Below are 233,825 nucleotides of genomic sequence, written 5' to 3' on the forward strand. Positions count from 1 at the left end.
GAGGTCAAACCAGTGTTTTATAAAAGTTCCTCATAACTTTTTGGCTTTTGCATTCAATAGCTCTATTTATAAAGCGCAGGATTCCATATGCTTTATTGACCACACTCTCAACTTGTCCTGCCATCTTCAATGATTTGTGTAGATATAAGGTCTCTGTTCTGATGCACCCTCTTTAGAATTATATCCTTTATTTTATATTGCCTCTCCTCATTCTTCCTACCATCATCTATCAATCAGAGCATGGTAGGGTCTAACTGTTGGAACATAGGAACATGTCCTGATTGATAGTTCAGATGAAAGATTGTCAACCTGAAATATTAAAACACCAATGCTGCCTGACCTGCTGAGTATTTCCAGTATTTTCTGTTTTTATTTCAGATTGACAAGTGACTTCACATTTAGTTCCACCCCCAGCCCACTGATTGATAGGTGGATTCAGTAGGCCTCTCCCAAGGCTTCTGATTGATTAGAGGTTCTGTTCGCCACTCTCACCCGGCTTTGATTGATAGGGGGTTCAGTTAGATCCATCTCAGTCCTCTGGTTGTAAAGAAGGCTCAGTTAGCTCCACTCCAAATCCTTTGATTGTTAAAGGTATTCAGTTAGCCCCTCCTCCATTCCTCTGATTGATAGAGGCTTCATGGGCCATTTAACCCTACAAGGCTGTTCCACCATTCAATGATGTCACCAGACATGCCACCCACAACATCTCATAAAGCAAGAGATTTGGTATAATAATCATGAATTTCTATTTCTTTCAAACACAGAACAATATAGATAAACAGTTGGTTTATAAATCTCATTAGTGGCTTCTTTAATCCCCAGACATCCCATCTTGCACAGTTTTATCAGGATTGATGTGATTTTGAAGTGAAATTGATCTTGTGGGAAGGCTCTGTAACCTCCTGAATTTTGACAGGGATTATAAATGCAGGTCATACCAGTCCATCGTATGCCTAGACTCTGAGCACTGACTCCAGAGGAAATGGGCCCTGCCAAAGCAATTTACATTGCCAAGCCTGCAGCCTGAATTGTGGAGCAGACTTGCTCCCAGACCTGAGATATGCCTGACCTCAAGCCATTCCGAATCTGCTCATCAGGCCCTGGTTGGGGTTGGGGGGCATTCAGGTGGCACTGTGTCAGTATGAGATCCCCCCACAATCGGGCTCATGCTGTATGTCAGTGCTTTTCATTCCAGTTGAAACTCGGCTACCTCCGCCACCTCCCCAGCCCTGCAATCTGATGGCTGCCAGCGAACAGGATAGCGCCACTAGATGCTGCTTCTGATGGCTGAGATGTTATCTCATAGCCAGTGGGAGTGGGCAAGGATTTGAAATAAGTCAGAGAAACAAGCAAATACATTCAAAATCAAGACAAGGATACACACAAATTCAAAATAACAGAGATACAGACAAATACATTGATAACTAATGAAGCTGTACACATTCACATTTACAACTGACAGAGAGACGGACAAATACATTGATAACTAATGAAGCTGTACACACTCACATTTACAACTGACAGAGAGATACATAAATATTTTCATCAATAACATGCAGATAAATAAATTTTATAAAATACACACTCAGTTGAAATCAAATATTATAAACTAATAAATAGATAGACACATGGGCCTGAACTTCCATGGAATGGTAACTAGAGTAGGATTGCCACTCATCTCCTACTTCCTCACCTTGAAATTTTTTTCTAAACCTGTCTGGTCTGACCTTGTGACTCAGGCCGGGCAAGAACAGTGCAGTGTGCTCCTGAAGCCTTCAGTCAAGCGCTGCTGAATCGGATGGAAGGAGGGCACGCCCCCTTTGTCATTGCACCGGCTACTATAAATCAGGTAGGTTCAAAGGTCCAATCACTTTCAAACCAAAAGAGAAGATAAGTTTATCAGCAAGTGGCTAGAATTTAGGGTGCGGGTATTTGGCCAGTGAGAGGAGGGGTTCGGCCAGTTGGGGAAGGGGTTTTTGGCCAGTCTGGGGAATGGGGGTGTTGGCCAGTTGGTCGGGGGTGGGGGAGGTGGCGAGAGTTTGGGCAGTCGGGTAGGGGAGGACTGGGCCTGGGGGAGGGGTCAGGGGAAGTCCCATAAGAGCATGGAAGAGCCCCACAGGGAAAGTAATCGAGGGTGGGGGGAGTCGCCTGGGGAATTGGTGCGGGTTTGTACAAACGTTACCAGAAGCTAGAAGTGGTTTTACTTCTAACTTTTTCTGAGTAGCAATTCATGTAAGACAGTCGGAACCATCCAAAGTTTGCGATTTAAATCATACTTTTGGATTGTTTCCAGTGCAGCACAATTGCCCATTGGAAGTTTGCACTTCCCGGCGTATTGCCTTGCAATCCTTACCTAGGAACCTCTGGGATGGTGGTCGTGGTTCCCAAGCACATCTTTGGGATACCCCCATATACGACGCCCTGGAGCTCAGAAGTTAAGACCCATTGTCGATGGTTTCCCTTCACTATCTAAGATGGCCGTTTCTTGTGTGTGTAAGAGTTACCTGTTGTGCCTTCTAATGTGACTGTAAAGCCCCATTGTAGATCTGCGTGGCTTTCCACAGTGGGGGCTAGGATGAATTGTCTGATTTTGTTCAGACTGCCCGGTCTTTCTCACTTGTCTTTTATACTTTTGTACTTAGTTGCACAGGCAATTCTTTACTGTTGATTCTTCTCCCAGTCCATGGTGGACATACCAAATTTCCTGAGGTTTGCCTTCAAGGGAAGCTGTTGAACTTTAATCATGATGTTCCGAGTGCACCTCATGTGGAACCTGTCCAACTGCTTAATATGTCTGGAGCAGGTAGTCAATGTCTCAGGCATATAAGAGGGTAGATATTACCACAGCTTTGTGCAAGTTCTATTGTAAGTTTCTGCTGTCAATTCCTCCACAATCTCTTGCGTAAATGGCCAAATGCTGAGCTTGCTCTGGCAATTCTATTTGCCACCTTGCAGTCAATGCAGACATTTATGCAGATTGTTCCTCTGAGATAGGTAAAATTATCTACAACCTTCAAGGTTGTGCCATTGAAAGTTATAGTAGGTGGGGTATGGTCAGATTTTAGTGGTGGTTGGTGGGGTATCTCTGTCTTCCTTAAACTGATGGTTAGCCCATGTCGTCAGCTGCTTTTGAAAAGCACTTATAGACTGATAAACACAAAAGCATGTATAAATAACAGTTACATAGATACACACAGTACACTGATAATTAACAAATTATTGCTCATCAGGGTGACCATCCATCCAGTATTTTACGGAAGTGTCCCATATTTGAGGTGTTTGTCCCAGGTCCCATGTCATTTGTTGCCGGGTGCTATTTGTCCCGTATTTTTGATCCACATTTTTTACCTGTACATACTACGCCCTTCTCCTGGTGGTCTGCTTTCACAGATTCGCCAGCACTCCCAGTCTAAGGTCCACTGTGCTAAAGTGCTCCTTAATTTTTTTACCCAAGAGCTGGTCACCCTGGTGCTCACAAAGACATTAAAAATTAATTATTACAACCCAATTCACCTAAGTGTAAAAGAGATAACATACTGATAGATATAGCCATGTCACGCCCCGTACACACGTAAAGATATTACAAATGTTAAAGCTAAGTTTAAAGAAAACATGATCACAAAAGCTGTTAAGATTGCTGCAGCATACTATGTGACTTTTGGCATTTGAACTTTAGACAGTAGAGTCTGCGGCCAATACCCAATCAAATATGTACCTGAGTGAAGGAATCTCACAGCCACTTGTGAGATTCATCCATCTAATTGTTTAAGGATGGAACAAAACCTGCAGACAGTGGGGTTTGCAGACAGCTCATCTCCATGTTTCACCAGGGACAAAAGAGACATTGAAACTCCATGGGTGTTAGACGAATGTGAAATGCATTGATCAACCTTTCATTGTCTTGCGATGGCCCCTCATTGAAACACAAAGAGCTTGGCTGTCTCAAACTCGCAAAATGTGAAATTCCACAATGCAGGATATTTACCAGCCTGTATTTGGAAAAGGACTTTGGACTTGTAAAAGGTCACATGAGTTTGTTGCCTCATTTTAAAACAGCAATAATCAGCTCTGCAGAGACAGACACCAGAAGAGTAAGCCATCAAACCAGCTGCAGTCAACTAAGCAGCCAAGATAATAAACAGCCATACCTTCAAAGTGGGAGAAGGACTCTCTCCAACCTGTTCCAACTTCAAATTCACCTGAAAAACCAATCCTTACAAGATGCCTCACAGCTTATTGAGAATCCTCTGCTTTTCACTCCAACCAAAGCATCTAAGAAATGACAGGCCTGATACAAAAGAAATTGAAATAATCCCAAGTTCTAATTATATATTTTTCTTCATCTGTATCTAATCTGTGTGTAAGTGGTAGCGTGTGTGAGATGTCACGTTTTTAAACCTTCAAAGCAAGTTTGGGAAAATAAATAACCTTTTTTATTTTAAACTCACAAAGAGCTTGCTGCTGAAGTTAATTAAATTGGGACAAGCCACTCTGAGGGTAAGAAAATACACACAGCCCACATAAAAAACACTTTGATCACAGGTAATAAGAAAGCGTACAAATTCTGTCTGTGACACATGCATTAATAACAAGGTGAACCTTATTCTTGCCCTCCCCACTAACCAACAGTGTGAAGCCTGAGTCCTGCACCTGGTGCTTTTTGCTGCAAGTCCACAGGTCTCTGTGAAGAAAATGAGGCATTGGATCCCTCGTCATCTGTTGGGGCCATGATCATTTCCCAGCTAAGAAGTAGGATTTTTAAAAAGTAAAGCATTTTCCGATGTAATAATATAATTATTTTGTAAACAGCTCTGGCATGCTAGAGTTTAAATAAACCGCTAATGAGGTTTACAAACAAACAGTCAATCAATATTGATTTATGTTTGAAAAAGTAGCAGCTCATTTTTTTTACGTAACCTCTTGATTTTTAAGAATTTGTCTCATGATTTATGAGACAGTAGGATTGTTATTACTGAATCTCTAACAGGTCAGAGTTCTTTGTTACTGCATCTGAAAATGTTTTACAAAAAACAGATGAAAAATCGGTTTCCCGCCGGCGTAAAGTGACAGCAGGAATGTGCACTCCTGCCCGCCATGGCCAGTTACCATTCCTGCCAGAGGCCGACATGAAACTGTTTTGCATCCTGTTAATTGTTAATGGGATGCAGATGAAGGCCAGTACAGATTTGTTTCCCCCCACCCACCCCAGTCAATGTGTAAATATTCACACTGCTTGGCAATCACTTTGTTAAAGACAATTGCTAGTTAAACAGGTGATGGGCACTGATTATCCCATCGAAGTTGAATAAAAATATACAGCTGGAACACTTTGTGTGGAAATTACTAGGAAGTCAGTAGCACTGAGGAGCTGTCTTGAAAATAAACCATCTTGAACCAAAAGACCAGCCTGGATTAATTCTTCCACCGCAACCCCTTATTGTGAGTAACATAGTAGCAGAGGATGAACCTGGCAGGGGAGAGACCATGATCATGGTTCTGCCAGGGCAAGGTCGTGAAGCAAATGCTATAAGCAATCGAACCCCATCCCATGGGGTACCTAACACCGTCCGAATCACGGTGAAGGACAGCGAAGGAGGAGCACCTATGGATCTGGCCTTCTTCACCAAGAGGATCCTGTTAAAGGTGTGTGGACTCGAAGCTGCGGAGACCTACTGCCTGCAAGACTTCCCCAGTGCTGGATTTTTCGATGTGACGTTCAAGCGAGTGGCAGCCTGCGTCAAGTTCCTGAAGGTGTTCGAGGAGAAGAGAGACCTGCCGGAGGTGAAGATCCTGACGGTGGAGCCGCTCTTTGCTCTGCCGTTGCAACGGGACCAGGTGGTTACGGTGCATCTTTACAACACTTACGTCCCTGTCGCCGACGTGTTCACCTTCCTCGCCAGGTACTTTGACAAGGTTGGGAGCTGCCGAGGTTAGAGATGATTTGGGGATCTGGACATGCAAACGCCAGATTAAGGTCACGCTCAAGACCGACGGTAAGGGAGCCATCTTCCACCCTCCTTCCAGATTTGCTATCAGGGGAAGCTGTGGCTACCTTGTCTACGCTGGGCAACCCAAACTTTGTCGCTCAAGCGGCAAGGCTGGTCATGTGGCGGCCAACTGCAGCGCCGTCCTCTGCAAGAACTGCAAACAGGAAGGGCACCAGACAAAAGACTGCAAACAGGCTAAGTACTGCAACCTGTGTGGCGAGGCAGGTCACCTCTACAAGACCTGCCCCAAACGCTGCCATACTTATACACAGACAACCAAAGCCAACGAAGGGGAAGCAGAAGAAATGCTTTGTGTCACTCCAACCACTAAGGCCCCCAGGGAGAACAACGGGACAAAGGAGGACATAGAGAGAGACAAGGTGGAGGAAAAGATTGAGGCAACAGACAGCCTATCAACAGCACTGCCCCCTGAACCTCCCTCTCTTCAGGAGAGTGAATCAACAGAGGAGGAGGAGGCAGCAGTGGAAAAGCAGCAGGGGGAGTGGCAGACGGTGAAGAGGGCCAAAAGGAAGAAGGGGCTAAGAAGGAACCAAGCCATATCCCAGACATGTGGCAAGAGGCGTCTCCCATCCAACATGGATGACAAAGGCTGCAGCTCTTCAGACGAAGAAGTGCCAGGGCAGCACCGACAGAAGAAGCGGCAAAGCTCTAGGGAGTTGGAGGACGAGACACCCAAACTCCAGAACATTGGAGACAATGAGGAGACCAGCGCACCCCAACTTTGCCCACAACCCGAAGAGGCCAGTGCACCCCAGCCCCAGGAATATGGGAGCAGTGAGGCGCTTAGCGCACCCCAGCTCCGGGAAGCCGGGAGCAGCAACACCCCAGAGGGGGAGAGGATTGGAGAAGCTTCTCCAACAAAGGTCATTTCAAACCCCGCTCTCTGCACGGACCCCCAGATGCCACCCGAACAGAACACAGCCAATGGGGATTTCCTCAGCTCATCCAAAGTGAGGCAATTTGAGCACACTACGAGTATGAAGGAGCAGACTAAAGGTCTGGGACTCTCAGAGACAACAGGTTTGGTAAGAGAATAAATGCTTTAAGATGGGTTTAAAGATTGTATCCATAAATGTGCGTAGCATTAAATCTATTATGCGATGCGTTGCGACCTTGAACTACCTTGCCAAGGTCAAAGCTGACCTGTTGTTTCTGCAGGAGTGTGCGATACTGCACCTCAGCTCCTACAGGCAATGGTCACGATGGTGGTCCCATGGGCCATCAATCTGGTCGGGCAGAAATGACTCTCGTTCCTCCGGCCTGGGTATTCTGCTGCGGGGAGGCAGCTTCACCGTCTCCAACGTTAAGGAGGTGGTGGGCGGGTGCCTCCTTGTAGCAGACGTAATGTACAACAACGCTCCACTCCGGGTAATTAACGTGTATGCTCTGTCACAAGGGGCTGAGCAGCTGGAGGTTTTTCAGCAGCTCCCACTGCTGCTGGCGACCTCCAGGCCGGTCATTCTGGGCGGTGACTTCAACTGCATCATTGATGTGGCTGGACGATTCGACACGGCCGACAGCAGATTGGACGCTACGTCCAGATCCCTGATGGAAACAGTTAAGGAAGCCAAGCTACACAACATCTTCAGCAACCCTGCAGATGGAGCGCAGCGTAGATACACCTGGTCGCGGCCAGACGGGTCCATCCGTTCCAGGATAGACTTCCTGTTTGTGTCCTGGGCATTCGCAGTCAGATCCACCGACGTCAAGCCGGTGTTTTTCTCTGACCACTGCCTCCTACTGGCTGACTGCCACTTAGAGAAGGACCAGAGGGTGGGCAAGGGGGCATGGAAGCTAAACGTGCAATTGCTGACCCCAGAGAACATTGAGGAGCTCAAGAGGGATTACAAAGGTTGGAGAACCGTGAAACCCCTCTTTGAGTCCCTGACAAACTGGTGGGAAGCGATCAAGGGAAACATCAAGAGGTTTTTCATTCTCAAAGGCACCCAGAAAGCTAGAAAGGAACAGAGGGAAATGTCCCGACTCCAGAAAAACATGCAGAATCTGCTCTGGCTACAGTCGATGGAGGTCGATGTCAAGGAGGAACTCCAAGAGGTGAAGAGCCAGCAAGCCTCGCTCTTTGCCTCAGAGGCCTCCAAGATCATCTTCTGTTCCAGAGTCTGCTCCGTGGAGCAGGATGAGACGTGCTCACGTTTCTTCTTCCAAAAGGTACACAGAGAGAGCTCTGTGATCAGCAGCCTGAAGGAAGAAGGCAGCTCTGTAAAGTCATCACAGTCCGACATTTTGAGGATCAGCAAATCCTTTTATGCCGGATTGTATGACGTGAAGCCCACAGACAGCACGGCCTCCCAGTCCTTCCTGTCCTCTATCACGGAGGTCTTAGACGACAGTACACAGGAGAGCCTGGACAAACCGCTAACTCCTGACGAACTGACTAAGGCCCTTGAGTCCTTCGAGAAGAGTAAAACTCCCGGAAGCGACGGCTTGCCGGCGGAGTTGTATTCGGCTCTGTGGGACTGGATCGGCCCAGATCTGCTAGAAGTGTACGAGAGTATGCTCCTGGCCAGCAGCATGTCGGAATCCATGAGGAAAGGCATTATCACCCTCATCAACAAGCACAAGGGGGGAAGAGAGGAAATTAGAAATTGGTGACCCATTTCACTGTTGAATGTGGACTATAAGATTCTGTCCAAGGTCATCGCCAATCGGGTCAAATCCGCTCTGGAATTGGTGATCCACCCTGACCAGACCTGCACTGTGCCGGGCAGGAAGATTTCTGACAGCCTCAAGCTGCTCAGGGATACGATTGCCTATGTACAGGACAGGGGTGTGGATACCTGCCTCATCAGCCTGGGTCAGGAGAAGGCCTTTGACAGGCCTTCGCACACCTACATGGTGGATGTGCTCTCCAAAATGGGGTTTGGGGAGGGAATTCGCAATTGGATCCAACTGCTCTACACTAACATCAGTAGTGTAGTCTCAATCAATGGGTGGGAATCAGATAGCTTTCCGATTAAATCTGGAGTCAGGCAGGGCTGTCCTCTCTCGCCTGTTCTTTTCGTGTGTTGCATAGAACCCTTTGCTGAGTCCATCAGGAAGGATCCGGGCATAAGACGAGTGACGATCCCAGGTAGTGGAGGCACTCAGATCAAAGCCTCCGAGTACATGGATGATGTTGCCGTCTTCTACTTGAATCCGCTGTCGATGCACAGACTGATCCACATTTGCGACCTGTTCGAACTGCTACTCTAGCAACATTCTCCAATGAAATAGTCTTCTGGAACAATTTCGTATTTTGTGATTTTTTTTTTAATAAAGTGATTACAGACAGTAAAATTGGAATCTCAAATGGCTTACGTGTTTTTATTTTCTACTGCTGAAGGCTTTATGCTGATGTGTTTGGTATTTTAAATATAGCAGGGAGGAGAAATGTAGGATATTGGCCTCGGGAGCCAAGGTAAATTGTGGGAAGAGTGAGGCCATGTTCTTTGGGAACTGGACTGACTGATCCTTTGTCCCCTTCACTCTCAGGGCTGAAGGTGCTGGGGATATGGTTCAGAGGGACCAGGGCATGCGTTGGAAACTGGAAGGAGCGAGTGTCTATGGTGAAAAGGAAACTGGGCATATGGGAGCGACGCTCGCTCTCCACTGTGGGCAAGAACCTGGTCATCAGGTGTGAGGCACTCTCGCTGTTGCTGTACGTGGCGCAGGTCTGGCCCATTCCACAGTCCTGTGTGGTGGCAATCACCTGAGCTATCTTCCGCTTTAGCAGGAGGTCGAAAATGGATCATGTCAGCAGGGATGCTACGTTCAGGCCTCTAGATAAAGGGGGAAAAAATGTGCCCAACATCACCCTCATACTGATGGCCACCTTTGTGTATGGCTGCATCAAGCTGTGCGTAGACCCTCAGTATGCAAACACCAAGTGTCACTACGTGCTGAGGTTCTACCTGTCCCTGGTGTTGCGAAGGATGGGTCTGGCCACGCTGCCGCGGAACGCTCCAAGTAGTTGGACCATGCCATACCACCTGTCCCTTGTGGAAAAATTTATGCAGAGAAACACCTTTGACCACAAGTCCATCAGGCAGTGATCAGCACGTAATGTCTTAGAGGCCCTGAGGGAAAAGGAGAGGGTGGATCCTGTGGGATGGTTCCCCGAGCAGACTGTCAAAGTCATTTGGCAGAATGCCTCATCGCCAGAACTTTCCAACAAGCACCAAGACGTAGCTTGGCTGGTGGTGAGAAAGGCCCTCCCGGTCAGATCCTTCCTACACGCCAGGAGTCTCACCCCCTCGGCACGTTGCCCTCGAGGTGGCTGTGATGGGGAAGAGACCATTGTTCACCTCCTGGTAGATTGTGCCTTTACAAAGAAGGTCTGGAGAGAGATGCAGTGGTTTCTGTCAAGGTTCATCCCGAGCAGTTCTGTGACACAGGACTCTGTGCTCTACGGGCTGTTCCCAGGGACACACACCGAGACAAACATCAACTACAGCTGGAGGATCATCAAATCGGTGAAAGATGCTCTTTGGTCTGCCCGAAACTTGTTGGTCTTCCAGCGCAAAGAGTTGTCCCCGACCGAGTGTTGCAGACGGGCATATTCCAAAGTCCAGGACTATGTGCTGAGGGACGCATAAAAGCTTGGGGCAGCTGCCGCAAAGGCGCAATGGGGAAGGGTCGCTGTCTAAGACCTTTCTGCCACAGTGTACCAAGGGACTGGGAACTGTTTAGAGCCCCTCGGGCTGTACAGCTCAAAATGAATGTCTGCAAATGATTGTAATATTCATTTATTGTATTGATGCACCTCGTGATACATGTTGTAAATGTTGAACCTTTGTGATGGTGATTTTGAAATGTTTTGGTATGTTCTTCCAGATATTTTATGAATAAAGTATATTTTTCCAAAAAAAGTAGCAGAGGATGAACTTTAAGCTTTGCTGATGATTGCTGCATATGAAGATTTTTGTCTCAATCCTCCGAGGGAAAAGAAGTGTGCTGTTACTGACAATTTAAGTTATGGAATGTGGGAAGGACAGTGCAAAATCGCAAACTTTGATTATCCACCAATATTTCCTGACTCTGAACCTTATCAGCAATGGAAGGCTGAAGTTGAAATGTGGACCCGGGTTACTTCTATGACCCAGAAGAAGCAAGGTGTGGCTTTGGTGTTATCATTACCAGCCAAATGTAAGATAAGGAGTAAGGTATTTTCAGAGTGGAAAGTGAATGATTTGGAACATGAAGAGGGATTGAACTTTCTGTTACAATTTTTGGATAAGTTTTACAAAAAAGATGAGTTATTGGAATCATATGAAGCTTGGACGATCTTTGATAGGTTTAGGAAATCAGATGATCAGCCCATGGAAGAATATATCATGGATTTTGATAAATGGTACAGGAGGTTTGAACTTGAAATTCCGGAATCAGTATTGACATTTAAATTATTGGACTGTGCTTGCATTTCCCGTGTTGATAGTTTTCTAGTATTAACAGGGGTTCAGTTCCAGAATAAAGAATCTCCTAGATCAAATGGCTGCCGCCCTAAAACAATTTCTAGGGAAACAGTCATTCCCTGCCACTTTCTTAGCAAATGCGAACAACTATGCTGAAACTTTGCCAAAACAAAGGATAGAGGATTCAATGGTGGCTGAATTCCGAGGTAGACCAAATATTAGACAAAGATTCCAATACAAAGATGGGGTTAATGACAAGAGGTCTGAAAGTGGCCATAACCCTAGTTAATTCGAGAGTCGGGACAGAAAGCGTGCCTGGGACGGTGACCGTAGGCGTTTAAACCCAAAAAATGCATGGGGAATGGTTAATCAGTGTTTTCGGTGTCATTCCCAGTATCATTATGTGATGATCTGCCCACAGCAAAGGAATTGCGTTTTTGAAGTGATCCACGAGACGAATTCATTTGAAACTGAAAGTGATGATGGTGACTGCCATGATGGAATTATATTGATCACTGAGAATTTGAATCGGGTGATGAGTATCTTGATGGTAGATTCCTTCAATTGTGCAGTTCTGGATAGTAGTTGCACTTCTACGATGTGTGGCATGGACTAGCTTGACTGTTATCTGGAGTCTCTCGATGAGGCAGACCAGCAGAAGGTCAAAGAGTATGAAAGCTCTATCTGCTTCAGGTTCGGAGATGACAATACATTAACATCCTCCAAATGGGTGGTCCTCCCTTGTAAGAAAGCAGGGATCAATCTGTTTATCAGTACTGATATGGTTTCTAGCGAGATACCGCTATTGTTAAGTTGATCTGTGATGAAGGAGGCTCAGATGATGTTAGATATGAAGAACGATAGAGCAGCCGTGTTTGGGAAAAATGTGGATCTACATTTAATTTGGTCAGGCTATCACTGCTTGCCACTGAGGAAGCCAGAGATTTCTCATCAAAAAGTTCATGAAGTTTTGTTAACTGCTGAGAACGAGAATTTGGTGGACAAAAAGATCATTTGAAAACTACATAGACAGTTTGCACATCCGGCACCACAGAAACTGAAGACTCTGCTTCGAGATGCAGGAGTGGTCCATAAAGGATGTGATGACCTTATTGAACAAATCACTGCTCAGTGTAAAATTTGTCTTAAATATTGCAAGACACCACTGCGTCCTGTTGTGAGCTGCCATTAGCCAGGGAGTTTAACGATGCAGTGGCAATGGACTTGAAAGTTTGGGGCAAGGATAGGGATTTCTTTTACTACACTTCATAGATATGGCAACCATACCTATGTGATACATAGTAAAGACAAAAGGACCATTGTCAATAAGGTCATGGAGAAATGGGTAGGAACAGGATTAGGAACACCATCGAAGTTCCTCATAGATAATGGTGGGGAATTCACCAATGAGGATTTTCGAGACGTGCGAAAATTTAAACATCATAGTTATGCACACTGTAGCTGAGAGCCCATTTAGTAATGGTCTTAGTGAAAGAAACCATACATAAAATATTAGCTGATCAACCAGGCTGTGAATTGCAAATGGTGCTAGCATGGACGGTGCACGCAAAGAACTCTCTGCAAATGGTTGGGGGGTACAGTCCCTACCAGTTGGTGTATGAAAAAAATCCAACGTTACCTTTGGTGTAGTCCCTGCTCTACAAGGGACTAGCATTAGCTCCACCTTTTCTGCTCATCTGAATGCTTTGCATGCAGACAGAAAAGCTTTCATTAAAGTTGAGGTTTCAGAGAAAATTCAGCGGGCTCTACAGCACCGCATAGGACCATCAAGAATACAGTTTAGGAGACATGGTATATTATAAAAGGGAAGGCCATAAAGAGTGGAAAAGACCTGGCAAGGCAATAGGGAGTGATGGGAAAGTGGTAATTGTACAACACAACAATCAAACTGACAATCAAACGACCACATTATTCGTGGTTAATTGGTACTGACTATACCTTTACAGCATCTGAACAGGACATAGAACGCGAGGAGGCCCCATGCACTTCACATATACACGCACTGGGGAGTTATGAGGAGCAGACGATGGCATGTACAGGGCTAACTTACATTGAACAAAGTAACAATGAGTTACAGGATAAAGCTATTCATCCAAAAGGGCAGCTACCTAAAGGAGGAACAAAGGTGACATACATGCCAGAGGGGAACAGTGTGTGGAGGGATGCAACCATCATAGGGAGAGCAGGAAATGCCACTGGTAAATACAAACATTGGCTAAACATGAAGGGTGAAGGACAGGAGACAAGGCCTATCAATTGGCAAACTGAGGTAAAGATGTGGAAACCCAGAAAGCTCAGTATGAGTTCTGACAGTGGACCAGAAAGCGGTCGTGACCCTAGAAAAAAATCACAGGCTTGCAAATGGAGTTCTGCTTGGGTGGGGGAACGATCATATAGTAGCAGTCCAGAAAGGGAGAGGAATGTGAGTTGAGGCCATAGCTTAACAAGAATGAGGACTACAGAGCAAGCTAGGAATCTCAATAGGAATAGAAGTCCTTATGACTGAGAGGTTCTAGTAGCTGCTAATAAATTGGAAAATAAGCTGATAAAGGAAGCAAAACAGAAAGAGTTAGAAAGTTGGAAGGAATTTGGGGTATATTTTGAAATATCTGACAGAGGACAGCCAGCTTTATCTGACAGATGGATCTATACAGAAAAGGTACTCGCAGATGGCACATATAAGGCCAAAGCGAGATTAGTAGCCTAAGGCTTTGAAGAGAGACTAGGAGATCAGGATGTCAGAGTGCCACCACCACCCCCCCCCCCCCAACCCCAGTACAGGGAAAGTGAGTTTGCAAATATTTTTAGCTATTTTGGCATCCTATTCCTGGAAACGCAAATTGATTGACATAAAGGCTGCGTTTTTACAGGGGCAGATGTTTCAGAGGGAAGTTTTTTTGAAACTGCCCAAAAAAGCTGGGGACGTAGAAGGAAAGCTATGGAAATTGAACAAATATGTTTATGGATTGAATGATGCATCAAGAGTATGGTATTTTTCCATGAGGCCTGTCCTGTTGAAAACAGGTTGCATTCAGTTAAAGGCAGATGTTCTGCTGGTACCATAAGGAAAACCTACTGGAATCTTTATCATGCATGTTGATGATCTCTTGCGGGGAGGCTCTGTAGAATTTGAACAAAGGGTAATCGAGAAGATAAGGAATTCAAGATCGGAAATCAGGCTTCAGAGGCCTTTAAGTACATAGGGTTAGACATTAAGCAGAGGAAGTTAGAAGTGACATTGAATCAACAATCTTATCCAGAAATGTCAATTCCTGATCTCCCAATAACTCTGGCTAGATCCTCACAAAAAGAAGATCCTGCTACCAAGGGAGAAACAGCACAGTTGAGAAGTTTGATTTAGCAGTTGAACTGGTTGTGCACTCAGACTAGGCCTGATGCTAGTAATGATGTGTTGGAGCTGAGTACCATGATGAAGCATGTTACAGTTGAGCAAGTTCTGAGAGCAAATAAAACACTTAAAAAACATATTCTGAGAGATGTGTGATTGAGTTTCCAACCTTGGGTGATCCAGAAGATATGAGGTTGGTTATTTTTAGCGATGCTTCACATGCCAATCTTCCGGATGGGTATTCTAGCACAGCAGGGCTTATCATATTTTTGGGGGAAAGAATGATAAATGTTGCCCACTGGCTTCGGAGGGCAAGAAAATAAAAAGGGTAGTGAAAAGCACCTTAGCTGCTGAAACGCTGGCCTTTGTAGATGCATTAGATATGGGGGTTTACTTATCCAATATACTGACAGAAATATTGTATAAGGGGCAATGTGAGAAATGTTTGCCTATAGAATGTTATATTGATAAACGGTCTCTTTGGGACAACATTTATTCCTAAAAAAGTGTCACTGATAAAAGGCTAAGAATAGACCTAGCTAGCATAAAAGAAATGTTACAGAGAAGAGAGATCTCTAAGATACAATGGGTTGACACAAATCACCAACTATCAAAGTGTTTTACAAAAAGAAGTGCCGGCTCTAAGGAGTTATTAAGTGTATTGGAAGAGGGGCGTCTTATGTTATAATGATGCAATGAAAAAAATCTTTTTTGTTTTATAATTGATTTTATATATATATATATATATATGTATTTGGTAAAGGAAATACATGAACTATAGATATGGAAAGACGTGACATTAAGTTTTTTCAAAGTATTAATTTAAAAAGAAAAGAGGGGAATCTGTCAATGTATAAGTAATCACACTGCATGGCAGTCACCTTGTTAAAGACAATTGCTAGTTAAAGAGGTGATGGGCATTAATTATCCCATCGAAGTTGAATAAAAATATACAGTTGGAACCCTTTATGTGGAAGTTATTTGGAAGTCAGCAGCACTGAGGAGCTGTCTTGAAAATAAACCAGCTTGAACCAAAAGACCAGCTTGGATTAATTCTTCCTCTGTAACCTCTTATTGTGAGTAGCCCAATCATCCAGCGGTTTTTTCATGCCAGTCCAAAACAAATCTAGACCAATATGGCATGCAAATGTCAGCACTTACCTGAAGAAGGCCTGGGGCAGTCTATGGAGATCATGATGGAGGCCTCCAGCAACCATAGCCCCTAGTGCAGCAGTTGGTGGGTGGAACTTCAACCACATAGATCTTCTCAATGCAGCAGCTTCCAGCAGCTGGATCTTCAAGCAGCAGCTTTTTCTAAGGTTTGGACATTCAGGCAACAGCTTCTTCCAGGATTTGGATCATAAAGCAACAGCTTCTTCTAGGGTTCGGATCTTAAAGCAAAAGCTTCTTCCAGGAGTTGGAATTTCAAGCAGCAGCTTCTTCCAGGGCTTGGATCTCCAAGCAAAATCTTCTTCCAGGAGTTGGAGCTTCAAGCAGCAGAGGCATGCCAGTAGTGGTGGCTGCTGGTGCCCTCAGCGCCTAAGCCCCTCTCACTTCCCTCCCAGATAGCATCTGAGCTCTCTGTGTGGAAGAGTCAGAGACCCACAGTGGCCTGTCCACCTGCAGACTAGATGGACTGCAGTGGAGCAATATAGCATACCTTACCACATTGAGTAGCTCTTTTATGTATGGGCCGCATGGATGGTACCCTTTCCACTGAGACCAATGTCCCCTGAACCATTCAATGAGATGGGTATGAGCAGTTGAATGTTCACTTATCCTTGCAGAACGGATGAGGTCATTCATCCATTTGTGGCATTTCAGAGAGGCCTCTGGCGGAGGCCCTTGGTGCTGACATCCATGGAGACTTCCTCCCATGCCAAGTTCGTCTGATGGCTCGGCCTCCTCTTTCAATCTACTGGGTAGAGAATGGCCCTCCTGGCCTCCATTGCATTGAAAAAGACTTCCAAGGAAGCATAGCTGAATCTGGGGGGGCTGAAGGTCCCTGTGATCGGCAGGTCTTTTCCTACCTCGATGGTGGGTAAGTTAATGTCCAGTCGCCTTTTAAATATAGGCCTGGTTATGATGGTGCATCACACACCATCCAGTCTGCACCACCACAAAAAATGTTGGAAAACGCCTGACTGCATAGTTAATAAGGCCAGCACTGCATGATCCAGCATAAATTCCCACTGGCCTCCCAAACAGACAAACATCTGAAATAGGTGCAGAAGTAGGCCTTTCCGCCCCTTCCATCCTGAAAATATTCAATGACCCCACTTCCATCGCCTTTGGAGGCAGAGAGTTCCAAAGTCGCACAACCCTCTGAGAGGAAAAATTTCTCCTCATCTGTGTCCTAAAAGGGTAACTCCTAATTTTAAAACAGTGCCCCCTAGCTCTGGACTCACCCACAAGAGGAAACATCCTTTGCACCTCCATCTTGTCAATGCTGTTCAGGATCTTATATACTTCAATCAAGTCACCCCTCACTCTTCTAAACTCCAATCGAAACAAGCTCAGTCTGTCAAACCTTTCCTCATTAGACAACTCACTCTTTCCATGTATCAATCTAGTAAACCTGTTCTGAACCACCTCCAATGCATTTACATTCTTCCATAAATAAGGAGACAAAAACTGCACACAATATTCAAGATGTGGTATTACCACTGCTCTGTATAACTGAAGCATAACATTTATGTTCAATTATTCTCGTAATTAAGTATAGAATTCCATTAGCCTTAATTACTTGCTGTACCTGCTGATTATCTTTTTCTAACTCATGCACTAGAACACCTAATCCCTCTGCACCTTGGAATTCTGCAGCCATTCTCCATTTAAGAAATACTTTGCATTTTTATTCTTCCTGCCAAAGTGAACAACTTTCACATTTTCTTACATTATACTCCATCTGCCAGATCTTTGTCCACTCACTCAACCTATCTATATCCATCTGCAACATCCTTATGTCCTCTTCACAGCATACTTTCCTACCTATCTTTGTATCATCTGCAAATTTAACTACCATGCATTCACTTTCCCTATTTAAGTCATTGATACAAATTGTAAAAAGTTGAGGCCCCAGCACAGGCCCCTGTGAGACTCCACTCATTACATCCTGCCAAAAGGACCAGTTTAGGCATACTCTGTGTTTTCTGCCAGCCAGCCAAACTTCTATCCATGCTAATATGTCACCCTCTACACCATGAGCTTTTATTTTCCAAAATAACCTTTGACATGGCACCTTATCAAATGCCTCCTGGAAATCCAAGTACAGAACGTCTACAGGCTCCCCTTTACCACAGCAAATGCCAATAAATTGGTTAAACATGATTTCCCTTTCACAAAGCCATCCTGACTCTTCCCAGTTACCTTGAATTTCTCTAAACGCTCAGCTATAACCTCCTTAAAGATTGATTCTAACTGCTTCCCCATGACAGCTGTTAACTCACTGGCCTATAGTTTCCTGAATGGGATAGTGTTCCCGGAATGGAAAATTCCGCCCACTGAATGATGCCGCTCCTTATTCAGCTGAACAATTAATGGCACAAGCACTTAATACAAGATACACACCTCAACACTCCACTTTCTGATATTCCTCTATAAATTGTTCCCTCAGCAATCACTCAGCAGATACAGACTGTTCCTCATTTCAGTATTGCAGTCTCTGTAGATTCTGCCAACTTTGACACTGACCTCAAGAAGCAGCCCATGACAGTTGCAAATAATTTTCTCTTTACTGAAAAAAGACATTTGGCCTTATCGCCAACCTGGTGAATAGAGCCCAAGCCATTTGCTCATTATGCAAACTTAATGTTGAAATAGGGCGCATCAAAGACATCTTGTGGGATAATGGCTACTCAGATCAGATTATTTTGTGTTGTATACCGCGTAAGCTCATGATCGGGCCTAAGCCGTCACTTTCTGTCCTGAAAAATGCTCAGTCTACCTCAGATTACTCTGGAAGGGCAAGGTAGCTCAAAAACTTGAGCAACAGGTGAAGCTAGCTGTTTCACACTGCTACTATACAGTCGCAACACGAGTGGTATTCGCCACTAACAGGATGCTGCCGTCAAGCCAAAAAGACATTTTGCCTATCACACAAATGTTTATTGTGTATACGAATTTCAGTGTGATGCTAGGTTTGTAGGCCGTACATCCCAAAGACTGACAGACCATATCAAACAGCATGTCCCTTCCGCTGTTCGCAATGGACAGGGTACAGACTGTACCCAACCAGCCCGTGCTTGCAAAAGTCAAAACACAGTGTCCAACATTAGATGTGATTCCACAATTTGCTAAATAACCCTCAGTGTGCTAAGAATTACGCTGACATCCAATTTAAGATTGTCAGTCGGGTTCGCAGTCTGGCACGTGTCTGTGTACTGGCAGCTACATATATTAATACACAGAGCCCTGTTCTTTGCAGACAGAAGGAACATGTACACACATTGCACCCGCTTCAGCTAAACAAAATAGGTGATAGCCATTTGCTGGTTCATTTCTCAAGGCAATGCCTTGACCAATCAGGGTCAAGTTGCCTGGTTTAAACTTCAAACAATGCTTGGCAGTTAACTGTCAGTCACCATTAACTGGTGCATTCAACATGGCATTCTCCAATCAGCAACCTCTTCTCATACAGTATTAAGTTGTTGCTTCCCCTGACATTGGTATTCTTGTGATTGTCCTGATGAGTGCAAGACAAAAAGTTTTGACAAAATGTCTTTTTTCAGCAATACTCACGTTCTGTAATACCAAATGACTATTTGTATACCTGAGACAGATGTACAACGAAGATGAAATTCAGGATATCAATCAAATGGTTCAACTTACAGGTAAGTTAAGAACAGGTAAATCATCTATCGAATGTAGGGCAGAGTATAAATTGGGAAATAATGGAGGTGTGTAAGGAGGGTGCTACAATTGCCATGGGTGATCCTAATCTGCATATTGACTGGACAAGTCAGATTGGCAGGGGTAACATGGAAGACAAATTTGTAGAGAGCATTAGGGATAGTTTCTTAGAGCAATACATTGCAGGACCTACCCAGGAACAGGCTATTTTAGGTCTAGTAATGTGTAATGATGTGAGATTAATAAGAGATAATGTGGTTAAGGATCCTCTGGGGGGTAACGATCATAACACGGTAGAATTTCAAATTCAGTTTGAGGACAAGCAATTCGGGCCTCAAACCAGTGTCCTCAACTTAAATAACAGAGGTATGAAGAAAGAATTGTCTAAAGTAGGCTGGAAAAATAGACGAAGGGGAAGGTCAGTAGATGAGTAGTGGCAGACATTTAAGCAGATATTTCATAACACTCGGAAAAAATTTATCTCACTTAAATAGAAGGACTCAATGAGAAGGATGAACCACCCGTGGTTAACAAAGGTGGTCAAGGAGAGTGTCCAATCAAAAACTAAGGCACACAAAGCAGCGAAAACCAATGGTAGGCCAGAGGATTGGGAATATTTTAGGAACCAGCAGCAGATGACTGAAAAGCTAATAAAGAGGGAAAAAATTGATTATGAAAGTAAATTGGCAAGAAATATAAAAACAAACACCAAGAGCTTCTATGGGTATATAAAAAGAAAGAAAATGGCTAAAGTGAGTATAGGATCCTTGGAGAATTGCAGTGAGTCTTGAATCCAAAACCTATTGACTCAGAGGGAAGGGTGCTACCAACTTAACTAAACCAGTAACTTCCTGCAGGAAGAAATGGGTTGTTATTAAAAATTGTTTTGGTGCTTACCTTGACCATCCAATGGCTCACAAGTCACCAGGTAGCCCATGATGTCTCCATTTGGTTTGCGGGGTTTCTCCCAGCTTAGTTTGAGCAACTTAGAGTTAATGGCAGTAAATATCAGGGGCCGTGGAGCACTGGGTGTGCTCAGTGTGAAAGGACAGCCTGCAGGACAAAAAATAGGGGGATTCAGAATCTATTCAAATCCTCCAACAGTGCAGGACTGCACTCACCATTCCGTCATGCAATAAATTATTAACAACCACCGCATCAAGATCTAAACTCTTTGCAGGAGATTGCCAATAGCGCACTTGATGCATACAAAACAGAGCAGATAGGTGCCAGGTTCTAACCCCTGGACCATGCTGAGTGATTTTACCTCAGCTAGGTGGACTTTGGCCATTAAAATTGTCCTGGACACTTCTGGGTTAGAATTTAGGCCATAGTTCTCTTTCCTGATCCTCACTGCCTGGAGCATGGGGATGGACAATGACTGATGTTAGGATCAGACTTGGTTGTGCTTGAATCTATGACCTTCTAACTCAAAGATGAGTGTATTACCAAACTGAGCTAAGCTGGACTTCTCACCCTTCCTCCTACTTGTTTTTAAAACCAAAACGTGACATTATCTAATCACTACTTTCTGATGTACTTAATCTTTTCTCTTAATCCTTTTCAATTTTACTGGTGTCCTGCACTATGGTTCTTGGCCCTTCATGTGGACTTCTTGTGGACCTGTCAATCGACAATGCTTACCAAACTCTAAGGAGTTAACACTAGGGAGCCAAGCTCGTGGCTAATGGTTTTGGTGCTTACTTAGTGATCCAGATTCTGAATAATTAAATCCCATCATGGCAAGTTGTCAAACTGAATTGATTAACATATTCTACTAATGACTATTGTACAAACCTACCTGGTTCACTAGAGTTTTCTACATGGTTGATACTTAATGTCATTTGAACAGTTTGGCAAGTCACTCCAGTTGCAAAGACAACAATGCCGATACTTAAGGTCTACCATCACCTCAGAACGAAGAATAGCAATACATGCTGCCTTCCCCACATCACAAGAACAAACAAATACAAAAAACACAGAAATTGGGGAAACAGTCCATTATTCCCGAGTGGCTGAGAAACTGGGGACTGTTAAATCAATTGATAAAAATCAAGGAATAGGCTCATTCAGCAATTTGCAGGAATAGTCCTACTACCATGCAATGTACGTGACACAAGGTGGGTCTCTCCTCTCTTCAACTTGATCAAAAAGCAGAATGAATGAACACTATCCAAGAGATCACAGTTATTAGGGTGGTCCTCAGTAAGAGTTTGGGCCATCGGGTTATGAAACGATGGGCATAAAAGAAAAGAAACAAAGCACTTGTATACTTGCATTTATCCACTCCCACACCGTTATCTCTGGTGTCCAACAATGACCTATCCTTGGCTGCACCTCTACCATTTCCCATCTACATGCAGCCCATTGGCAACATCATCCGAATGTCAGGCTCCATGTATTTGCTGATGACTCACTCTACCTCACTATGCCCTCTCTTGACCTTCAACTAAATATTGGGAAGACTGAAGACTTTGGTCTTTGCCACAAATTCTGTTCCCCAACTAGCAACTTCAGCCATCTTTCCGGCAAATATCTGAACCTAAACCAGACTGTTCACATCTTGGTGTCATATTTGACCCCAAGATGAGCTATTGACCAGATATTCGCTGCAATATCAAGATTGCCTGCCTTCACATCCGTAACAGTGTCAGCTCATCTGCTGATGAAACCCTCAAGGCTTAACCATTGCAGTGTTCTCCTGGCCAGCCTACCATTTTCCACCTGACAAACTAAAGCCCCGCAAACCAAATGGAGACAAAACTCTGCAGCCCATATCTTTCACACCAATTTCCATTCACCCATCACTACTGTGCTTGCTCCCTGCCCTGCAATGCCTCAACTCAAAAATTCTCATCCATTTTCCAATCCCGCCACAGCCTCACCTAACCCTTGCTCTGTAACTTTCCCCATCCTTATTAAACTTTTGAGATCTCTATAATTCTTCAATTCTGACATCTTCTACATTCTTGATTTTAATTGCTCCACCGTTGGTGACCAGGTGTTCAGCTGCCTAGTTCCCAAGCTCTGGAATTCCCTCCCTAAACCTCTCCGCCTCTCTATGTCTCTTTCCTTCTTTAAGATGCTGTTTCAAACCTCCCTCCTTGACCAAGCTTTTGGTTATCTGACCTCTATCTCCCTACGTGACTTGGTGTGAAATTTGGATGAAGCAGATTGGGACATTCTGCCATGTTAGAGATGCCATATAAATGCAAGTTTTTGTTGTAGTACTGTAGGAAATGCAGCAATCAGTGCACAATAAGGTCCCACAAACAGCAGTATAATAATGACATTAGTTGAGGGATAAATAAAGATAACCATCCATTAGGAAAGTCAAACAAATTTTACAATTGCTTTTCTCCAATCCTTGCTTACCTTAGTTTCTTGAATTGGCCCAATTTCTTGTCACATGGCACAGAACACACAAAGTTATTTTAGGAGTTCACACTCCAGCCAGGTATTCAAAATGATAATTTGGCTTTTCTTATGGAATTACATTTAACTCCAAGAGCAAATCTAAGTGTTCGCGTGAATTACAAAGAATCTTCCAGGATTCCAGATTGAACTTCTAACCCACTGTGACATTGCAATGCTTCATTCCAGACTAACAGCAACATACAGAAATATATCCAGGATAGGTACCTCAAGGTGGTCAGTCCAACAATTACCTGGAACTGGACTCAGAGGGCTCAGTGGATCCACTTTCTATTCAATGGTGATGACTCCTTCTCATTCTGGACCCCACCCCTTATCACTCAGTGCCTTGACCTTGAAGATGTAGGAGTAGTCGGGTAGAAGGTCATTGATGATCAGGGAGTTTTCATTGGCGTTCACCTCACCTGAAACATTACAAGACAAAGAGTAAAGTTCAATTTAATCACATCATGAATAGTTCAGAATCATAGGGTTTTAAACTAAATAGTGGGGGCAAGGGATTAAATGTGGAAAGATGTGGTATGTCAAAGAGTAGAGACAAGGTAAGAGAGGAACCTAGTAACATGGGATATGAGGGTCGAAGAATCAAGATTAAATGTCACAAAGATAACAAAAAGACTAAACTAAAGGCTATTTATCTTTCATAACAAAGGAAATGAATTGATAGCACACATTGAAGTAAATAAATATGATCTGATAGCCTTTACAGAGACCTGGCTGCAAATGACAAGGATGGGGTCCTGAATATCGAGGGGTGTATGACCTTCAAGAAGAATAGGAAGCTAGGTAAAGGCGGCGGGGTAGCACTGTTTGTTAACCAAGGATGGCATTTGTGCAATAGTTAGAGATGACCTTGGCTCAGGAGATCAGGATATAGAATCGGATTGGGCGGAGATAAGGAATATTAGGGGAAAGAAGCCATTAGTGGGAGTGGTCTACGGGCCCCCTAACAGTAACTACAATGTAGGACAAAGTATACCAGGAAGAAATATTGGGTGCTTGTGATAAAAGGATGGCAATAATCATGGGCGGCTTTAATCTACAAATAAACAGGAAAAATCAGATTGGCAATAATAGCCCGGATGAGGAGTTCATAGAATGCTTTCCAGATAATTTCTTAGAGTAGCATGTTCTGGAACCAACCAGAGAGCAGGTTACATTAGATTTGGTATGGTGTAATGTGACAGCATTAATTAATGACCCCAGAATAAAGACAACCTTAGGTAGCAGCGACCATAATGTGATTGAATTTTACATCCAGTTTGAAAGGGAGACGAGTGGGTCTAAGACTAGTATTTTAAACTTAAATAAGGGCAACTATGTGGGCATGAAAGTTGAGCTAGCTGAAGTGAACTGGAATACTAGGCAAGGGGATAGATCAATAGAGAAGCAGTGGCAGGCATTTAAGGACATATTTCAGAGTATTCAGAGTAAGTACATTCCTACTATAAAGAAAAATTCTAAGGGGAGGACTCACCATCCATGGTTAACTATAGAAGTTAAGGAAAGCATCAAACTTAAAGAAAAAACATGTAACTGCGCAAGGATGAGTGACAGGTCAGATGATTGGTCAGAATATAAAGAACAGCAAGGAATGACTAAAAGGTTAATCAGAAGAATGAAATTAGAGGATGAGAGGAAGCTAGCTGGAAATGCAAAAATGGTTAGCAAGAGTTTCTACAGGTATTTAAACAGGAAAAGACTAGGTAAAGTGAGTGTTGGTCCTCTAGAGAGTGAGAACGGGGAGTTTAAGAGTAGATAATAAGGAAATGGCAGATGAAGTGAACAAATATTTTACTTCTGTCTTCGCTGTGGAGGATACAAAATAAATTCCAGTAATAGCTGTAAATCGGGAGGTGGAGGGGAGAAAGAAACTTGGTGAAATTACAATCACTGGGGTAGCAGTACTGAGCAAACTGACGGGGCTGGCGGGCTGACAAGTCTCGGGTCCAGATGGACTTCATCCTAAGGTCTTAAAGAGGCTAATGAGGTGGTAGATGCATTGTGTTAATTTTCCAAAATTCCCTAGATGTACGGAATAGGTATCGGGGGCAATATATAAGCATGGATAGGAGATTGACTGGCTGGTAGAAAATGGAGAGTATGCATAACTGGGTTTTTGTCTGATTGGCAGGCTGTGATGAGAGGAGTCCCCTGTGCTGGGGCCTCAATTTTTTACAATTTACATCAATGACTTAGATGAGGGGAGTGAAGGTATTGGAGGGTAAATTTGCAGACAGCACAAAGATATGTAGGAAAGTATGTTGTGACGAAACATAAGAGGCAGAATTTTACGACAGTGGGATTTTATGTTCCCGCTGAAGTCAATGGGGTTTATAATGGCTCGCCGCATTTTACAGCCCCATCCCCCCGAAACAGGGCCGTAAAATTCTGCCCAAGGAGTTTGTAGACAGATATAGAAAACCAAGTGGGCAAAAATCTGGCAGATGAAGTATAGTGTGGGAAAATGTAAAATTGTTCACTTGGGCAGGAAGAATAAAAAAGCAGAGTATTACTTAAACAGAGAACGACTGCAGAATTCCAAAGTGTAGAGGGATTTAGGTGTTCTTGTGCATGAGTCACAAAAAGCTAATACGTAGGTACAGCAAGTAATCAAGAAGGCTAATGGAATGCTATTGTTTATTATGAGAGGAATTGAAGATAAAAGTGGGGATGTTATGCTTCAGTTATACAGGGCATTGGTGAGACCGCATCTCGAATACTGTGTGCAGTTCTTGTCTGTTTATTTAAGGAAAGATGTAAATGCGTTGGAGGTGGTTCAGTGGAGGTTTACTAGATTGATACCTGGAATGTGCGGGTTGTCTTATTCGGATAGGTTGGACGGGCTTGGCTTGTTTCCACTGGAGTTTAGAAGAGTGAGGGGTGACTTGACTGAAGTATATAAGATCCTGAATGGTCTTTGACAAGGTGGACGTGGAAAGGGTGTTTCCTCTCGTGGATGAATCCAGATCTAGGGGGCACTGTTTTAAAATTAGGGGTTGCCCTTATAGGACAGAGATGAGAATTTTTTTCTTCGAAAGGGTTATGCAACTTTGGGACTCTGCCTCAGAAGGCGGTGGAGGCGGGCTCACTGAATATTTTTAAGGCAGAGGTAGATAGATTCTTGTGAAGCAAGGGAATAAAAGGTTATCGGGATAGATGGCAATGTGGAACTCAAAGCACAAAGAGATCAGCCATGATCTTATTGAATGGTGGAGCAAGCTCAAGGGGCTGATGGCCTACATTTGCTCCTATTTCGTATGTTCGTAACAGGGAATAGAGAAATGTCAGATAATTTGAACCAATGTTTTGCATTGGTCTTCATGGTGGAGGACACTATAAATACCTCAAAGATATCATAAAAGCATGGAGCTAATAGGAGGAAAGATCTTGTAACAGTCTCTATCATGAGGAACAAATATTTGACATACTAATGGGACTAAAGGCAGACAAGTCACCAGGACCTGATGACCTGTATCCAAGGGTTTTAAAGGAAGTGGCTGCAGAGATAGTGGAGGCATTGGTCAAAACATTCCAGAACTAACTGGATTCAGGGAGGGTCCCAGAGGATTGGAAAACTGTTAATGTGATGCTCCCGTTCAAGAAGGGAGGGATACAAAATGCAGGAAACTATAGGCCAGTCAGCCTAACATCTGTCTTTGGGAAAATGCTGAAGTCCATTATTAGGGAAGAAATAGTAGGGTATTTAGAAAAGCTTAATGCAATCAAACTGAGTCAATTTGGCTTTGTGAAAGGGAAATCATGTTTCACAGATTTGTTAGAGTTCTTTGAAGATATAACAAGCAGAGTTGATAAAGGGAAACTGGTAGATGTAGTGTATTTGGATTTCCAGAAGGCATTCATTAAGGTGCCACATAAAAGGTTATTGCACAAGATAGGAGTTCATGGTATTGGGGGTAATGTATTAGCATGGATTGAGGATTGGTTAACACACAGAAGACAAGAGTTGGGGTTAATGGGTCTTTTTCAGGTTGGAAAGACTTAACTAGTGGAGTGCCACAAGGATCAGCCCTTGGGCCTCAATTATATATCATTTATATTAATGACTTGGAGGAGGGGGCAAGTTTAATGTATCCAAATTTGCTGATGATATAAAAATAGGTGGGAGAGCATGTTGTGATAAGGACGTAAGGAATCTGCAAGAGGATACAGATAGATTGAGAGAGTGGGCAGATGGAGTTTAATGTAGGAAAGTGTGAGGTCATGCACTTTGGTAGGAAGAATCAAAGGCAGGCTATTATTTAAATGGAGAGAGACTCCAAAAAAGTGCAGCACAGAGGGATCTGGGTGTTCTTGTGCATGAAACACAAATAGGTTAGCATGCAGGTGCAGCAAGTTATTAAGAAGGCAAATTAATTTTCGCTTGTATTGCTAGGGGGTTGGAGTTTAAAAATAGGGAAGTCTTGTTACACTGTGCAGGGTGTTGGTGAGACTGCACCTGGAGTCCTGTGTGCTGTTTGGGTCCCCCTATTTAAGAAAGGATATACTGGCATTGGAGGCAGTTCAAAAGAGATTTACTTGGCTGATTCCTGGGATAAATAATGGCTAAACAGATTAGGCATTCATTCATTAGAGTTTAGAAGAATGAGAGGTGATCTTATTGAAACATAAAAGATTCTGAGGGGGCTTGACAGGGTAGATGTTGAGATGTTTCCATTAGTGGGGGAATCTTGAACTAGGGGACATAGTTACAGAATAAGAGGTCACTCATTTAAAACTATGATGCGAAGGAATTTCTTTTCTCAGAGGGTAGCGAATGTCTGGAATTCTCTACTTCAGAAAGTTGTGGGGGCTAGATCACTGCAAGTATTTTTAAACAGGTGGTAGATAGATTTTTGAAATACTGGGGAGTTGAGGGCTATGAGGAGCTGGCATGAAAGAGGAGTTGAGGCCTGGTGCAGACCAACTATGATTTTATTGAATGGTGGGGCAGGGTTGAGCGGCCAAATGGTCTACTCCTCTACTCCTGCTCCTATTTCTTGTGTCCTTATGTTCAATCTCACAATTGATGGTGTGTTTTTGCAAGATGAGATTGAACAGTGTGGTAACAGGGTTACTAATTTATGCTGTACCCGCTTTATTGCCTCAATAGATGACGTCCACACCATAAACTCACTTAAGCGGATGAGGTATGACAATGCAATTAATGACACCACTAAACACGTAACAAATCTTTCTGACCATGTACTCTCAGAAAGCGAGGAGTCTGTTCTTGTGCATGGTTTCAATTTTAGCGTGCCTTCATCCCAAATCAAAAGGCAAGAGGTATTAACGGAGTTCAAACTCCTCTAATTCCAGCTATCCCGCCACAAACCAGCGTCTGCTGAAGATGCTGAATCCTTGTAAATGTGCCTAGCTGATATTGCAGGATTCCAAATGACCTGTCTGATTTTCACATGAAATGTGAATGTCTTACAGAGTTGCGAAACCTTAAGACCAACCTAGACATACATATCAGTAAACCTGAAAAAGGGAGGGGAATAGTCATACATAACAAGCGCGACTATATCAACAAAGTGCACTGCATTCTTAATGACATGTCCAAATTCCTATCCATTGGACCTACCGCTCAATACGGCCGGACTGCCTTGCTTGAAAGTAAGCTTAAAAATCGCTTGCTGGACTTGTGTAAGAGTGATGAGCTACTGTGTGATATATACGAACAGGGTTTTTCTTCACAGCTCGTTGCGTCCACGTATGTATGGGTTGCCCAAGATACACAAAAGTGATGTCCCTTTACGCCTTATCTTATCTATGACTGGTTCTACACAGCATGAATTGGCCAAATGAATTGTTACAACCAATCTTGAGCAAGTTTTCCACATACACAGCGAAGGATTCCTTCACATTTGCGAAAACCATACAGGACTTGCATATCGATAGCAATGCTGTGTCCATGTGCTCATTTGACATTGCTAGCCTATTCACTGATGTTCTACTTAAGGAAGCCATAGATATTTGTGCTGCAGCACCATATGGTGGTGATCTAGACCCGTTACCATTGCATAGAACTTATGTACTTGGCAACTCACGCAGTTGAGTTCAGTTTTAATGACACCATGTATGCCCAAATAGATGCTGTTGCCTTGGGATCCCCTCCAGGCCTAGCTCCCGCAAACACCTTTGTTGGGTTCCATGAGAAACGTGTCTTCGACGGAATGACACTTAACCTCCTACCCCTTGCAAATTTCCGATATGTGGATGATACATTTTTTATATTTAAATCTGAAGCTGCATGTAATAATTTCCTTGCATGTCTTAACGGGCACCATCCTGTGTTCAAATTCACCTTTTGAAATGGAGCAGTCAAATGAACTCCCCCTTCCTTGATGTACTATTTGAGAATTCTGCCAGGGGATTCTCCACCACAGTCTACCACAAGCCTACCTTCACTGGTCAATATACATGTTGGCATTCTTACAGTTCCATGCCCTATAAGATCAGCCTCAATGGCAACCTCATAAATAGGGCCCAAGCCATTTTCTCATAATGCAAGCTTGATGCTGAAATAGGGCGTTACAAAGACATCCTGCAGGATAATGGCTACACTGATCAGATCATTTTGCGCTGTATATCATGCAAACTCATGAATGGGCCTAAGGCTGCCACTTTTGGCATTGATAAATGCCCAATCTACCTCAGATTATCCTGGAAGGGCAAGGTATCTCAAAGATTTGAGCAACAGGTGAAGCTAGCTGTTTCACATTGCTGCTATACATTAGCAACATGAGTGGTATTTGCCACTAACAGGATGCTGCCGTCAAGCCAAGTGTGATTCTGCCTATCACACAAATGAGTAATGTGATGTATGAATTTCAGTGCCAGTGTGATGCTAGGTGTGTAGGCCATACGTCCCAAAGACTGGCGGATCATATCAAACAGCATGTCCCTTCGGCTGTTCGCAATGGGCAAAGTACAAACCAACATTAGATGTGATTCTGCAATTGGACAACATTTGCTAAATAACCCTCAGTGTGTTAAGAATTACGCTGACAACCAATTTAAGATTTTCAGTCAGGCTCGCAGATTGGCGCATGTATGTATACTGGCAGCTACATATATTAATACACAGGGCCCTGTTCTTTACAGACAGACAGAACATGTCCAGTTTCATCTAAACAAAATAAGTGATAGCCATTTGCTGGTTCATTCCTCAGGGCAATGTCTTAACCAATCAAAGTCAAGCTGCCTGGTTTAAATATCAAACAATGCTCAGCAGTTAACTGTCAGTCACCAATAACTGGTGCATTCTGGCACCAATAACTGGCAACATCTCTACCAATCAGAGACCACTTGCCAACCAATCAGCAGTATCTCTTCATACAGTATAAAATTGTTGCTTCCCCTGGCATTAGTATCTTTGCAATTGTCCTGATGAGTTGAAGACGAAAAGCTTTGAGAAAATGTCTGTTTTCAGCAATACTCAAGTTCTGTACTTCCAAACAGCTAATTTTCTTTTTCCTTTAAATGCATCCTCTTTTCCATTCAGGTGGTTCTTCAGCTTTTCAGTTTCTTTGTTGGATCTCTTGGCTTTCTCCTGGAATAATGAACATTGTTGAGTCTTCTCTGCCAACTGGTCCTTTAGTACATTCAGAGTAACATTAAATTCATTTTTCTTCTCTTTGTAACTTTTGAGAGGAACAAACTTTGACCTGAGGGACCCTAGGAGTGTGTGAAGGGCCATCAACAGGTTTCCTTTTCTTTGCAACGTTCAGTTGCTTTGTCTTGAGTTTTCTTGTAATTCGACAGAGTCTCCTTGAATTTTTTTCTGCTGTTCTTCCATTCTGATGTTCAAGTCAATCTTCATTTCTTCACGCATATGACCTTGAAGGACAATCAGCTGATCTTTCAACTGTTTATTTTCTCGTTGACTTCTTGCCAACTCATGCTTGCCAACTCAGTGCATTGCTTTGTTGCTCTGATTGTTCCAATGCAGCTTTTGCTGAATTCAACATCCTTTTTAGCTCCACATGTTTTTTCCAGAGCTACGTATTGATTCTTCCAAGTGTCTTTCAGGGCAGTGAAAGACAGTGTTTGAGTACCTTTTCTACCTGTTGTGCCTGACAGTACTTCTGGTTGAGTTCTTCCAACCCAGCTCTTCTACGCGCTATTTCCTGTGGAACAGTTTCATTTCCTTTTTGCAGGTTTTGTTCATTTTGGGTTACCTCAGATAGCTTTCCAGCCAGCTGCTCATTCACACTGTCACCTGCTGTTTGCGTAATGTGTCAGCGTTTTTAAAAAGCTCCATTATTAAGCCTTTCATCTATTTCTCAGCCTCTTCTTTGTTCTGCACTAAACTCTTTGGCTCATGCTCTTCATTGTGCTGACATGGTCTGTGACAATCTTGTGTTTTGCTTAGGTATTGTCTCCCATGGCCTGGGGACTCCTGTCTCCCTCACCCTGGGGTCTCCTTGCCCCTTTGGTGCTTTATCAGGGGTGTTCTAGACTATCTTTTTAAGGTCTGTGCTCGCCACAACTTGGAGTTAAAAATATTTGTAAAAGGCTTTTAATAGCTCACCAAACGTGGTTGAGGATTCATCTATACCCTCTTTTAGGATTATTTCGTCTGCAAATATGCCAAAAAAGTATAAAAGCATATTAACATGGACTTCTGATATCTTGCTTAATCCTAATATACTCCCGTAACCTAAAAATTATTTTCTCCAAGATGTCCAATTTTGTACCCAGTTTGCTCGTGCCTTAGCCTAAATTGGTCTGGTAATTTTAATTTACTATCCATAGCTGTTTTTCATAACAGTGAGTACCTCTTTAATTTTTATTCTTCAAGCTCCGCAGCTGCTGTTCATCCCATGCCTTTCGGGCCTTGGTGGGCTCCCATTGCACTGACAGGGCTGCTGTTTTTAAACTTAATAACTCTGCAGGAAACCTTTGAAACAAGAAGCATGGGCTACCTCGTGGCTTTTTAAATCAGAGAAAATATATTGGAAGACAATTTTTCAGCTCTGCCTTCAGTTTTAAAACTTTCCTTATCATTCAGCCAAACTTGGCTGTTATAGTGCCAGCTGTGGACCTGTTGCTGCAGCTTTCTTCCAGCTGTGCTCGGGTTTTAAGGGCATTTAGGGACCGGCCTAGCTTTGCAAATATATTGGTCCTCCATCAGGCCTGATTCAGATGTGTGCTTTCATAGCGATTATAACTTCATAACTGTCTTCAAAAATGTTGCTATAGCTATTCAATAGCTGACCAAGCTCTTTGGTCATCACAACTGAAAAGCATGCTTCTAGTCTAACTTTAACTTATGAAGCCAGTCTTTTCCTATTAACATTGGGTTGTTGACATACCTTGCTACAACAATAGGTAACTTGAAGGATTTGCCCTTATGTTGGACATTACGCTCCATTTGTCCGCAAATTTTCTAATGCCTCACCGGAGTAGGTTTTCAACTGACTGTTTTCTCAGTTAGAGGTTTGTTAATAAATTTAGTCTCCGACATGTTTCTACTCATAACAGAGCAACCTGCAGCCACATCGATGCACACCTTAATGTACTGTTGATTTACCAACACCTTTGCACAAAAGTCTTTTTCATTTGAGTGATTGTGATGAAGTCTAAATATTGTACAGCCCTAGCTCCTCTTCTCTTAAGCCAGGCTTGTGTAACACATGTGAAGCTACCCATTGTGGCCTATTAGTCATGAGCCTATCAGCAGCAAATGTGGGAGAAAAGCAGTATGTGATGGGAGGATCAGCAACACTGGCGGGAGCGAGAGTGCTGCAGAAAAAGAGGTATTGGCGGGAGGAGATTCTCTGGGCTGGGTGGTGCAGGTGAAGAGATTCCAGAGAGAAAGAGAGAGAATTGTTGGATACATGATACATGAGTATTGTTGGAGCTGCACTCATCCAGGCAAGTGGAGAGTATTCATCACACTCCTGACTTGTGTCTTGTAGATGGTGGACAGGCTTTGAGGAGTCAGGAGATGAGTTACTCTCCACAGGATTCCTACCTCTGACCTGCTCTTGTAGCTACAGTATTGATCTGGCTAGTCCAGTTCAGTTCCTGGTCAAAGGTAACCCCCAGGATGTTGAAATTGGGTGTGGGAGAGAGAGAGAGCGTAACTGAGTATGGGAGAGAGAGAGTGAGTGAGAGTGGGGAGAGAGAGAGAGTGTGAGTGGTCTTGGGGGGAGAGAGTGAGTGAGTGTGGGGGGAGAGAGGGTGGGAGTGTGGGGGGTAGAAAGCGTGGGAGTGTGTGTGTCTGCTTGGCTCACTTGTAGTCTCAGGATTCCCATTCACCCTACACACAATCAAACCTAGTCACACAGTAGATGAGCTTGAGGAAGTGAGCATCAAGAAATTGGGACTGAGCCAGACAAACAGACTCTACCCCTCTCACACTCTAATGGTGATATTTATTAATTACTCTTTTTAATTATCATTTTATTGTTTTGACATTGCTTTATTTTTGCTCTGCAGGTTGTTTCTTTTCTTCCTACCTCAATGGTATTTTGAAATTCAGTTTAATATTGTGCCAAATCTTACCTTTCCAAAATTTGCTCATTGGTGCCCTGAGTGAGGAAGAAAATGGAAATGTGCCCACTGCCCAAGTGAAAAGTTGGACAAGCCTGTCTTAAGCATTCTAGATTCACTTCAGGATTGTGAATTGCATCTTTATGATGTCGTTGTTTTCCACTGGAATGAGTTCTCTTCCCTGTTTTAGACTTCGCTCACCAAGTAGTTGCAAAATGGCCTGAGTCTGAAAATTAAAGTATTTAGCATTTCTGTTCAGACATGCTTGTGCAGTGTGGCTGTCATTACAGCAATAACACATCATGTAGCGTCTCTCAACAACATTCTTCTGAGGACTCCTCTCACTTTAGACATGGCAGAAACCTGCTGACAGTGAACAAAAGCTGTTTGCAAAGGATGAAGTTCTCGAACATTTTTTGATCTTTGTTACCATCTCCATGGTAAAAGCAATCTTACACAATAACTCAAATGTAAGATTCAGAGTGTTTAGTAACTTCAACTGTTGTTGTTGAACTGTTGTTCAATATGTCTAGTCAAGTTCAGTTTCTGGTCAATGGTAAGTAACCCCCAGGATGTTGATAGGGGTGATTTAATGACATTGAATGTCAAGGGGCGATGGTTGGATTCTTTCTTGTTGGAGATGGTCATTGCCTGGCACTTGTGTGGCGTGAATGTTACTTGCCACTTATCAGTCCAAGCCTGGATATTGTCCAGGTCTTGCTGCATTTGAACATGGACTGCTTCAGTATCTGAGGAGCCGTGAATAGTGCTGAATATTGTGCAATCATCAGCGAATATCCCCACTTCTGATCTTATGATGGAGGGAAGGTCATTGATGAAGCTGCCAAAAATGGTTGGGTGTAGGACACTACCCTGAGGAACTCCTGCGGTGATGTCCCGGGACTGAGATGACTGACCTCCAACAACCACAACCTCTTCCTTTGTGCTAGAATGACTCCAACCAGCGGAGAGTTTTCCCCCCGACTCCCATCGACATCAGTGTTGCTAGGGCTCCATGATGCCACACTACGTCAAATGCTATCTTGATGGCAAGGGCAGTCACTCTCACCTCACCTCTTGAGTGCAGCTCTTTTTCCATGTTTGGACCAAGCCTGTAATGAAGTCAGGAACTGAGTGGCCTTGGAGGAACCCAAACTGAGTGTCAGTGAGCAGGTTATTGCTGAGTAAGTGCTGTTTGATAGCACTGTGGTTGACACTTTCCATCACTTTGCTGATGATCAAGTGTATCACAGAATTGTTACGGTGCAGAAGGAGGCCATTTGGCCCATCATGTCTGTGACAGTTCTCTGAGCATTTTAATCAAGTGCTAATCTCCTCACTTTTCCCTGTAACCCTGCACATTGTTTCTATTTAAATAGTCATCCAATGCCCTTTTGAATGCCTCAATTGAACCTACCTCCACCACACTTCCAGGCGGTGCAGTCCGGACCCCAACTACTGACTGAAAAAGGTTCTTCTCACCTGATAGGGCGGTAATTGTGAGTTTCACAAGGGAGTGGGACGACAGAGCTTCTCTTGCAGAGAGCCATAAATGCTTTGACGGGCTGAATGGCCTCGTTTTATGCCGTACCATTCTAAGGTTCTATTCTACGACAATAAATGCTTCCCCTGCCTGTGACACCCGCATTCCAGAAATAAATAATGAAGTCACGCGGCTATCACGCGTCAGAATCGACCTGTCAATCAGGGCCAGGGGGCGGGCACCCGATTAGATTGGTGGGCGGGGACAGAATTTGCCGTCATTCAGCTGCGTTGCCCAGCAGCAGCCAATAGAAAGCGCACGGTAGTAGACGCGGCGGCGCTGGCCGGGGCCGAACGGTTTCCTTGACAGTTAGGCCGGCAGTGATGGCGGAAGCAGGAGCTGGGGTTTTGGTGGAGGAGACGCTGCAGGTTTTCAGGGATAATTACCCGGGCTGCGAGCCAACTGTTGGTGTTGCAGCTCCGGGAAGAGTGAATCTCATCGGAGAGCATACGGACTATAACGAGGGATTCGTACTGCCTGTGGTGAGGGAGGTGGAGGTTGGAGGAGGCTATGAGAGGAGGGGAGAATGGGGGTAGAGAGGGGGGAGAAGGGGTGGGGGGGAGAGGGGGAGAAGGGGTGGGGGGGGAGAAGAGGTGGGGGGGAGGGGTGGGGGGGGAGAGGTGGGGGGAGAAGGGGTGGGGGGAGAGGGGTGGGGGGGAGAAGGGATGGGGGGGGAGAGGTGGGGGGGGGAGAAGGGGTGGGGGGGGAGGGAGAGGTGGGGGGGGGGAGAAGGGGTGGGGGGGGGAGAGGTGGGGGGGGAGAGGTGGGGGGGGAGAGGTGGGGGGGGAGAAGGGGTGGGGGGGGGGAGAGGTGGGGGGGGGAGAGGTGGGGGGGGAGAAGGGGTGGGGGGGGAGAGGTGGGGGGGGGGGGAGAGGTGGGGGAGAAGGGGTGGGGGGGAGAGGTGGGGGGGGAGGGGTGGGGAGAGACGAGGGGGGAGAGAGAGGAGGAGGAGGGGGGAGAGAGGAGGGGGGAGAGAGAGGAGGAGGAGGAGGGGGGGGTGGGGGGAGAAGGGGGAGAGAGTGGGGGGGGCAGGGGGGATGAGATAGAGGGGGGCGGGGGAGAGGGGGCGGGGGGAGAGGGAGACGGGGTGGCGGGGGCAGAGAGAGAAAGGGGGGGCGGGGGCGGAGAGAAAGGGGGGGTGGGGGCGGAGAGAGAGGGGGGCGGGGGCGGAGAGAGAGGGGGGGCGGGGGCGGAGAGAGAGAGAGAGAGAGAGGGTGGGGGGGGGCGGGGGCAGAGAGAGACGGGAGAAGGGTGCGGGGTGAGAGAGAGAGGGAAGCAGGGGCCGGGAGGGAGAAAGTGAGGCATGTAGAGTGTGGTGGGGAGTTGAGGGGGAGAGGGGATGGAGGTAGGAGATTAGACTGAGTTGTGGAGTTGCGAAGGAGGGAGGGAGCATGGGAGGGAGGGGGAGAGTTACGAGGGGGCAGAGAGTGGTAAGGGTGAGAGGGTGGTGAGGCGGAGGGAAGGGATGAATGGGGGGGGGTGGCAGAGGCAGGGATTGGGGTGGGTGTGTGTGGGAGAGAGAGGAGGCCGAGGGGCGAGAGAGATGGGGAGTGGGGACTGGGAGAGAGTAGAAGGGGGAATGGAAGGGAGGAGAAGGGGGGAGGGCTGTAAAGTGGGAAGGGGAGTGGGGGGGGAAGGAGAATGGGGGGAAAGGGAGTGATGGGGAAGCCGTGCAGGGGGATGCAAGGTGAGGGAGTGGGGTGAGGTGAATGGATTGGGGAAGGGAACGGGGGAGAGTGGGGTGTTGGAGATTGGGGGGAGGGGAGCGGATTGGGGAAGGGAATGGGGAGAGTGGGGTGTTGGAGATTGGGGGGAGGGGAGCGGATTGGGGAAGGGAACGGGGGAGAGTGGGGTGTTGGGGATTGTTGGGGGTTAGTGGATTGGGGAAGGGAACGGGGGAGAGTGGGGTGTTGGAGATTGGGGGGAGGGGAGCGGATTGGGGAAGGGAACTGGGGAGAGTGGGGTGTTGGAGATTGGGGGGAGGGGAGCGGATTGGGGAAGGGAACTGGGGAGAGTAGGGTGTTGGAGATGGGGGGAGGGGAGCGGATTGGGGAAGGGAACGGGGGAGAGTGGGGTGTTGGAGATTGGGGGGAGGGGAGCGGATTGGGGAAGGGAACGGGGGAGAGTGGGGTGTTGGAGATTGGGGGAGGGGAACAGGTGGAGGCTGGGGGGCGGGGGAGGGGAGCAGGGGAAGAGGTGAGTTGGAGGGCAATGGGAGCAGGTGAGAGTGGGGAGAAGGGGTGCAAGGGGGAGAGTGAGGGAAAGCCGAGCGCTGGGTGGGGAGGGTAGGGGGAAGGGGAGCAGGGGTGGAGAAGGGGAGAGTGGGGGGAAACCTAGCAGTGGGACGGAAGGGGAGGGGGTGGAGTGCATTTAAGGAGTATTGTCAATCCCTCAATCATCTTCACTAAATTAGAGAACTTGGGGTCTTGTATATATTTGCTGATTGTGGGGCCCTTTCTGTGCTTAGATTGGCTTCAAGACTTCCTACTGCACTTCATAATTATTGTGTAGATTGTAAACCGCCTTGATGCGTCCCGAGACCATGAATGGCATTTTGGAAATCCAAGATATTGCTGGGAAAAATGCTAGCAGATGCTGAATGAGGGTGATTTTGCAGAGGATTGGTTTCTAAGTGAAGGGCTGAGCATGAGGAAGAGAAGTTCAACTGAGGGATAAGAGATTCCTCGGGCATCGTCTTCAGTTGTCCAATTTTGATAACTATCTGTTAATCCCTCAGGCTCTTCCGATGGTCACAGTGGTGGTTGGGTGTCAGAGTTCAAATGGGATCATCTCATTACTTACCACAGCAAAGGAGGCGGACGAACCAAGGCGACTGGAATTTCCTGTGCTGACTGAATCAAACCCTCTGAGTCCTGGGTTACCTTGCTGGGCTAACTATGTGAAGGGAGTTATCCAACATTACAGGGGTAAGACCACACATAACACGCACAACACCAATGGATAACTAATAGGCTGAGCTGCGTTTTGTTTAGATTTGAGGAGTCCAAAACTCAGAGCCATCGATATAAGATAGTCATTAATAATAGGAAATTTAGGAGAAACTTCTTTACCCAGAGAGTGGTTAGAATGTTGAACTCAACTTGTTACAAGGAGTAGATGAGGCGAATATCACAGGTGCCTTCAAGAGGAAGTTAGATAGAGACATGAGGGGGAAAGGTTATGTTGACAGGGTGGGATGAAGAAGTTTGTGTTGAGCCTATCAATGGGCTGACGGTAAAGCATGGAAATGAATTCTATAATCTGACACTCATCTCTGAAAAATTACAGTACAATTAGTGCTAAAATGTCCTTTCTCTTATATTTTGACCTTCACCCTTGGCACAGCTGGTATGCATATGCAGATATACAGGTGTTATTACTCCTTGCCGGAGCTGTAGTTTGAGAAGGCATGAACGTGGACTTATGCAGCACCATGTCAAGTGTTAGCGGGCTTCATGCACGATGAGTCACTCTGTGGAACAACTCGATGGTCACGTAGTAAGATCCTATCAAAAGCATCAGGATGATTGATCGGTTAATCTGATCTTCATGATAATGTTGGGGTTAAAAGTGCACAAAGGGCCTGAGCAAATAGTTACTGACGAAGTTCACTGGTTAGTTTAAATGTATCACAGCTTGGAAGTTGCTGGGCTCTATATCATACAAACCGGGTTTAACTCAGGTTTAACACAGGGAGTTGAACTTATTATAAAAGCAAAATACTGTGGATGCTGGAAATCCGAAACAAAAATAGCTAGAAAAACTCAGGTGGAAGAAGAGTTCAGCATCGTGCCGAGCCCGAAATTCATTGAGGAGTGGGCGTAAGGGTATGAAACTGAGTCCTCTGAGTTCCTTTGCACCTGAAAGAAAGAGACAAAATTTCTTGTTAAGGCCTCAGATGAGAAGAAGAATAAAATGACACTGGGGGTAAGGACAGCTTAGAGATAGGGTGAGTCAGTGCTACTGGAGGGAGAGGTCGAGTGTGTTCATATGGCGGCACATGGCACTGAGTGTGGATCTCAGGATGTGACGAGAACAGCAGTCTGAGGAGTAAAACAGGAAAGGTGGCCAAACCATGGCTTACAGGGGAAATTAGAGATAGTATTAGATGCAAGGAAGAGGCATACAAATTGGCCAGAAAAAACAACTGACCTGAGGATTGGGAGCAGTTTAGAATTCAGCAAAGGAGGACCAAGGGATTGATCAAGAAGGCGAAAATAGAGTACGAAAGTAAGCTTGCAGGGAACATAAAAACTTACTGTAAAGGTTTCTATAGGTATGTGAAGAGAAAAAGATTGGTGAAGACAAATGTAGGTCCCTTACAGTCAGAAACAGGGGAATTTGTAATGGGAAACAAAGAAATGGCTGACCAACTAAATACATATTTCTGTCTTCACAAAGGAGGACACTAATAACATACCAGAAATGTTGGGGAACACAGGGTTTAGTAAGAGGGGGAAATTAAAGAAATCAGTATTAGTAGGGAAATGGTGTTGGCGAAGTTGATGGGATTGAAGACCGATAAATCCCCGGGGCCTGATAATTTACATCCCAGAGTACTTAAGGAAGTGGCCCTAGAAATAGTGGATGCATTGGTGGTCATCTTCCGATATTCTATGGACTCTGGAACAGTTCCTACAGTTTGGAGGGGCAGCTAATGTAACCCCACCATTTAAAAAGGGAGATAGAGAGAAAACAGGGAATTATAGACCAGTCAGCCTGACGTCGGTAGTGGGGAAAATTCTAGAGTCCATTATAAAAGATTTAATAGCTAAGCATGTGGAAAACAGTGGCAGAATCGGACAGAGTCAGCATGGATTTATGAAAGGGAAATCATACTTGACAAATCTACTGGAATTTTTTGAGGATGTAACTAGTAGAGTTGATGAGGGGGAACCAGTGGATGTGGTTTATCTGGACTTTCAGAAGGCTTTCGACAAAGTCCCACATAAGAGATTAGCGTGTAAAATTAAAGTGCATGGGATTGGAGGTAGTGTATTGAGATGGATAGAAAACTGGTTGGCAGACAGGAAACAGTAGGAATAAACAGGTCTTTTTCTGAATGGCAGGCAGTGACTAGTGGGTTACCACAAGGATCAGTACTGGAACCCCAGTTATTCACTATATATTAATGATTTAGATGGGGGAATTAAATATAATATCTCCAAATTTGCAGAGACACAAAGCTGGGTGGGAGGGTGAGCTGTGAGGAGGATGTAAAAATGCTTCAATGGGATTTGGAAAAGCTGAGTGAGTGGGAAAATGCAGCATAATGTAGATAAATGTGAGGTTATCCATTTTGGTAGCAAAAGCAGGAAGTCAGATTATTATCTGAATGGCTATAAATTGAGAGAGGGGAATGTGCAATGAGACCTGGCTGTCCTTGTACACCAGTTGCTGAAGGTAAGCATGCAGGTACAGTGGGGGTAAAGATGGCAAATGGCATGTTGGCCTTCATAGCCAAAGGATTCGAGTACAGGAACTTGGATGTCTTGCTGCAATTGTACAGGGCCTTGGTGAGACCACATCTGGAATATCGTGTGCAGTTTTGGTCTCCTTATCTGAGGAGGGATGTACTTGCTATAGAGGGAGTGCAGCGAAGGTTTACCCAACTGATTCCTGGGATGGCGGGACTGACATATGAGGAGAGATTGAGTCGGTTAGGATTATATTTGCTGGAGTTCAGAAGAATGAGGAAGGATCTCATAGAAACCTATAAAATTCTAACAGGACTGGACAGGGTAGATGCAGGAAGGACATTCCTGATGGTGGGGGAGCCCAGAACCAGGAGTCACAGTCTGAGGAAAAGGGGTAGACCATTTAGCACTGAGTTGAAAAAAATTTCTTCACCCAGAGAGTGGTGAGCCTGTGGAATTCGTTACCACAGAAAGTAGTTGAGATCAAAACATTGTATGCTTTCAAGAAGGAGTTAGGTATAGCTCTTGGGGTGAAAGGGATCAAAGGGTATGGGGAGAAAGCGGGCTATTGAGTTGGATGATCAACCATGATCATAATGAATGGCGGAGCAGGCTCAAAGGACCGAATGGCCTACTCCTGCTCCTAGTTTCTATATATGTCCCGGAGATACCTGTAATCCTGGGTGGGTTCGAAACATGAGGGATAGAACTTCAGTTGGAATCCGTGTGGAGTAAGTCGGAGACGGAGACAGTCACTGAGGAAGGAAATAAGGCTGTGAAAGCAAATTTTAATAACACCTTGTCAAACAACAGGAGAGAAATGGAAAGCAATGAAGGTAAACAAGGCAAAAGAGACAAGCAGAAATCCTGTCAGAGAGAAGAGCAGTACTTCTTTAAGGTACGCATTCCTGGAAGAGAAGTGGCAGTCAATTAAACACTAAGATAAAAGCAAAATACTGCAGATGCTGGAAATCTGAAACAAAAATAAAAATAGCTGGAAAAAGTCAGCAGGTCTGATAGCATCTGCAGAGAGGAACACGGTTAACATTTCGGGTCCATGTGACTCTTCATCAGAACTAAAAATAAGAAATGAGGGTGAACTTATATTTGTTTTCAAATCTTCCATAGCTTTTCTGTAACTATCCGTCATCCTCTGGCCCTACAGCAAGCTTTGATCTTTGCTCTCCTCTAATTATGCCTTTTGCACATTTCCAATTTTCTTTGCTCCATGATTGTCAGCTGTGCCTTCAACTGCCTAGGCCCTAAAATCTGGAATTCCCTCTCTAAGCCTCTTTGTCTCACTACTTTTTTCCCTTATTTAAGACTTTCCTTAAAACTGGATTAATATTACGACCAGGCTCTGGGTGCCTTTGACAGACTATTGCTACGTGGTGACCATTTATTGACTATTTACAGAGACAGACTATATCAGGATTCCATTGGTGGTTCCAGTTACATGTGGTCTGACATCACTGACGATGCTGCCTAGCTGTTAGCTTAATGGTTATTAACCCTTTATACTACGTTTCTCCCAAGTCTTTCCTTCTACTCATTAACATTAAGTATTTTTACCTCATATATTCCACCAGCACGCTTCCCCCACACCCCAGACTCTTGCACCGGTGGCATCAATTTCCAAAATGTCCTCTCGGCTCTCTTTGAGAAAGTGTAGGATGTATGATCTCCATATTGTTCTCCTTGGAAGGCACCGAATCTCCCCCTCCTCACCCCTCCTCTCCTCCTCCTCCTTCCCACCCCCCCCCCCCACCCGGGTCTGCAGTATGAATGCGATGGACAGAGATTGTCATTTTTTTCCTTTCACTTCTTGTTAGTCTGTGGAAAAGCTGGACTACTGGCTGCTCTTGCTTGAGAAAATGAATCTCGTTCAGCTCCTGTGAAGATTTGTACAGGTGTAGAAGGTCTAAAAACTTCTACTGCTGCAACGAACGAGGTGTTACGTAATACCTCATCCATGAACGAATCACATGGATGACGAATATTCCGGGGAAAAAGAATAATTGTCCTGCTAATACTGTAAGAAATTCTTTTTCTGTAGGCAGTGATACAGCTGGCATTTAGAGTGAGTTTGCTGCTCAGTGGGCCTGAGCATCTATGGAACTTCAGGACATATGCCTTCACCATCATCAACAGTGAAAGAAACATGTAGAGGCAAAGAAATGACACCTCCTTGTACACTTATGGCATTAGTGAGATCTGTAGTTCATGCACCTCTGAGTTTTGATCACCAGATTTAATTTCAGATTCAATGATAGCAGGGATTTGTTCTACAACAGTTATATTGGCAATTGTAATAACTTCTGGTCTCAGTTTTTTCATTGCATCAGTTTGTATGTCATGGTGTTTTCAGCAGAGTGAACAGATGGGTTTGCATCTTTATCACCACCTTCAATAATATGCTGATCCCCCTCGCAGAGATATATCCGCTATTGTCGTAATCATCTCCACTGTTCTCAAAAGTAAAACAAATTTCAGGATCTCCTCCTGTGGCAAATCATCAATTGTAAGTGGCATCTTGGTTATCATCCTCTTCCATTCTTTCCCAAAAGAGAAAATTAAGGACTGAGATGTCATCTTGTGGCTAGTTACCTTCATCCTTCTCTCCTGTTTCATCTAGCCTTTCCTCGAAAGGAAATGAAAAATCTATGATGTCATCCTGTGGTGGTAGGGATGGAATTTTGTCTATGAAGACTAATACACAGTGTTCTGAGTCAACTTGATTTTCTTCTGCAACAGGTGAATAAAGAAGATGCAAAGCTATACAAGCTTCTCTGCTCAACAAAGGACAGTGTTGATTAGGAATGTCATGTAGAGTATCAGTGAGCTCTATACCATTAAAATGAAATCTAGCAGTCATCTCTCCTCACCCCTTGAGTGGAATACCTCTTGCGTTGTGAAGCTGAATGGTAGATAGCTGGAGAAATTCAGACTTCAGCGAGGCAGTGGTAACAAAGAATGGACACTCCTGTGTCCAGTTTAGAATTAGTTTTCTGACCATTAACCATGATATCTGCATACCAGAAAGACACTTGCGGCTCTGCCGTTTTGCTTAAGAAGAATACATCCTGCTCTTCGGTATCATCTATTTCTTGGACAGTTGCAGATTGGAATGGTCTGTCTTTAAATTTTTGACCTGAAGATGCAAGTTTCCTGCTGCTGTGGAATGCTATTTTAAAATGCCAGGTGCAGCACTCTGCATCAATGGCTGGGCAGGCTTTGCGCTAATGAGATTTTGTTCCACCACAATTTGGACATGGAGCAATGGTGCCAACCACAACTTCTTCACACTGGCTCTGTTTTCAGGCAAGTGTGCTGATAGCCCCATGGTTCAAGAATTGGACTGAGTTGGTGGCCTTCCTCCAGAAAGGCTCCTTATCACCTTGGATGAATAGCCTGTTTTACTTGCAAAATTCAGCCTCTGGCTAACTGCATTGCTTTGGACAAAGGGAGAAATTCTCCGGGTTGTAAGGAGCCTGACAATGCTCCATCTATTATTCCCACTACGATGCAGTCTCTGAAGAACTCTTCTCTCCATGTCCCATATTCAGTTATCTGCTATGCAATTACAGGTCATTTATAAAAGAATCAACATTCTCTCCAGGTTCCTGGCCTTGCTGGTTGAATTTTGCCTGGTCCATTATAATATTACGCCATAGGGAAAAGTAGGCATCAAAGGCTTTGATGACTTCTTCACTTAGCAGTTTCTTCCTCATTCTACCCCCACCCCTCCGTCGTCTTAAAATGTTGTTGGCCCAGCTGCCGATTGCATAAAGGAGAGCACTGACTTGATCCTTACCTGGCTTCTGAGTGAGTCTGACAACACTAGTGTGCAACTTAGTTAAGGCTCTTCACAGGGTCCAGAAGTTTGGGCAGAGGTAAAACTTTCTCCATTGCTCTGTGCACTTCCAGGCAGCTGTCATGAGACTCCAGTGGCAATTAGTTGCTCTGATTGCTGCTGTGGGCGTTCCTCGAGTGTGCTCTGCCGGCCAACGGCTTTCACTTTTCCTGCCTTTTGTTGGCGTTGACTGGGATCCTTAGTAAACGGCTTGCAGACCGCTGCCACCATGTATTAATATCCCACGACCAGACTCTGGATGCCTTTGATAGTAGTGAGCTAGAATGACTCGATTGCAAACTAGTGACCATTTATTGACTATTTACAGAGCAGACTTTAACAGGACTCCATTGGAACCTTTCTAACATTACTGATGCACTTTAGCTATTAGCATAGTAGCTATTAACCCTTTGTACTTCAAAACCTACCTGTTTGATCAAGATTTTCATCACCAGTCCCAAAATATCCTTATGTATCTCCAATGACATCAAGGAGCCCTAGCAAAACTGGAGTCAATGGTGTTCAGGGGTGGAAAGCTCTCTGCTGGTTGGAGTCATACCCAGCACAAAGAAAGATGGTTGTAATTGATGGAGGTCAATCATCTCAGTTCCAGGGCATTACTGCAGGCGTTCCTCGGGGTAGTGTCCTCAGCCCAACCATCTTCAGTTGCTGCATCAGTGACCTTCCTTCCATCATAAGGTCAGGAGTGGGATGTTTGCTGATGATTGCACAATGTTCAGCACCATTTGAATTCCTCAGATACTAAAGCAATCCATGTCCAAATGCAGCAAGACCTGGACAATATCCAGGCTTGGGCTGACAAGTGGCAAGTAACACTCACGCTACACAAGTGCCAGGCAATGACTATCTCTAACAAGAGAGAATCTAACCATCACCCCATGACATTCAATGGCATTACCATCGCTGAATCCCCCACTATCAACATCCTGGGGGGGTTTACCGTTGACCAGAAACTGAACTGGACTAGCCATATAAATACTGTTTACAGGAGCAGGTCAGAGGCTAGGAATCCTGCGGCGAGTAACTCCCCTCCTGACTCCCCAAAGCCTATCCACCATCTATGAGGCACAAGTCAGGAGTGTGATGAAATACTCCCTACTTGCCCGTATGAGTGCAGCTCCAACAACACTTGAAGGTTGACATCGTCCAAGACCAAGCCCCCTGCTTGATTGGCACTCCATCTGCAATGCCCATATCAGATAAATGAATCAAAACAAAAATGTCAAATTTTGTTTAATAATGCCCCTTGGAATGTTCTAATACATTAAAAGCTCTATGTAAATGCAGGTTGCGGTTGGTGACAAAAGTCCACGTGTTTTTTGCACATTTTGGATGTGGAGGCGAAAGAGGATAAAGCTTTTCCCTTTTGGGCCTGTTGGAGAGCCAAACGGGAAGGTTTTGCTTTGTTATCATTGACCATTCTGTGTGATATTAGTGGAGGTGAAAACAATTCCACTGATCGTGTGCTGTTAACAGTCAGAATGCTCAGACCTGCAGCTTGCAGCATGTTACCACTAAGAAAATACCAGCAGATAAAGGCTATACCGGTACATTAAAAGATTGCTTCAAATTCAGTGTAGATCTGTCCTCCACTGATCTGAAATGTTACAAAGGCATGATACTCATCTACTTGTCAATCTGTCTACCACTTGTTTTCTGTTTCATTGTTTATAATTGTTAGTTAGTAGATATTTTCTGTAGAATTTTTCATCATGGAGTGTTGCCAAGTAGAATATAATTAGCATTTTGAGATAACACTGCTTGTTGTCCAATAGATTTTATGCTATAGTTCCTAGCCCCCTCACCCATAAGGATTTTTGCTCTCTGTTGTATCCCTATAGCGGGCCCACTCCCTGGGTTTAAGGCGGTGATTGCAAGTAACGTCCCATTAGGAGGAGGACTGTCCAGTTCGGCATCTTTGGAAGTGGCCATGTACACCTTCCTACAGCAGATTTGCCCAGGTGAGTGAGGTGAGCTGCTTTATAAATGAAAAATGATTGTGTATCTGCAGTACCTCATTATCTCCTCCACTCCTACAAAGGTTTAATGATGAAAGACTCTCTGGACCACTTGGTGCTCTCCAGTCCAGCTGCTGAATTTTCACAATGGAGGTATTCAAATGGCCATGTGATGTAATTGAACTTTCCTTGCTCTTTGACTGGATGACCAGATGTGACTAATTTACCCTGTTCCATAGCAATCACAGAGCAGGAATGACGATTGCTCCAATGTCTTGGTCTAATTCATCCAACAACCCTGGTAGTATAGTGGGTGAGGCAGTGGCGTAGTGGTAATGTCACTGAACTAATAATCCCAGGCTAATGCTCTGGAGAAAAGGATTCAAATCCCACCACAGCAGCTGGTGGAATTTAAATTCAATTAATAAATCTGGAATTAAGAGTGAAATGGTGATCACAAACCCATTGTTGATTGTTGTAAAAACCCACCTGGTTCACTAATGCACTTTATCTTAACATCCTTATCTGGTCTGGCCTCTATACAATGTGGTTGACTCTGAACTACCCTCTGAAATGGGGGCAAGCCACTCAATTGTATAAAACTGCTACAAGAAAAAAAGAATGAAAAGGAAGGAAAACTGATGGATCACCCGACATCAGTCTAGGCACCGCAAATGACAATGGCACACCCAGCCCTGTCAACTCCCAAAGTTCTTACTAACATCAGGGGCTTTATGCCAAAATTGGGAGACTGTCCCACAGACTAGTTGAGCAACAGCCTGACATTGTAAGTTTTGATTCCGTGAGTGTGACTATACCCCAGATACTGACATCACCGTCACCAGAGGTGGCAGCACAGTGGTATACAGTCAGGACAGAGTTGCCCTGGGAGTCCTCAACATCAACTCCAGACCCCATATAGTATCATGGCATCAGGTCAAACATGGGTAAGGAAACCTCCTGCTGATTACCACCTATGGTCCCCTGTCAGTTGATGAATCAGTACTCCTCCATGTTGAACACCAATTGGAGGAAACACTGAGGGTGGCAAGGGCACAAAGTAATCTGGGTGGAGGAAGCCTCAATGTCCATCACGAATAGTGGCTGGTAGCACTATTACTGACCGAGATGGCTGAGTCCTAAAGGACATAGCTGATAGACTGGTTCTTCGGCAGGTGGTGAGGGAACCAACAAGAGGGAAAACCTACCTGACCTCGTCCTCACCAACCTACTTGTCGCAGATGCATCTGTCCATGACAATTTTGGTAGGAGTGATATCCACACAATCCTTGTGGAGATGAAGTCCCGTCTTCACATTGAGGATACCTCCTATCATGTTGTGTGGCACTACCACAGTTCTAGATTTTCAAATGGATCTAACAGCTAAAAACTGGGCATTCATGAGGCATTGTGGGCCATCAGCAGCAGCAAAATAGTATACAACCTCAATCTGTAACCTTATGGCCCGGTATATCGTTCAGTCTATCATTGCCATCAAGCTGGGGGATCAACCTTGGTGCAATGAAGAGTGCAGGAGGGCGTGCCAGGAGCAGCACCAGGCATACCTAAAAATGAGGTGTCAAGCTGTTGAAGCCACAACACGGGACTACTCACATGTCAAACTGTGGAAACAGCATGCAATAGACAGAGCTAAGCGATCGCACAATCAATGGATCAAATCTAAACTCTGCAGTCCTGCTATGTCCAATCATTAATGGTGATGGACAACTAAGCAATTCTCTGGAAGAGGTTCCACAAATATCTCCAACCTCCATTTAATATAAAAGCAAAATACTGTGGATGCTGGAAATCTGAAATAAAAACAAAATGCTGGAAAAACTTAGCAGGTCTGACAGCATCTGGGCAGAGAGAAACAGAGTTAACGTTTTGAGTCCATATGACCCTTCTTCAGAGCTAAAGAGAAGTAGAAATGTGATTAAATTTATACTGTTTATGGAGGGGGTGGAGCAGGTAAAGCTGGATAGAAGGTCAGCAATAGGTGGAGGCTAAGGAGAGATTGATAAAGATGTCATGGACACAAGACAAAGGGAGTGTTAATGGCAGTGATATGGGCTAAATTGTGGCATAAAGGTAAGAAAGCAGAATGTGAGAATAGCAGAACAAGGGTCAGCACTCCGAAAGAACAACATAGAACAAGTGATGGATGGTCCTTTTGGGGTGGGGTAGAGGGCGGTGATTGGGGAAAAAGGATAGAAAAGGGATAAAAAGGGGATAAAACCATGAATAAATGAATAAAAATAGGTAAATAAAAAATAAACATAAATTTTAAAAAGGGCTGAAGAGTTCATGGTCTGAAGTTGTTGAACCCAACTTTAATGATGGGGAGCCCAGCATATCAAATGCAAAAGACAAGGCTGAAGCATTTGCACCCATCTTCATCCGGAAGTGCTGAGTGGATGATCCACCTCTGTCCTCCTGAGGTCCCCAGCATCACAGGTACCAGTCTTCAGCCAATTCGATTCACTCCGTGATATCAAGAAACAGCTGAAGGCACTTGATCCTGCAAAAGCTGTGGACCCTGACAACATTCCGGCATTAATACTGAAGACTTGTGCTCCAGAACTAGCCTTGCCCCTAGCCAAGTTGTTTCAGTACAGCTGCAACACTGACATGTACCTGGCAATGTGGAAAATTATCCAGATATGTTTTGTCCATAAAAAGTAAGACAAATCCAATTCAGCCAATTACAGCCCTATCAGGCTACTCTCGATTATCGGCAAAGTGATAGAAGGTGTTGTTGACAGTGCTATCAAGTGGCACTTACTCGGCAATAACCTGCTTACTGATGCTCAGTTTGGGTTCCGCCAGGGTCACTCAGTTCCTGACCTCATTATATCCTCAGTCCAAACATGGACTAAAGAGCTAAACTCCAGAAGAGAAGGTGAGTGGCTTCCCTTGACATCAAGGCAGTATTTGACTGAGTGTGACATCAAGGAGCCCTACCAAAGTCAATGGGAATCGGCAGGGGGGGAAACTCTCCATTAGTTGGATTCCGAGCTAGCACAAAGGTTATGGTTATTGGAGATTGAACGTCTCAGTCCCAGGACATCACTGCAGGAGTTCTCCAGGGTAGTGTCCTAGGCCTAACCATTTAAGTGGTTTCATTAATGACCTTCCTTCCTTCCATCCATCATAAGGTCAGCAGTGATTGCACAATGTTCAGCACTATTCATGAAGACTCATACTGAAGCAGTCCATGTCCAAATGCAGCAAGACCTGGACAACATTCAGGTTTGGCCTGATCAGTGGCAAGTCAACATTCTGGGTTGTTACCATTGACCAGAAACTAAACTGGACCAGCCATGTAAATACTATGGCTACATGAGCAGGTCAGAGGCTGGGAATTTTGTGGAGAATAACTCACCTCTTGACTCCCCAAAGCTTGTCTAGCATCTACAAGGCACAAGTCAGGAGTGTGTTGGAATACTCTCCAATTGCCAGGATGAGTGCAGCTCCAACAACACTTGAAAAGCTTGATGCCATTCAGGACGAAGCAGCTTGATTGTGACCCCATCCATCACCTTCAACATTCATTCTCTCCACCATTGACGCACAGTGGCAGCAGTGTGTACCATCTACAAGATGTATTGCAGGAACTTATTAAGGCGCCTTCAACAGCACCTTCCAAACCCGCGACCTCCGCCACCTGCAAGTTCCCCTCAAGTCATCATTGTGGTCCATATTGGACTTTTTAAAAAATAAAGGCAATTTATCTGAAAAGGAACGCACGCACTGCACGTGCCCGCACTGCACACTTCAAATTACCAGGGGGCACAGATTTAAGATGATTGGTGGAAGGATTAGAGGGGACATGAGTTCTAGGTGCTCACCATCCTGACTTGGAAATATATCACCGTTCCTTCACTGTCACTAGGTCAAAGTCCTGGAACTCTCCTCTTAACAGCACTCTGGGTGTCCCTACAATACGTGGACTGCAGCAGTTTAAGAAGGCAGCATCCTACCACCTTCTTGAAGGCAATTAGGGATGGGTAATTAATGCTGGTCTAGCCAGCGACACCCACATGCCGTGAACAAATAGAAAAAATAAAGGAACTGGACTGTCAGGTCAGAGGCCATGAGTTCATATTCCACTACCACAAATTGTTAAATCTTTAGGTACGTTATCCAAAATCCGGCTGTCCGAAAACTGAAAGATTTTCTCCCGGGAGGTCTGTGTGTTCCCAGAACAGAGAGAGCACAGGAGTGAAGAGGCCATTCTTGGGCTGATCCCAGAGGATAGAATCAGTGAGAGTTGTGCACACACAGGACCTTAGTACTTCAGTTGGTAAAGGCAATCAACAAATAAGCTTAGGTTCAGTTCCTGGTCTATGCTAAATCAGCTGATCTTGGAAGTCTTTGTTATTGGAATGATACGATTAGCCTCAGGATCCCTGCATTTCCAGGGAGATTCTTCTGAGGAATGAATTTAATGTTTCTGTGGTGAGAAGTAAATATCTGATGCTGTGCTTTCATGTCATGGGAAAACAAAGAGCTAGTGCAAAACAAATATAAATGCAGGTTCTTTCCTCTTACATCAGAGACTGTCCAGTGAATTTACCTGACAGCGCATTTCTCCAAATCTCCAGTATTAGACTGTCACAACAGGTTTTTACTAGAATGATGGTTACATCCTTTTAATGTTTAATGGTAACGTCCCTGTAAGCAATGCTAAAATGAGAAGGGAGAGGAAAATTAATCATACACACAAGCTGCCTGTTCCACTGACGGGAAAATCTGAAATACGACACGCTGTCAGTCCTGAGGGTGCTGGATTTTGGATATCTGACTTGTAATTCAATAAATCTGGCTGGCACCAGAAAAAATAACCATAAACAATGCAGCTGGATTGTCTTAAAAATTCAAGTGGTTCAATAATGTCCTTCAGGGAATAGACCTGCCTTCCGTACCTCTACAATGACTCTAGTCCAATGTTATAGTTGAGTTTTAATGCTCTCTGACATGGCCATAGTTGTTCAGGGAGCTGGGGCTGGGCAAGTTACTTTGCCAGTGTCACCCATATGCAAGTTTGCTGTGGGGTAGGAATCTGTTTCTTGTTGACAGTTCAAGGAGCAATGCTTTAAAGTCTAGCATTGGCTTTGGTGGACAGGCCTGGCACTGACATGGTTTTGGAATGGGCAAGCAGGGATGTTTAGGATTTGCAGCGACATACGTTCTGTGAATGGGAAGCATGTCTGCATGTTACAGAGGAACATAGCAGGAGTAAGCCATTCGGTCTGTCAAGCCTGCTCTGCCATTCAAACAGATCTTGGCTGATCATCTAACTCTACGCCATTTTCCCCCACTATCCCCATATCCCTTGTTGTCATTAGTATCCAGGAAGAGCACACCTTGGTGTAGGGAGGCACAGTGCATATTCTGCACCGCTAATGATCATGTTTCAAATTTCTGATCATCAGACAATGGGGATTTAGTGGAAAAGGCCCTGGCCTGTCAGAAAGCTGAGCATACATTTGCCTCCATGCCCTGTGGAATCATGGACCAGTTCATCTCGGTAATGGGGAAAAAGGATCACGCCTTGCTTATCGATTGCAGGTGAGCCAAGGAAGGAATGCGCCCCTGCTGAGGGTGTTCAATGGTCTGAGTCTAATCTGTGTGGCTTTGATGTTAGCTGTGGCTCAGCATTACTACGCTCCTCTCTGAGCCAGAAGGCTGTGAGTTCAAGTCCCACTTTTTTCAAATTTTTTTCTGAGGGTTGTGCGACTTTGGAACTCTCTGCCTCAGAAAGCAGTGGAGGCGGGGTCACTGAATATTTTTAAGGCAGAGATAGATTCTTGTTAGGCAAGGGATTCAAAGGTTATCGGGGTTAGATGGGAATGTGGATATCAACACGAAGATCAGCCATGATCTTTATTGAATGGCAGAGCAGGCTTGAGGGGCCAAATGGTCTACTTCTGTTTCTATTTCTTATGTTCAAACCAGGAATTCTAGCACAAAATCTAGCCTGACACTCCAGTGTAGTACCGAAGGAGCCCTGCACTGTCTGATTTCAGATAAGACATTATGGGATGGGAGAGCTGGGAAATTCTCCCTGATAGCTCAAGGTGGCTCCGGGGTGGTCAGTTTCTTAGGAAATTCCTTACTGTATTTTTGTCTTTGACTGTCCACTGCCATCCTTTTGCCATTTCTCCCCCAAGCTCCTCTTCCACTATTAAAGTTTCCCTGGCTGCAATAGTGGGTGCGTTTTTGCCCTAATTTAACTAATAGTTTAAACTGCAACCATTCCTACCCAGCTCGTGCTGCAATCATTCCTACCCTTGGCTTTCGTCAGTGGGTGATGGATCTTTTCTCAAATTTGGTTTCCAAATTCCTGGACGTTTCTAGACATGATGACATTTCTGCATTGGACTATCCAGGGCTATGCTGTCAAACTCAGCTGCTGTCTCTCTGATCTGTGGTTGTGTTGCATAAATTTTAAACTAACTTTGATCAATTTATAGTCCTTTTCTCCCCCTATGGGACCTCTGACTTTAATTCTGGATTCCCCTCCTAGAACCATAGAACCACTCCTCTCTATTCCCTGTTAACTGTCAGGAGTATGTATCCCTAAAATTGCTACATAACCACGCGCACGTAACTAAGCTTTTACTGTGTTCATTCGCCTGCACCTTCTGGCTGCCACGCCACACCTGATCCTACATTTTTCAGAATTATTTTTGCTAGATATCTCTCCTTTTGTCGTGCCACTTTCATTTCTCCTCTCTTGGGTACTCTGCCCTGGTAATTCCCTATCTAACGCTGTAGAATTCCTACTCATTTGCAGTTGTCCCACACTTCACTCCCTCCTAGAGAAGCTTACAGCTTCCCTGTCTGTCTCAGAAGGGCCCATCAAGGTTCTGTCCACTGCCTCCTTACAAGCAGTAACTCCACCTTCCCCATCCTTGTCTCTCAGCAACCTTCCCGCCTAGCCTGCCACAGGGGCTAATCATCCAAAACTCCTTCCCACATATTGTATCCCTCTCGGTGCTGACCCAGTGAACCATGCCATCAGATCACTGCCATTCCCTGTCCCTCCTGAATCTCCATTCATGAACAAGACCCTTGCCATCCATCAATTAAATGTGGACAATTGCACCAACATCATGGTCTTGATGGAGACGTGGCTGAGGGTGGTAATACCACCTGTTTAAGTGAAGCCGCTCCACCTGGCTGTACCTTTTACCATTTGCCCCACCTGGACCATTGCTATGGTGGGATGGCTCTGGTCACCAAATCACACCTTGGTTTCTATCCCTACTCCATGTCATTTCCAGGCCTCTCACATCTCATTCAAAATCCTCATTAAGTGGTATAAAAATATTATCATCAAGATACTTCACTGCTCTTCTTCAGCCTCAGATCCAAGGTGCTTCACAGGAGCAATATCAAATGAAATTTGGTACTGAGCCAAAAAGCTTGGTCAACGAGGTAGGTTTTAAGGAGTGTCTTAAAGCAGGCAGTAGATCGTTTTAGGGAGGGAATTTCGGAGCTGAAGACATGATTGCCGATGCTGGAGCACTTAAAATTGGAGGAGCCCAGATATCTCTAAGGGTTTTAGGTCTGGAGGCGATTACTGAGATGGGGAGGAGAGAAACCATAGGGGGATTGGATGAAGGTTTCAGCAAAAGGTGAGCTCTGGCAAAGTTGGCAATGCTATGAAGGTGGGCTGACAGAAGGATGGGAAGTGTTAGAAGCAGCTGAGGAGATTGAGACCAAGAAATACAACTGATCTCAGAACAGGGTGGAGAGGAAAAATTTCATTCACTGGAGAGTCAAGCAATTACGATCAAAGTAATTTTCAAGTTTTGTAGCTAGTTAAAGTAGGAAATAAGAGATTTTCCAAGAGAGCTGTAGGAATTTTAATAAGGTATTCAGAAAGTTCCACATGTGAGGCTTTTAAGAAGGTTAATGTTCTTGACTTGGTTAATTGAGTGTTGGAGCATTGAGGTACAATGATGTTCTGTGCAGGGGAAGTGATTTCTCTGTTTATTTATTGCACTCACTCATTTCCTCTTTGTGTTTGATCCTTAATTTCTGAAAGCTTCATCTCTATCTCATAGCAGTGCACACTTTCTTCTTGCAGCCTAGTTGACCCCTGGTGGCAACCGGAAATTATTACAGAACAGGGATCTGAGTGTTCTTGTACAAGCATCATGAAATTAACATGCAGATATGGTAAGCAATCAGGAAAGAAAATTGTATGTTAGCCTTTATTACAAAGGATTGTAATTGTAGTATGAGAGTAAAAAGTCTTACTGCAATTATACAAGGCCTAGGTTGCCTTTCCTAAGGAAGGATATAGTTGTCTTAGAGGGAGCACAATGAAGGTTCACCAGAGCGATTGCTGAGATGAGGGGATTGGCCTATGAGGAGAGATTGTGTAGACTAGGCTATAGTCCCTTGAATTTAGCAGAACGAGAGACAGGTCTCATCAAAGATACAAAATTCTTAAAGTGCCTGACAGATTAAATGCTGGGAGGATGCTTCTCTTGGCCAATGTGCCTAGAACTAGTGGTCACAGTCTCAGAATAAGGGCTTGGCAATTTAGGACCACGATGAGGGGAAATTCCTTCATTCAAATGGTTGGGAATTTTTGGAAATTTCTGTCCCAGAGAACTGTATTCAAGACTGGGATCGATTAGATTTTTGGATACTAAGGGAATCAAGAGATGGAGATAGGGATAGGACAGATAGTGTAGCTGAGGTAGTAGATCAGCCGTGATCTTAGGGAAAGGACATCCAGACCCATTCCATCTTCATGGATTAAATTAGCAACCTCTCCCCACTTTCTCATCGTATCTCTATTTCAATCTCTCTAATCTCATTCTCCCTCTGTAGTTCAGTATGACAAGCATTGGTTTTATGTGTCCCCTCAAGAGGAGAGTGTCATTAATAAAGCATCAATGATCCAGTTAAACAAAATGATAACTCGTACCTAAATTATTGTTATATTCTTGTTTGCTCTGTATCTAACCCATATTGTATCTACCCTTGGAAGGTTTGTTGAAGACACTGTAGAGGGGCTTTAATAAGTACCTCACCCATGTTTTACCTGTCCTGGGAGGGTTTGAGGACAATGCATACCTAAATTCCCCAAAAACTAACATTGTTCAGCTTAAAGAGCTACAAAAGTCACAAAGAGAGGCCAGAAATAAGCTGGTGAGTTTTCCTTTCGACCCTGATGGGCGTGTCCTTATTAGCAAGGAAGGCGTGAGGTCAATTCTCTGTGCATCTTGTGACTGTTCTTTGGGACCTGTGCTTGCTGTTGCCCTCAGAGTGGAACTGTTGAATTCATGGGGTTGCAGGTGTTTGACCTCATACTCTTCTAACTTCAGGTCTTTGGAAGTGACCCCTGTGCCCCTCACTGATCCCAGCCTGGTAGTCCTGATCACAAACTCCAATGTACGACACACTCTGACAGGCAGCGAGTACTCGACTCGCCGCAAGCAGTGCAAGGAGGCTGCAGATGCACTCAAGAAAGAGACTCTCCGAGATGTTTCTATAGCTGATTTGACAGGTGTGTACGAGCTTGGCTTTTGCATCTATTTTTTTGAAGGGGGGTGGGTGGGTGCAGGGCACATAAATACTGTGGCTACAAGAACAGGTCAGAGGCAGGGAATTCTGTGGAGAGTAACACACCTCCTGAATCCCAAAGCCTATCCAGCATCTACAAGGCACAAGTCAGGAGTGTGATGGAATACTTCTGACTTGCCTGGATGAGTGCAGCTGCAACAACACTCATTCAGTTGGACACCATCCAGGACAAAACAGTCCACTTGATCAGCATCCCATCTGCCACCTTTAACATTCTCTCCTTCCACCACTGATGCACAGTGGCAGCAGTGTGTATCATCTACAAGATGCAATACAGCAAATCATCAAGGTTCCTTCGACATCATCTTCCAAACTTATGACTTCTTACCACCTAGAAGGACAAGGACAGAATATGCATGGGAACACCACCACTGGCAAGTTCCCCTCAAGCCATACAGCTGACTTGGGAATGTATCACCGTTCCTTCTCTGTCGCTGGGTCAAAACCCTGGAACTCCCTTCCTAAAGACACTGGGTGTTCTTACAACACATGGATTGCACCGGGTCAAGAAGGCAGCTCACCACCACCTTCTGAAGGGCAGTTAAGAAATGCTGGTCTAGCCAGCAATGACTGCCTCATATGAAGGAACAAATATAAAAAAAGATGCAGAAGACATATAAGTGATTAGAGAAAAAGGAGTTCTGGGAAGGATTGGTTTAAAAAGGGTGAGAGTGTGATGAGTTCTATCACTGGGAAGATCATGATGCAGTGTGTATGGGTGAGGTAGTGGCATACCCCGATGTGTGTGGAGAGGCAGGGACTCATACGGTACACCATGGATCTATACTTCACCTTAGCAAGTGATTTATTTTCCTCGGATACCTAATTGGCTGTAATGTTCTTTGGGACATCCTGACATTGTGAAAGGCGGAAGTCTTTCTGTTTGGATCTGCACTCGGACTCATCGGACTAGCTATGACTTTAGCTGTCAATGTAGCCACCCAATTTACATCTCTCCCCATTTTCATGCTTCTTTAGCCATACTTCCCAAACCCACAGCCTCCACCTAAAAGGACAAGGGCAACACTGTCACTTCCAAGACACACACCATCCTGACTTGAAATATATCAGCCAATCTTTCATTGTTGGTGGGGCAAAATTTTAAAGCTCCCACCCTAATAGCACTTTGCTACATGAACTGCAGCGATTCAAGATGGTGGCACACCACCACTAAAGGGCAATTAGTCATGGGCAAGAAATGACGGCATTGCCAGCGATCCCAAATCTAATCAATGAATTTTTTAAAAGCTCACAATTGATCAAAATTATCTGTTATTGCTATCTCTGTTACTGAAAGTCCCTTCAGTTGTCCCACTCAGTCGCATGCAGTACCAATTTCCAACATATAGTCTATTCAAATTACACAAATGACAGTGGCCTAAGCTACCATTTGCTTCACTGGGGCTAGGCCTGTGCTGATACCAGCTCCATAACAGAAACCATTTCTTCCTTTCCCCATTTGCTATAATGCTGTGTTTTCCCTCAAATGTTTATTTAATTAATTCTTAAAACTACTGACTGACACAGCTTCAGTAGCCACCTGTGGCAAAGCATTCTGTATTCTTGTATCCCAGGTTAAAGGACAGCTGGAATTGGAAGAAAGGTAGATCTTGCCTATTGTGCCTTGCACTTTGGGCATCTTGATGTGAATCACAACCAACGAATCACTTTTGAAATGCACTCAGTATTGTTTTGTGGGCATATGAGGCAGTCAGAGTGCTGGCAGTAAAATCCCACAGTCAGCAGATAAGTGAGCAGTTAATGTCTTTTGGTGTTAAAAACAAAAAAAACTGCAGATGCTGGAAATCCAAAACAAAAACAGAATTACCTGGAAAAACTCAGCAGGTCTGGCAGCATCGGCAGAGAAGAAAAGAGTTGACGTTTCGAGTCCTCATGACCCTTCAACAGAACTGGGTTGAATCCAAGGAGAGGGGTGAAATATAAGCTGGTTTAAGGTAGTTTGGGGGGCCGGGGGGTGGGGGGGGGTGGTAGGTGCGGCGGTGTGAGAGAGAAGTGGAGGGGGTGGTGTGGTTGTAGGGACAAGCAAGCAGTGATAGGAGCAGATAATCAAAAGATGTCACAGACAAAAGAACACAGAGGTGTTCCATCAAGCCATTGTTTCCAGGACTGTCACTGACCTCATCTCCTCTGAAGATCTTCCTCCCACAGCTTCCAACCTGATAGTTGCCCAACCTCGGACGGTCCGCTTCTACCTCTTACCCAAAATCCACAAACAGAACTGCCCCGGTAGACTGATCGTGTCAGCTTGCTCCTGCCCCACAGAACTCATTTCTCGTTATCTTGACTCCCTTCTCTCTCCCCTTGTCCAGTCCCTTCCCACCTACATCCGTGATTCCTCTGACACCTTACGTCACATTAACAATTTCCAGTTCCCTGGCCCCAACCGCTTCCTCTTCACCATGGACGTCCAATCCCTCTACACTTCCATCCCCCACCAGGATGGTCTGAGGGCCCTTAGCTTCTTCCTCGAACAGAGGCCCGAACAATCCCCATCCACCACTACTCTCCTCCGTCTGGCTGAACTTGTTCTCACGCTGAACAATTTCTCCTTCAACTCCTCTCACTTCCTCCAAATAAAAGGTGTGGCTATGGGTACCCGCATGGGCCCCAGCTATGCCTGTCTCTTTATGGGGTATGTGGAACATTCCTTGTTCCAGTCCTACTCCGGCCCCCTTCCACAACTCTTTCTCTGGTACATCGATGATTACTTCGGTGCTGCTTCATGCTCTTGCCGGGACTTGGAAAAATTTATTAATTTTGCTTCCAATCTCCACCCCGCCATCATTTTCACGCTGTCCATCTCTGACACTTCCCTTTCTTGACCTCTCTGGTGATAGACTGTCCACCAACATCTATTGCAAGCCTACCGACTCCCACAGCTACCTCGACTACAGCTCCTCACACCCCGCTTCCTGTAAGGACTCCATCCCATTCTCTCAGTTCCTTCGCCTCCGTCGCATCTATTCCGATGATGCTACCTTCAAAAACAGTTCCTGTGACATGTCCTCCTCCTTCCTTAACCGAGGTTTTCCACCCACGGTCGTTGACAGAGCCCTCAACCGTGTCCGGCCTATCTCCCGCGCATCCGCCCTCATGCCTTCTCCTCCCTCCCAGAAACATGATATGGTCCCCCTTGTCCTCACTTATCACCCCACCAGCCTCCGCATTCAAAGGATCATCCTCCGCTATTTCCGCCAACTCCAGCATGATGCCACTACCAAACACATCTTCCCTTCAGCCCCCCCCCCCCCCCCCCCCCCCAAACCCCGGCGGCATTCCGTAGGGATCGTTCCCTCCGGGACACCCTGGTCCACTGCTCCATCACCCCCTACTCCTCAACCCCCACCTATGGCACCTTCCCATGCCCATGCAAAAGATGCAACACCTGTCCCTTCTCTTCCTCTCTCCTCACCGTCCATGGGCCCAAACACTCCTTTCAAGTGAAGCAGCATTTCCCCCAACTTAGTCTACTGCATTCGTTGCTCCCAATGCTCTCCTCTACATTGGAGAGACCAAACGTAAACTGGGCGTCCGCTTTGCAGAACACCTGCGGTCTGTCCGCAAGAATGACCCAAACTTTCCTATCATTTGCCATTTTAACACTCCACCCTGCTCTCTTGCCCGCATGTCTGTCCTTGGCTTGCTGCATTATTCCAGTGAAGCCCAACGCAAACTGGAGGAACAGTACCTCATCTTCCGACTAGGCACTTTACAGCTTTCCGGACTGAATATTGAATTCAACAACTTTAGATCTTGAACTCCCTCCTCCATTCCCACCACCTTTCTGTTTCTTCCCATTCCTTTTGTTCTTTCCAATAATTTATGTAGATTTTTCTTTTCCCATCTATTTCCATTGTTTTTAAATCTTTTATGCCCCCCACCACCACTAGAGCTGTACCTTGAGTGCCCTACCATCCATTCTTGATTAGCACATTCATTTAGATAATAGCACCAACTTCAACACCTCTGTGTTCTTTTGTTCTTTTGTCTGTGACATCTTTTGATTATCTGCTCCTATCACTGCTTGCTTGTCCCTACAACCACACCACCCTCACACCTGCCCCCTACTTCTCTCCCCGTCCCCCACCTTAAACCAGCTTATATTTCACCCCTCTCCTTGGATTCACCCAGTTCTGTTGAAGGGTCATGAGGACTCGAAATGTCAACTCTTTTCTTCTCCGCCGATGCTGCCAGACCTGCTGAGTTTTTCCAGGTAATTCTGTTAATGTCTTTTGATGGTTATGGGATCATGGGCAACAACTGCTGATCCCTTTTCCAGAATAGTTTGACAGATTCACTTTTTTGTCAATGCCTTCATAATCTTGGTACCTTCTGTTTGATGCCATCTTATTCCCTAGTTTCCAAAGGTAACAAGCAAAGCAATTTTATCACAATTCTGTTTATGGGAGCTTGCTATGCACAACTTGAGTATCACCTTTCTTAAATTACAAAGTTTCAAACACATTTTATTGGCTGTAAAGTGATTTGGAATATCCTGAGGTACATTGTTGAAAGAGACTGCAGAAATGTATGTTATAATCGGTTTTTACCTCTTGCATCTGCTCTCTGACCCCCACCCTTTTCTCGTGGCCTCTTTCTGTAACTCTTTGCTGCTTGCTCGCCCCCTCCCTCGCTCGCCTGCACCCTCCCTTACTCGTGCTCTCCCTGCCCTCACCTGCTCACCTTCGCTTTGCCCTACCCTCATTTGTTCTTCTGCCCCCCCCCCCCCCCAAATTCTTTCCCCTCTCTCTCTCTCTTGCCTTCAGCGGCCGAGTCACATCTGGATGCGGAAGTGTATTGTAGGGCCCGTCATGTGATCAGTGAAATCAAACGGACAACTGATGCAGCCAAAGCTTTGACTTCGAGGGATTACTGGGAATTCGGGAGGTTGATGGTGCAGAGCCACAATTCACTGAGGTAAATTGGAATATGGTACGGAGATGGAGGAATGGGAATGTAAGATGAAGGGATGAGGACACTTACAGTGATGCTGTGAATTCATTTCTAATTACTGCCTCTGCTACCATCACCAGTGACAGGCCTGAGCCCTCCAGTACTGTAATCAAGTATTATACAGTGAGAGGTCTGAACCCCCCAGCACTGTAGCCCAGTATTATACAGTGAGGCCTGAACCCTCCAGTACTGTAGCCTAGTATTATACAGTGAGAGGCCTGAACCCTCCAGCACTGTAGCCCAGTATTATACAGTGAGAGGCCTGAACCCTCCAGCACTGTAACCCAGTATTATACAGTGAGAGGCCTGAACCCTCCACTGTAACCCAGTATTATACAGTGAGAGGCCTGAACCCTCCAGCACTGTAACCCAGTATTATACAGTGAGAGGCCTGAACCCTCCAGCGCTGTAACCCAGTATTATACAGTGAGAGGCCTGAACCCTCCAGCGCTGTAATCCAGTATTATACAGTGAGAGGCCTGAATCCTCCAGCGCTGTAATCCAGTATTATACAGTGAAAGAAATAAAAACAAAAAACTGCGGATGCTGGAAATCCAAAACAAAAGCAGAATTATCTGGAAAAACTCAGGTCTGGCAGCATCGGTGGAGAAGAAAAGAGTTGACGTTTCGAGTCCTCATGACCCTTCGACAGAACTGATTGAATGTTAGAAGAGGGGTGAAATATATGCTAGTTTATGGTGGGGGGGTGCGGAAAGAGAAGTGGGGGGGTGTGGTTGTAGGGACAAGCAAGCAGTGATAGGAGCAGATAATCAAAAGACGTCACAGACAATGGAACAAAGAAGTGTTGAAGATGGTGATATCTAAGCGAATGTGCTAATTAAGAATGGATGGCAGGGTACTCAAGATACAGTTCTAGTGGGGGTGGGGTGGAAAGACTAGCCCGGCATACAAGATTTAAAAATAGGTGGGAAAAGAAACATCTATTCTTAATTAGCACATTTGTTTAGATAATATCACCACCTTCAACACTTGTTTGTTCCATTGTCTGTGACATCTTTTGATTATCTGCTCCTATCACTGCTTGCTTGTCCCTACAACCACACCATCCCCCCACTTCTCTTATCCCCCCCACCTTAAACCAGCATATATTTCACCCCTCTTCTAACATTCAATCAGTTCTGTCGAAGGGTCACGAGGACTCGAAACGTCAACTCTTTTCTTCTCTGCCGATGCTGCCAGACCTGCTGAGTTTTTCCAGGTAATTCTGTTTTTGGTATACAGTGAAAGGCCTGAACCCTCCAGCACTGTAATCCAGTATTATACAGTGACACACCTGCACCCACCATTAGTGTCCCCAGTGTTACATAGTGACATGCCGATACCCACCAGTGCTCTACCTGGTGTTATATGGCTCAAGATATTCTCTTTCAATACTGGAAGGTGTTTGAAAAGCTAGAATATATAATAGTATGGCTGGGTATTTTTCACTGCCCAGGTGATCACGATCACCAAGTGATATGAAAATTTCACTGCCATTTGCCACTGACCATAACCCGCACAGCCAATTCTGCATACATACCAAATGCCAATCTCAGTCCATTATAGGCCTGGCATCAGATGATGTGCTATTGGTTTCGTCCTGCGTACAGCCAGTGTACAACACTGCTGAGCGGTAAAGTCTGATATTCAGAAATAATGGGTGGGAGTGTACACTTGAGACTGGACGAGTCTGACATCATCAACTACTGACCCTGGACTATCCTCCTATGCATACGTCAGACCTTGATATAAATCATACAGGATCCCTGGTTTAATCCATGTCTACCGTGTATGTAGCATTTTTTTAGCCTGGCTGTTTTGAGAGCTGTACAAGAAGCTTCGGCAGTCCTGGATTAATGAGGGAAAAATCAGACAGGGTCCCTGTTCCAAATCACTGTCTGGTGCACCATGGACCGAGCTGCATGTGTTTGTAGACGTGTTTGAGGGCTCAACTGTGACTCCCTCAGTGACGAGGATCTGAGGATAGCATTGACGCTTGCTGTCCAGGCGTGGACACCAAGAACAGGGGAAAGGTGTCGGCCATCAGCACCTTGGGTGGAAAGGGAAGAACTTTGGGATTAACTGGGATTGTGCCCTCCTCTCTCATGTCCTTCTGTTTTGCAGAGATGATTATGAGGTTAGTTGCCCAGAGCTGGATGAGCTGGTTGCTGCAGCGATGGATGGTGAGGGGGTCTATGGCAGTCGGATGACTGGGGGAGGTTTTGGCGGCTGTACGGTTACCTTAGTGGATGCTGCAGCTGTGGAAAATACAATCCAGCGGATTAAGGTAACAATTAAAAGGACAGAGGCACTAGTTCAGTTTGTCCACTGGGTTAGGAGCAGACTGCAATTTATCCACTGGGTTAGTTGGGAATCCAGTTGCACAGTTGCAACTACAGTTGGATTTTCCTTCCCATTGTATGTATATGGGTCTAAATGTGGATGCACAAAGAGATTCAAAAGGGTAGATACAAATAACTATTTCTACTGATGGGGAAAAGCAGCACAAACTTAAAATTAGAGCTAGACCATTTAATAGTGAAACCAGATTGCACTTTATCGGCACAGAAGGGTAGTAGAAATCTGGAATTCTCTTGCCCCAAAAAGCTCTGGATGTTGAGGGGCTACTGGAGCTTTCAGGACTTAATGGCTTTCTGTAAAATGAGGCTCCATTGTCGTGGGTGTAGAATGGCTCTGTTAATGAAGTTGTAGTTGCCAGGTGTGCCTCTATCATCCTTGCTGATCCATGGGAACTGTATTCATCTGTTTCAGTTGACCAGATCACCTTGCGTCTTAGGTGACTCCTCAAAATGAGCAAGTGCTTCATTAATCTTTTCTCTTGTCTCTCTAATCACCCTGGAACATAGTTAATCCATGTTGAGGGTCTTTATAAACTTTAAGTTCATTTGGAGAGACTGTCTTTCATGTCAAAGTTCTGGAGTGCACTCACTGAATGGTGTATTATTGATCTGCTTTGGTTAACATTTTAACTGTCTCCTGCTTGTCCTGTTTGACCTTAAACAAAACCTTTGAGGTTTTTCCTATTGCTGCTTTCCTTTTACTAATCTTACAGTATCAGAAGAAATTTTGCGTGTGTGTGTCTCTCTCTCCTTGAGTCTCCTTTTGCCTCTAGTCTCCCTCTCAATTTTATTTGATATAATCTTGGATCTTGTATATAATTCTTGGCCTGGTGGTTTCCACTTCTGACAGCAAATACTAATAAAAAAGAATATGGCTTCTGCTTGTTTCCAGTCACATGGGATGCTGTGGGGCAAAGTCCCAGTCACGTGGTGTGGGTGCTCTTTGCCCTTTTAGCTTATTCAATGCAAATATTGGCTTTCTAATCAGGAGATTCTTTGTAGAACATAAACTGCCATCTTTCATTTAACAGGACAACTACAGTGGAACTGCGACCTTCTATATAACTAAACCATCCAGGGGTGCCCATGTACTGAAACTGTGAGGAGAGATTCTCACCACTCACCAATCAACAAAGCAACCTCGCCTGATCCCTGCTTATAAAATAAAAATACTCAGCAACATGAGAGAGAAAACATTCATCGGAGAAACGGCTTATCAATAGCTGACTTACGCTGGGTGATCGGAATTGAAACCAGCTCACCCCTGGACCCATTGGAGCTTCTGGTTTAGGATAGAGTCATGTACCACAGAGCCCAATACAGCCATATTGTAACTAGCTTGCAGAAGTAACCAGTCCTTAACCCAGGTCCTCTATGTTTATACCAGGACCTGCTTGCTGCGTATTAAACTTTGGAACCAAAGCAAGTAAATGGAGCTGAGATATGGATCAGCCAAGATCCAACTGAATGCTGGGACAGGCATGAGGGGCTGAACATCATGTTCCTGTTTCACTGTTCCTAACATTTTATACTAGTCGAGATTTCACAGTGCCTCTCTCCAAGCATCGCTGCATGCCGCAATCTTTTGTGGGCAGATTAAATGGGCTTTTTCTTGAAGAAGTTGACTTCTACTGGCATATGAGTTGATGGGCATTAGAAACTTTCCCTCCCCTATGATATTCATGTAGCCATTCTTTGTTAAAGTTTGGGGTACGTTTCATGCAACATCATAGATATCTTGATCTGCCACTCCAATGTAGAGATTATGCTGTTGTACAAATACTTCACATAGTGGTCTGAAACATTTTCTATTTTAACCCTAGTAATCCTTAATTTCACAAATGTGTTGTGCTCCATGATGTATAAGAAGGTACTTGACTTTTTTTTAAAACATTGACTAACTTCAGCCACAGATTTCTTCAAAGAAATGGGATGACCTGCAGCTTCGATGCTGTGCATCCATTCAATTAGATCATGGATGATCTGCATCTTAACTTCATCTACCCACCTTGGCTACATAATTATTACAACCTTAACCTAGCACCATCAATCTCAGTTTTGAAATTCAGTTACCCCATTCCCCGCACCCCACAACAGATTTTTTTGGGGGTTGAGATTTCCAGATTTCTACTAACCTAACAATATATTACAATCAGCTTTACCTATAATGCACCCATGTTATCGCACTAAGCATTTGCAGCAGTTTTTCTTTTATGTCGTGGTGGCCAAATGTAATTGCAGTTGTTGTTTTGGGCTTTTCTTTTATACCCCCCCCCCCCCCACCGTCCCCCGTTTCTTCAAAACAAGTTCCCATTGAAATATTTTTCCCCCACTAGCTGCTGTTTCTCTCATTGACTCTAAAAACTCTACTGATGGACCAATGGACTATCAATTGAAGCATCATTGCTGCTGCTAATGGCCTGTTTACATTGATAGTGAAACAGTCACAGGTCTGTTTGTCATTTCAACCAAAATAATCATGTTCCTGCTGTTAAGTTGGGGAATGCCAGCAATGGGACTAATTTGATTGTTGGGAATGGTTAATTTGTTTTATAGGCCAACCATTATTTGGGCTCCTCAAGATGAGGGACAATAGTGCTGATGTATGGAACACTTTCTAAATAAATACACATGTTAGCGTTGAGCTCAAATAGAGCAAGAGTTAGGTACAGAGTAAAATTCCCTCTACACTGCACTGTAAATTAGAGATAATTGTCCAATTATGTAGGGAGTTTCACATCTTCAGATTTTAAATTAACGGTACAGAAATTGTGCATATTGCATATATCAATTCCTGATTGCTGATGGCGGGTCAAGATTGATGAGTATAAAATAGAACATTTATCATGTTAACCTTAACCTTACGACAAATAAAGACTTGGATTTAAATAGCTCATCATGCTCCCTCTCTTCTGAGTTCACTGCCCTCTTTTCCTCCCTCCATCTTTTCCCCTCAGTGTAAACAGCCCAACTTATATCCATGGCCACAACCTTGATTTTGCCTTGTGTGATTTTGCTACGTCCATTATCATATCAGTCACAGATAAGGCCATCTCTGATCACTTCCTTGTATCACTACATACCCATATCCTCCTCCATCTCTACACAAATCCTTGCTTCCTCTATTATCCGTGCTTTGAACACGCATTGTTCTCTAGCTTCTCTTCTATTTCCCCTCATGCCTGCTGTGAGCTCACCTTGTCCACAAGACATACTTCCTGCTCCCTCAACCCTTTTCCCACTAAACTGTTGACCATCCAACTTCCCTTCCTGGTTCCTGTGTTAACCTATATTATTAATAGTTCTCTTTCTCCAGATACTGTCACTCTCTTTCAGATCTCTCGTTATCAGTCCCTCCTCATAAAGACACTGTCCTTGTAAACTACCACCTCATCTCCTACCTTCCTTTCCTGAACACATCACCTCCCAAATATGTGCCCATATTTCAAGGAACTCCATATTTGGATCCCTTTAATCAGGTTTCCACCGCTGTCACAAATGACATTCTATGTACTGTTCCTCCTTCTCAAAACTGTCTGTAGTCTTTCACGTGGCTGATCACATTAACCTCTTCTGATGCCTCACCACTGTTGTCCAGCTGGCAAGATTGCACTCATCTGGTTCCATTCTGCTCAATCTAATCATAGCCAGAGGATCACCTGCAATGGCTTCTCTTCCCGCTCCCACACCATTACTGGTGGTGTCCCCCAAGGGTCTATCCTTAACCCCCCTCCTATTTCTCATCTAAATGATGCCTCTCTGTAACATCATCTGAAAACACAGCATCAGTTTCCCCATCAGCAACACCCAGCTCTACCTCTCAATCACTACTCTTGACCCCTCCTCTGTCTTTGATTTGTCACACCTACTTGTCTGACATTCAATATTGGATGAGTAGAAATTTCCTCCAATTAAATATTGGGAAGACAGAAGCCATTATCTTCAACCCCTGCTACAAACCACATTTTGGACGTTTCATTTCATTAGAGGTACTATATAAAGTTAAAGGTTTTCATCATTTATCTCAACTGCTGATCTTACTTTGGCTAAAAGTACTGCGGTGGCTAATTGAGAGCATCCTAAGTATTTGCCAAAGCTCTATATAAATAAAAATTCCTCAATTTTGTCAGGTGAGTGAATCAAGGTATTATGGAGTTGAGGTGCGGACCAGCCATGATCTAATTGAATGGTTGAGCAGGATCGTGGGGCTGAATTCTCATAGAAACTCCTGTTCCTATGTTTATCCTGTAAACATTTGTGCACTTGGTGAGACTGCAGCTCATAGGAAGTGCAAATTTGCCAAATTGAAACAGTGCTTACCTTTTGGAGAAAGTTTAAGAGTAGCTGGCACATGAGAAGCTTTTCTGCTGGTATCTAAGTTAGATCTGTTGGATTGATGCTGTATGCTGGGCGTAGCAGTATCTCCTGAGTTCAAGGGTACCAAGAGTTAAATGCTTGTTTTAGAAAACGTAAAGCAATAAACCCAGTGATGCAGGAGAAAGCTAAAGGTCAATGTGGAGATAACTATTATGGGAAAGAAAAGAGAATTGAGACTAGTCTATATGAGAGAGTTATATATTATAAGTGCAGAAGCATTTCATTACATGTACAAAAAAAACCATACCATTGTTTACAGGGAGTGGTACATTGGAAACATAAAGAGCAACCTAAGGCCATCTCCAGCCCAGACTCCCTCGTTCTTCCATTTTTAAAAAATGTTATGTCAGCCCTCTTGTAACAGTGCTGACTCTCGGCTGGGGTACTGTTCCACTGATGGCTGGTACCCAAAGGTACCTTGGCCCAGGTGACCAATCTTGGGCCCTATTCTGATCACAACCAGCATCCACAGTATATACGAGATAGCAATCAGGAACAGAATCACTGACTGATTCTTCCTTTCCCCCAATACAGTATGTAGCTGCAGCTCCCAATATCACCAGGGCTGCCCCAGATGAGATTAGTCTGGGAACTAAACCTGGATCTGTCAGGCTCTGTGCAATACAATCTTAACTAAATGAATCTTTGAGGGAACCAGATGGTACAGCTCTCTACCAGCTGCAATATGGAACAGTTGAACCCAAATCTATGGCATTTGGATAGCGTACAGTACTGTGGTAAGATTCTAAAAATATAACCCTGGAAAATTAAAATATAAATACATGTTTAGTATCTAAAATAAGAATTTTAAGAGCTGCTGTTGCATTTTGGTCATATAATATAAAAAATTGCGAACGGGAGGCAGTGCAGTAGATTTGGTATGTTTCTATCCAATATGGAGGATACAAGAAGCATGAGTCTCAGTTCTGCACCTGAGTGAGCAGGTGAGATAACAAAACTGGAAGAAGTATCCTGCTTTCTGGATCAAGAAGCACAGTCTCCACAGATGCAGCACATTCTGTGTAAATTCCTACATTCTGTACATTCCTTAACCCCAAACCTTCACTTGTTCTCTGTGAATCCTGATGCATAGGGCAAGTGGCTTCATGGTAATTGGGAGTTACTGGAGCTTGCTGCCAAGTGGGACAAATCCAGTTATAAATGTTCTGAGTTATGGGGACCTTTTACACAAGTGAAAATTCAGCACCAGAAGTGGGATGAATCAACAGTGCTCGACGAGAGTTAAGTAATTGAAATGAAAACAGCAGAGAAATAATGTGGGCACCTACAGCTAGAATAAGTGTTACCCTCATAACCAGACAGCGCTTGAGTTACACCCAGAGAATGCAGGAAATTGCTCACACCCACAGGTCAGTGTTACTCCAAAACATGTAGAACCCAGAAGATTGCTCTCTCACCCACAGAGCTGAATTACTCATTACAACTTGGATCACATATACATTGAAAGTTTTCTACACATTCTACAAGGATTAGTTGCTTAAACCTGAATGGTAAAATAAGTACAATGAATGTTTGATCTTGGTACATGTGACCCACAGTGTGAAACAAGTGATGCAATGGCCAAGGGAGGTTTCTGTTGCTGATGACAAGCCTCTGCAACTATAGAAAGAGTGGAGAAAGAACACAAGGATCTCCTATGTCCTGGGGAGGCCTGGATTTGGGGCAAGTCAAATGATTTGAGAGAGAAGTAAAGTTTTAGGCAGTATAAAATTTGGACAGATTTCAAGATAAGGTGAATGCACAGTCTCTGTTGATCGAAGTTCATTATCAACACATCAGAAAACCATTACAATGATATTGTAACAATGCCAAGTGGTGCCAACCCAATGTACAAATAGGAGCAAGTAGCCATTATAACTGTCTAGCTGAAAGGCCTCCTTTATATAAGGTGCTGACAAGCTGAGAGGCAAACAGAGATCAGGGCTGCTTCAAAGATCACTCATTGGTGTGATTCAACAAAGAATCTGCAACGGTCAGTACAGAGAGCAGAATTTTGCAGGAGTTAATCCATGGATCAGGCCTCGTAGAACTTCCTCTCCATCTGTTTGGTGATTGTTCCACCCGTCATCATTGTTCGAGTGACCTGTTGAGTGATTGATGTTCCACTTTCCATTCGTTGTGTCATGACAGTCATTCCCTCTGGAACCAAACCAAGTTAATTAGAGTTTCAGAGCAGAGCTGGAGACCTAGACATTCAATATCAGTAGTCACCGAGCCAGGGAAAAAGGGTAGTGCATCAGGCAGAGTACCACTCTTGGCTCAGTACCAGGCTGAGTGTTGCAGCAGATGGTGTACTGCAGCAGATGGTGCACTGCTGCAGACTGAGTACTGCAGCAAACCAAGTGCTTTTATTCACTAGGCCAACAGGGAATTCACTAGCCCAGCAGAGAATTGGATTTTGATGATGTTTGGGTGATTATAGCAAATGTGGTCAGGACGTACCTGAGAACATGGGGTCGATGGCGGAATCCAGCAAACTAGCCTGTGTGCTCATATTTCCAGGTACCGTGTACCCCTCATGCCTCATTATCATCTGCTTACTGTACTCAGAGAGGCTCGCTAGGGAACAAAGATGAGAACATGGCTTATTATAACATGAGATAAGAAATGACCACTGGAAACCATCAATATCCTTCATAGGTACAGTTACATAAACATTCTCAACATATCCTTCAGCTCTTTCTCACGAGGGTCCTCAATCCCTTCTCACTTGGTCCCTCACTGCCTCTTCACCAGGTTTCCCATCTTTCACCATTTTCCTTCTCAATTTATCCCTCAATTACCTCTTTACAATACATAAACTGTCTAGTACATTGTTCTCACCTTATAGCTTAAACATTCTTTGGGTGGAATATGTTTTCCACAATTCCCCTTTTTTCTCTTCTAAAATTTCAAATGTTTAATGTTATCTCTTCAGGTTCAATATGTCAAGCACTGAAACACTGCACGAGCCCTCCGCCATTGTAATCATACATATGTATGGTACAGTAAGTCCTCACTTTAAGTCGCCCCACTTAACATCATTTTATTTTAATGAAGTAAGTTCTGCTGAAGGGTCATGAGGACTCGAAACATCAACTCTTTTCTTCTCTGCCGATGCTGCCAGACCTGCTGAGTTTTTCCAGACAATTCTGTTTTTGTTTTGTTCTTTAGGGACTTTTTCTGATTTGCATCACCGCTTTCGCTTTTACGTCATTTGCACTGTGGCCCTACCTCCTTCGCACTGCACTCTGGACCAGCCATCGCAATGTTCTGATGGCAGCCACCGCTGCTATCACCAGAGGCCAAGGCTGCGGGGAGAGAGTAAGGCCTGAGATTCAAGAGCAGGTGTGCTGGGCCCCGACTCAAACTATGCACCCGCCCCCCTCCCATCCCCCCCAAACGGCCCCAACTCAATCCGCAGTCCCTCCCAATTCAATCTGTGGCTTCCCCCCCACTCAATTCATGCTCCCCTCCCCCCCCGACTCAATCTGTGCCCTTTCCCCCAACTCAATCCCCAGCACTCCTCCACTCCCCCCCAACGGCTCAATCAGGGGCTCAGCCCCCTTCAGACTGTCTGGAAGGGGTTCAGGCTCCCGGCCCAAGTGCAGCCTTGGACTGGGAGTTGGTCAGAGAGTGAAAAGGGACAGAAACAGAGACAGAGTGGGAAAAGGGAGGGAGGGAGACAAAGTAGGAAAGTAAAGGAAGCAAAAAGTTGAGCTGAGTTTCAGCAGCACTGTGGATGAGACACTAGCTGTGCTATTCGGGGCTTGTTTGGGTGATCTCATGTTAATTTGAATTTATGTAGTATTTCTAGTTTCTTCAGTGATACATTTTATTTTGCAAGTTACTCCAGTTAGGCATGCACAGTGCTGCACATGTACAGTATTTCAACTTGTACCAAAAACAGAAAATGCTGGAAAAGCTCAGTGGGTCTAACAGCATTTGTGGAGAGAAAAACAGAGTTAACATTTTGAGTCCGTATGACTCTTCTTCAGAGCTAAAGAGAAGTAAAATGTGATGACATTCATATGTTGAAGGGGGGTGGAGCAGGTAAAGCTGGATAGAAGGCCAGCAATAGCTGGGGGCAAAGGAGAGATTGACAAAGATGTCATGAACAAAAGGACAAAGGGGTGTTAATGGTAGTGATATGGGCTAACGGAGGTGCTGATAGTAGCATGAAGGTAAGAAAGCAGAATGTGATAATAGCAGGATAAGGGTAAGCACTCTGGAAAGAACATGAACAAGTGACAGATGACCCTTGTGGGGGTGGGGTGGGGGAGGGGACAATGGTGGGGAAAAAAGATCGAAAATAGGATAAAAGGTGGGGATAAAACAATAAATCAGCAAAAATAAAAATAAGTGGATAAAAATAATTTTTAAAAAAATGAATATTGAAAAGAGGGGTAAGGATGGACAAGTGGGCATGAGAGCAGGATGGCAAGCGACACAAAGGTCTGGGTCATGCTTATGGACAGACCAAAGTTGTTCCACAAAGCGGTCACCCAGTCTGCGTTTGGTCTCTCCAATGTAGAGGAGAGCACATTGGGAGCAGCGAATGCAGCAGACCAAATTGAAGGAGGTGTAAGTGAAGTGCTTCTTCACCTGAAAGGAGTGTTTGGGCCCTTGGACATTGAGGAGGTAGGATGTAAAGGGGCAGGTGTTGTACCTTCTGCGATTGCATGGGAAGTTGCCATGGGACAGGGATGAGGTGTAAGGTATGATGGAGGAGCGGACCAGGGTGTCCCGGAGGGAATGGTCCCTACGGAATGCTGACAGTGCGGGTGAGGGGAAGATGCGTTTGGTGGTAGCATCATGTTGGAGTTGGCGGAAATGGCAGAGGTGCTACACCTGCTCCTTTATCTCCTCCCTCCTTAGCATCCAAGGGTTACCACTTTGTGGAACAACTTCAGACCATAAACTCTCTCCTCTAACGTGAGTCCTTTTTTTATCCCTTTTTTCAATATTCATTTTTACTTTTTATTATTTTTATCCACTTATTTTTATTTATTTTCATTTTTATTGATTTATTCATAGTTTTATCCCTACCTTTTATCCTATTTTCGATCTTTGTTCCCCACCCCACCCCACCCCACCCCCACAAGGGCCATCTGTCACTTGTTCATGTTGTTCTCATCAGAGTGCTTACCCTTATCCTGCTATTGTCACACTCTGCTTTCTTACCTTAAAGCCACTGTCAGCACCTCCTTTAGCCCATACCACTACCATTAACACCCCCTTTGTCATTTTGTTCATGACATCTTTGTCAATCTCTCCTTTGCCCCCACCTATCGCTGGCCTTCTATCCAGCTTCACCTGCTCCACCCCCCTTAAACAGTATAAATTTCATCACATTTTACTTCTCTTTAGCTCTAAAGAAGAGTCATACGGACTCAAAATGTTAACTGTTTTTCTCTCCACAGATGCTGTCAGACCTGCTGAACTTTTCCAGCATTTTCTGTTTTTGTTTCAGATTTCCAGTATCCTCAGCATTTTGCTTTTATTTCAACTTGTACATAGGTTCCTTCGGACATTTCTTACCCAGAAAAACCAAACTCTGGCTTTAACACAATGATTCAATTAAAATTGGTTCGCATAAAGTCACGATTTTCAGGAATGCAACCACAACTTTAAGTGAGGGATTACTGTTTGGAAGGAACAAAGTTAGGAGGGAAGGTTGGTAGCTGGATGGATAGATCGATCAATCAATCACCAATCAAGCTGATTGGCTGCCCAGGGCTCTGCTCTTTAAGGCAGTGACTGACAGACTTATTTGGCGTTTAAGAGACAGTTGTATGTGATGTGTTTGTTGTTACCTGCTGATTCCCTACTTACTGTGCTGGCTCCTACCTCCATCCTGTGACTCGATGGTGATGATCCCTTCGCGCTCTGGACCATAACCTTGTGTTGTCCTTGCTTGAACCTTGAACTTGTATGGAATATTTTCACTGAGGTGAGGTACCATCAGTGTCATATCTGCATCATCGCCCTCCACTTGATAAGTCTTGATCTCACCTGTTGAAGGCATTGAGGTACAGTGTGGAAAAAGTTGATGAGCTATTTTTGCTGATCGCAGTCTTAGTGATATCTACAGGACCATACTGTAGGGGGTGGGGGGGTGGAAATCACAGGAACAGACTGGGATAATCATAGTGAATAATACATACAGGACTATACTGGGGTCACAAAGAGTGATACCTAGAGGGACAGACTTTAGTTTAAAGCAGATAGGCTTGTGTGACATGGATTGGAAGTAATTGTGAGGCAGAAGATAGATTGTAGGAATAGAGGGTGCAGACTCTGATGGGCAATGTGATCCCCAGTGATCTGGACTGAGGTGTTAGAATTATACCACATTTTTTGGGTGAAGGAATAGAGATTTGGATATTTGTTTGTTCACAACACTAAGTTAGGTGGAACAGCATGTTGTGTAGATAGAGTCAAAAAATTACAGAAAGAGAGGTACAGATAGAGTGGGCAATACGATGGCAGATAGAGTTCCTCATGTGAAGTGTGAGCTCATCTGCTTTGTATCCAAGAAAGACAAGTTGGAGTATTTTCTTAATGGCTAGTTACTTGGATCTTTGGAGGAGCAGAGAGTTTTAGAGTTCATATTTACAAATCACTAAAAGCTAGTGGGCAGGTACAAAACACAATCAGAAAGGCTAATGGAATGCTGTCCTTCATCTCAACAGGGCTGGAAGACAAAGGGGAGGAGGTTATTCTTCAGTTGTACAGAGCGTTGGTCAGAAAACATCTAAAGTATTGCATTCAACTCTGGGCACTGCACCTCAGGAAGAATATACCGGCCTTGGGGGGATGTAACATAACCTCACCAAAATTATACTCGGGCGCAAAGTATTAAACATGAAGAGAATTTGCATAAACTTGGTTTCTATACCTTGAGTTTTGACGACTGAGGGGTAATTGAATCAAGGGGTTTAAAATAATAAAAGAATTGGGAAAGTACCGAGGGGGCTTAAACTTTAACCTAGACCATTTAGGAATTAAATCAGGAAGCATGTCTTTACATTAAGGGTAGTGGATATTTGGAACTCACTCCCCCAAAAATATATGGATGCTGGAGTCAATTGGAGCTTTCAAGAGTGATGTCAATAGATTTTTGTTGGGTGAGTGGGTGAGGTTATCAAGAGACATGGAGCAAAGGCAGCTAATGGAGTTAAGATACAAATCAGCTATGATCTAATATAATGCTGGAGCAGGCTTGATGAATTGAATGGCCTCCTCCCTTTCCTATGCGGAACTTTCATCCGTTAGTGAAACCAGTATTAGAATCCAGGTAAAAGGATGATTTTGAACCAAACTGCAGTTGAAAATTCATGGGAGAGACATCCTCACATATGTGAATGCCCAATACCTCTTATTACTGACCCTGTCAAGGGTTGCCAGGTCATGGGGAAGGGCACTTGATTTTGATGGCCAAAACTAAACTAAAAATAAAACTAAGCCAGACTGTTCACATCTTGGTGTCATATTTGACCCCAAGATGAGCTATTGACCACATATTTGCTGCAACATCAAGATTGCCTGCCTTCACATCCGTAACAGTGTCAGCTCATCTGCTGATGAAACCCTCAAGACTTAACAATTGCAGTGTTCTCCTGGCCAGCCTCCCATCTTCCACCTGACAAACTAGAGCTCATACAAAACTCTGCAGCCCATATCTTTCACACCATGAGGGGGTTGTTTTTATGGTACCCACCCTTACCCCATAGGCTGTAAATTATGACCTGTCTGGATCCCAACAGCCAAAAGGCAGCTGTGCTTAAATATAATAAAAAAAACAACTTAACCCCTCAACTTTTGGAGGTCCTTGCCACAATCCAAGCCTGGACCCCACTTGTTAATTTGTGATCTGCGCTCACCAGGCATTTCTCTGCCAATGTTACACTGGGCAGCCGATATCACAGGAGCCTTTGACATAGGGAAGCTCTGTCTTTCTTCACTTGCTCCAGTGGCATTGTTTGGGGTGGTAAAGGTTCCTCCCCTACAGGTCATCACAGTCCCTTCCACATTAGGCTGGGTATGACTGGATTTGGCTTAATTTCCAGACCTTCCCACATGAATAGGTAGCATGTTCCCCCAATCAGCACCCTTACTTCATTGTTGCATGATGATGTGCCGGTGACCTTGGAATGAGGTATAACCACAGACTGAGGAAGCAGTCACTTTGGGCATTAAGAACAGCTAAACAGTAAGACTATCGACAACCTTCTTCATAGGCACTGGTACAAATTCAGCCTTTGGTGAAGCAGCGTTGTTTGGTACAGTATGTGTCCACACTAGCCGAGGGTGACAGGAGATCTAACCTGGAATCCTTCTGTGCTAGCACCATGTCTTATACACATCTTGACTTACCTTCCAGGTCCAGGTTAACGCCTCTGCTTCTCTACACGGATACAGAAGACACTGCAGTAACACCCCAAGGAACCTCACATACTGTGAAGTGCAGTCACTGTTGATATCTGGGTAAATGGAGCAGCTAATTTTTTATTCAGATAAGCCCCACAGGTAACGATCGGTGAATTTGTGGTGTTGGGTGATGGAAAAGCGTGGGCTGGGATACCGGGAATACTCCTTGCTTTTCTTCAAATGGTGCCACAGAATCTTTTCTTTCCACCTGCGAGGGCAGGCAATGCTTCAGTTTAATGTCTGATCCAAAGGGCGGTACCTCCAAAGGTGCTGCAGACCCTCAGTGTTAACCTGGATTTTGTGCTCAGACTTGTGCAGTGAGTCTTGAACCCACAACCTATTGACTCAGAGGTAAGGGTGCTGCCAACTTAGCTAAACTAGTAACTTCCTGCAGGAAGAAATGGGTGCTTATTAAAAATTGTTTTGGTGCTTACCTTGACCATCCAATGGTTCACAAGTCACCAGGTAGCCCATGATGTCTCCATTTGGTTTACGGGGTTTCTCCCAGCTTAGTTTGAGCAACTCAGAGTTAATGGCAGTAAATACCAGGGGCCCTGGAGCACTGGGTGTGCTCAGCGTGAAAGGAGAGCCTGCAGCACAAAAATTAGGGGGATTCAGAATCTATTCAAATCTTCCAACAGTGCAGGACAGCACTTACCATTCCGTAATGCAATAAATTATTAACAACCACCGCATCAAGATCTAAACTCTTCGCAGGAGATTGCCGATAGCACAGTTGATACATACAGAACAAAGCAGAGTCACACAGGCCTACATGGTGCCAGGTGGTCCATGCTGAGTTATTTTCTCTCAGCTAGGGTGGACTTTGGCCATTAAAAATGTCCTGGACACTTCTGGGTTAGAATTTAGGCTGTGGTTCTCTTTCCTGATCCTCACTGCCTTGAGCATGGGGGTAGACAATGACAAAGGTCAGGATCAGACTCGGTTGTGCTTAAACCCATGACCTTCTAACTCAAAGATGAGTGTATTACCAAACTGAGCTAAGCTGGACCTCTCATCCTTCTTCCTACTTGTTTTTAAAACCAAAGCTTGACATTATCTAATCACTACTTTCTGATGTACTTAGTTTTTTCTCTTAATCCTTTTCAACTTTACTGGTGTCCTGCACTATGGTTCTTGGCCCTTCATGTGGACTTCTTGTGGACCTGTCAGTCGACAATGCTTACCAAACTCTAAGTAGTTAACACTAGGGAGCCAAGCTTGTGGCTAATAGTTTTGGTGCTTATTTAGTGATCCAGATTCTGAATAATTAAATCCCATCATGGCAAGTTATCAAACTGAATTGATTAACATATTCCACTAATGACTATAGTACAAACCTACCTGGTTCACTAGAGTTTTCTACACGGTTGATACTTAATGTCATTTGAACAGTTTGGCAAGTCACTCCAGTTGCAAAGACAACAATGCCGCTACTTAAGGTCTATCATCAACTCAGAACGAAGAATAGCAATACATGCTGCCTTTCCCACATCACAAGAACAAACAAATACAAAAAACACAGAAACTGGGGAAACAGTCCATTACTCTCGAGTCATTGACAAATTGGGGACTGTTAAATTAATTGATAAGAATCAGGGAATAGTCTCATTCAGCAATCTGCAGGAATAGTCCTACCACCCTGCAATGTACGTGACACAAGATGGGTCTCTCCACTCTGCAACTTGATCAGAAAACAGAATGATCGAACACCATCCAAGAGATCACAGTTATTTACATGGTTCTCAGACAGAGTTTGGGCCATCGGGACATGAAACGATGGGCATAAAAGAAAAGAAATAAAGGACTTGTATACTTGCATTTATCCACTCCCACACCAATATCTCTGGTGTACCACAATGATCTATCCTTGGCTGCACCCCTACCATTTCTCATCTACTTGCTGCCCATTGGTGACACTCATTTGCAAATGACACTCAACTCTACCTCACTATGCTCTCTCTTGACCTATTCACTGTCCCTGATTTGTCACACTGCTTGTCAGAATCCAGTGCTGGATGAGTTGAAGTCTCCGTCAACTAAATATTGGGAAGACTGAAGACTTTGGTCCTTGCCACAAATTCTGTTCCCCAACTAACAACTCCAGCCATCTCTCCAGCAACTGTCTGAGCCTAAACCAGACTGTTCACATCTTGGTGTCATATTTGACCCTGAGATGAGCTATTGACCACATATTTGCTGCAACATCAAGATTGCCTGCCTTCACATCCGTAACATCTGCTGATGAAACCCTCAAGACTTAACCATTGCAGTGTTCTCCTGGCCAGCCTCCCATCTTCCACCTGACAAACTAGAGCTCATACAAAACTCTGCAGCCCATATCTTTCACACCAATTTCCGTTCACCCATCACTGCTGTGCTTGCTGACCTATATGGCTCCCTGCCCTGCAATGCCTCAACTTGAAAATTCTCATCCATTTTCCAATCCCGCCACAGCCTCACCTCTTCCTTGCTCTGTAATCTTCCCCATCTTTATTAAGCTTTTGAGATCTCTATAATTCTCCAATTCTGACATCTTCCACATCCTTGATTTTAATTGCTCCACCGTTGGTGACCAGGTGTTCAGCTGCCTGGATCCCGAGCTCTGGAATTCCCTCCCTAAACCTCTCCACCTCTCTATGTCTCTTTCCTTCTTTAAGATGCTGTTCAAACCTGCCTCCTTGACCAAGCTTTTGGTTATCTGACCTCTATCTCCCTCTGTGACTTGGTGTGAAATTTGGATGAAGCAGATTGGGACATTCTGCCATGTTAGAGGTGCCATATAAATGCAAGTTTTTGTTGTAGGGAATGCAGCAGTCAATCAGTGCACAATAAGGTCCCACAAACAGCAGTATAATAATGACATTAGTTGAGGAATAAATAAAGTCAAACAAATTTTACAATTGCTTTTCTCCATCCTTGCTTACTTTAGTTTCTTGAATTGGCCCAATTTCTTGTCATATGGCACACAACACACAAAGTTATTTTAGGAGTTCACACTCCAGCCAGGTATTCAAAATGATAATTTGGCTTTTCTTATGGAATTATATTTAACTCTAAGAGCAAATCTAAGTGTTTGTGTGGATTAGAGAATCTTCCAGGATTCCAGATTGAATTCCTTACCCACTGTGACCTTGCAATGCCTCATTCCAGACTAACAGCAACATACAGAAATATATCCAGGACAGGTACGTCAAGGTGGTCAGTCCAACACTTACCTGGAACTGGACTCAGAGGGCTCAGTGGATCCACCTTTGATTCAATGGTGATGACTCCTTCTCGCTCTGGACCCCACCCCTTATCACTCAGTGCCTTGACCTTGAAGATGTAGGAGTAGTTGGGTAGAAGATCATTGATGATCAGGGAATTTTCATTGGCGTCTGAGATGTCAATTGTTTTCATCTCACCTGAAACATCACAAGACACTGAGTAAAATTCAATTTAATCATATCATGGATAGATCAGAATCAAAGGGTTTTAAACTAAATAATGGGGCAAGGGATTAAATGTGGAAAGATGCGGTATGTCATATAGAGACAAGGTAAGAGAGGAAACTAGTAACTTGGGAAATGAGGGTCAAAGGATCAAGACTAGATGTCACAAAGATAACAAAAACACTAAACTAAAGGCTCTTTATCTGAATGTGGATATCTTTCATAACAAAGTAAATGAATTGATAGCACACATTGAAGTAAATAAATATGATCTGATAGCCTTTACAGAGACCTGGCAGCAAATGACAAGGAATGGGTCCTGAATATTGAGGGGCGTATGACCTTCAAGAATAGGAAGCTAGGTAAAGGCGGCGGGGTAGCACTGTTAATCAAGGATGGCATTTGTGCAATAGTTAGAGATGACGTTGGTTCAGATCAGGATAAAGAATTGGTTTGGTGGAGATGAGGAATGTTAAGGGAATGTATGTTCCTATAGCTCGATAATAATCACCCTTTCTCCTCTCATATGTTCTGTCAACATGTGTAGTATTGCTGATAGCTTTTGCATTTACTTGTCAGTTACACTAATTCCTCTCTGTTCTGGTTTGTCCAAAATACTTCTTACTTCAGATTTCAGCTTGCCTGGATTTACATGGTGTCACCTTGGGATTGAGAGTCCTCTCAGTGCTAAACACACAGGGCCAGCCAAGGGCGGTTGCAGGCATCATCTCCTGAGAATGTGAATGTCTGCCTCTGGTTATATGCTGATCTCTGTCTATGTATATCTCTGTTTCCTCCTGTATACTGGTCCTTCTCTACATGTGTATGTCTGCCTCTGCCTATATAAAGCAGTCACTCTGAAATAAAAACAGAAAAGGCTAGAAATATTCAGCAAGCCTCACATCAGAGAAAGACAGGGTTAACGTTTCAGGTCAAGGACCTGTCTTTAGTCACTCTGTTGTCTACATCTCATTTTCTACAACCACACTGGATTATTTTTCATTTCTAATCGTTACATTAGCAAGTTGAGAAACTGCTGCCTGCTTATCAAACTGTAGTGGGAACTGGCTCAGACACTGAGAGGATCAATGAGGCATGGAACTCCCTTGATGCCTGTGGTTCATGGTGTGCAGGGACTCAGCACTGACCTCCTAGAAGAGGCTGGTATGTGACGCGATAGGCCAGGACCTCTCGATCACATTGAGGTTTCTGCCAGCTGACTTTCAATGAGGTTGCTCCGAGTGCAGAGAACACAAGGCGAGTTGGAGTTTCTGGGATCCCGGGAGATCGGTTTTCTGCAGGGAAGGAGACAGAGAAACAAATGCATAAAATTGAGAAAGTCTTTGATTAAATGAACATTAAAACACAGGCCAAAGTTCTGCAAGGCAACAATCCCCTTTCCTGCATTTTGTCTAATGTCCTAAAATATTTAGCCAGTTGACCAAAGCCAGAATTTCTGTAGCTTCATGTCTGAAAAAGTGACACCACGTCGGAATATGAGGTATAAACCCTTTTACAATTCCACCCTTTTCTTCATCCATCAAACTGTCTAGCGGTCATGAGTCTGGGCACAGAATAAGCTGATGTCATGCAAATGGGCAAGGCATCATCCAAAGTATTCCCTCCATTTGCACTGGATATCATGGTTGACCCCTGGAATCTGGTATTAGTAAGTGCATGGGCTAGCTCTTTGTTGCTTTGATGGAAGGTCAGCCAAAAACACTGTCAGGATTGACAGGAATGATCCCTGTGTTCAATAATGTGTCACTGCCGGCATGGACTCAATAGGCCAAATGGCCTCCTTCTGTGTCATAATGACTCTAAGTCTATGAAGAATGACCATGTGGGCAAAACAATCATGACGTATGAACTATAACCCGGCAGAATTCAGTGCCTTCAGGATGCATGGGACTGAGTGAGTGAGATAAAAAAATAAAATAGGAGATAAACCAAGTACATCGAGACAAAAGAGTGACATGTAAATACTCCCCCATAATAAGTCTCACCAGATCCTGAGCTCTCCTGCTTCTGACTAAAACTATCTCAGGATATAGTAATTATGAGTAAGAAAGAAAGTTTATGGAAATGTATTTGAAAAGGTCTAACCATGTAGAACCATCTCCAGGTTCTCAAGAGCAGCGTTTACATCCTCGGATTCGGTGCGTCTCCTCCCTCCAATCATCTGCTGTGTGATTGTGTTGTTAACTCCTTTCTTTCCATACATTGATGTTTCTGCATAAACAAATGTCCATCAGGAATTCAGAAAGCAGTACTGGAGCAGTCAGCATGTTTATCACTTCAACACCTCTGTGTTCTTTTGTTCTTTTGTCTGTGACATCTTTTGATTATCTGCTCCTATCACTGCTTGCTTGTCCCTATAACTACCCCATCCCCACTTCTCTCCCCCCACCCAACCGCACCCCCCCCCCCCAACCCCCCGACACCTTAAACCAGCTTATATTTCACCCCTCTCCTTTTGGATTCACCTAGTTCTGTTGAAGAGTCATGAGGACTCGAAACGTCAACTCTTTTCTTCTCCACCGATGCTGCCAGATCTGCTGAGTTTTTCCAGGTAATTCTGTTTTTGTTTTGGATTTCCAGCATCGCAGTTTTTTGTTTTTATCTTTATGTTTATCACAGATACTCAAGATTTCTAATCCTCATCTCCTGAAGATGCTGCCATTGTCTGGGATACAGTTTCACAGTCCCTATCACATGTTTGCATGTTTGTGAAACTGATTGCCCAACAGACACCCAGCTGTATGTAAAAGCAAAATACTGAAGATGCTGGAATTCTGAAATAAAAACAGAAAATGCTCGAAAAACTCGAACAGGTCTGACAGTATCTGTGGAGAGAGAAACAGAGTTAACGGTTCAAATCTGTATGACCCTTCTTCAGAGTTGGAAGAAAGGCCATACAGACTTGAAACTTGAACTCTGTTTCTCTGTCCGCAGATGCTGTAAGACCTGCTGAGCTTTTCCAGAATTTTCTGTTTCTATTTCAGACACTCAGCTGTAACTTTTTACTATCTGCCAATCAGTGTTTTACCCCTCCCTGAACCGGGCCAATCATGGTCACCCTAATTCTGCCAACCTGAGATTAACTAACTCAGCACAGACTGCAAGTGGAATCCATGATCTTACAGGAACACAAGAACAGGAGGAGGCCATTCAGCCCCTCGAACTGTTCTGCTATGCAATTAGATCATGGCTGATCTGTATCTCAATTCCATTTACCTGCCATGATTCCGTAACCTTTAAACCCTTGCCTAAGAAAACTCTATCAATATCAGTTTTGAAAATTTCAATTGATCCCCAGCCTCAACATCTTTTTGGGGGAAGGAGTTGCATATTGCCTCTACCCTTTGTGTGAAGTGTTTCCTGACATCACTTCTGGAAGGTCTAGCCCCATGTTCTGGATTGTATGGCTCCATTCCACAATGGCCAAAATCTTAGGAGGAAGCCAATGGGGAGTCTGTCCTGTAGAATTTCTGGTGTCACTTTAAAGATTCTAGTTTTAGATATTTTAGATGGGAGGGTTAACGATATGGCACACTTGGAGAATAATCAAAATCAAACCTCATATCAAAAAAGTTACCTGGAGAGCAATTTGACTTGCCCTCTAACCAATCGCTTCATGTGCTGGCCCAACATGATCTGAGGCCTGAGCTGAAGTCAGTGTCTAGCCTCCTTTGAATTGATGTGCCAGTCAGGGCCTTTCCACTTCCATCTGACTCCAGTGCTAAGCCACCCTGCAGTTAGGACCAGTGTGTGGGTGCAGAAGTGGATGGAAGGGAGGGGCAAAGCTGAGAGGAGAGTGACAAGACAAGGGAGGGTGAGAAGACGAGGGAAATGGTGAAGACAAGGGGTATGAAGATGATGGGTGGGGGTGGGGGGTGGTGGGTGGGGCATTCAACAGTGACTCGCAATATTTGGTTGGAGCCAATCCTGCTTCTTCTGACTTCACAAAATTGCAACTTTGAAACATTTTGTTGGCCATTGTTTGGAACAGGATGAATTGCTACAGATATGGAATGGTACAAAATGTGCTGAGAGAATAGGAGTGAGGGTGGGGTAGGGAAGAATCTTCTGAAAAGCCAAAGGTCAAACCATTAAATGAAAGTGTGAAGTGATGCCTCATGCTCATTTTGCAGGTAGTAACTGGTACCTCACACTGGGGGCAGCTAAGAGGAGGGAAGGGGATCACAGACCAAAGGAAATTCAGGGCTGTGACAGGTTGAAGTGACTGTTAAATGATGTCCATCTCTGTGAGTCAGACGCAAGAGGCAACAGGTTTTCAAAACACAGTGGATCACACATTGATTGGCTCATACTGACCCAGTCCTGACATCATGGTAGTGTGGGTCTCCAAGGAGCCACCCATCATCCTAGAGTACTGCCCGCTGTGAGTGGTGGTGGTGCTCCGATTCAGGGTGCTGTTGGCACTTCCAGGGAATAGAGAGTTCATCTCCCAGTTCCCATTCATCTGCATGTCTGTGGGGAGAAGGAATGAAATGTGTTCAGTAAACGAACCCATAAATTCTACTCAGTAGAGGGCATCAGCACCATCCATCCAGCACTGGGCATCAAAGCCACACCACTGAGGTATCGGCACCACTCCACTCAGGTACAAGCACTGCTTCACTCGGATACTCTCACTTCCACCCGGCAACAGTCCACCAAATTACCATCCACCCTTGCCAGGTACCAGCAAACCTTGACCTATTAACATTCAACATACTTTGGGCATCAGCACTATGATGCAAAGTGAGAATTACTAATTGATGTGGCAAACTGCACCAACCCCTTTTCTAAACTTAGTGAAAACTTATTCTCATGAAAGCATCTGTAGTTTGGGGTTTCAGAATCAGGGTCTGTTGTTGCGTTGGAGGATGGTGGCATCAGGCTCTTGTGTTTTGGGAGGATGGCTTCTGTTGGCTTTGGCAGGTAAGGAGTAGGAGACACACGGAGATGGAGGGTGGGAAGCGCGGACCTTCTGATTTTGAAGGTTGTTGTTCATGGGTTGGGAGTGCGAACACAATGACGAGAGTGGGCAAACGCCAATCAAAGTGTCTATCTGGCATCACAGTTCTCCTTGCAGTCAGCAGAAGGGAAGGAAAGGAAAGAAAATTCAACAACTAGGACCATTTTCTGCTGGATTGATGAGCAGAGCAATTGGTTCACAGTCCACATGGGCTGAGGCTGGGAATCATGCTGGGTGAAGTGCTTAACATACAAACTGCTCAAGTTCACTCCCAGCCCCGTCCTTCTCTGCCTGTCCTACACTTTTTTAATTTGTTCACAGATGTGGGCGTTGTTGGCAAATCTAACTTTTATTGTCCATCCTAGTTGCCCCTGAGAAGGTGGTGGTGAGCTGCCTTCTTGAACCGCTGCAGTCCTTGTGGTGTGGATACACCCACAGTGCTGTTAGGGAGGGAATTCCAGGATTTCCAAGTCGGGATATTGTGGCTTGGAGGGGAACTTGCAGGTGGTGGTGTTCCCATGCGCCTGCTGACCTTGCCCTTCTAAGATGGTAGAGATTGTAGGTTTCGAAGATGCTGGCAAAGAAACCTCAACAACATCTGCCACCACTGGGACCTGAGGTGGAGCCTTCATCATCAGGAAGAAAAGTAAAGAAAGAGAGACCTCGCATTTATATAGCCCCTTTTACAGCCTCAGGACTTCCCAAAGCGCTTTAAGCCAATGAAGCACTTGTGAAGTGTAGTCACGGTTTAATGTAGGAAGTGCATGACATCTTAAACAAGGAGACAACGTAATCACTACACAAATCCCTGTAGTCTGGCAAAACATATCTGAATGATAGAGTAAGAGGCCTACAGAGAGGAGAAGGTATGATCACCACAGGGCATTGATTATTGAAATACATTCCTGGTAGCAAACTTTCACTTCACATTTTATTAAATGTTTTACAAATGTCTTGAGCTGGTAGCATCGAGGGAATAAAGTTACACGTATTATCAAGTATGTATTCAGAGGACAGGACCCACTTGAATCTCAAATTCTTTCAGGTGACCGATCCTGCTGGTTCCCCATTTTTCTCGACAGATGACATACATGGGTCTCCTGCACGTACCGTCTGCACCGTCAGGTAAAACAGTTGGAAGCTCCAAGGCAAGAGGGGTGGGAGTGCTCCTCTGGGCACCACAAGCAGAGTCTGGAAACCTGCAGTCCTGGGTTAGCCCACTCCTATACAGCTACAGGATCCTCGCAACAGTTTTCCCACCCTACTGACTTACCTTGCTGCCACTAGATCATCATCTGTCTCTCCTCTGGCTGGTTAGACAGTTGTTGCTTTCCACCTGAGACAGATGAGCAGCTGACTGGTGGCAGTTAAAGATTACCAACCAAGGCCCTTCATGTGGGATTGCCATCCAGGAGTTGAAGTCAGCACTTTCATCTCACACTTTTCATTCAGATGAGGATTCAGTTCCTACCTCCCAGAAATTCTGTATGTAGCTTACACTCTGTAAGCAGCAGTAGCAAGGATGAGGTGCAGCACTTGTATTTTCTCAATTAATACTAACTGACCACTGACTCTGTCTGCATGCATGAAGTGCTAACAGACTCTTGACCCTTTCTGCCCGCATCTCTATTCAGTTAATAGGTGTGTACTCAGCAAGGGCAGGAGGCTACTCAGGGGCAGAAGCTTTCTCAGACCCTGAGGAGATTTCCCAGAAACACAAGTATGTTAATGAAAGAAGCATTGTGAGATCTTCACCTTGACCTTCCCGTGGTTGGGGTGTAGCCCTCCTTCTCATGGTGTCTGAATACTCAGTGTCTTCGGAGAGGAGGCTCTCAATGTCTGAGGAAGCACGTGTCAGGGAAGAACTAGAGGAAAGGCGGGGTATCACTTCCACCGGTAGTTTCCACGTTACCTTCCGCCCATCGAAATCATCGCCCAGCAGTCGGACATGCTGCCATTTGGAGCCTTTCAGAACAAGTTAATGACTCGTGTTGGTATTTAGTGCCAGAAAACGGTTCAGCATCAGCCGAGCACGGCCACACCCACAAACCCTAACCTACCTATTTCTGATGGGAGGCACACAAGGATACAGCTTGAACAGAGGGAGGCAGCCTACCCACTACACAGGGCTGCATGCATGGCATGCATACATACATGTATCTACACACAACAAATGCATATAAACACCTGGGCACATGCATGTACAAACTTGCACCACATATGACCCAAAATATGCAGATTTATAAAGGATTTATATTCATTATGAGAGAGTTAAAGATGACTGAGGAAATTCCTTTACTTTACATCTATGGTAATATGTTGTCCATTTTCAAAAAGGACTAAACAAAACCAGGTAACTACTGATGCAGCAAAGGCAAATGCTGGAAATACTCAACAGGTCTGGCAGCATCTGTTGAGAGAGAAACAAAGAGAGATGAACGGTCATCAACCTGAAAAGTTAATAGTGCTTCTCTCTCCTCAGATGCTGCCAGACCTCCAATTGAGTTTCTGCAGCATTTTCTGTTTTTAGCTCAGATTTCCAGCATTCAAAGTCTTGCTTCACTATAGTGCATATTAATAATCAATTATCAGGAATTAAAGCTCAATAATCACTGCAATGACAAACAGCATAGATTCAGAACCTACTTAACCAGCCATCTTGGATTTTTTGAGACAGTGACACCCCAACTAGATTGTTTACTTCCAAAATCATGTGACAAAATTTTGCACCAAAGCCTACTATTTAAGCTTAAAGTTGTGGTGATTCAGGAGGTAATAAAACCAGGGATTGGGTAAGGAAATGGCTGACAGATGGAAAGTTGAAGGGAATTTTTTAGAGAGTTCTGTTGAATTAGAGCAAAGAGCTGAGTGGGGAGCCCCAAGCCTCAGTGTTTACACTGTTGTTTCAATAACTCTCAGATGCCCAATGCAAACTGATCAAGTTTATAGATGGCAACAAACTAGGAGTCAATTCTGCAGAACATACAGCACACAGACACCATAGATAGTGTGGAAGCAGCCAGGGATGAGATTGAAAGCGATCTCACGGGTTTTTACATGACTCAATTTCTAGGGTTCAATGGCTATGATGGGCAATTGGTCTATCCATCCATCACCATATCTGGTTGGACTGCATAAAACACAATGGGGTCCTACTCTCCATTGCTAAAAATGCTTACTGTTCCAGGATTATCCTGGAATGCAAGAATAACCCCTGACTTCACTTCTCTACCAAAACCGTCTTCTTAAACCACCCTCCCCTGCCTCCCCCTCCCTCACGTCCAATAACAAATGCAAGGAACTCACAAACTTTTTTTTTGTCACAAAGTTGAAGACCTTCCATTCAGCTACCTCTCGCATTTACTTTCTCCTAGCTCAGCGAGCCAAACTTTTTCTAGTGTTCCTAGCCCTAGCATTGAACTCCCGTCTTTCTCTGCATTCTATCCCATCTCCTATCAGGCTCTCTGAGCTCATCATATCAATAAATCCTATCTCTTGCTCCCTTGACCTTATTCCCACCACACTTTTGACCACACAACTTCCCATGCTAGTTGATGTTGTTAATGTTTCCCTCTCCTTAAGTATTGTCCCTTCCCCTTCAAATTGGACATCCTCACCCTTTCCTGAAGTTTTCATCTACCAACACCCTAAAATCTGGAAATCCCTCCCTAAACCTCTTGTTCACTCTGATCTCCTTTAAGGTACTCCTTAAACTCTACATTTCTGAATAGCTGTTGGTCATCTATCCTGGTATCTTATTCTGTGGCTCAGTCATGCATTTTAATTGATAACTTTCTGCGAGGTACCTTGGGAAGTTCTGCTATGTTAAAGCGCTATATAAATACAAGTAGTAGTAGTAGTAGTTGTTGTGTCCAATCCCTTTGCCATATCTAACAAAACAAACAAGGTGCTGAACCATATGGTCAAAACAGTAGTGTGCTAACCAGGGAAGGTCCTGATCAAACTGTCCGTGGCTCTGATCAGACCACCCCTTGAGTACTGTATCCATTTCTGGTCACCAAAATCCAAAGGAGATATTGAAGTGCCAGAAGTAATTCAAAGCAGAACCATGGCCCTAACCCTGAGTGTCAGAGGAATAAACTTCTCCGTTTCACCCTTGAAAGAAGGAAACTGAGAGGTGACCTTGTAGAAAACATAGTAAACAGCATAGGAAAAGTAAATACAAACATGATTTCAAACTAAAGCTATGAGAGCAGGATAGGCTCAAACTAGAACATTGCAAATTTAGGATTGACATTAGGAGGTTCAACATCAAACATAGAGTAGGGAGCCAACAAGATACAAGTCTTTAAAATAGAAAGATCATAAAGTTGAAAACAGCAAATAACTTAATTTTAACAATGAGCATAAGATCAGAGGAACAAGAACAAAAATAGCTGGAAAAATTCAGCTGATCTGACAACATTAGTTGGGGATCACACGCAGCAATGAGGACGATGCCAATAACTTTATCATCATCATCAACAATCCAATCTTCAACAGAAGCATCAGCATAAGCATCAGAATCATCGACAATATCATCAACAGATCATACAGCAAAATGTTCCAACACTTGGCGGGGTTGGGGGGTGCGGGAATGGGGTTGGTAGGATGGAAGCAGGTTAAGTAGTGAATGATAGATAATGTGGTAAGTTTTAAGGATGCTTTTGAGGGTAGAAGGGATACAGAAAGTTGGAGGAGTTTAAGAGAGAATTCCAACATGGTTAGGAGTTCTATCACCAGTAATAAAGCAGGAAATGTGGAGACACACATTAGACCATAGCTGGAAGAATGGAAGGACCAATCGGAGTCATAGAGCTGGAGGAATTTACAGCAGGGGAATGAAGCAAGACTGTGGAAGGTTTTATTGATAAGGGCAAGGATTTTGGAGTCAATGTGCTCAGAGTTAAGGGGAGGTGATGGCATAGTAGTATTGTCACTGGGTTAGTATTCCAGAGACCCAGATCTGGTTCACTAATGTGCTTTAGGGAAGGAAATCTGCTGTCCTCACCTGGTCTGCGACTCCAGGCCCACAGCAATGTGGTTGGGCAATAAATGCTGGCCTAGCCACCTACATCCCATAAACGAATTAAAAAGAAGATGGAGTGGGCTTTCATCATGTTCTTATGCAAAAGAAGCACTAAAAAAAAGGTATAAATCACAGACAGATCTAAAGGAGTTCTAAAATTGTTAACAACAGAAGACGGTCAAAGAACAGGTGGGTCTGTTGACGATAAATTGGATAAAATGCTCCAGACTGTCAGGCCCTGGACAGGGATATAGATTAGATTCTTCCCATCAGTTTTCACAAAAGACTGGAGACAAATCCCAGAGTAAATCAACTGAGCCCATGTAGAAGTTAATAAAGAATGTGTGAAATAGAAACAGAAGCATTAAACACACAAGGCTCCTGGGCGAGTTAGAATACAGCCTAGAACCCTTGATAGATTAGAGTTCTGGTGATGTTTTAGCTCCATTAGACTCACATCCAGAGTGGGGAAATTCTGGAGGGCTTTCTAAAACAAGCAATCAATGAAGATTCAAAAAGCAAAGATGTTATCGGGAGCAACTGGGTATGGGAGCAATGGATCGTGTCATTCAAATTTACAGGAATTCTAGGAGAGAGAAAGTGAGCTCATAGGGAGGGTAATTAATATTAGTTTATGTAGATTTTGAAAAGGCATTTGACAAAGTTCTTCCCATGACCATGAACGGTTGAGGCTCATGGAATAGATGGCAGTTGTTTAAGTGGATTGAGAATTGGTTTAGCATACACAATATAATAAGTGACCACGCTTCAAAAATGAATACCTAGAACATGAAATGCTTTGGGATGTCCTAAGAGAGGCGATTTTTAACAGCAGAAGAGGAAGATAAAGGAAGATGCTTATACTGAGAAACAGTACTGATTGGCATTCTCTGGGGATCTGTTCTGGGAGGTCTGATTCTCAAACTTTTTATGAATGATATAAGAATATGGAATCTGTAGCAATGATTAAATTTGCATAATGCTCAAACCTCTGTACACAAGTAATGAGTAGGAAAAGAGACCATTATCTTTGGAGAGATTTGGACCAATATATAAATGGAACTTAGATCTAACTGTTAGGATTCTAAATTGGAGAAATGCAATATATTAACAGTAAAATCTAACAATGAAGAATATCCCTGACATGTGAAAAAGGAGATGGATTTATTACTGCTTAAAGTAGGTGAGGTACAAATGCCAAGTGGTGGGGGATGTCCATGATAAAACAGTCATATATGGATTAGATTTGATGGGCTGAATGGCACTTCCCTTCTGTGGTTTTACTTATGCCCTTGTGCAGTTAAGGCCCCATTCTTGTCACTTCAAGTTCAATATTATTGATTAAAAAAATCAATCATCACCTCTTTGATGTAATGTGGTGGCAGTCAAGCCAGTGATTGTTGTTAAAGTACATAAGAGCTGGCAATGTAGAGTCATACCTGTGTCATCAGAAGTGCTGGGCCTGGGCGATCGCATTACATCTGAGCTGTACATCAGGAAATTCTCATACTCATCATGTGCCTCCGCATCAATAATGGGAACATCTGGGATGATAGGAACTGCAGATGGCACAGAGACACAATTAAATGCTGCACTCTGGCAGAAACATTCAATATTATGGTCAGTACTACAAGCTGTTAGAACAATTGCGCATTTTTTTCTTAAAAACAGACATGCTGGTAAACAGCTCTGAATCTTAAAAAGTATTTTCAGAGCTATCGGTGCCAGACAATTCTGTGCATAACATTACATAGCATCACATAGAATTACAACCCAGAAATAAGCCATTTGGCTCAACTGGCTCTATGCGGTATTTATTCTCCACATGAGCCTCCTCCCACCTTACTTCATTGCATTCTACAGCATAACCTTCTATACCTTTCTCCCTTCTGTACTGATCTATTGGTGTGAAGCTTCCAATCCTGAGGCATGTTTAAAAGTGGGAATCTGAGTTTGTCATTGGGCTGAAGATGCAGCCAGAAGGTTCTCAACTCTTAATGAGTTCTCATCTCATGCTTCCGATTCTCTTTCTCCTTTTCTCCCTATCTATGGAATTTGAAAGTTGTTTCTTGTAGCTCATCGTAAAAGACTATCCGATATCCGAATTAATAGTGAAAGGCCTGTATTAAAATGATAGGCCCTGTCATTTAAATAGAAGTCTTTTACAGGTGCCAAGAAGGCTGGCACAGCCACAACCTCTGTATAATCCCTTACTGCAGAGCCACGGAATGAATGCGCTAGCATGATGAGTACTCACTAAAGGGAGCTGGACAATTTCTGACTGTGGTGATATCCATATCTCTAGCAGGCAGGTGCATGCACATCTCTCAGACATTGGCACTTATTTAAAGGAGGAAAATTTCCTTGGAACTTCTTCTGCTGTGACATAGGCAGAAACTCCATTAGCATATATAAAGAGGGTTTCCACCAAACCGCTAAAGAGGGCACTAAAGAAATTCACACCCACAAATCAAATTTAAATGAAAAAGGACAATTAAAATAAAGTTTCACAAGTAGGATAACTAAAATTGTGAAAGCCTTTAGACAGCCTCAGAAGGAATCTCAACCCATCAGCGGCAAGTGCTGAATGGCAAAGAAACTGGGAAGATGCTGGCAAAAAGGATGGGAGTAGGTGCTCAAGGGGGAGGCATGACTTTGCAGGCAAGTAATGGAATAGTTCTACACCTGGTTGATGGATGCTGAAATCAAAGTGATGCTGCACAGATCATTGCAAAAACAGTGGTCCTCGGTCTTCTGTTCCACTCTGCAGTACCACCCCCTACAAGGAGGTGCACACTTTGTCATTGTTTATGCCAGCATATTCTGTATGGTAGCCATAGTGGTCCTTGCATCAGATGACACAGCTCTGCATTAGATTCTGAGAAGACAGCTACCAATTTTCAAGTGGATGCCAGGAGCTGAAGAATTGGTTGTGGTATCTTGGAAGATATGGTTAATCAACCTATGCTTGCTCCTGACCATCCTGGCATGACCTTACTCACACAGTACCATGTAGAGCAAATATACTGTGACTAGATTGCTTCCAAGGAAGTTTTCAACATTACTCAGTTGGACATTCACATTTCTTAATGGTGCCATTGAGGTCTATTGTTCCTGCTCCCTTTTGGCTTGAGAACTTCCAACTGCCCTCATTACTTGGCAACATGAAAGATATTTACCTCTTTCTGCAGATGTGAGCGTGCAGGTACAGAGGGTTGGGTGAAGAGCAGCTCATACAAACTACCAAGGGATCTCCTTCCAGAGATATAAGATGGGGGAGTTTCCACTGGGAAACCCATTGATATTAATAGGGGGATTCAGGAATAAATTATTTACATCATTTGATTATGAGAACCTAAGTGTTAACAAGGAAATAGATGTTAAAGCAGTTAAAATATCATTCATTTTATATTAGTGACCTTTCCATGACTTCCAGGCTACCAAATATTGCCTAGCAGCTTTAGATGGTCAATTGACATCCTACCAAACAATCTGCAGGGTGGCAGAACATAAGAACAGCTAGACACCTTTCAGCACCTCGAGTCTATTCCACTACTCAATTAGATCACAGTTGATCTGTATATTCCGTGCCTGCGCTACTTCCCAACTCCCATCTGTTAACATTAAAATGGGGTGCCTGCCAGTTTGAGGCAGATATTTCTATGCTGTTCCTGCCCACCATAAAAAGACACAGGGGTGGTAACCGTTGCAACCTCACAGGGAGAACTTCTGCACGTGTCCAGCATTGGATCATCACAGCCAGAGCATGTGGTAGGAAGATACGATTCGATGGTACTTCACTCACTAGACATTGGGCGTTTTGGCTGCGTGGAGAGGTTCATTGTGGCTTCACGGACAGGTCCCCAGCCAGCACCATTCTTGGCTCGCACCGTGTACCGATATGGCTGCTCTTCTTTCAGATTCTCGATCATTACCATCCTCTTCTTTGGTTTGTTGATTTTCACCACTTTTTTAGGTCCAATGGGTTCTGTCAGAACATGCACAGCAAACAAATCAATCAGAAACACAAACACTAGCCTGTCTTCTTGCTCAGGGGCATAGCAGATAGGAACTCTCAGTTAACATTGATAAAAGTGTGCAAAGCTCAGACCTACGCATCACTAAGTGCCTAGAAATTTGGACATGTATCCACTTTTGGGTATGTGCAGGGGGAGAGCACATCATCCATGTCCAGGATGGTGAGGCCTGAGCTTCTTCCCACTGATTTTGGACCTTGAGCAGAAACAGCTTTCCAGCTAAGTGGAGACCAAAACTGGATCACTGTTAGTGTTAGAGTGGTCCTTGGGTGAGTGAAGGCAGGGAGTGGGATGGAGGGGAGGTCGGTAGAAATGGGGGTCTCAGATAGACAGCCAATGAGAAAGAGCATGTAGCGATTTCTGTTCAGAGATCCTCTGCTTTGAGAGGTACTCACTATTCTCATCAGTCACCACTGCATATGTGACCTCATACTCAATGATCTCCCCGTTGGTTTCTGAAGGTTCGGCCCAGCTCAGTTGTGTCACTGTTGGTGAAATGACATTGAACGCCAATCGTCCAGGCTCATTTGGTACTAAGAGGAGAAAATAATATTAGTTTTCCTTATATTATATTGTGGGCATTGACAGAAAATTGCCTGTTGACAGATAATCTGCCCAAACAGATGATATTAACAGATCATCAGAAAAGCAGCCCATTCCAATACAAAATTCCAGGCTCAATACCACCAACACTCCGGCTGAAATACTATACATGGGAGATCCTCAATAGAAAGATAGGACATTTATGTTTCAGAAGAAGACCATTCAGCCCATCATAAAAAAGCTACCGAGCCTAATTCCACTTTCCAGCTCTTAGTCCATACCCCTGAAAGTTACAGCATTTTAAATGCATGACCTAGTGCTTTTTAAATATGATAAAGGCTCCTGTCTCTATCACTCTTTCAGGTAGTAAGTTTCAGACCACAGCCAGTCTCTGGGTGAAAAACCTTCTCCTCAATTCCCCTCTTATCCTTCTACCAATTACTTTAAATGTATGCCCCTTGGTTAATGGTTAATGACCTCTCAGCTAAGAAAAATGGGTCTTAGAGTCATAGACTATCCACCTTCCTATCCACTCTATCTAGACCCCTCATAATTTTATACACTTCAATTAAATCTCTCCTCAGCCTCCTCTGCTCCAAAAAAAGCAACACCAGCCTACCTAATCTTTGCGCGGAGATAAGTAGGCATACACTCCAAGGTCTCTCTGTTCTTCTACATCTGTTCCTCTACACTTCTCAGTATTTGTGTATCCATTGCCTTGTTTGTCCTCCTTAAATACATTACCTCACACTTCTCCAGATTAAATTCCATTTGCTAATTTTCTGACCAGTGCATTGACATCTTCCTCACTCTGAACCACACTGCCATTTTTTGTATTATTTATAAACCTTTTAATCACATGCCCCACGTTTAAGTCTAAACTGATTTAGACCACAGAAACAAAGTACCCAGTACTGAGGCCAGCAGAACCCCACTGGAAATAGCCCTCCATTCACATAAAACATTCATCGACCATTGCCTTTTGCTTCTAGCCACTGAGCGAATGTTGGATCCAACTTGCCAGTTTTCCTAGGATACTATGGGCTCTTGCTTTCCAACCAGTCTGCCATGTGAGACCTTGTCAAAGGTGAAATTACAATACAGGTCTGCATGCATGCTAAACAGCAGAAACAGCAATTGAAAAAGCTAAGTGATCCCACAATCAATGGATCATATCAAAGTTCTGCTATCCTGCACATCCAGTAATGAATGGTGTTGGCAATAAACAGCTAACTGGAGGAGGACACTCTACGAACATTGTTATCCTCGATGGCAGAGCCTAGCACATATGTGCAAATGACAAGGCTGAAGCATTTGCAACCATTTTTAGACAGAAGTATTGAGTGGATGATCTATCTCAGCCTTCTCCTGAGGTCTCCAATATCACAGCTGCCAGCCTTCAGCCAATTCGATTTACTCCATTTGATGTCAAGAAACAGCTAAAGGAACTGGATATAGAAAAGGCCCTGACAATATCCTGGCAGTAGTACTGAAGACTTGTGCTCCAGAACTAGCCATGCTTCTAGTCAAGCTGTTCCAGTACAGCTACAACATTGGCATCTACCCAGCAATGTGACAATCCACAGAAAGCAGGTAAATCCACTCTGGCCAAGAGGTGCATGGTCAGTGAGGGGAGACTTCGGCCTGAGTGAGACAGAGACTGAGTGAGCATATTTGGTACAAAGTGGGAGTTCAGTGCATGGGGGGAAAGAGGTGCTTTAGGTAAGGTTTACTGCAAGAAGTAAAGCGCGTTGAGTGGGGAGTTTGGTGAAGGATGGGGAGGAGGTACTTTTCCTCTACTCTTTTTCAGCCTCCAGTATTTGATTTCCACTTTGGTGCAGCAGAAGGAGCAGGTAAATCAGTAACTGGTATTATTAGTTGTATCAGTTTTGTAAGTACTGTATTGTTTTATCAGTATTGTAAAGTTTACTGGCAGTGCCAAAACCTATTGAGAAGTGTAAACTTTATTAATTATAATTAATTAGCAATTATTTGATTGCAAGTGAGGCAGGTAAGGGGACCCAGAGGCCAGGAGTGCAGGAGCCTCAGCCCTTGCAATTTTCCGATGGGTTAGAGGTTTCTCAGCTTGTTTGGATCAAAGTGGGGGCATCAGGGTGGATGAGCTAAATGGCCATGGTACTGTGGCACAGGAAGCCATTCAAGTGCAGGGGAGGGAGTTACAAGGAATGTACTGGCAATAGGAGACAGTAGGGTCAGAGGGATTGACACTGTTTCCTGCAGCAAAGAGCGTGAGTCCAGATGACTGTGTTGCCTGCCTGGTGCCAGGGTTTGGGACAGCTGCTCAGGGCTGAAGAGGAACTTACAGTGGGAGGGGGAGGACCCAGTTATCGTGATCCATGTTGGTGCCAATGACATTGGCAGGACAAAGAAGGATGCTCTGCATAGTCAGTATGAGGAGCTTGGCATCAAATTAAGAAGCCGAATCTCAAAGGTTATAATCTCTATTATTACCTGAGCCATGTGAAAATTGGCATAGAACAATTCAGATTAGAGAGATGAAAGCATGGCTCAAAGCCTGGTGTGAGAGAAGTGGGTTCCAGTTTGTGGGGCACTGGCACCTTTACTGGGGAAAATGGGACCTGTACTGTTGGGACAGTCTACACCTGAACCATGCTGGGACCGGTGTTCTTGCAAGCTGCATAACCCAGGAAGTAGAGAGGGTTTTAAACTAAGTAGTGGGGGCAAGGGTACAAATTTAGGAAGATGTGATAAATCATAGAGTAGAGACAAGGCAAAAGAGAAAGGTATTATTATAGGAAATGAAAGCAGACATGACAGGAAGGGATAGAGAGTACACATTTAACAGTAAATCAACAGATGAGACTAGAGGTTATAAAAAGAATAAAAGGATAAAACTAAAGGCTCTGTATCTGAATGCATGAAGCAGTCGACTCAAAACAGATAAACTGAGAGTGAACATAGAGATAAATAATTATGATTTGATAGCCATTACAGAGACATGGCTGCATGAGAACATGGATTGGGACCTGAATATTAAAGGGTATAGGACATTTAGGAAGGACAGGAAGCGAGGAAAAGGTGGAGGGGTGGTCCTAGTAGTTAATGATGTTATTAGCACAATAGAGAGGGATGGCCGAAGTTCAGGAAACCAGGATGTGGAAACGGTTTGGGTAGAGATGAGAAATGATAAAGGCAAAAAGTCACTTATGGGAGTTGTGTACAGACCCCCGAATAGTAACCACATGTTAGAATGGAGCATAAAGGAAGAAATAAAGGAAGCTTGTCAGAAAGGCATGGTGATAATCATGGGAGATTTTAATCTACATATAGACTGGGAAAGTCAGATGGACAAAGGTAGCCTAGGTGAGGAATACACAGAATGTTTCCGGGATAGTTTCTTAGAACAGCATGTTCTGGAGTCAACCAGAGATCAAACAATACTAGACCTGGTATTGTGCAATGAGATGGGATTAATTAATAATCTTATAGTGAAGGCGGCCCTAAGTAGCAGCGACCATAATATGCTTGAATTTTATATTCAGTTTGAGGGAGAGAGGAGTGGGTCCGAGGCTATGTTTGTTAAACTTAAATAAGGGCAATTATGAGGGCATTAAAGCAGAGCTGGCTAAAGTGAATTGGCAAATTAGGTTAAGGGATATGTCAATAGAGATGCAGTGGCAAACATTTAAGGGGATATTTCAGAATACACAGAATAGATACATTCCAATGAGTAAGAAAAAGTCCAATCCATGGTTAACTAGAAAGGTTAAAGATAGTGTCAAACTTAAAGAAAAAGTATATAATTGTGCAAAGATAGGTGAAAGACCAAAAGGTTGGATAGAATATAAGGAACAGCAAAGGATGACTAAAAGTTAATAAGTAGGGAAAAATTAGAATATGAGAGAATGCTAGCCAGAAATATAAAAACAGATAGTAAGAGTTTCTATAAATATTTTAAAAAGAAACAAGTTAACAAAGTGAGCGTTGGTCCTATAGAAAGTGAGTCTAGAGAATTGATAATGGAAAACAAGGAAATAGCAGATGAATTGAACAAGTATTTTGTACCAGTCTTCGCTATGGAGGATAAAAGTAACATCCGAGAAGCAGCTATAAATCAAGAAATGGAAGAGAGGGAGGAACTCAGGAAAATTACAGTCACCACAGAAGTGATACTGAGTAAATTGTTGGAGCTGTGGGCTGACAAATGCCCGAGTCCTGATGGACTTTATCCTAGCGTCTTAAAAGAAGTGGCTAGTGAGATAGTTGATGCATTAGTTTTAATTTTCTGAAATTCTCTAGATTCGGAGAAGGTACCATTAAATTGGAAGATAGCATATATAACTCCTTGATTCAAAAAGGGAGGGAGACAGAAATCAGGAAGCTCCACAGAAGCTTAACATCTGTCATAGGGAAAATATTATAAGCTATTATTAAAGAAGTTGTAGCAGGGCACTTGGATAAGTCCAAGGTAACCAGGCAGAGTCAACATGGGTTTGTGAAAGGGAAATCCTGTTTAACCAACTTATTGGTGTTCTTTGAAAAAGTAACATGTACTGTGGATAAAGGGGGCCCGGGGGATGTACTGTACTTAGATTGTCAGATAGCATTTGATAAAGTGCCACATCAAAGGTTATTGAAGAAAATAAAAACTCATGGTATAGGGGGTAACATATTGGCATGGATAGAAGATTGGCTAGCTAACAGGAAGCACAGAGGTAGCATAAATGGGTCTTTTTCGGGTTGGCAAGATGTAACATGTGGTATGCCATAGAAATCAGTGCTGGGCCCTTAACTGTTTACAATTTATATAAATGATTTGGATGAAGAGATGGATGGGATGGTTGCCAAATTTGTTGATGACACAAAGATAGGTAGGAAAATAATTTGTGAAGAGGACTACAAAAAGATATAGATATAGTGAGTGGGCAAAGATCTGGCAAATGGAGTATAATGTGGGGAAATGTGAAATTGTCAATTTTGGCAAGAAGAATAAAGAGAGGCATATTATCTAAATGGTGAGAGATTGCAGAGCTCTGAGATGCAGAGGGATATGGGTGTCTTAGTGCATGAATCGCAAAAGGTTAGCGTGCAGGTACAACAAGTAAATAGGAAAGCTAATAGAATGTTATCATTTATTGTGAGGGAAATTGAATACAAAAGTCAGGAGATTATGCTTCAGTTATATATAGCACTAGTGAGACCACATCTGGAGTACTGTGTACAGTATTGGTCGCCGTATTTAAGGAATGATGCAAATGTGTTGGAAGCAGTTCAGTTCTAGCCAATACCTGGAATGGGCGGGTCGTCTTATAAGGAAAGGTTGGATAGGCTAGGCTTGTATCCGCTGGAGTTTAGAAGAGTAAGGGGCGACTTGATTGAACATGTAAGATCCTGAGGGGACTTGACAGGGTGGATGTGGAGAGGATGTTCCCTCATGTGGGAGAATCTAGGGGTCGCTGTTTAAAAATAAGGGGTTGCCCACTTAAACTGGAAACTAGGCAAAATTTTTTCTCTCAGAGGGTTGAGAGCCTTTGGAACTGTCTTCTTGAAAAGGCAGTGGAAGCAGAGTGTTTGAATATTTTTATGGCAGAGGTAGGTAGATTCTTGGTAAGCAAGAGGGTGATAGGTTATTGGGGGTAGGCGGGATACAGATTTGGGGTCACTATCTGATCAGCCATGGTGGAGCAGGCTTCAGGGGCTGAATGGCCTACTGCTCCTTGTTCATATGTTCATATGTCCATAAATCTATCCTCTATCTTCAGAAAAGCAATGGAAGGTGTCAAACTATCAAACAGCGTTTCCTCAACTATAACCTGCTCACCAATGCACAGTTTGAGTTTTGCCAGACTTGGCTTCAGACTTCATTACAACCTTGGTCTAAACATGGCAAACAGCTGAATTCAAGGGGTGAGATGAGAGTGACTGCCCTTGACATGAGTGTAGCATTAAAGAACTCTAGTGTGTTACAATTCTAGTTTATCTACATAATTTTAATGTAATCTAGAAAGGCAGAACTGAAGTCAATGGGAATCATTAGGGAAATGTTTCACAGGCTTGAGTCATACCTAGCACAAAGGAAGATAATTGTGGTTGTGGGCAATCATTTCAGCTCCAGGATATCACTGCAGGCGCTCCTCAGGGTATTGTCCTAGGCCCAACCATCTTCAGTTGCTTCATCAATGACCTTCTCTTCAACATATGGTCAGTAGTGAGAATGTGTGCTGAAGATTGCAGCGTTTGCAACTCCTCAGATATTAAAACAGTCCGTGCCTATATGCAGCAAGACCTGGACAACATTCAGCTTAAGCTGGTAAATGGCACCTCTCCTTGACATTCAATGGCATTACCAACACTGAATCCCCCCACTATCAACATTCTGGGAGTTTAACATTGATCAGAAACTGAACTGGGTCAGTCAAATATTGTGACTACACGAGCAGGTCAGAGGCTGGGAATTCTACGGAGAGTAATTCACTTCCTGACTCCCCAAAGCCTGTCCACTATCTACAAGGTACATGTCAGGGGTGTGATAGAGTAGTCTCCACTTGGCTAGAAGAGTGCAGCTCCAACAACAGCCCACCAAGCTTGATACCTTCCAGGACAAAGCAGCCTGCTTGGTCTCTACCCCATCTATCACCTTAAATATTTGCTCCCTCCACCACAGATGAGCTCAAAAACTCAAGGCTTTTTTGACAGCACCTTCCAAACACGTGGCCTCTACCACCTAGAAGAACAAGGACAGTAGACACATGGGAATGTCATTACCTGCAAGTTCTCCTCTAAATCACACACCATCTTGATGTGCAACTGTATTGCTGTTCCTTCATCGTTCCTGGGTCAAAATCCTGGAACTCCCTCCTTAACAGTATATTGGGTGTGCCTACATCACATGGACTACAGTAATTCAAAAGGCAGCTCACCAGTTTCTCAAGGGTAATTAAGGATGGGTGATAAATGCTGGCCTATTACCAGTGACTCTCACTTTCCATGAATAAATAAAATAAAAATAGGATCCCAATTACAAAGCAAGAGTTGCCAAGGCAGATTGGTTTCCAGACTGTGACCTAAGCAGCTGAAAGCGCAACCAACATTGGTAGACAGAGGCAACAAAGAGGTTGAGGATGGCTTTTTGAGGTGGTGATGCCAATTATTTTGAAAGGAAATATACAATAGCTGGGGAGGAAAAACTATTTATAATGGGCGGGCGGGATAGTTAGAGGATTCCCACTGGGAGGTGGGGCGGATGAACATGCGCAATTTTCCACTTTTGAGTTCATATATTATGCATCCGCGAGTAGCTCGGCGAATTTCAATGTGGGCAGGCAGGAAGTCGTCCACCTCGCCATTACCTCATGGAGTCGAAGGTCCTGGTGCCATAGTTAAACAGCGCCCAGACATACATTCACTCATGGTAGGCCAGGAGCTAAGGTTTACTCCTCCAGAGTCCTTGCGGCTGCAGCTCGTACTGGAGAAATTTGCAGATGTGAACAACCACATCCCAGGACATATGAGGGCACCTCTGGCATTGCCTTTCACTCACCTTTAGCTAAGAGCAGCACAGGCAATACACCCATGTCAGGCCAGTGCTCGCTGTCGTATGGTCCATGTTCACCAGTCTCTTAACCTTATAGAGGCGCCACTGTCCCTGCCCTCATCCTTGGTCCTCATAGCCCTGTGCCAACCAGCACTGGGCCCTTTTCCTCCTCATGTGGATGAGAGCCATTATCAATGCCTGCAGTCTACGTCATCAACACTTTAGTGTGGATGTTTGAACAAATTGAAGCTATACATGAAGTGAACATGTCCTCTACAGGTTTCCCTCCATCTCAAAGCCAGCAGAGCCTTCGTCTAAACATGGCATCCCCACCCCACTCCTTCCAGGTAAAGGATATTCTGGAGGACCAGAGATGGGTGAACCTCCCATTCACACATGAATACATGTGAGACATTGCTTTTTGACCAGGGTGATGGAGTCATTTGCAAGAAGCCTCATGTGGAGAGTTTTCTGCTTGTCTCCACTACCCTCGAAAATCCCTGGCAGAATAGAATTCTAACCACATGATTCCTTGTCAGCCAATACCATTTGCCCATGAGGATGGAGGTTTGGAATCAGGAGTTGGCTGTCCTCCACCAGCCATGCCCCTTAGAGGCATTCCACCTCCCTCCCTCCCTTTATTCCTGCCTATGACTTCAGCCAATGGAAATGACACAGAATGAACAGCAGCTCCACATCTTGCCGGGTTCTCAATGTTGAGACCCAGGAGTTGAGTACAAACCTGGTGCACTCTGGACTTCACCATTGAGACAACACAACTGAGCATCTTTGACATTTAGTTGCCTCATAGTTATTAGGGTGTCCCTTTAGTCAGCTACTTGTGCTGATCATGAATTCCACCCACCTGAGAAGACCCACTTCAAGGGGCCTCACTGACTAACTGCATTGTCAAGGTCGGTTTGGAAAAATGATGCTCGTCACTTTTCAAACTTGCTCCACCGCCTTCTACCCTCCCCCTGTTACCCACCAATTTCCCCCCATCACCTTGGCTCAGCCAATATCACCACTCCTCTCCCCGCAGTGAGCCTTGAACCTCCACCCATTATCCTGGACCCTATCACGATCCACTTCCATATGCTTTCCCTCCCCTCAGAGCTGACACCCGTTACCATCCCCATGCCCACCCTGACCGTGCCCCCTCCCATTATCCAAGCCACCTGTCTTGCTACACAAACACAGGGTGGCCTTTGGAGAAGGAGCAGTAACTCCATTGTAGGGAGACCTGTTACATCACATGTCAGGGGTCCTGTCCTGCCCCTACCAGGTCAATGTGGAAACTCCCATAAACTCAATCATCACCTGCCCCCTGCAGAACCCCTGTGTGATCTCCATTTGGGTAGTAAATAAGAGCTGTGTCAAAACCTAATTTTACCTTTTGGACGAGATGTTACACCTATCTCCTATCTGCCCTCTTAGGTGCCATGGAAGATCCCTTGGTCGCTATTTGGAAAAAGAGCAGGGTCCTGGCCAATATTTATTCCTCAACCAATATCACTAAAATAGATTAACTGGCTATTATCACATTGCTGTTTGTGGGAGCATAGTTGGCTGCTGCATTTCCTGCACTACAACAGTGGCTACATTTCATTGGCTTCAAAGCACTTTAAAATGTCCTGAGATCATGAAATGTGCTGTAGAAATGCAAGCTCTTTCTTTTTTAATGCTGTTCAGAAGCAACTTACAGTCTTCCGGTGTGCGACACCTAACAATCTCGGAGCAGGGACCAGCACCTAGTGCATTGTAGGCAAAGACGTTCATCTCGTAGTCACAGTATGGGTAGAGATTGGGGAGATCAGCAGAGGGCGCAGTTGTGTTTATGACCTGAGAAGAATTCTCATCCCCTTCAATCCAATAGGTCACCTGTGCAAGAAAGAGTCCTAGTTAATTCACCTGATCCATCCAGCTTCCCTGGATGACAGCATTTGATAGAATTGCATAGAATATACAGCACAGAATCAGGCCAATCAGCCAAACTAGTTTGTGCTGGTGTTTATACTCCACACCAGACTCCTCCCATCCCATCTGTGGCATCTCAGCTTTTCAACATATTTTTCTATTCCCTATCCTGTCATGTACTTGTCTACTTTCCGTTTGACAGCTTCCATTTGCCTCAGCAACTTCCTGTGACAGCATGATCCACATTCTAACCACTCGCTGTGTAAAGGAACTTCTTCTTCATACCCTATTGGATTCAATAGTGACTATTATAATTATGGCCCCCCGTTTTGGATTCTCCCACAAATGGGAACATTCTCTCCGTATCTACCCTGTCCAGTCCAATCATAATTTTAAATACACTATCAGATCACTTCTAAACCTTCCCTTTTCTAAAGAAAAAAATGGTCTTTCACAATAGCTGCAGGCTGTCAGATGTGGTATCATTCTTGTGTCCCTTTCACTTTCTCCAGTCCTTCTTTGTTCTTTTTGTAGTGTGGACACCACATCTGTGCACAGTGCTGTAAGTCTAACCTGACCAGGGTCCTTTTTAGGTGAGCATAATTTCACTTCTTTTGAACTCTGTACCCACAGAAATAAATCCCAGTATTTTGTTACCATTTTTAAGTGTTCTGCGGACCTACATTGGTATTTTGAATAATTTGTTCACTGTATCCGTACATCCCTTTGCTCTTCCATCCCCTTCATTTTATTATGTATCATTTCTATTTTCCTACCAAAGTGCAACACCTCACCTTTATATACATCAAAGTTCATTTGCCATTTAACTTCCCAGTTTGCAAGTTTTCTAATGTTATATTGCTTTATGTTGCATTTTACCTCACTGTTAGCTCTATCCCCAGTTTGGTATCATCAGCAAATTTTGATATTGAGTCACTTATTATTGAGTCAAGTTCAAATCTTTAATGTAAGTTATGAATAACAGTGGTCCCTGTACTGATTCTTTTGGAACAGCACATTCTACCTTCTTCTATTCTGAATAACTACCCTTTATCTATGCTGTCTGCCTTTTACTTTTTAACCAATTTACGATCCACTCAGCTATTTGCCTCCGACTCCACGTGCCCTGACCTTTGTCATGATCTTGCTGTGTGGTACCTTTTGAAAATGTTGGCTGTTGTTATCATTCAAATGGCCACAGCATCAAACTGTAGACCCAATCAGGGGAAAGCCATTCCGTCAATGGTCCGGTCCCATTGGCGGCGATCGTCATGGCGGGTCAGGGGGGACAATTCAGCATGAGGGACAGAAATCTATTTCACACCGGCATGAAATCACATCCGGATCATCCGATGATGTCCACCACGGTGGAACGCGAATCCCGCTGCAGGACTGCATGAACCCGATTTGCATCATGGTAATGGCATGCAAGTAAGGCCTGGCCAGAATCAGCCCACCACACCAGATTTACCGTTACGCCAACGGGAAAACATGCCGGCCCAGAACACGTTTGGACAAGTGTGACATGCAGGAGTTGGGACTTATCATTAGGGACTTGCTCAGATTGCGGACATCCGAGGAGAAGTAGTTGCTGGAGCCTTACTGCTACCGGACCCTGGAGAAACACGTGCATCGCATGCTGGGTGAATCCTCAATGTGCATGGCTCTGCCTTGAAGCAGCTCCCAGAAGGTGAGGGACTCAGTTGTTGCTTCAGGTCTGCTTCGGAACATCACGGTCTTGGCCATGGGCTACTACGGATGATCGGCGAACGGCATGGGGAGGGAAGGTCCAGCTGTGAGTGGGACAGGAAGGTGTTCCCTGGGGGTGGGAGAGCAAGGTCTAGGTGTAAGTGGGAGGGGAAGGTGTATCGGGGTGGGGTGAGGTTGGGAGACGGGGAACGAAGGTGTCGGTGGGGTGAGATTGGGAGGGGAGGGGAAGGATTTTGGAGGGGAAGAGGGAGTATGGAGGTAGGAGGGAGTACAGGGAGGAGGTACAGTGGGGAGGAGGGAGTTTGGAGGGAGGAGGGTGCAATGGAGGAAAATGTTCCAAGTGGGGATGTAGGTGTAAGGTGGGAGGAAAGTGTAAGGGAGCGAGTTCGGAGGGAGGAAGGTGTCCAGGGGAAGGAGCGAGTTCGGAGGGGGGACGGTATCTGGGGGGAGGAGGGAGTAAGGGTGGAGGAGTAAATAAGGAGGGGGAAATGACCAGGCGAATGTGCAAGGGAGGGGTCTGTGGAGTCAATGACTGCCTCCTGGAGAGCAAACAGAGGGTGGGCGTGGTAGGAGGGAGTAGTGAGTGTGAGAGGGGGCAGAGGGAGCCGGTAGGATGGGAGGGTGAGGGTGCATTGGTAACAGTAGAAGGGATAGTGAGGTTGGTTGGTGGGACACGGATGCAGACATGGACCCTGGGGGTGGGAAGGAGGAGGTTGGAGGTCAATGTGGATGGGGATGGGATTCTCAGGAAGGTAGGGAATGTGCACTTCCACCTGGACATCCTGGAATGACAAGGGTTTGGGATGATAGGTGACGTTGGGGAGATGGAAAGTGATGTCAGCAGGTGTCAACAGTGATGGGGAAAAGGACATGGGTGACTGTGGGAGGGGAAAGGATAGGGGAGCTGATGAGATACTTGACTTCGACCATTATTTTCAGATCAAAAGGAAGAAGATCCTCATGCTGGACAGGCACAGATGCTGCATGGGAGAGTGATCAGTGGCTGGGTGGAGATGCAGGTCAGCTCAGATGGACAACTGAAAGACAACCCCAGTAGGTAGCATTGAAAATGCTCAGGACAGTGAGATGAGTGTGATGGATGAAGGCTCCATATGCGTGAGAGAGTGCTTGCACGAGGCTCTGAAAGACCCTGCCACACTTCTCCCTCCAGAATCACTCATGGTCCAGCTGCAGGCAGCTGAACTGCTAGTATGAGGGTGGGCTGGGGGGACATGCAGTGGGAGGACATGCAAAGCCTGTCAATGAAGCTGAAAGACACCGTTACACATCATTCAGTGAAAGTGAATATATTTTCAGATTATGAAGTGACAAAAGGTGTTCACCCGTGCAACCACTTGTGATCAGAATTTCTTAACTTTTCTAGGCCTACCACTTCTTCTAGGTGTTGCCCTGACATTTGCAGCAAGGGTGGAGACAGCCTGTGCAATGGTTGGGCCCTATTGCCTCTGATGACTTCAGCGTCCATCCTCTGGAGAGCCAAGGCTTTGAGGGCCCCAACTTGCTTCGGCTGATCTCCTGTGGGCCAGTTGCTCCCTCTGTGGTGACAGAGGACAAGGCTGAGGGGGGTCACAGGTAAAGGGGACTTGGAGGGAGCGAACAGCCTCTGAGATTCCCGAGTGGATGACCCAGATGTGTCCAGTCGTTGCTTCTCCTCCCTTCAGGTGTCCGGCGACTCCAGCCTGACTCCTTGAGGGGTAGGAGCACCTGGGGGGATGTCGAGGTACCCCGTTTCCCTCTCACGTTGCCAATGCTGGAACTTACCCATGGCTACTGCAATGGAGTGCAGGTCTGCGCACATCTCCACATTCTGCTGGACCAGGGTCTCCGTGGCATCCGACATCCGTCTTATGGAAACCTCCATATGCACACATGTGGGCACCACTTTATCAGAGGGCGGGTGGAGGCACTCCTACAACTCACTTCCAATAGCTCTGCTTGATGTTCCCCCACCTTTTGCTGACTCCCCACATTGAGTTGGAAGGCCAAATCCAGAGGCTCGTCAACTAACTCAGACCTCATAGTTGCCCCTTCCCCGGCAGTCCTCCGAGTGCCGGGGAGGTTGGCTGGACCTGCCTCCTCCTACTGCAGACACGTGTCCGTATGGTGACCGCCACATTGTGAACCTGAGCCTGCTCTAGATCTAGGTCCCACTGAGGTGTGTGTATCTCTGCACTGATGGAGGGTGTGGGTAAGCGCTGTGACAGGTCTTCCAGGCTGTTTATTTCCAGCTCTTCAATGGAGGAGGTGTCCGCTTGGCTGGAGGTGAGGACCTGGATGGAGCTGAGGGACTGGCTTGGCAGACCTCCCTGTGAACCAAAGTAGAGATAATTAATGCATGGCAGCAGAGTCAAAAGCAGGAGAGAGAGCGCTCATTGTTGCATTGAGAGAGGGATGATGTGGTGCTGAATCCTCATGTGGGTGTTCGCTGCTGACCTCAGTGTCGCCGCAGGCACAGTCCATGTCCTCATCAGTCAAAATGATGGCACGCTCCTCAAAGTGAGTGAGGGACGTAATATGGTACACTTCACCCCTCACCCTGCTGTTGTGAGCAAGCTTCTCCTGCATGAAAACAGGTAGAGAATGTGAGCAAGAAGCATGGCACAGCGTGGAATGTTTGTGTGGTGAGCAGAGCCATGAACAGGATGAGGACGCGAGCTCCAGAGGATATGAGCCTGATGGAGATGTGAGAGTGTGTGTGAGTTAGTTGTGTTGTCCCTTGAGGTGTGAGATCTGTGTGGATGTGTGATGGGTTTGTGAATGTGCGAGTTGAGAGTGATGAGGTGGTTGACTTACCCTGACGGAACGGATGAGAGCATTCATCCTCTTCCTGCACTGGATGGCTGACTTCCTCTGTGCTCCAGTGGCACTGACTGCTGCTGTCACAGCCTCCCAGGTCGGTTTGGTGACTCTGGTGGACCTCCTGGGTCAGAGTGGGGGTAGAGGACATCGCGATGGCCTTCTAGGCACCCCAGAGAGGTGTCACTGAATTTGGGGACTGCTGTCTTCTTTGCATTCTGAGCCGTTTGTCACATGGAGCAGCCCTGGTCTGTAGACATGAAATAGGCTGCGCTCAGGTGTACTTTAAATATGGCAGCGGGAGTGAGGAAGCAATGAGGTCATGGCATTGAGGGCAAACCTGAGCCTGCCTGCCAGAGATCCGGAGTGTTTCCCATGAATATTATTAATGAGGTGGGATGTGGCGAGTATGGGACAATATGGCGTGATAACCTGCCATTGCGGCCAGCGGGTAAAACATCTTTTTTCATGCCCACTACCATACTTAGTGCAAATCTGTGATGATTCCTCCCAAAGAATCATACAGGAGACCACCATTTGGCCCACTGTGCCTGCACTGACTGTTTGAAAGAACCATCCAATTAATGTCATCCCCTAGCTCTTCCCTGCATTTTTTTTTCAAGTATTCATCCAATTCTCTTTTGAAGGCTATTATTAAATCTGCTTGCATCACCTTTTCAGGCACCAGGTCATAACATCTGAATGTGTAAAAAGAATTCTTATCATGCCTCCCTGGAGTTTTTTGTCAGTTATCTTAAATTGGTATTCTTTGTTTACTGATTCATCTGCCAGTGGAACTGGTTTCTCCCTATCTGCCTTATTGAAACCTTCATGATCTTGAACACCTCCATTAAATCTCTGCTTAATGTTCTCTGCTCTAAGGAGAATAATCCTTTGGTAAAGGGGGCAGATACCTTACTATGACCCATTAGTTCTTAAACATTATATCCTGACACTGAGCGGGCACCAGTGTTTGAAAGAGAAAAATTGCTGGAAATCAAGAAACTTCAAGCTATTCATATGGGATATACCATGGGGATGGGGTGGGGGGGATTGGGTGGAGAAACTACCTGGGATGTGACATGGAACTTCAAGGGTGGGACCAGAAGGAGAGTACCATGCAACTTCAGAGGGGCCAGACAGGTGTGAGATAGAACATTACGGAAGGCACAGAAGATACACCATGAAACTTTGAGGGCCATGCATGAAACTGAAATCCTTTTTCCTGTTAATTTGCATTTATTCCAAGTTGTTGATAGGTTTGGGTATTCTAATTTAGGATTTAGCACAAAGGTTAGTCCTTTCCAAACCTCCCACTTTGGTGAGCAAGGAACATTAAATGCAAATAATGCTGTGTTCCCTGGGCTTCAAAGCCTAGATCACCAGGGTCCAGGTGTGGCACTTAGAAATGCCTGGAGTCACCATTACTCCACTAGAAGAGCAACCATTGGTGGAAATATCCTCAGAGTTTCTCCTTCTCCAATACTCTAACTTTGGCGAAAATGTAGCCTAAAGGAGGATTCCACCAAAATAATGGCTCCATAGTGGAAGGAGCCCAAGTGACATTCTTTGTTAGAGAAGCTGCTTTACATGAGGCTGTGTCTAGAGTTCATTTTGTATTGTGAAACCCATTCTGTTGTTAAAACAAGCAGCACTGAGAAATGTCAACAAATGTTGAGACTGTCAAGGTCACAGGCACTGACTGGTGTCATTAAAGGTAGTTTTCTGTTCTGCAAATATATGGGAAGGTATTAAATTGGTTATGTTACTCAACCAGTAATATAGAGAAGGTGGGTTCAAATTCTACCATCGCAGTTTGGGAACTTGAATTCAGTTTGAAAAAGCTCCTGCTCTGTGGAACAAGAGTTCTCTTAATTTAATAGCTGTCTGGGTTTTCAGCTGGAAACATTGTTTGATCAACAGCTTAGGCTTTCTGATCTCTGTGGTCAATTGTAAAATGTTTGTTGACATAAGTCAAGTAGTTTCAAGTATTTGTGGTTTATGATTTTTGAATCTTCAAAGGGCCTGGATTTTTAATAGCTTGCCATGCAGACTTCTTCTTACCACAGGAGAAATTTATCAATGGATTACTTTTTTTCATTTTTTTAAATATCTGCCACTGTACAATATGGTGTTTATTGGTTCTAGAAAGTGTACAGTGGGTCAATGGGCATGGAAGTGCCAGTGCTTGGCATAGGGGGCACGAGGGGTCTGAGGGGATGGGTGGAAGGGCAGAGCACTTGGCATGGGGACATGAGGGGACATGGAGGGTGGGTGGAAAGGCAGATCCTGGCAGAGCGGGCATTGGCAGATATAGGGGTTACTTGAAGTCATGAGATGGCATGGATGGAGCATGGGGAGTGTTTGGAAGATGAAGGGGGTGTGAGGGGTGAGGGCTGTAGGGCCTTTGTTCTTTCACTGGGAAAATGTCCCATGGCATGGGGGGCTGGGACTTTTAAGCAGTCCACCTTGGCACCCAGCAGTCCCTGTGGCTGCCTCCACATTTCTCATCAGGTCAGCTGGCTCAACTCCAGCAACGAACATTTTGCCTTGGCGGGCACTTTCTCTCGAGGCAGGAGGGCTGAGCCGGGACTTTTCCCAACTCCCCCTACCCACCTCCAGGATGAAAATCCAGGCCTCTGTGTCTAGAACTCTCATTCCTGACACAGGAGGTCAACAGCCCTGCTGCTGCTGCTGTGTCTGGTACTTCTCACTCGCACCAGAACAAATAGCCTTGCTGCTCACATCTAAATAATAAGCTTTTCTGTCAATGGCCAATGACCCATTACCTTATATCCTGTTGGTCGGCCTGGCGGTGGGATCCAATTCATGCGGATTCTTTTGCTGTCAATTGGCTGAGCTTTGACATTGGTGGGTGGGGAGTTGATGGAGATGGCACTTTGCTCGAGGGGGATTGTTGTTTGATTTTCTGTAATATCAGACAGCAGGGCAAGTTAATGAAAGATCTTGGTTTTTTTTTTACTGACTATGGAAAGATGGCTCAGTAGGGAGCAAACCTTTCCTGCTACATTGGAGAGAAAAAAAAGAAGCATGTGAGTAAAACATTAAAGCAGAAGAACAGGTAAGGATGTGTGGCTTAAAATAAATGTTCTTTATATAAGCACACAGAATATATGGAGTGAATTGAATAAATTGCAGGTGCAAACTCAATTTGTAGGTTATGACGTTGTAGCCATCACGTGGTTGCAAGATGATCAGGTTTGGGAACCAAACCAAATACCAAGTTAGAAGGTCCGCAAGAAAGTAAGGGAAAATGGTAGAAAGGGAGAGGAATAGTCTTGGTGAATGAAATCACTTCAAAGATAAGAGGATGTAATGAGAAGCAGGCAGTGGATAGAATTAAGAAATAGAAAAGGATTTAAGACTGTAGTGGGAATAATGTATAGGCCCCTTTGTAGCAGCTGTAAAATGATGGGTTGTATAAATGCATAGATTGGACAAGCATGAAGCAAAAGCAGGTTGGCTTTAATCAGGAGTTTTAGCTTTCATATACTGTAGGTTGGGATAAGAAGACTACCATAATGTCAAAAAGGTAGTGAATTTCTTGAGTGTGTTCAGGATAATTTAGTGCAACAATATGTCCGAGAACCAAGGAGGCAGGCCATGTTAGATTTAGTAACACATAATGAATCAGATTTAGCGAACAGCCTAACAAAGTGTGAATTTTTATCGAAAGGCAACCATAATATGATCAAATTCAACCTAATGTTTGAAAGGGAGAAACACAAAACAATTACTAAGATTCAAGATTTATGTCAGGGCCTTCACTGAGATGAGACAGAAAATGCCCACAGTAAACTGGATAAATCTGTTAATGGATAAAACGACAGAAGGTCAGTGGATAGAGTTCAGAATCACAGAATCACACAGTGCAGAAGAGTCTCTTCAGCCCATCGAGTCTGCACCGACATGTGAGAAACACCTGACCTACCTACCTAATCCCATTTACCAGCACTTGGCCCATAGCCTTGAATGTTATGATGTGTCAAGTGCTCATCCAGGTACTTTTTAAAGGATGTGAGGCAACCCACCTCCAACACCCTCCCAGCAGCGCATTCCAGACCATCACCACCCTCTGGGTAAAAAAGTTTTTCCTCACATCCCCCCTAAACCTCCTGCCCCTCACCTTGAACTTGTGTCCCCTCGTGTCTGACCCTTCAACTAAGGGGAAGAGCTGCTCCCTAGCCACCCTGTCCATGCCCCTCATAATCTTGTACCTCGATCAGGTCACTCCCTCAGTCTTTTCTGCTCCAACAAAAACAACTCAAGTCTATCCAACCTCTCTTCATAACTTAAGTGTTTCATCCCAGGTAACATCCTGGTGAATCTCCTCTGCACCCTCCAGTGCAATCACATCCTTCCTATAATGTGGCGACCAGAACTGCACATTGTGCTCTAGCTGTGGCCTCACCAAGGTTCCATACAACTCCAACTCCCTACTTTTGTAATCTATGTCTCGATTGATAAAGGCAAATGTCCCATATGCCTTTTTCACCATCCCACTACATGCCCCTCCACCTTCAGAGATCTATGGACACACGCCAAGGTCCCTTTGTTCCTCAGAACTTCCTAGTGTCATGCCGTTCATTAAATACTTCCTTGTCAAATTATTCCTTCCATTTGACCATCCCGTCTAAATCTTCCTGCAGCCCAAGACACTCAACCTCATTGTTAACCACCCGACCAATCTTTGTGTCATCCTTAAATTTACTAATCCTACCCACCACATAGTCACCTATGTCGTTTATATAAATGATGGATAATAGGGGACCCAGCACAGATCCCTGTGGTACACCATTGGACACTGGCTTCCAGTCACTTAAGCAGCCTTCTGTCATCACCCTCTGTCTCCTACAACTAAGCCAAATTTGAATCCACCTTATCAAATTACCCTGTATCCCATGTGCATTTGCCTTCTTTATAAGTCTCCCATGTGGGACCTTGTCAAAGGCTTTGCTGAAATCCTTATAAACTACATCAACCGCACTACCCTCATCTACACACCTGGTCACCTCCTCAAAAAATTCAATCAAATTTGTTAGGCATGACCTCCCTCTGACAAAGCCATGCTGACTATCCCTGATCAAACCTTGCCTCTTCAAGTGGAGATAGATTCTCTCCTTCAGAATTTTCTCCATTAGTTTCCCTACCACTAACATGAGACTCACTGGTCTGGAGTTCCCTGGCTTGTCTCTACAATTCTTCTTAAACAGCGGAACCACATTAGCTGTTCTCCAGTCCTCTGGCACCTCCCCTGTGACCAGAGACTAGTTAAAGATTTGGGTCAGAACCCCTGCAATCTCCTCCCTTGCCTCCCTCAGCAGTCTGGGATATGAATGGGACCTGGAGATTTGTCCACTTTTAAGCCTGCCAACACCTCCAATACCTTGTCATTCCCTATATCAATTTGCTCAAGAACCTCGCAGTCTCTCTCCCCGAGTTCCACACCTTCATCCTCATTCTCTTGGGTGAAGGCAGATGTGAAGTATTCGTTCAACACTCTAGTGATGTCCACTGGCTCCACCCATAGATTGCCCCCTTGGTCCCTAATGGGCCCTACTCTTTCCCTGGTTATCCTCTTCCCATTGATATACTTATAGAATACCTTGGGATTTTCCCTATTTTTACCAGCCAGAGCGTTCGCATATCTCCTCTTTGCTCTTCTAATTGCTTTCTTAAGCTCCACCCTGCACTTTCTGTACTCCACTAATGCCTCCGCTGATTTGCTCCCCTTGTACCTGCTAAAAGCCTCTCTTTTCTTTCTCATTGTATCCTGAATATCTCTGGTCATCCATGGTTCTCTGGGCTTGTTACTCCTTCCTATCACCCTAGAGGGAACATGTTGAGCCTGTACCCTCCCCATTTCCTTTTTGAATGCACCCCACTGCTCTTCTGTAGATTTCCCCACAAGTAGCTGTTCCAGTCTACCTTGGCCAGATCCTGTCTTATTTTACTAAAATCCGCTCTCTCCCAATCCAAAACATTTTTTGGAAACTTGTCTATTTCTTTGTCCATAACAAGCTTAATCTGTACCATGTTGTGGTCGCTATCACTAAAATGCACCCCCACCACCACCTCAGCCACCTGTCCGACTTCTTTCCCCAGAATTAGGTCCCACACTGCGCCATCCCTTGTTGGACCCTCTACATATTGACCTAAAAAGTTCTCCTGTACACATTTCAAGAAATCCACTCCATCCAAGCCCTTAACACCATGTCTATCCCAGTTAATGTTCAAAAATAATTTGTGATGCAGAACCAGTTTATACTCCTAAGGGGCAAAAGCTCTACTTGTCAAAAAACAGCTATGGATGACTATTGTGGTGAGAGACAATATAAAAGTGGAAGAAAAAGCACACAAGTTGCAAAAGTAGCACAGATCCTGGTGTCTGGGAGAGGTACAAAGAACAGCAAAGGATTACAAAACAAAAAGCTATAACCGCAAAAAGGAAGTATCAAAAGAAACTTGCAAAGGATATAAAAATCAACACAAAAAGTTTTATTATTATGTTAGGAAAAAGAAAGCGGTCAAGAATAACGTCCTCTCCTTGATAACTGATAATGGTGATATTGTCACTAAAAATAAGGAAATGGCAGACATGCTGAATAATTACACGTTACATCAGTATTTATTGTAGAGGGACAGTTCAGCATGCCAGACATCCAAAGGAAACTAATACTGTATTGAATCAGGGAAGGGGACTCACCAAGATTAACAGTAATGAACATCTATATAGTGCTTTTAATGTAAAAAAAAGTTCCAAAAAGCTTTACTGGAGCATCATGGAACAAAATTTGATCCTGAGCCACATAAGGAGATGTTAGGCTATATGACTGAAAACTTGGTTAAGGAGGCAGGATTTAAGGAGCATCGTAAAGGAGGAAAGAGAGGCGGAAAGAAATAGGGGACAGGGTCTTGGCAGCTGAAAGCGCAGCTGCCAGTGGTGGAATGATTAAAATTGTGAATGCTCAAGAGGCCAGAATTGGCAGAGCAGAGAGATCTAAGGGGGTGTTGTAGGGCTGAAGGAGAAATAAAAAATACTAGACCTCGCTGTATTAGGACAGGAAGGGCTAGTTTCCCAGTTGTCACATGATCCATGCACTGAAATAACAAGACCTTAATGATGTTTATGTCACTATGTCCATGAACACTACACTACCAAATCACAAAAAAAAACCAGAAAGTGAATCTTCCACAGGAGGCAGGGAGGTTGAGAATGCCAACAGAGAAAAAAGTGACTAAAGGAAAGAATCACAGGATCAGAGGTTGGTTGCATAATGAGAAACATGTGGTTTAAAGTATAGGCTGCATACAAAAAATAGTGTTTAGTCAATAGTAATTTTAGCCTTATGTTACAGAAAAAATCTTAAAATGTGAAATCATGTTGTGCCATTCTTTCAGCAATTTGCAGGAAGTTCAAATTTCTTTTTTTTAAACGTTTTTGGTCTCCACGGTCACTAATCATAACAGTTGTAAATTTGTGGAATTGTCTAACCCAGAGAGCTGTAGAAACTCAGTTGTTGAGTAATTTCAGGCAGAAATTGATAGACTTTTGGGTACTAAGGGAGTCGAGGGAAATGGGGAAAGTGTGGGAAGGTAGAATTGAGGGCAAAGGTCAGCCATGATCTTATTGGATGGCAGATCAGGCTCAAGGGACCATATGATCTACAACTACACCTATTTCTTATGTCCACCTGCACACACACCCATCCACATTCGGGTAGATGCAAACATGGACATAGACACACATGAACATTTAGTGATACATACATAAACATGCATGTCCATCACTCTGAGCAGCAGTAAAATTTTCCATCAAAAGGATTCTATAAATTGAAATACAATGATTATGTGGCCCTTCTGCTTCTGTACTGCTTCTGTGCTGTGGTCATCCACCCATTCCTGATTAGTTTTGTGTAGTGACAATCTGAGGAAAACTTGTCAGGTCTTCGATGGGGAAGATCCTGAACTGGACTCCTCAGCCACTGGCTGTGACACATTTGTGAAATTTATCCTGGTTTACAGCTCACTGCAAGAGGGACAAGAGCCAGTGCAATATAGAAATATTCCAAGAAAGGGCATTGCTCTTCTAAGTCTCCTTAGATTCGCTCTGAATTGGTACAATATTATGGCAATGTAGTTAGTTTGAGTCATGAGTTACTTACTATTAGTGTAATAAAAAGTGGAGTTCAGCCAGCTTCCCTTGACAGTTGCTGAGGTGATTAAGTCTGGTATTAGCTGGAAGTAGCTCCCAGGTTCAGTTCCAGACCAAGGTGCTTTTAGGAGCATGGTAGTTTGCCACAGCACCATTGGGTTATGAAAGGAATGAGTGACCTCTGATAGAAAAAGAGTAAGCTTATGCATACATGCTCAGGTGACATGTGGTATGTGCATGTGTGAGCATGCATGTGGGAGTGTGCCCACATGGTCAAGGATATGCCCCCATGTCTTTGTAAATGTGGGTGTGCAAGGGTGGTGCTGCGTGTGTTTGTGTGTGTGTGTGTGTGTGTGTGTGTGTGTGTGTGTGTGTGAGAGATGGGTGGGGGCCGCATGTATGTGTGGGTGGGTGTGTGGATTGGTATGTGTGGGTGGGGATGAGCATGTGGGTGGGGATGAGTGTGTGTGTGTGTGTGTGTGTATGCGTGCGTGTGTGTTTTTGGGGGTGGCACAGTATGGGTGCAGCTGCACGTAGGTGTGGTTAGGTATGTGGGTTGGTGTGCGTGTGTGCGTGCGTGTGTGTGGGCTGGTGCAGGATGCACGATTGTGTGGGTGGATGTGTGTGGATGGGGATGGATGTGTGTCTGTGTGTGTGTGTGTGTATGTGTGTATACATGTATATTTGTTAAAAGAGGACAGATTTGGACTCACTTGCAGCAATGCACCTCTTGGTTAAATAGCCTTTCAGCACGCACTGTTTGCAGTTCACACAAAAGAGCAGCTACATGGGCACGGTCACTAATGGCCTGTACCTGGGCCAATGCAACCAGGAAGAGTTAGCTATATTGGCGGAATGTAGTGGTGGGTGGGGGGCAGGTGGGTGGCAGTGACCAAGAATGGTAAACAAAAGATGCAGGGAGCAGAAAGAGTTAACTGAAGAATGAGGCAAAGGTTGAACACACCATTATCATTGGCGATGATGACGTTGGTTTCAGGAAATTTCCCCAGCTTTGCTCCATTTTGGGGCTTGTACAGTTCGATGCGGAATTGTTTGAGCTGCCCATTTTCCAGGAGAGTGTCAATCTCTGTCTGCTCCAGGAGTGAGACGGGTATCTCCTTGCGAGTCTCTCCAGGGTAGAATATGACCTCGCTCTCCGTTGATATGTAATCCTGCAAGAGACAAAAAGCAAGATGTGTGAAGTGATATATTTTGGTACCAAGAATGAGGAGAGGCAATGGCTGAGATTTTCCAGCCCCGCTATTGACTTTCAATGAGACTGGACGATCCCAGCGCAGGGCAGAGTCGGAAAATCCCGGCCAATATACAATAAGTGGTGCAATTCTAGAGGGGGTGCAAAAACAGAGAGCACTGGGTGCAGACGTACATAATTCTTTAAAGGTGGCAAGACAAGTTCAGAAGGGTCCTCAAGCATATGGTTTTCTTAGCTTTATTAATAGAGGAATAGAATTCAATAGCAGGAAAGTTATGCCAGACCTTTATTAATAATTGATTAGACTTCAATTGGAGTACTGTATCCATTTCTGGGCACCACACTTTGGGAAGGATGTGAAGGCCTTACAGAGGATGCAGAGAGGTGTTCTCCTTCGAGCAGAGGAGATTGAGTTTTGATAGAAGTGTTAAAAATTACGAAGGAGTAATTGAATAAATGAGGAGAAACTGTTTCCAATGGCAGAAGGTTAGCAAACCTTGAAACAATTGGCAAAAGAACTAGAGGTGACACACGATGAGAATGGCTGCCCTTGACATCAAGGCAGCATTTGACTGGGTGTGGCATCAAGGAGCCCTAGCAAAACTAGGGTCAGTGGGAATTAGGGGGAAAACTCTTCACTGGTTGGAAGCACAAAGGAAGATGGCTCTGGTTGTTGGAGGTCAGTCATCTCAGCTCCAGGATATCACTGCAGGAGTTCCTCAGGGTAGTGTCCTAGGTCCAACCATCTTCAGCTGCTTTATCAGTGACCTTCCTTCTGTTATAAGGTCAGAAGTGGGGATATTCACTGATGATTGCACAATGTTCAGTACTATTCACGACTCCTCAGATACTGAAGTAGACCATGTTCAAATGCAGCAAGACCTGGACAATATCTAGGCTTGGGCTGACAAGTGGCAATTAACATTTGGGCCACACAAGTACCAGGCAATGACAATCTCAAACTAGAGAGAATCTAACCATCTGCTGTTGACATTCAATGGCATTACCATCGCTGAATTCCCCCAATAACTGGGGGTTACCATTGACCAGAAACTGAGCTGGACTAGCCATATAAATACTGTGGCTCAAGGTCATGTCAGAGGCTAGGGATCCTGCAGTGAGTAACTCACCGCCTGACTCCCCAAAACCTGTCCACCATCCACAAGGCAGAAGTCAGGAGTGTGATGGAATATTCTCCACTTGCCTGGATGAGTGCAGCTTCAACAACACTCAGGAAGCTTTACACCACCTAAGACAAAGCAGCCCACTTGATTGGCACCCCTTCGACAAACATTCACTCCCTCCACCACCAACGCACAGTGGCAGCAGTGTGTACCATCTACAAGATGCACTACAGGAACTCACCAAGGCTCCTTAGAAAGCATCTTCCAAACCCACGGCCATTACCCTCTAGAAGGACAAGGGCAGCAGTCACAGGGGAACACCACCACCTGGAAGTTCCATTCCAAGCCCCTCACCATCCTGACTTGGAAATATATCACTTTCATTGCCGCTGGGTCAAAATCCTGGAGCTCCCTTCCTAACAGCACTGTGGGTGTACCTACACCACATGGACTGCAGCGGTTCAAGAAGGCAGCTCACCACCACCTTCTCAAGGGCAATTAGGGATGGGCAATAAATGCTGGTCTAGCCAGCAATGCCCAGATCCCATGAATGAATTTTTAAAAATGTTGATAGGTATCTGGAATGCATTGCCTGAAGGGAAGCAGATTCAGTAATATCTTTAAAAGAGATGTGGGTAAATACTCAAAGGGAAATATTTACAGTGGTGAGGAAAAAGCAGGGAAAGTTTGGATAACTCTTTGAAAGAGCAGGCATAGGCACAATGGGCTGAATGACCACCTGTGTTGTATCATTCTATGATTCTAAGATGACAGAGAGTGGATACCCGGGTGACAGGGAATTATCCGTGCAGGATGAGGTTTCCTAAAGCTAATAAAAATAAAAAAATTAAAATTTAATTAATAACATGCCCCTGCTCATGTGACAGTTATTACATTTTTCATATCTTTATTTTTTTTTTGAAAATTCTTCATCTCCCTAAGACAGCTTTGAGCTGCAGGGAGATTCTCAAGCGTGCATGTGCGAAGTTCACGCTTGCCCCGCTCCCCTACCTGCACAGGCAGTGCTGAGCACAGCTGCTCACGTTTCGTGTTGGATGGGCCTTAATTGGCCCACCAGTGTGAATTCACGGTTGTGCCCCGATTGCGGGCAGTGGTCGTATTCCCGCCAGACAAGGGCAAAATTCTGCCCATGGTCATCATTAGACTTTGCTGTGGTGGGATTCAAACCCAGGTCCCCAGAGCATTACCCTGGGTATATGGAATACTAGCCCAGTGACAGTACCACTATGCCACTACCTCCTCTGCCCAATTATGAATGCTCAGCTGAGTTTCAAAAGCTACAATTATCACAGCAGGGGATTCTGAGTTCACAGTTTTACTGACAATTTAAAGGTGCTATTAAAGGATTGGATGTCTTTGATATGGATCTTAAACATAAGTTTGTTTTATAAGGGATTAACTACTTGAGGAGATTTAAAAGCATTGAATAGATTTTATGGATGGGGAGTTTTTTCATTATAAGTGTGTAGGAATGAAGGCTGTATTAGATTGTTGGAAGTTTTTTTTATCTCCATATGGCTCCTGAGGTCTGTCCATGGTGGGTACAGGATGAGTAGCTATTGAGGTCTCATGAAGAGTCTGAGAGGCCATGAGGATGGGTGAGGTGGTATGAAATGGCACAGAGGGTATGAGGGGTCATAGGACATGGGTGGGGAGGATGAGGGTGTGTAAGGGGTTAGGGCGAGGGGGCCAATAGTTTCTGAAACAACTGGGATGAAGTCCTGGAGAACCAAGGTGGGCCTTCCAACTGGCACAACTTGGCACTTGCCTGCCCCCCTGGCTGCCTATGTTCTGTTTCCAGGATCAGCAGGCCCAGCTTGATCCCACACCTGCTCCCCTGGAGTGAAAACTGAGTTATTTGGGGTACTTTTTACTGAGGAGAGTCCGGCAAGTTGGGAAATTTCTAGACTCAAGCTACTCTCCTCGATAGTGAAAATCCATCCTGTGATCTCATTGAAAAATATAAGATTCTGAAGGGGCTTGACAGGTTGAAAGGTTGTTTCCCCTGGCTGGGGAATCTAGAACACAGGGGACACAATCTCAGGATAAGGGGTGGATCATTTACAACACAGAAATTCCTTCACTCAGACAGTTGTGAATCTTTGGAATTCTCTATCCTGGAGAGTTGTGGATGTTCCATCGTTGGGTATATTTAAGGCTGAGATAAATTGTTCATCTCTCAGGAAATCAAGGGATATGAGGAGAGGGAAGCGGAGTTGAGGCAGAAGAGCAGCCATGATTGTGTCTGAACAGTGGAGCAGGCTCAAGGGGTCATATGTCTATTCCTGCTCCTAACTCTTAGGTTCTTATGTAATACATACTGAGACCAGAGAGGCAATCCTGAGGCCTGGGCCCCTTGAATATTCTGGGCTCTTCCATTACAGGCAGTTACAGACAATGAAGCACTTCCTGTAGAGTAGACATTGTTGCAATTGCAGGAGACGCAGCAGCCAATTTGTGTACAGGAAAGTTCTGAAAAAAACAGCAATGTGATAATGACCAAATCTCTGGTTTTTTTTATGTTGTTTGCGGGATAAATTTTAGCCAGGACACCAGAAGAATACCCCAACTCTTCTTTAAACAACGCCTAAGGGATCTTTTACATCCAGTGGAGAGGGCAGATTGGGCCTTCATTTAACCACATAAGAAACATGACACCTTTGGAATTACACAATGTAGAATTTACAACACAGAAAGAGGCCTTTCAGCCCAACAGCTCTATGCTGGTGTTTATACTCCAAACGACCCTCCTCCTACCCTACTTTATCTAACCCTATCAGGATATCCTTCTATTCCATGCTCTCAAATGTGTTTATCTATCTTCATCTTAAAGCTGTACTTATGCTATTTACTCTCAATTAATCAATGTAGTGGCAGGCACTCTCTGGATGAAAATGTTTTTCCTAAATTCTCTATTGTATTTATTATTGCCCCAAATTTTGGATTCTCCCATAGGTGGAAACATGAACCAATTTATGATTTTAAAGACCTTAATCAGCACTCCCCAGTCTTCTCTTTTCTAGAGAAAAGAGCCCCAGCCTGTTCAATGTATTCTGATATGCATAGTCTCAGTTTTGGTAACATTCTAATGAACCATTTTTGCACCTTCCCCACTGCCTCTACATCATTTTGTAATAGGGAGACCAGGACCCAGATTTTTGATTCAGGCTGGGAAAACTTGAGTGTGGCTTTTGCAGCTTCTGAAACTCAAGCTTACTTTCAAACCCCATTCCTGTCATATTCTTGTCTCTGAGAGATGTGGGGAGGAGTGCAGAGTGTGGATGTGAAGGCAAGCTGGTTAGAAGGCCTGTTTCAGTTCTCAGAGACAGCAGGTCCCAACATTGTTCTTATGCCTCCTAAACCTCACTCCTCAGCCCTCACCCAAATTCATGCCGCCCCCATATCTCTATGCCCCACCATGGCCCTCATACTCCCAATGCCCTCTATGCCCCTTCATATTGATCTTGCCCTTTCATACTCCCCATTCCTCCTCAAGGAGAGCTCCATACCCACACATAGAGGGCACCATGCCTTCTCACACACCCATGCCACCCATTCCACTTCCTCATGCCCCTTTTGTGCTCCTCATATCTCCTCATATACTCCATGCCAATCCATGACCCCTTCTATGACCCCTCATAGTCCAAGTGCTCCCTCACAGACCCCCACAACCCCTACATGCCATTCTCCCTGTATCTGCTATGGACACACCTCATGTGTCTTTGATATGGGCATTAAAAAAATAAACTTCTAACAATCTAACAGTGCTGTTATTCAAAAGCACTTCATACTGCAGAAAAACTCTAATTCATAAAAGCTATTAAAAATGTGAATCTCTACAAGTGGTCAATCTGTTGTAAAAATCATTTAGCCACTTACCACATCAAAGATAATCTTTTAATCACCTTGTAAAACTGTCACTCAAATGCGAGCATAGCCCCTGCTGAGATAAGTAGTTCTGGAGCTTTTGAAACTCAGCCAAGCACTCACAACAGCCCCAGCTATCAAAACAAACTCTGAAAAATGTAAACAATGGAGTGCATTGAAACTGAAAAACCAGGTGGCCTTTTTTAAGCTGCCAGTGGTGTTTCATTTCCATTTCAAAGCAGATTACCAGCAATCAATGGGGCAGGGCTTCCAAAACCCACACCACAATACAGATATAGCAGAAACAAAGTTAACGTTTCAAGTCCATATGAGCCTTCTTCAGAGCTAAATAGAACTTCTACTTAGCTCTGAAGAAGAGTTGTTTCTCTGTCCACAGATGCTGTCAGGCATGTTGCATTTTCCCAGCATTTTCTGTTTTTATTTCAGGTTTCCAACATCTGCAGTATTTTGCTTTATTATACAGAAATAGCAAGGCTGATTTGGTTGGGAGGGGGGGTGGGGGGTGGTGGTGGAGGGGTGAACCACAGGGACTGGGGGAGTGGTGGAAGGGAATTCAAATTTCCCATGATCCTCACAATGGTGACCCTGACCTCAGAAAAGGTGCTTGGGTGTTTGCAGCTAAGGCTTCCCAACTTACATAAAGATGATACAAAAATAGCTTGCTCAAAATAGACAGCATCCGGTGAGAACTGAACTTATAAAGGACACCCGAAATTATTGTGTCCATCATACCTTGCCATCCCTGGCGGTGAGATCTCTCGTCCTGTAGGAGACCTGTGTGCGTCCATCTTCCATTATCTCCCGGAACAAGGGTATTTTAGCCACTTTGTCCTGCCGCTGGTATGTGTAGGATGGTTGCAGGAAAGTGATAATGCTTTTGGCTGCTGGAAAGAGCAGAAACACACACATGTCAAACAGTGGAGGGAAAGACAAGCATTGGGAGTTCACTCACCAATCACAATGCTTTTGTGATCTCCTACTGGAGTTACACCAGCCAATTGGCAGAAGCCAGTGGAGTTCCCAGCATGACTGCTAGGAAGAGAGGGTGGGCAAGGATGTCGGAGTGGGCACATGCGCAGGCTCAGTTGCAATGCCTTCCATGATCGAATGTCCTTTTGGCACTTGCTGCCTAAATTCATCAATTGTAAAGGGGCAACTTTTGTTGGTAGACCCATAACCCGGATTGAGGAAAAAGAGGGATAAGGTGGTCAGCCCAACAGCTAGACTCTGTGATGGCTTATTTGATAATTACAGTCTGTAGGCCTGGCGCTGAGATATCCAGGCCAGAAGAAGCACCACTCATCCCCAGGCTTGCAAATCTAACTGATAATTGGGAGCACCACAAACTTGGTCACAATCCACCAGCTCCTGTCAGACAGCACGTACATGCGCCCTCGGGCAAGGACTGAACTCTACCAGGCTGTGATGCCTCTCACAGTTGAACTGAGTGCCAACCAGCCTCAGTCATAAAGAATGGCCATGCAGTGAACTACTGGCCTTTTAGCGTTTCAGAAGCAAATAGTGAGGAAAATAATCTCGAGAGAAGTATGTCAATATGAAGACAAATGGACAGAACTGAGAGAACTAGAATGGGGCTTGGCTGAATGAGCTGAATGACAGGGGGCCAAGGTGAACTGTGGAACTATCTAGGCCAAGGCAAGTTTCCCATAGACGTACAGGCTTCTTTGATGATGGTGATGTACACAAATCGCTGGTCGATCTCTGCATTCCCCTTTGGAACATCCACAGCCTCCACCTGCAAATGCTTTTCATCATCATCTTCATCCTTTACAAAGAGTGGAACCCGTACATCAATGGATTCGACCCCATCCTGGAACTCCACCTGCCCATGAGCATCTGCAAGGGGCCAAGGAACATAGATGATGACTATCAGACATGCTCCTTACAATCAAACACTTGCTCTTAAATCATTAAATCCCTATAGGTATTGGGACAGACCTGAGAATCCATTTAGGTTACACAGCTCTCTCTATCATTGTCACAATCATGGAATAATAAGTTTATAGATATCTAGAGATCCAGTCCACACAGTCAACCCCAGTCCTAGTGATCCACACCACACAGTCAATCCCAGTGATATGAACATACGAATTAGGAGTAGGCCATTTAGCCCCTTGAGCCTGCTGCACCGTTCAATAAGATCAGGCTGATCTGATTGTGGCCTCTCTCAACTCCACATTCCGCCTACCTCTGATAACGTTTGACTCCGTTGTTAGTCAAAAATCTATCTACCTGTGCCTTAAAAATATTTAATGATCCTTCCTCCACCGCTCTCTGGGGAAAAGAGTTCCAAAGATAGTTCGAGTCCTGGTGATTAACTCCATACGGTCAGTCCCAGTCCTAGTGATCCACTCTGCAGTCAATCCCAGTTCTAGTGATCCACTCCATACAGTCAACTTCCAGTCCTAGTGATCCACTCCATACACCCCGCCCCCAATTTTCCCAGTGATCTACTCCATAGATCCCATTCCCAAATTTTCCTTAAGGAAAAAATCCCATGAACAGTTGGGCAAGCTATGTTTCCCTGTTTTAATCTCACCTCGATCAGTTGCCACCGTATAGTAGCCGGGGCAAACTTTCAGACTGTTGAAGGCTTCCAAGTTAACCTTTTGTTCAGTTATATTCATGATCTGTTTCTCTGCTGAACGAAAGGCAGGTAATTGTGTGTCGATGATAGTCAGGTCCTGCCTGTGGTGAAAAATAGTCAGAATTACCAAGCAACACTTCAGTTCTGTAGAGGCACTGGAGAAGCTGGGATTGTTCTCCTTAGAACAGAGAAGGTTGGGGGGGGGGGGGGGGGGGTGGTTGGGGGGGGTTGGGATTTGATAGAGGCTTTCAAAATTCTAAGGGGTTTTACCAGAGTTGATGTGGGGGGTGGAATCGGTTCCCACTGACATGAGGGTTGATAAAAAGACCACAAATAGAGGATCATTGGCAAAAGAACCAGAGGGGAAATGAAGAGAATTTTTTTACACAGCAATTTATGATTTGGAATCTACTACCTGAAAGGATGGTAGCAGCAGTTTGAATAGTAACTTTCAAAAGGGAAATTGGATAAATATTTGAAAAGGAAACCAAAATGCCAGGCTATGGGATAAGAGTGGTGGGTGGATGGAGGGGTGGTGGGTGGGGGGTGCGGTTGGGCGGGGGGAGCTGTTGGTGTAATTGGTTATTTCAAACAGCTGGAACAGATACTATGGCCAAATGGCCTCCTTCTGTTCTTTAGGTTTCTATGTAAATACTGACCCCATAACCCTGAAGCTACTGCATCACTGCCTGCTCTTGAGGTAGGGCTGTATAACAAATGTTAATAAGGCCCAATACCTCTCAAAATATGTTGGGGAGCACAAAATATCAAAGAATTGACAGCTTTTTGTAGCCTTGATAACCTGTCCAGCACCTTCAGTTTATCAAAGGATGGTACATTTTGTATTTAATCCTTCTCGAAGTCCTTGTGGGTAAAAGCAGAGATCATGAAGGTACTGAGTTATACTCACTGACAGGCTGCGGGTTCAGATCTGGCTCAACAATAGCACTGTAGCTACAATAGGATGATATGCTCAAGGTTCCCACTCTAGAGCTTTGAGCACACGATCTAGGCTGACAGACGCAGGGCAGCACTGAGGGGAGTGCTGCACTTTTGGAGGATTCATCCTTCAGGTGAGATGCTAAACCTCTCAGGTGGATATAAATACTCCTTGGCATCATTTCAAAGAAGAGCAAGGGGAGTTTTCCCTGGTATCCTGGCCAATATTTATACCTCAACCAAAATTAAAATAGACGATCTGGTAGATTATTGCATTTACTGTTCATGGGAGTTTGTTGTGCAAATTGGCTGCTGTGTTTCCTACATTTCAGCAGTGACTACACTTCAAAAAGGCACAATACAAATGCAAGTCTTTCTTTTCTTTTGTTTTTTATTTTGATGTTTGATGATTTCAGGTGATTTGGTGATTCCTGATGGTAGGTGAGAACAGGATCAAGCAGAGTTATGATAGGTTCTATATTCAAATCACCAGTGACACTCAAGAATGGCACATGCTTGAAGTACCAAAGGTCAACTGGCGCTTGTAGATCAGGCCCACTGTGATACATCAGCACTTTAAATAGAGAAAAGGTGATTTTAAAAAGTTTGTGTTTCAGAGTGAGCTACACAGGAGAGGCCATGGTTGTGAATATCAGCTTAGAACTGGAGTGCAAGTTGGTGGATGGACAGTGATAATTCATAAATGACAGGGCAAGAGCACTCAGAGGGTGCAATATGACCACTGGCTAGTTCGAGGATGTCAAGAAATTACTTACCTCTTTCCAGCATTTGGTTGAAGTCTAAAAAACACAAAAATAATTTTTAAGTGTTGAATCAGATGAATTCTCAGTTCTCAGTGTTTACAACCACTGCCAAACTATAATATATGACATGATGGAGATAGAAGCACAGGGAGATAGAGAGGGGGAGAAAGAGAATGCACAGAGGGGGGAGAGAGAGGCACAGAGAGAAAGAGGCAGAGAGAGAAAGGAAAGAGCAGTTATGCCATCTCTCAATTCGATTGGCATAAACATGCTTCTCAGACAAATCTAGTCTCACTAACAACCTTGTGAGATTTGAAACCTCTTGATTTTTCTGCTATTGATTTGTTTGGGGAGCGAGTTCATTTTCCCAGTTCATACTGATACTTTTACCCTCCTCCTGTTCCATATCTTGCCAATGTGTTTCTCTCTAATTCTATTCTCGGGTTGGTGCTTGATACATCCTGTGGAACAGGAGATTTTGCAAAATTAGCCTGAGAACTTCCAACTGCAGCAGTGATGGGGGATGGATCTAATGGTGATGGCAACTTTTGATCACAAATGTGGGTGGGGAATCCACAATATTGACTATAAAATATGGCTGGTTGGCATATATGGTTTCCTAATACTGACAATGACTTAAATTATTAAGAGCAGAACTTGCATTGTTCTTGTCTGAGTGATTATACAGTAACTTAAAGGTACCCCAACACCTGCAAATTGAAATAGGTTTCCTTCTACCAATTCAAGTTTGTAGTTTTGAAATAAAACACAGGAAGGAATGACTGGCTAATAGGAAAGAAAATGTGATTAAGTTAGAGAAACAAATTATTCCTGATGATGTTTAACTCAGTGATCTAGTTCGCATGACCTTATGGTGAAAGGGAACATTTGCAAATACTGTCAGCTAAAAAACAGAATTGTTTGAGTAGATTGGATGCGAATGTGAGACAGGAATTGGGATCAAAATTAAACACAGCAAGTGTTTTTACCCCTAAAGGACACTGGTAAACCAGTTGGGTTTTTACAACATTCATGGTCACTTTAAATAATTCCAAATTTTACAACAAAATTGAAATTCTCAAATTGCCTCGATGGGTTTAAACTCACGTACTCTGGATTATTAGTCCAGGTCTCTGAAACACTATTGCAGTAATATAACGATGATACTAACATACACTCAGTTTACACTAGCACTAAACTAATCAAACTTATTACTTGGGTAATTCATACTATGATTGTGACTGCAGAATGTCAGGTGACTTCATAACCAAAAACAATTGTTCAAAGCCCGTATTTCAATCTTGAACTCACTCCCTGCTTGTTGTTATTTTTTCAAATATATGTGAGAAAAAGACTAGGGGAGAAACAGAAAGAGAGAGGATGGGCAGAAAGTGGGAAGCAACAAGCAGTTACAGGCCAGAAAAAAGAGGCAATCTAAACAAAAAAAAATGTATTCAATGTCACAGTGGATCAACTATATAGGGTATATTTTTTGAATCTTCACCTGTGATGTGATGGCTGGCGTGCTATGAGGGAAGAGTCGAAAATTGTAACTCTTTCGAGTACAAACCTGTTTCCATCTGTTCCTATTCAGATGAAGTGACATTGTTTCATAGTTTGCCATTGTGAGATTTGAACTCTTGATCTTGGGGTTACAAACCCAGTACAATAACCACTTGGCTATTTAGGTCAAGCATGAGTTGAAAATTGTAGGTGCACTGCATGTCGCCTTCCAATCAATTCTTGTTTGGATTTCTGACTCTGTCTGTTAATCACTGATTAGATTAAAGCTGCTGCAGGCTGTTTCAAAAAGAGGTATCCTGTGGCGGAAAGTCTGGAGACTAGGTGAGTGGTGGGGTGGGTGTGTATTGCTAGTGCTGTCTTTCTCTCTCTCTCAGCTTCACTGAGGAAGTCCTAGGGAGCTGACTTAAATTTTGGCCTAATTTTCAAATTCCTACAGATCCCTCCTACTCCTCTAAAACCAAACTTCTTACTTTTTAAAATTTTCATCATTATTGATGGCCCTTCATTTAATCATTACATTCCTGCCCGTTCTAATCCAGGTGATGAAGCTTACAACTGGAGTCTAGTTTTTCTGCAATCTATAAGCTTTTGTTTACAGGGATGTACATTATAAACAGACACCTCCAATCCCAACAACCACAATTTTACATTGTCAAAGGGTCATGAGGACTTGAAATGTCAAGTCTTTTCTTCTCTGCTGCTGCTGCCAGACCTGCTGAGTTTTTCCAGGTAATTCTGTTTTTGTTCACAATTTTACATTGTTTCATAGTTTGCTATTGTGAGATTTGAACTCTTGATTTTGGGGTTACAAAGCCAGTACCATAACCACTTGGCTACCACAATTTTACTGGGAGCACAAGAGAATCTCCAGTTAATTACCACAACCTGAATACAATTAATCACTCAATTAATATAAAATTAATATTAACCTCTTTATTCAGTTTTCTCCATCCTCTGCTTTTAAAAAGCTCTCAAAATAAATGTTTCCTCTATTGTACCTTTCATTTGGCAGCTTCCTCATTATTGTTAAACTTATCTCCTGTTTAGCATCCACTGTTTTGCACCCTTCAATGCAAAGCAATTTGAGATGTGCCCCTGCATATGCAGCTCTGTAGAATTATAAATTGTGTCTACTCGTACTAAAAAAGCAGCACAGCTGTTCACTAAGTATTTATTATTCTGCATGTCTATGTCCATTTCTTATATTAACTAATTTCAAGATATTGCAAATGAAAATAATTATTAAAATTGATTATTGAAATTGATAGTTGAAATCTTTACATTTTGTGGATGGAAAGTGTATACATAGCCATACACAAGGTATCACAATTGTGAGGGACAGGCTGGATGGATCAGAGAATCCTGACCTGTCAGTTATGTTCATATGTTTGTATTAACTTAACTGCCACTATCATAGTTTGAATAACTCAAATTTGGAGGTGATAATGGTGACTTCACTGTAGATAAATGTATTTTAATATATTAATGCATGAAGCTTTGACTTGTGGATTAGGTTTCATTCTATAAGGAGGCAGTTGTTTCAGCCAATAGTATGAGGGTGGATCCATCTTTAACACTTGAGGATAACTAGTAGGATTTTTAAAAAGTTTTTTTATAAAGCATTTTCAGATGCAGGGATATAATTTTTGTGAAGAGCTCTAATCTGTTAGAAAATAAATAAGCCACTAACAAGGTTTATAAATGAACTGTCACATTGGGCTATATACAATAAAAATAATGGCTCATGATTTTTATATCAAACCTAGATGGTGTGGTTGACGTTATTGAGAGAAGCACAGGGAGAACGGAAAGAGAGAGAGATGCACACACACAATAACTGGGAGACTCGAGATGTAAGGAAGAGTCCTTACCTAAATTTGGTTTTCCGCACTGGCTGGAAACCTGGGACAGATTTGTATGAGTCGTTGAGCTATAGTCACATAGATCAGAAGTCAGTCATAATATGAAACATTCATTGAATTGCACAGTATTTACAGCACAAAAACAGGCCACTATCCAACTGGCTTGTGCCAGTGTTTATGTTCCCCACAACCTTCTTCATCTCATCCTATCAGCCTATCCTCCTATTCCTTTATACCTCATGTACTTTCTAGCTTGCCTTTTGAATGCAAGATGAACTGTTACACCAGCTTGTCAACGTCACTCCAGAACACTGACAATGAATGTGATATGCATGGACAAGTCACCTCCCCCTGCACAAATCCAACTACACACCAGCACCAATACCACAGTACCTAGGGAGGGAGCTGCAGTTGGAGAGTTGAAAAAAACAGAGGGAGGGTTTGTGATGAGTTGAATTGCCATTTCTCCCCCTTGATTTTCCTTATATACTTGTACAACATCTTGGTTACTTACAGTACCTACGTAGCCATTCAGAAAACCTGGATTGTGGATGCTGTCTGAATGTCATGAATCCTCCTGGTGATGTAGTGTGTGTCTATGTGTTCAGCTAGCTGTAGGTCTTGGTAGAATCAGCCATTGCTATTGTACAGCAGTGTTTTCTGGGGGTTCTAATGCATTAGCCGAACATTGTAAGTCATGTCCCACAGAAAAATTTAATTTTGCTCTATATTTCCACCTCCTAATTCTCTGGTTCACTCTCACAGACAGATGGCAGTACCTCAACCAAATGCTTATTCTTCACATGAGGGGCCCCAAACTGTTTGGTCACAGTGGGCATCCCAGCTGAGCCCAATCCTGTCCTCACCTTTAACAAAATTCATTGGAGGGAGATCAGGAAACAGAATCCCGGCTAGTTATTTCTTACCCCAAGAAGGGCAAATTGAACTGCCTCCAGTAACTGCATTTGGATCTACAACCTCAGTCTTTCTGTTCTATACAACTTAGTGTCACACTTGGCACTACCATTACACATTAAAGGTGGAGTTCACATTCAAAAGAGTTTTTAATGCTGTTAATATAATATATAAAATGAACACAATATTAAAAACCATGCATCTGTGCAAATCTTGTAAATCTTTTTCATTATAAATTATGAAGTCCACAGTTACAATGGAAACTGCCCATGTAAACATGTCACGCTGCCATGAATGAAAGTTTGCATAGGTAGTTTTCACTATAAATTGGGACACTGGGATTTATGATGAATAATAAAATTGAAGACAGATTGTACAATTCTGAAATGGGGATTGAATCATCGTGAATAAGGCCACAGGAGATTGACTAATGTTAGGGATAAAACTGAATTTTAATACATTGCGAGAAACTTTGAAAAAAAGATTACTTGCAGAGTTTGGATTAACTGCAATAAAGAAATTAGTTTTTGAACCAGAGAAAGTATATGTTGAATGGGCAGTTAAAAAAAAACTGAGATGGCAAAATGAAAAGAGGCAATGGGTGAGGGCACACACTCCATAGAATCCTGATGAATACACTGTCACACATCCGTACATACTTACATTCTCCTCCACCGTATGCCGCAGTTGATTAAACTCTGGTGAGTCCGGTTTTCTCAGCTCATCATTGAATATTCGGGCTGCTCGCAGTGACAGATTGTACAGAACTAAGAGCAAAAAGTGGAATGGGATCAGAAAATACTGGTAAAGTTTCAAAGTTCAACAAGGAAAGCAAATTGGGTAGAATTATCTGTTGCTATTTTAAAAGTCTTGCGATTAGAGTCACTTTCTTAAGTGTCACACTTTATCCCTGTCACACTTCCCTGACAGAACAGAATGGTGACTTGTTAGGCTAACTTTTTGTCCCTAATTCTGATCAATTTGTGGACAATACCAGGATGGGCATGGTGAGTGATCAGTGCAGTCAATTAAGAAATTTTCCTCTATAAGTGATGGGCAAACATGGAACATTCATGCCCATATTTGGGTGAGTCTGTTCAAATGGCAAGGCGATGAAGGAAATATACCATCCTTTTTGCCAATGCAATGCTGAGTGTTAGGAGCTCTGTTGTGTTGTGGTGCTCATTGTTATTAAGGAGGTGGTGATATTAAGCGGCCGTGAGTTCAGTCATTTGTTGTCGTACTCCAACCAATAATGGGATAAATTAACACAGTCAAGGGATTGAACCTGGGTCCTGCTTGATCTTGTATCAGGCTCATTCAGAATGGGAATATGCATTGACTTTTTAAAAAAAAAACATTCACAGGATGTGGGCTTTGCTGGCTAGGCCAGTATTTATTGCCCATCCCAAGTTACCCTTGAGAAGATGATGGTGAGCTGCCTTCTTGGACCGCTGCAGTCCATGTGGTGTAGGTACACCCACAGTGCTGTTAGGAAGGGAGTTCCAGGATTTTGATCCAGCGACAGTGAAGGAATGGCGATATATTTCCAAGTTAGGATGGTTAGTAATTTGGAGACGAACTTCCAGGTGGTGGTGTTCCCATCTATCTGCTAGATGGTAGTTGTCGTGGGTTTGGAAGGTGCTGTCTAAGGAGCCTTGGTGAATTCCTGCAGTGCATCTTGTAGATGGTACATACTGCTGCCACTGTGCGTTGGTGGTGGAGGGTCTGAATGTTCGTGGATGTGGTGCCAATCAAGCATGCTGCTTTGTCCTGGATGGTGTCAAACTTCTTGAGTGTTGTGGGAGCTGCACTCATCCAGGCAAGTGGGGAGTATTCCATCACACTCCTGACTTGTGCCTTGTAGATGGTGGACAGGCTTTGAGGAGTCAGGCGGTGAGCTACTCATCACAGGATTCCTAGCCTCTGACATGCTCTTGTAGCCACAGTATTTATATGGCTAGTCCAGTTCAGTTTCTGGTCAATGATAAACCCCAGGATATTGATGGTGGAGGATTCAGTGATGGTAATGCCGTTGAATGTCAAGGGACGGTGGTTTGATTCTTTCTTGTTTGAGATGGTTGTTGCCTGGCACTAGTGTTGCGCGAATGTTACTTGCCAGTTGTCAGCCCAAGACTGGATATTATCCAGGTCTTGCTGCATTTGGACATGGACTGCTTCAATATCGGAGGAGTTGCGAATAGTGCTGAACATCAGCAAACATCCCCACTCCTGACCTTATGATGGAAGAAAGGTCATTGATGAAGCAGCTGAAGACGGTTGGGCCGAGGACACTACCCTGAGGAACTCCTACAGTGTTGTTCTGGAGCAGGGATGACTGACCTCCAACAACCACAACCATCTTCCTTTGTGCTAGGTATGATTCCAACAAGTGGAGAGTTTTCCCCCTGATTTCCATTGACTCCAGTTTTGCCACGGCTCCTTGATTCCACACTTGGTCAAATGCGGCCTTGATGTCAAGGGCAGTCAATTTCACCTCACCTCTGGAGTTCAGCTCTTTTGTCCATGTTTGAACCAAGGCTGTATGAGGTCAGGAGCTGAGTGGCCTTGGCGGAATCTAAACTGGGCATCAGTGAGCAGGTTATTGTTAAGCAAGTGCCGCTTGATAGGTGTTGATGACCCCTTCCATTACTTTACTGACGATCGAGAGTAGGTTGATGGGCAGTAATTGGCCAGGTTGGATTTGTCCTGCTTTTTGTGTACAGATCATACCTGGGCAATTTTCCACATAGTCAGGTTGATGCCAGTGTTGTAGCTGTACTGGAACAGCTTGGCTAGGGGCGCAGCAAGTTCAGGAGCACAAGTCTTCAGGACTATTGCTGGAATATTTCCAGAGCCCCTAGCCTTTGCATTCTCTAGTGCCTTCAGCCATTTCTTCATGTGACGTGGAGTGAATTGAATTGGCTGAAGTCTGGCATCTGTGATGCTGGAGGCCAAGATGGATCATCCACTCAGTACTTCTGGCTGAAGGTTGTAGCAAATGTTTCGGCCTTACCTTTTGCACTGATGTGCTGGGCTCCCCCATCATTGACGATGGGGATATTTGTGGAGCCTCTTCCTCCAGTGAGTTGTTTAATTGTCCAGCACCATTCACTACTGGATGTGGCAGGACTGCAGATCTTAGGTCTGATCTGCTGATTGTGCTTAACTTTGTCTATCACTTGCTGCTTGTGCTGTTTGACATGCAAGTATTGCTGTGTTATAGCTTCACCAGGTTGACATCTCATTTTTAGGTATGCCTGATGCTGCTCCTGGCATGCCTCCTGCACTGTTCATTGAACAAGGTTGATACTCTGGTTTGATGGTAATGGTAGAGTGGGGGATCTGCTGGGCCATGAGGCTACAGATTGTGTTCGAGCACAATTCTGCTGCTGCTGATGGCCCACAGTGCCTCATGGATGTCCAGTCTTGAGTTGCTAGATCTATTCAAAATTTATCCCATTTAGCATGGTGGTAGTGCCACACAACATGATGGAGGGTATCCTCAATGTGAAGGCAGGACTTTGTCTCCACGACAACTGTGTGGTGGTCACTCCTACCGATACTGTCATGGACAATCTGCAGCAGGCAGTTTGGTGAGGATAAGGTCAAGTATGTTTTTCTTTCTTGTTGGTTCCCTCACCACCTGCCGCAGACCCAGACCAGCAGCTATGTCCTTTAGGACCCGGCCAGTTCAGTCAGTAGTGGTGTTACCGAGCCATTGAAGTCCCCCACCCAGAGTACATTTTGCACCCTTGCTGCCCTCAGTGCTTCCTCCAAGTGGTGTTCAACAAGGAGGAGCACCATTTTGTCAGCTGAGGGAGAGCAGTATGTGATAATCAGCAGGAGCTTTCTTTGTCCATGTTTAACCTGATGCCATGAGACTTCATGGGGTCTGGAGTCAATGTTGAGGACTTCCAGGGCAACTCCCTCTTGACTAAATATCACTGTGCTGCCACCCCTGCTGGGGGGACAGGACATACCCAGGGATGGTGATGTTGGTGTCTGGGAAATTATCCGTAAGATATGATTCCATAAATATGACTTTATCAGGCTGTTTTGGCACTAGCCCCAAGATGTTAGTAAGGAGGACTTTGCAGGGTCAACAGGGCTGAGTTTGCCACTGTCATTTCTGGTGCCCTAGGTCGATGCCGGGTGGTCTGTCCGGTTTCATTCCTTTTCTGAGACTTTGTAGCGGTTTTGATACAACTGCTAGGCCATTTCAGAGGGCATTTAAGAGTCAACCATATTGCTGGAGTCACACGTAGGCCAAACCAGGTAAGGGATGACAGGTTTCCTTCCCTAAAGGACATTAGTGAACCAGGCAGTCGTCTGGTTCGTCGGTTACAACAATCAACAATGGTTTCATGGTCATAATTGGACTTTTAATTCCAGATTTTTACTGAATTCAAATTCCACCATCTGCCGTGGTGGAATTGAATCTGAGTCCCCAGAGCATTACCGTAAATCTTTGGATTACTAGTCCAGCGACAATACCACTACTATTGCCTCTCCTTGCTTAGATAAGCTAGCGCAAGAATTCCAACGCTCAGCATGTCTGCACCAAGGTTGAAGGCTCCTTCTTCTAATAGAGATATTGTAGTTTTCCATATTGTATGAGGTTTAATTTCAGACCTTTCTCTTGTGCTGTTGAACCAGTGTATTGCTGGGCATGAAATGGGTAAGACACAAAGCCACACATAAAAGTAGCCATTTGTTTTTTTCCTCTATGACTGTAAATGTTCCAATAGTGTTTTAAGATAGGATGCAAGACAAGTTAAAAATCTACTCTTGTTGGGAGATTAAAAATGGGGAAACTACAAAACAAAAATGGTGGTTCATGACAGTGGCATATATCGCGTAGCTCTTACATTCCTGGCTTTTAGAATTCCATTGGCTGCGCAACATTGAAAGATCTTTACCTATCTTGATCCATTGCTCCTCCTGTGCTCCTCTAATTCAGCCTCTTGTTCCATTATTGGTGGCTGTGCTTTCAGCATCTAGGCCCTAAGCTCTCCACCTCTTTATCTCTCTTTCTCTCTCTCCTCTATTAAGATAGTCCTTAAAACCTAATTCTTTGACTAAACTTTTGATGACGGTTTTTGTGACTTGATGTCAATTTTTAACTGATTATGCTCCAGGGAAGCATTTTGAGACATTTTACTGTGTTAAAGGCGCTATATAAATGTAAGCTATTGTTGCCGGATGACACTGACTAGCACAGATATCCCAAAGGGCTGTTTTAACAGAGAAAACACTAAAATGCCACTTTAAAAACCATTATGTAGCTTTACCACCCCTTCCCATTCTGAAATGCCTACAGCTCCCTCAATACTCACTAGTATCATTGGGGTTGGTTGCCTGATACTGTTTAGATGATTCTTTGTGCACATTATCTGTCACCTTCCACCTTACTATGTCTGTTCCAACTGGCTTGTTTGTCCGAACCATTGGCGTGTCCAGGGAGTTGAGGTTGCTTTGACGTAGCATGTAGCGGTCTTCCTGAAACCCAACCTTGGTACCTGGAAATGAAACCAAGGACATAAAAGTTGAAGCTGAACTTTGAAGATTAAGGGGTGATCCAAACAAAGTGTTTAATATCATTAAAGGAATTGATAGGATGGAATTACACAGTAACAGGCCATTCAACACAACCAGCCCACACCCATGAGCTACAGAGAAACAATTTCATTTAATAGAGAATTAAAGGACAAGGGGAAATAACCTAAAAATCTGAGCCAAGCTGTTCAGAAATGTTGTCAAGAAGCATTTCTTCACAAAAGGGGTAGTGGAAATCTGGAGCTATCTCCTCTCAAAAGGCTACAAGGGTTAATTGGAGCTTTCAAGGTTGAGAATAATAGATTTTTGTGGGTAAGGGTTTCAAGGGATAAGGAGCAAATGCAGTTAAGTGGAATTGAAATATAGATCACTCAGGATCTACTTGAATGGTGGAACAAATTTGAGGGGCTGAATGGCCTCCTTTAAATTAATCCATGAAAACGTACTAAAAGATCATTTTTCTGAGTGGATGACATACTGAGTTTGATTTACACGGTGCTTACTGCAGTCCATTATGATCCAATATCAGATCAAGGCCTGAACTGGCTCCAGATTTGAATATCCACCTTTTCTAGAAGGAAAGCTATACTCTACTAGAGTGGAAGGCCACTCTAACCAATATAGTTTGTTGTAGTGTGGCATAAACGTATACATGTCATGCGCCATATTGAACCCTTCAGCACCTGTTTTGTGCCTGATCCAATTTCTAGGCCTTAGATTCTTCACAACCTGATTGATTTAAGAAATCAAATTCATCACAGTGATTACATGAGACTTGAGATTACCTGCAGCACAACATGGCAGCATCGCACAGCATGGCAGCCTTGCACAGCAAGCCTGTGAAGACAGAGAGTCAACATTAGTCACACCAGGCTTTAATAAATCAGACTCTTGTTCACAACACTTTTAACTTGGTAACAATAAGAAAAGAAAGCAACCTATGTCATGAATTTAACAAACAGAACAGGATTGAAATGAATACAAAGTCCAGTCTGGAACAATCCCAACTGATCTCTGGATTAGAAACCAACTCCATCTGATACCCAATCCCCAATTCTGAAGCCCTATCTCCAAACCTGAGCTTTCTTAACCATCTCAACTTGATCCAACCCCCAATGTGACAATTCATGATCAAGGCCAATCAGCAACTCCATTTCCTCAAGATGGTTTGTCCCAATTCTACCTAGTCTGATACAATCTCAAATGAGAGTCAATTCTTCTGAGACTGCAGTCAACCAGATACAGCATGTATCAAAATATGTGGCATCTATGCTGAGGCTCTCAAAATTTCATTCAAACAACCAGTGGTAGCTGGCCCATAACAAGCCAGATTGGTGCTGTTTATACCCAAAGGCTCAGTCTTCTCCCCTCTGTACAATAGTCCACTGGGAGATGGTCACTCACCCGAAAGCAGGCACAGTATTTCCAGCAGAGCAACAACAGCAGACCCAGCAACAACATCAGGAATATGATAAGTGGAATAAGCCAGAGGAAGCCTCCTGGTGGACAATCTAGAGGGGAGGAGAATAAAATCATCAAACCAGACATTAGGGATAATCTACTCCCCTGATGGCACTTCCTAAACCTGCAGCCCTCAACAGCTAGAAGGACAAGGGCAGCAGATGCACGGGAACATCATCATCTTCAAGTTCCCCTCCAAGACACACACCATCCTGACTTGGGACTATATCTCCGTTCCTTCACTGGTACTGGGTCAAAATCCTGAAACTCCCTCCCTTAAAGCACTGTTGGGATACCTATAGCTGATGGGCTACAGCAGTTCAAGAAGGTGGCTTACCACCACCTTCTCAAGGGTAGTTAGGGATGGATAACAAATGCTGGCTTTGCCAGAGATGCTCATATCCCATGAATGAATCAAAAAATAACAGATTAGGTAGGGTGATGTATCAATACTAGCCTAAATATGCATCAAAAACACACACACACACACACACACACACACACACACACACACACACACACACACACACACACACACACACACACACACACACACACACACACACACACACACACACACACACACACACACACACACACACACACACACACACACACACACACACACCCTGGGGAGAAGTGGAGGAAATCAACTGAGGCTCTATATGCTCCTAGCCAGATGAACCACTTATTGCAAAGAGTATATCAGATGAGGACAGTTCTAGGTTGTGATGCCCCCAAACATGGTTGATCAGCATTCTGACACTCATTGCCCTGAAGATTAGCTATCAGAAGGTGACTATTGGCTGTGGAATCATACCTACCCTGTAAAATCAGTGCCTTCAGAAGATGGGGAAGAAACATTTACAAAGCAGATGAGGGGGCAGTCTCTGAAATTAGTCCGCCCACCCTGCCCAACACGGTCATTTGGTCAGTATCAGGAATGGCACAGAGTTCATACCCTCATCAATTGAGATTTGCTAGAATTATTGTTGAGATTCTTGAAATCACATTGTTTTGCCACATGTATCAACTGGCCTGACAAGTGGCAAGTAACATACAAGTGCCAGGCAATGACCATCTCAAACAAGAGAGAATCTAACCATCTGCTGTTGACATTACCATCGCTGAATCCCCCACCATCAACATCCTGGGGGTTACCATTGACCAGAAAATGAACTGGACTATCCCTGTAAATACTGTGGCTACAAGAGCATGTCAGAGGCTAGGGTGAGTAACTCACCTCCTGACCCCCCCAAAGCCTGTCCACCATCTACAAGGCACAAGTTAGGAGTGTGATGGAATATTCTCCACTTGCCTGGATGAATGCAGCTCCAACAACACTCAAGAAGCTTGACACCATCTGGGACAAAGCAGGATTGGCACCACATCCACAAACATTCACTCCCTCCACCACCAACACACAGTGGCAGCAGTGTGTACTATCTACAAGATGCACTGCAGGAACTCACTAAGGCTCCTTAGACAGCACCTTCCAAAACCATGGCCACTACCATCTAGAAGGACAAGGGCAGCAGATAGATAGGAACACCACCACTTGGAAGTTCCCCTCCGAGCCACTCACATCCTGACTTGGAAATATATCGCCATTCCCTCACCGCCGCTGGGTCAAAATCCTGGAGCTCCCTTCTTAACAGCACTGTGTATGTACCTACACCACATGGACCACAGCAGTTCAAGAAGGCAGCTCACCACTGCCTTCTCAAGGGCAATTAGCGATGGGCAATAAATGCTGGCCTAGTCAGTGATGCCCACATCCTATGAATGAAAAGAAACTAAATCTCCAAGAATGAGTTGGCTGATAATGCCTATCACCAATTCTTGCAAAAGTTTCACTCTCATTTCCTTCAGAAAAACATAGTTTGAGAGGAATCCTGTTGAAGGTATTCTGATCATGAAAGGAATTGGACAGAACATCCCCTCTGGTGGATGGCTCAAATCCCAGGGAGTGCAAACTAAAATGAGGACATTGACAGTAAGAAGGGAAATTGGGAGAATTCTTTCATCCAATGAGGAACTGAGTTACAAATGAAAGACACGGAGGATGGAGCAATGTATACAGGGGGTAATTGGAGAGGTTTCTAGAGTGAGAATGGACTGGGGCATTTGTTGAGAATGGGTGGGGTTATGGTGGGATGGGACTGGGCCCTGGGATGGGAGTGGATGGGACTAGGATTGTGATTGGATGGGACTGGATGAATCTTTCAGAGTACCAGCATAGACATGATGGGCCAAATTGTTTTCTTTGCCACAAACCTTGATGATTTGATGAAAAATGACCTGTTCTTCTTCCTGCATCTTTTCATCAGAAAGTAGGAATTGTTAGACAAGAATAGATCAAGGTCCATCTATTTCGCCTTGCCATCCTGGTAGTCACATGATACAATGAAAATGGAGATGTTGACTAATTAGAGCAATTGATCTCTGTCAATGAGCCTACAACAGACCCAGACATGAGGTGAGGAAGTGGTGAAGAACTTTGGAAACCATTGGTTCCAAACCAAAACACTCACCACACATCATGTGTCCAAGTACTCAGCTACTTTTGCCCTTTATTCTCAATTTATAGTTATTTAGTCAATAACTAAATGTCAAAATTCCAATTTTATTTCCTACGTACCTTTCTTTTTTAGCACCTCTACATAAGTATTGTTGCCACTTGGGTGCTTTTCCAATGTGTAATAAAATGTGCAGTCATCTTCCTCATCACGGAATTCACAATGTTCCATCACCTCCTCTCCTGTAGCGACAAAATAAGGCTATTTTTAAGTGTCAGGGTGCCTCGCGTGGCAGGACTTGCGCTTGGCAATTTGTGGATTCAAACCCCATTCCAGAGACTTGAGTCTACAATCTAAGCCATTCCAGATGAGACATTAAACCAAAGCTCCATCCGCCCTCTAAGGTGGATGTGAAATGTTCCACGGTAATATGGGAAGAAGAGGTTCCTTCACTGCCTTGGCAGCATTCATCCCTGTAAATGCAGAGTCATTAGTCAGTCATCTCACTTGGTGTTTGTGGGGTTGTGCTGTGTGTAAATGTGGTCGCATTCTTTTCCCACATGACAACATTGAGATAAAAACAAAAAACTACGGATGCTGGAAATCCAAAACAAAAACAGAATTACCTGGAAAAACTCAGCAGGTCTGGTAGCATCTGCGGAGAAGAAAAGAGTTGACATTTCGAGTCCTCATGACCCTCCAACAGAACCCATTCAGTTGAAGGGTCATGAGGACTCGAAACGTCAACTCTTTTCTTCTCCGCCGATGCTACCAGACCTGCTGAGTTTTTCCAGGTATTCTGTTTTTGACAACATTGAGCACAGTTCACAGTGTATGTAAAGTACTTTAGGATGTAGTCAAATTGAAGATTAAAAAGGGAAATGGCAAAACTGATTTGGGAATATCATCCACTGTGAGGACAACTCTAAATCCAAAGAGCACAAGTTTAAAAATAAATAGAAAGGAAATTTGAGAGAACTTCCTCAAGTTAAGGGTGATCATGAACCAGAATACAGGAAGGCCGTCTAAGTGGATAGTACAGATGGGTTCAAAAGACAATTTCTAGAGAAGAGTGGGACCGTAAATTTTGGTGAGGGGGAGCAGTCAGAGGTCATGGTCCACACTGGGACCAATGACATAGGTAGGAAAAGGGAAGAAGTCCTGAAAGCAGATTTTAGAGAGTTGAAGGGAATTAAAAAGCAGGCCCTCAAGAATAGTAATCTCAGGATTACTTCCTGTGCCATGTGCTAGTGAGCATAAGGCTAGGAAGACCGAACAGTTCAACACGTGGCTGGAGAAATGGAGTAGGAGGGGGGGCATTAGATTTCTGAGACGTTGGGACCGGTTCTAGTGCAAGTGGGACCTGTACAAGACGGACAGGTTACACCTTAACAGGATTAGGACTAACGTCCTCGCAAGGAGGTTTGCTAGTTCTGACAGGGAAGGTTTAAACTAAATTGGCGGAAGGGTGGGAACCTGAGAAGAAATTCAGAGTGGAGAGGAGAGAAACTGGCAGTGGGAAGTATAGTAGTATAAACTGATAAGGACGAAATACCAGAGTAGTATCAAGCTAAATAGAATACTTGGAGATTTTGACAGAATTAGAGTAGGCAATAGTATGCTATTAGATGGGGTCAGAGTAAGGGGAAAAGTACAAAAGCCTAAATCAGGGTTAATGTGCAGCACTGTATGTGAATGCATGGAGTGTGATTATTAAGATTGGTGAACTACAGGCAAGGTTGACAAATGGAATTATGATATTAAACAAAAATAAAAATTGCAGCAAAAACTCAGTAGGCCTGACAGCATCTGTGGAGAGGAAGACAGAGTTAATGTTTCGAGTCCGTATGACTCTTCATCAGATGAAGATACGGACTCGAAACGTTAACTCTGTCTTCCTCTCCACAGATGCTGTCAGACTTGCTGAGTTTTTCCAGCAATTTTTGTTTTTGTTTCAGGTTTCCAGCATGCGCAGTATTTTGCGTTTATCTAGGAATTATGATATTATTGCTATAACAGAGACCTGGTTCAAAGAAGGACGGATATGGGTGTTAAATATTCCTGGGTACAAGGTGTTTAGGGGAGACAGGAAAATAAGAAAAGGGGTGTGTCGGGGGGGTGGGGGTGGTGGTGGTGGTGGGGGAGTGCAGTGGCGGTATTGATTAAGGATGGCATTACATACTGCAGAGAGAGGATGTTCCAGAGGGGTCAAGGATGGAATCTCTCTAGCTAGAGGTAAGGAATGAAAAGGGTGCAGCAACATTGATCAGTGTAGCATATAGACCACCAACTAGTGGTAGAGAAAAAAATTTGCAAAGAAATTACAGAGAAGTGCAAGAATTATAGAGTACTTATAATGAGGGACTTCAGTTATCCAAATATAGGCTGGGATAGGAATAGTACAAAGGGGCAAGAGGGGTGAGAGTTCCTGGAATGTGTTCAAGATAATTTTCTGCAGCAGTACGTTTCCGGTCCAGTGAGTGGGTAGGCATTGCCCAACCTGGCTCTGGGGAATTAGTTGGCCTAAGTGGATCAAATATAAATGGGAGAGCATTTAGGGGGCAGTGCCCATTGTATCATAAGGTTTAGGTTGGCCAAAGAAAGGGACAAAGAGCAATCCAGAGCAAGGATAATTAATTGGGGGAAAGCCAACTTTGGTGGGATGAGAATGCATCTGAGTTGAGTGAGTTGGAATCAAATGTTGGCAGAAAAGACGGTGGCTGAACAATGGGCCACCTTCAAAGAAAAAGTATTGTAGGCAATGTCAAGGTATATTCCCTTGAAGTGGAAAGATAGGACAAATAAATCCAGAGCGCCCTGGATGACGAGAGAGATAGGGGTGAAGATGAAAAGGAAGAAGTGTGTGTGGACAACAGATGTCAGGTAAAAAATACAATGGAGTATCAGGCTGAATATAGAAGGACCAGAGGGGAAGTGCAAAAGCGAATAAGAAAAGCAAGGCAAGAGCATGAAAAGAGAACGGCAGCTAACCTAAAAGGGAAACTCAAGGTCTCCTATAGCATATAAATAATAAAAGTGTGGTAAAAGAAAGAGTAGGGCTGATTAGGGATAAAAAGTGGACTTATACATGGAGGCAGGAGAAGTAGTGAGGTATTAAACAAATACTTTGCATCTGTCTTTACAAAGGAAGAAGATGCTGCCCAGGCCGAGGTGAGAGAAGGGGTAACTGGTACATTAGAAGAATTTACAATTGAGAAGGAGGAGGTGTTAGAAAGGCTATCTTTACTTAAAACTGATAAGGTACCAGGACTGGCTGAGATGCATCCAAGGTTTCTGAGGGAAGTGAGATTGGAAATTGCAGGGGCACTAGTGATAATCTTCCAGTCTTCTTTCGACACGAGAGATGCCAGAGGACTGGAAAATTGTGAATGTTACATCCTTGTTCAAAAAGGGGTGCAAGGATAAAGCCGGCAACTACAGACCAGTCAGTTTGACTTCAGTGGTAGGGAAACATATGGAAACCATAGTTCGGGACAAAATCAGTAGTCACCTAGACAAGTGCAGGATAATTAAGGAAAGCCAGAATGGATTAATTGAGGGAAAATCATGTTTAACTAACTTGCTGGAGTGTTTTGAGGATGTAACAGAGAAGGTTGATAAGGGCAATGCTGTTGATGTGGTGTATATGGATTTTCATGACATTTGATACTGTGCCACACAACAGACTTGTGAGCAAAATTCTAGCTCATGGAATAAAAAGGAAAGTAGGCACTTGGATAAGAAATTGGCTGAGTGACAGGAAACAGAGAGCAGTGATAAATGGTTGTTTTTCAATTTGGAGGAAGGTTTGTAGTGGAGTTCCCCTGGGGTCAGTGTTGGGACCTTTGCTCTTCCTGATATATCTTAATGACCTAGACTGTGGTGTGCAGGGCATGATTTCAAAAAGTGCAGATGATATGAAGATTGGAAACATTGTCAACTGTGATGAGGATAATGTTGAACTTCCAAAGGACACAGACATGTTGGTGGATTGGACAGACAAGAGGCAGATGAAGTTCAATGCAAACAGGTGTGAGGTGATCCATTTTGGCAGGACAAATATAGAGAGACAGTATAAAATAAATGGAGAGACTCTAAAGGAGGTGCAGGAACAGAGGGACCTTGGTGTATAAGTCATTGAAGATGGCAGGGCATGTTGAGAGAGCAGTTAATAAAGCATATAGTATCTTAGGCTTTATTACTAGGGACATTGAGTACAAGAGTAAGGAGGTCATGGTGAACTTGTATACATTGGTTAGGCTTCATTTGGAGTACTGCATCCAATTCTGGGTGCCATACTTGAGGAAGGATGTGAAGGCATTGGAGAGAGTACAGAGGAGCTTCACAGGAATGATTCCAGGGATAAAGAACTGCTGCTATGAGGATAGATTAGAGACATTAGGACTGTTTTCCTTGGAGAAAAGAAGGCTGAGAGGAGACTTGATAGAGATAGTCAAGATCCTAAGGAGAATGGACAGGGTAAATAGTGAGAAACTGTTCTCACTCAAGAAAGCATCAAGAACTAGAGGACATAGATTCAAAATAATTTACAAAAGGAGTAAAAATGAAAAATTTTTTCACACAGAGGGCGGTTGGAGTTTGGAACAAGCTTCCTGAAAGCATGGTGGAGGCAGGTTCGATAGAGGTATTCAGAAGGAAATTGGAATGTATTTGAAATGAAAGAATGTGCAAGGTTACAGGGATAAGGCAGAGGAATGGGACCAGGTAAAATGCTCTTTCAGAGAGCCAGTGCAGACTCAATGGCCTCCTTCTGCACTGTAAAGGCTCTGTGATTCTGTGTCCTTTTCCAATATTTCAGTGTTGCTTTAACTGACCTGGTTTCAGTTCATCCACAAACTTGAACTCGTGAGTGCACTTTTTGCAGTTCTTTCCCTTCTTTTCCCCAGTATTCCAGGCTTTGCATTGGACACAGGTGCGAATGTCCTCACACAGCCCTAGCTGCAAGAGACAGAGAAGGAGAAAGGAACAGCCTCTATTAGAGAGGGACATAAACCTGTTTCGGAATCTCTGGGAAGTTGCTGGGTGGAAAATTCATGGAGCCTGGAACCCTAATTTTAACTCCCAATCCATAATGAGAACGGAGTGGGCAGTGGGATGCAGGGGAGGGTTTAAATCAGGAACAACATCCATACCTCTTTGTTCCCCATATGCTCCTGCCTGCTGCCATTGTAACTCATTGGAGGAAGACGAGGGACTCATAAAAATGAAAAGTCAGGTGTCTGATACCATCATTCGAACCCTGAAGTAATTTTCACTCAGGGTGTTTTTTCTGGTGCTTGAAACCTGATGACAGGTAGGGTTAGGGCTTGAAAAATCATTTAGAGGTTTCCTCATGAGCCAAGAAGGACCTGAATTCTCCTCCAGACCTCAAGGAAATTTTGAGCCTCCCCTGCCCAGGATTCTGAAACAACATTGGTTTTTTAAGGACAACATTGGATTTTCTCTTCCCGTTGTCTGCTGGTGAGCTTTCACTTGAGGACCTGCTTCCCACTGGAAGCCTGCCATGCACAAATAATGACCCCATTACCCAGGAAACCAGACCAGGCTCACAGTACGTTCATAATACAGGGAGAAATCTAATGAAAATTCAGCCCCGGCAGACAACTTAAAATCATCACCTATTATCACTGGGGTTTCACTCCTCGAACTATCATGTCTACCCAAGTAATCTACTATTCACCTACAGTCGACCCCATATTTTCACTCCTTAAAACCAGATAACTAACATAATGCAATGTATAGGAATGGGCATGGAAGGGTAGCTTACTAACTGAGTGAAATGAAAAAGTGACAGGGATGTGCATTAGCCATGGCTCAGTGGTTATACTCTCCAGTATCAATCAGGGGGTTCAAGCCCCACTCCAGAAACTTGAGTCCAAAATCCAGGCTGATACTCCATTACAGTGCTGAGGGAGGGCTGCACTGTTGGAGGTGCTGTTTTTCAGATAAGATCTTAAACCTATTGCCTTCTCAGCTGAATGCAAAATATCCCATGACACTATTCAAAGAAGAGCAGGGAGTCCTCCTGACATGCTGGACGATGCTTGTGACTCAACCACTATCAGAAAACAAATAAACTGGTCATTATCACATTGCTGTTTGTGGGGGCTTGCTGTGTGTAAATTGTCTGCCGTGGTTCCGACATTACAACAGTGACTACACTTCAAAAGAAATTATTGGCTGTCAAGCACTTTGGGATGTCTTGAAATCATGAAAGAAATTGTATAAATGTTTATACCTTTAAGCATCTTCACTTACTGAATATTTGAGGGGGCCACAGACTGAATCAACATTCGCATCAGTTGGGTCACACTTACATCTTCCACATACGCAGCTACCTTTACCATGACAGAGTACCTGAAATCAGGAAAATACAGGTGAATACCTGGAAACTCTAAGACAAAAGCAAAATACTGCGGATGCTGGAAATCTGAAATAAAAACAGAAAATGCTAGAAAAACTCAGCAGGTCTGACAGCACCTCTGGAGAGAGAAGCAAAGTTAACGTTTCGAGTCTGTAGACCCTTCTTCAGAGCTAAAGAGAGGTAGGAATGTGATTAAATTTATCCTGTTTGAGGGGGTGGAGCAGGTGAAGCTGGATAGAGGGCCAGCGATGGGTGGGGGCTAAGGAGAAACCGATAAAGATGTCATGGACAAAAAGACAAAGGGAGTGTTAATGGCAGTGGTAAGGGCTAAAGGAGGTGCTGATAGTGGCATAAAGGTAAGAATGCAGAATGTGTTAATAGCAGAACAAGAATGAGCACTCTATGAAAGAACATCATGGAACAAGTAACAGGTGGCCCTTTTGGGGGTGGGAGGGGGCAGTGGTTGGGGAAAAAGGATGAAAAAGGGATAAAACAATGAATAAGTGAATAAAAATGAAAATAAGTGGATAAAAAATAAATTTTAAAAAAGATAAGGGGATTAAAAAGGGGTGAATATAGAAGAGAGAGTTCATGATCCGAAGTTGTTGAACTCGATGTTAAGTCCAGAAGGCTGTAAAGTGCCTAATCAGAAGATGAGGTGCTGTTCCTCCATTTTGTGTTGGGCTTCACTGGAACATTGCAGCAGGCCAAGGACGGACATGTGGACATGATGGTGTGTTGAAACGGCAAGCGACACAAAGGTCTGGGTCGTGCTTGTGGACAGACCAAAGATGTTCTGCAAAGTGGTCACCCAGTCTACAACTCTCCAATGTAGAGGCGACAGCATTGGGAGCAGCGAAAGCAGCAGACCAAATTAAAGGAGGGTGCAAGTGAAGCGCTGCTTCACCTGAAAGGAGGGTTTGGGCCCTTGGACAGTGTGGTGGGGGGAGGTAAAGAGGCAGGCATTGCACCTTCTACAATTGCATGGGAGGGTGCCGTGGGAAGGGGATGTGGTGTTGGGAGTGATGGAGGAGTGGACAAGGGTGTCACAGAGAGAATGGTCCCTATGGAATGTTGACAGGGGTAGGTGAGGGGAAGATGTGTTTGGTGGTGTCTCATGCTGGAGTTGGCGGAAATGGCGGAGGATGATCCTTTGAATGTGGAGTCTGGCGGGGTGAAAAGTGAGGACAAGGGGGACCCTATCATGGTTCTGGGAGGGACCGGAAGGTGTGAGGGGAGAGGCGCGGGAGATGGGTCGGACACAGTTGAGGGCCCTGTCAACCACCGTGGCAGGGGAACCTCGGTTAAGGAAGAAGGAAGACATGTCAGAAGTGCCGTTTTGGGAAGTGGCATCATCAGAACAGATGCGACGGAGGCGAAGGAGCTGAGAGAATGGGATGGAGTCCTTACAGGAAGCGGGGCGTGAGAAGCTGTAGTTGAGGTAGCTGTGGAACTCGGTGGGCTTGTAATGAATATTGGTGGACAGTCTATCACCAGAAATGGAAGCAGAGAGGTAAGGAGGTAAAGGGAAATATTAGAGATGGATCATGCGAAGGTGATAGAGGGGTGGAGATTGGAAGCAAGATAAATTTTTCCAGGTCCAGACAAGAGCATGAAGTGGCACCGAAACAGTTGTCAATGTACTGAAAAAGAGTTGTGGGAGGGGGCCTGAGTTGGCCTGGAACAAGGAATGTTCCACATACCCCATAAAGAGGCAGGCATAACTGGGGCCCATGCGGGTACCCATAGCCACACCTTTTATTTGGAGGAAGGACACAGAGCACATTCTGCTTTCTTACCTTTATGCCATCATCAGCACCTCCTTTAGCCCTTACCACTACCATTAACACTCCCTTTGTCTTTTCGTCCAAGACATCTTTGTCAATTATCCTTAACCTCCACCTTCCGCTGGCCTTCTATCCAGCTTCACTTGCTCCACCCCCTTAAACAGTGTAAATTTCATCACATTTTACTTCTCTTTGGCTCTGAAGAAGGATCATAAAGACTCGAAACATTAACTCTGTTTCTCTCTCCACAGCTGCTGTCAGACCTGCTGAGTTTTTCTAGCATTTTCTGTTTTTATTACCTGGAAACTCTAGCTTACAGAAAGTCCTTGCACTCAACTCCTCCCAGTGGCCATCATTTGTTTTGTTTGGGTGGGTGAGCAGAGATGAATGTTCCCCTCCAAAGAAGGCAATCAGGAAACTCCTAGGCCAGAATTTTTCTCTCGCGTGCCCGACCCGAACAAGTGTAAAATGATGCGCAATGATGTCGAGCGAGAGCCCTGATGTCATTGCGCGTTTATGCAATATTTCGGTCGGCCAGTATGCATGGGAGTCGGCAGCACGCCTGCCGACAATTAAGTGGCCAGTAAGGCCCTTAATCAATTAATTGAGTAGAATTTTTTGCTGCCCATCCAGCCATTCGGTTGGCGGGCGAAAAGGCCAAGCGGCCTTTGCATTTTTGCGATTAAAAAAAAACATTTATGCTCCTATTTAACATGTCCCTGCTCATGTGATAGAGTCATATGTGGGGACATGTTTTCATTATTTTATATACCTTTATTTTTATTGTTAAAAATCTTCAGCTCCGAGGCAGGGAGTTTTCACTGTGTGCACCCTTTAATTGGCCAGTCAGCGTGAAATTGTGGTGGGGGCCCAATCGCAGGCTGCGATTGGCTCTGCAACCACTCCCAGGCCCACCCGCCGCGCTCGCCCGATGAGGGCAAAATTCTGCCCCAAGAGAAAGTCCTGGCAGAACACTGAGGAATTTTGAAGGCCTAACAATTTTTTGTGTGACAGCAGAGGGAGCTCGAACACAAACTATCACCTCCCAGGTCGATTCCAGCCAGAAACCAGGGTAACATTCCTGAGCTGTATGGATATCCCCGAGTGTAACATTCTACAATGTGACAAATGAACATTGGGTATTTTAGCACACAATGCCATTTCTATAAATTCCTCCTTCTTATTAACTCCTGAAGTTTTCTGGGCTAAATTGAAACTGGGACCAACATTGGAACAGGAGTAGGCCATTCAGTCAAAGAACAAAGAAAAGTACAGCACAGGAACAGGCCCTTCGGCCCTCCAAGCCTGCGCTGATCATATTGCCTGTCAAACTAAAACATTTTGCACTTCCGGAGTCCATATCCCTCTATTCCCATCCTATTCATGTATTTGTCAAGCTGCCTCTTAAACACCACTATCGTATCTGCTTCCACCACTTCCTCTGGCAGCGAATTCCAGACACTCACTACCCTCTGCGTAAAAAACTTGCCCCGCACATCTCCTCTATAGTTTTCTCCTCTCACCTTAAATCTATGTCCCCTAGTCATTGACTCTTCCACCCTGGGACAACGCTTCTGACTATCTACTCTGTCCATGCCACTCATAATTTTGTAAACTTCTATCAAGTCGCTCCTCAATCTCCATCACTCTAGTGAGAACAATCCGAGTTTCTCCAACCTCTCCTCATAGCTAATAATCTCCAGACCAGGCAGCATCCTAGTAAACCTCCTCTGCACCCTCTCCAATGCCTCCATATCCTTCTGGTAATGTGGTGACCAGAATTGCGTGCAATATTCCAAGTTTGGCCTAACCAAGGTTCTATACAGCTAAATCATGACTTCCCAGCTTTTATACTCAATATCCCTGCAATGAAGGTAAGCATGCCATATGCCTTCCTGACTACCTTATCCACCTGCATTGCCACTTTCAGTGACCCGTGGACCTGTACACCCAGATCCCTCTGCCCATTGATGCACTTAAGGGTTCTGCCATTTACTATGTAGTCCTTTGAGTCTACTTCATCATGGTTGCTTTGTATCTCAACTCCTTCTACCCACCTTTGCTTCATATCTGTTGATATCCTTATCCAACAAAAATCAATTGACTTCTGTTTTTAAAATTTCAGTTGACCCCAACATCCAGCTTGTTGGTGGAGATAGTTCCTTTCACCCCGAATGACCGTGGCTCTAATATTAAGGTTATACCCCCTTGTCCTGGACGCTCTCACCAAGGGAAATATTTTCTCCCAATCTACCTTATCAATTCTTCATAATTAACCACTTAAGCCCTGAGTATCATTTGATAAAAATCACACACCAGATCCATGGATCAAATTTGATCTGAAAAATGACTGCATGTGCATTTTTGACAATAGCTTAAACAATGGTTAGTTAGTATTCCATTTTACATGCTCTTTTCAAAAGATACCCAGGCGTTTGTAGTCACCATCACCCATGTACAGTTACTGCCTAAATGTGTCTGTGGTGTTGTAATGTAATTCCAGTCTTACCCCATTGGCGTCAATGCATGTGGCATTGCTTTTAGGGCATTCACATGCGGCACCTTCCCATCCCTCTCCACATACGCACTTTTCCTTAAAACATTCACCATGATCTGTGGAAAAACCATAACAGAAACTGAATCAAACACAAAGTTTAAACTCTGGGCACCAAGGTCAATTCACCAAACCACAGTGATAGAGAGCCCATCAAATCAGTATAGTTCATACTGTCAATCCCATTGGTCAGTGCAATTCATACTGCCAACCCTATTAGTCGGTGCAACTCATTTCTAGCAACCCCATTGATCAATGCAAATTGAATCCATTTGTAGTTTTGACCAAATAAACAGACATTGCTGGAAGCACAGATCCTTTGACAGCATCTGAAAGGGAAAAGGCAGATTTAGCTCAAAGTTCTGACAATGGATCTCCAAATATTGACACCATCTTTATTCTTTCAAATGCTGATCACTATGTTGGGTATTTCCATCATCACACATTGGTAGCTGTAGTCACACCAGCCTACCTTTAATGAGGCTTGGGCTTAAGGTAGCAGAGGGGGAGAAATCCTTAGGAAGTTCATCCCTGCAATGTCCTCACAGCCACAGAGGTTTTTATCCCTGAATCTGAACAGGATCCCACGAATCCTTCACCTTCCTTTTTAAGGAATTTTAGGTCATTAAGCTCAATATTACAATATTCACCACCAGCCTCGTCCACAGCTCTTGGCTCACCTTCCTTGAAGGTGCTTTCACAAGTTGAGAGGCTGTCCCAAAAATCACTGACAGTTGTGCAATGACCATGGCCAGCTGTCAATCCCATCAGGAGTGACCAACCTGCACAACTATCTTCATCGCCATCCCTAGGTACTGAAACCAATTGTGGTAATGGAATGGCAACCTGACAGAACAGACTGAGAACTGAAGCTTGCACCTCCTGGTATTTCAAGCTCCATCAAACCTTGATATTCTGTGATTTATTTTTCCCACTGGTCAGAATTTCATACACTGAGCATTCCCTAGTCCAAACTTCATGGGTCCAAGCACAACTCCAGAGATGGGAGCACACAATTTAAGCTGGTCATTCCCAAAGCAATACTGAGAGAATGCTGCATTGTCAGAGGCTCAATTTTTCAAATGAGAAGTTAAACCGCTTTCCCTCTGTCTGACTATTGGAAGACAGAGAGCATGTTCTCCCCAGTGTCCTGGCCAACATTTAGCCCTCAAATAACAACTGCGGAAAAAACAGATTTGCTCATTATTTGCTCTTTGTGAGATCCTGCTGTGCACAAAATGGCTGCCACATTTGATTTCCAAGGCAACACGAGCCTCCTTCAAAAGATGCCTGTGGGTCGCAAAGAGCTTTGGATCATTTCAAAGATGTGAGATAGTGATTATATAAATCCTAGTGATTTTTTTCTTGATTGCATGGAAAAATATGCTTTGTGACCTCATTTTTATACTGCCACCCCTACTCTTTACAGCAAGGGCCACAATGTCACTCACCATTACACATAAAGCCAGCAAATCGTGGACAAAGCAGGTTGCTATATTCACAATAGTCTCCCTCAAATCTTTCCAGATGGCGCTCTGATGGAACGCAGTGACAAACACCACAGTAACAATCTCCGCGACCGGAGCAAATCTGGGAGGTATCTTTGGGATTCTTGCAGGCTGCAACATCTCCCTGAGAATTTGAGTTACAGTCACAGAGTTCTCCCCGCCTGAAGAAGGAGAGGTAGAATGTTAAAATCAGTAAAATAACAGCCCTCACGTGCCAGCTGTCATGTTTTGTTTTAAAAAAGGAAAGAAAAAGGCTATTTTTTCTGACTCTTAAGTGAGATTAGAAAGAGAAGGCCACTCAGCCTGTTCTACTATCGACAATTTGTATCTCAACTTGATTCCATATCCCTAAATAAATACAAGTACTTAACAAAAATCTATGTCTCAGCTTTGAAAGCTCCAATTGACCTCCAACCTCGACAGCTTGGTGAGGGAGAATGTTTGGGTTTAAAATGCAATAAGTTCTACCTGGCACACCTTGCTTGCCATAGTCATGTGGCTATGCTATGGGTCAGTCTCTCTGGAGGCTGCCACCTTGAGATCAATAAAGACCTCTCAATAAGAAGGCACTGAGAAACTCTGCAGTCTTTAAACATGAAACATAGTGTCAGGAAGTGAAGCTAAAATAGAGATTTAAAAGCCTGGAAATTCTGCAAAGAAGACACAGAGAACCCAGGCGTTCACAAATGTTCAAATTTGCTAAAAGCTACTAAAAAAAAGGACAAGGAAAAGCAAACAAACCAAAGGCTGCCAGCAGGATACTGCGTGAGTGAACATGGCTGCTATAAATTTCCCCCTCCCAGCTCCTGTCAAATTGAAAATCGATACATGGCAGAATTGGCAGTTTTTCCACTTGCAGTGGCAAAACTACAAACTAGCAACAGACTTAATTAATAAGCCACAACCCCCAATAAGAGTAGCCACATTCCTAACACTGCTGGGGAAGGAATGCGAGAAATTGTATAACACCTTAAATCTACCCGACGAACAAAGAAAACATAAAACAGAAATTGTGAAAGCCTTGAATGAATGCTTTGAACCCCAAGTGAACATTATGTATGAATGCTATGTCCTCAACACTAGAGCATGAGGTGAAAAGGAAACCATTGAACAGTGTATGACTGTAGTAACACAGCTTGCAGAATAATGCAAAAAGACGATCTGATTAAAGATTGAATATTCTTAGGCATATGAGACCCCCTCGGTGAGAGAAAGTCTACTGAAATATGAGAAACTGATGCTCAAGAAAGCGATAGATGTGTGCAGAAACAGAAATACGGAAATTGTGAAACGTCAGCTAGAGCACATGTATGGCAGAGCAGATCAGGAGATACATTAAGCTGAAAGAGATTCCAGGCTGGAAGAGCAGAACAATTGTGGACAAAGGGCAGGATGCAAATACTGTGGTCGGCATCATACTAAGGAAAAGAGGGATTGTCCAGGGTGGAAAAAACAGTGTTTTAACTGCAAGAAGCCAAATCATTTCACACACAAGTGTTTGCCTAGGAAGAAGCAAAACAAGCCTATACAGATGGCCATGGGAGCGAAATCAACAGAGGAGTCTGATGAAGAGCTGTACACAATCCCACAGGTTGGTTCCATCAAGTTTATAGGTGATAAGTGGTTTGTGTTTGTTAGAATGATGACTGCAGAAGAAGAGCATCAAGTGAACATGAAGTGTCAGATAGACGCTGGTGCATTATGCAATATCATGAACTTCACAGACCTGTGCAAAGTGGCTCAACATGGCGATCCAAAAATGAACCCCTTAAAAGTAAGGCTAAATCAATATGATGGCATAATACTCATACCGAGAGGACAAAATAATCTGAGGCCCCAATGGAATGGAAAGAAGGAAGATCTAGAGTTCCAGATCATAGATGGGACACAATGGCCACTCATTTCAGCTGAAGCAAGTCGAAAGCTTGGACTGGTAACTCTGATGGTGCCAACAGAGGTTTACAATGTGTCACAGCACACAAAACCATTGTCGGCAGAACAGATCCTAGAGGTGTACAAGGATGTGTTTACAGGTTTGGCATGTCAGGAGAATATCATCTCAAAGTAGATGAGAGTGTAAGGCCAATTCAGCATCTGCCAAGAAAAGTTCCAGCTGCCCTGAAGTCCAGCCTAAAAAACAAGATAGAAGACCTGGAAAAGAGGGGAGTAATCGAAAAAGTGACAACTCCTGTAGATTGGATTAGCAGCATGGCAGCAGTGAGACAACCTGGAAAACTATGAGTATGATTAGACCCAAAGGATCGAAATAAAGCACTGAAGAAATCTCACTACCACATCGAAAGAATTTGGCCGCAACTTGCCAAGGCAAAGATCTTTACTACACTGGCAAGTGAAGCTGGATAAAAGCAGCAGCTTTCTAACGACATACTGGATGCCATTCGGGAGATACAGATGGTTGTCCATGCTGTTTGGCATTTCCACGGCTCGAGAAGAGTATCAATGAAGACAGTGTGAGATATTCAGTGATTTTCCCAGAGTGGAAGTCATAGTGGATGACATTCTAGACTATGGATGTGGAGACAGAATGGAAGAAGCAATAGCGGACCATGGTCAGAATTTAAAACAACTGCTGGAGAGAGCTTGCCAGATGAACTTGAAGCTGAACAAGTAAAGGTTGCAACTGAAGGTGCCTGAAGTCACATATTTGGTCATATATTGACAGTAAAAGGTTTTCGCCTGGATCCTGACAAGGTGAGAGCTGAAGCACCGCTGCAGCGACTGACAGACGTGGAAGCAATGCAATGATTTGTTGGATTCGTGAAACTATTTAGCAAAATTTTTTGCCTAATTTGTCACCAGAGTGTGAACCATTCTGCAAACTCACTGCCAAGGAGGTATTGGGGAACAGAACAAGAAGCAGTGTTCACTAAAATCAAACAACTAGTGACGAAAACACCAGTGATAAAGTGCTATGATATCAATGATTAAGTTACTTTACAGAGTGACGCCAGCGAGACAGATCTGGGAGCAACCCTCAAGCAGCAAGGAAAACCGGTCACATTTGCGTCCAGGCCATTAACACAAATAGAACGATGCTACATAAAGATTGAGAAAGAGTGCCTGGCTATTGTTTTTACCTGTGAGCATTTTTATCAATACCTGCTTGAGAGAGACAAGGTAACAGTGGAGTCTGACCACAAGCCTCAAACTTCAAAGCGTCTTTCTCAAACCATTACTATCTGCTCCAAAGCATCTGCAAAGAATGTTACTGCGTTTACAGAGATATCATCTGGACATGACATACAATCAAGGGAAACAGATGGACATCACAGATATGCTGTCGAGAGCAGCGCTCCCCGTGAGGAAAGTTGAGTAGGCTACAACAGAATGCAAAATCTTCCAGAAGCAGCAGCTGGATATACTCTGGAAGTCATGAACCCTGCACAGAAATTGAATCTGACAGACAAACGCCTTGCTCAAATCAAGCAAATTACCCAACAAAATGCAACTCTACAAGTGCTACAAGGCGTATCGATGAAAGGATGGCCTGAGAGCGTCAAGAACACACCTGTGGTCACAAGAGTATATTTGGGCATACCGAGATGAACTGACAGCTCAAGATAGCATCTGGGCTGGGTTGATGGAGCTAGGTACCAAATTAAGAAGCAGAACCTCAAAGGTAATAATCTCTGGATTATTACCTGAGCCACGTGCAAATTGGCATAGGGCAAATAAGATTAGAAAGACAAATGCGTGGCTCAAGGACTGGTGTGGGAGAAGTGGGTTCTGGTTTGTGAGGCACAAGCATCAGTAATGGGGAAGTGGGGGCTGTACCGTTGGGACGGTTTACACCTGAACTGTGCTGGGATGAGTGTCCTCGCAAATCGCATAACTAGGTAAGTAGAGAGGGGTTTTAAACTAAACAAGAGGGGTGAGGGATCAAGCTTGGGTAGAGGTAGCATTTCAGGGCTTAGAGTCAAGACAGAGAGCAAAATAGTAATATGAGAAATGAGGGTCAGAGAATGGCAGGGAGGTACAGAGGGAAGAAAAAACCTAAGAATGCATCAACAGTCAAGACTAGATGTTACAAAGGTAACAAAAAGACAAAACTGAAGGCTCTCTATTTGAATGCACATAGCATTCAAAACAAAGAAAATGAACTGATGGCCCACATTGAAGTAAATAAATATGATCTGATAGCAATTACGGAGACTTGGCTGCAGGACGACAAAGATTGGGTCCTTAATATTGAGGGTACATGACATTCAAGAAGAATAGGAAGCTAGGTAAAAGTAGAGGGGTAGCACTTAATCAAAGAGGGCATTGGTGCAATAGTTAGAGATGACCTTGGTTCAGGAGATTAGGATGTAGAATTGGTTTGGGTGGAGATGAGGAGTAGTGGGGGAAAGAAGTCATAGTGGGAGTGGTCTACAGGCCCCCCAACTGTAACCATAGTGTAGGACAAAGTATTCAAGAGAAAATATTGTGTGCTTGTGATAAAGGGACAGCAATAATCATGGGTGATTTTAATCTACACATAAACTGGAAAAATCAGATTGGCCTAGATGAGGAGTTCTTAGAATGCTTTTGAGATAGTTTCTTAGAGTAGCATGACCTGGAACCAACCAGAGAGCAGGTTATATTAGACTTGGTATTGTATAACGTGACAGGATTAATTAATGACCTCAGAATAAAGGCACTGCTGGGTAGCAGCAACCACTTAAGATTGAATTTTACATCCAGTTCGAAAGGAGGAAGAGTGGGTCCAAGACCCACAAACTTAAATAAGGGCAACTATGTGGGGATGAAAACTGAGCTAGCTAAAGTGAACTGGGAAATTAGGCTTGAGGATAGATCAATAGAGAAGCAGTAGCAGACATTTAAGGGGATATTTCAAAGTATTCAGAATAAGTACATACCTACTATAAAGAAAAATTCTAAGGGTAGCACCCACCATCTGTGGTTAACTAAAGAAGTTAAGGAAAGCAAAGATGAGTGGCAGGACAGATGATTGGACAGAATATAAAGAACAGCAGAGAATGGCTAAAAGGTTAATCAGGAGAAAGAAATTAGAGCATGAGAGGAAGCTAGCTAGAAATGTAAAAATGGATAGCAAGAGTTTCAACGGGTACTTAAAAGGGAGAGTAAGTAAAGTGACTGTTGGTCCTCTAGAGAGTGAGGAGTTAATAGTAGATAATAAGGAAATGGTGGAAGAAATGAACAAATATTTTGTTTCAAAAACAGAATTACCTGGAAAAACTCAGCAGGTCTGGCAGCATCGGCGGAGAAGAAAAAAGTTGACGTTTCGAGTCCTCATGACCCTTCAACAAAACTGAGTAAAATTAGGAGAGAAATATAAGCTGGTTTAAGGTGGGTGGGGGCAGTGTGGTTGTAGGGACAAGCAAGCAGTGATAGGAGCAGATAATCAAAAGCTGTCACAGACAAAAGAACAAAGAGGTGTTGAAGGTGGTGATATTATCTAAACGAATGTACTAATTAAGAATGGATGGCAGGACACACAAGGTACAGCTCTAGTGGGGGTGGGGTGGAATAAGACTAACAGGGCATAAAAGGTATAGATTTAAAAATAATGGAAATAGGTGGGAAAAGAAAAATCTATATAAATTATTGGAAAAAACAAAATGGAGGGGGAAGAAACGGAAAGGGGGTGGGGATAGAGGAGGGAGTTCAAGATCTAAAGTTGTTGAATTCAATATTCAGTCCGGAAGGCTGTAAAGTTCCTAGTCGGAAGATGAGGTGCTGTTCCTCCATTTTGCGTTGAGCTTCACTGGAACAATGCAGCAAGCCAAGGACAGACATGTGGGCAAGAGAGCAGGGTGGAGTGTTAAAATGGCAAGCGACAGGGAGGTTTAGGTCATTCTTCCGGACAGACCGCAGGTGTTCTGCAAAGCGGTCGCCCAGTCTGCGTTTGGTCTCTCCAATGTAGAGGAGACCGCATTGGGAGCAACGAATGCAGTAGACTAAGCTGGGGGAAATGCAAGTGAAAGGCTGCTTCACTTGATATTTTGTTTCTGTGATCACTATAGAGGATACAAAAGACATTCCAGTAATAGCTGCAAATCAGGAGGTGAACATCCTTGTTTTCAAATCCCTCTATGGCCTCGCCACCCTTGATCTCTGTAATCTCCTCCAGCCCTACAATCCTGTGAGATATCTATCCTTCTCCAATTCTACTTCTTGACCATCCCCAATTTTAATCACTCCAGGAATGACACACAGGCCATGTAAGGAGATGTTAGGGTTTATAACCATAGAATCATACAACGGTTACAGTTTAGAAAGAAGCCTTTCGGCCCATTGTAAGCACGCTGGCTTACTACAAGATCAGCTCTGGTAGTGCCACTCCCCCTCCTTTTCCCCGTAGCCCTGCAAATTTGTTTTTTTAAAATTCATTCATAGGATGTGGGTGTTGCTGGCTGGGCCAGCATTTATTGCCCAACTCTAATTGTCCTTGAGAAGGTGAGCTGCTTTCTTGAGCCGCTGTAGTCCATGTGGTGTAGGTACACCCACAATGCTGTTCAGGAGGGAGATCCAGAATTTTGACCCAGTGACAGTGAAAGAACAGCGGTATATTTCCAAGTCAGGATGGTGAGTGGCTTGGAGGGGAACTTCCAGGTGGTGGTGTTCCCATGCATCTGCTGCCCCTGCCTTTAAGATAGTAGCAGTTGTAGGTTTGGAAGATGCTGTTTAAGGAGTGTTGGTGAGTTCCTGCAGTGCACACACTGTAGATGGCACACACTGCTGCCACTGTGCATCGGTGGTGGAAGGTGTGAATATTTGTGGATAGGGTACCAATCAAGCGGGCTGTTTTGTCCTGGATGGTATCAAGAACATTGAGTGTTGTTGGAGCTGCATTCATCCAGGCAAGTGGGGAGTATTCCATCACACTCCTGACTTGTGCCTTGTAGATGGTGGACAGGCTTTGGGGAGTCAGGAGATGAATTACTCTCCGCAGTATTCCTAGCCTCTGACCTGCTCAATATTCATATGGCTAGGCCAATTCAGTTTCTGGTCAATGGTAACCCCCCAGGATGCTGATAGTGGGTGGATTCAACAATGATAATGCCATTGAATGTCAAAAGGTGATGGTTCTCCAACTTCTCCAGTTTGTCCATGTAGCTGAAGTCCCTCATTCCTGGAACTATTCTTGTGAAACCTTTCAGCACCCTCTTCAATGCCTTCACATTTTTCCTTAAAGTTTCATGCCCAGAACTGGAAGTAATACTCCAGTTGAAGCCAAACCAATGTTTTATAGAAGTTCATCATAACTTCCATGCCTTTGTACTCTATGCCTCTATTTATAAAACAGAATCCTATATGCCTTATGAACCACTTTCTCAACCTGCCTTGCCAATTTCAAAGGTTTGTGCACAATTACCTCCAGATCTCTTTACCCTTACACTCCCTTTCAATTTGTACCTTTAACTTCACTCTTCTGACCAAAATGTATCACTTCACAGTTCTGATTGAAATTTCATCTGCTATGTGTCTGCCCATTTCGCCAGCCTATCTATGTTCTCTTGAAGTCTATCAGCATCCTCACAGTTCACAATACTTTGTGTCATCCGCAAATTTTGATATTGTGCTCTGTACATCTAAATCTAGGTCATTAATTTACATCAAGAAAAGCAGTGGTCATAACACTGACCTCTGGGGAACTCCACTGTATACCTTCGTCAAGTCTGAAAAGCTGCCATTTACAACTACTCCCTGTTCCTTTCACTCAGCCAACTTTGTTTCCATGCTGTCACTGTCTCTTTTATTCCTTGGGTTTCAACTTTGTTGACAAGCCTGTCATTGGCACTTTATCAAATGGCTCTTTAAGTCCATGTACACTGCATGTACCACATCAACCTCATCCACCCTTTCTGTAAACTCATCAAAACACTCAATCAAATTAGTTAAACAGGATTTGCCTTTAAGAAATCTGTGCTTTCCTTAATTAATCCACACTTTCCCAACCTGGTGAAGCTACAACACAGAACTACATGCATGCTAATCAGCAGAAACAGCATTCTATATCTAGAGCTAAGCGATCCCACAACCAATGGATCGGAGCTAAGCTCTGCAGTCCTGCCATATCCAGTTGTGAATGGTGGTGGACAAATAAACAACTCACTGGAGGAGGAGGCTCCACAAATATCCCCATCATCAATGATGGAGGAGCCCAGCACATCAAATGCAAAAGCTAAAGCATTTGTTAACATCTTCAACCAGAACTGCTACATGGGTGATCTAGAGCGGGCCAAGACAAATCATCCACTTAGCAGTTCTGACTAGTTTTTCAGTTTAAGATTTATTAATGAATTGAATTTAAATTCACCAGGTGGCATTTGAACTCATGTCTCTAGAGCATTAGTGTAGGCCTCTGGATTACCAGTCTACATTATTTACATTACTACCACGCTACCAATTCCCCACATTACAGGAGTGACTACACTTCAAAAGTACTTCATTAGCTCAAAAGCTTTTTGGGATGGCCTGAAGTTGTGAAAGTTACTCTGGAAATGCGAGTTCCTCTCCTGTTCTTTCATGGTCAGTCCTACACAGCTATGTCCATGTGTTTTCTAATCAAAATGTAAAACTGCTCTTTCTTCTTACCAATCATCCTTGCACACACAGTGTCCACAAGCAAAGTCACCATGACCGCTACATTTGGAAGAGTTCACCTCCGCATTCTGTTGATGAATCAGATGGGAAAAACGGGTGAGAATATGAAATACCAATTGCAATTTTCGAAGTAACTAAGTAATAATTGGACCTTACCAATTCACAGGAACATTTGTCACACAGCAGGGAGGCATCTAATGACAAAGCATCTGTGAAAGTGCTGGGTTTGACAATTAGGTATTTTTTCTGTTGCTCCTTATAGTCACACACGTGAGTTTCACCAATGTAATCCAAAGCTTTCACGTTAAGCTTGAACTCTTTCTGGTTATGGACAGAAAAAAAAAATTAACACTTTACAGGTTGACGTGGAGGGACCTTCATCTCTGAAGACAAAGTCAGCTCGGCATTTCAACCCACATCAACCATGTGTAATCCTGAGTTTGTGACAAATACACAAGCTCCCTCAGATTTTCAATATTTCTCCATTCCCATGAGGTCTTTTTTCCATTATGGGAACCTATGAGTCCCCTATCTCTGTAACCTCCTCCTATGACCTGGACTATAAGAGTCTGGCACGTAGAGGGTTCAAGTGGGACTGAGTACAGTACCGCCCACACAGTGATGTAAGAGAGCACATGACTCACACCCAGGGTCAATCTAGGGTTGGACAAAGCCATTTGTACCAGCAAGAATGGAGACTGTTCCTAGCTTGTACCCTTTACTGTATATTTGTCAATAGTTTAAAAAATCAATAAAAACTTACAGTTAACCTATGTATGACTACTAAGACTTCTTAAGGCCTTCCAAACTGTAACCAACAACCTCCAACATGACCTTCTCTATCTTTGTAGCCTCCTCCAGCCCTACAACCCTTTCCATTTCTGTAACGTCCTCCAATCCTACAACTCTCCCATGATAACTGCACACTGTGCCTTCAGCTGCCTGGGCTGTGAGCTCTGGAGTTCCCTCCCTCAACCTCTTTCTCCCTTGAAGACATTTCTTCAAACTTACCAAGTTTTTGGTTGCCAGTTCAAATGTCTCCTTATCTGCTTCCTGTCATATCTTATTTGATAATGTTCTTCTGAAGCATCTTGGAACTTTTTTCCACATTAAAAGAGAGCTATATAAATGCAAGTTGTTGTTTTGTGTCCACCTGTTGGGACTTTTCATTCCACAGAAAGAATTGGAATTATTTTTAAATGTTGGATTTGTTAAACAAAGTGTATTCACAAAATTTGAGGGTAATGGTGGGGGAATTCACTGAAACAATAGGTCATTAAAATACAGATGATTGAAGCTTCAGTTTTGGTTCTCCATAAATAACTTGCAGTCTGCTGCCCTGTCTTGGCAATCACAGAATAGTTACAGCACAGAAAGCACATTGTGTCTGTGCCACCTCACCATAAGATTCACCGAGTGCCACTCTCCCACCTTCTCCCCTTAGCCCTGCACATTCATCCTTCTCAGATAACAATCCAATTCCCTTTTGAATGCCTTGATTGAATTTGTCTCCACCACACTCTCAGGTAAGTGCATGCCAGATCCTAACCACTTTTGGGCAATAAATGTTGGCCTAGTCATTGATGCAAACATCCCAAGAACGAATAAAAAAAAACTGGTGATGTGAAAATAATTTCCCTCAAGTCACCATTGCTTCTATTGCCAATTATCTTAAATTGGTGCCCTCTGGTTCTCGATCCTTCCACCAATGGGAACATTTTTTTCCTATTTACTCTGCATAGATTCCTCATAATTTTGAATGCTTCTATCAAATCTGCTCCCAACCTTCTCATCTCCAAGGAAAACAATCCAAACTTCTCCAATCAAGGTTCATAACTTAAGTTTCTCATTCTTGGGACCATTCTCATGAAATCTTTTCTACACCTTCTCTAATGCCTTCACATCCTCCCTAAAGTGTGGCACCCAGAACTGGACACAATATTCCAGTTGAAACCAAACCAGTGTTCTACATAAGTTCAACATCACCTCCTTGCTCTTGTATTCTATGCCCCCATCAATAAAGCCTAGGATACTGTATGCTTTATTAACTGCGTTCTCAACCTGTCCTGCCAGCTTCAATGATTTATGCACATTTACACCCAAGTCTCTCTGCTCCAGCACTCATTTTAGAATTGTACCATTTATTTTACATTGTCTCGCCCAGTTCTTCCTACCAAAATGAACCACTTCACATTTTCCTGCATTAAATTTCACCTGTCACTTGTCCAACCTGTCTATATGCTTTTGAGGTTCTACACTATCCTCCTCACTATTCACAATGCTTCCAAGTTTCATATCATCTGCAAGTTTTGAAATTATGTCCTGTACACCAAGGTCTAGGTCATTGGGAAGAGCAAGGATCCCAATACCTACCCAGGGAACTCTGCTACAAAACTTCTTCCAGCCCGAAAAACATCCAAAACACTCTGTTTCCTGTCACTCAGCCAATTTTGTAACACTGGTACTACTGTCCCTTTTATTCGATGAGCTAATACTTTTCTCACAAGTCTTGTTGTGTGGTTATTTATCAAATGCCTTCTGGAGGTCCATGTACACCACATCAACAGCATTACCCTTATCAACCCTCTCCGTTACCTCATCAAAAAATTCCATTAAGTTAGTTAAACACGATTTGCCCTTAACAAATTTGTGCTGGCTTTCCTTAATTAACTGGTATTTGCCCAAGTGACTATTAATTTTGTCCCAAATTATCATTTCTAGAGGCTTTCCCACCACCAAAGTTAAACTGACAGGCCTGTAGTTACTGGGCTTACATTTACACCCTTTTCTGAACGAAGATGTAACAACTGCAATCCTCCAGTCCTCTGGCACCACACTTGAGTCTAAGGAAGACTGAAAATTTATGACCAGTGCCTCCGTAATTTCCACTCTCGCTTCCCTCAGTATCTTTGGATGCCTCCCATCAGGTCCTGGTGCCTTCTGAACTACAAGTACAGACAACCTACCCAATACTTCCTCCATGTCAATTTTAAACCCTTCAAGTGTCCTGTTTCACCATGACCTGCACAGCATCTTGTTCCTTGTTAAAGACAAATGTAAAATATTCATTTAATACCTCACTATGCCCCCTGCCTCATGTGTAAATCCCCTTTTTGGTCCCTAATTGGCCTACTCCTCCTTTTACCACCCTTTTACTATTTATATACCTATAGAAGATATTGGGATCTCCTTTTTTGTTAGCTGTCAGTCTCTTTTCATACGCTCTCTTTGCTTTTCTTATAAGCTTTTTAACATCACCTCTGAACCTTCAATATTCAGCCTACAACTCACTTGTGTGTCCACATGCCATCTGTCATAAGCACATTTTTTCTTCACCTCAATTTCTGTCTCTTTCATCATCCAGGGAACACTGCATTTATTTGCCCTGCTTTTCCACTTCTTGGGAATATACCTTGCTGTTACCAAACTCTCTCTTATCTAAAGGCAGCCCATTGTTCAGTTACAGTTTTGCCTGCCAATCTTTGATTCCAATTTATCTAGAGCAGATCCATTTCCACCTCATTGAAATTGGCTTTCCCCCAATTAATTATTCTTACTCTGGATTGTTCCTTGTCATTTTCCGTAGCCAACTTAAAACCCAAAAACCTAAAACAATGATCACTGTCCCCTAAATGTTCTCCTACTGACACTTGATCCACTTGGTCCACTTCATACCCAAGACCAGATCCAGCAATGCCTCCTTTTTCATTGGACTGGAAACATACCATTGTAGAAAATTCTCCTGAACACACTCTAGGTACTCTTGGCCCTCTCTGCCTTTTACGCTACTACTATCCCAGTATAAATTTGGATAATTAAAGCCTCCCATTATAACTACTCTATAAATCTTGCACTTCTCCATAATTTACTTGCAAATTTCTTTCTCTACATCTTTATCAATGGTTGGTGGCCTACAGACGACACCAAGCAAAGTGATTGCAACTTTTTTTTCCCTTAGTTCTAGCCAAATAGATCCTTGATTCCTCTGGAGCATCCTCTCCCTTCAGCACGGCAATATGGTCCATAATCAATACTGCCCCTCCTCCTTACTTCCCTTTCCTATCTTTCCTGAACACCTTTAATACCCAGGTCTGCTCTTCTTTGAGCCAGGTCTCTGTTCTAGCCACAACACCAAGGCCAGAATTTTTAGTTTGTCGGGCAGGCATGCCCGCCCAACCCAACCGAACGTAAAATGATGTGCAATGACATCGGGCGAGTGTCCTGATATCATCGTGCACTCACGTGATATTTCAGTCGGCAGGCACAGGCTGGAGTTGGCAGCGTGCTCACCAATAATTAAAAGGCCTTTTAAGGCCATTAAAAAGGTAAACTAAATCAATTTTTTGCTGCCCATCCAATCTTATGCGCAGGCAAAAAGGCCAAGCGGCCTTTGCACTTTTTAGGAAACCTCATCCACAGGCAAATAAAAATAAAATAAAAATTTTAACATTTCATTTGTAACATGCCCTGCTCATGTGACACATGAGGGGACGTGTTTTATAACATTTTTAAAATCTTTACTTTTAATGTTTAAAACTCTTCATCTCCCTGAGGCAGCTCTGTGCCTCAGGGAGTTTTTCCAGCGCACACCCATGCACATGCGCAAAGTTCATGCTCACCCTCCCCACCATCCCCCCACACAGGCAGCGCTGAGCTGCCCTTGCTGAGCCCACCCAACGAGGGAAAAATCCTCTCCCATATTTTCACATGGCATCTACGCTTGTGACTCACCAATTTTATTTACCACACTCCACACATTGGGGTACATGCACAGTAACCCTAATTTAGACTTTATGGGCAGAATTTTGCCCTTGGCAGGCAGCTTTGGTGAGGGCGGGCAGGGGTGGTCGGGAAGCTGACCGTCACCCACAATTGGGACACTCACCGTGACTTCATGCTGGCGGGCCAATTAAGGCCTGCCCAGCATGAAATGCGAGCAGCAGCGCTGAGTGCTGCCTGTACAGGGGGAAGGGGGGGTGGGTGGTGGGGGAGTGCGAGCAGGGCAAGCATGAACTTCGCGCATGCAAGCTAATGAGCACTTCATAATCTCCCTGAGGCACAGAGCTGCCTCAGGGAGATGAAGCACCGTTAAAAAAAGAAAATTAAGAAAATAAAAATGTAATAAACATTAAACCATGTCCTTGCTCATGTGACTTTGTCACTTGAGCAGGGACATGTTATTAATTCAATTGTAAAACTTTTATTTTATCTTTGTTTGCTTTTGGAAACCTCATTTTGCCTGTGGATGAGGTTTCCAAAAAAATGCAAAGGCCACTCGGCCTTTTCGCCTGCCCTCCAACCGTTAGGTTGGATGGACAACAAAAAATGTTGGTTAACTCATTATTTTTGGCCTTAACAGGCCCTTTAATTGTCGGCGGGCGCGCTGCCAACTCTGGTGCATGTCCTCTGACCGGACTATTGCACAACTGCGCGTTGACATCAGCACGCTCGGTTGACATCAACGTGTCATTTCTCGCTCAAGTGGTTTGGGCACACACCCACCTGCTGAGTGAAAATTTCTGCCCTATGGCTTTCTCCCATACTCTCAACCAACTGAATTAATAGTTTACTATTTCCCCTATGTCCCCTCCTATCTAATATAAAACTGTTACCTTTTCTAGCATTGCCTAGTATTCTAATCTTAAGCACCTTATTCCTCTTTTCTACTTTCATGTGCTGGTTACGAGAATTTAATTTAAACCCTTCCCAACCATACTAATGAACCTCCCCATGAGGATACTGGTCCCACTCCTGTTGAGATGCAATCTGCCCCTTTTGAATAGGTGCCTTTAGCCCAGAACTGGTTCCAATGCCCCAAGAACCTGAAGCCCTCCCTCTTGCACCTTGCATCAAGCTTTGTATTGATCCTCACTTTCTTCCTTAGTTTTTAACTTCCTCCCTAGTTCCTGAAAATATCACCATAGAAATCTTAATACCTGCCCTCTCTATATCATTCATACCAATGTGAACCACAAGTTCTGGCTCACTCCTTTTGCCCCTGCAAAATATTCTGCATCCTCTCCATGATGTCCTTTACCCTGGCACCAAGGAGGCAGCACACCATGCAGGACTCGTGATGACGTTACTGAAATGCCTAAGTGTCCTCCTGACTATGGAATCTCCTATAACAACTGCACTTCCACATTTTGTCCCATCTGTACAGTTCCTCGTCCATTAGTGCTATGGTCTGGACCACACTCCTTCAGTGAATTCAATAAACACCTCACATTCATTATGTTTGTAAAATTTCTGATCCCTTCTAGGTGTGAAAGCAGAGTAATAAAAGGGAAGCAAGGGGTAGGTACACATGCCATGGTTGCAAAGTCAGTCAGAAAATAAACAGAAAGCTGTCAGGGTAAGCTTTGCCCAGGATCAGAAAGACACTGGGGGTTATTGGAGTGTACTTTCACTCATTATAAGGTAGAAAACGTATGGTAAATATTCAGCTGCCCCTACATTGCACCCGATTCCTGCTTCTGTTGACTTTAATACAACAGCCACAAATTACCAGCTTTAACCATAGAATGATAGAATGATTACAGCACAGAAGGTTATTTGGCCTGACATGACTCTGCTAGCTCTCTGAAGGAGCAAGATCCAATTCAATTTTAAAAATTGCTAAGGTGGGATTTGATCTCACAGTCTGTGGGTTGTCTGCCCAGTACAACAACAATATGCATTTATCTAAGCACCTTTAGTGTAGGAGGAGATAATGTAGGCACATGGCTACCTTACCCACTGCCCAGGCTCACATCTGAGGAATGGGCACTTGCATAAGCTTTCAAGAGATGTTTGGTGCATGGAACTCCAGGAATCACTTCTCAGGAGAGAAATTAAAAAGAAGCATTTCTGGAGTGTGACAGCACTTTATTAAAAAAAAAGCTTTTCCAAACATGTGTGTTGAGGTTCACAGCATGAACAAAATCATGAATAATGAGCCATGGCTCACAATATAGGACAACACCAAAGCTGAAAGAGTGTAGTGGTAATATCACTAAACCTGCAATCCAGAAGTTCAGGCTATAAACCCTGAGGATATGGGTTCAAGTCCCACCATGGTAGCTGGTAGAATTTAAATTCAATTATTTAATAAAAATCTGCAATTGAAAGCTAGTCTCACTAATGGTGACTATGAAACTACCATTGATTGTCATAAAAACCTATCTGTTCACTTATGTCCTTCAGGGAAAGAAATCTGTAATCTTATCTGGTCTGGCTACATGCAAGTCCAGACCAACAGCAATGTGGTTGACCCTTAACTGTCCTGTGATGGCCTACAGTTCAAGGACAATTGGGGCTGGGCAACAAATGCTCGTCTTGCCTTGTGACTCCCAGATCCCATGAAATAAAAATAGCCTGAAACTTGTAATGAAAAGGGAAAACACATAAAAGAGGAATTTTGGGAAGAATGCATTAAATAGATGATACTGTTGATTGGGTTGATTTTAACTTTGAGTGATAGTGAGCCCTTAATACATCTCTTCTGACTAAAGTTAGTGGGCAAGAATATCAAAGGGGAGGTTATAAAAGCCACTGACCCACTATCATTATTGTACTCTATACCACAAAGGGAAGATGAGTGGTGAATTTTGATTTGAACACCGTTGGGATATAGGGTGGAGGTTGTGTCAGAGAAAGTTTCTAGAGTTTAGGAGGAATCAAAATCATATTTGAAGAGTGTGGGGTACTGATAGCACTTGATGGCTCACCACAGATATCTGCAGGCTCGCCAATATCGAGGAATTGTTAGAGTGATATTGATCTGCAAGAGTGACCAGATCGGAGACCAGTTCAATTGGAAGCAATAGTTTTCCTTCCCGCTCTTCTGTCCTCCTCTAACTCCTGCTGCAACACTATTCCATGAGCAATGGCTTCCCTTTGGTAGATCACCTTGCCAAAATGCAGGGGCCTTGACTATGAAAAATCGATAGCGTTAGAGACAAATCACATCTAGTCACACTCAATTTCCACACACACACACGCACAAATAAACACATACACACAGTTTTCTGCACAAGGTACTGGGTAGCAATCAAGAACAAGAGCACTCTGTGATTTCTCCCTACTCCCTAGACTTTGGCTGTAAAGCTCAGGCCAGCTAACATAGCACAGGCCAGGATGTGAGCCTCAGGACTTCTGATCCACACACTCAGTGTTGCACTTGATAGGGACCTCACTCAGTCAGTCTTCAGTTCCTAGCCTTGGATTTCTTACCACCTTTCCTGGGAGCACAGTGAAGATTGAAGAGTCACTCTGAGACATGACACTCGACAATGATGAGACTTTGGACCTCATTGTTTTGGGGGTATACTCAGGTCGGATTTCCATCTTTGAGCGGATGTTCTAGAAAAGGAAGGACACACAATGATCAGGAACAAAACCTTGGGGCACTGCCCTGCTATTGTAGGAGATCACAGATCAACAGTTACATAAAAATGCAGCAAGATACATATGATGCTACGTGATGTTACAACCTGATGAAAACACCAGGCATGTAACATCTGTTCTGAAGATGAGTCATATTGGTCATGAAATGTCTGTTTTTCTCTCCACAGATGCTGCCAGACCTGCTGAGTTTTTCCAGCACTTTGTTTTTATTTCAAATTTCCAGCATCCCCAGTATTTTGCTTTTATTTTATGTAACATTACAATGTGCTATGTTCAATGGGCGAGTTTATTTTCATAGAAACAGTATTGGGAAGATGTTTTACCTCAAATGCAGTCCATAACAGCTCAATTATATTGGAGGAGTCTTCCTGAAGCCGCCCAATAGCAGACACAGGGAAATACTTGCTCAATTTCTGTAGGAAAAGAAGGTGCATATTAGAGTTGGCATCTCCATTTGCATTGTGAATGAAAGGAACATTGCCTGAAGGCAGGGACCAATGGAAAAGTTTTATTTGTAGGTTTGGAATAAGCTGTGAAGTTAAATACTATATTGTATCACACCCCATGTAATAAACACTGTCACAACCCCTGTAATAAACACTGTATCACACTCCATCTGATAAACACTGTTTCACACCCCCTGTAATAAACACGGTATCATACCCCCTGCAATATACTGTATCACACCCCCTGTAATATACACTGCATCAAACTCCCTGTAAGATACACCATAACAAACCAACTGTAATGTACACTGTAATACAACGTCTATAATATACACTGCATCACACCCTATAATGTACACTAAGCGACTAACTCTATTATAAACTGTATCAAACTCCTTGTAATATACACTGTATCAAACCAATTGTAATATAAACTGTAACAACCCCCTACAGTGCATCACACATTCTGTATGATACAGCATATCACAATCTATAATATATACTATACTGCACCCTGTAATACAAACTGTATCACACCCCCATGACCACACCCCCTGTAAAGTACATTGTATTACGCCCTGTAATATACATTGGACAGAATTTTCTGGCTGTCGGGGGGGTGGAGCGGGAGCGGGCGTGGGTGGGCACGGACCCAATCGCCACCCGCGATCAGGTGCCGCCATTTTACGCGGGTGGACCAATTAAGGCCCGCCCAGCATGGCGGCGGCAGGACTGCCATGACCACCAGGTCCATTGGCGACCCGGCAGCCTGTTCTAAAATGTTGCTACAGCCTTCCAAAGGCTGCGAATCATGGCCAGTGGAGGGGCTCCCCAGAGCGCTGCTGGTAAGCAGGCCAGGCAGGAGGGTAGGGCAGGGGGGCACTGTGCCCCTCATTTTTCTGATGATTGCTCTGCTGCCCTCCTGGAGGAGGTGGTAACACGATGGGAGGTCCTCACACCCCAGGACAGGAGGAGGTGGCCTCCCCACATGACCAAATGTGCCTGGGAGGAGGTGGTGAGCTCCCGCGACGTGGTACGGTGCATTTGGATCCAGCGCTTCAATGACCTGTTGCACTCAGGAAGGATGAGTACCATGTTGGCATTGGTCACTTAAACCAGCAGGTAGGCTTTCCCCCTGGTGCCCCCCCGCCAAGCCTGAGTGTCGTGACTGCATTGAATTGTTGATGGCATGTAGCCTTCGTTGGGTGGGCCAGCAGATATTGTCCATGCCAAGGTCACTGTGAGAGGGTGGTGAAGAGATGGGTTCTGCCCCTGCAGCATATGTTACACTGAGACCTAACATGACGGTTTTGGGGGCAACCTGGAGGAGCTGCACCTAGGCACAGAGCTGGAACTCCAGGACATGTCAAAGTCAAGGTGATGATATGCTGGGAGGGTATCTTCAAGGTGGCGTTGGCACCGATCGATCTGTTATCTTCTGTTATCCACATGCTTGCACCTCCTTGCTATGGGAGGTTAGGCCATGTGGTGCCTAATATGTCAGCAGCATTTGGCCAAGGGAGTGGTGGGGGGTGCAGAGACAGACCTAGCATCTTTGTGTAAGTGTTCAGCATCAGCGGGGTGAGAAGACACTGGAGCCGTGCAATGTCCCACTCTGGTTGGGGGCTGCTGTCCGTGAAGAGAGTCCAGGTACAAATAGCACGAATCAATGCTCTTCTCTCCTTTTCAGGAGAAGAATACACATAAAGCAGCCAATCGGGTGAGGACTGTCGGCGGGCTGGCACAGTTAGCAATTCTCAGCCGTTTCAAGCAGGAGGCCCTAGATTTGGAGAGGCGCCAGGCACCCAGGCCCACTGGTGTCAGTGAGGCTGGGGTGCCACGGGCAGGTATGTTTGCCCAGCAGTGGGGTCACCATTGTTCTCCAAACAGCCATGTCAGTGCTGAATGTTCAGTGACTGAAGTTTGCAACATGGCTTGACCATTGCTTATGGAAGGATGAGCGCGTAATGATCCGGGGGACAGGGATGCACATTAACATTGAATCAGTTAACATGGAGACAATTTCCTTGTTCTTCCTTTCAGCATCAGCAGAGCAGGGCCCACCTGAGGGCCCTGAAGTCTCACCAGCGTCACACCATCTCTGCCAGGCAGGCACTAGCACAGATACTAGCACCTCGGAGGGAGTTAGAACATCAGCTAGTGTCCCGGGGCACAGCGGTGAGGTCAATTCAAAGTCGCTGGAGGAGCTGGCAGAGACTGAGAGTGTCCAAAAACGTAAACATAAGGCACCTTAGGCACACCATGGGTTTATCATTGGTGCTTATGTGTTGGCCCGCAATGAGGTCTTTATGAGTTGGTGTGATTTTGAACACCTTTGTCATTTTGTTTCATTAAGTTTCTTTGGTTGCAATATTAAATTCAGACACGTCTCCATAGCAGAGGGTGCCTCTTTTCTTCTGCAAGTGGATGGTTTCCAATATGTAATGAGTGTTTTGTGGGACATTTAGCTTTATTAACAAGGGCCTTAGTTTATGTTCCTAACCAGGCAGATTTTGCACTTAGGTATCGAATATAGAGCCTGCAGCCCAGGCTTGTCCTGGAGGTCCATATGTGGTGTGCTAGCTGAAGGTTCATTGGATTAAAGCCTCCCAGGTGTCCCTGCCTCCCTGGAGTCTACCCCCTCAGAATTTCCCTGTGTGTGCTCATCCTCAGACTCACTGCTGGAGTCATTGTGTGCAGTTGCAGCCACTGTGTCTATGTCTTTATTGTCCGCAGTGGCCCCCCTTTCCAACGCAAGATTGTGGAGAGCACAGCATGCAACCACTATCAGTGACACATGATCTGGGGGGTACTGGAGTGCGCCCCCTGAGCGGTCCAGGCATTGGAAGCGCATCTTGAGGAGACCAATGGCCCTCTCCACCACAGCCTTTGTGGAGGTGTGGCTCCTATTGTACTGCTGCTCAGTTTCTGTTCTTGAATGGTGGAGAGGTATCATGAGCCACCTTCTGCGGGGATAGCCCTTGTCACCATCCAACCGGGCTGGAGAAATGAAGAGCCCCGGCACCTGGGAGCATCTGAGGATGTAGGCATCATGAGAGCTGCCTGGGTACCTTGCACAGACTTGTAGAATCAGCATCCTGTGATCACACACTATCTGCACGCTCGTGGAGTGGAAGCCCTTCCTGTTGACGAAGGCACCGGGCTCACCTGCTGGCGCCTTGATGGCCACATGTGTACAATCTATTGCATCCTGAACACGGGGGAAGCCAGCAATGGCCACGAAGCCTCTGGCTCACTGTGTCTGGCTTGCCTGGTCCCTATGGTAGTGGATGAAGGTCAATGCGCACCTGAACAGAGCATCTGTAGCCTGCTTGACACAAGTGTGGACAGCTGATTGGGAGACACCGCAAAGATCATCCACCGAGCCCTGGAAAGAGCCAGAGATATAGAAGTGGAGGGCAGCTGTGACCTTTAGAGCCGCTGGCATGGGGTGTCCACCCACACAGTTCGTGGAGATCTCAGGCCCAATCATCTGACAGATATAGTTGACTGTCTCCCTTGAGAGGCGGAGCCTCCTTCAGCACTGCACCTCAGACATATTGAAGTAGCTGCTTCGTCACCTGTATACCCTGGCAGCTGGATAGTGGCATCTTCTGCAGCCCCTTCTGCCTTGGACTACCTCTTGGCCCTGCACCCCTTGTGCCTGCACCTGACCTCCCAAGGGTGGCCCCCCTGGAGGCTGAATGTGCACTCCTGGCCTCCTCCCCCTTCTAACCCTCCCTTCCTCCTCAGAGGAGGTGCCTCCAGTGGAGAGTTCAGCTCCTATTCCCAGACTAAGGGAAAGCTTCCTGAAACATGCAGACCCAAAAAAGATTCCTCACTGCAGAGTGCTGACCTGAAGGTTGTGAGTCCAGACCAAGCAGCTCGTATGCATTTTGAAGTATTGCAGATCACACAGGCAAGTATCAATAACTTTGAAACATCAATATTTGACAGAGCACACTCGTGACCACACTGAGCCCTCTTAGCACACCCGTGGATGATACTTATACTGATGTGTCCTACGCACTGTGATACAGTGTACACACATGGAGTGCGATGCAGTGTATATGACAGTGTGTGCTACAATGTATATTACAAGGGATGTGATACAAAAATAAAAACAAAAGTACAGACCCAAAGATTGCACGGGCGCCGAAAAATCGCTGGCGATTGGCACCTTGAGGGCCTTAAGTGGCTGGTTAATTAATGGTGGGCGTGCATCGGAGATCAACACATGCCCGCCCGATGAAATATCACAATGGCATGCGATGATGTCGGAACACGCACCCAACATCACCGCGTGTCATTTTACGCGCCTGCCCCCGCATGCCAGCTGGAAAATTCTGCCCAAAGTATCTGACTCCCTGTAATGCATTATATTACACACTCTGAATATACACTGTATCTGAGTCCTTGTAGTACATTATATCACACACTATCCAAGGGACAGACGCACCATCTGTGGTTAACTAGTAAGGTTAAAGATAGTATCAAACTTAAAGAAAAAGTATATAATTATGCAAATGTAGGTGGAAGGCCAGAAGATTGGACAAAATATAAGGAACAGCTAAGGATGACTAAAAGATTAATAAGGAGGCAAAAATAAGAGTGCAAGAGAAAGCTAGCCAGAAATATAAAAACAGATACTAAGAGTTTCTATAAATATTTTAAAAAGAAACAAGTTAACAAAGTGTTGAAGAGTCATACAGACTCAAAACGTTAACTGTGTTCTTCTCCACAGATGCTGTCAGACCTGCTGAGTTTTTCCAGGTATTTTTTTTTGTTTTGGATTTCCAGCATCCGCAGTTTTTTGCTTTTAATAAAGTGAGCGTTGGTCCTATAGAAAGTGAGTCTGGAGAACTGATAATGGAAAACAAGGAAATGGCAGATGAATTGAATAGGTATTTTGCATCAGTCTTCACTATAGAGGATACAAGTAACATCCCAGAAGCAGCTATAAATCAAGAAATGGAAGGGAGGGAGGAACTTAGGAAAATTACAATCTCCACAGAAGTGGCAGAGTAAATTGTTGGAGCTGTGGACTGACAAGTGCCCAAATCCTGATGGACTTCATCCTAGGGTCTTTAAAGAAATGGCTAGTGAGATAGTTAATGCATTGGTTTTAATTTTCCAAAACTCCCTAGATTCAGGGAAGGTCCCATTAGAATTGAAAATGGCACATGTAAAGAGAGGGAGACAGAAATCAGGAAACTACAGGCCAGTTAGCATAACATCTGTCATAGGGAAAATGTTAGAAGCTATAGCAGGGCACTTGGATAAGTTCAAGGTAATCAGGCAGAGTCAGCATGGTTTTGTGAAAGGGAAATCATGTTTAATCAACTTATTGGAATTCTTTGAGCAAGTAACATGTGCTGTGGATAAAGGGGAACCAGTGGATATACTGTACTTAGATTTCCAGGAGGCATTTGATAAATTGTGACATCAAAGGTTATTGCAGAAAATAAGAGCTCATGGTATAGGGGGTAACATACTGGCATGGATAGAAGATTGGCTGGCTACCAGGAAACACAATCGGCATAAATGGGTCTTTTTCAGGTTGGCAAGATGTAATGAGTGGTGTGTCACAGAGATCAGTGCTAAGACCTCAACTGTTTACAATTTATATGAATGACTTGGATGAAGGTATGGATGGGATGGTTGCCAATTTGCTGATGGCACAAAGATAGATAGGAAAGTAAGTGGGAAGAGGAAATAAGGAGGCTACCAAAAGATATAGATAGGTTAAGTGAGTGGGCAAAGATCTGGCAAATGGAGTATAATGTGGGAAAATGTGAAATTATCCTTTTTAGCAGGAAGAATAAAAGAGAAAGATATAAGATGCAGAGGGATCTCGGTGTCTTAGTGCAAGAATCGCAAAAGATTAATATGTAGGTACAGCAAGTAATTAGGAAAGCTAATAGAATGTTATAATTTATTGCGAGGGGAATTGAATAAAAAAGTAGGGAGGTTATGCTTCAGTTATACAGAACACTAGTGAGACCACATCTGGAGTAGTCTGTACGGTATTGGTCACCTTATTTAAGGAAGGATGGCAATGTGTTGAAAGCAGTTCAGAGAAGGCTTAACAGACTAATACCTGGAATGGGCGGGTTGTCTTTTAAAGAAGGGTTGGACAGGCTAGGCTTGTATCCACTCAAGTTTAGAAGAGTAAGAGGTGACTTGATTGAAACATATAAGATCCTGAAGGGTCTTGACAGGGTTGATGCGGAAAGGATGTTTCCTCTTGTGGTTGAATCTAGAACTAGGGGTCACTGTTTAAAAAAAGGTGAGACAATTTTTTCTCTCTCAGAGGAGTCATAAGTCTTTGAAACTCTCTCCCTTAAAATTCAGTAGAAGCAGCAACTTTGAGTATTTTTAAGGCAGAGGTGGATAGGTTCTTTGTAAGCAAGGATGATAGGTTATCGGAGGTAGGTGGGATGCAGATTTGAGGTTACTATCAGATCAGCCATGATCTTATTGAATGGTGAAGCAGGCTCAAGGGGCCGAATGACCTAACCCTGCTCCTTGTTCGTATGCTCGTTTGTACACTGTATCTGACTCCCTGTGTGGTGTGTTATATAAGTTTTTGTGGTGTTAACCTCTAAAATGTTTATGATGCATATTATATGGAGGATATTGTGGGGTGTGATAGTGTGTATTACATGGTGTGTGATACAGTTTACATTGCAGGGAGTGTGATGCAATATGTATGTCAGTGTGTCATACAGTGTATATTACAAGGAATGTGATACAGTGTACATACATGGAGTGCGATGCAGTGTATATGACAGTGTGTGATACAGTGTATATTACATAAGGCATAATAAAAGTATATATTGAAGAGTGTGTGTGATACAAAGTAAATTACACGGAATGTGAAATGTATTATTACAGCATTTTTTGATACAGTGTATCTTACATGGAGTCAGATACAGTGTATATTACAGGGTTTGATACAATCTATATTACAGGGGTGTGAAGCAGTGTATATTACAGAGGTGTGATACAGTGTATATTATAGGCCAGGATTTTCTTATAAAGAAAACTGTACTACATGCTAATAATGCATAGTTTCCAAACACTAAATCTTTAATACAGACTATAAATGCACTGTAATGCAAATTCTTTAAAGAGTGAGCCTTTAATTCTCAGTGTTTCACATCTAGCTCTTTAAAAAACAAGATGTTTTATAATAAACAACATGTTCTGCAATATCCAACATATCCCATAGTTTGCATGTCCTGTAACTTATGTTGTAAATATCTAGACCATAATTTACATATTTTAGAATATAACTTAGCTTTAGGAATTAAAGCTTTAACCATAGACAATTAGCTGGGGCAATTGGTTGAGAAACTAGTGAACACAACTTTGATGTAAATGCAACTCAAACAAGCCTGGGTTTATTACATTTAAAAGGTAGTTTTGATTTATAAGGTCAGAGGTGACAGTGGGAACACTTGAACAATGGATGACCTATTGTTAGGCTTGTAGGAGAGCCAGAGGGTCCCCACTTACTTCAATTAAATATTTAAATTATGTATGTAGCTCCCAGATAAAAAGAGGTTGGGGCAGTTGATCAACAAGGGAACTCCTTGATAAGGGCAGAAAATCTGGAGAAAGGGTCATAAACTCCATTAGCAATATAAGTTATTCTTATTGGTTACAGAATCAAAGAATTGTACTGAAGTTAAACTAATTAGTTTGCATTTCTGTTTGAGAACATCTGAAAAAGAGTTTGGACAAGTTAGGAGAATGGGCAAAGAAGTGGCAGATGGAATACAACGTGGGGAAGTGTGAGGTCATGCACTTTGGTAGGAAGAATAGAGGCATAGACTATTTTCTAAATGGGGAGAGAATTCAGAAATCTGGAGTGCAAAAGGACTTGGGAGTCGTAGTCCAGGATTCTCTTAAGGTTAACTTGCAGGTTGAGTCGGTAGTTAGGAAGGCAAATGCAATGTTGGTATTTATTTCGAGAGGACTAGAATATAAAAGCAAGGATGTGCTGCTGAGGCTTTATAAGGCTCTGGTCAGACCACATTTAGAATATTGTGAGCAATTTTGGGCCCCGTATCTCAGGAAGGATGTGCTGGCCCTGGAGAGGGTCCAGAGGAGGTTCACAAGAATGATCCCAGGAATGAAAGACTTAATGTATGAGGAGCGTTTGACGACTCTGGGTCTATACTCGATGGAGTTTAGAAGGATGAGGGGGATCTGATTGAAACTTACAGAATACTGAAATGTCTGGATAGAGTGGACATGGGGAAGATGTTTCCATTAGTAGGAGACTAGGACCCGAGGGCACAGCCTCAGAGTAAAGGGAAGACCTTTTAGAACAGAGATGAGGAGAAACTTCTTTAGCCAGAGAGTGGTGAATCTATGGAATTCATTGCCACAGAAGGCTGTGGAGGCCAGGTCATTGAGTGTATTTGAGACCGAGATAGATAGGTTCTTGATTGGTAAGGGGATCAAAGGTTACAGGGAGAAGGTGGGAGAATGGGGTTGAGAAACTTATCAGCCATCATTGAATGGTGGAGCAGACTCGATGGGCTGAATGGCCTAATTTGTGCTCCTAAGTCTTAAGGTCTTATGGCTGCAGATGTTAAAAGGTTCTTTTGTTTAAGCTATCTGGGTGTTTTGCCACAGAAAGCAGTTGGAGTTTTGTTTTGGTATAAACTGCAGCTCACTGGGTTGGGAGAGCCAAAAGTGATGAATGTTAGTCAGGCCTGCACTTAAGAGAGAAAATACTAACTTCATCATTTGCCCTGCAGAATGCGGATGGGGTCTTGAGCTCAGTTTGGAATTCATGAGGTGGAAAGAAGTTGGAACATTTGCCTAGTTTGAAGCTAGGGGAAGAAATCTACAGTAGTCTTCACAGAGCTTCATGGCAGAAAGCAATCAGCAGGGTCAGCTTGGAAGGCTGTGAGAAAACAGTTGGGTATTTGCAACAGCCAGGACAAGGAGCTGAAGATTCCACAGCTGTGAAGTCTTTAAAACAAATTGGAGGGTCACTCAGCAAAAAGCTAATGGAAGATCCCCATAAAATATTGGACCTTGGGGAAAAGCGGGAATACTGAGGAGAATTAAAGTAATTTCCAGAAGGCTGTGGCATACCTTTAGGTTGGTCCCTAAAGAAGTGAATGAACCTTCAAGGTTCCATAAGATAAGGCAACTCTTGGTGGGAGAGGTAAAAGGAAAACTGGTTTCATGGAGTATAGTTATTCATATAGTTATAAACTATAGTGTTAAGTTAGTGGTGCTTGCTTTGTTCACTTTATTTTTGTATACAATAATGTTTGTTTTTGTTTGAAAACATGAAATCCCGTGGCAGAATTTTGTCAGTTAATTACAAGGTATTCAGGTTTCTCTTTAAATGTTAACAGTCCTTATCCTGGATCGTAACATGTAAATGTCATGTAATGTATAATATGCCCTGTAAAATACAACATGTCCTGTGGAAAGTGTTTAATGAATTTTACCCTGTTTTCTCCTGGTAAACATCTTACCTCATAATAAGAATAAGAGTAGTTGGTAACTGCAAAGATTGGTATAATGCTTTGCTCTCCGAGGAGACGAATCAGAGTTGGAATTGATGGGTAATCTTGCAAAGTATGCTTAGTATAGGTGCCTGTCAAGTCTAAATGGCAGCCCTCATCATTCCGTGTTAGGATCCCAGAGAGGACATTGGAGCCATCAGCCTCATAATGAAAGGCAGATTCAGTGGAAAAGACCAGCAGGTGAGTACTCTGATTCCTCCAACCAATGTTTTCCTGCAAACATTAGAATACTCTGCTCAGAATGGAATGAGTCAAACAGAAATGAATGTCATTACATAGAAACAGTGCAATATATGAAGCCTTGAAACAGGTTAGACTATCCAATAGTGCACCTTGAGGACAACAGGACATGAATAAATACTCCAGGCAACATTGTAAGAGGTTCATGGTAGGCTCAGTGTTGCCATAATGCAATGCATTAACATTAGGATAGGGCATATACTCCTGTAATCCACAGAAAAACATGGATTATGTAGAGTAAATCCCCATGTGAGCAGACTGATCCGGGAGTACAATCTCACTGTGCACTGAAAACTTAATATACATTGACAAAAAATACATTCCCATAATGTGGATTCTGCACTCTTCATATGCTCACCACTACTCTCAGGCTCAGTAAGGTGAAGCTTTTTAAACTGTCAGCCTGAGCAAGATCCTGTGATATCTGCAGAGCAGTGTTTACAGTTTCTGGGAGTGCATGTTAATGAAAGAATGACCTTACATCCAGCAGTGGGCTGCATGGAAACCTACATGTCCACATTTATAGCAGGGTATCAGCAAATGTCATTGGTGGTACAGATATTTCAAAGCCATCTCCACAGCCACAGGTTGAATGGATCTGACAATAATGGGCTGTAACTTCTGAGCTCCCCAGCGGCGTATTTGTGGGGCACCCCAAAGATGCACTGGGGAGTTCCCATTGAAGGTTCCCAGGTAAGATTTGCATGGCAATTGTCCAGAAGTGCAAACTTCCCCTGGGCAAGTGCATTGCACTGGGAACAATCGAAAATGCAGAAATGCAATTTAAATCGCAAACTTCAGATGGTTCCCACTGGGTTACACCAATAGTTACCCAGAAAAAGTTAGAAGGATTAAAACCATTTCTAACTCTGGGTGACAATTGTACATCCCACATTGGGACCTCCTCCCAACATGACTCCCCCCACACCCACGACCCATCAGGGGATTCCCCCCACACCCCTGATTGCCTTCCCCCTCACAGGACTCCCCCAGCCCTGACCCACCCAGGTGTCTCCTCCCACCATGACTACCCCACTCACGGGACATCCCCCAACCCACAAACCCTCCAGGAGACTCCTCACAACCTCCAACTACCTACCTCCCCACGGGACTCCCCCCACCCTCTAGGGGACTCTTCCGCACCACCCCCACCCCATGAACGCCATGCCCGACCTGACCTGCGACCAGACCCCACCCGAGGCCCGACCCCACCCCCCCAACGCCCCAGGGCCAGAGACCTGACCCTCACCCTCTGAGGCAGGAGATCCAACTTCCCATCCTCCAAGGCCCAACCCCACCCCCCCCCACAAAGCCTGAGACCGGACCCCTACCCCCGAGGCCCGAGATCCTACCCCCACCTGCAAACCTCGCCACCCAAACCAAGGCCTGAGACCTGACCCCCTTCCCCGGGGAACAAGACCCGACCCCCACCCCTTGAAGCCTGGGACCTGGCACTCTTCCAAGACCTGACCCCCCAAAAGCCCTGACCCCACCACATCCCAACCAATTCCCACTTACCGACTACCCCAATGTGTTCCAAACCCCTGACAACTCCAACCTCCGACCACCCCATTGATCACACCCCGACCTCCAACACCCCACCGACCAACTCCCCCCACCTCCCAAACAATCCACTTACCTTAGTCATTTACCTTCCCCCTGGCCTGTCAAGGACCTTTAAATTTCAATGGATCTTTAACTTACCTGATTTACAGCAGCTAGTGCCTTAAATAAAGGGGCGTGGCCTCCTTCTCTTCGATGGAGTTGGACTTCGCACTGGGCCTTGGAGGTGCACAGCGCTACCTGGATCTTGCCTGGCCCGAGTCGGAAACTCGGGCGAAATAGCATTGGAAAAAAATTGACATAAGTAATTGGGCATAGAGTGGCAATCCGACACTGATTGCCACTCTGTGGAAGTTATGGCCCAATATCTGAGCTGCTTAACCCTGGTGTACTGTACTGGTATGTCAAGGTCAGTCACTTTATAATACTCAGGTATCATGCTGTCACTATATGCAGTACTGGTGGGTATAGATCTGTCACTGTCCAACACTGGGGTACAGTACTAATGCTGGGTAAAACCATACAAAAATTACAACATACTTTCATAAAAACTACCAAAAGTGGGAGACATTTCCGGGAACCCAATTTCATCTCAATTGCTCCCAGGACATCTACAGCTTTGGTTAGATATAGCATAAAACAGTTCATGTTGTGTTGGCTTGAGATTTGGGGAATTTTGACTCCATTTTGCACTGTTTATCCCTGCACATACTGATAGGGAATGACCAGCTTTGATAATATAAGACCTTTCTGACCATCGTTCAACCCACTGAGACTCCTCAAGTGGAAACATTTAAATATTTCCCCAATGGCCACAATGGTTCACATTTAATATATTTAAATGTATCCACATATTTACCAGAATGGTACCAGGGCTGAGTAATTTCAGTTACAAGGTTAGGTTGGAGAAGCTGGGGTTTTCTCCCAGGGTTCTAGGGATGAGTTCAGTTACATAGATAGATTGGTGAAGTTGGAACTGTCTTCCTTGGAGAATAGAAGGTTGAGAGGAAATTTAATAGAAGCATTCAAAATCATGAGGGGCCCGGACAGAGTAGATAGAGAGAAACTGTTTCCATTGGTGGAAGAATTGAGAACCAGACAGCACAGATTTAAGGTAATTGGCAAAAGAAATGGTGACATGAGGGAAAACATCTTTGTGCACCGAGTGGTTAGGATCTGGAATGCACTGCCTGAGAGCGTGGTGGAGGCATTCAAAAGGGAGCATGTGCAGGGCAATGGGGAAAAGGTGGGGGAATGGCAGTTGGTGAATTGTTCCTTCAGATAGCCAGCACAGACAAGATGGGCCAATTGACCTCCTTCTGTGTTGGAATGACTCTGACAAGATCAAAACATAGTGGATCCCAGAGCAAGTGGACTCACCTTACAAACAGCCACCTGCAGAATCGCATCAAATCCACCTTCAGGTGCATCTACATTTCCAGAAATTCTCTCTTTCTCCAGCTTCTGGATGAAATCTTTGGCATTTGATGTCAGAGTAATAACGTTCTTGAAGGAGAATGGGGGGTCACTGTTTTGCCAAGGTGTCTTGAGCCTGGAGCAGGTGAAAAGCCGACAGGAGTGTGACACAGTTGGCTACAACAAATTCCACCATCCACGACAGAAACTAAAGCAGAATCCCAGATGGGATTTGGGGAGGAACTCAGGTCTAACAGGTTTCCACCCCAATCCCAAAGGAAACATGCATCCTAACCTGGCAGGGGTGGGGAGAGGGGCTAACTTCTACTTGTCTCAATTACAGAATGATACAGCACAGAAGACCAATCTGCCCATTGTGCCTGTGCTGGCTCTTTCCTGGACATATCCAATCAGTGATACTTTCTGACTCCTTTCCACATTAGCCCTGAAAGTTATGCTCTTCAGGTATTTATCTAAATCTCCTCTGAAAGCTCCTATTGAATCTGCTTCCACCACCCTTTCAGGCAGTGCCTTCCAATCAGAATGGCTCACTATGTTTTAGAAAGAAATTCCCCTCATCACCCTCTGGTTATTCTGCCAGTCACCTTAAATTTGAGTCATTTGTTTACAGGCCCTCCTGCCATTGGAAACTGTTTCACCTTAATTACTCAATCAAAACCCTTCATGATTTTGAATACTATTTTAAATCTCTCTTTAACTTTCTCTGCCCCAAAAAGAACAATCCCAGTCTCTCTAGTCTCACCAACCATTAACTGGCCCAGCTTCCCTGTTTGATTCTTTTGCCTGTACATATCCTCAATCACCCCCAAGGTGTTTGGTTGAGTTCAGCATAGACTGGTTGAAAATGTATCTGAGTGTTATTAAACTAATTTTTCATAGAATCTGAATTTTGATCAAACAGTTTGTAGGTGTTCTGCTTAATAAAGAGACCAGTGTCAATTATCACCTTCTGATGTGTTACTCAACAATACCTCAGTTTCAAACTGGGAACTTGGTCTGGTGAATCAATTAGGCCAATCAGAAGTGAGAAGCTCGCTTTCTCAAAGTAAGTATAAGAAGGCACTTCACTGCCCTCCATTTCCATCAGAGTCAACCCTGGGGCTTGACTTCATGACAGATGGTCCTCTGATCATGAATCATTTGAGGTTACACTATAACAGCCTCACTGAACAAATGCAGCAGTTTTTTATTTAATATTGTTCTTTAAGAAAATGTGTTCACGTAGAGAGGGACATAAATGGAGAGTGTGAGAGAAATTTCCAAGACAGGCAGAAAGAGAAAGTGACAGGCAGAGTGTGGGAGGCATTGGGATAAAGAGAGACACAGAGGGAAAGATGAGACAGAAACATTTCTACATGTAGATAGAGGGAAACATGGAGAGAGAGGTATGGAGAGAGAGGGATGGATAGAGAGATGGAGGGAGAGAGAATAAAAACCAGGACAGACAGATATAGAGAGGGGGACAGAGGGAGAGATATGAAGAAAGACATAGCAAGAGAGCCTCTGAGAATTAGCAGTCACTGCAAGCCTTTCAATGATAAATATATGAATAAGTGATTAAGTCCAGCCCCTCATGAGCATGAAAGGAGACTCTGAACTCTTGCTCAATGAATTTGTTCTCTGTGTCCCATGGATCTGTGACTCACTGTCTCCACTGTATGTGAATCAAACAATACTCCCATTCATCCCAGTTCACCCTGCTTGGTTTTGGTCTGCCGCTCTATTGGATTATATCAATGATAATAAACTTATTTGTATTCAGATATGACTGGAAACTTTCAGGTGTGACCTTCTGAAGCAAAGAGGCAGCAAGGTTTCCTTATCTTTAGGTTGATGGTGTGTTTTGGTCACACCTAGTGTCAATGGTTTTTACTGCTGTCTGTCTTTGATAAATAAGTAACTCATACAAACGGACAGCTGCCTGGAATCATAAAATTATCCTTTGACTGGAGTCACCCAAAATAATTCCCATTTATTATATTTTCCTGTGAACCACTATGTACCGTCTCCTGTGGATTTTGTCATTTCTCTGTCAACTGTCACTTGCTGACTTGAATTTCCAAACACTCCTACCAATCTCCCCTATTCCAGCCTCTCTCCTGAGGTACCCCTCTTCCCTGTTCCCCCCCACCTCCCCTGCTCTCCCCTTGCTGTACTCTCTACCCTGACTCTCCCCACTGAGTTCTCTTCCCTCTTTCCCCTCCCACTCAATAGTGCAATCTTTCAATATATTAATCCAAATATTTTCAGCTCCCTCTGAATGCCTCTCCCAACATCCCTTCTTCAGAAACCTCCACAAAGTCCAACTCTTTATAAACATACAGTGCAGAAGGAGGCCATTTGGCCCACCAGCTCTCCAAATGAGCAACTCACCCCTTACCATTCCCCCGCCTTCTCCCCTTAACCCTGCACACTCTTCCTTTTCAGATAACACTCTAATTCCTCTTTTGAAGCTTCAATTGAACCTGCCTCCATCACACTCTCAGGCGGTGCATTCCAAACCCTAATCAATCTCTCATAAAAAATTTTCTCCTCATATCACTTTTTCTTCTTTTACTAATTACTTTAAATCTGTGTCCTCTCATTCTTGATCCTTTCATGAGTGGGAACATTTTCCCCCTATTGACTCTGTCCAGACTCCTCATGATTTTGAATATCTCTATCAAATCTCTTCTCAACCTTGTTTTCTCCAAGGAAAACAGTTCTAACTGCTCCATTGTATCTTCATAACTGAAGTTCCTCATCCCTGGAATGTTTCTCACAAATCTTTTCTGTCCCCTTTAATCCTTCTGAAAGTGTGACACCCAGAACTGGACTCTAGCTGAGGCCGAACTAGTGACTTATACAAATTCAACATTGCCTTGTTACTCTTGTACTCTATACCCCTATTCCAGCCCATTTATAAAGCCCAGGACACTCTATGCTTTATTAACTGCTCTCTCAACCTGTCCTGCCACCTTCAATGATTTATGCACATATACACCCAAGTTTCTCTGCTCCTGCAATCCCTTTAGAGCAGTACCTTCTATTTCATGTCATCTCTCCATATTCTTCTTACCAATATGAATCACCTCACACTTCTCTGCATTGAACCTCATCTGCCACCTGTCCATTAATTCCACCAACTTGTCTATGTTCCTTAGAAGTTCTGCGCTATCCTCCTCACCACTCACAATTCTTCCAAGTTTTGTATCATCCACAAACTTTGAAATCATGCCCTGTACACCAAGGTCTAGGCCATTAATATATATCAGGAAAAGCATGGGTTCCAACACTGACCATTGTGCAACTCCACTACAAATCTTCATCCAGCATGAAAAACATCCTACTCTTATATTTCCTGCTGTTCAGCCAATTCATATATATGTTGGTACTGCCTTTTATTCCATGAGCTATAAGTTTGCTCAGATGTCTGTTGTGCAGCACTGTATCAAACGCTTTTTGGAAGTCCATGTACACCACATCAACAGCATTGCCCTCATCAACCCTCTCTGTTACCTTTTCAAAAACTCCTGCAAGTTAGTTAAAAATGATTTTCCCTTAAGAACTCCATGCTGGCTTTTCTTAATTAACCTGCATTTGTTTGTGTGACTATTAATTTTGACCTGAATTATTGTCTCTAGAAGTTAAACTGACTGGTTTGTGATTGCTTGGTTGATCTTTCCACCATTTTTGAACAAGGGCATAATGCTTGCAATTCTCCAGTCCTCTGGGACCACCCTGAGTCTAAGGATGACTGAAAAATTATGGCCAGTGCCTCTGCATTTTTCACTTTCACTTCCCTCAGTTTCCTTTGACTTCAATTTATTTGGCCCAGGTCCATTCTTATTCTTTTGAAGTTGGTATTTCCCTAGTTAATTATTCTTACTTCAGATTGTTCTTTGTCCTTTCTCATAGTCAGCCTAAACCTTACAAAGATCACTGTCTGTTCTGCAGTTAGTCCCACTCTCCTGCTCCTTCCCCATAGCCTTTCAAACACACGTCGATCATGAGGAGAATCCTGCACATTTCTCCCCCCATTATCACATGCAACAGTTTTGATGTTGGTCCCCTGTTTCTGTCTCACTGGGCAGGATTTTTTTGATGGCGGGGTTTCCAGCCTCACCGCCAAAAAAATCAGCGGGGATGTCTGTTGTGCAGCATTAATTGTCTGGAGGGAGAACATCCTCCCCTATCTGGAGAGGAAGTGCCACCTCTCCAATCCTGGTAGCATCACTGGGAGAGATAGTCACAGCTGGGGCTGTACCCAGTCCCACGGATCCAAGTGCTGGGAGCCCAGGACAAAGGTAAGTACGTAGGGCTCATGGTGGAGACAGCTGGAGAGGCCTGGGTGAGGGGGGTACAGGTCATGTTGGAAAGGCCAGGGGCAGGAGCATCATGGGAGGGGGGGGTGGTGGGGAATGCTCCAATCAGGAAAGGGGTCAATGATGGAGGCACCTCCCTTCCCCACCTGAGGGCTAAGCATGTTAACCTGCCTGCCTGTCCCTGACCTCCTCCCACTGGCCTCAAAATTATGGCTGCGCAGGAAGCAGCCCTTAAGTGCTCAATAATTGGCCACTTAAGGTCGTCAACTAGGGTGAGGGTGGATGACGGCCCTAGGCCTCACCTGCCTCCCTGTAAAATTTCTGACAGGTCAAGGTGGGTGGATAGGCAGCAGGAAGCCCATCAGTGAATTTTATGAGACCTCCGCTGGCAAACCCGCTGGCAAAAGCCTGTAAAATTCTGCTCATTATTTCTTACGGAAAGGTCTTTGGCAAAACTCAAGTATTTTTGTTTATGGGAATAGCATAACATCACACCCATTATCTCCCCATATCGCAGTGTAGAATAAACACAGAGCAGACCCACAGATTAGTGGCAGCAGCTCACCGAATCATGCCTTACAAAAACATCCCAAAATCTTCCATCACCATCAGAGGTGGTGGCACAGTGGTAAACAGTCAGGAGTGAACCGATCTGACAGTCCTCAACATTGACTCCTGGCTCCATGAGGTTTCATGGCATCAAGTCAAACACGGGCAAGGAAACCTCCTGCTGATTACCAAGTACCACCCTCCCTCAGCTGCTCCATGTTGAACACCACTTGGAGGAAGCACTGAGGGTGGCAAGGGTGCAGAATGTACTCTGGGTGGGGGACTTCCATCACCAAGAGTAGCTCGGTAGCACCACTACTGACTGAGCTGGCCGAGTCCTAAAGGACACAGCTACTCGACATGGTCTGCGGCAGGTGGTGAGGGAACCAACAAGAGGGAAAAACATACCTGACCTCATCCTCACCAATCTATCTGTGGTGGGTGCATCTATCCATGATAGTATCAGTGGAATGGCCACTGCACAGTCCTTGTGGAGATGAAGTCCCATCTTCACACTGAGGGCAAGGGCGGCCGCGAAACGGATTGCCGTCTGCAATCGGGCTCCAACCGCGATTTCACGCTGCAGGCCAACTAAGGCCCACCAGCATGAAACGTGACTCTGCATTGGACGGGAAGGGCCGAGCGGGGGTGGGGGCCTGTTGGCTACCAGGTCCAATGGTCACCCGGCAGCTGCTTTGAAAGCAGCCCATGCAGCCCCTGGAAGGCTGCCATAGAGGACATTCCCTGAGCTGACACTATGGACCCGAGTGCAGCTGGACACAGCAGGCGGGAGGGCAGGTCAGGTGGGCACTCGGCCCCCGGCTTCTCTGATTGAGTGCCTCACAGGAGGACACCTGGCGGAGGTGGCTGCCAGGAGGGATACCCTTGTCCCCAGGGATGGGAGGAGGAGACGACTGCACCTCACCAAGAGGGCATGGAAGGAGATGGCAACAATGGTCAGCAGCCATGATGTGGTGCAGCGTACTTGGGTGCAGTGCCGGAAGTGCTTCAGTGACCTGCTGCGCTCAGGAAGGGTAGCATGTTGAGTACCATGTTGGCGTGGGTCAGTGTGCAGATACTTTAAGATGTGGCCATACTCCTGTGGACCTCAGCAGTGCTAGAGTCTGGGTGTTAACTGTCAGTCATGCCGGAGCTGGCCAAGGGGTGATCCCTTGCTGCTTTGGCTGATTGTCTAACAGCTCAAGGGCCACGACTTCCATGTTCCCTATGCGGTGCACCTCAACTGGGGCTGGCCAGGATGCAGTGGTGCTTCAGGTACAGAGTGGACTAATCAATGCTCCTCTGTTGTTTCAGGAGAAGATGGCCCACAACAATATAGAAAGGTCATGGACAGCTGGAGACCCCACTAGCTTCCTAATCCTCTCGAGACATGAGCAAGATGCCCTGGAGCTCGAGAGCCAGAACACCCCATGTGCAACCAGGCACGGAGAGGCAGGGGTGCCAGACGAAGGTAAGAGCGCAGTGCACAGAGGTGAGAATTTAGCTTGTGCATCCATTCTAGTGCAGTATCTTCATTGATGTGAGCCTCGAACCTGGAGTCCCCATTGATCATTGGAAGACAAGGGCACCTGATGCAGACCTCCATTGTCTCACCAGAGTGCCTGGCATGCTCAGTGACAGTGTGATGACTTTAACTAATGACATGTCCTTCTTCTCCCTTTTAGGTTCACCAGCAGGCGTTCGCTCGCCAGACCCCGAAGGGCCACCCCTGACACCGAAGGACCACTGGGTGTCATTTGCACCTGCGTCACACCCACTCTGAAGCAGGCACCAGAACAGATGCCAGCACCTCAGTGACCATTAGAGCAGTGGCTAGTATCTCGATGCACATTGGTGAGGGCACTTCACAATTGCTTGAGGTGCAGGCGGAGGCAGAGAGTACTTAGGGCACCAGCAGTCAGTGGACTGCTGGAGACCAGGATGATGCTCAGTCGAAGGCTGATGATGAGCCTCTGGTGTCGTCCATTAGGGAGCAGATACTGAATATCCAACGAGATGTGTGGGAGGATCTGGCGGAGATCCGTGAGGGTGTGCGTGCCATGGTCTCTGTGATGGAGGAGTCCATGCGGAGCATGAGCACTGCATTGACTGTCATGGCTGAGTGCACTGCCTCCTCCATAGAGGGTGTGGCAACTCTCATGGAGATGCAGCTCCATGGACAGGATGAGGGGTTCCTAGGGCTGTGCTCGGACCTGCAAGCCCTCACACAGACACTGACCTCAGGTGACCAGTGTCAGTGTGGGAGATGGATGAGGCACCCAGTATCCCAGCTAGATACCTGTCAATTAATGGTGTGCAGGGAGGTCCAGAGCGACCTAATTTTGGCACAGGAACTGTCTGTTATCTCTGTGGGCTCCTCTCAGGGCACTCTGGATGACAGCAGCACCTCCACCATCCCTCCGCCAGTGACCATGGCAACTAATGAGGCTGCAGTGACTAGGGAGATGCCAGCTGGCCACACCCTCCCAGAAGGGGTCAGCACAGGCTCCACTGGCCAGAGGACAACCGCCAAGGTCATCAAGGCCAACAAGAAAGCAGAGTAGGCAGCTGTCTCCAATGCTGGTGCCAGCGAGGAGAGAGCACCTAGACGTAGCACATGCAAACATAAGTTAAAGGCACCATGGGCACAAGAGGTCATGGGTGATTTTATGTTCATTTTTGTTTATTTTATCTATACTGGCTCAATGTTGAATACCAGAAATGTTTCTGTTAAGATTATTGAACTGTCAGAATAACATAAATTGTGTTTTTGTCATCATGGCCTGAGTATGCTTCACCTTTTTATTTCATTGATACAGGGAATGCTAGTGTGTAATGTCGGTGGCTCTGAACTTTATTGCACAGGTACTGAGTGTTCTTTGGGTTCAAATGAAAGGGTCCTTTCAGACATCCAGGATGGAGGCAGCAGTCCTGGCATGCGTTTGAAGCTGATCTTTGATAGCCTAGCTGAAGGAGCGTTAGATCAAGGCATCCCTGGTATCCCTGCCTCCCTGCAGGTTACTGAGGTCTGACTCCATGGCCCCATTGTTCTCCTCATCATGCTCCTCTTCAGACTCACTACTGGACTCATCATCTGTGGCCTGTGGAGCTGTGTCAAGTTCCTCTTCCTCCAATGGGTCCCCCCTTGCCAGTGACTGATTGTGGAGAGCTCAGCATGTAACCACGATCAATGACACTTGTTCTGGGGGGTATTGTAGTGCTCCCCCTGAATGGTCCAGGCATCGGAAGCACAACTTGAGAAGACCTATGGTGGAGGCATGACTCATATTGTAACACTTCTCTGCCTCTGTTCTTGGGTGGCGGAGAGGCGTCATGAGCCACATCTTCAACGGATAGCCCTTGTCACCCAGCAGCGATGAGCCTCAGCACCTGGGAGTATCTGAGGATGTAGGCATCGTGGGAACTGTCAGGGTATCTTGCACAGACTTGCATAATCTGCATCCTGTGGTGACACACTATCGGTACATTCATCGAGTGGAATCCATTCCTGTTGGTAAAGATGCTGCCTGATCCGCTGGCACCTTGATGACCGCGTGAGTACAGTCGATTGCACCTGGATGCGGAGGAACACAGCAATCGCTGCAAAGCCTCTGGCTCGCTCAGCCTGGCTGGCCTTGTCCGTTTGGTGAAGAATAAAAGTCAGTACCCACCTGAACGGAGCTTCTGTCACCAGCTTGTGACAACTATGGACAGCTGATGGGAGACTCCACACAAATCACCCACTGACCTCTGGAAAATGCCGGAGGCTTAGACGTTGAGGGCTACTGTGACCTTCAGAGCCATTGGCATGGGGTGTCCACCCACGTGGTCGGTGCTGATCTCAGGCCCAATAATATGGCAAATGGAGGTCACTGTCTCCCTTGAGAGGCGGAGCCTCCTTCAGCATTGCACTTCAGACATATTGAGGTGGCTGCATCACCACCCGTAAACCCTGGCAGCAGGATAGTGGCGTCTTCTGCGGCCCCTTCCACCTTGGACTTCCTGCTGGCCCTGCGCCAAATGTACCTGCACCTCTCCCCCCACAGGTCCCTTCCCTGGAAGCTACATAGGGACACTTGGCCTCCTTTCCCTTCTGCCCCCCTCTTCCTCCTCAAAGGAGGTGCCTCTAGCAGAGACCACAATTCCCATGACCAGGGTAACGGAAGGCTGTCTGATACCTGGGAGGCACAACACAGTCTGAATCCTCCGGGGGCCTGACAGACAGCAATGAATCCTGAAAATGAAGTCGGGAAATGCTAAGAATGAAGCCCCGAACAGAGATGAAGCTGCCAAGTACCAATAAGCAATCAGTTGCAAACTATCTCCAAAACTGCTCACTACTCACACTGGCAATGCTGCTGACCCTTTTTATCCTGCCCTTGGATGAGGCTTGTGAAAATGTCGCCTGGCTGCCTGCCCGTTTTGTCTGTGCGACGAGCATAAAATTGCACGGGCAAGAAAAAAATCACAGTCAGTTGGACTATTAAGGGCCTTAAGTGGACACTTAATTAATGGCGGATGCCGTTCTGGCACCTGTGCACGCCTGCCGAGCGAAATATCATGCAAGTGCACTATGACGTGGACACTCGCCTGATGTCATCGCGCACTATTTTACTCCTGATCGGGTCAGGCGACACCCACCTGCGGGATGAAAAATTCTGCCCTAAGAGATAGTGTAAGGAGATATATCAACACAAGTCTACATATACCTCAAAAACTCTCTCACACACACACATACACACACACATGCAAACACACACAAACAAATTAACATAAACATGCATATACACAGAAAAATACACACACAGACACACACGCATACACATATACACACACAGAACGTAGAAGAAGAAACACAGTCACTGTCTATACATCACTCCCTTGAGGTCCCTGAAAACTGAAATCCTGCTTACCTTGCAGGCCTCATATCTGTCTGTGGAACGGTTACTTTGTCAACAAATTTCCCAAAGCCAATGGTGTAGTCACTTGACATGTTCCCCACAACATCAGCTGCCAAATACAAGCAATGAGAATTTAGGACATATAAATATTCATTCTGATATCAAAGACTTGCATCTATAAAGCACCTTTCATGACCTCAGGATATCCCAAAATGCTTTACAGCCAATGAAGTGCATTTGAAGCATAGTCACTGTTATAATGTAAGAAACACAGCAGCCAATTTGTACCCATAAGACAGCAATGTGATAATGACCAGATTATGCTTTTTGGTGAGGTTGGTTGAAGGGTAAATATTGGCCAGCATATTAGGAAGAATTCCCCTGCACTTCTTCAAAACAGTGCCATTGAATCTTTACAACCATCTGAGAAGGCAGCTCAGCTTAAAGACGACACCTCCTCAGTGCAGCACCTCCACAATACTGCACTGGAGTTTCAGCTTGGATTTTGTACTGTGGTCAAGTCTCTGGAATAGGACTTGACTCACAACCTGCTGCTTCAGAGACTCGCGTACTACCACTGGTCCACAGCTGACAATTAACATCTCCAGTGTACCAATCCAATTAGGTTTTTCCAGGTAATTCTGTTTTTGCACCAGCCACTATATTGTTAAGCTTTGGAGTCACAGGTGCAATGGGTGAAGTATTGAAAAAATATTGGACTAAAGGCTCTGGTGCTTACCCAGCTTAAGGCCCAGTTTCTTCAGGTTGTCCAAATCGTCCTTCATCGAGTTGGAGAAATCCATCAGGAAATAAAGATCAACTGGAGCATCCAGTGGCTGAAAGACTTTGAATTTCACTGACTTCTCCTCTCCTGCTCGCAGTGTCATGGACACCTCCTGCGGTGAGATCTGGTTCTGTTTTCTGCGCGTATTGATTTCCACATTCTGAAAAGCAAGGATTGCATCACTATCATGCGTTTCACAGCCTCAGAATGTCTCAACGCATTTTACAGACAATGAAGCAGTTTTGAATGTAGTTACTGTTAAATTGGCAACCAATCTGTACACAGCAAGATTCCACAACCAGTAATATGATAATTTTTTTTCAATGGAGTCATAGAGCAGTTACCCAAGCAAATTATACCAAACCTATACCAAACCTATACCAAACCCATACCAAACCTATACCAAATCTATACCAAACCTTTACCAAACCTATACCAAACCTTTACCAAACCTATACCAAACCCATTCCAATCAATGGTTAAGACCCAGCGAGAGTATTTTGTATTTGGTTCTGTGCACCACACTTTGGGAAGAATGCTGTAGAGGAAATTAGAGATGTTCCAAATTGTGAAGGTTTTTTATAGGAAGAATCTGTTTCCACTTGCAACTGATAGCTAGAGGGGATACAACTCAAGGGTTTCATATTCCAGCAGAAAAAAACCCAACAGAACCACACCGCAAGAGAACCACACACCAGCAGAACCATACTGCAAAGGAATCACACACCAGCAGAACCACACCCCAACAGAACTTACCAGTAGAACCAGAGCCACATGCCAATAGAGCCAAGCTCCATCAGAACCAAACCCCAACAAAAACACAGCCCAGCAGAACCACATGCCAACAAAACCGTAGCCCAACAGAACCACACCCTAGCAGAACTACAGCCCAGCAGAACCACAGCCCCAGTAGAACCACAGCCCCAACAGAACCACAGCCCAGCAGAACCACAGCCCCAAAAGAACCACACCCCAACAGAACCACACCCCAATAGAACCACAGCCCAGCAGAATCACAACCCCAATGAAACCACAGCCCAGCAGAACGACAACCCCAACAGAACTATGTTCCAACAGAACTACACCATAACAGGACAACACTGCAACAGAACCACACCCCCAACAGAACAACATCACAGCTAAATCATATTCCAACAGAATCATAAACCAACAGAGCTGTATCACAACATAACCATAAACAACAGCACCACACCGCAACAGATCCACACTGCAACAGAAACATACCACAACATACCCAACCATATTCAGTTGCTTCATCAATGACATTCCCTACATTATAAGGTCAGGAGTGAAATGTTGGAGGATGATTGCACAATGTTCTGCATCATTCTGATACTGAAGCAGTCCATGCCCATATGAAGCAAGACCTAGACAATATCCGGGCTTGGTCTGTTAAGTGGCAAGGAAAAATCAGGCTACACAAGTGTCAAGCAATGACCATCTCCAATAAGAGAGAATGTAACCATTGCCCCTTGACATTAAATGGCATTACCATCGCTGAAGCCCCACTATCAACATCCTGGGGGTTATCATTGACCAGAAGCTGAACTGGACTAGCCATATAAATACTGTGGCTACAAGAGCAGGTCAGAGGCTGGGAGTTCTGCAGTGTGATGGAATACTCCCCACTTGCCTGGAAGAGTGCAGCTCCAACAATGCTCAAGAAGCTGGATACCATCCAGGACAAAGCAACCCGCTTAATTGGCACCCCTTCTACAAACATTCACGTCCTCCACCAGCGACGCACAGTGGCAGCAATGTGTAACATTTACAAGATGCACTGCAGAAACTTACCAAGGCTCCTTCAACAACACCTTCCAAACCTGTGACCTTTACCACCTAGAAGGACAAGGGCAACAGACACATGGGAACACCACCACCTGGAAGTTCCCTCCAAGTAGCTCATCATCCTGACTCGGAAATATATTGCTGTTCCTTCACTGTCGCTGGGTCAAAATCCTCCCTCCCTAACAGCACTATGGGTGTACCTACACCACATGGACTGCAGTGATTCAAGAAGGCAGGTCACCATCACCTTCTCAAGTGCAATTAGGGATGGGCAATAAATGCTGAACCATATCACAACAGCACCACAAACCAACAAAACAACACCCCATAAGAACCACAATCCAAAGAACCACACTCCAGCAGAACTACAGCACAATTGGATAAAAGCCCAACATAACCATACTGCAACAGAACCACCGATGCTGCCAGACCTGCTGAGTTTTTCCAGGTAATTCTGTTTTTGTTTTGCAACAGAAACCTATCACAACCGAACGACTACCCAATTGAAATACAGCCCAACAGAATCACACCACAACAGAACCACCCTCCAATAGAACCAGACTGCATCAGAACCACGATCCAACAGAACCACACCCCAACAAGATCACACCTCAACAGAATCACTGCCCAGCAGACCACACACCAACAGAACCACACACCAGCAGAACTACAGCCCAACAGAACCACACACCAACAGAACCCTCTCACAACAGAACCACACACCAACAGAACCCTCTCACAACAGAACCACACACCAACAGAACCCACTCACAACACAACCACACACCAACAGGGCCATATCACAACAGAACCAGTGCAACAGAACCACACCAGAACCACACTCCCACAGAACCAAACCCCAGCAGAACTGCAACCCAGCACAACCACAGACCAACAGAACCACACCCATCAGAGCCACAGAACAACAGAACCACACCCCAATAGGACTATAACCCAACAAAACCACACCCCAATAGACTAATGCCCAGCACAACCACAGCCCAACAGAACCACAGCCCAACAGAACCATAACCCAGCATACCAATGCCCAACAGAACCACAGCCCAAGAGAACCACATCCCAACAGAATCACACCCCACCAGGACCACAGCCCAGCAGAAGCACAGCCCAGCAGAAACACAGCCCAATAAGGCAACTGTCCATCAGAACCACACTCCAACAGAACCACTGCCTAGCAGATCACAGCCCAGCAGAACCACATCTGAGCAAAACCACACCCCAACAGAACCAGACCCCACCAGGACCACAGGTCAACAGAACCACACTGCAACAGAAACCTATCACAACAGAACAACAACCCAACTGAAATACAGCCCAACAGAATCACACCACAAAGAACCACCCCCCAACAGAATCACCCCCCAACAGAACCAGACTGCTTCAGAGCCACAGACCAACAGAACCACACTGCAACAGGAACCTATCACAACAAAAGAACAACCCAACTGAAACACAGCCCAACAGAATCACACCACAAAGAACCACCCCCCCAACAGAACCACACCCCAACAGAACCAGACTGCATCAGAACCACCCCCCAACAGAACCACACTGCAACAGAGCCACAGACCAACAGAACCACACTGCAACAGGAAACTATCACAACAAAACGACAACACAACTGAAACACAGTCCAACAGAATCATACCACAAAGAACCACCCCCCAACAGAACCACCCCGCAACAGAACTACACCCCAGCAGAGCCACAGCCCAACAGAGCCACACCCCAACAGAAACACACCCCAACAGAGCTACACTCCAACAGCCACACTCCAACAGAACCACTGTGCAACAGAACCACACCACACCAGAACCACGTTCCCACAGAACCAAACCCCAGCAGAACCACACCCCAACAGAACAAAAGCCCAGCACAGCCACAGACCAACAGAACGACACACCGACAGAACAACACCCCATCAGAACCACAATCCAACTGAACAACACACCATCAGAAACGCACCTCAACAGAACCACACCTGAACAGTAAAACAGTCCAACAGAACCACGCCCCAGTTGAACAACAGTACAGCCGAAGCACATCCCAACAGAACCACACCCATCAGAGCCATAGTCCAACAGAACCACACCACAACAGAGCCAAATCCCAACAGAACCATGCCCTATCAAATCCACCGCCCAAATGAACCACAACCCTACAGAACCACACCACATTAGGACCACACCCGAGTAAAACCATGCCCCAACAGAACCACACCCCAGCAGAACCACAATCCAACAGAACCACAACCGAGTAAAACCACACCCCAACAGAACCACATCCCAACAGAACCACAGTCCAACAGAACCACAGTCCAACAGATCAACACCCCGTTAGGGCCATAACCCTACTAAGCCACACCCAACAGACCAATGCCCAGCAGCACCACAGCCCAACAGAACCACAACCCAACAGAAGCACAGCCCAACAGAACCACAACCCAACAGAACCACACCCCAACAGAACCACACCCCAACAGAACCACACCCCAACAGAACCACACCCCAACAGAACCACAACCCAACAGAAACACAGCCCAACAGAAACACAGCCCAATATAATCAGAGCCCAACAGAAATACATCCCAGCAGAACAACACCCTATCCAATCCACACGCCAACAGAACCATACCACAACTCAACCATATCAGAACAGAACAATATCAGAACAGAAGCACATCCCAACAGAAGCATATCTCAACAGAACCACACCCCAACAGAACCACACCCCAACAGAACCACACCCCAACAGAACCACACCCCAACAGAACCACAACCCAACAGAACCACAACCCAACAGAAACACAGCCCAACAGAACCACAGCCCAATATAATCAGAGCCCAACAGAAACACATTCCAACAGAACAACACCCTATCCAATCCACACGCCAACAGAACCAGACCACAACTGAACCATATCAGAACAGAACAATATCAGAACAGAAGCACATCCCAACAGAAGCATATCTCAACAGAACCACACCCCAACAGAACCACACCCCAACAGAACCACACCCCAACAGAAACACACCCCAACAGAACCACACCCCAACAGAACCACACCCCAACAGAAACACAGCCCAACAGAACCACAGACCAATATAATCAGAGCCCAACAGAAACACATCCCAACAGAACAACACCCTATCCGATCCACACGCCAACAGAACCATACCACAACAGAACCATATCAGAACAGAACAATATCAGAACAGAAGCACATCCCAACAGAAGCATATCTCAAATGAACCACACCCCAACAGAACCACATCCCAACAGAACCACATCCAAACAGAACCCCAGTCCAACAGAATCAAAGCCGTACGTAGCTACAACCCAACAGAACCACTCTGCAACAGAACCACAGCCCAATAGCACCATAGAACCATAGAAAAGTTACAGCACAGAAGGAGGCCATTCAGCCCATCTTGTCCATGCCAGCCCAAGGATGCCCAGGTCCCTTTCTAATCCCACCTTCCTGCACCCAGCCCATAGCTCTGCAGCTTACAGCACTTTAGGTGCAGATCCAGGTACTTTTTAAAAGTTTAAAGTTCCTGCCTCTACCACCAACTTGGGCAGTGAATTCTAGACACCCACTACCCTCTGCATAAAAAAGTTCTTCCTCATGTCCCCCCTACACCTTCTCCCACTTATCTTGAATCTATGTCCCCTGGTTCTAGAATTCTCCATCAAGGGAAACAATTTTATCCTGTTGACTTTATCTATTCCCCTCATAATCTTGTACACCTCAATCAAGTCACCTCTCAGCCTTCTTTGTTCTAAGGAAAATAACCCCAACCTATCCAATCTCTCCTCAAAGCTACTCTTTTCTAACCCAGGCAACATTCTTGTAAACCTCCTCTACACTCTCTCCAGAGCTATTACGTCCTTCCTGTAATGTGGTGACCAGAACAGCACACAATACTCCAGTTGTGGCCTCACCAGTGTTTTATACAATTCCAAGATTATATCCTTACTTTTATATTTTATAGCTCTGCCAATGAAGGAGAACATTCCACAGCCCAACAGACCTACACCCCATCAGACCCACGCCCCAACAGATCCAGACCCCAACAGACTCACAGTGTATCAGAACCACAATTAAATAGAAACACGCCCCAAGAAAACCACAGCCCAGTAGAACCAGTCAAAAGAACTACATCCCAGCAGAACCACATACCAACAGAACCACAGTCCAACAGAACCACAGTCCAACAGAACAACAGCCCAGCACAGCCACAGACCAACAGAATGACACACTGACAGAACAACACCCCATCAGAACCACAATCCAACTGAACAACACACCATCAGAAACACACCTCAACAGAACCACACCTGAACAGTAAAACAGTCCAACAGAACCACACTCCAGTTGAACAACAGTACAGCCAAAGCACATCCCAACAGAACCACACCCATCAGAGCCACAGTCCAACAGAACCACACCACAACAGAGCCAAATCCCAACAGAACCATGCCCTATCAAATCCACAGTCCAAGTGAACCACACCCCAGCAGAACCACAACCCTACAGAACCACACCACATTAGGACCACACCCAAGTAAAACCATGCTCCAACAGAACCACACCCCAGCAGAACCACAATCCAACAGAACCACAACCGGGTAAAACCACACCCCAACAGAACCACGTCCCAACAGAACCACAGTCCAACAGAACCACAGTCCAACAGATCAACACCCATCAGAGCCACAGTCCAACAGAACCACACCACAACAGAGCCAAATCCCAACAGAACCATGCCCTATCAAATCCACAGTCCAAGTGAACCACACCCCAGCAGAACCACAACCCAACAGAACCATAACCCAACAGAACCACAACCCAACAGAAACACAGCCCAACAGAACCACAACCTAACAGAAACACAGCCCAACAGAAACACAGACCAATATAATCAGAGCCCAACAGAAACACATCCCAACAGAACAACACCCTATCTGATCCACACGCCAATAGAACCATACCACAACTGAACCATATCAGAACAGAACAATATCAGAACAGAAGCACATCCCAACAGAAGCATATCTCAACAGAACCACACCCCAACAGAACCACACCCCAACAGAACCACAACCCAACAGAACCACAACCCAACAGAACCACAACCCAACAGAAACACACCCCAACAGAAACACAGCCCAACAGAACCACAGCCCAATATAATCAGAGCCCAACAGAAACACATCCCAACAGAACAACACCCTATCAGATCCACACGCCAACAGAACCATACCACAACTGAACCATATCAGAACAGCACCACACCCCAACAGAACCACAGCCCAACAGAAACACAGCCCAACAGAACCACAACTCAGCAGAAACACAGACCAATAGAATCAGAGCCCAACAGAAACACATCCCAACAGAACGACACCCTATCCGATCCACACGCCAACAGAACCATACCACAACTGAACCATATCAGAACAGAACAATATCAGAACAGAAGCGCATCCCAACAGAAGCATATCTCAACAGAACCACACCCCAACAGAACCACATCCCAACAGAACCACAACCCAACAGAACCATAACCCAACAGAACCACAACCCAACAGAAACACAGCCCAACAGAACCACAACCCAACAGAAACACAGCCCAACAGAACCACATCCCAACAGAACCACATCCAAACAGAACCACAGCCCAACAGAACCATAGAACCATAGAAAAGTTACAGCACAGAAGGAGGCCATTCAGCCCATCTTGTCCATGCCAGCCCAAGGATGCCCAGGTCCTTTCTAATCCCACCTTCCTGCACCTGGGCCATAGCCCTGCAGCTTACAGCGCTTTAGGTGCAGATCCAGGTGCTTTTTAAAAGAATTTAAAGTTTCTGCCTCTACCACCAACTTGGGCAGTGAATTCTAGACACCCACTACCCTCTGCGTAAAAAAGTTCTTCTTCTTGTCCCCCCTACACCTTCTGCCACTTATCTTGAATCTATGTCCCCAGGTTCTAGAATTCTCCATCAAGGGAAACAATTTTATCCTGTTGACTTTATCTATTCCCCTCATAATTTTGTACACCTCAATCAAGTCACCTCTCAGCCTTCTTTGTTCTAAGGAAAATAACCCCAACCTATCCAATCTCTCCTCAAAGCTACTCTTTTCTAACCCTGGCAACATTCTTGTAAACCTCCTCTGCACTCTCTCCAGAGCTATTACGTCCTTCCTGTAATGTGGTGACCAGAACAGCACACAATACTCCAGTTGTGGCCTCACCAGTGTTTTATACAATTCCAAGATTATATCCTTACTTTTATATTTTATACCTCTGCCAATGAAGGAGAACATTCCACAGCCCAACAGACCTACACCCCATCAAACCCAGACCCCAACAGACCCACAGTGCATCAGAACCACAATTAAATAGAAACACGCCCCAAGAAAACCACAGCCCAGTAGAACCAGTCAAAAGAACTACATCCCAGCAGAAGCACAGTCCAACAGAACCACAGTCCAACAGAACCACACCCCAACAGAACCACACCCCAACAGAACTAAAGCCGAGCACAACTACACCCTAGCAGAACCACATTCCAATAGAACCACAGTCCAACAAAACCAGAGCCTAACAGAACAAAATCCCAACAGAACCAAAACCCAACAGAACCAGACCCCAACAGAACCAGACCACAACAGAACCAAAACCGAACAGAACTACACCCCAACAGAACCATGCCCCAACAGACCCACACCCCAACAGGCCCACAGTGCAACAGAACCACAATCAAATAGAAACACACCCCAACAGAAGTACAGCCCAACAGAACCACATCCCAACAGAACCACATGCCAATAGAACCACACCCGAGTAAAACCACACCCCAACAGAACGAAAGGCAAACAGAAACACACCCCATCAGAACCACAGTCCAACAAAGCACACTGAAGCAGAACCACATTCCATCACAATCACACCCCAACAGAACCACACCCCAACAGAACCACACGCCAACAGAAGCACACCCCAACAGAAGCACACCCCAACAGAAGCACACCCCAACAGAAGCACACCCCAACAGAAGCACACCCCAACAGAAGCACACCCCAACAGAACCACAACTCAACAGATCCACAACCCAACAGATCCACAACCCAACAGATCCGCAACTGAACAGATCCACACCGACTTAGGGCCACAACCCAATTAAGCCACAGTCAACAGACCAATGCCTAGCAGCACCACAGCCCAACAGAACCACTGCCCAACAGAACCACTGCCCAACAGAACCACTGCCCAACAGAGCCACAGCCCAACAGAGCCACAGCCCAACAGAACCACTGCCCAACGAAAGCATATTCCAATAGAACCATAGACCAACAGAACCACAGCCCAAAGGAATCACAGCCCAACAGAAATAAACATGTTCAGAACCACAGCCCAACAGAACCACACCCCAACAGAACCACATCCCAACAGAACCACATGCCAACAGTACCACATGCCAATAGAACCACATCCCAGCAGAAACACACCCCATCAGGACCACAGCCCAACAGAACCATATTCCAACAGAATCAAATACCAACAGATCAAAAACCTTCAGAACCACATCCCAGCAGAAACACAACACAAAAGAATCACATCCGAACAGAACTACACCCCAAAAAAACCACACCGCAACAGAACCAGAACCCAACAGAACAAAACCCAACAGAATCACAGCCCAAAAGATCCACATCCCAACAGAACAAAAGCCCAACTGAACCACAACCCAACAGATCAAACCCCTTCAGAACCACACTCCAGCAGAAACACAGCCCAGAAGAACCACCCCCCAAAAAACCACACCCCAACAGAACCAGACCCCAACAAAAGCTCAACAGAACCATAAACTAACAGAACAAAAGGCCAACAGAACCACAGTCCATCAGAACCAAATACCAATGGATCAAAGCCCCATCAGAATCACAGCCCAGCAGAACCACACCGGAACAGAACTACACACCAACAGAACCACATCCCAACAGAACCACACCTGAACAGAACACATCCCAAAACAACCACACCCCAACAGACCAAAATCCCAGCAGAAACACAGCCCAGCAGAAACACACCCCAACAGAACAATATCACAACAGAACCACATCCCAATGGAGCCATGTCCCAACAGAACTTCACCCCAACAGAACCATGCCCCAAAAGAACCACATCCCAATAGAACCACATCCCAACAGAACCACATCCCAACAGAACCACAGCCCAACAGAACCACATCCCAACAGAAACACACACCAACAGAACAATATCACAACAAAACCACATCCCAGCAGAACCACACCCCATCAGGACCACAGCCCAACAGAACCACATTCCAAAAGAATCAAATACCAACAGATCAAAAACCTTCATAACCACATCCCAGCAGAAACACAGCCCAAAAGAACCACACCCAAAAAACCACACCCCAACAGAACCAGAACCCAACAAAAGCTCAACAGAACCACAAGCTAACAAAACAAAAGGCCAACAGAACCACAGTCCAGCAGAACACAGTCCATCAGAACCACAGCCCCACAGAACCACAGTCCAGCAGAAACATACCCCAACAGAACAATATCACCTCAGAACCACATCCCAACAGAAGCACACCCCATGAGAACCACCGCCCAACAGAACAACACCGGAACAGAACTACACACCAACAGAACCACATCCCAACAGAACCACACCTGAACAGAAACACATCCCAAAATAACCACACCCCAACAGACCAAAATCCCAGCAGAAACACAGCCCAACAGAAACACACCCCAACAGAACAATATCACAACAGAACCACATCCCAATGGAGCCACATCCCAACAGAACCACAGCCCAACAGAACCACATCCCAATAGAAACACACACCAACAGAACAATATCACAACAAAACCACATCCCAGCAGAAGCACACCCCATCAGGACCACAGCCCAACAGAACCACGTTCCAACAGAATCAAATAACAACAGATCAAAAACCTCCATAACCACATCCCAGCAGAAACACAGCACAAAAGAACCACATCCAAACAGAACTACACCCCAAAAATCCACACCGCAACAGAACCAGAACCCAACAGAACAAAACCCAACAGAATCACGGCCCAAAAGATCCACGTCCCAACAGAACAAAAGCCTAACTGAACCACAACCCAACAGATCAAACCCCTTCAGAACCACATCCCAGCAGAAACACAGCCCAAAAGAACCACACCCAAAAAAACCACACCCCAACAGAACCAGAACCCAACAAAAGCTCAACAGAACCACAAGCTAACAGAACAAAAGGCCAACAGAACCACAGTCCAGCAGAAACATATCCCAACAGAACAATATCACCTCAGAACCACATCCCAACAGAAGCACACCCCATGAGAACCACCGCCCAACAGAACCACACCGGAACAGAACTACACACCAACAGAACCATATCCCAACAGAACCATGCCTGAACAGAAACACTTCCCAAAACAACCACACCCCAACAGACCAAAATCCCAGCAGAAACACAGCCCAACAGAAACACACCCCAACAGAACAATATCACAACAGAACCACATCCCAATGGAGCCATATCCCAACAGAACTTCACTCCAGAAGAACCACATCCCAACAGAACCACATCCCAACAGAACCACATCCCAACAGAACCACATCCCAACAGAAACACACCCCAACAGAAACACACCATAACAGAAACACACCCCAACGGAACAGTATCCCAACAGAACCACATCCCAACAGAAAAACACCATAACAGAAACACACCCCAACAGAAACACACCATAACAGAAACACACCCCAACAGAACAAAAGCCCAACAGAATCACGGCCCAAAAGAACCACATCCCAACAGAACAAAAGCACAACAGAAACACATCCCATTAGAACCACAGCCCAACATGAAACACAACCCAAAAGAACCGCACCCGAACAGAAGCAGAACCCAACATAACCACAGCCCAACAGAAGCACAGTGCAACAGAACCATAGCCCAACAGAACCACACCCAAACAGAACCACGCCCCAACAGAACCTCATCCCAACAGAAACACATCCCAACAGAAACACATCCCAACAGAAACACATCCCAACAGAAACACACCCCAACAGAACCACATCCCAACAGAACCACATCCCAACAGAACAATGCCCCAACAGAACCACTGCCCAACAGAACCACTGCCCAACAGAACAATGCCCCAACAGAACCACATCCCAACAGAACCGCAGCCCAACAGAACCGCAGCCCAACAGAACCGCAGCCCAACAGAACCACAGCCCAACAGAACCACAGCCCAACAGAACAAAAATCCACAGAATCATACCCCAGTAGAACCACAGCCCATCAGAACCACAACCCAACAGAACCACATTCCAACAGAACCAAATACCAACAGATCAAAACCCCTTCAGAGCCACATCCCAGCAGAAACACAGCCCAAAAGAACCACACCCGAAAAAACCACACCCCAACAGTACCAGAACCCAACAGAACAAAACCCAACAGAATCTCGTCCCAAAAGATCCACATCCTAACAGAACAAAAGCCCAACCGGACCACAACCCAACAGAACAAACCCCTTCAGAACCACACCCCAGCAGAAACACAGCCCAAAAAAACCACACCCAAAAAAAAAACCACACCCCAACAGAACCAGAACCCAACAAAAGCTCAACAGAACCACAACCCAACAGAACCACAGTCCATCAGAACCACAGCCCCACAGAACCACAGTCCAGCAGAAGCATACCCCAACAGAACAATATCATCTCAGAACCACATCTCAACAGAAGCTCACCCCATGAGAACCACGGCCCAATGGAACCACATTCCAACAGAACCAAATACCAACGGATCTACGCCCCATCAGATCCACACACTAACAGAACCATATCACAACAAAACCATATCACAACAGAATCATGTCCCAACAGAACCACATCACAACACAACCACAGTCCAACAGAAACGCACCCCAACAGACCCACCGTGCAACAGAACCACAATCAAATAGAACCACGCCCCAACAGAACCACAGCCCAGTAGAACCACAGTCAAAAGAACCACAGCCCAGCAGAACCACAGCCCAGCAGCACCATGCCAAAACAGCACCACGCCCCCATAGAAACACACCCCAACAGTACCACTACCCATCAGAACCACTGCCCAACAGAACCACAGCTCAACAGAACCAAAGCTGAGCACAACCACACACCAACAGAACCGCACCCAACAGAACCACACCCCAACAAAAGCACATCCCAATAGAACCACATCCGAACAGAACCACAGTCCAGCAGAAACACACCCCAACAGAACAATATCACAACAGAACCACACCCCAACGGAACCACATCACAACAGAACCACAGTCCAACAGAACCATACCCAACAGACCCACAGTGCAACAGAACCACAACCGAAGAGAGCCACACCCCAACAGAACCACAGCCCAGTAGAACCACAGTCAAAAGAACCACATCCCAGCAGAGTCATAGCCCAGCAAAACCATGTCAAAACAGAACCACACCCCAATAAAAGCACAGCTCAACAGAACCACCGCCCATCAGAACCACACCCCAAAGGAACCACATCCCAACAGAACCACATCCCAATAGAACCACATCCCAACAGAACCATAGTCCAACAGAACCAAAGCCGAACAAAATTACACCCCAACAGAACCACTTTGCAACAGAACCACAACCAAATAGAACCACACCCCAGCAGAATCAGACCCCAGCAGAATCAGACCCCAGCAGAACAAAACCCCAGCAGAACAAAACTCAACTGTACCATACCCCAAAATGGAGTCATGGCTTTCAGAAGAGCAACATATTAAATTGTTCCGTAGATGCTGAAGGTCCCAGCAGATACACAATGAAGCTGCTTTATTCAAACTCATTGATCATGGGCTAAGGTAGGAGAAATAAGCCAAAATTTTTACTCCTGGTCACCAGACAGTTGTGAGACGAGGACAGAGTCTGATTAGGAGGTGCTGCTCCAACTAGCTTGCAACTAGTTGTGGCCAGCTAGCTTCCCACACCTGAAGGATAAAGGCCAGGACTGAAAGAAGAGGGGCAGTTAATGTGCAGTAAACTGTGTCCAGGCCAAAGTCAACACATTTAGGAGTGAGATGAGAAAAGAGATCTTGATGGAAAGATTTCCTCTCTAAGAGGGAATGCTTCAGATCTGGCTTCCTTGTTCACAGGCCACAGACTGTGCAGCATCTCCTTCCCTGTGGGGGACACACCTTTTTTATTTCCATCGAACTTTTCATCTGGATTATCTGTTTGCACTTTGACTGTAAGTTGCTGTATAGATCACACCTGGAGTAATGAATGCCCTGCAAGACAAGAAACACAAATTATTATAGCACAGTACTGCCCATCACCCATCCCCTCAAACCTTCGCCTGCTCCCTGTCCCCCAAAGCAACTCACTCCCCAACAGCAGTGCGGGTGTACCTACATCAGATGGACTGCAGCAGTTCATGACGGCAGCTTATTATCACCTTATCAAGAGCAATTAGGGAGAGCAACAAATGCTGGCCTAGCCAGCGATGTACATGCCCCATTAAATAATTTTTAAAACTCTCCATACCCTGTATCTGCTTACACAGTATGATGCTCCACCTGGGAGTGTGGGAGGGGGAGGGGGTCTGTGATTGAGTTTGGAGGTGGGTGCATGGAGAGGGTCTGTGTTGGAGTTTGGTGGTGGGGGTGTGAAGGGGGTCAGTGATGGAGTTTGAAGGTGGGTGTGTGGAGGTGGGTGTGTGGAGGAGGTCAGTGATGGAGTTTGGAGGTGGGAGTGTGGAGCTGGGAGTGTGGAGGGGGTTAAAGTTTGTTGCTGGGGTCTAGCAGAGTGGGTATTGCAGTTTGGTAATTTACCTCGTCAGCACAATATGAACAGTCCTTGTCCACTCTCATGCACTCAGTGCAGGTTTTGGCTCGACTGAGAATACAGCGATTGCCTGAAAGCAACAGAAGGTTCAAAGAAGCATCAAATACACACTAGCAAAAAGTGAAACATCAAACCAGACATACATTCAGACATCAGCACCTGAACATCATGGTTTACACTGTGACAATGTGATTCCTTAAAGGGACCACCACCAACATGGTAAATTTGTTAAAAATACCTTTCCTGAATGTAAGGGATGAAGATCATTGCTGAACCCTCCGAATTGCCTCCCCCTCTTCTAGTCCCTCCTGATCATCCCCTCCCAGCAGGCACCCCGGCACCCAACACTCCTGATCACTGTCAGCAATGCAAATCGACACCTTCATCACCAGTGATCATCCTGGGAAGATCCAGCAGATACCTGAATGTGCCCGTCTAAGGACCAATATCAGGTGTGCCTTGGGTCCATCCATTCCAATGAGAAATCATTCCCAACAGGGCATTTCTGCACCACAATAAATGTGAGTTCCACACTGGTAAAATGTTATAAAAGAGGAGACACCAAAGATAAAATTAGAAATCTCACTTCTCTCTCCCTGGCACACAGCTGCCAATACGACCACGCTCAGCAATGAGCACCATATCTTCCACTGCTGCATCTCCTGATAAAACACAAAGGGTTAATGGTTAACTGCTCAGTATTGGATACAAGGTCAATTATGTTACTGATCGATCCTCCATTCAGAGTCACTTCCATTTTAATCATGAAATAAGAAGTGTTTGGTAAACAATTAATTATTTTGATTCAACAAGTGTATTCATTTTCAAAGGTTAGTCCCCACCTACCCACCTTCTCACCATATGCCTCAAAACATTTTCTCTCCAAATACACATCGGCCCAGGTTTTGTTGTCAGCAGTGAAAGAGCAGAACCAGTTATTCATTGCATTAACGTTTGTCCATAAACTTTCTGTAGCTTTTGCACTGGAACTTACAGTTCCTAAAGAACCATTTTGGCCTTCTGTAGAGGATCTGGGATCTGTGTGAACAGGGCTGTTTATCTCCTTAGCCAATCAGATTAAAGCGTTATTAATGAGCAACGCAGAGTCTGAACCAGGAAATATAAACTCAAATAGCTAATTCAATGCCAAATCATGTATAGAAAATAAAGAGAGGGACAGAAAGTTGGAATTAAGAGAGAGGTAAAAGAGACAGAAACAAACAGTAAAAGAAAATATTTTATTTTAAATCCCCAATAATTACAATTTGAAGGAATGAGACTATACATGTGTAAAAGTTAATTCTCATTGCAAGAGAGGTTGTTTGGAAGTCATTAAGACTCCCACCATTAAAAATGTGCTTGCACTGAAATGAACAACTCTGGGTGTTTAGTGGGTATGTAATAGGATACTGAGGGGATTTGACGTGATAGCTGCTGAGAGGATGTTTCCCCTCGCGGGGAATCTAGAACTAGGGAACACAGTTTCAGAATATGATATCTCCCATTTAAGATGGAGAAGAGGAGGAATTTCTTCTCTCAGAGATCATTAGTGTTTGGAATTTGCTTCCCCAGCGAGCAGTGGAGGCAGGGTCATTCAAGGCTGAGATAGATAGATTTTTGATTGACAAAGGAGTCAAGGGTTTTGAAGGATAGACATGAAAGTGGAGTTAAGCCACAGTCAGATCAAAGGTGATTGAACGGCAGAGCAGGCTTGAGGGACTGAATGGCCTACTCCTATTTCTTATGTTCTTATGTAATGGGTAAGTATCACAACTGAGTACCGTTCCATATCTAGTCACTGGGTGAGATACAATTATGGCGAAGATTCTAGAGGGTCAGTGCACTTGGTGAAGCAATTTTCTGATTTCCTCATGTAACAACATGGTCACTGGAAGTTGCTGTCGGATTTACACTTTCATAATAGTAAAACCCTGTCAGCCTCACAATTACCTATAGACCAAAATACCTGAATTACAGAGAAAACACATCATAGGAACAGGCAGTTTCTGTTAGTGTTTACCCTCCGCACGAGCATTATCCGAATCCCATATGCCCACTTTTCCCAATATCCCGTCATCGCCTTTACATTGTACCATCTATCAATTTGTTTTTAATTGTTGACATGGTCTGTGATATAAGCACTATATCAGCCTCACACCCTTTGTGTTATAACATTTCTACTGCCCTATTATAAATCTCCTATGCCTGGGCCTGAATTTTGCGTTCCGAGGGCAGGCGCACACCCAACCTGAATACAAGTAAAATTATGCAAAAAGACGTCAGGCATGTGTCCTGATGTCAGCGCACACACGTGCAATATTGAAGTCGGCAGGTGCCGTGTAGGAGATGGAGCAGCCTTCGCTGACAATTAAAGGGCCAGTTAAGGTAATTAAAAAGCCTACTGACCGCGATTTTATGTTGCCTGTGCGAGTTTTAGCTTGTTGCAAGGGTAAAATGGGCTGGCGGAATTCATGTTTTTATCATTTCCTCATCCGCGGGCTGGATAAAAGGCCCCCGGAGCAGCAGCACTTTCTCTATCATTGCCAGTCCTTTGCTGCGTGAATACAGAATTGTCCGAGAGTTTCTTGGCATCTTGGTTGATTGTCAAGCCTGCCTTTCAGCATCTCATCTTATCTCATCTCATCATCAGGTCCTCATCTTCCCTGGAAGGTTCCCCTGAATATTGCAGCAAAGTGCTCCTTCATTTTCAAGGCACTGCTCCTCTGCATCCCATCAAATAGGGATAGTGTATTCTGCTGGTGGAACCTCCTCTGAAGAGGAAGAGAGGGGCAGGAGGGAGAGGAGGCCAGGTGGACGTGGGCAGCATCCCAGGGACAGACCTTTAAGAGGAGAGGCACAGGCTCAGTTGGTGCAGGGCCAGCAGGGAGGCCAAGGAGGGCACGGTGAAACCGGCACTACCCAGCACCTAGAGTGTTCAGGCAGCACTCCAACTACCTCCAGATGTCCGAGGTCCAGTGCCGCAGGAAACTCCACTCCAGGGACACAGTGACAGCAATATGTTTCATGATAGGTCTGAAAATCGCCTCCAACTGCGTGGGCGGACACCCCATGCCAGTGACTTTGAAGGTCACAGTGGCCTTCAACGTCTATGCTTCTGGTTCTTATCAGGGCTCAGTGGAGGATCTGTGTGGTGCTCCTCAATCAGCTGCTCACAGTTGCTTGTGACTGATGCCACCTTTAGACATGCCTGCACTTTCATCCACTTCTGGACAGATGAGACGAGTCAGGAGGGGAGAGCATGAGGCTTCGCTGTGATGGCTATGTTCCCCTGAGTCCAGGGTGTAATAGACTGCACTCACCTGGCCATCAAGGCGCCAGCAGGTGACCCTGGAGCTTTCTTAAACATAAAGGGGTTCCACTCAATGAATGTTCAGATCATCTGTGACCACAGGACACAGATTCTCCAAGTTTGTGCCTGGGAGCTCACATGATGCTTACATCTTGCGGCACTCACAGGTACCAAGGCTGTTTTTGGCTCCTGCATGATGGATGGATGGTTCTTGGGTGACAAGGGCTATCCCTTGAAGAGGTGGCTGATGACCCCACTCTGCCACCCAAGAGCTGAGGCCGAGGAGAGATGCAACAGGAGTCATGCCTCCACAAGGGCGGTGGTGGAGATGACCATCGGGCTGCTGAAGATGCGCTTCAGATGCCTGGACTGGTCAGGGGGAGCATTGCAGTATTCTCTAGATGTGTCTCCCTCATAGTTGTCGCATGCTGCGCCCTGCATGATCTGGCTCTGGCGAAGGAGGACCCACTGGAGGCTGAGAGAAGCGAGGCAGCTCCAAAGGACGATGATTCAAGTGATGGCTCAGAGGAAGAGCCTGAGGAGGCCCAGGGTGAGGACCTCGAGGCAGGAACCCTCAGGAGGCAGGGACACCAGGGATGCTTTGATGCAGTGAACCTTCTGCGAGGCATCCAAGGTATCGATACCTTGTCAACCAATGGCATTGTCTTCTTTGCAAACAATCAATAAATGAGAACCCAATTCATTATGCCAGCACCACACAACGGCATACTTTTACAAGCCTGTGCTCCATCTGGCACCTATTCATACCATCCAGCCAACTCAGCCCATTTAAGTCAAATAAATGTTTACGTTACTTCACATGAACAATTAACAAACAAAGTGTCCATCCCTCACGCAAACATCAAAATAATTAATGCAAATAATGTCACCAGTGACACACCCCCTGCTGTGCTCAAGGTGCCTTCAACTTACATCTGTGAGTGCTGCATCTTGGAGACGGCCGCCCCCCCCCGCCCTCACTGATGGCGATTGGGGGCAGCCCACTGACTCTGCTGTCCTGGTGGCTCTGATGACCTTGGCAGTCATCCTCCAGCCACTGGAGCCTGAGCAGGCTCCACCTGAGAGGGTCCATTAGCCCCATAGGTGGGCACTCCTCAGTCGTCGTGGCATCATCAGATGCAGCAGCCACTGGCAGAGGGCTGGAGGAACTGGTGCCCTTGTCCAGAGTGCCCTGAGAGAAGCCCATGGAGACGACAGGCAGATCGTCCACCAGCGTGAGGTGCATTTGCACCTCCTTGCTCACCATTGATGGACTGGGACATAGACAAGAGACTAGGTGCCTCATGCATCTCTCACACTGGCAGTGACTACCTGAGGTCACTGCCTGTGTGAGGGTTTGCAGGTCCAAGGAGCCCCTGAGTCTGCTCCTGAAGCTGCCTCTCTGTCAGAGTCGCCACTCTCTGAATGGAGGAGGAAGTGCTCTTGGTGTTAAGGGTCAACACGGAACTCATGCTCTGCATGGACTCCTCCATGATGGAGATCATGGCTCGCAGACCCTCATGGATCTCCACCAGTTCTCTCTGTGCATCCAGCATCTGCCATCTGATGGATGATTCCAGAGGTTCATCATCTGCCTCAGATGTGCATGGTCCTGCTCTCCAGCTGTGCTCCCAATGTCAGCTCCTGGGACCACTCTGCCTCTGCCAGCTCCTCATGCCAGTGTGATGTACCCTCACCGCTGTGCATTATCGTGGAGCTGAATACCTAATGCCCACCAATGTGTGAGTATCTGTGCTGGTGCCTGGTTCAGAGAGACAGTGTGATGCTGGTGCAGGTGTGATGTCTTCCTCTGAGCTCAATGGGGGGTCCTCAGGGTCACCGCTGGCTCCTGTGGATGGCGCATCTGTGGGAGGAAAGCAAAAGATCAGTACATTCAATCATCATAGTCATTATGCACGCCAGGGGTGGGCTGAGGAGACAGTGGAGACCTGCTGCATGATGCCATCTGCATTGGAGCTTCAATGGGCTCTCCAGCTGTGACAGTTCACTTTCTGATAAGAGCAGCCAGTTATGCTTCCAGTGCCCATCGCACACGCATCTGTCACCTGCAGTCTCACATTCATCTGAGATCCCCCGTCTCACTGCAAGTGGAGGAGCAAGCTAGCTGGTGGCATTCAAGCTCGAGTTCATTGCTCTTGTGCTTAGTGAGGAAGCACAGATTTGGCACTCCTCCTGTTCTGAGGCACTCAGCAGCGTTATGACTTCTCTTCTCCTGTCAGGGAAAAATAGCCTCATTATTGCTCCATCTGCCTTTAGGTCCTTTCCTGGTTCCCACCCGCTTTCCCACCTGGACATTAGGCGGGCTGTGTCACTATAGCACATCTCACCCTGCAATGCACTAAGGCCGTCATGTTGACATCCCAGCCTCGGCAGAGGAGGCTTCAGTGCCAGTTGGCATACACACTCCCGGACCCCTGAACGTTCTGAGAAACAGGCACTCGACTAAAGTTCTCCTCCCATGTCCATGCCATTTCTGCACTTGCTGACAACAGATCATTGAACCTTTTGCGGCACTGGAGCCACTTGTGGCGCATCACGTCGTGCTCACTGACCTGGGTGGTGACCTCTGCCCAGGCCTTCTTGGTCAGGTAGAGCAGCCTTCTCTTGCCGTCCCTGGGCATTAGGATATGCTGCCTGGCACTGACCTCCTCGACCAGGCACTCATCTGAAAACCAGGGGGCAGAGTGTCCACCCAACTTGCCATCTCGCTTTCCATGACCACTAGGTGCTGAGGCTATGACTGCACACCAGGATGCTTCTTGAACAGCTTCTAAACAGCTCTCTCAGCCTCCCCAACAATGGCTAGCAGCCTTCAGGGAACTGCCTCATCCATTTTTGAACACCCTGCCAGGTCCCCAGCCTCTCAGATATATGTAAAAAATTCCATGGCACTATGATGGAGAAGAGCAGGGGAGTTATCCCTGTTGCCCTGGCCGTTATTTTGTTTTCAACCAACCTCATGAAAACCGATTATTCAATCATTATTTAATGGGATTATCATATGGTATCTGCTGTGTGCAGGCTGGTTGCCATGTTGGCCACATTACAATTGTGACTACACTTCCAAAGTATTTCATTGGCTGTAAAGTGCTTTCGGATGTCCCAAGGTGGTGAAAGGCACTATAGAAATGCAAATACTTTCTTTCTTTTACTCTCCCTGGAGCACTAAAGACCAGAGATTAATGTTCCTTTCTGGTTTGAATGGCTCAGCTACACACTGCATGTAGCTACTGTCCAGTTATAAAGCCGTACCTGTTTATGTGCTTTTCATGATTTCTGTACTTGCATCCCCAAATCTCTCTGCTCCCCTACAATTCCTCCAGATATAGATCAAAGGCTGGTAAATGAACTTGAGGTGCAGATCAGCCATGATCTAAGTGAATGGTGCATCAGGTTCATGGAGCTGAATGGCCTACTCCTGTTCCTACATTAGCTGATCTCAGCTGAAGCAACAAGAATACCACAATTTGGAGCAAAATCATCCAAGGTTCACAGTCTTGATTCATATCCAGTGAATCCGCCCCTCCTCCCCGACCTGTGTACAGGTTTTGAGAAGAATTGGGTACTCGGAGACCTGTGTAGTTGAAAATCCTGTTGGTGTTCTCTGTCTTGGTTAGCCACATGGACTAGGTCTCTGCTCAGCCACCCAACCCTTGCACCATCTCACCCTTCCTGTTGATAAACAAACCTGAGCAGAGGTTAAAAGGGGAGAACAAAACTGACAAAAAAGCTCTTCCTGCATAAATATACAGTCTCTTTAATGGTCCAGGATCCTTCTGAGTTCTGTAGAATTAACAGGATTGGTGATCATTGCTGCAATCTCTTACCTCTTAAACATCTAAGATTCTTGACAGAGTGGATGACAAGAGGATGTTTCCCATCATGAGGGAATTTAGAACTAGGAAGTATAGTTTCAGAATAAAGGATCTCCTATTTAAGATGGAGATGAGGAGGCAATTTTTCTCTCAGATGGTCATTATTCTTTGGAATTCTTTACCCTGGAAGTACTGTGAAGACCGAGTCATTGAATATTTTCAAGGTTGAAAATGATGTTTGAACAATAGGGGAGTCAAGGGTTATGGGGAACAGGCCTGAAAGTGAAATTAGGACTAAGATCAGGTTAGTTATGATTTTACTGAATGGTGGAGCAGACTCAAGGGATTGTATGACCTACTCCTATTTCTTATGCTCTTTTATTTTTATTTTTATTTTTGATGGACATAGTGAGGAAAGACCTATCCACATTACCCAAACTTTAAAGACACCGCCCAATGCACTAGAGTGTATATTTCTATGATTCACATTATCCTTCTGCACTAAAGCAGCAGGTTTTGGGTGTGAGCCCCACTCAATAGGAAACTGGATAGAGACTGCCCAAAAATACACCATGGAAGATTCTTCCAGTCAACAGAAAGAGGAAGCTTTTATCCATGTACATCAAACAGATTTGATTCTAGGTCCCAGATGTGAAAGTACAGTGTCTAGCCTATTGCAAGATTGGGGAGAGATAGAGAGAGGACAATCTTCACCCAGTAAAGTCAAATCTTCACCCTTCAGGGGGAAAGATTCTTACCACTGAAATCTTCACCTGTTAGATAGAAAGCCTTCACCTCAGAGACATAACTTGTCACCTAATGGGGAAAAAGGTTTTCACTCCTTTTAGAGGGACTCTTCATCCCGTAGAGAGAGGTCTTCACTTTTTGGAGGGATAGATCTTAACCTCTTAGAGAGAGAATATTTACTCCATTTCAATCCTTAAAAAGAGAGAGTAAGAGCAAGAAATTTTAACCAATCAGAGATAAAGTGGTTAAAATAATCGTCACTCTTCAGAGAGTGAAGAGTGGAGTCCCTTCAGGGATAAATTAGAGACTAAGTCCCAGAAGTGAAAGGGCACACCATCAGGTCAATAATGTATGGAGTACACAGTGAGAGGAACCTATAGATTACAAATTGAACTAGGAAACCATGAAGAATAGAGCTTGCTAACAATAAATAGAATACAGAGTAAGCAGGAAATCTACATGTACAGAGCTTGTAAAGAAAGCACAATGGTCAAGGCTGTAGAAAAGGTAGGGTCAGTTTTCCAAATATATACTGCAGAACTAGCCCAAAATGCAGAGTCCAATGAGAGAGAAGATGCTAGCTTCACGATAGACTAACAGAGAAAGGTGCTGAGCCAACAGATTAAAGGTCCCATATTCAATCCCAAACTGTGGTGGGTTTGCTGATCTGAGACAGAATAGTAACAGGGATAACATGACTAGACACAGTCACCACTGTAAGACTCATAACTCTGAGTCAGAATGTGCTGGGTTCTAGCCCCACTCCATGTTTATCTCTCAACAAACAGCCCCAAAATAACTGGTTACCTCAATTTGCTGGCTGTGGGATCTTTCTCTGCACCAACTGGTTTCTGCTTTTTCCTGCACATCAACAGCAATCACAATTTAAAACTTAACTGACTTTGAAGTAAGAATCATCACTGAATCTCACAGCACAGAAGGAAACCATACTCCCCACCATGCCTGTGCTGAAAGGCATTAAATGAATGGAAGTTCTATCCATCACTGTTAGGAGGAGGATATCAGTTTCCCCTCCAGAACATCCCTGCTCCAGTGACCATTTGCCAGGTGGGAATCGGATATGGCTTCACCAAAGCAGGTAATCCACGGACACAAACTGTGTTGAGGGGGGGGGGGGTGGAGGGAAGAAATGCAGTGTGTCACACACCTGAGGGAGGATCAGACCCCACCCTGCATACAATATTTATGGTGAAATTGCAAACTTCCTGTCAGTTTCAGATAACATTCACCTTTTGCCAGGATTTCTGAACCGGCAGAAATCTTCATAAAGGTGTTAACCTAATCACCTCACACATCCCCCATGCCCCCACCCTATTCCCCCTCCCACTGACTGAACTCCAAACTCATTTCCAACTCCCCCTCTCACTGATTGAACTCCAAACCCATTCCCAACTCCCCCTCCCACTTACTGCACTCCAAACCCATTCCCCACTCCCCCTCCCACTGACTGAACTCCAAACCCATTCCCCATTCCCCCTCCCGCTGACTGAACTCCAAACCCATTTCCAACTCCCCTCCCACTGACTGAACTCCAAACCCATTCCCAACTCCCCCTCCCACTCACTGAACGCCAAACCCTTTCCCCATTCCCCCTCCCACTCACTGAACTCCAAACCCTTTCCCCATTCCCCCCTCACTCACTAAACTCCAAATCCATTCCCCACTCCCCCTCCCACTCACTGAACTCCAAACCCTTTCCCCACTTCCCCCTCACTCACTGAACTCCAAACCCATTTCCCCCTCCACTCACTGAACTCCAAACCCATTCCCCACTCCCCCTCCCACTCACTGAACTCCAAACCCATTCCCCACTCCCCCTCACTGAACTCCAAACCCTTTCCCCACTTCCCCCTCACTCACTGAACTCCAAACCCATCCCCCCCCAATCACTGAACTCCAAACCCATTCCCCACTCCCCCTCCCACTCACTGAACTCCAAACCCATTCCCCACTCACCCCAATTGACAACTCCAGACAGAGACTGATTCACCAACACACCTCTCGCTGTTCATGGGGGCCACACTCTAACTGAGGAAGGACTCGGTTTTGTCTGTACAATCGGGGAGGGCGACTCAGTTTTTAAAAAATTACTCTCAACAGAAGAACCATCTGCAAAATATCTTCCTGATGTACTCCCGGTCCCGCAAACATGTTTAAACCTGGGGTTCAGCTTCCGAATGCTTTTGGGTTTAAGAATCGAAAATCGCTGTCTCCTACTGACAGCTCTGACCAGAGTCCGGGATGATGGTCAATAACCAGAAGGATCGGCCGCTTCCAATGCAACTCTGCGAATGGTCAGCAGGCAATGTATCGAAATAGTTGGTGGGAGGGGAGCTCAGCTCCAGGGGTCGGCATGTAATACCGCCCCCCACACCCACCCCCCCACCCCCCCCCCCCCCCCCCCACCCGGACTAGGGTGCAATTCCACCGGGAATCAGGCTGGAACTCCCCACCCCCCTGGATCAGGATCAAGTCCCCCCCGGGGATCAGACTGGAATTCCAACAGGAATCAGGCTGGAATTCCCTTCGGGATCACGATACCTCCTCCCCGTCGCTTTGGTCACACATTGGTCGCTTTGGTCAGTTTTCCCCCCCACCCCAGTCCGGGGAGAATTTGTCAGATTCCCCCGCTCCGTCCAGTCAAACTGTAAATTCAGCTGCCGGAGCCAACCCTCCAAATCCCTCACCCCAACCCAATTTCCCGAGTGAGCAGCTCAACCCCAGTTCCGAAACCCTTCAACTTCACTGACCTTCCGTTCCTAGTGGGCCGGAGTGAAGTGTCCTGGTTAAAGCAAAAAAAAAACTGCGGCTGCTGGAAATCCAAAACAAAAACAAAAATACCTGGGAAAACTCAGCAGGTCTGGCAGTGGGGCCGGAGTAAAGTGTCCTGGTTAAATATTGCCTCGGGTTATTCTTGCTTTCCACTTTGACTGTCTCGCTTGGTAGACTGGAGCCCGAATGCGGTCTCTCCCGGAGTTTGGGGGAGTTTGTTTTTCTCTCCCTCCGTGCAGGTATGTACCTGGTGATGAGGGTACAGCGTCACCCTCTGACTAACTTCAGCATTCCTTACTCACCTGCCGGGGCAAGATCAGAACACATCGCCTCCCCCACCCGGGGCCACCGACTGAATGAAAGCCAGTCACAGAACCTCAGCAAAAGTAAAGGCAGCTTCTCCACAAAGTACAACCGGCAATCCCCACAATATGCCATTCCCAGTCCAGGGTCGGAGCTCCAGGCTGAAACCTGCCGCGCCGAAGAAGTGCTGCACTGACGGAGCCCTCTCACGGGCGCTAGACTAGGAGGGGAGTTATCCCTCCTGGTCAAAACTTATTCGTCAACCAACATCATTAAAACAATAAAGAAACAGGTTAAAACTAGAAACTTATCTAACCGCTTTTTGTGGAATCTTGCTCTGCACAAATTGGGAGTTTGCCCGCAAAACGGCCGCCACTGCACTTCAAAGGTAATTTTGTCAAGTGTTGGGGGACATTCCACAGAGATGTAATAAGATCCTATATAAACAAATCTCTTTTTCAATATCAGTACAGTAGATATCATAAATCTACAATACACTCATCTACTGCAGCCATGCACCTCCCGAAATCCTCGCCGATGCAGCCGCACAACTCCACTCATCCCAACTGATGCAGTATTGAATTCCAGAAATATAACACAAAGGTACACTTTGCAGTGCACCCACTCATACTCACAATATTAGAGTTATGCTCTATGGCATTCTAGCCAAGAGAAACATATATAAAATGGCCTATCATTTCCTCAGCACTAATTTAACCCAAATGTAGATGTGAGTAAAGAGTGGTGAGAAGTTTGTGGCAATCAAAGACAGAAATTTGGCTAGTGTTGGTCTGTGGTCCTTGTGCTTTCATAAATGGATCAACTAACATGACTAAAGGGGAAGTAAAAAGTCAGCATTTTTCTTGTTACTGCATTGTTGCAGCTTGTTGACCATCTCCTTTGTACCAGCTGGTTCCCTGACCACTGGAAATCTTTCCTTACCAACTTCAGTGACTCATTCTCTACCTCATCTCTCACATCATGAGCTAGTGCTCCCGTATATCTATAATGGGGTCTGTTTAAAGCAGAGGTGTACATGGTTAGCAGTCTGGTGTGTGATGCTGTTCTGATTTAGCTGGAGGGACTATAACTTCTTATTCTGTTGAGACAGCAGATGGTACACTGTGACCAAATTAATGCATTTAAACATTTGGATTCCACATATGGACAATTACTTGATTAAAATCATAGACCAGCTTGATAATCATACAATCATAGGGTGGTTACAGCACAGAAGGGGGCCATTTTGCCCATTGTGTCTGGACTGGCTCTCTGCAGAGCAACTCTCCTAGTCCCACTCCCCTGCCCTTTCCATGTGGCCCTGCAAATGCTTTTTATTCAGGTGTTTATCGAATCTCCTTGTGAAAGCTGCAACTGAATCTGCCTTCACCACACTCTCAGGCTATGCTTTCCAATCCTAACCACTCACTGCATAAAAATATTTTTCCTCATGTTGCTGTTGTTTCTTTTGCCAATCACCTTAAATCGGTGTCCTCTGTATCATGACGCTTTTACCAATGGGAACAGTTTCTCTCCATGTACTCTGCCCAGGCCACTCATGATTTTTGAACACGTCTATCAATTCTCCTCTCAACCTTTTCTAAGAAGAACAGCCCCAGTTTCTCAATCCATCCATGCAACTGAAGCCTCTCATCCCTGGAATCATTCTCGTAAATCTTTTCTGCACCCTCTGTAAAGTGTTCACATCCTTCCTGAAGTGCAATGCTCAGAATTAGTCATAATACTCCAGTTGAGGCCGAATCAATGTTCTATACAGGTTCACTGTAACTTCCTTGCTTTTGTACTCTATGCCTCTATTTATAAAGCCCAGGATGTGCCTTAATAACCACTTTTTCTATTTCCATCTTCAATGATTCGTGCACATGTGCACCTAGATCTCTCAGTTCCTGCACCCCCCCTTTTAGAACTGTACCTTTATTTTATATTGCCTCTTTTCGCGGTCTCTACATTTCTCTGCATTAAATTCCATCTGCCAATTGTCTGCCCATTCCACTGCCTGTCTACGTCCTTTTGAAGTCCATCACAATGCTTCCAAATTTTGTGTTATCTGCAAGTTTTGAAATAGTGCCCTGCACATCCAAGTCATTAATAAATATCAAGAAAAGCACTGGTCCTGGAACTGACTCCTGGGAAACTCCACTGTATGTTTTCCTCCAATCTGATAAACAACTACTTCCAACTACTCTGTGTCCTGTCACTCAGCCAACTTTGAACCCACTGTCCCTTATCTTCCGTGGGCTTCAACTTTGCCGACAAATCTATTATATGCGATTTTATTAAATGCCTTTTGGAAATCTATGTATACCCCATGAACTGCATCACACTCATCAAAAATCTGTTACCTCATCAAAAAACTCAAGAAAATTAATTAAATAAAACTTGTCTTGAACAAGTCAGCACTGCTTTTCCTTGATTAATCCACATTTGTTCATTTTTAAAAATTCATTCACAGGATGTGGGCTTGAGAAGGTGGTGATGAGCTGCCTTCTTGAATTGCTGCAGTCCATGTGGTATAGGTACACCCACAGTGCTGTTCATTTTGCCCTGGATTATCATTTCTAAAGACTTTCCCAACATCGACATTAAACTAACTGGCCTGCATTTGTTGGGTTTATCCTTAAAGAAATTTTTTAACAAGGGTGTAATATTTGCAATTCTCCAGTCCTCTGGCACCACCCCAGTATCTAAGCTGGATTGGCCTGTTCCTCCACAATTTCCTCCCTTAGTTTCTTCCTCATCATCTGATGCATCTAATCAGATCTGAATGATTTATCAATTTTAAGTACAATGAGCCTTCCTATTATCTCCTCTTTTATCAATTATTAACTCATCCAGTATCTCAATTGCTTGCTCTGTTACTACGACTCTGGCATCATCTTCTTCCATGGTAAAAATAGATTTAAAGTACTTGATTTAGTACCTCAGCCATGCCCTCTTTTTGATCCCTAATTTCCTCTTTTACTATTTATAATGAAGACTTTTGGATTCTCTTTTATGTTAGCTGACAGTTTTTTCTCATAAGCTCTCTTTGCCTCTTTTGTTTCTTCTTTCATTTCTCTTGTGAACGTTCTATATTCAGCCTGGTTCTCAGATGTATTATCAAACTGACATCTGTCAAATGCCCTTTTTCTGCTCCATCTTGCTGTTGACCTGTTTTGTCATCCAGGGAGCTCCAGCTTCAGTTGCCCTACCTTTCTCCTCAACAGTACCTGAACCATGTCCTCTTTAAAGGCAGCCCATTGTTCTTCTACAATTTTGCCTGCCAATCTGTTCTCACCCCACCAAAATAGGCCCTCCACCAATTAAATAATTTTACTCAAGATTGCTTCTTGTCCTTTCCCGTACATAACCTAAATTTTATGATACTATGATTACTGTTAGCTTAATGTTCCTCTAGTGACACTTGATCCACTTGACCTACTCAAGCCAGATCCAGAAATGCATCCTTCCTCATTGGACAAGAAACGTAATGTTCAAGAACATTTTCCTGACTACCCTTCAGAACTCTTCTCCCTCATTGCTATTTATCTTGCTACTCTCCCAATCTATATCGAGATTATTAAAATAATTTATTATCGCTATTTTGTAGTTTTTGCACCTCCCCGTAAATCCTTTGCAAATTTATCCCTCTATATGTTTCCCATTGGTTGGTGGCCTACAGAATGCATGCAGTTATGTAATGGCACCTCTGATGTTTGTTAACTCTAACCAAATAGATTCTGTCCTTGATCCCTCTAGAACATCCTCTCTCCAGCTCAGTAATATTTATAATATTCTCTTTAATAAATACTGCCACCCCTTCTCATTTTGTTCTTTCCCTCTCTTTCCTGAGTACTTTCTTTCCTGCTGTGATGTCTCCACAATGTGTATTGGTCATTGCTACTGATACTGTCATGGGCAGATGCATCTGCAGCAGGCAGGTTGGTAAAGTTGAGGTCAAGTATGTTTTTCCCTCTTATTGGTTCCCTCACCACCTGGCACAGACCCAGTCTAGCAGCTATGTCTTTTACAACTCGGCCCACCTGGTCAGTAGTGGTGATGGACATTGAAGTCCCCCACCCAGAGTATATTCTGTGCCCTTGCCACCTTCAGTGCTTCCTCCAAGCTTCCTCCATGTCTACACCTGTGGGAAACACAAGAACAGATCCTGAGAGCTAGCTTCAGAGAACAGAAGCCTCTGCAGTGCTGAAGCTTCCCAATGCAACTCAACAGTGCAGTCTTGGAAGATGATAAACAATACATCCACTATACTCCGCCACTTCTATTCAGGCCTGAGGATGCAGGCCATTAGGTCCAGGGGCCTTGTCAATCTTAAGTCCCATTATTTTTTTTGTCTGGGTGAGTGACCTCCTCCTGTCACCCTCCAGGAAGAGAACCCTCCTCTCCCTTATGGCCTCCAGGAGGACCTTCAGGTCCCCATCAGTGAATTGAGGGGTCCTGCCCAGGCTCTAGGCCTCTGGCTCTCCACAGATATTCTTGAATTTAATTCTGCTCTGCTCTTCCAGTCTGCAGTAACATCGGTGAAAAGACAGCCACAGTAATAGCTGCAGTGGTCTGTTTAAATCAGGCCTGTACTTGCACAGTCCCACCTCCGTTCTCACCCCTGCATCTGTTTCACTGAACTTACCAATGTATTGCCTACTTTTATCTTTTGCTGTCTATGAAGAATCTTCCAAAGAGAATGCTTTGCCTGAGTCCATGGCAGAGACCATAAAGTATCATAATGTTAAAGAGCTGGTACTTCCCCAGGGTGAAAGTCAATTGCCACCTGTACTTCAGTCGCATCTCCAGGCCAATTAAGGGGTGTCCCCGTGAAATTCAGGGCCAGTGACTATTTACCACTGGGGTCAGATTTGTGATCCACAAACTATCCTGACTTCCCTTTCCTGTCCCCACAGAGGACATCCATTCATATGGAAATGGAAGTTGTTCTATCCCCAGCATTAAAATCTCTGACTCTGATCAGTGCAAATATTATTTCATAAGAGATAGGTGTCCTAAGATGGTCCCTCTATCTGTGGACTCTAGGTGTGGTACTTGGTTAGTAGACAGACTGCAGTCATATTCTGGTATCTGTTTAACACTTGTTTATTAGTACCACTTCTATACAGGTTACAAGGTAGGCATGTTACTTCTAAGCATAGTGCTCCAACCTCTCTCTCTCTCTCTCTCTCTCTCTCTCGTCTAACACATGACTGACTTGTGTCAGTGTTATATCATCATATGCATCATGCATTAGCATATCCCATCTGTTAACCCGTGATATTACACCTCCCCCCAAGTATACTATCCAATTTTCAACAACAACATGAAACTATGGCCAGAATTTTCTGGCTTCGTTGTGGGACCTGCTGCAGGAGAGTCAGCAGCCCAGCCAAAAGTCAATCGATTTGCGGCGGGACCGGACAATCCCAGTGGCAGGTTGTGGTGGAAAATCCAACCCATGTCTTTAACTATCTACATTGCATTTCTGTAGCTCCCTTGTTACAACTATAGAGTCTGCTCAACTTTAACTCCTACTCTTCCCCTCCCCAAATCATAGTCCTGGGGGCTTCGATCTCGCACAGTATTCTTGACCTTTAGGGAAGATGTCTTGGAGACATGAAGGCTTTCTTCTTACTCTGGGAGGGTATCATCATCAGCAGAATAGGACAGCATTTTAGCAGCATTGCTGGGAAGCAGAGTATATATTTCAGGATGACTGAACTGCAAAGACAATGAAGAGTTTTCAATGAAAGACTGGTCCAAGAGAGAATACTGATGAAAATGGACCCTTGGACCCTCTGGGCCTAGAAGAGAAGAACTCGGAAGGTTCTGAGGAACTTGTTGCTCCATCAAAGCACACCAGGGCAGACCTCTGGAAGAGAAATGATCTTCAACTCCAGGGAAGATTGTCACAGCTGGATCATTCACTCCTGTATCGAAGACCAAAAAGCGATTGCATTTCCAAAATTTCAATTAACTTAGATGGCAAAGAAAAAAAACCAGTAAGATACCTGTAAAACTGTCAGGAAAAGAAGAAGAGCTGATTTCCCAATGATATTTCGGGAGGACTGTCCACTTTCTGTAGGCAGTGGTAAGAGAGCCACACTTCTCTCTGTGTGAGGTTGCTCCACTATGGGCAATGGGAAGAATTGCTGGGGATATGGAGACAAGACAGCCTCATCTTCTGTACTGAAATGAATTTCTTGTAGACAACCAACTCAGGGATAAGATTGGTGTACAGCAGCTTCTGTGCTGATCTCCAGCTCCGGAAGGAAAAAGGCTTTCAGCTGGGACTGAAGTACAGGTGGCAATTGACTTTCACCCTGGGAAAGTACCAGCTCTTTAACATTATGATCCTTTATGGTCTCTGCCATGGACTCAGGCAAGGCATTCTCTTTGGAAGATTCTTCATGGACAGCAAAAGATAAAGTAGGCAATACATTGGTAAGTTCAGTGAAACAAAGATTTGAATGCTACTCAGCCACTAGAAATACAACTGACCCTAAAAAGGCAACAGAGACTTCATAAGGTGCGTCCAGCAACTGGAAAGACAAATCATCCTCTACAGCCTCTATCTCCAACAGATTACTCAGTGCTGCAAGGGTTTCTTCCTCATCACTTTCTCCTAGGAAGAGCCAATTCAAGTCCAGCAGGTGTTCATGGGAATGTTCACCATCTGCTGCAGTATCTTCAGTATCCATCACCTCTGGCCTAACTTCATGAAGAGCTGAGAGATTCATAACTTCAATCTCCACCCAAGGTATAGTGGATGGTGTCTCTGTGAAAGAAATGAACTTACTGCTGATGGTACAAACTTCCTCAGTTTCTGAAGGCTGAAGCGCCACTTGTTCTAAGTAAAAGTTTGAAGATTGTTGCATAAAAGACAGGGAGTCATTCAAATGGTGAGCATCATCTAGTTTTTCTAGGATTCTTATAAGTATGCCAATATTACCACTCAATTAGGATGTGCATTGATTGTGAAGAACAAAGAGAGAATCAACGATCTGTTGACCCTTATAGCAAAGAGGAGTGATAATCCTGCCTTTCATTGGAAGGCTAATGCTGCCTGGACCTTATAATTCGATGTCTGATGGATCATTGTCTTTCTTTTTATGAAAATTTACAGAAAATCAAAACGTAAAACAAAATGAAAAGCTTTAAAACACAAAAAAAGAAGTTTCCACAATCTCAGATTTGTATGACATGAATCAATACTTAGGAGCAATACCATACAGACTGGGTGATAGAATGAGATAGAAACCTTGGGAAATGTATTAGACAATTGGAATGGACTGTCTCTCATTTGTCAGGCTGTTTGTCCAACATCCAGTACTGGATGAGCTGGAATTTCCTCCAATTAAATATTGGGAAGACAAATCCATTGTCTTCTCCATCAGACATCTGGTATTGAATCGCTCATCTATACCATTGTCACTTGACTATTCCATTGCTCTTCTGACTTACCTCCCATCTTCCATTCTCCATAAATGTGAGTTCGCCCAAATTCTACTACTTGTATCCCAGCTCACAGTAAGTCCCATTCACTTATACTGTGTAGGAGATTGCTTGTGTGTGTGGAAACAAGTGCATATCAATTCTATCTCACCATACCATTATCTATTTGGATAAGGTAGAACCATGATGTGGTGTCTGTTCAACCACTTGTCCATAATGAGCTTGGTCTCAAATTCAAACTGGTTCCCCTGGTTGGAGGTCTGGTAGGTTGTGTGCTTTGTGATGTTTATCATAGTTCCACATCTGACTGGAACAATATTCATCCTCTTTCTCCCTCACTTTCTCCATGTCATCAGTTCCCCAGGGATTGGTATTGGGACCTTTGCTATTCCTGATATAGCATTAAAAATGATCTAGATCTTGGTGTGCAGGGGACAATTTCAAAACTTTGTAAACTGTACGGAGGATAGTAAAGAACTTCAAAAGGACATAGACAAGTTGGTGGAGTGGGCTGATAGGTGAGAGATGAAGTTCAATGTGGAGTTGATGCATTTTGGTAGGAAGAACATGGAGAGGCAATATAAAGTAAGGGGTACAATTCTTAAGGGTGTGCAAGAGCAGAAGGACCTGAGTGTATATGATCATTGAAGGTGGCAGGATAAGTAGATAGAGCAGTTAATAAAGCATACAGTATCTTGCGCTGTATTAATGGGGGCACAGTGTAAAAGAGCAGGAAGATTATGATGAGCTTATATAAGACACTAGTTAGACCTCAGCTGGAGTATTGTGTACAGTTCTGGGTGCCACACTATAGGAAGGATGTGAACGCATTGGAGAGAGTGCAGAAGAGGTTTACAAGAATGGTTCCAGTTACGAAGATAGATTGGAGAGATTGGGACTGTTCCCCTTGGAGAGGAGAAGGCTAAGAGGAGATTTGATAAAGGTGTTCAAAATCATGAGGAGGCTGGATAGAGTAGATAGGGAGAAACTGTTCCTGCTTGTAAAAGGATCGAGAACAAGAGGGCACAGATTTGAAGTGATTTGCAAAAGAAGAAATGTGATGTGAGAAAAGACTTTTTCACACAATGAGTGGTTCGGGTCTGGAATGCACTGACTGGAAGTATAGCAGAGGTAGGTTCAATCGAGGCATTCAAGAGGGCATTAGATGATTATTTAAATAGAAACAATGTGCAGGGTTATGGGGAAAAGGCAGGGCAATGGCACTAATTCATAACGCTTATTTGGAGAGCTGAATCACCTCCTTCTGTGTTGTAACAATTCTGTGATTCTGTGATCAGCTTGTACTTAAGGCCTTAGTGTGTTTGGAAGAGTAGGGAATTGAGTTCTCAGTCTTCTTCCCCTGAGGATTTCACATGGTGCTAAAGCACTTTGGAATGGAGTTGAATGACAGCTTAGAAATTCAAGCTGGATGTCATCGTTCTTCTTCAGCAATGCTGTACACATTCCTCTTTCAGCTTCACCATTGGCTTGGGCTTGAAGGTAACTTGGTGAGCTGGTAGTGTGGACAAATCCTTATGATGCTGTGAACTCTTTAAAGTATTCATTGGCAAATTGCAGTCCATTGTCTGAGATTACAATGTCTGGGATTCCATGTGTTGCAAATGTCTCCTACGGTGAGGTAATCGCTTCTTCAGAAATGTTACCCTGCAGTTGCTTGGCTTCTATCCATCTTGAGTCTACTACAATCAAGAATATTTTACCTCTGTGTTCAAACAAGTCCATCCCAAGATATTCCCATGGACTTGATAGAAAGGAAGGTGACATCAACAATTCTCGTCTCCTGGCGATAAATAGTACAAGTAATGCAGTTTGATATAATCTCTTCCAATGATTTTGAGAGACCTAAAATGGAATATCTTACTTTGGGCTCAACATTTTCTGATGCTCAAATGTTCTTGGTGCAATCGTTGTAGTATATCGAATCTCAGAACTCTTGGAATGACAACTTTCTTGTCAGGTTAAGTAAATCATCAACTACACTGGTGTGTCATCTCTGTTCATAGTACTGTCTGAGAATTGTGTGGCGTATATGCTGGCCATCCTTTGTTGCAGCATTCTCTGACCTGAACACGTTCTTCATCAGATTTCTGTCTCCCTCTGATTTCATTCAGAGTTGCTGCTGGTAGAGTTGTGATTGTTGTCAATGGAAATGTTGCTACCTCTTCGACAAGAACTGCATCACCTTGTTCAGATCTTGCCACTGGGATACAGGACAAAGCATCTACTGTAGTCTGCTGTTTTCCTGGAACATACTTTGCCTGTTCAACAGTCCTCACCATCCTCAGTCTGAATCGTTGTATTCAAAGTGGCATCTTTGCTCTCCTTAGAATTTAAGAGTGTCGCAAAGAGTTTCAGGACTGTCTCAATCTTGAAGCGGAGACCAAGGCATAACCTGCAAATTTTGCACAAGCCCACAAAGCAGCAAATACTTCTGTTTCTTTCACTGTGTATCCCTGTTCAGTCTCTGTCAGTGAACAGGATGCATAGTAAATAGTCTGTTTTCCATCCATCCGTAATTGAAAGTGTATGGTTCCCATTTGTTAGAATCATATCTCTGGATTTATCTTTTTAAAATATGGAAGGACATTAAACTGTTTGGACATTGGAGGCTGCTCAAGAGTTTTTTTTATAAAAGTTTTTATAAAAGCCATAAGTTCACCTTGGAACAGTCAACAAGCAAGCCTGAAGATGCTGAAGATGTGGGCAGGGTTCTCAATGAGTACTTTGCCTCTGTCTTCACTAAGGAGAGGGATGAAGCAGATATTCTAGTTAAAAAGGAGTGTGAAATATTAGATAAAATAAGCATAGTGAGAGAAGAAGTACTCAAGGGACTGACATCCTTGAAAGTGAATAAGTCACCAGGGCCAGATGGATTGTGTCCCAGGCTGCTAAAGGAAGCCAGCGAGGAAATAGCAGATGCTCTGAGGATTGGTTTTCAATCCTCACTAGATATAGACAAGGTACAAGTGGATTGGAGGTCTGCGAACATTGTACCATTATTTAAAAAAAGGTGTGAGCGATAGACCAAATAATTATTGGTTGGTCAGACTGACTTCTGTGGTGGGCAAATTGTTAGAATCAATTCTGAGAGATGGGATAAACTGTCACTTAGAAAGGAATGGATTAATCAGGGATAGTCAGCATGGTTTTGTTAGGGGAAGATAGTGTCCTACTAATTTAATCAAACTTTTTGAGTAAGTAACAAAGAGGATTGATTAGTGCAGTGGATGTTGTCTACATGTGACTTTTCTATGGTTCTATGGTCCTATACTCTCCTCCATGCTAGTTGTCAAAAACCATTAGAGGTACAATCTCTCAAAACTGGCAGCTTTAGGATAGAAGCCATGCCAGATTTTGGATTTTGCTGGATTTTTGGTTGGGCGCTTTGGGCAGTTGGCGGTTCAGGCCAATCCAGGTCGGGTGGGGTCAAGGGTTACTTGGAATAGACCAGCATGCAAGTGACGAAGGGGATAAAAAATCTGGCACATTGCAGTGCCTAGCTAAGTTGACCAGGTAAGTTAATTTTAATTGAGCATAATATGAAACAAAAGGATGCATGGCAGATTTTAAAAATGTCCAGTTTTCGGACAACTCAAGTTCTTAGGGAGCTAGTTTTGAAAGACTGTACCTGTATTTACATTGAACTTTAAGAAGATTGAGCTCTTTTCCAACTTAGCTAAGCTCTCGTCTACAGAAGACATAGGATGAACTTCATATTCAATTGAGATAAAAACAAAAAACTGTGGATGCTGGAAATCCAATCATGAGGACTCGAAATGTCAACTCTTTTCTTCTCTGCCGATGCTCCCAGACCTGCTGAGTTTTTCCAGGTAATTCTGTTTTTGTTTCGCATTCAATTGCTTTGTTCAGCTGTGTAAGATCTAATCAAATTCTGAAAGATCCGTGGGTGTTTGGCACCGGGACCATTCCCGAGCACCAGCTCGTTGGTTCTGTCACAGGTGAAAATACTCCTTGCTTCAACATAGAGCCAATTTTCTTCTTTACCTTTGGCAAGAGTGGATGATGAACTTTTTTGGGTGTAAACATACATGCTGGCTTTGTTTTAGGATGTAGAGTGATGTGGTATGCTGTCTTCAGTTTTCCTCATCCTGTAAACAGTTGTGGAAAGTCAACTGATCTTCTTGGCTTTCCAGTTCCTCTACTCTGCAAAACAGATGTAAGTTGGTGCAAGCTTTCCTGCTTAAAAGTTAACAATTCTGGTTCAGGATCGCATATAAGATTGCAGTGATTCTTTTCTCTCAATATTGAAGAGTTGCATTCAGTTGTCCAATGACCATAAATTCTATACCTCCTGAAACAAGTAGATTTTGCAATATGACTGAAGAGATCTTTTCTCCAATCACAGTTCAGCATCAGAGAAAACTGAAACTGCTGCACCCATGTCCAATTTAAAGTGTGCTTTGTTTCCCTTGAATAGGATATCAGCACTCCAACAGTTTTTGCTTGCTCGCTGGATCTCTCCAAGGAAAGGCACCTCAATGTCATTGATATTTTCTATTTCATGGATTTTGCCATCTTTCAAAGGCTTCCCTTTGTGTGTATTCTGTACAAGGTACTTGCTGCGTGAGGTCCTTCTTTCTGCAAAAATTATATTTGGCCTCATTGGCGGGACAATTTTTGTGACTGTGTTTTTTCCTGCCACACTGATTAGTTAGCTGGGGTAGTTGATGGATGCTCTTCCTGCCTCCCCTGATTTTTTACAGCCACCTCAATGCTTTTAAATTTAACATGCTCTATTTAGCCAGTCATTTTTGGGATATGGTTCTCCCGGACATCCCGAATCATCAATCGATTTTGCTTCCTGACCTCAGCTTGTCTGTTCTGTTGAATCGCCTTTGTTAAGGTTAAATTATCCATCGCATGCCAGTGGTCAGATCATCCAAGACTCTGATAACAATTCTGTCCCTGATTAATTCATCTTTTAAGCTGCAATATTCACAGTCCTCTGCAAGTCTATGCAGGTTGTTAATAAATGTGTCAATACTTTCACCTTGTCATTAGGTACACTTGTTAAATTTAGTCCGCTCGACAATGGTATTCTTTCGCAGTAGGCATAAAGTTCTTCTATTGCTTCATCCTCCATAGCTTTTCCTTTGTCGATCCCTTGCCTGACTAAGATAGCATCTGCACAGCCACCCATTGCATATAATAGTGGAATGACCTGCTCACTGCTCAGTTTCACAATGAGGCCCAATGCAGTGTGGTATCTAGTATCAATTCAGCCATGCTTCTACTTAAACCTGCTTCTGCTTAGACCTGCAAACTGCCTGAAGTTTTCTCGTAATGGCAGAGAATTTTCCAATCTTGTTCTTTCACTTGCTGCCATCATATAATATTCTTGGTCTTGTTGTGCTAACACGGAATATTCAGAGTCTGCTGAAGTAAGGAAAACACTAACTTTATTGAGAAACATCTTACAGAGGCTTCATCATGCCATGAGGTCTGCAAGAGAGAGCAGGATCATGAGTTTTTGCATCACTCCCTATGATGATGCATACTGTCTCTGATTAGCATATCACACAGACAGAATTAACCCCTTGTACCACCGGTTTTTTGGAAATTTGAAGGTGATGATGTTCCTGTGCATTGGCTGCCCTTGTCCTTCTAGATGGTACAGGCTGCAAAATTGGAAAGTGGTATCTTAGGATCCTTGAGGAACTGCTGCAGTGCATCTTGTATATGCTGGTGGAATGAGCAAATGTTTAAGATGGTAGATCAGGTGCCAAACAAGTGGGCTGCTTTATCCTGGATGGTGTCGAGCTTCTTGAGTGTTGTTGGAGCTGTACTCATCCAGGCAATAGGAGACTATACCATCCCACTCCTGACTGGTGTCTTGGAAATAGTGGTTAGGCTTTGGGGAATCAGGTGGTGAGTTACTTGCCACATAATTTCCAACCCTTGATCTGCTCTTGTAGCCACAGTATTGATATGGCTGGCCCAGGGTGTTGATGATGGGGAAGTTCAGTAATGGGCAATGCCATTGAATAACAAGGGGAGATGGTGTCTGTTCTATGTCATTGATCCCAACATCAAACATGTCTTCTGGTTGTTCTCCTTTCCCTCACAGAATGTTCTGTGCCTGGTCAGTAATGTCCTCTACCCTGGTACCAGGGAGACAACACATCATGTGGATTCACATCAGCAGATGCAGAAACATCTGTTTAACCCCCTCACTCTTAAATCCCCTATGACAACTGAATTTCTAAATTTTACTGTGCCTCTCTGTGCAATGCTTTGCCCCATTGGTGCTGTGTATATGCTCTGTATTGCAGTCCCCAAGCTGATGTTATCTTCACCAGTATTCAACACTGTATTCTGGTTTGGCGGTGTCATAACACTGGAGGATCCCTGTACAGTTTCCCCTTCTTCCTAACCTTCCAGATAGCCACAGTTCTCTTGGAGTCTCTATGGCTGTGGACGACTACCTCCTGGAATTTGCGATTTCAACCTCCGTATGCCTTGCAGTGACTCTAGCTACCCCTCAAGTGCTGGAACAGAAGGAAGCACTTCCTGCACGTGTGGCTATCTTGGATAACAAAGGGTCCTGGGAGTTCCCACATGGCACAGCATTTTCAGGCACTGGGTCTCACTGTCCAGCCATTTTACTGAAATTAACAGTCTATTATCTTAAAGTTCTCTTTATTTTGAATGCTTCCTGCATTCTCTCCATCAGTTTTGCCATTGTCCCTTGGTTTTAATCACTTAGCATTTCTTTCCCCCTTTATGCTTAACTTCCACTCTCACCAAATTCCTATTTGAAAGCATTTACTCTGCTATTCACTCCGTTTATATGTTCATTCTTTCTCTGTTCAAGAATCACGAGACAGGTCCTAAATGAGAAAAGACCATTCAGCCCATCAGTACCACCTCTTTCACAGCCCATATAA

The 233,825-nt window shown here is 44.6% G+C and overlaps 2 protein-coding genes across 5 annotated transcripts; one reads left to right on the top strand and one right to left on the bottom strand.

The window, feature by feature from the left end:
* Window positions 1–35,404: 35,404 nt before the first annotated feature.
* On the top strand, window positions 35,405–65,369 carry galk1 (galactokinase 1). Its single transcript, XM_041216591.1, has 8 exons — window positions 35,405–35,606; window positions 37,862–38,051; window positions 46,257–46,376; window positions 51,812–51,947; window positions 55,727–55,908; window positions 60,773–60,923; window positions 63,084–63,246; window positions 64,351–65,369. Exons 1-8 carry the CDS (start codon window positions 35,448–35,450, stop codon window positions 64,420–64,422), a joined length of 1,173 nt encoding a protein of 390 aa, XP_041072525.1. The 5' UTR covers window positions 35,405–35,447; the 3' UTR covers window positions 64,423–65,369.
* Window positions 65,370–67,880: 2,511 nt separating this feature from the next.
* Window positions 67,881–219,584, bottom strand: itgb4 (integrin, beta 4). Of its 4 annotated transcripts, none has more exons than XM_041216920.1 (40): window positions 219,435–219,584; window positions 209,033–209,108; window positions 208,434–208,516; window positions 207,798–207,890; window positions 193,643–193,847; window positions 192,916–193,012; window positions 183,093–183,264; window positions 179,859–180,122; window positions 170,227–170,316; window positions 169,730–169,858; window positions 161,672–161,836; window positions 161,507–161,583; window positions 152,867–153,084; window positions 151,371–151,474; window positions 146,969–147,067; window positions 145,525–145,648; window positions 140,812–140,931; window positions 138,114–138,220; window positions 137,495–137,546; window positions 136,490–136,672; window positions 131,814–131,917; window positions 130,245–130,303; window positions 126,862–126,885; window positions 125,099–125,247; window positions 124,216–124,395; window positions 123,271–123,422; window positions 117,257–117,464; window positions 110,906–111,045; window positions 103,376–103,553; window positions 94,009–94,146; window positions 93,382–93,564; window positions 91,016–91,135; window positions 83,902–84,057; window positions 81,670–81,795; window positions 80,712–80,858; window positions 79,348–79,536; window positions 76,564–76,719; window positions 73,532–73,711; window positions 70,160–70,276; window positions 67,881–69,856 (listed from the first exon to the last, which is right to left on the bottom strand). In XM_041216920.1, the coding sequence occupies exons 2-40, from the start codon at window positions 209,103–209,105 to the stop codon at window positions 69,732–69,734; spliced, it is 5,286 nt and encodes a 1,761-aa protein (XP_041072854.1). In that variant the 5' UTR covers window positions 209,106–209,108; window positions 219,435–219,584; the 3' UTR covers window positions 67,881–69,731. The 4 variants fall into 4 exon arrangements, with proteins under 4 accessions (XP_041072854.1, XP_041072856.1, XP_041072855.1 ...); XM_041216922.1 differs by lacking the exon at window positions 219,435–219,584 and adding an exon at window positions 219,202–219,389; XM_041216921.1 differs by lacking the exon at window positions 219,435–219,584 and adding an exon at window positions 219,111–219,375 and having other exon boundaries at window positions 73,547–73,711.
* Window positions 219,585–233,825: the final 14,241 nt, after the last annotated feature.

Source organism: Carcharodon carcharias, chromosome 22 (assembly GCF_017639515.1).
Source record: "Carcharodon carcharias isolate sCarCar2 chromosome 22, sCarCar2.pri, whole genome shotgun sequence".
NCBI lineage: Eukaryota > Metazoa > Chordata > Chondrichthyes > Lamniformes > Lamnidae > Carcharodon > Carcharodon carcharias.

Excerpts from the sequence above, each read along its gene's own strand:
- itgb4 (XM_041216920.1), bottom strand. The coding sequence starts at position 209,105 with ATGCAGCAGTGGAAGATATGGTGCTCATTGCTGAGCGTGGTCGTATTG. Across the intron at positions 94,147-103,375 it reads GTGTCGCACACCGGAAGACT|TACCAAATGAGCCTGGACGA; the intron begins GTAAGTTGCTTC and ends TTCTCCTCTTAG. Across the intron at positions 80,859-81,669 it reads CCTGGAGATGGTTCTACATG|AAAACCGATCTCCCGGGATC; the intron begins GTTAGACCTTTT and ends CCTTCCCTGCAG.
- galk1 (XM_041216591.1), top strand. The coding sequence starts at position 35,448 with ATGGCGGAAGCAGGAGCTGGGGTTTTGGTGGAGGAGACGCTGCAGGTT. Across the intron at positions 55,909-60,772 it reads TTCTATAGCTGATTTGACAG|CGGCCGAGTCACATCTGGAT; the intron begins GTGTGTACGAGC and ends TCTTGCCTTCAG. Across the intron at positions 63,247-64,350 it reads ATACAATCCAGCGGATTAAG|GACAACTACAGTGGAACTGC; the intron begins GTAACAATTAAA and ends TTCATTTAACAG.